At 38.9% G+C, this 288,358-nt stretch overlaps 2 protein-coding genes across 5 annotated transcripts; one reads left to right on the top strand and one right to left on the bottom strand.

Annotated features, from left to right (window-relative positions):
* Positions 1 to 29,148: 29,148 nt before the first annotated feature.
* Clk (circadian locomoter output cycles kaput protein Clock) lies at positions 29,149 to 93,688 on the top strand. Of its 3 annotated transcripts, none has more exons than XM_083126349.1 (18): positions 29,149 to 29,209; positions 32,406 to 32,583; positions 37,752 to 37,796; positions 39,110 to 39,258; positions 40,353 to 40,444; positions 41,543 to 41,632; positions 46,764 to 46,884; positions 50,326 to 50,442; positions 51,307 to 51,388; positions 55,381 to 55,512; positions 57,819 to 57,925; positions 66,325 to 66,472; positions 68,729 to 68,919; positions 70,425 to 70,630; positions 74,789 to 75,037; positions 78,543 to 78,710; positions 80,669 to 80,878; positions 92,854 to 93,688. In XM_083126349.1, the coding sequence occupies exons 2-18, from the start codon at positions 32,558 to 32,560 to the stop codon at positions 92,971 to 92,973; spliced, it is 2,253 nt and encodes a 750-aa protein (XP_082982475.1). In that variant the 5' UTR covers positions 29,149 to 29,209; positions 32,406 to 32,557; the 3' UTR covers positions 92,974 to 93,688. The 3 variants fall into 3 exon arrangements, with proteins under 3 accessions (XP_082982475.1, XP_082982476.1, XP_082982474.1); XM_083126350.1 differs by having other exon boundaries at positions 29,162 to 29,238; positions 32,406 to 32,565; XM_083126348.1 differs by having other exon boundaries at positions 29,162 to 29,238.
* Positions 93,689 to 116,314: 22,626 nt separating this feature from the next.
* Positions 116,315 to 236,028, bottom strand: Hn (phenylalanine hydroxylase). Of its 2 annotated transcripts, none has more exons than XM_083126346.1 (8): positions 235,894 to 236,028; positions 127,544 to 127,672; positions 126,277 to 126,454; positions 125,106 to 125,268; positions 122,872 to 123,068; positions 122,248 to 122,510; positions 119,605 to 119,834; positions 116,315 to 117,570 (listed from the first exon to the last, which is right to left on the bottom strand). In XM_083126346.1, the coding sequence occupies exons 1-8, from the start codon at positions 235,936 to 235,938 to the stop codon at positions 117,414 to 117,416; spliced, it is 1,362 nt and encodes a 453-aa protein (XP_082982472.1). In that variant the 5' UTR covers positions 235,939 to 236,028; the 3' UTR covers positions 116,315 to 117,413. The 2 variants fall into 2 exon arrangements, with proteins under 2 accessions (XP_082982472.1, XP_082982473.1); XM_083126347.1 differs by lacking the exon at positions 235,894 to 236,028 and adding an exon at positions 134,479 to 134,656.
* Positions 236,029 to 288,358: the final 52,330 nt, after the last annotated feature.

Here is a 288,358-nt window from a genome sequence, read left to right as displayed (position 1 = left end):
TGTAGGCATGTTTGGTCGAAACAAAGAAGAGCTGTAGCTTCATGATGCTATTATCATAACACTAAATCCTATCCATGAAGCGAATCAAGATATAAATTTCACCTTCGCGAGTTGGAGTTTTAACGCCCCTCTACTTTCCACCCTATTACTCACCCCCGTCTTTCTACTCTGTTCCACCTACTTTCCGACTTCCTCCAATAATAATAAAACATGACTGTAAAGTAAAAAGTAAAGTAAAGTGCTTCCCTGTGCTTAGCACCACGCCATGAAGGCGTATAGGGGGTGTGGAGGTAACGCCCCACACTTTCTTGATCCAGTCGTGAGTTGGGGTGATGTGATCAGCATCACGCCCCTGACCGCCTTTACCCCCCAGGGTTTTTCCCCCGTTACCCATGTTATTCGACGCTGCGTGGGCGCCGGGGCCGCTTCCAACGTTAGAAAAGTTCTCGGATTTGAACCGGCCGCGGATCGAACCCGGGACCTTGAGCATGGTTGGTAGTCAGACGCGTTACCGACTGAGCCACCGCGGCCACATGACTGCATTATAAATTAACGATTTTAATGACAAAAATATATCGATGTTTTTGATGTCGATGTTTTTGGTGTCGATGTTTTTGCCGTCGATGTTCTTGCCGTCGATGTTTTGTGCTGTCGATGTTTTGTACTGTCGATGTTTTTGGTGTCGATGTTTTTGCCGTCGATGTTTTTGGTGTCGATGTTTTTGCCGTCGATGTTTTTGGCTTCCATGTTTTGTACTGTCGATGCCTTTGTCGTCTATGTTTTTGCCGTCGATGTTTTTGCGTCGATGTTTTGACGTATAACCGTAAAAATACTATTGGTGTAAACTGCAGTCAGGCACGTATCCAGGAATACCTTTCGGTGGGGCTGAACACCTTTTTTTTAAAAGGGTATGGGGGTTATTCCTGAGTAAACAAAAAATGATCGATCAGACATTTTGATTATTGATGGCGGGGAAAGAACTTCCGGTTTGGCGAATTTTCCAATGTAAACAAATGGAATACATATCGTCACCGAGCTTATTTTCTTATAAAAGATCGGAAACAAAATGGATCACTTGAAATTTTTGAGTGATATACGAGGGTCACTATTTATATTTTGAGCCTAACAATGAAAAAACAGGAATTTGGCATTGAAAACTGCTTTATTGTTTTTCGAAGTATTCTCCTTTATGGTCAATACACTTTTGCATTCGTTCGAACCATTTGTCAAAGCAGTTTTTCCAATCTTCTTGAGACACCTCCATAATATGGTTTTTGAACGCATCAACGGCGTCTTCCGCCGACGAAAATCGTTGCCCACGCAATTTATTCTTGACATTCGGTAACAAGAAGAAGTCATTGGGTGCCAAATCAGGACTGTACGACGGATGACCCATCAATTCGATTTTTTGACTGTTCATAAAGTCTGTTGTTAGACGAGATGTGTGACAGCTGGCATTGTCTTGATGAAGAATGATCCGACGTCGTTTGTTTGTTTTCCGTATTTGACCGAAGACCTCTGGCAAACAAATTGTTGTGTACCATTCAGAGTTGACCGTTCTACGTTCCTCTAAAGGCACAGTTGCCACATGACCAGTTTTCCAGAAAAAACAATCGACCATTTGTTTTGATGTGCTTCGAGCGCGAACAACTTTTGTTGGATTGGGTTCATCTTGAAACACCCATACAGTCGACTGCTGTTTACGTTCCGGCTCATATGCATATATCCATGATTCGTCACCTGTTACAATCTTATATACGTCTTTTGAAGCACCACGATTGTATTTATTCAGCATTTGTTTGCACCAATTGACGCGAGCGTCTTTTTAAGTTTTTGTCAAATTGTGTGGGATCCAACGAGAACATACCTTTCTCACAGCTAAATGATCATGTAATATTTTATATATGCTGGTGGAACTAATGCCTATGGTTGCCTCAATCTCACAGTATGTCACATGACGATCTTGCAGTATTAGGTTTTGCACAGCATCAATGTTTTCTTGAACAACAACTGATTTTGGACGACCTTCGCGAATCTCGTCGGTGAGCGAATGGCGGCCACGATTAAATTCGTTATACCAGTGTTTCACAGTGGCAAACGATGGGGCTTCATCGCCAAATGTGGAAGTAAGTTGATCGATGCACTCTTGTCTTGATAATCCACGTCGAAAATCGGAAAAATTCATCGCACGAAAATGTTCACGAGTTAATTCAATTTTATTGTTGTCGCGCAATCTCCAAGGCAACGTAAACAACACAAATGAAGCTATTGACAAAACATTTGAAGTACGTTATGGTCAATAATGCCAGACGATTCCGTGCAAACGTCAAATCGCGCCTAACTTCAATCAGTGTTGCCAAGGCTCAAAATATAAATAGTGACCCTCGTAGAGAAACAAAGGTACCTAGAAAAGATTGACAATTCCGTGGATCCTTTGGATGCAGATATAAGGGACAATACTAATATTTTCCAACAGTTCTACCAACAGTTTCGTTTTTGAAAAGACTTCTCCAGGTTAAAGTGAAGCTTACATTAATTTTAAACATCGAAATGCTTCGATTACAAGAGTAAAAGAAATAATAATAATTACTACGATTAAAATTATTATTATACATAAATAATATATACCTAATTAAATCAATTTTATTCGAATTTTATTATTATTGTTGTTTATTATTATTATCATGCTATTCAATCCACAAGCCGAGTGAATATCCAGCACAAGTATTTTCCATGAATTATTTTACATTTCATAGTTACTATACTGAAATGCACAGTTATTGTATTTTGTTATTAACTTTTGCAAGTGTCGTTCAAGAAAGAACTTTAGAACTTAGAAAAAATACTCACAAAGTTTATATTGTATGACGTCATCTAAAATTATAATTTTTCGAATTCTGAAAACTGTTTAACCATTTATTCAACCATTTATTCTTTGTATTAAATGGTAGAATATGAAAACATAGCTTGGTTCCTGTATTTTTCACTCAATTTTTCGATCTAATGCATATTTTACATTGATTACTCTGTTCGAATACTAACCAAGTGAACTTTATTTCCGTTATTAACAACAAAAATAACAAATTTCCTGCTTTTTTGCAACTTGAAATGAAGGATGCCAGTTTCCGGGGAAGGGGGGGAGTGGTCGACTGAACTACCGACGCCCATGGAGAGAGCGCTTATCAACAACCAAAAGGCAAATGCGTTATAATATGATTATAAATAGCTCCAACTTTTAATTTAGTCAACCCATGTGCATCATATAATTATAATTTTCGAAAGACGTAAAATATTTTCATTTGATTTGATGAAGTGCCGACTGCAGAGCATACTCCCTCGTGTTTGTGTCCAATCTTTTCGCTTTACTTCCTAAATCCACTGACTTTTCCGTATTGGGGGTCTGTCTGAAAACGATGCATAGATACCTGAGAACAATAGTTTGTTTCCAATGTCATGTTGAAACCAAAAGCCACACAAATATTGTCGCCTTTTCCGAAGACACTGCCTTTACACCTTTGAATTCAATGTTATTCTTTTCAAAACCGGAAGTGTAGTCCCCGCCAGCGCCAAGCAAGCACAGAAATGTAAACATCCCGTGAATAGAGCCCATAAATAGAACCTCACAATTATATTCTTAAGGTCAGTGGTGGTAATTTGATTCCAAAACCGGGGGGGGGGGTGCAAGGAAAGTTTACTTTCTCTTGTTGGACAAGGCTTAGGATTAAGAGCCCATAGTATGGAGCAGAGGCGTGGCGTGCATGTAGCCGCTGTTACCGAAGGTAACACCAAAATATAAAGAATTGAAGAACCCGTCTTAAAATATTATTACGTACATAAACTGGTAATATTGTCGTAAAGTAAATATTGCAGACTGACATTTTTTCTGACACCGGCAAAAGCGAAGAGGAGGACTGATCCGGTACCCTCCACAGGCAACATGAGGAAAGGGCCCTGAGCCCACGCAAGGAAGACTTTGCGTTGCGGCAAAGACTGACCGCGGGAGGAGGAGGCGGGTTTTTGGCATGCCTGTTTAGCCGGCGCAGTTGCCGGTGATCCTTACCGGAAACATACCAGTGTTGCCATATTCAATTGACAGAAAAGAGCTAAGTCGCCTAATCGGGTCTATCTTACTCTGAAGGTGTCCAGTCACACTGAGGAACGATGGCGCAGTGGTAGCGTCGCCGCCTTATAATCAAGGGATTCCGGGTTCGATACCCGGTGGAGGCACAAGTGGTTCGGATCCAACTTTAAACTGTCCCGATTAGCATTACTGCTCATGAAGTGGACTTAAATCGCCAAATCAAAATTTAAAAAAAATCAAATCACACTGGGGCAAAAGCAAACTACCAAGTGATTTATTTACACTAAATATCAGCGATTATGAAAGTCCTCTTTGTCCTTCTTCGACATCATGGGCGAGAAGGAGAGGAGAGGGATGGGTATGGTCAAGGGGTCCGCTGTCCTTCTAAAAATGTCAACCTAAAATTATATATTTCACACATATAATATTATTTCGGTTACAGGAATTTGTGATAATTGTTGATAATACTGATTGAGATTAACATACGTTGTCGCAGGAATGCAATAATTTCGGATTGAAGCAATGTTTTTGAGGTGGTAGAACTGTTTTTGGGTGAAAACAATACTTACAAGCATAATTTCCCGATTGTTATCTTAGCACGCTCTGAAGTGTCAGGTGTCGCAGGTTCGAATCCTCAGCAAGAAATGGTTATTTCAATGTTCGTTGTTATTATTTTACTTACATAATTATAAAAATTAATAATTACATACAGAAAGAAATAATAATTTCATTTCAATAATTCACCATGCATCCTCATCGTCACGATTATCCTATAAAGCGAAAGCCTTAAAGGTAGCAAAGGACGTAAAATATACGAAATAGTAGTGGTGTCAGAAATGAGATTTCAGTGGATTTAGCGAAACATGGGAGTGGGAGTAGTTAGGAAACAGATGAAGACTACATCTACTCTACATACGTCTTATTTGAAACCAGGCCCGTAGCCAGGAATTCTTTGTAGGGGGGGCAAAGTCAATCCTAGAGGGGGCAAATTTTTAATATATTGTGTCGCATTGGCAGATATAACAGGGTACACGGAGGCACTTGCCCCCTCCACAAAAAGAGATAAGTAACAGAAAGGGATGATATCTTGAAACTGCAACGAACAAACGAACTTCGAGCAACATCAAATAGCAATATTTCGATAATGACCTTTCCAGATTGCCAAAGAATATGAAGTTTAACATAAATACCTAGGTAGGCTAATAGGGACTGTATATACTTGATATTTACAGGTCGATAATGTTAATAGATTATTAATATGCACCAACAACTTTGGGCCTCTCTGCAGAACTGATTAAGGGAACCCTTTATAAATCATGCTTCATAATGATTCCCTCTAGTTTCTATTTAGTATGCAAGATTTTTACACACAAAGGAATCTAACGAGAATCCAACAGCACCATTGTGTTGTGTTATGCAAGAAAATAGAATTAATTAAATAATGATGGTTACATATTATCTACACTTTGATGAATTGTGTAAACATTTGTAGCTAATACATTTTTTTTGTACTTGCTAAAACATTAAAACATGGGTCCCTTAGTCCACCACGGACTCTTATTTCCTTCAAAGGGGAGACTCTTGCATCACTACAGACAACGTTTGCCTACTGGTTACGTTAACCATTTTGCAAAATATTGTGTGAATTGTAGTATAGTTGAAATACATGTTTTAACACCTGACAAACAAATAGGAATCCCTTGATTGATCAATGACTTCTTGGATTACAGTGTCATCAGTAATATTTCATATTGAGTTTCATAGAAAGAAATTATTTTAATAGGGTGCAATAATATTACGGGGCACCATGGCATTCTGTTTAACATTTTTTTCTTCATAAAGATCGTTTGGCTTCCAGAGCCGACTCCTGCCGCCCCATAGATAGCTATGGCTCTGATCTTGGACTATAGAATAGAATAGAACAGCAGACATTGCGAGCGAAGAGAGCAAGAAAATTTTACAAAAAGGTTTTTTTATTTGTATAAAATTTGAAATCGAGGGGGGGGGGGCAATTGCCCCTCTGTGCCCCTTGCAAGTGCCCTTGTCCGTCTGGTAGAAAAATGCAAGGAACACGTAAAAAATATTTCCATCATGAGTATCCAATTGTTCTGCTATTCTTAGATTCTCCTAGTCTTGTTTTTTACTTAAATGTTTGCTTCCCCTAGAATGGACTTCTGTCAAGGTCAGGGGGAGAGGACAATGCCCCCTGCCCCCTGTAGTTGCGGCACTGTTTATGAGTGTCTCTTCATCAATTTCACGTCATCCTTCATTGTTGCGATTAGCTAGAAGTGGCAGAAAAGCAACGCAAAGTAACAAAAATCAAATATCCACTCCCTCTCTCTACCACACTATTACCAAAAGATAGACTTGAGAAACAAAAATTTAACCAATTCCAAGTTCATAGCAACACATCCAAGAAAAACATCCAAACACATTAGGCACCTTTAATACAATACTACTCAAAATGTCACAACTGTTCTAGATACTGCAAATTGTGAAATAATTTCCCGAAGTCTAATCTGGAAGAGAATCCCCCCCCCCCAATCCTGATTCGACATTATCCGGAATCCCATACACCCTAATAAATCACAAAATCAATAAGTGTCTTTGTAATGTTGCTAGAGTAACACATGATATAATTGTAAAGATTAGTGAGAATTCGAAGTAGGAATGTGTTCTGTATTTTCACAGGGGGGGGGGCAGAGCAGGCTCTCAGGGGGGGCAGTTGCCCCCGCTGCCCCCCTCTAGCTACGGGCCTGTTTGAAACGAAAAGTTTCGCGATTTGTGCAAATCTGGTTTCAAAAGAACTAAGATGGCAACATTAGTAGAACTGGACTTTTTGCAGGTTCCGAAGGAAATATTGGGGAAGGGCCGATGCTGAGAGGGGAGAGGGCAAGGAGGGTGCTTCACGTGTTACAAAAGTAAACAACGGTTTGTAGGAGGGACTGTGCAGTGGGAGTTTTGTGACTGGTGTCTTTCGTCTTTATGTTGTTTTCGGGCATTGTCAATTAATTAATGAAACTTGCTCCGAGTTCCGAGGTGGCGGGTTCATCCTATCTGGACAGTGTGTGTAATCGTGCGATAGAAGATATTTTGAAGCAATCTTTCGGTTCGTTATTTTGCAGAAAAAATCGAAATTGTGGCGAAAGGGAGGCCAAAGCCTATTTTGAACGATTTAAAAACCAAGTCGTCTTCTGGATATGACCGACATTTCAATGTTTCGTGGTATAACGACTATCCGTGGTTATGTGGATGTGTGCAGTTGTCGAAACTCTTTTGTTAGCCATGTACTCTATTTTCGGGTGACAAAAAAACGTTTCGAATTCAGATGTGGATAACATGGACCATGACCATGACGCACCCAAATTCAAATTCAAATGAAAAACTTCTCTTTATGACAGCATCATAGAAGTTTTTTGATTTGATTGATTTTGCTTCGCTTGTGCCACTTTTGGCTAATTTGCGAAGATGGGGATGAGTGATGATATGATTAAATTGATGAATAGACATCACAAACGGCCATGCCCAAGCTAAGTTTCGAACCCGGGATTCCAGCATCATATAACTATTTTCAAAGTCGGATTGATCTGCTCTATAGTAGCCTTCGATGTTTCTGTAAGTATCAAATTACGTATTATTGTGTCAACAACCAATGTTTGCGATTTCACTTTAGTCCTTATGTCAACATTTTTCTTTCTGATTAATAACTTTACCAAAATCTAGTATTGAATTGCATACGTACCAGATTAATATTATATGAACTACTTGGAAGACATTGGGAGGGGGGCATGAGGTGGGGAGGCGCCCAAGTCTCCCTTAAATGTCCTACTAATAACCGGTAACACTTTTAAAAATCCACGCCACGCCACTGGTATGGAGGCAAAAAAATGGGGAGCAACTATCCCCTAAATCGTCACCACTGTTTAAAGGACTTCCAACACAACGTATCCTACATAGACTAGTTCCTGAAAGTCCCACCAGATGGCATATCGGTTAATTTTAATCACGTACTTCCTTGAGGAATGTGTAATATACGTATGGCCGTGTGCACGAACGAAGATCAAATTTTAAACTCGGATCGGGAAAGGATCACTGGAAAATTCCATTGCACGAAGACGATTCAACACTTGATCGCGATCTAGGAACATCAAAACGAGTTCATCTTCTGATCGGCCATTCGCGACCCTGATGTCTGATCCTGGTTCACGATACTGACGCTTCGACTGCAGGCAGTTGTTTTTTAATATAAAAAGGGCGGAGAGTGATATCATAGGGTGATATCGAGGGCGTGCAAACGTTAGAGATGTTGGATGTACAATGCTGATAATTCGAGAACTATGTAAACTAAACACTGCCAAAATAATAATAATAATTTGTGGTTCTGTGGTGCAAAGTCGTAATGTTTATAAATACTGTACTTTCTATCCCAGAACACAAAACATATATAAATGTCATATATTACGTGCAAGGTAAATTATAACACAGCAATGTTTACAATATTGCTACATGGTGTTGGAAATATGATTGTATAAATTTACGAAAATACATGTTACTGGCTATTTACACGACAATATAAATATATAAGAATTAAGAAATGAAAAATTCAAATACTTACCACAGTACAGTAATAATACAAATAATAATAATATATCTTTATTGGCCGAGTCTGCTGCCACGCACGTGTTAGCAGTAAGAATAAGCATCAAATTTGCTGCTGCCACGTAATTCGTCTGCTAAGAGGATGTTACAAATCTTAAGAACAGATTAAGACGAGAGAAATGCTTGAGCTTGAGCTTGAGTTGGTGTTTTAAGTCCACTTTATGCACAGTAAGGCTAATCGGGACTGGACCTACGGTTTAAAGTGGGATCCGAACCACTGTACCATGTGCCTCCACCGGGTATCGAACCCGGGAACCCTTGGTTACAAGGCAACGACGCTACCACTGCGCCATCGGGGAGGCCTACGAGAGAAATGCAAGTTTACGGTTAGTGGGAATGAATGTACAGGTAATTTAGAACCTTTTTCATTAAAATTTCGGTAACCACCAAACGTCTCTAATTCCCTTATTTTCGTATTTTTCACATTGATACTTACATATTCTGCATTCGTAAGGATTCTTCTATTTCGCGTTTCGTTTTTTCCAGGCAAATAATCTCAATTTTCGAAATATGGAGTATTTTTATTTTCTTCGCTTTTGCTTGCGTTACACGCGATATGGCGGAGAAATCTTGACTAGCGTAGTCCATGATCAGTGGTTATGCAGTGTTGCGACCTTCTTCATAGCAAAATATCTAGGTACTAGTATGGAGAATACGTAAGTACGAATGTCAAAAATTGACGAAACTCGGAAGTTATAGGTGTCGTGTGGTGGGTGTGTTGTGAAATTGGTGCCGGGTGTTGAGGATCCGGTGGAGTTTTTGGTTGCACACGGGGTGGTGAAGAGAGGAAAGGAATGTGCAAAGTGTGAAATTGGAAATAATTGCGAATCATTGGCGCTAGCCCCACGAACCATTGGCGCTAGCCCCACGAACCATTGGCGCGTGGATAGGTTAGTAGGGCCACGCAAAGGTTTCAATAGTGAAAAAGATAGCCCCACGAACCATTGGCGCTAGCCCCACGAACCATTGGCGCGTGGATAGGTTAGTAGGGCCACGCAAAGGTTTCAATAGTGAAAAAGATAGCCCCACGAACCATTGGCGCTAGCCCCACGAACCATTGGCGCTAGCCCCACGAATCATTGGCGCGTGGATAGGTTAGTAGGGCCACGCAAAGATTTCAATAGTGAAAAAGATAGCCCCACGAACCATTGGCGCTAGCCCCACGAACCATTGGCGCGTGGATAGGTTAGTAGGGCCACGCAAAGGTTTCAATAGTGAAAAAGATAGCCGCACGAACCATTGGCGCTAGCCCCACAAACCATTGGCGCTAGCCCCACGAACCATTGGCGCGTGGATAGGTTAGTAGGACCACGCAAAGGTTTCAATAGTTAAAAATTGGTTTCGAAAAAAATATTCGTAGCCCCACACACCAATCTCGGATAGCCCCACGAACCATTGGCGCTAGCCCCACGAACGATTCACGGATAGCCCCACAGTAGTGTAATTGGGTTGTTTCAAAGTCACACTTGGTACGAGGCCTTTTTTAGCCTCTTTTTTTATCAATTGAATATCACTTTTTGACATATTTTGACAATTTTTTGTCGATGTTTTAGCGTTTAGCGATGTTTTAGCGAAATTTCCCTTATTTCCCACCTCACACTTGGTACGAGGGTATTTGTAGCCTCTTTTTTTATCAATCGAATATCACTTTTTGACATATTTTGACAATTTTTTGTCGACGTTTTAGCGCTTAGCGATGTTTCAGTGAAATTTCCCTTTTTTTTCCCCACCTCACACTAGGTACGAATGCCACGATCTTACGTGATATAACTTAACTTATCCTTTTTTATTACGTGCTAAACTACACAAGAGCCTCTAGTAGTGCAGGTGCCAGGGTTGACAAACATCAATTGGAGTTCACCAAAGTAGTGCAGGTGCACCGGTTCTAAGTCATTAAGTGGGGATCAAAAAAACCTCAAAAAATCACTTTCTCTCCACGTTCCGCGCCTCATTTATTGCGCTGACGATGTTTCACAGCGTAGAAAACAGCACCAAAACATCAAAAACTCACTTCAATTCACTGAAGTGAGCCACAGTGTTGCAAAACCTACGAAAATTTCATCAAAACCTAAAAAACTCACTTTCTCTCCACGTTCCGTGCCTGACGAAGGTTGGTATGGTACGTTCTGGAACCATCCTTTTGATCTACTTTTTTTTTTTATTTTACGATGTTTTACGGGCTAATCTAACCTACAATGAGAGAAAAGTGGACAGAAAAAAAAAGCTCTGGCATTACTTTTTTTAAGCTCCTCCTGCAAATTTTTGCTCTTATGCTACCTCGTCCTTTGACCTATACTTTTGAAATGACTTACGACATTTTCCTATAAGTCTGCTGTCTCCTCTTACTGTAAGGTCCCTCAGTGTAATCTACTACGACCTTGTGCTCTCAGCGTAATCTGCTACGATGTTTTTTTTTAAAAAAAACTCATGTGTGATCTTCTGCGGTGTGTGTGTGTGTGTGATAATCAAAATTATTTTTGTTAAGGCCCTCAAAAAAAGAATAAAAAATATCCCGCCAGAGAGAGTGGGTGCGTGGTGCCCAACAACCAGTTCTAAATGGTCATGGCTATCAAAGCCATGCCTCTGTAGAGTTTCATGAGTTATTATTTTTTTTATTTGCGCACCGAACTAACTTACATTGGATCCCGATCGTAGTATGTAGTGTTAATTTGATCGGAGGTGCTTTATCGACTGGATCGTCGTCGTTCTGCAGCACCGTCGAGGTGAAATCCAAATCGTACACGCGCTTGCCGAAATGTTTTCGTATACGCGGAAGGGTATGCTCGGACCAATGTGGAAATTTCTTTTTCGCACCACCACTTAGGTGGTTTGTGGGAGTCTTCGTACTCGAAGTGTGCGAGGGGCTCGTGGTCGAAGATGCGTCCGTCGTGCTGGCGATGCTCGTCATCCTTAATTCGTCGTTGGTCGGGACACTAAGGCTTCGATCAAAAACGGATTCAAAACGATCCTGTCGGGCTGGCGCAAATCCAAAAATTATCCACTAGGGTGATGAATTAATTGTAAATTTGCAGCATCGACGTCGGACGACGACCTAAACCAGGCGCGGCATTTTTGGCATACTCTGTAATTGTTCGTGATGGGTTGCAACGAGGAAGGTTCTGTGCCTACGAGTATAACTTTCAAATCCGAAGAAATGAGCGTCGGGGTTGTGTTGGTCAGCGTCTGCAGGAAACACATCGTGTGGCAAAATTCGCAGCACGAGTCCGGTACGTCGCAGCAGGAGAATTCGATGCGAATGCCCGGGATGAAATGGAGCAAGCAGCACGCTTCGTTCTCCTGCTGGTCGCTCTGGTCGAGGATCAAGCTGAATCCCAACTTCGGAGAAACGACCGCTTTCACGGTGTTGTTGTTTGCCTCGGTTTCAAATAATCGCCTGGTTCCGAAATTGCGATCTTTCATGTGAAAGTAAGAAAAAAGCGTTCGCACGACGTCGACCCACGGCGAGGGGACCTTTACCAATTCACGCGCTCGATGCGCTCCCGAACGAACGCGGAATCCTTTTTGGGGAAATAGCGTTCTTTGCTCGCGTCCAAGTTGAGAGAATCGATGTAGGTGGCCCAAGACCACACGTTGTGCTGCTGCTGCTCGCTGCTACCACCCTCTACGATCTGGTGGAAACGAAAATTATCGGGCAGGATCGTCCCTTCGAAGGCTTTGTACTGATTCGATATTCTCTTCTCAGTCCTCAGGAGACGTAGAAATTGAGTTTTGAACGCGTCAGTTTCGGTCACGTCCTGGTACAAATCTTTCAGGACGTTCAACTTGTTTTCCAGAACCGTATAATGCAGCACCAGGTAATTGATGTTGCAGTGTATGATGAAGAACGTCGGTATGATGCAGCAGAATCGATAGATCAGACCCCAACCGAGAAAGTAATGCGTGTGGAAACGATGCTGGGTCGTCCACGTGAATTCGTTGAGAACGTGGCCGTCGCAGACGGTATTCGGAAAAATCGTTCGCAAGTACATGGCCGGATCCTTTCCGAAAACCTTCTCGAAAAAAAACGTGACGCCAAGCCAGAGCGTTGATGCAGTCGCTCTTGAAACTAGCCAACGGGGCTGACAGATCGAGCTTCCTCCCCAGATCGAATTGAGTCGCGTGCCTTTCCACGAACTCCAGGTAAGCCTTCGCCGTGGGCCACACGATGCTCGTGACGATCTGTTCCCCCGAGAAATTCTATATAAAATAACATACCTGAAATTCTATTCACAGTATAGATTGAATTATTTTTTTTTTTGAGTTTTGTAATCAACTCAAGAAATTCTATATAAAATAACATACTTGAAAATTGTATTCGCAGGATAGATTGAATTTTTTTGAGTTTTGTAATGACCCCGAGAAATTCCATATAAAATAACATACCTGGAAATTATTTTTTTTTGGTTTGTGTGATCTGAGAAAGCATAATGGAATCCACCAGTTTGATCGAATGTGTTACTTGCGAGAAATTAATATCTAAAACTAATATTAGCAAGCACAGGGCAAGATGTAGCGAAACAGGTTCGAGAATTAATCGTTCCTTACCTTCTAAGTCTTGTGCTCGATGCGGAAAAATGATCAGCATTGCACATTTAAGTAAACACCTCAAAATTTGCAAACCATCGACCGGACAAGCATCGAAAAGGAAAATCGATAATTCAGAAACGGAAGCTTCCACTTCCAAGCAAATTAAATTATCCAATGAACGCAAACCAATTAGATCTGCATTCAACGACCAACTCCAGGATTTTTCAATTAAGTCAGAACCAGGTCGTGACATCCTAAGTTTCTTGGACGAAACGAAAACATCTGTACTAAATATTTTGAAAGATAAACTTGAAAACAACTCTATAAAAGTATACGTTGTTCTGTTTTCTGAATACGAGAAAGTTGATGGCACAACGAGTATTTTTTATCATCGTACAAAAAACCAGACACTTTATTTTGCTGACGTCGAAAATTTGGACAACTTCTATTATAAAGTTACCAATGAGCTGGTTAAGAAACATGACGGTTTCGAGGCTAAAGGGTCGGGATGGTCTCTGTGTGGAAGTCCTCGCACGTTAACTGTTTACGTGAATCGATTCTCGCCTCTTCGCGCTTCCAGCTACGTTCCTCTTCCACCGAACATTCAACACAAGAGGGCTGTGTTAAATATACAGAACAGCGATAAAAAATGTTTCCTTTGGTGTATATTGGCTGCACTGCATCCTGTTCATTGGTCAAATAATCCAGAACGGATTTACCATTACAAGCAATACGAGTCCGAGTTTGAAAGTGTAATGTCTGGCATCGAATACCCGGTGGCATTGTCGGATATAACAAAGTTCGAAAATCGTGCAGGAAAACGCATCGCTATTAATGTATATTCCTTCACGTCAGATAAATATCTCGTGCATCCCGTCAGGATAAGCGATATCGACGATGACGATGCTCGTGTAATAAATTTCCTTCTCATTTCCAACGAGGATGTTCATCACTACACGCTAATTCGTTCTCTATCACGTTTGGTCAGAAGTCAAACTACCAAGCATGCAAACAACATCGAAGTTTGCCCGAGATGCCTAACCACGTTCGACGATCGTGACCGACGTGATCATCAAAATCTTCATAGTCGTCAAATTGCTATCGATAAACTTGTCGAACATAAAATTTATTGCGATGACAACAGACCGGCTAGAATGTTGATGCCCGAAACGAACGAAGTCGAAGAATTCAAAATGCACAAGGCATTGTCGGAACATCCCGCAATCATCGTTGCTGATTTCGAGGCGTTCCTCAAACCACTCTCATACTGCGAACCGGATCCCGAACTTTCCTCCACAACGCCGTACCAACTTCATCAACCTAATAGTTTCGGCTATGTTGTTGTGCGACGTGATAAAATAAATGAAGCATATATATACCGCGGGCCAAATGTAATCGAACACTTCCTGGAAAAAATGGTGGAGGAGGTTGAGGTAATTGGTAGCGTACTGCTTACATCAAAACCGATGGCACCTTTAACTGAAAATGAACTGCAAAATTATAATTCCACTGAGGTGTGTCCGGTATGTGATCAAAGTTTCACTGATGAGAACAAAAAAATATTCCACCACGATCATTTCAGCGGAAACTACATAGGTGGAATTTGCAACACGTGCAATCTTAAAATCCAGAAACCTAAATTCATCCCCATATTCTTTCACAACGGAAGCGGATATGATTTTCACCACCTGGTGAGACATCTTGGCTACGATCCGAAACGTATAGGTGTCTTGGCCGAGAATGAAGAACGCTACATTAGTCTCAGCAAGCAAGTGTCGATTCCGGGAACAAAAAATACAATCGAGATGCGCTTCCTGGATTCGTATAGATTTCTCTCTGCAAGTCTGGATGCTTTAGCGAACAAACTCACCGACGAACAATTTAAAATAACTAGAGCTAGTTTTCCCAACATAGACATAGAACTCGTTAGAAGTAAAGGGGTTTATCCTTACGAATACGTTAGTGATGGTTCTAAATTTAACGACGACGCTCTCCCACTTCCAAGAGAATTTTACAGCAGACTCAGAGAGAAAGGAATCACGGACGAAGAATACCAACACGCGCAACTCATGTGGGAGAAATTAGAATGTAGGACACTCGGAGACTACCACGACGCATACTTAAAATTAGACGTGACGATACTCGCGGATGTTTTTCAAGCGTTCAGGAAAACGGCAACGAATATTTATAAATTAGATCCAGCGTATTTCTACAGCCTACCGGGATTAGCGTGGTCGGCAATGTTATTCCAGACAAAGGTCAAGCTGGAACTGATATCGGACGTTGACATGTTGCTATTTATCGAAAGAGGGATACGAGGTGGAATGGTGCAATGCGTACAGAGACATGCAAAAGCTAATAACGTACACATGAAAGAAGATTACGATTCAAATCGAACATCGAATTACATCTTCTACGCCGACGTTAATAATCTCTACGGACATGCCATGGTTCAGAAACTTCCTTACGGGGGATTCGAATGGTTACATCCCACTTCGATAGACATTATTCATTTCGACGATAGCGAGTGTGGTTTCTTCGCAGAGGTAGATCTCCAATTCTCCGACCACCTGCACGACACGTTTTCGGATTTGCCTCCGACTCCCGAAATCAAATGTCCACCCGACTCGGTTCAAGACAAGCTTTTGTTAACATTGGACCCTAAACAGAGATACGTCGTCCACTACAAGAATCTCCGGTTTTTGATTGGGAAGGGTGTTCAGATAGTAAATGTTAGAAGAATACTAAAGTTTAAACATTCCACGTGGTTAAGACCTTACATAGAAACTAACACACAACATAGAACAGCTGCCACTTCCGATTTAGACAAGGACTTCTTTAAATTAATGAACAATGCGGTGTACGGAAAGACCATGGAGAATGTTAGAAAGCACGTAGACGTAAAATTAATTTCCGATAAGAATAAATGTCGGAAGTGGATAGCCGATCCTAGATTCAAGTCGAGAAAAATTTACAACGAGAATTTGGCACTTTTCAATCTAGATATAAAATTGATGAAATTCAGAAAACCAATTTACGTTGGCGCAACGGTTCTCGACTTGTCGAAACTTTACATGTTCGAATTTCATTATGACGTGATGAAACCCTTCTACAATGATAAGATGTCACTTTTGTACACGGACACCGACAGCTTCATTTACAGCATACAAACACCTAACCTCTACGAAGACATAAAAAATCCTTCCATGCTCGAGTATTTCGATACTTCTGCGTATCCCCAACCCAACAGATTTGGAATTCCATCTCGTAACAAAAAAGTCCTAGGTAAACTGAAAGATGAATGTAACGGTGATATTATTGTCGAGTTCGCGGGTTTGCGTTGGAAGATGTATGCCATGAGAACAGAGAGTAGCGTCACGAAGAAAGCAAAAGGTGTGGGCAAGAATACGGTGGAGAACAAACTCACCTTCCACGATTACATCGATTGCCTTTACTCACAATCGACGATACTAAGTATAGAACAAAGAATCCAGAGCGTCGACCATATCATCACCACAAACAAAGTTAGAAAGATTGCGCTGGATCCCGATGACGATAAGAGGTGCGTCCTCGAGTGTGGTATTCACACATTGCCTTGGGGACATCGTCGTTTAGAAATAAATAAAAATTGCGCACAGTGCAAATAATTAGCACTCACCACCACACACAACAATTTTCACTAACTCAAGAAAAAAATTGTTACTCAGTAAAAAAAACACTTTGACTGTCATTACAAAATAAAACTTTGACCGTATCCTTAAATAACCAGCATGCCTATGAACTTGTTCGGTTTCAAAAACAGATCATCATGGAAACTGCACCGACCACACCAGATCATGAAGTCTTACCTTCCGCGTTACCTAAACTCAACGGTCTGTTGATCATTCACCTCAACAGCATTTGGACGAAATTGGACGAGGACGTCGGCAAAACTTTTTACATCTTCAACAACAATTTACATTTTTACGAAATTCCGATCGGTGGGAAACTTCAAATCACAGTGAATCCGGAAAACGTAGGCGAAATCAAAATATCTACCGGCAAGAACATTTTTGGAATGAAGCACGACAAGGTGCTTTCTAACATGGCGTACGATGTTTCTGCAGGCGATTGTCTTTACGTGGAACTCCTCGGAGATTACGACAAACTCGTTCCTCTCTTCGTAGAATTACGAATCGTCTATCCTTTAATAAATAACCGTTAACAAAAATGTCTAACGACATTTTCGGACACACCAAGCGTGTAGACCACGCAGAAGAGATTCTCATGCTCGATGTCCGAATTAAAAAGTTGAGGAGCGATTTGATCGCTTTGCAGGAGACCTTAAACAAAAGTTTAGAGTCGGAAATCGCTACGCTCCAAACGCAATGTCTCGACCCTATTCTGAAAATCGATTCCGAACTGAAAACGCTGATAAAAAATTATGTCGACGTGCCTTCTTACGACAACGTTCAAAATATACAGTTGAGCGTGGATTCGCTTCAAAATGATTTGGCCAAATTACAGCAATTTCAATCGAAAAATGAAGATTTGGAAAAATTGAAACTCGAAATCGAAGAACGAACGTCTGCAATCGAAAAGAATTTCTCGGAACTTCAAACCGTCGTGAACGATATCGATGTAGAACGCTTGCATGTCGTCGTTTCCAAGTTACAAGAAGAATTCACCGGCACGTTGGAAGAAATTAAATCCAAGTTACAGACTTTGGAAGATACCATGACGAACCTACCATCGTCAGACGAACTGCAGGTCATCGGTAAAAGCGTCGCGAACATAAAAATTCAATTGGAGGCTTATCGAGATTTCGAACACATTCAAACTACCATCGCTACGCTTCAGGCGTCTCTGGAGTTGATCAACGAAGAAATTAAAAATATTCACGCTGAAGCAAGAGCGTTGACGAGCATTCAAGACACGTTAAGCACGGTTCAGCAGAAGATCGAATATTTGGAAAATTTGAACGTCGAATCCAATCTTGCTCATTTTCATCACGTACTCGACAACATACAGGCTGACTTGGAATCGTTACGGACGAGCGTGCCTTCGAGCGAAGATTTGGAAAAATTGAAAACGGCGGTGACGGCATTATCCGATTCGAGCGACATCAAAAGTTCGTTGAGCGATCTCGAGAGTAGGGTGGCCAATCTCTCCACCTCCAAAGAATTACACGCTTTGAAAAGGAACATATCTCGAATGCTGAAACGACTGGAAACGGAAACGGCGAACGTGGAACAGATTCGAGACGAAATCAGTTCGCTGGTGTCGACGCTGCCCACTTCGCAGAGCGTCGCGGATCTACACACGCAGTTTACAGAGATGCGAAGCATCGTGAACGATCTTACCGAGAAGAGCTCGAAATTGAATCAAGTCGAGAACCTTCAGAGTATTGTCGTCAACATCAGAGATCAAGTTGGAGTGTTGGAAACCACGCAGGAATCGACGCTGGCCTCTTTCGGTGCCAAGTTGCAAGAACTCAACGAAAACTACAAGCAGTTGAACGTGGAAGTGAAAATCAAACCGTCGTTTTCTGCCGTAACGGATACCATAGTCGAGCATTTGTTGCCCATCGAAAATAAACTGGGACACGTTCACAGTAATCTGCTCGGCGTCGATACTAAATTCGCCAAATTGTTCACCTTGCAAGCCATCGAAATCAACAGCGTTCCCAATCAACAGAGAATCTCCACGTTCGTCGAAGGTAACAAACTGTACATGTTGCATCCTTATCATCCGTACTACAAGTTTCTCCTCGATGGCACGATTCAGGTAAACGAATTTTCGTACTGGTCTCACGGCAGAAAAGCTAGCGTTCCCACCATGACCTTGATATCGAATCGTGGTGTCCAGAAAGCAGGAAACATTCCTCTGGCACGTTGGAACGAAACGCGCAACATATATGAAATACACGAAGACGAAGATCTTACCGTTTTCGACGTGAGTGCCGGCGATAAGCTGATCGTTCAAAACACGAGCGACGTGCCACCCTCTTTGAATCCCATCACGCTCGTGCTTCTCTTCAAACGTAATCTCTAAAAAAAAAAATGTCTAGGCAAGCCATCGTCGAAGAATTGCATAAACATGCACGCCGCAACTACGAACGTTTGGCGGTGGTAACCAAGGGCATCGACGACCTCTGGGAAAGCGACCTCGTCGAGATGAGCAGCGGCAAGTTAAAAAACGTACATAAATTGAACAAGGGCAACAAGTACCTCCTCACCGTCATAGACACATTTTCGAAATTCGCATGGGCTCTACCTTTGAAGGCGAAAACAGGAACATGCATCACGGAAGCATTCAAGACAATTTTTCGCGAAAGCGGCGGCAGACGACCACGGTTTCTGCACACGGACAAGGGGAAGGAATTTTACAATACCGTATTCCAAAAGTTTATTCGGAAACACGACGTTCGACATTACTCGACCTTCAGTGACGTCAAGGCCAGCATCGTGGAAAGATTCAATCGCACTCTGAAATCTCGCATGTGGTCACGCTTCAGGGAAACTACAAGTGGGTCACCATTCTTCCGGAACTCGTTAACGACTATAATCACACGGTGCACGGAACGATAGGCATGAAGCCAGCTGACGTTACCAAGTCCGACGAGCAACGTTTAATTTCTAGCGTTTACTGTCCAAAGTACACGCCCACGACAAAAAAACCTAAATACAAAATTGGAGACCAGGTGAGGGTCAGTAAATTGAAGCGAACGTTCGACAGGGGTTTCACACGAAACTGGAGCACGGAACTTTTTACCGTGGTTCGAGTTCTACCCGGGAACCGTCACACGTATATAATAAAGGACAGTGGCGGTGAAATTTTATTGGGGCGCTTCTACGAGGAGGAACTCTCTAAAACTAAATACCCCGACACGTACCTTATCGAAAAAGTTTTGCGTAAGAGAGGCGACAAACTTTTGGTGAAATGGCTGGGACTTCCGGACACGAGTTGGATCGATTCGAACGAAGTGATTCTATGAGTGCGTGGAATGTCGTGAAGCGTCTACCTGATTCGGAAAATCAAACGAAGAAAAGGAACGGCGAATTGCTCCCCGACAGCATACGGTGTCTGATCGTAGGACCTTCGGGGTGTGGAAAGACGACACTGCTCATTGATAATTTTATCCTCGCACCCAATTGGTTAGACTGGGAAAACAGACACCTCTACGTATTTTCGAAAAGTCTCGAACAACCGAAATACCAGCAACTTATGAAACTGTACGAGGGACTGGGCATTGCAACTTTCGCAACTGAAATCATTCCACTGGACGATTGTCTCGAGAATTCCGTTGTGGTGTTCGACGACATGATCTTGGAAAATCAAAACGAGATTCGTAATTTTTTCACTCGAGGACGTCACAAAGGATTGGATTGTTTCTACCTGGCACAAACTTTTTCCAAGGTTCCGAAACAACTGCTACGCGATAATGCTAATTTCATATGTTTGTTTCGACAAGACCACACCAATTTAAAACACGCACACGATGATTACGTAGGGGCTGACATAAATTACAATCTATTTTCTAAATTCTGCTCCCACTGTTGGAACAGTGACGATTTCGGATTCGTGACCATCGACATGACTCGAAAAGCAAACCATGGAAAATATAGAAATAAAATAAACGTTTATCTAGACGTCTCAAAGGCTAACAAGAGGACAATTTCAGATTTGCAACAAGAAGAAAAAAATCCAAAAAAAATAAAAAATCGAGAATCTAAAAAATAAAATTTGAAAAAACGTTCTTTTTTTTCAAACGTCTGACAAGCATATATAAAATAACCATTACAACAAAAAGTGAGTGTTAGAAAAAGTGGATAGTCTCAAGCGGGTGACAGCAGAAAACTACGAGAACCGAACGTATAGGCTGAGAATTCGACGTTTCAAAAACGTTTCAACGTATATAGAAAAATGTCAAAACGTCAATTTCAAGAAGACGAAAATCTCAAGTTGCGAGAATACCTCGTGAAACGCTTCAAAGGTTGGAAATCCGAGAATCGCGGATCCTACGAAGAGAAGAAACGTCAGGATCAACCTGTGATCGACGCCATCAGCGGTCTAGGTAAAGAAATTAAAAGTGTCACGGAACAAAATAAAAATTTGATCAACGAACTCGTACCACTGGCAGCTAAAAGTTACGCTGTACGCACTCCCATTTCGAGCATTCCTTCGACGCCGTTCGAACTGAAGGACGTACCGGCACGACGTCGAGCCATAGGTAGCACGTCTTCGGATAAAATCGAGTTGGGACCTTTGGCACGAGACTACCTGAGCACGGGGAAGTTCGACAAGGATGAAGTGTTCGGATTGTATCCGAGCATGGAAACCAACGAAGGCGGTGGTGTGGTGTGGAAGATTGGGAAATCGAAGGTGACCTTCGAAGGCAACGACATTAAAGTTAATTTAGGCGAGAAGGATAGTTGGACCAGGTATCCGGGTACGGTGGGACTGTGGGAACTCGTCGCCAAAAAGCAGCCGAAAGATTACACCGACGAAGATTATCAGAGTTACAAGGAAATTTTGATCATGACGGATGCCTTGTACCAAAACAACGATGCCTCGCAGAATAGGGTGAAATCGAGCAGCGGCGAGAAGTACAGGAATCTCATCAAACCTATTTGGAACCAGGTCAAAACAGGCAGCGGCGTCAAACGCTACAACACGTTACCCAAAGAATTCGTTTGGGTGGACGACGTGAGGAAGCTCGTGGACCGATTGTTGGTGATAGCCGGCGAAGAGAATGCAGGCAATCGTAATTTTTACAACGAGAAGGTTGGCATCGTGGACATGATCAGCGCCAAACTTTCCAACTTCATCGTGAACGACGACAAGGGCATCGGTTACCTCATTAAAATCATCAACACGCTGCCTCCGAGATCCTGGAACGTGGCCGAAGGAAAGGGACTCGTGAACGACATCATCAACAAGTTACCTTTCGAGATGCATTTACCTGGCTACCAGTACTGCGGACCGGGTACCAAACTCGAGAAAAGATTGGAAAGAGGAGACAAGGGTGTGAATCCGTTGGACGCCGCATGCAAAGTTCACGACATCGCTTACAACAACACGCAGACGGATCTGGAAGCACGTCACGAAGCAGACAAGAAATTGGAACGTGCCGCTTTCGAAAGGTTCGTCAGCAGAGACGCATCGCTGGGTGAACGGGTCGCCGCATTGGGTACGACCATCGCCATGAACACGAAACAAAAATTTGGGTGGGGTATATAAATAACATACAGTAAAAAAATTATAACAACATGTCTCGTATAACTGATTTGCCGCCCGAGCTACTGTGCAAAATATTCCAACAGGTAGTAAACGGAGATGTTAATAAACTTTTAATCATAGCGAGATCAACGCCGGATTTTCGCATCCCTTGTGAAATGGCTGTCAAGGACCGTCTTCGGGAGATCAGTGGCATGAGGTGCGGTGATCTCGACACTCTTCTTTCGGCCGCAGGGGAAAAATTAAACGATAGGTTGGATGAACTGCACGAGGCGAGGCAGGGGAGAAGACGATACACGGATGATTGGCGAAAATCTAAGCAAGAGACGGAAGAAATCATCACGCACATCATCGCGTTTTCCGAAGCACGGACTTTCTTTCTCTAACACAGACAAAAAAAATCTTCGATACAAAAAAAAATCTCGTGAAAAAAAGTATATATAAATAACACACATCGTGAATAAAAATTAAATATCTCTAACACTCTGAAAATATTTTTCTTCTTCGATATGACTGAAAAAAAAATGAGTGATCTCCAAGCATTAAAACAAATGCTAAATTTGTCAGTCGAGTATGTAAAAATTCAGGAATTGGAAGTCGGCAAACCTTACACGATAACTTCCGGTTCAATCGTTTCTACCCAGTATGGTCCCAAGGTACGTCTGTTACTCGACGGACAATACAGTCTATTTTTACCAGATCGATACGCTAACATGTTATCCGACGAGAAGCTATCAATTTTAATCGAGAACAAAACTCGAATCGTGTACAAGGGGACAAAGGAACTTCTTGGTAAGAAAACAAAGCACGTAATAGAATTTGTGTAACGGGGCTGCACGGAGTATATATAAAATAACATCCCTTGAAAAAAAAATTACACGAAAAATCTCAGAACATATATATAAATACCATACCTTGAAAAAAAAATTACGCGAGAGAGGGTAACAAAAAAAATCTCAGAACATTTATATATAAAAATAACATACCGTGAAAAAAAAAATTACGCGAGAGAGGGAAACAAAAAAAAATCTCAGAACTTTTATATATAAATAACATACCGTGAAAAAAAAACATGAAGCCCAAGGGTGTCGTGTACCAGATACCATACTCCAATCTGAAAAATCTAGGTGCCCTCGATGGGTTACTCACCAAGAAACAACGCGAGAAGAAACGTTCTTGCTTGACCAAAGGACACGGAATGAAATTACTTCTCAGCACTCCACAATTGAGACGCTTGCAGCGTTCGCGAAAACAGCAAAAGATCGGAGGTTTCATATTCAGCATCCCGCCATCCTGGCAGCATTGGGGGCCGTTGGAAGTTTGGCCGGCGGAAGCGCCGCCATCGCGAAAACCGTCATCGACTCGAAGAAGAACAAGGCGGAATTGGAAGAACAGAAACGTCACAACCTGGCCATGGAGAAGAAAGGGGGGAAGGGCGTGATGAAAAAGTTTAAAAAAAAGAAACAACAGCACTCACCAACCGAGACATTGAATCTCTGATCCAACCATTACAAATCAAAAACTTCAGAGGCGTTTTCATGTCCGACTCGTTACCTTCAACCGTTAAAAGAAGAGAATGTGGAGTAGTCAACTTGGACAGTCAAGAAAATCCAGGCACGCATTGGATATGTTACCACAAAAACGACAATAATAAAGCATTCGTTTTCGATTCTTTCGGAGGTGTTCCACCTACAAATTTAGTTCATTATCTGAAAACGAACAAAACCTCTATATACTACAACGACGAACGCATTCAAAATTTCGGAGACGTGAACTGCGGTCATCTCTGCCTCTCCATGCTCGCGTTTCTCTCTAAAATAAATAAGCCTACGATCGAAGATTTCCAGAAAGCATTGTGGAACCTGAAACAGCATCACGACAATGGGCGTGTTCCATCTCACGAGCGAATCTTCGATCTTGAAACTCACGCTGCACGACGACATCGTCTATCCTAAATCCGTAGCTTTGCGTGCATTCTACAGCATGTACCTCATACCTAACGTCACGCATCACAACAACAAAATTAGCGTCGGAAGCGAACACATCGTCGTCACGCCAGGCCAATACAATATTTCTACTTTGCAAGCCCAATTACCCAAAGGCACGTACCTTTCTCAAAATTCGGTCACGCACAGAGTGGAAATCGTGTCGGCGACGGAGACCGTGGACCTGGGCACCATGGGAGAACTTTTAGGTTTCGAGAACGACACCAAACTCGAAGCTGGCATCAAGCACACGGCAGCAAACATTCCTAAATTTCTAGCCATCGAAACTCTGAACGTACACTGCAACGTGGCGGAAGGAATGATCACGAAATCTTCGGACGGGGGGTTGCTGGGAAGTCACAAGCAGACGGGAATCATAGCCACGTTCAAACCCAGTTCCGAGTTCATGGAACCGATCATCTACACACCCTCTTCGCCGATCTATTTTCCAGTATGTCGCAACCGCATAGACGACATAGAGTTGGTGGTGACGAACGAGAAAGGAGAGGTGGTGGATTTCGCAGGTGCAACGACCACTGCCATCGTGGAGATCAACGTATAATAAATAACCATACATCATGGAACAAATCGAAAGTTACGAATTGCAATCTTTCCCTCCCAACCGTCGCACGTTCGCCAATCTCAACGAAGCGAACCGGGAGATCGAATACGACGTGGATGTAGGCGACGGGTTCGTTCATCCTCACAGAGCGGACCTCTACCTTCAATTCGACGTGGTGAAGAAGGAAAGCGGAGAAGCGTTTCCGCCCAATGCCAATTTGAAACTCGTGGACAACTTCGTGCCTCACCTGTTCTCGCAGGTGGAGGTGAGGAAACACAACACCGTCATCGACAGAATAGATTATCCAGGCATCACGTCGACGGCAGTGGGAACATTGAAATTATCCAAAACGGACGCGGCATACTATCAAGCGGGAGGATTCGAAGCGGGGACCAAAATATCGACGAGAAATCACACGGTGCTCTTTCCCATGCGTCTGCTGCCGGGATTCTTCTCGGACTACAAGGAGATCATGTGGAAGGGAGGATTGCGCGTCACGTTTCGAAGAGCGGCCAACGACAACGACGCACTGATGCGATACACCAACTTGAACGCAGACGGCACGCCGATAGCCAACACATTACCCGAAGCAGCGAAATGCGTCATCCGGAGCATGGAATTGAGAATGCCGATCGTGGAATACGAAACGAACTACGCCCTCAAGTACAAAGCGGAGATCTTGAAAAGTCCGCAGGTGCCGATTCACTTTCACGGTTACCAGTGCGTGCAGAAGATGGCGTCGGGGAGTCACATGGAATTCGACGTGACGACGCAGTTCAACAACATACAGTTCGACATGCCAGATTTCGTCGTAGTGCTCTTTCAGACCGGGCGCGATAAGAATCAGGAAAAAATATTCCAGCAAATTCGACGACTGCAAGATCAAGAACGTTTATCTCAAGAATGGTAGGAACGAAGTGTTCCCGCGCGAGAATTACAACCTCGACATGACCAAAGATGATTACCTCAAACTTTACGAAGCTTACACGGCTTACAAGCGCGTGACCGAGGGAAACGTCGACGTGTACTACACGCCCAGCGAATTCAAAGCACGCAGGCCGATGTTCGTCATCAACACGACGAAGAGGAAGCAGGTGGTGGTCAACGATCGCACCAACATCAAGATCGTCTGCGAGTTCCACGACCCGCTGCCTGCCGATACTCTGTGTAGCGTCATCCTGGTCGCAGAGAAGTCCTTCGTCCACGACGTGAAGAACGAGAGGGTCACGGAACAGTTTTAAAAAATAATTCGTAAAAAAAAATAATTGCCACATACTAAAAAAAATCAACAAGGTTATATAAAATACAATGTAAGTTAGTTCGGTGCGCAAATAAAAAAAAATAATAACTCATGAAACTCTACAGAGGCATGGCTTTGATAGCCATGACCATTTAGAACTGGTTGTTGTTCACCACGCACCCACTCTCTCTGGCGGGATATTTTTTATTCTTTTTTTGAGGGCCTTAACAAAAATAATTTTGATTATCACACACACACACACACCGCAGAAGATCACACATGAGTTTTTTTTAAAAAAAAACATCGTAGCAGATTACGCTGAGAGCACAAGGTCGTAGTAGATTACACTGAGGGAGCTTACAGTAAGAGGAGACAGCAGACTTATAGGAAAATGTCGTAAGTCATTTCAAAAGTGTAGGTCGAAGGACGAGGTAGCATAAGAGCAAAAATTTGCAGGAGGAGCTTAAAAAAAAGTAATGCCAGAGCTTTTTTTTTCTGTCCACTTTTCTCTCATTGTAGGTTAGATTAGCCCGTAAAACATCGTAAAATAAAAAAAAAAGTAGATCAAAAGGATGGTTCCAGAACGTACCATACCAACCTTCGTCAGGCACGGAACGTGGAGAGAAAGTGAGTTTTTTAGGTTTTGATGAAATTTTCGTAGGTTTTGCAACACTGTGGCTCACTTCGTGAATTGAAGTGAGTTTTTGATGTTTTGGTGCTGTTTTCTACGCTGTGAAACATCGTCAGCGCAATAAATGAGGCGCGGAACGTGGAGAGAAAGTGATTTTTTGAGGTTTTTTTGATCCCCACATAATGACTTAGAACCGGTGCACCTGCACTACTTTGGTGAACTCCAATTGATGTTTGTCAACCCTGGCACCTGCACTACTAGAGGCTCTCGTGTAGTTTAGCACGTAATAAAAAAGGATAAGTTAAGTTATATCACGTAAGATCGTGGCATTCGTACCAAGTGTGAGGTGGGGAAAAAAAAAGGGAAATTTCACTGAAACATCGCTAAGCGCTAAAACGTCGACAAAAAATTGTCAAAATATGTCAAAAAGTGATATTCGATTGATAAAAAAAGAGGCTACAAATGCCCTCGTACCAAGTGTGAGGTGGGAAAAAAGGGAAATTTCGCTAAAACATCGCTAAACGCTAAAACATCGACAAAAAATTGTCAAAATATGTCAAAAAGTGATATTCAATTGATAAAAAAAGAGGCTAAAAAAGGCCTCGTACCAAGTGTGACTTTGAAACAACCCAATTACACTACTCCCCACGAACCGTTCACGGATAGCCCCACGAACCATTCACGGATAGCCCCACGAACCATTCATAAATAGCCCCACAAACCATTCACGGATAGCCCCACGAACCATTCATGGATAGCCCCACGAACCATTCACGGATAGCCCCATGAACCATTCACAGATAGCCCCACGAACCATTCACGGATAGCCCCACGAACCATACATAAATAGCCCACGAACCATTCATAAATAGCCTTAGAGATACTGGGCGAAAGGTGGGTTATAGCCCCCATCAACCTCACATTGAGCACGCCACTGATCCTGTGCACGTCATGTTGTCGCAAGTTCGTAATCAGAAATGATGAACAGTAACTCACGTTTATTTACGTTCTAGAACTGTTACACAGTTACAAAACCGCGTATTTGGAAACACTGACCGGTTGTTACGTCATGAAACGCTCGCAAATATTTGGTTCACGTAGTAGACGGACATCAAGGGAACAGCTTTCGTGCATTGGAGTGATATTAATGTCGAAAATTACATGATTTACCGGCAAAAAAATTTCAACGAGGTGAAAACAAACTTCCAAGACCTTCCTAAAGTATAAATAAACCCATTTCGGTAAGTACTTTCTCCTGTAAAATTGAAGAAATACGTTTTGGGGATACGAAAATTTTACCCCTTTTTCTTTAGAAAGCATTTAACGATATTATTTTAATGCTAATAGAACTTAACCTAACTAGGAGAGCATTTAGGTTTATTATTAGTAGAAGAATGCTGAGGGACCTAATCTTAAAACATTTTTGTGAAAGTAATCGCTACAACTTTACAGTATGTGTTACAGACGTAATGGCATACATACCATGATGAAATCATGATAAAACAAAGACCGAGTCTACTGTCACGCGCATCTTTTTTGAGGTTCCAGCAGAAAAAGAACGTGGCAGCAGACACTGCCATCTTTTATTTGAGCGGGCGAGGTTCAGCATACGCTGTTCTCTCAAAATCGAATGCCTTTTGTAAGGCATTAAAGTCCCGTAGAAGAAGGTTCCATGCTTTCTCCTTCTCCTTTTGTGTTGTGCCGTCAGTTCTTTTTTAAAATTGTTATTTTTTTACACTCCACTACATCCTTGTACATATTGATAAGGTTGATAAGTAAATCTCTCAAATTCATAGAAGTTTGCAGCCCGAATTATTCTCTTCTCCTACATGTTGATACTTTAAAACACATCACATTACTCTATGGGGTTCTTGATTGTCATTTGTTTTAGCTAACCAATCAGGTATAGCCTTACAAATTAATCTCGGATCAGTTGAACGGAATCTCCTGAACGTCATTTTTCGTTGGTGCAATGCAAATCTTTAAACCAAGTTCATTTAGAGTGATTGATCTCGTTCATCTGAACTTCGAAATAATCGGCGTTGGTGCACGCGGCCATTACTGACAAATTCATCTTCAGGGCTTCTACCACCACTTTTTTCGTGTTAGGATGGATAAGGGATGAACCCCCACCCCGAAATAAAATTCTGGATACGTGCCTGTGCAGGTTTTTGTCAGTGGTGGTGGTGCTACCTGTTGGACAAAATGGAAGTTATGGCAGTATTTCCGGTTCCTGTAGCAGACGTATGTTTTGTATGGAATATCTCATGAAGGTGACTAGGCTTCATTGAAATGGCGTGTTTATGTAATTATCAATGAATTTTCACAGAACAAGTAATACATTTAGAAGTTTGTTAATCTGATTGTAACACATAAGTTTATATATATTAACTTCGATCATTAACGGTTACTAATAACACTTTCTCTTGTAATGAAATCAGAGAAAATTTCAATACATATGTCATCGGCCGATGATGGTGAAAAAGAAACTCTAATTTCCGTACATGTTACACAGTGGTTTTGAAAATGTAGAATTGATTTACTGTTTTGTGTAATAAATAGTACTATTTAATACTTGTAACGGGAAAATATATATTTTATGCTTCTACATCATAACTGTCTGCATTAAGATATTGAGCAATTGATTTTTTATCGGACACATAAATCATAAAATCAAGATTTCTTATTAGGATTAATGTGTATGAGCTATTTGACGCAATAGGTTTTTGCACGAGTAAGAAAAATGGGTAACTTCGTTATATCGGAGACACATTAAAATCGGATATTTTGTGTTTCGCATGGTTCGTACTTACCAATTGTGTATTGAGGAACATAGTTTAAAGTGCCATTATGCTTTTTACACGAAAACAAACACAATTTTTCACATAGAGAGTAATTTTTGTTATGGTACTATTATCGTATGGGTGAAACACCTACGAATCATATATTTCGGACTTCTTTACATTGCTAACGTGTTGCGGAACATTTCTTAAGGCGAAATAATGCATTTCTAAGTAAGATAATGTTTATTTTCTCTATTTACGAGTACTTACTGTTACTTGTTGTTTCGAATCTGTAACACATTATGGCCGTGATAGCATACTGGTTTAGGGGGCGTTCTGAGAGTGTTTTGTCGATTTATGCAGTGGTGCAACCTCGTTCACCGGAAAATATCTACTTTCGTGCCCCTATTTGAAATTATGCTAATACGTCGCATTTACGTGTAGAACTTGTAAAATAACCTTGCGATTTACCACGTTCATTGTCCGTAAACAGCAATTCGGAACCATCTTCCTTTCGCAATTCGGAACCATCTTTCTTTCGCAATTCGTTAATGCTCTTCCTTTACGCACAACACTCTTGCAACCTTGAATATTGACGTCAGACGAGGAATGCCTACGTGGTTAGGTTAGGCCTGTTAGGTTAGGTTCCATTAGCATAAATACAAAGAAAAAATAATATTTTCGCTAAGAGACGCGTTACCTTTGTATTGCCTAACATGAAAAAGGTCTCTCCTGTGACGTCAGAACACAATGTTGCTAGAGTGTTGTGCGTAAAGGAAGAGCATTAACGAATTGCGAAAGAAAGATGGTTCCATTCGGGAAAAATGGCTTGTTCCGAACTCGACAGGTGGTTCTAGTGAAAACACGGCGAGGCTGAAACACTGGCTACGGGGTTGCATCGTCTTAACACACGGAACATTGCACTCTCATGCAAAAAGCAAATGGCGGGAGCAGAAACAGCGTGTCGGAGATTTTCGCAGAAAACAAAACGCATTCACATTAAAATGGATCAAATCTACATTCAGGAACTTCCAAAACGCTCAAGAAAATGATTTCCGTAAGTACTTTCTCCTGTAAATTTGAAGGAATCCGTTTTACCCATACGATAATGTTACCTTTGTTATTCCTTTTTTTGCTTCCGTAACACACAATATGGTGGGCAGAGGTTGACTAGGTTGTAGGTATGCAGTGTTTCCAACCTTCTTCACCGAAAAATACCTACTATCGTGTTCGTCACGTATGTAAATTGTACATTATGCACGGGTAGCTGACGGATAGCCCCACGAACCATTTCCGATAAGGTTAGGTTTGGTTAGGTTAGGCAAGCATAGTTAATAAAGGGGGGGGTTGGAAACACTGACAGGGGGTTACGTCAACAAACGTATTCAGCATCCGGTTCACATAGCGAAAGCAATGGCTCTTGTACGTCGATGAGATATTTCTCTTGAAAAATACACAATTTCCCGGTCAAATAGATTCCACGATGAAAGAAAATACCTCGACGAACGTTGGAAACTTTAAGAGAAACTCATTTCCGTAAGTAGTTTCTTCTGTAAAAATGAAGAAATGTGTCTCCGATATAACGAACTGTTACCATTTATGTAATCAAAGTGAATGGCTATTTAATTGGGTGTCAGAAGTATATCCTATCTTAAATCCATGAAATTTACATCCCTTATTTTATATTGTAGAAATTTGATACATTGAATGTAGAAAGTGTGACTTTGTTGAGAAAAGTACGTGTTCGTATCTCACTTGAAGTTCTGATGCAGCATGGCATCATTAGCATTACAATGCAAAATAGGGTAGTAACTTTTTTTAAATTACTTTGTATTTGGCAATTGTTAATGTGGTCACAATACTTAAATGTATGCACATGAATGCTAGTTGTAATGTGGCACAAATTTTACCAACATTACTTTATTACTAAAGAGTATATTTGACTTGTTTACTATCAATTGTTATTCACATTCAGTGGTCAAAGTTGTTTTACAGAATACATGAAAATGTATCCCATAATATTAAGGTTCATTTTAAATGGTGGGTACTACTTTACTATACCAGAGACACCTATCAATGATTTATTTTGCAATTTTTTACATTGCTAACGTACTAGTCTGCATTGTGGAACATTTATTTAGGTGAAATAATGAATTTCTAACGAAAATAATGTCTATTTCTTACATTAACGAGTACTTACTGTTGTTCCTTATATCCCACAAACCATCCACGGGTAGCCCCAAAAACCATTGACATTAGCCCAAAAATTCACGATAGCCCCACGAACCATCACGGGGAAGAGGTATGCCTACTAGGTTAGGTTAGGCCTGTTAGGTTAGGTTCCATTAGCACTCCTTTCGTTCAATTTAGCATATACGGACAATACGAGAGCGTATTGTGCTTTCGTGCAGAAAGCAAATGGCGGCAGCAGCAATAGCGCGTTGGAAATAGATTTTCATAGAAAACGACATGCATTCACATTAAAATGGATCAAAACTACATTCCCGAACATCAACAACACTACAGAAAATGATTTGTGTAAGTACTTTTTCCTGTAAATTTGAAGAAATCCGTCTTCGGTATAGTAAAGTGTTACCAAATGGAGACTTATTGGTTCATAATTACATGTGAATGATGGTACATATTTAGTACTACATATTTTTATAATATTATAGAAGAATATAGATGTAGTTTTTTGACATAAACTTTTTTTTACAGGAACTTAGACTTTGCACTATTAGTGCATTACGTAGATGATCAGAGGCAACGCACCAACCCTAATTTCATAGTTTGCATCAGATATTTCAAAGGATTTTGGTCTGTCCAAAAGAAGAATTGACTTAACGTGCCTGTATTTGTAGAAAACCGCTATGATAAGGTACTGTTCTAGTATGAGGTAAGAAAATTTTGTTCCAATGTGACAGGTTGGTAAAATAATAATTAATTAATGTTTTTTTGGTAAATTTCTCGTATTGGACAAATGGCTGAAATTTGCTAGTTCATTTAATTTGAATATTCGTACATGCATATTCTGCATTGAGAAACATTGCTGAAGGTGGCATTTCACTTATTTCATGGAAATAAGCTCTATTTGTGACATATGGAGTAAGTTTTCTTCGTTTCTTTTTGCCTTCGGTAACACGCTAAATGACGGTCACAGTTTCACTACCGTACTCGGCATGCAGTGTTTGCACCCAAAAATACCTACGTAGCCCCACAAACCATTGACGCATAGCCCCACGAACCATTGATACATAGCTCCACGAACCATTTCTGGTAAGGTTAGGTTAGGTAGGGTCACGTATAGGTTACAATAGTTAAAAATTTGTTTCGAAAAAAATATGCGTAGCCCCACGAACCATTGCCACATAGCCCCACAAACCATTTGCAGAAACGTACCTTCTTCAGTTACAAAAACACATGTTTGGAAACACTGACCGTGGATTGACCGAGATTACGTCATCACACACAGGCTACATCCACCTGGAAGTAAATGGATGCAAGAGCTTTTGTGCATCGGTCACACATTTATATCGAAAAATAGATGATTTACCGGCAAAATTCAATGAGCGATGTGAGAAAACACTTCCCCGAACTTCCACAAGTATAAAGAAACTGCATTCGGTAAGTAATTTCTCCTGTAAATTTGAAGAAATCCGTTTGTCCGATACGAGAATTTACAGTTTTTTTTTATTAATTCATAAGCAATATTTCCACTCTCATCGTGAATTATTTAAGTCACATCAGATCCACGGCCTGTCTGGAATATGAATGCAAACCTGCTGTAATTTTATTTCAGTAACAGCAATTTGCGTTAATTATGATAAAGTACTGATAATTACAAGTAAGACTGGTACAGAGTCATTGCAACAATGCAATATCTTCAAATTAAAGACTGGATCATTGCTTGCCCCTGCCTGAAAAAATCTTGATCTGAAGCATTCTTTTCAGATGGAAAGCATTGCATACACATGGAGGACATAAATTGAAAGTATAGAAATACTAAATAATAAGGAATCCTAACCTACTTAAAATGTATAAATAGCATCAATGTAAGCCCCAAATTTTCCCAATCCTGCTTGTACATGCTTATGTAAGTAGGTTAGACAGGTCGGGTTTTGGTGCTCTTAACACTATAATTACAGTCCTCGATCCGTACCATGTTACTACTTGTATGTTTTAAGTCAGTTAGATTGCTTTAATAGTTCCACACTTTCCTCCATCTCCTGCATGGATATAAAATGTTTTTTCACATGGAAAGAACACACCAGACACCGGCAACTTACGAGCATGCTCACTTGCACAACATAATTCCTTACAAGTTAATGCTTTCTGCATCTTTAAAACACAGGAAATTGTTTCTGTAAACTTCGAACTTACCTCTACAATTGTTGGAGTTCACATCCTGCTATACAACTTGCAAAAGTTATTACTCAAAATTCCAAATATCACATGCAATGAAATATCTTCTTTTCAAATGTGTTGCATTTGTAGAAATTGAAAGGCTTGGTTTTCAGAAATGCTTAATTTTCCCCATAATTTCTGTTGCTTCTTACAAACTTGGACTAAGTGTCGGAGGCTTACGCCTGTGTACTAGTATGGAACAAACTTATTTTATTAAACATGTTCGTGTGCAGATAGTAAAAGAGGTTGCAAAAATTATTGGAATGTTCAAAACCTGGATATGCAGTTGTTTTAGCTGCTATACTGTTCATGTTCTGTTAAATACATTAGCTTATGCCACACTAATTTTATGCAATAAGAGGAGACATTGCATGTAGTGTACATACAGAAGGCACACTGGTAAGGCAACTAGGCAGAATGCAAGCTATTTTGCCTGAACTTGAAAGCTGAATAGGTTTTCTGTGCCACCGTTACTTAAAATGCTTACGTTCTGTTTCCATGATAGAGAAACACACTAAATATGATGGCAAAGGCAGTCAGTCTGTGTTTCAATAAAAGACATTTAACATGTAACGTTTCAACTCTCTATCAGGGTCTTCCTCAGACCCAGAACCAAACTCTGAGAAACCGAATGCCGGCTGTGATGTCTAAAAGGGCATTCATAACCCATGACATCTTAAATTAAGGAATCTCACTGCTCTGAGGCATTTAAAACTAACAAGAAACTATGTGATAGAACTGTGCTGGAGCTTTTTTCCTGCCTATAAAAATTGAAAAAAATTCTTCTTTCAAAAACACTATGATATTTCAGATTCTGAAAAATTGCTAATGTTTAGAATTATTTCTGGAGCACTGAAGTGAATCTTTATGTGGTTTGCTGTTGTCTAGATATCTGCGATAGTTTCATGACACCGTAAGCCTATTTTCTATCACAGATATCTCGACAACAGCACATATAAATCACAGGAAGATTGATTTGGTCTAGATACAGGGGTTTTCAACTGGTTCCCTGCAGGCAGCATGCGGCCCACGATGCCTTTTTTTGCGGCCCGCGAAGCCAGTTTGCAAAATACATTAATTTTATGTATTTTTATTAAAATACGTTCTATTTATATACTTCCTTAAACAAATGGCATTTCTATTAGATATCACAGGTCATCTGAACAAACTGAACTTGAAACTGCAGGGAAGAAACCAGCTGGTGTCAGATTTAATGGGAAACATAAATGGGTTTCGTAATAAAACTGAAGATTTTCAACGTTACTTTGGAGAGGAATAACGTTGTCCATTTTCCAAGCTGTCGGCAGCTAGCAGAAGAAAACACTAGACTTTTCTGAATTCAGTGCAAATATTAAAGAAATATGGATGAGTTTGACTCCAGATTTAAAAATTTTGAAGAACTTAAAAGCAGCATCCAGCTATTTGGCAATCCTCATGGCGTTAACATCGAAGAATGAGAAGCTTCTCTCCAACTTGAATTGTGTGATTTGCAAGGCGATGTGTTACTTCAAACTAGTCAAGAAAAGGGGCCAGAGTTTTTCAATTACCTTTCAAAGGAACGCTTTCCAAACCTTCGTAGTTTTGGGCAAAGAATGACAGCGATGTTTGGCAGCACATACACTTCATTCTTCAATGAAGTTCATCAAGAACCGCTACAGAAGCCGACTGTCAGATTCTTCACTGCTTCACCTTCTGAAACTTTCAAATACAGAAAAGAAGCAGATCGGTCTCAATTTTCATATTGAACACTTACTATGAAGGATTCTTATTTGTATGGTGTGTTTTTCATTTCGTTCAATTCATCCATAAGTATTGTGGTTTTTGTGAAATAAATTCTAATTATACAATTTTGATTTGTGATTCCATTGTTTATATTGCCTCATTTTAGAAATTTAGATCATGTGAAAGTACTACATTTTCAGTTCAGTACTTACAATTTTTGTAATTTTTAATCCCCCCCTTCAAAAAATGCAGCCCGCCAATCAACTTCTGGATTTAATTTTGGCCCTCCGACCTTTTAAAGTTGGAAACCACTGGTCTAGAAGGAATTTTGGAAACCACTGGTCTAGAAGGAATTCTAAACAGATTGAATTTTCTGAATTTACTTAAATCTTGACCAACCTTTAATGCCCATAAATAAGGCAATTCTGCATAGGTAACAAAACGAAAGTGAAAAGTCAGACAAAACTAGCGCTGGGTCTGTAGCTCTGTTGGCAGAGTAATGGTGTTGCATGCCAGAGACCCAGGTTCAAGTCCTGTTGAGCCGGCTTCGTTTGCTCAACTTTGTAAGTAGTACATCTCATTCGTGTTGATTGATTTAGTTTATTTTACATCGCGTTTTGTGCCTCTGGCTAATTTGCGAAGATGGGGATGAGTGATAAATGGACATTCACAAACAACCAAGCCTGAGCGGGTTTCAAACCTGGGACCCTTGGCATCGCAGGACAATGTGCTAACCACTCGACCACAGAGTCCGGCCATTCGTGTGCCGAATCATAAGATAAAATTAATGGCTCAAATCATGAGCATGGCATCTTGAAAAAGAAACAATAAAATTTCAATAAACACAAAAGCTAAAAAATGGTCCTTTGTCCCCTATCTGCCACTGAGAGGAATATGTAAGATGCATAGTTCTGATCATCACAGTTTACAACTTAGACAATTACAAACTATTCCTCATCTTCTTCATCATGCCATAGTGGATAGTTGTTTCAACTTTTTTCCGTATCCTGTATGAAATAAAGATACACTATGTACAGTATATATGTATTACACATATTTTTACAGTGTGTGCATTTGGGTACTTTAGTATTATGCAGACTACCTCATTTGTCTACGTTAAATTATATTCCCCTTGCAAACATACCTAACCTAACCTAAGAATCGTATTTGGTGGAATACATGTGGCGACCGGCCCGACCCTGTGGCCGAGTGGTTAGCACATCGCGCTGCGACGCCAAGGGTCCCAAGTTCGAATCCCGGTTGGGCTTGGTTGTTTGTGAATGTCCATTCATCAATTTCATCACTCATCCCCATCTTCGCAAATTAGCCAGGAGGCACAAAACGCGAAGTAAAATAAACTAAATCAATCAATCAACATGTGGCGATCGGCAGTGGCTGCATCCAGTGTCGACGCTTTCAACCAGGTAGTCCGTATAATACTAAAGTACCTACATTTGTATGTGCCATGTATTGGGGGAACTGACTTAGGTTACATAGGTAAGATATTTGTACCTTTACCAGAATACAAGGAACTTCTTAGCTTTAGAGATGTGTTGCTTTCTTATCTCTGCAGAACAATTGCGAAGATGAGGATGAATTATGAAGGAATGATAAGATAAGGTTCGACTAACTTTGTTTATCTGGCAACCATTCTTGCTACACACGAACCACTACCCTTGGCTACCTCACAAGTGTTTTTCTCTATTTACTTTAACAACTCCACATTACTGGTCCTGATATTCCTAAGCTGCATCAGGAAATTTCAATGTTGCAAGCTTAATAAAATGTCATTAATATCTATAAGATTTAGTGTTGCTTATTCAGAACATATTTTGTTACAAATATTATTTTTTTGCATTACCTTTTATGAAATATTTATTTGGCATAAAGTGTTAATTTATCAAGTTATTATACATGTCAATTTTTATTTCTTTTCAGTGACACTATAGATGATGACAATGACGACAAAGATGACACCAAAAGGTAAAGTATTTTATGAACTTTTTCTTCAAGCAGTGACATCTCTTGGCTATTGTAGTGCAGTGTAAATAAATGCATGTTGTAAATTTATCAAGAGACTTTCTGTAGTGTATAATAATATTAGCCTAAAAGTTCATGTGAACTTTTCCCAGTTGCTCTGTAATTTGTATATCCTAATTTCTTACTGCTTTACACATGTCTGTATTCTGTATGTGAATGTTTCAAGTCCTTATTATGCATAAATTCAATGACTGCAACATTTGCACATTGTATTTGATCATCATACTAAACAAAAAGTATGTCTTAATACATCTGACCTGTGGGTTTTTTCAATGAAGAGTTCCTATATCGTTTGCTAACAGTAGCAGCAGTAACTGTAAAAGTTTGGTGAGGCTGGAAAGCAAAATGGATTGGATAGGTTTACATTACATTGACAAATGTTAACATTTAAAGGACTTTATTATTTTTATTGCTACTCAATTGTTAACCCTACCAGTCTAGTTCCACAGGTTAAGAATCATAGTTATTATTGATTCTTGAAACATTTACTGCATGGATGATCCAGAATTAGGATGAAATAAAATCTAAAGGTAATAATCAAAGAACAAATAGATATCAGAGAAGCAGCTCACATTAAAAAAATGATCTGCATTTTGAATCCCGCAGGTTCTTTTTCGGGGATCGAGAAAGGAAAAAGCATTAAAATAAGTAAATGATTAAAAACATTAGATCTCCTGTAACATCAGGAAATTGTGTCTGCTGGTTCCTCCTTCACTGTCACCATCATCTAGGTCCTGATGATGCTGTACAGATTCACAAGCAAAGGTGGGCACGCACACACACACACACACACACAAAATCATAGAACAAGAACTATTGTTCATAGCAAGTTGAAGTTAGTTTTGCATTGGCAAGGCAGGACTAATCTTTGTGAATGAGCATGTTATGTGGTTGACTTTCGATATTACCACTGAAGTTCTCAGGTTTGAGTCCCAATGGATGTTATCTGCGAGTGTCCCTTCAGCAGTTTCATGTCATCACTTCAATTAGCCAAAAGTGCTGCAACATAACAAAAATGAAAATACAGGACTGGGCTCATGAAAACGAAAGTTTGACATTCACTATACCAACAGGGACATTTTGAAGGAAAAAAAAGAACAAAACTTCTCCTTTGGCAAGTTGCATGACCTCCACAATAACCTATAATGTTACATTGCACATATTACACTTTAAAACATAAATTATTACTAGATGTTTAGGCATGAATTTTCTTTGGATATAAGTGCTGATTGCGTTTTTATTTCTAATCTGTTTAGAAAATCTAGAAATCTTAGTGAGAAGAAAAGAAGGGACCAATTCAACATGCTTATTAATGAACTTAGCTCGATGGTGTCAACAACAAATCGCAAGATGGACAAGTCAACAGTTCTTAAATCTACTATTGCCTTTTTAAAGAACCATAATGGTAAGTTGCTGAACTGCATTGTGTATTATTTTAGTAGAGGTATTTATCCTAGGGATGGGACAGATTAATCGGTACTCGAATGGTATCGGCCGATACAGCAATTTCGTTTTATTGGTAAAATTACCGATTAATTTATCGATCCGATATATCTATAAATATCTTATTTAGTGGAATATTCTGCCATTTTGTTATAATTTTAGTAGCTAATCACCACGCCCTAGTTTTTTTTTAAATACATTTCTAAATATGCAACTACTTTTGCACTGCTGTCACCTGGATACAACATTTATTAAGGAGGTGAATGAACCATTCAGGCTCTTCTTCAAAGGCCATTTGCAATTTTATATCGGTAAATTGGTAGAATATTGGTACTTCATCGGTATCTTTCAAAATTTTGTATTGGCCCATCCCTAATTTATCAATTTATTTTTTTATGAAATTTTGGTGAAAAACATTATTCTCACACATATTTGTATTGTTATTTTTGCATCTTTTGTACAACCCAGAAATCCTGTAAAGTTTGGAAACGTTAGGGAAGTTTTTCATACTATATATACAAGGAATAGAAACTGAAAACATATTTTATTTTTCAGGTATCTTTTGTATAAACATGTTCTTTTGTTTATTTTTCATTATTTATTTTCAACTGCACAACACTTATTTATCAGTATGGTAAATCTTTATAGAATGGTCTGGAAAGTTATTTCAAAGTATCTGAAAAATTCAAGGAATTTGTTGTTGCAAAATGAATGCAACCTTTCACACTCACTTAAGACTGGGCTGTTATCTCAATAGCATACATTGTCACCTTTGTATGGTGGTTGCCCTTAATATTTTTACGTACTGGAGAGGACTGTGTTGCTTGTCACTTCAGTCGGAAAGCTCCCTAAAAGAATGATTTAAGTTGCCTGAATTATGATGAATATCCTAGCACTTTAACATGGAAATTTCTACAAAATGAAAGTTTGATATAGTTGTGTACACATGTATGATTTCTTCAAATGCCATGCAAGACTATATTTCTTTTAAAAGTATGATTATCATATTAAAAACACTGTTTGACTAATTGATAACATTTTTCTTTGTTACACTAGAAATTGCAGTGCGATCACGTGCTCATGAAATACAAGAAGACTGGAAACCTTCATTTCTTTCTAACGAAGAATTTACCCACCTTATTTTAGAGGTAAGTAACAATATATTCACCAGTTTAAATACTGCAGTGACTAAAACATCCAGAAATTTAGGATTCAATTTTTTTGCACACCTTTATGGTGTAAGTGCTGTAAGTAAGGGCAGTCAGTTCTCTCAAAATAAACTTGGTCATCCTGTATAAATATTTTAAAAAAACACACTGTAAAGTATTTTTGCCCTTGAATTTTGATATATTTATTGCGAAATTTTGCCATTGCTCTATAACAGTAAGCCTTTTACTGTTGAATCATCCAGGATAACATAATGTTATATGTAAAGGCATGATTATTTCATTTTTGACGAAAACACGAAATGTGAAATAACACACTGTAATGCTCATTTTTCATGTTTTTGAAAGGTGTGAAGTGCATTTTCCTACCATGTTTTGTCACAAAATGATGCAAAGTGAACTGCAAAATGCGAAATAAACTTTTAAACACAAAATTTGGAGTTTATTTACCGATGCGGCACTTTCTGAAGTTTAAATTATCTTGCGAGTTATGCAAATCACAGAAAATTGATTAATTCTGCTGTAAATATTTGAGAAGCAAAAATGAACTCCTTTGCACAGGAATAAACTAATTACTCTAATAAATATGTAAATATTCTATTAGAAGGGAAATGTTTCTTTTGTGTAATAAGTGTAGTTTTGAAATCAAATTTGTGGTTTTATTCTCCATTTTAACACTGAAATGCCAATTTTTACACCACTTTTGATACCAAAATGTGCCCAGTTTTTGTACCGAAATCCTGATGTTTTATTCACCATAAATATCTGGCTCTAGTTATATGTTACATAATGAATAACATGAATGTTATTCTTACTTTCTATTTGCATCATTTTATGTTACTCTCCTAGCTCGTAGGTTAATTGCAATGATGAGGGTGAATGTTGAAGAAATGAAATGGATGATGAGACGAAGATACTTTAACAGGGTTTGAACCTCTGGCTTAGTGCATTGTCCCACCATTCTTCTATGGAAGCCAGTTTTTTTAAATAAATAGTTCTAGAAAAATATAACTGTTATGATAATTTTCTGTTGTTATTGACAGCAAGTATAAGACTTATTTTTTTTCCTTTATTTTCCAGGCTTTAGATGGCTTTATAATGGTATTTTCATCATCAGGGAGAATATTGTATGCCTCAGAAAGTATAACTTCATTGTTAGGACACTTACCAGTAAGTGTTGTTTTCTAGCTTTAAATATAGATTTAAGGGTTTTTGATTTAAATAGTGTATTGAGAAAGTTTCATGAGCATACTAATGAAAATTTCCAATTTAACTGTATAATATTTTTTGTGGTTCAAGAAGTACCTGTGCTATCAATGCAGTCTAATTTTGAATTGTAAAGTTAAAATCTTTGCTGCTGTTCATGCTATACATGTATATGCATGTATTCAGTAGTAGAGATTGGGTAGTATTAAATTTTTACAGATACCAATTTATTAAAATTAAATAAGACACATGTAATTTACCTATATTCTATTGATCTGATTCAAAATGGCTGACATTTCATGGGGAACATGATTCATTCACCTTGGATCGGTTGAAAGAAATGTGCCTCCCGATGATGCAGTGGTATAGTGGAACCACAAGCAAAAAAGCCTGGGCAGACCTACGACTCCTGTTCACCATAATACTGCATAGAGGGAAGGGGCAGAGTGAAGCATGCTTCCTTATGGCCCCAGTTGAAAGGAAGAAGGGGGAGGTGCATGGAGACTTTTCGCTGAAGTTTCTTTTGTTTGTGGTCACTCTATAGCATCATTGCCTTGTAATCAAGGAGTCTCGGGGTTGATTCCCGTTGGAGGCACATAGCGGTTCGGATCCCACTTTAAACTGTAGGTCCAGTCCTGATTAGTGTTACTGTATATAAAGTGGACTTAAAATACCAACTCAATCAATTGGAAGAAAAGAAGCTACATATTGTACATTTATTTTATGAAACAAGACCACATGAATTAAATGATGCTCTAAATGATAAACTGTTTACAGAAATATTATTGATTGATTGGGTGTTTTAAGTTCACTTTATGCATAGTAAGGCTAATCGGGACTGGACGTATAGTTTAAAGTGGGATCCGAACCACTACGTGTCTCCACCAGGTACCGGGACCCCTTGATTACAAGGCAACAACACTACCGCTGCGCCATCAGGGAGGCCCCTATAGAAATATTAGTATGGCAAAGTAATTATTAGTAATGTTATGAATAAGGCAGTGTGCCTTTTTCGTGATAGCTACGAATATCCTAGCTACAGTATTCGTTTTTGACATAGTAACATGAAATGCAATATAAGAATGCCTGCAGTAATGCTCATTTTAGATTATTTCAAGGCAGTTGGTCATGAAATTGCCAAGATGCAAAATAAACTCTTAAACATGAAATTTATAGTTTAATTTACCAACAAATACCTTTTCTGAGTCTGGATGATTCTGAAAGTTACGCACATTTCCTAGAACATTGATTAATTCTGCAGAAAAGTAAATTTTTAAACTATGAAATGGAGTGATGATTATGCCTAGTAGGATAATAACACTGGTCGACATTTTTTCAAAAGTTGAACGATGTTTTGAAATGAATAGGTGACTCTGAAAGGATTTTTCATGCTGAATTCAAATTTGAAAACCGTTTTGCTCCATCACGTCACAATTTTTCACAAATCGTGAAAACTAGCATATAGGGGTCTATTATGGTATTATTGGGATCATTTGGGGTTTATATAATCATATTACAGACACATAGAATAAATAATTTTTGCAAATATAGTAATCAGTGGGACATATATTGAGATTGTAAAATCTATATTATATACTATATTCATGTACATTTTCAATTACACATGTCTAGAAAGAGATATAACAGTGCATTTCGAATTACTGAGACTCAGGATCAAACTTCATTCTTTTTGACTTTCTGCCTTCCCCGACACCCGAAGTAGGAACATCTCTTTATAACATCCAACAAAAATCTGCCATCATGGAAACATTCCATCGTCCCTGGTATCTCCGTTCCATCTCTGCTATGTCCTTGTGAAATCTTTCCCCGTGCTCCTCACTGAAGTGTCCGAGATTACTCGGAAAGAAATCTAGATGTGAGTTAAGGAAATGCAATTTGAGGCTCATTTTACAACCAAGTTTACATAAATTCGTTAGCAGATTTTTCACAAAATGTTCATAGTTAACGTGTTTTTCATTGCCCAGAAAATGGGCAACCACCATTTTGAAACTTACCCAGGCATCCCTTTCCGTAGCAGTCATTATTTCTTCAAAATCTGCATCCAACATCAGTTTCCGTATCTGAGGGCCAACGAAAATACCCTCTTTGAGCTTACCCTCAGTGACGGATGGGAATTTCCTGGCAATGTATTTAAAGCATTCGCCGTCTTTGTCTAACGCTTTCACAAACTGTTTCATTATCCCTAACTTAATATGCAACGGAGGAAGCAGTATTTTAGACGACTGAATTAATTGCCGTTGTGTCACATTCTTCTTCCCTGGAGAGAGAGATTCTCTACTTCCAATGATTCTCCCTGTCCCCACTGTCCCATTCGCACAAAAAACAGGGGAATTTTGTGTTCCCAGCCTGGAGACCCAACAACAAAGCTATCACTTTGAAATCTCCAACCATGTTCTTCATATTTCACTTTCAGTAGCATGAACCTCAAAGTTTCATAAGTTTCCTTAAGAGACACAGAATATGCAACTGGAATCGATGGGAACACATTACAGTTATTTAACAGAACACCCTTCAGACTAGTCTGTGATGCATCAATGAAAAGTCTCCATTCACTTACATTGTAAGAAATACCATACAATTCTATGACTTTCCTTGTGTTGTTACAATAAACAAGGTTTTCGTCTTCAGTAAAGTATGGGAGTAGCTTTGTCTCTCGATGCCTGTACCATGAGAAATGTGTTCCTGGAGACAACAGGTTTTTCTTACTCAGTCGGGAACCAAGAAGTTGGGCACTCTCCTTTGGTAAATTTAGGTCTCTTACGAGATCATTCAGTTCATGTTGTGTGAAAGGTTGCGGAGTGCCTGTACTTGTACCAGGACAGAAATCGTCACTGTCATCATAGTGTGCACGTTGAACTTCAGTGTCACTTGAAGTGCTGCAATTATCACTACTCGTACGTGGTACAGGTACAGGTACATCTGGCCCATGAGGCACGGGCCTAATGGCTGATTGTATGTTGTTGGGATAGCTCACATTGCTCTTGTTCTTAGCACTGAAACCGCTAACATCTATAGCACTGAAATAGCAGTCATCAATGTGATTTTTGGGTTCCCGGCATACCATTGGTATTCCAAATGGCAATGCTTTCCTCTTGCCACACTTCCACAATCGCAAAGCTTCCACACATGTTTTGCAAACTTCATGCGGGGCCCAGTTTTTGTCCTGATCACCTACTTTAACACCAAAATATTTGTGGTAAACAGACCTCACAAATGTGGTGATACGTTGCCTTTGCCTCTTCACTACATAGCTTCCACAAATGTAACAGAATACATGGGGTGAGTTCAAACACTTCCTGGACAACGACGACATTGTCTCTCGACACAACACAGCACGAACTATCGACAATGACGAAAACTTTATCAAATATTTTGCATTCCCTACTGCTATTTACATATATAATATCTACAACACACTTAACTAAGATTTTCGGATCACGTAACCTTATACACGGTAAATAAATTAAAAACTGTACTATTTGCATTAGTTGGTATCGAATAACAAAACTTAGAAACAAATTTATTGAATCATTCATTGTTACTAGGCGTCTTCAGCAATTTTGTTAATCATATAATGTAATGAGAGGTGCACTGCCATCTATCGGGAATATTATTAACTTCTAATTTCTGGGCAGGAATTACGATTTATACAACAATGAAGATTTCTAAATAACTGAGGGTGATACAACAAAAACAAGGTCACTTCTGAAATCAGCATCAAATGTAGTTTCAGAAACCACAATTAGTTTCCAAACATCAGAACCCATGTCGACCAGTGTAATGCTTTATTTTGTGTAATTCATGTTTGGGGTTCCCATGTAACCAAATTGTTATCACTTTCATATTTGGTGTGAGCAGTTCAAGGTTTGATTGCTGGTAGGAGCTCTCAAAATTTTGGTGTTGACTCTGCACTGTGAAGACAATTGGGGAGCTATTTGACAGAAGTACTAGGGACGTTCAATATATAAGTTTCCCTGTGCCATAAAATATTGTATAAAGCAATGCCATTAAAAAGAAGCACATGGTTGACAAGTGCCATCCTTCGTCTACAAGGAACAACAATCGATTCGTTATCAGACGTGAAGGCACATGCGCTCAAGGGCGGAAAGTAAAGGCTTGTTCGGAAAACGCGGGCTCGTGTCATAAGGAGTTCAGAAGCATGGATGCTAAGGGTGTTCTGCTGATGGACTTTTTGGAGCGAGGAAGAACAATTAATGCTGACCGTAATTTTCAAACATTGGATAAACTGAAAAATGCAATTCGACATAAGCGACCAGGTCTCCTGTCAGCTGGTGTCATTCTTCTTGAAAATAACGCTTGCCCCCACTCAGCAGTGCAAACACAACACAAAATTGAAGAATTGGGGTGGGAACGGCTGCTCCACCCTCCATACAGCCCCGATTTAGCACCGAGTGATTTCCATCTTTTTTTCGGTGTTAAAGTCTGAATTGCAAGGTTACCGTTTCGAAACAGATGAAGAAGTGAAGCGGAATGTGATTATAGTTCTCAATAGCCAGAGCCCTGATTTTCTTGCAAAGGGTATGGACAAATTAGTGCAACGGTGGGACAAATGCCTGAATCTCTGTGGGGATTATGTGGAGAAGTGAGGAAGGATCCTCCTACACGTGTATGTATAGTTTTCTAATGTATCTTTAAAATAATTTTTTTACAGCTTACGGAAACTTATATATTGAACGACCCACGTAGTAGCGGGCTCCAGTCTTGCAAGCCAGAAATCACCAGTTATCAGGCTGAATGCACTCACTCTTTGTTGTCCAATGATAAAGCTGCTTGGCCCTCAAAGAGCTGTTGCACCATGGGTTTTTTAATAAGTATTCAATGTGAAAATCAATTTCAGACTTTATTCACCATAACAAGACCTAAGATTTAAATTTTTATTTACCACAAATTACTCTTTAATAATACCGATACACCAGCATTGATTAACCTGGCCCATCTATATTCAGTAGAATTTTCTACAATATTTAGCAAAAGTTCATGTCATTCTTATTTTATTTGTTTTTATAATTTAAACTTATTGTCTGTTCTAATGGAATTAATTGTTTATTTACAGAATGATCTCTTAAACATGACAATATATGATCTTGCATATGAGGATGATAGATCAGAGCTCTACAATGTTCTAGTAAATCCTACTAACTGTGCAGATCCTTTAAATTACACCATTACAAAAGGTGAGTTTGATGTTGTAAGGAAAAAAATAATTGTGCAGAAAAGTTTTCCAACCGTATTTTTTTCATCTATTTACTTATTTTAAATACCTTTGTTGACAATTTACTCCATACAGGAAATTCTAGAAATTACTTAATGCCGCAAGTCATTGTGATTTGCTATCCAAAATTTCAATTTCAGAGGAGAAACAGGGATTCATTCATTCTTTGCCTTAATAGGTGGGTTTTTCACTGCAACCTTCAGGTGTTCTGATCTTGCACCTTAAGCTACATAGGATCCTCTTAATTTAATTTTATCGATAAGAAACACTCACTAAGTTGCTGACCAAGGCAGTTTATTTAAAACACTTAACATGTAACGTTTCAACCCTGTATCAGGGTCTTCCTCAGATGAAGAACTATAAAAAAATGTAGTTCTTTGTCTGAGGAAGACCCTGGTACAGGGTGTAAACGTTACATGTTAAATGTTCTTATATCTCAATAAACTGCCTTGGTCAGCAACTTAGTGTTTTTAATATGGAAACAAGGCTTAATTATATTACAATTATCGATAATTTGATATCTTCTTCTTTGGCCCCAAAATCTGTGGTGCATGTTATGCCTGGAATAATTTGGACAGCCAATATAAAACCATGCATGTTTTAACTATGTCACTGCCTGTAACACATATATAACAACAGACGCAAATACAAATATGTTGAGTTTCTTTAGTAAAAATATTTTTTTAAAAAACGCATATAAAAGTAAAATGGTAGTTTCCAATGATTTTTCACTTTGCATCGGAGCATTTTGAGATCTCAAGTAAAGTGGTGGCATTCTGGCACATCCCGTTGTCATCTTCCTGCATATACTGCAGAACTTGCAATTTGAAAACAGCAGTATAACTCACCCTCTTTCACATTTTGATCTCGCTTTCTTCTTCTTCAGAATATACAAGATGGTTACAGAAGTGAAAGCTTTGGGATGCAAAGTGGGGGGATGAAGGGGCATGAGTTGGCGACTCATTGTATACACAAGACTATGTTCTCGTCTTGGTCCACATAGCAACAGGTGACTCATTGAATATGTATGGTCATTCCTTCTTGATCGGCAACAGCTTCAAGACCTACAACTAAGAAAGTCATTTCTTCAATCTGAATTGTACTGTGCATTATGTTTGAGATATTTTTTGTTGCTTTTCCCCATAAAAAAACAGGGTGTGCATTATACACCACACACAATATACACATGTAAATATGGTATTTCTTACTTTGTCCATTTCACGTGCTCCTCTCCTTACCACAGCCACACTTGTAAAGATTCTAGTTGCTTTTCCTCACTTCTTTGTAGGGTTAAAATTTCTGTGCCATGCAGTGTTACACTACGCACAAAACAATTTATTAGTCTCATTCTGACAAGGGAGGTTATCTAAGTGTCCCCCTCTGATTTCCATGAAACTTGGCAGGTGTATAGAGGGACCTATATGAAGAAATACGTGTTTTTTTGTTTCAGCTAAGAAACTGGGCACCCCCCCCCCCAAATGTCAAGATAATGAGAAATTGAAGTGGGAATGTGACCCCGAAACCATGTAAATATGGCGTAGGAAGAACATGCACATATAATTGGAACACCGCCAGCACAGTACTGTAGGATTGTTGGTACCAAACGCAAGTGCTATCGTGAAGGACAATGATGGTTGAAGTTTTGTGCTTGAAGTTTTGTGCTAATAGTACTGGCAGATACACAAGTGGGACACTTGAGATATGAAGTGCACATCACTGGCAAACACATCTCAGTGCTGTGTGTGTGTTCCAATTATATGTGCGTGTTCTTCCTATGCCATATTTACGTGGTTTCGGGGTCAGATCCCCACTTCAATTTCTCCTCATCTTGACATTTGAAGGGGGGGGGGGGTTGCCCCCTAAAACCATTTTTTAGCTGAAACAAAAAAATACGTATTTCTTCCTTTGGGCCCCTCTATACACCTGCCACGTTTCATGGAAATCGGAGGGGGACACTTAACCTCTCTTGTTAGTTGTTTGTACACTTCTGTTCAGATGAAGTGGAACATGTTTTAACTGTTAAAACCCTATCAGTTGTGCCAATTTATGTGAACAGGAGTGTTCAAGGGTCCACAAAACTCACTACTTCTGTTAATAATTTAATCCCAAGTCAGCACATTTCTGTACCACTAGGTATTTTTGCCGGATTAGTAAATTTTTGTATCAAGGAGCATCGTTGTGTGGTATGTTATTTGTGGACCTTCTTTGGATCAGATAATGGTGGAGATACATGTTTTTATTGCTACATGAGCCTTGAAGTGTGTGTAGTAATTTTTAGATAGTAATTTGATTCTGACTTTATTGTGGAAAAGACAGGGGGGAGTCCTAGATCAGATGGATGATGCATACTTTTTTATGTGTTTTTAAATAGATTTTCAAAACATTTATTTCTGTTTTTCAATTCTGTATGCAAAACATTTAGTTTTGGAAAGGTAAAGCAATCAGTTCCTGTATGCAGGCAAATACTGTGAGTTTCCTTTTCAAAGATGAGGCAGATTGGTTAGCAGGTGCCAGGGGTCCTCGTTTCGAATCCTCGTTTAGGCATGGGTGTTCTTTGTGAGTGTTCATCAATTTCATCATGTCATCACTCATCCTCCATCGCATTTACCCATGAGTGGTAGGAAAGTGACGTGAAATAACACAATTCAATGAATCAGTTGAAGAAGACTAGTGTTAGTGGACCATGGAGGGAACATTAGTGGTATTGTTTTGACAACCTGTCTACAGCAAAGGAGTGCACATACATTCTTGTGCATTTGTTTGAAGTCACAGAATTAAAGGAAATGGTGTTTGTTGCTGCATAGTTTCTTCTTAGGGGTGGAGAACACTCGAGATTTGGTTTTTTAGGAGGCGAGATGCTCATTCGCTGTTCACTTTTGTGTGTGTGTGGTGATGACTCGTGCAGCTGTGATACTTTTGCTTTACTTTGGAAAATATTTTTTTCCTTCAAAGTATCAACAAGAAGTGTGTAGTTTCTGCAATGAGAATGGCACACACAAAAAAAAAATGTGTAGATACTAAACTTTCTGTGCTATGGTTTATTAACTTAGTGACCCCCCTCCCTCTCTCACACACAATTTACCTTCATTTAATACTTAAATCTTTGAATCCATGGACTTGGTTTATAAAGCCCACTCCTTATAACCCATGAATCCTGGAGATCAATTCTACCTAGGAGCCTGATGAAACCCCCCATAAAGACGGTAGGAAAACAGGTCATTTTCATGACCTGAACTAAACAGCTGGACAACAACCAAATGGAAACATTTTCTCAATTCATGACTTTAATTTGTGTGCATGCTGCAGTTAAATATTAAGGGGTTATTATTAATATCATTATTTGTATCTGACATTAGACCTCACTTGAGGGAATATTAATCCAGATGGTCTTTTCATTTTTCAGAGAATCAAGTTTCATTTGTATGTCATTTGAAACGAGGAGGTTTAGATTGCCAAGACGAAGTCACGTATGAACTAGTACAATTTATCGGATACTTCCGCAAGTGGGTGAGGCAAGAAAGTAAGTGTCACCATTATCACAATGGCATTTACTTTTAAAGCTGTAGCATGTTATTAAATTGATGTAGGTAAAATTGCATAAATGAACCTTAAGAATAATTTAGAGAATTGTATTGAGGAACATCCCTTGAGAATGTATTCAAATTTAATTTTCTCTTTGTTACAACAAACCCTCTAAACTCCAGTGTTTGCAGCCTGATTTGAAAAAAAACCACTTGAGTTATCATCTTGACAATACATTGTGCAAAAAGATTTTTTTATGTTGTTAATTATTTTGCTTTAAAAACATGACTAGTATGTAATTTACTCTGATAAGTTTAATTTTACCATGCGTCTGGTGGATTCATCAAGCATGTACAGTCCTGCTGTGGGTGACATAGTTCCTCCTCCTGCTTGTGCTCGTGGCGGTGCTAGTTGACGTGGTCCTTTCACTTTCTGCCATTCTGGTGTGAACATAGTGCATCTTTCTTTTGCCATGCATCGGGATTTCGGCACTGTTGGTGTCAGTTCTTAACCTCGTCGTCTGCTTTCCATGGAAATATGTTTGTTTGAATACGCAGGCAGGCTTTTTTTTTGCAAAAGCTTAAGGCCCGTGCTTGGTTTCTTGTGGTGTTGGAGGAGAAGGTTGGGTGGATATGCATATTCCTCATGGGGAAGCCAGGTTTTATTGAGGGCCCCAGGGTTGGTGTTGAGGTCGGTGGGAGTGGTCACTATTGCATAGGTTTCTTTTGAGAACCTTTCCAAGGTGGATTTTGCTTGCATGACTATTTTGGCAGAGTATGATTTAATGATGAAATATGCAATAATATGTACCAGTTTTAAAAGCTAATTTGTTGAATTAATATGTTTCATGTTTCTGTTCTAGGTGGAGACAGGGATTCGTCAGAAATAGAAAATGTAATTTCTAGTAGCAGCAAATTTAGCAGCTTTTCAGACTCTGATCACAGGTAATAATTTTTCAGTGTTCTAACTGATATTCCTATGTATAAAATTAGAAATATAGCACTTCTGGCCCTCCTTCCTTTCATTTACTTAAAGTGGAACCCCGATTTTATGTTCCTGGATTTTACATTTTGTTGCATTGTACATTCAATCTTGAAGGTCTGAACATAGCAAAATGTTATAAAATTTTCCTCAATTTTACATTTTCCCACATTTTAGATTTTTTCAGCTTGGTCTCCTCAAAAATGTAAAACTCAAGGTTCCATTGTGTGTGTGTGTGTATATATATGTGTGTATCAGACACCACGCAAACATGTACATACAGTGGAATTTTGATTTCACATTTTTCAGGGCATGCAGGTCAAGAAAACCTAAACAGCAGGAAAGTGTAAAATTGAGGTTCCACTGTGTGTGTGTGTGTGTGTGTATCTCTTCTTCTTTCGTACTTCATTTGTCTAAGACTGCTGCCACCTCTGCAGCATCCTGTGTCATGTTCTCTTCTACAGTGGCGTAGCATGGACATTTCGGGTGGGAACGCCAAGTCCGAAGGAAGAGTCGGCCCTTTCTTGCTTAATAATTTACTTATGGTATTAGTCGCCACAGGTATTGTTTATTTGCCTGAAGTCAGCTGGGTTTTCAAAAAAACATCATCAATGCATGTTTTAGCTAGAAAATTAGATGCCTCACTATGCCACAAATGTTTTGAACTCTGCTGTTTTATACCTTTCTGCATGACGCAAGTCATTAAAAACCTACCTGAATCATAAGCGCCTCTGCACAACAATAGTCGTCATTGTTGTGGATGATCCAACTACTGATTGATTTGGTTTATTTTATTTCGCTTTTCTGCCACTTTTGGTTAATTGCGAATATGAATATGAGTGATGATATTGATGAAGGGACACTGACAAAGAACACCCATGCTCACGCCAGGATTCGAACTAGGGACCTCTGTCGTCTTGGCACACTGTGCAAAGCAAAGTGGATGATCCAAATATCGTACACTCTACTGACGTAACAGTACCGATTAGTAATTCAGACCACTGTTTATTAATAATAATAATCCTTTGCGCAACAGCCCATGAAGGGCCTTGGCGTACCTACCGACTGCCGGTCTCCCTCCCACGCTTTCCTTCGTCACCTCTAACCGTGGAGATCTGCAACCAGGATTGGAATAGTCAGGGAGCCGGATTACGCTTACTCATTCGAAGCTCCCCAATTTCCTCACGATGGTGGGTTGCCACAGGCCCTATACGTAGGCCAAATAAATTCTGACCAGAGCCGGATTCGAACCTATGCCGTCCCGCAGCGAATATTTATTACATCTTGAGAATGCTGATAAACATTTTAAAATAATTTTGTCCAGAGACCATTCGATGTTAAGAGTTTTCAAATGAATGCTAAATATTTCCATTGACACAATATTAAGTAGTTAGATAATAACGAAAAAATACAATAAAAAAAATAATAGTTTTGCGGGTTAAGTGGTAGAGCAGCCACAGGCTGAATTTTTACCACGAGGACTTCACCAACTTATTGGACAAAAACTGTGTTCGTCTTCTAGTTTCTAATGCACATCGTTGTTTGTGCGATAAATTATACAATGCAGTGGCCATTAAGAAGCAGTATATTTGAGATTGGTAAAGTTACGTCAGTCAATATTGCGTATTGTAGCATCACATAGCACGAGTTGCATGAGCGCGAAGAGCGAAGAACCGGGTAGGAATTCTACCGCTGTCGTCTGCTTCAGAAGGCAGGAAGGGTCACATGAACCAATCGCGATAGACCTCTCTGCTTCGTACGCTGGCATAAGAGAGAGCATTTACGTGCGTGCTGTAGAAATCGAAGCTTTCCCTCCAGAAAGTCAGCAAGGAATATAGGAGTCCTGTACGCCGAACCTGCTCGGCGTCCGGCCGGGAAAGGCATTCAAAAGAGATGCTAGAACGAGTGTTGAGAGTGGAGCGTTGCAAGCAGATCGCGAAAAATAGCTATTATAGTGCCATGAAGGTCAAACATATATGAAATTAGTCACGTTTTACTTTATAATCACAGCATTTAAGCATTTTTGACATTTTAAATTTGGGAACGCCGGGCATACTATAACGCTACGCCACTGCTCTTCCATCATTCCTTGTTCACCTCGGCTATCTACTCTCCCTACTGTCCAAATATGTCTCATTTACAGGCTGGTGATATTTTGACATGTATTGGTTTGCTTTTCTTCCTTTATTTCCAATCCTATCATTACTATCTAATTTTCCCAAGGCTTCAGTTGCTTCAACAAGTTGCTCTTTGAATCTTTCGATTATGCCCCTGAATAAGCAAGCACAATAGACAAAAGTGGAGAGATCATATTGCTTATGTGTGCTCCACCTCCACACTCCCTGTGTTTTGTTTGTATTTGATTCCACTTTCTGCTCAGATAGACTTATCACAACAGGAACTACAGTAAAGTGGAATCCGAAGTAATGTGCCTCCACCAGGGACCAATCCCAAGATACCTTTGTGTAAAGACAACATTACCACTCTACAGGGCTACTATAAATAATTCATTTGATTTCAGAACACTGTATTTTCCTAAGTATTGCACATACAGATTTAAATGATACATGAAAATAACTGTAAACTCACCAAGTTTGCATTGTGGCACACCAGTTGACAGCATGAGTGCAGTGCCTGTACAAAATGGTGACAAACCGAGAAAAGAGTTTTTGTGTGTTGGAATATGCGAGATTTTCATTTATTGCAGTGCAGCGTGCATTCAGAAGAGATATTAAAATATATTAAAAACTTACGTTTTGCGAGTATCTATACTGCTTCTGCTACGTTTCGGGACGCAAGTGCTCCCTTCTTCAGGCTGTTCACTTTTAGGTTATACTCAATTCATAACCGCGTCGACCTTTTATTAGGTATAGGATATGGGATTGGTTAAGTGTGTGTGGTTAAACAGTACATACTTAACACCCATAACAGGTGTGCGTCCATTTTACCATGCTGTTTTCCTGATTAAAACTGCTCCTTGGAACGTTAAAACTTTAAAACTAAATAGCCACGGCCCGCGTGTGCTGCAATTGCAATACTTCAAGTTTTCCTCGTGAAGTATTGCAATTGCAGCACACGCGGGCCGTGGCTATTTAGTTTTAAAGTTTTAACGTTCCAAGGAGCAGTTTTAATCAGGAAAACAGCATGGTAAAATGGACGCACACCTGTTATGGGTGTTAAGTATGTACTGTTTAACCACACACACTTAACCAATCCCATATCCTATACCTAATAAAAGGTCGACGCGGTTATGAATTGAGTATAACCTAAAAGTGAACAGCCTGAAGAAGGGAGCAGTTGCATCCCGAAACGTAGCAGAAGCAGTATAGATACTCGCAAAACGTAAGTTTTTAATATATTTTAATATTATAATTGTGAGTAATTTGCACAACTTTCATCATGAATTCAGAAGAGAGTACAGAAAAATCCCAGGGAAGACTCAAGGAATGCATCAATGCTTCTCTGATGACCATTGACTGGGGATCTACAAAATATATGGGTGGAACTTGACTACTACTTGGATGTGTGTCGTGTGGCCAGAAGGGGACACATAGAACATTTGTAGAATGTGAGGAAAACTTGGTGCGTTTACAGTTATTTTCATGAATCATTCATATCTGTATGTGTAATACTTTGGAAAATACAGTGTTTTGAAATCAAATGAATCATTTATGTTACAATAGGGGAGGTCCAAGACTCCTATCTGCCTTCATGGAATGGTGCATTGGAGAATAGAACATAGTTTCAGTACCTTGATTTGATGTAAGGATCCACTGGTTTTAAGATTATTTATAATTGTATGAAATAGATATTTGCATTAAGTGAAGCAAATATTAGATTATCGTAACTAAAAAGAAAGGGTATCAATGTTATTTGTAAAATGAAATACATTTATGAGGTTTATACAGTTGTTACAAAATTAAAGGTAATGTTGATGACTTTTTAATCACTACAGATTAGTCTTTGTGGGAACAGGCAGACTTCAGACTCCTCAATTGATAAGGGAAATGTCAATAGTTGACTCGTCTAAAAGTGAATTTACTTCAAGACATAGTTTAGAGTGGAAATTTCTTTTCCTTGATCATAGGTAAGTTGTTATTTTACCATCTTTAGTATCATTAATGCATTCAAGTGTTGTGAAAACTCAAGTTTTGTGATGAAGGCTAAAGAAAACTTAGAGACTTTGTATTCCAAAATGAATGGGAACCCTGACTCTATTAATGATATTGACTTTAAATTTTCTGCCAAGTCATAGTGATCTTTTGTGGCAGGATGTATGTTAAAAGATGCTTTTAGAGGGGAAAAGTCCTATTACGGAAGTGCCTGAAGGTTAAATTGAAAATCGTGCAGAATAGTGCCATTACTAAATCGAGGGGGATGGTCTAGATGCTTGTCATGATTTTAACCCACCTCTCTCCAGCCATAGTGTTTTTTGCACTATGAGGTCTGTATTATGCATGCAATACATAACAGCGTGTATTATATTTTAAAGTTCCTGTTTATGTTATGAAACCAGACTAAAACGCCATATATTCACATTGTGTGGCTCATGTTTGTCAAAAATGTATGCATTTTACATCAAGCAACTAATGAATGTACATTTAGCACATATCGATCAAGATTCAAGAAGCAAGTAACAATAGTAAATTCAGCCCAAAACGAACTTTCACTTCAATGCTATGGCATAAGCAAACTGCTTCACAATGTGTTCAAAATTTAGCCATTTCATTTGCCTGTGCTTATTGTTTAAAGCAGATATGTTTGTTGAAAATTTGCTGAGAAGTACTATTCTGCAGATAACTCTGAATTAACCTAAGTTCCAAAAATGCACATTCTGCACAGGCCAGAGTCAGGGATAAAGTTAGGAAGAGCAAACAAATATTTATGACACAAATTTGGTTTTGCATACTTCGTATTTTATTTTCAAATGATTTTGTTGAAGACCACAAAGCCACAAGTCATCTGGGGCCTTCTTCTGCATTTAGTAAAAGTATTTTTTTAAGTTAATAGGCAATAAGTGATAACGTTTTCTTCAGTTTCATTTTTATTGAACTGTAGTGCATAAATAGAAACAAGTTTCATATTGACAATTTTGCACCTGAGGTACTGCAGTCCAAGTGTTAATCTCTGATGCTGCATATTAAAAATTTCATTATTTTACATCTCTTTTCTGCACTCTTGATTAATCACAATTATGAATTGGAATGAAATAGATAGTGGGAGCAAATACAAAGAAGCGGACCCCTGATTCACAAAGTTTTATTCTAAGTTCTAGATGATACACACTTGTTACACAAATTAATACTTTTAGAAATGAATGACACCAGAATAAATAATGTCATATAGTTATTTCCATGAAGTGATTATTGAACATGATACAAATTGAGATGTGAAGTGTAATTTTTTGCAGGACAGGACAAATGTAAGGGACAGTATATGTTGACACAACAGTTGAACTTTTGCATTTGAGCATGTTATATATTAATAGATAGATGATAGTACCAGAAGTGTTAGAAATGTACTTATTGTTGTACCATCCATTTTAAATTGCATGCAGTAGTAGGATGACCACATGTCCCATTTCAGAGGCACATCCCGGTCGGCCCGTTAATATGATTAAAAAAACACTAATTGTTCCTAAAAGCTAAAACTCACATCTCTGGTTGTATTGTTTTGTGTGTGTTCCTTTATTTGTAGAGCAGTGAATAAGCATGACCAAGAAGTGTACATGCAGTTTTAATATAGACCAGCAACAAGGATTTAAATCCCTGCATCTTGACACAAACTCAAAAGACAAATCTTGCGTTTTGTGTTATATATGTGGGGTAAGTTTTTCAGGGAGTTTTATGAACGGTTGGTGAAGAATAAAGCTGTTATCAAGAAGCTTGGTTCTTCTGATAATTGCCTCTGGCATTCATTCCTCAACTACAGAGTAGGACTAACATCAAAATTTGATCAGAAAAGATCAGAAACACTATGTAAGTCACACCAAGATTATAAAATTAATATCTTTTGACAATGGGATATCATATTTTATTTATTGTTTATGATATATCATTAATGTGATCCATACTTTTATAAATAATAATAATACATTAATAATAACAATACTTTTATAATTAGGCCTAACCGATCTTTCATAAGGGATGTAAACTGACATCCTTGGAATGTCCCCTTTTTGGGGCAACATATTATGGTCACCCTGTACAGTAGTCTTTTAAAACATGATGTTGGTAGACTTTCTGGTTATAGATTACGTAAAGAATGTTATTTCCGTAGAAGTTATTGCATGAGAGAAATATTATAGAAAGGATGAACTTGGTTATTGTAGAATTACTTCTTTTCTGCTGTGCATGGGATGTGTATGTTTCCTATTACTTTTGTTTTTTCTAGAGCACCACCAATCATAGGATATTTGCCATTCGAGGTTCTAGGTACTTCAGGGTATGACTACTATCATATAGATGACCTTGAAAAAGTAGTTTCCTGCCATGAAGCATGTAAGTTTAGAGTATGGATAATGAATTTGTAGAGACTATTCTGTTGCTGGTGTTGGATTATTTATTTTTATTTATTTGTATTGTTATTCTACCATTATAATTTGTACAGAGAATGTACTTTAAACTTTTATCTTTATTTTTGGCATAAAAAGGTTGACAAATTCTTCCTCTACAGGATAAAGGTATTATTTTCCTGTAGTTTACGGTTATTACAAGCATAAGAAAACAGTTTTTCTTTGTGACGTTTCAGAACACACGCTCCTTTCATCAGACATTTATTTTCATTTTGACTAAAGATACAGTTATGACAATGGTTAGTAATTTTTTAAACAAAAAGAATCCGTTATGTAATGGATGTTGTCAATGTTACATTGTTGTAATATAGCAACTTAACTGTGAAAAGAAGCAGTCTGTTTTATTTTTATTTCAGATTTTTTTTTTTCAAATATCATCAGGTAATTCAAATTCATCATTGTTTTCACAAAGTCTCTTGATGTTTTCTGTTACATTAAATTTTAAAGATGGTGGCTTACTCCATTTGTGAAAAAGAAAACTCCATACAGGATCTATGTTACCATTTTCATTATTTAATTTATTCCAGTGTTCTTCTGCAATGAACGAAGCTTCCCAGACATTCAACTCTGTGTTTCCCGTTAATCTTTTTAAAACCCTTGTCTTTTTAATCAAATGCTTCTCTTCGATGATATGAGTTGACAAACCTGTTCTTTGGGTTTAGATTTATAATGTCCAAATCATGTTCGTGCCATCTTATTGCCATGTAATAACTGTAAACTACAGGAAAATAATTCTACAATGCAAGCAATGCGTACATACAAGAAAAACTAGGATAAAGGTAAAAAAGGTAAAGTTACCCCACACATTCTTTGATCTTGGCCGATTTGGAGATGATGTGATCAGCACCATGCTCGGGCTGCCTCCCCCCCAAGGGTTGCTCCAAGGCACCCATTGATTTGAGGCGGTGAGCCCGAGAGCACCTTTCTGTGAATACAATTGGAAAAATTCCAACCTTAGATCGATCACCACAGGAATCAAACCAGTGTCTCCCACATGGCAATCTGACACCGACTAGACCACACACCAATAGTAGTGCTAAAATGATATCCATATCTGTACCAGAAATTATCGGCTAAAATTTAATTTCCAATACTTGCTAATGCTTTTCCAGAACTTTTGTATTTTGTGAATATATAATTTTGTGTATAATTTGTGAAAAATATTTTCTACAGTCCAAACAATAATACACAGTTTTGCAATTTTCATTACATGCCAAACTTTTGTCAAAATATCGTCCCAATGTGTGCCTGTAGGATCATTCGACTTAGTAGCAAGTTAATATGCTGAAAGAAGTGCTCGCTTATCCATGAAACTATTTTTTTTTATGATGGTCTATTAATTTGTTAGTCACTACCACCATCCTTTTGGGAACTTGCTTGTTGTATTGTTGCTTGGCCAAACAAAAGTACAAAATTCCCTGGAGGATGGTGGCAGTGGCCACTGAAATGAATAGAACATCATAAAAGTCAGATTTGCATATAAGCAAGTACTTGTTTTCAGTGTATTAATTTTCTACCGCATCTTTCATTTCTTAAAAGTGAATAGTAACAATCTTGGGTGGAAGGACTACTGGAGGCACTTATTACCTTGTTTTTTGAGAAGGATTGACCGCTACTTAACATAAAATTCTCTCACCACCCGCAATAATCATATTAATCTTACGACATACATTTGAGCATATAATGAACAAAGATATGATTTCTAATGAAAGTCATTGATGCTGTAGTGATGCTCTTACTGAATCCCATCAATACTAATAGATGCTTGGAAATTGTAACTAGTCAAACTTTCAGAATATAAATTTCAAGATATACAAGGCGCATTTCAAAAATAAGGGCCAATTGATTATATGAAAGAAGAAATGAAGTGTAGCTTCACTGTATTAGTGGTTACAAACACATACATATCTGCTTCATTTCTCAATATAGTCACCATAATTTTCCAAGGAATTTTGGTACCATTGAATAAGCTTTTATGTACCCTCTGCATAGAAGTTCGCTGCCTGGGAGTTCTGTCAATCCAACACTGCCGTTTGAACACTCAGTTTTTGCAAGTCATTGACACGCAAGTCACTTTTTGAGGTGCAGGAAAACATGACAGTCACAAGATGCAAGGTCCGGATTATACGGGAAGTGATTGGAAAAGTTCCCATTCAAACCTCTCAATCGTCTGAAGAACATTATCTGGTCTGGTGTTGCCATGGATATGAACCGTTCCTGAGTGCAGCATTCCACATCGGTTTTGTATGGCACGTCTAAATTTTGATACCGTTACACAGTATACCTGCGATGCAATTGTTTTCCCCTGCTCACGAAATCCACCAAAAGTACACCTTGTTCGTCCTAGAACACAGTTGCCATGACTTTTCGTGCAGATGGAGTTTGCTTGAACTTTTTCGCATTTGGTGGGTGTGAATGTACAACACCATTGCCCTACTCTTCCTTCACTCATTACATTCAGACCATACATTTCACACAATTCTCTGTGAATTTCACCTGCATTATGACCTTTGGCATTAAGAAATCGAATAACAGACCATACTTCTCAACAGGTGGAATTGTGGATTTGCGCAGCCCTTTTAACACATTCTAACTCACTTGATAACCACCAGCTGACTAGCAAAAATATGATTGTTAGGGTGCCAATGGACCAGTTGATGTTACTGTGCAGGTGTAATCCGATCACTGTTGCCAGTCTCTTTTTATAAATAGTCTGTCCTTTCTTTTAAAATGCACCTCATAAGTTTTCCATTGCATCTATATCATAGCAATCTACCAGAGATTTGCTTGAAAATATTCATAATTGTACATGAGATAATCATAATCACAAAATCCATTTTTCCCACAGTCTTATTGCTAGAATAATGAAAATTATGCAATTTGCATAATTTCCAGGATAGATAAACTCCACAAAAGTTTCAAGTAGCATTTTTGCAGACTCTGTGAAACATTTGGAATCTGGAAAAAATTTGGTTGGTATTGGTGATCAAGTTTTAACCAGTACTTTCCGATACCAACTCAGAGGTATGAGCTCAGCCCTAGTAAATACACCATATAACATTTTTTATTTTTATTTATGTAAATGGAAACCTGGAACAATGACTGGGAGTTTGTTGCACTGACCACACATCACCCTGTAACTAGTTGAATGATCTCCCATCTTGGCAGGTGGGAGTGAGGCTGGTGGTCAGTAGGTAAGCCCTGGCCCTCGCAGGTTGTTGTGCCATGGTTATTTTATTTTATTTATATAAATTAATATAAATAGATCTGCATGTTAACTTCCATAATCATTCCACCAAGCTTTTAGTGCAGTGTGAAAAACACTGATCATAATTGAACACTGCTACTTTGTTCAGTGATTCTACTGATGCCATAATATGTGTATATTTTTTTTACAAAACTCTGGTAAGATTGATATATTTACAATGGAATGCTTACATAATCACATATTTTAGAATATATATTAGCGCTGAGCCGATACCGATGTATCAGTATCGGTATCGGAAAGTATCAGTTGAAATTCATCTACCAATACCAGCCGATACTTCTTAAAAAAAAAAAAAAAACTTGTCCCTCCTTTCACCAAACTCGACCAATACTTCTAGCTAGGAATGTCCACCTTGAACACTGCAGACGATAATTAAAATCATAACACACTGGAAAAGAAGATACGGTTTAGAATGTTCATTTTGAGTCATTCACGGGGTCTGCAAAAATGCCGAGCAACAGTTTCGTGGAGTCTAATTATCCAGGAAATTATGCAAAATTCAAACTTTCTTCTTATTTTGCACTAAAAAATATATTTTGTGATTACATGATATCTATTTTAATATTCTTATGTATTTCTTGAATATTCCAAAGTAAATTCCTTGGTAAATTGATGCTAATTGGAGAAGAAAAATTAGAAACCAATATTGAGCAATATTTTGAACAAATTTTTATTATTGCAATTTTCAAGTATCGGTGGGAATCGGTAAGAGTATCGGCATTGGTATCGGTTCAAAGTAGTATCGACTCAGCCCTAATATATATCGAACATTGCTACAGAGCATAAGTATACTGATTGGTATCCATGGGAAGCAGTAAGGTAATGGCAATGTATTATCAGATCAAATTGTTATCACCAGAGTATTAACCAATAGTTTTGCAATATTTAGTGTATTTGTGGTCTGCATGATTCATAAAATACATTAGGTACCATCTTGGGTATGATTAAGTGCAAGCTGTAGTACGAATTGCTTATTCCTCATTATCTTTGTAATAACAAATTATTTAAGTGTTCGCAGTAATTTATTTCCTGAAATGCACAAATATGATGGGATAGGTTTATTTATTTTTTCATCACTTTTCTGCCTCCTTAGGCTAATTGGATAATGAGAATTAATGATTAGATGAAATTGATGAAAGACTGCACACAAGAGAGCACCCAAATCTAGAACCTGCAATGGCAAGATTATGAGTATACCACTCAATGCTCTGGACCACCAAGGTGGCTAGAATTGGATGTAGGTTATATGCATCCCAGTGAGGGATTTTTCATTCTCATAATAGTCTTCAAAACTAAGGTTCACTGGCTGGGTGGCCAAGGACATTAAATATTCAACTTTCGATCTCATCTCTGAAGTCTCAGCCTTGGCATTAGTGTTCCATGTGTCTCTTAATCGATTTCATCTAATTGTCACTCATCCTCATCATTGCAATTAGCTACAAGTAGAAGAAAAGATATATTAAATAACAAAAACACAAAACTAATGTTCACATGTCTCTTCTCCATACACTAACCACATTTTGGCAGTGTAAGGAGAGACTTTTTTTTAGAAACCACTCAAGTATCAACCTCACTTTCATGTAGTAGAATGTGGGCTGCATTTTTGCAAGCTAACTACGGTCTGGCACCTGGACTCATAGTCTAAGATTTTATAAATGACGTAGTTATGTTCATTAGTTTAATTCACTGTCCTTTAAAATTACTCTGATTTTACTAAAAAAACATATGTCCCCATGTTAAGAGAAGGGTGCATATAGTCTCAGTGCTGACACATGTAGTATAATAATTTTTATCAAACATGTTATGTTAATTATTTTTTCCTTTTATTTGTACACAATTTTCACATTTAAGAATATATAAATGTATTTATAGCATATTTTTGTTTATGCTCACTGAAGCATATTTATATATGTTCAAAATTGACTAAAACTGGATATGAGCATGTTCATCAATAATAAAATATCAGTAGTGTAGAAAGGATACTTCTAGTGAAAAAATAGTTTCACGAATGTATTACTTGTGTATATTTATTAACATACTGATTTATAAAGATTCTCACACCATGTGCAGGAAGCATATTTCTTACCTTACAAATTGTCTAAAGTTGACAAGATAAAAACATATACTGCAGAAACAAATCACACTATAAAACAACATTTTGCATGACGTGTGCATCATAGTTGGCAAACCTTGTCATGGAATCCTTCAAAAAGACAGTAATGTCAAAACCTGAAATGAGAGAATTTATGCACTATCCTATGTAGACGATTTTGTTATCATATATAGATAAGAAAATGATTTCTAACTCTCTCAAATTTATGGAACACAATACATCCCAATATTAAAGCTACTTATGAAATGGAAAAAGATGGTTGTCTACTGTATCTGGATATTTTAACATACAGAGAAAATGTTCACTTCCAAACATAAATTTTCTGAAAACTAATTTCTCAGGAATTTATATGTACAAACATCCTCAAACGATGCGGTAAATCAGAAATTCAACACTTGGATGAATTTTGTGATTTGGACTTTCAGCCTCTGCTACATGGTAACAAATAAAGAAGAGGAAATCATAGTTTTGAAGAAACAAGATTTAAATATGGACATTCCAGTAACATAATGGATGTGTGTGTGGAATTTTTTTTTTTCCAAAAAGGAGGTAAACGTTCAACCCATCTCTAACAATGATGAAAAAAAAAATGGGTAAGCCTTCATAATGTCTCTTAGGTATTGAGATTCTTATTCAGAATATTTAAGAGAAAAGGCTGGAACATAGCACTTCATCCAGGCAGAAAAATTGGATAAAAATGCAAAAACTTTTTCCTTGATTTTCTAGCCTGCAACTGCAAAAAGGAAATATATCAATCAGCCTAGCTCTATAATCCTTCAAAAAGAGAATCAGTGACCATGCTGACTATATCAGAAGGAAGGAAAAGAAATCCAGTTTGGCTACACACAACCTGGACAGAAATCACAGTTTGGACAAAAATAGTTTTGCTTTAATGTCAAATGCCAAAAATACCATTGAAAGGAATGTTAATAAAAGGTTATAGAATCATCATTACCAGTAACAACTTGAACAATAACAAAACAGGGAACTTCCATTTCTCATATCATACAATATGAAAGTATACAAAATAATGCACCTACTTCGATTATGTCAGATATCACCAAGCTACCAGATGCCACATGAGTTGGCTTGCAAACAGCCCACCATTCTTGTCCTCCCATTTCACCTGCCTCTGGTGGCCCCTGCTTTAACTTGGTGATGCACGAATGTCATGTGAAATGCCATTTTAGTTTGTGATGTGTTTGTGCAATCTTCTTCTAGACAATTTGTAAAGTAAGAAATATTTATTAACACTTTAGCTGCCATGAGCATTTTAGAAAATTGTGTATGGCACACACAGTTGTACCACCAGCGGTTCAAGTGTCTGTATTCCCAGGAGGCCAATTGACCCGCTAGTGGTAAAGTGGCTGTTAAATTTGAATTTGCCATGTTTTGTAAGGCGCTCTGGGCCTAGGAATAGCATTTTCATTCTACAAGCGCAATGTTTATATTATTACTATTCATTCATTTTATGTATTATATTTTCACGATTATTGATTATTGTTTCCTTTAGTACTAGCTAAAATATTTTTGCATAAATGAACTATTTCTGTGGTCTAGTCATCGTCAACATCCTTGACAGAGTAGTTAGCACAGCACGCTACAATGCCAGTGGTGTGGATTCGAATCCCGGTTCAGACATGTATATTTGTGATTGTCCCAATGAGAATCCAGAGAAAATTGATACATGTAAAACTTGAGAAAAACTTGAAAACTGGAGATACTACAACTTAGGGGTATTCCTTTTACCCAAAAAAGTCTGTATGTCGTATCACTGCCATGTGGGAGACTGGGTTCGATTCCCGAGGTGGGTGATCTAAGGTTGGAATTTTTCAGACTTTGTCCCAGCATAAAGTGGCTCCTGGACTCATCAAGCATCAAATCACTGCGTATCTAGGGTCTACCCTGTGGAGTAAAGGCAGTCTAAGCATGTAGGTGATCACATCACCTCCAAAATGGCCGAGATCGAGGATATGTGGGGCCCAACCTCCACATCCTCTAAATGTGCTTTCATGGTACGGTGCTATATTTTACCTTACCTATTTTTTCTTATATTTGTTTGCATATTTACATATTTCTTATTTATCACACATTTATAAACCAGTATTCTCATTTATTTAGTATGCATTACTACATACATTACAGCATAAACTTATTACACACTAAATACTTTTCATTGGGTTTTCTTCCATTTTTTATCACAATATGAATTGTGCAATGAAATGCTTCTAATAAATATACAATATTATATGTTAATGCATTTGTATGTATATATTTCTATTTATCAATACAATGTTGTAAACACAATGTAAGAAAAGAAAGCATAGTATTTTGATAGGCTTTGTTCAGTTTTTGAATCAAACTCTGCATCTTGAACAAACGAGTGCCATCATTGTGTTCTTCATTTGCAAATTGCCAAAAGCAGGGTAACAAAAAATACAGGAAAACAATAAAAGGAGCAAGTGGTGAAATCAATGACACTGATCAAATTAAAGCAATTGTAATAATATTACTGTTGATAAATCTCCTGTGTGAATGTTGGAGCACATGAAACATTTCATAAAAGATAAACAGGTTTCAATTTCTTGAACTGCCGGCTGTCATGTTGGCCTCACATGCATCAATTAATGGTAAATTACAAAGAGTTTGACAAAGGAAATATACAATTATCCAACATATTATTGTCAATAATGGGACATGCAGGTACTTACAGGAAGTAATGGAGTAAATAAGATTACATTACTGAAGTTGAAATTTTGGCCTCCTGGGTACACCAACCAAAATCTCTGCTAGTTTGCTAGTAAAGCATACATTTGTACCGCCGGTGGTACATGTGGCAGTTAAAGTGTTAATGGTTCGAAAAATTCAGTATCCGTAGAATATGTAAATTAAAGTTAAATTAATTCATACAACAAAACTATTTTTGTATTTCTTTTTGTTCCAGTGATGCAGAAAGGAGAAGGGACATCCTGCTATTACCGTTTTCTCACAAAGGGACAGCAGTGGATTTGGCTTCAAACAAGGTACTACATTACGTACCATCAGTGGAACTCCAAGCCAGAATTTATTGTCTGTACTCATAGAGTTGTAAGGTTAGTATGTTTTAATATTAGAATTTGAAAGAAAGATGGAGGGTGAGGAAGTTGTGATTAAACTTTGTGTGGAAGTTGAATGGGATTGAAGGAGCAGGATGCTGGTTTGCTGTTGTGGGAATAGTGTTTCACAAGTCTACTCAGAGCAAGCTGAAGTAGTTTAAACTAGAACTTTTATCAGTTAAAAAAGTTACATCAAAAAAGGCAAAGCTCTTTCCTATACATTACACTATCCCATGAGGGCACATATGGATGTGGAGGTGATGTGATCATCACCAACCAATCAGAATATATTGCTGACATCGCATACTAGAAGCAGAGCTGTATCTTAAAATATCACTGGCAACTTTTTTTTTGTTTTGTGAACAAAGGGTTACAAGATGCATTCTTTGAATAAGGATGTGGAAAATCAAACAGGTTCTTCACAAATTTTTTATTACATCATAATCATTATATCAATGTAATGCAATGCAAGGGAGGATTTTATTCATACAAAAATGGGCACATGCTCACTTTGTGAGCACATACCTAGCTGCACTTGGAGTATGTGCTCTTACGAGCACCTGCATTTTTATGAGCACCTGCATTTTCATTAATAATAATAATCCATTGCGCAACAGCCCATGAAGGGCCTAGGCGTACCTACCGACTGCCGGTCTCCCTCCCACGCTCTCCTTCGTCACCTCTAAGCGTGGAGATCTTCAACCAGTATTGGAATAGTTGGGTGGTCATCCCGACGTATCCCCAGCTGTTATAGTAGGTCTCTGTGACCGGATTACGCTCACTCACTCGGAGCTTCCCAATTTCCTCACGATGGTGGGTTGCCACCGACCCTATACGTGGGCCAAATAATTCCGACCAGAGCCGGATTCGAACCTACGCCATCCTGCATCGAACGATCTTAAGGCGAGTGAGCGCCTTAACCCTCCTCCGTAGCCGAGCGGTTCAGGAAATTGTAAGGAAATTGGGGAGCTTCGAATGAGTAAGCGTAATCCGGTCCCGGAAACCTACTATAACGGCTGGGGATACGTCGGGCTGATCCCCCGACTATTCCAGTACTGGTTGCAGATCTCCACGCTTAGAGGTGACGAAGGAAAGCGTGGGAGGGAGACCGGCAGTCGGTAGGTACGCCAAGGCCCTTCATGGGCTGTTGCGCAAAGGATTATTATTATTTTTATTAATACAGTTCATTATTTCTTGAAAATTCTTTAACATTGTCTGTGTTTATTTTGTGAACAGTCAATTAACACATTGAATATATGTGATTCACACATTCCATGCCTGCTACGATTGTCTATTTGACATTCCGATGCCACAAGCATGGATTTTTTCGAGAGCTACCTATGCAGTAAGTTTTTACTGTTGCATGTTAAGTAGGATCAAGCTGATTCCACTTTGAATCAATAAGCATAGTAGTATTACTGATTCCCATGTGTGATACCAGTACTTGAAAATTGTAGCAGATCAAAGTAGTTCAGAATATTTATGAATGTTAATATCAACATTCTCCATGGGAAGTATATCATAGCAATATATTGTGTGGTGCATGACCGCCTGCCCTAGCTCTCTTCCTGTACAATATGAATCATTTAATCACAAAATCCGTTTATTCCCACAATGTTGTTGCAAAAATAATGAAAAATATGCATTTTGTTTTATTTCCAAGATGTGACTTTCACTCTGTGATAGTTTGCATGACCCTTTTGCAGGCTTTACGAGACACCTGGAATCCAAAAGAGTATTGGTCATGAAATTCCAACTGATATTTTCCAATATCTATCAGTATCTGATAGGTTGTATGTTGTATGTTCGAGACATTCAAACATTAAGAAAATAAAGAATCATACCACACAACAAATATAATTTAATAAGCAAATACACTCGTAACAAAAAATGTATGTCTTTAATTTTTTTTATATCATAATTTTAGTAGTACACTTGGAAAAAATCATTTGAAGACCAGTTTATGCTTATATAGGCTAATTAGGGCTGTACTACAGTTAGAATGCAGTCTGAACCACTGTGCAATATACCCCCACCAAGAATCAAACCTGGGACCCCTTAATTGAAAAGTAACATTGTAAGGACCCTGTTATCTAGGACATTTACACTTTCAATAATTATGTGTGAATCATAAAGCATTGGCATTGCGAGGTTTCAATGCTCTACTTTTATTCTAACCTGCAGAAATTTCTGAGTACTGTATAATTACTAATAGGAATCTATTTTAATTGATCCACAAACTTTTTTTTTTAGCTATGCTGATGTGATGAAGAACCTGAGAAAGAACAATCTGGAGTCAAACAACAAATTATTGTTGAACGATAATGATCCTGTTCTTGGCAATGCAGACAGCAACAGCAGCAGCAGTCACAAGCAGCTGCAACAGCAGCAAGTCACAGCATCTCAAAGTGGTTTAGGATCATCCTGGTCTTCCAGGTCATCAGGTTTGTACTGTTATGTTTGGTTCCATCTCACCTTTCAGAAGTAAGAAGTAAGAACAACATAACAGTTATGTAAGTTATATTATCCAGTAACTTTACTCCACCATTTCTGTGACTTATCCTGCATTGAACTACATTTTCACAAGAACAATGGTTTGGTTTGGTTTGATTTATTGCTTCATAATATCACATTTGATTGGTAAGTACATTGAATCTAATAATGAAACAAATGTAAGCATACCGGAAGTAACGTGTTACTAACACTGCTGCAACACATTTCACCACACTCTGGATTCTTCTGTTGGTCCTTACCTAGCACCAAGTACAGATTTAATTATACAGTAACTTTAGTTGCTTCCTGTGATTTATTCGTGAGCATGCAGTATAGTTTAGAATGTGGCTTAATAGTTTGGTGAAGAATATAGATTCTGTTTATTTGTGGATATAATAATACATTTTTGTTGCACATGTTAACTATGTTAACTCTCGTGCTTTATTTTATGGAGGTTGTATAGTTGGAACCTTGGTTTCTTAATACACACACAAATATAGTCAAAAACCATAAAAAATTACTTGTTCATAGTGGAGAAAATAAAAAAATCTCCTTACCTATATGTGAGCTTCTAAGTAATATTGTGTTTTCAGATGGTGATATGGTCTTGTGCATACTAAGATCTGTGGCAAAAAATAAATACTGGGTGTTTCAGAAATAATTGAGGGGTTACAAAAATGTATTGCAAGTAAAGTATTGAACTTACGTTAATGAAACCAGTCCAGAACGAACGAGGAACCAGTTTGTGCATGTTTGTTTTGTTCAGGTGAGAGTTTGCATCCCTGCTGCTAGGTGGCACTCAAGTCACCCACATCACTCACAGTGTTTTGTGCAATGTTTTGGTCCCCAAGATCATGGGATCTTACACCGTGTGACTTCTTTTTGTGGGGGTTCATCAAAGACATGGTATTCGTCTCACCAATGCCACATGATATCGCAGCTAGGGAGCGTATCTTCGCAGCAATAGACACTATCGACAGGCCCATATTGATGCGAGTGTGACAAGAAGTAGACTATCGTGTTGATGCCTGCCATGTCACCCATGGTTCACACCTTGAACATTTGTAGGTGTAAAAAGAAAAACCGTTCGAGTTCCTCGTTCATTCTGGACTGATTTCGTTAACGTAAATTTAATACTTGCAGTAATTTTTTGTAACCCCTCAATTATTTCTGAAACACCTGGTATAGAAAGAGGTTTAAATCGAACAAATCTCTGTCTGTTTGTAGTGGACTTGACACATTTTGCACACCTGTCCAAGACATACACATGTGTGTTAGTGAGAGAGAGATATATAGATATATCTATATTTTTTGCAAGTTTTTGCAATAACTTTTCTGCTAAATGTCTTCCTAATTCATAGAACTCTTAAACACTATTTTTTTTTCGAAAAACCTGAACTAGATCCCCAAATATTATTGTGGTGTAATAGTAGTTGTTTATTAATTTCTCTTCTAGCCTGCAGAAGTCCTCGTTTTTCTAACACAAGTGCCAATCAGAATGTAGGAACAACAGTAAGGTCGGCAGATGCATCGCCATCAGCATCAGGCATGAAGATTAGTCCCGTAAGAGTGAAGCAGTCTCTTCAAGGACCAGGATCAGATTCAACTTCAATGTCAGCTGATTCCCCAGGATCTCGACATTCTCAGATGACTCACAGTACAGTAAGTATCTTGTGGCTATATATCTTCAGATGTTTTATTTGTGTGTATACATGGAAACATGCATACCTTGCATTAGAATGTGATAAGAATTCCAACTATTAAGTTGAAAAGAGACTTATTTTGTCAGATGATGGTGATAGTAGGAATGGGACTGTCTCAGAAGCTCAGGTGGTAGCGCAATGGCACAGTATGCCAAAGCCCATGGTCGAGCCTGCATTTCCACTGAAATTTTTACCTAATACATCTCCTGTGTGGACCTAATCGTAAGATAACAACTTACTTACTGGTCGGTGCTACAGTCCTCGTAGGTCCTTGGCCTTCCTGATTACCTCACTCCATTCATCTCGATCCTCTGCTTTTCTTCTCCATCCTTTAACTCCTAATCTTCTTAGGTCCTCTTCCACATCCTCTATCCATCTTTTCCTGGGCCTACCTCTTCTCCTTCTCCTTCCGGTTTTCCATTGAATATTTTCTTGACAACCCGTGCTTCTTCCATCCTCTGAACATGCCCAACCCATCGTATTCTACCCTGCTTGATCTTCACTACAATATCTGGCTGATTAAACAATTCCTGTACTTCATATTTGTTCTCATTCTCCATCCCCCTTTATCTCTTACCGCTCCAAATATCCTTCTCAATATTTTCCTTTCCCACCTTAACAACCAATCATAAGATAACACATCTCCTTATTTTTGCCAGTGATGTTTGGTGGAAAGGACTAACACTGCCAATTAGTTTTTAGATATGCCAACCTCTGTGATGGAGTGGTCATCACAGCATGCTACGACACCAAGGGTCCTGGGTTCAAATCCCAGTCTGAGAATGGGTGTTCTTTGTGAGTGTCCCTTCATCAATCTCACCATATCACAGCTCATCCTCATATTTGCAATTAGCCAAAAGTGATAGAAAAGCAAAGTAAAATAAACCAAATCAATCAATAGTCTTTAGAAAGTTCCTAACGCTACAGTTCTTGCAGCAGTGTATGTACTTACTCCTTCATCTTTCTGCAGAAACCACAGTGCATGTCATGGATGGCATCTGTCTTAGTTAAAATGAACAATTTTAAACATTTCACTGCACCTACGGCCACATTAAGAACATGTCCAACTGCACCAACCTGCTGTCAAGTCAGTTAAGAGAAATAAAAAAAAAAAAGTAAAGTAAAGTGCTCCCCTGTGCATAGCACCACGCCATGAAGGCGTATAGGGGGTGTGGGGGTAACGCCCCACACTTTCTTGATCCGGTCGTGAGTGGGGGTGATGTGATCAGCATCATGCCCCTGACCGCCTTTACCCCCCAGGGTTTCCCCCAGGTACCCATGTTATTCGACGCTGGGTTGGCGCCGGGGCCGCTTCCATAGGATCAACAATTGAGTTTTGATACATCCTCAACCACAAGATATATGACTGTGGTTTCTCGTTGTATGTGTGAGATATGAATGTCCTCAAACCATGCAGTACAAAATTTTGTAATGTGTATAAATAGTGTGAAATGTGAACCAAAACTATTGTGGTTTCATTTGTGTATTTAGAGCTCCACCTTATCCAAGTGATTAAAAAAAATTGGTGTTGATTCAGAATAATGAGAACAATTGTAGACGGATACCTGAAAGCAATAGTGGCAGGTTATGGTCTCGAAAGCTAAATGGGGACCATGCATCACGCAGTGAATAACACTCTCGCAGGCCGTGGCCCTCAAATGGCTCTTGCACCTTTTAGTTTAGTTAATGTGGCATGTAACACATGCAATTCAGATATATTTGGTTTGTATTCCCAGCTTGCAGTGGGGATTATTTCTATACATTTCAATAACACACCATATGAGAAATTATTTTTGGGTAACAGCAGGTTTTCTTTACTGTTCTTGAGTGTTTCCTTTCTCCTTCTTTGATTTTTATATAATACAGATCCCACCCATTCCACACCAAAAAAGCCATTCCATTCTCCCTGGCCCTTAACACCTCAGCCACCTCCCCCCAGATTATAACCTCCTACACCAAGCCCTGGTCAACCGTAGATATCCCTTCACCCTGGTCACCAAACAAATATCACGAGCTGTCTCACACACCACTACCACCAAGAAACCTGCTGCCACCAACCCACCCGCACTCATCATCAAATATCATCCCCACCTCAACAAAATGAGGCACACACTACACACTCTTCTCCCCATTCTCCACTGTGATCCTGAAACCAAAAACATCATTCCCGACAAGCCCAGAGTGGTTTTCAAATGCCCTCCCAACCTCCAAAACATCCTGCTCCACAACACTCCTTCACCACAACACTCCTTCACCACACAACCAACACTCCCCTGCCCACTGGCAAATTTACCCTCCATCCCGAAGGGACCTGCCATGCCTCAATCCTCAATCTACATCCTCACCTGCAACATCTGTGGTGATTTTTACCTGGGGGAAACATCAACGGCCCTCAACCTCCGCACGAATAACCACCGCTCCTTCACCCACAACCTGGACTTCACTGTCGCCGTCCACACTAACGTCCACACCTTCCCTCCCAACCCAACCCATCCCACCCACTCACAGTTTTCGACAAGCCTGGTGGGGTGTAAGGGGTGACCTTCCACGTAGTACACCCAAATGTCAACCTCACTTCCACATCAGTACACCCTGGACTGCAGACTAACGAGGCTCTGGCGACTGGCCCCATCCCCATGGCCAGTATAATTTTGTTTGTATTGTCCTGTTGTCCTTATGTGTGCTGAGTGCCCGTTTACAGCCTCAGCTTTTAACAGAAGTCAGAACATTTTAAGATTTGTAATTATGCAACGTTAGAGTTGTTCTTTGTAATGATAAGGGGCTGGCCCCCGTATAATGTGACGGGAGCAAAATAGCCTAAGTGCTGACGCTCCCACAATTTTAAAATCAAATAAAATCAAATCAAATCGACAAGCCTGGTGGGCCTCCCCCTTGGTGCAGTGGAAGCGTCTTTGCCTCATACTCAAGGAGTCCCGGGTTCGATACCTGGTGGAGGTACAAGTGGTTCGGATCCCACTTTAACTGTAGGTCCAGTCCCAATTAGCCTTACTGTGCATAAAGTGGACTTAAAACACCAACTCAAACTCTACAAGCCTGGTGACGAAACAGTGTTTTTTTTCGTTCTACGCACCGCTTCTTCTTCGATGGGGACCTGGCAACTCTGCAGGGTCCCAACTTCTGATTCTGTCTCTTTCCTCTCACACCGAAGATGCTACTAAGTTAGCGAAAATTCTGAATTTTTCCACTGTCCGGTGAGTGTTTCCTTTCTTCTTCTTTGATTTTTATTTAGCCCTTTTGGCCCTCCTTGCTTTTATCCATTATATATATATATAGCCTTTGTTATTTTAAGTTCAAATTATACAAGTATCGGTATCGGCGGGTATCGGTGAGAGTATTAGTATCAGTTTAAAGTGGTAGCGGCACAGCCCTAATTTTGAGATATTGAGTTGTAAACTTTTTTAAAAACAATTGACTGGTACAATTAATATTAGTTGCCCCAGACATAGCATGCCCATGACTAGAGCCACATATTTATGGTAAATAAGGAAATAAAAGATCAAGTTATCGGTACAAAAATTTGGTATATTTCGGGATGAAAAGCAGTATGTAAAATGGCATTTCGGTGTTAAAATGGTGGATAAAACTCTAAATTTGATTTCGAAACTATGCTTATTACACAAAATTAACATTTCTTTTAATAGCTCATTTATATAGTTATCAGAGTATTAAGTGTATTTCTGTGTAAAGGAGTCCATTTTTCACTTCTCAAATATTTACTGCAGAAATAATCAATTTTCCGTGATTTGTGTAACTCTCAGGAATAATTCAGACCGCAGAAGGTGTCGCATCAGTAAATAAACCCTAAATTTTGTGTTTAAAAGTGTATTTCACATTTTGCATTTCATTTCGCATCATTTCGCGACAAAACATGGTAGCAAAATGCACCTCACACTTTACAAAAACATGAAAATTTAACACCAGAGTGTGTGATTTCACATTTCATGTTTTCGTCAAAAACGAAATATGCATGCCCCTACCCATGACTAAATAACACAAGATTTTGATTACTTCCATGTGTTCATGCTAAAATTAAGCACACTACGAATTATTATTTTATTGCAAGTATCTCTAAAGTACTAAACTTTTTTTATTTTAGAAATCCAGCGTTGTTCACACTCCAAGAACATCTCAAGGATCAGGAACAGTTCTTGTGTCCCCTCCCCCTCAACAGTCGATGAGTAAACCAGCTGTATCCATTGCATCGCATTCCCAGCATTTCCCAACAAGTTTCATTGACCAATCTCAACAGCAGTACGTTGCTGCCATTCCAGTAAGGCCTGTGTTGGCTGGTTTCCCTGCCCAAGCTGCTGTTGTGACATCTCTTCCTGCAACGGCTACGCCAGAGGTTTGTAGTTATCCATTCTCTTTTCCCAAGTTACATTATTTGTACTGTATTTACTCAAATAAGTTATGCACCTTGATTTTGAGGAATGAAAATCGAGAATTTCCTTTTTTAATCTGTGCAATTACCACTTTTGGTGCAAATTCTTACTCCTTTGTAGCATTATCACTGAGCCCCCTCCCCCATCCAAAAAAACCCTTTGTGGGTAACTCAAGTACATACAATATTTTTAAGTAATTTAGAATAACGTACAGTATGCGGAGAACTGGACAAAGATGATGGAAAATTGTGCTATGACTTCTTTCAAACAATGGATCACTGTAGACCTGGGTTCGATTCCCAGGGTGGGAGATCTAAGGTCGGAATTTTTCCTACGTTATTAGTGATATTGGCTAAATTTTCTGTGATGGTATGCAATGAAATAAACAGTTCTTTGAGGTACTCAAGACACAGAGGTATGTACAATGATTGTAAAGAAATACTTTGTTATGGAATTATACAAAGTGTTTCAAAAGTCGCGCAACCCAAACTTCGAAAATTTATATCATGATAACCGTGAGAGATATTTACACCGGGTTTTTTGCATTATAAAGCCTCATTCATTGAGATATTTTTCAATGCTTAACATTATCAATTTATTCCATACAGAAACTTAAATAAATTAATAACTGGCGGAAGGCAGCGTTAAATTTTTTCCAGAATTGCACTTTTGAGATAAAACTGTGTAAGAAATTATCGTAGTCATAATTAGACGTGTAATTAGTGATGCCATGCTAATCTGTCATTTGCAACCAAAAATGATCATGTAGCATTTGATGGATTTATGACTGGCGATTTTATGGGTTGAGTGAAAAAGTGCCATTTTTGGCACATATCTCCATAGCTGGCAACACTAGCAGGTCAAAATTTTGTCACCAGACACACGCAACATGTGCCTAAGTATTGTCCATACATTTACGTGAAAAATCTTAAATCATGATTTTGTACCGAAATTGGACTTTTGAGAGAATCCTAGGCTCCCCCTGGCTACCCTGAATTTTCTTCGCTCACGCTTTGCCACTACAGTTTTCATTGGAGCAGCGCGCATGCATTGTTGAAGAGTATTTTACTATCCATTCTTACACTCATATGCAATAAGTTTTCCAGGAAAAATATCCTGCTTCTACTGTATCTCACAAGCAACTGTTTTATGACTAGTGCGTCGATTTCGAGAAACCGGAAGTGTACTGTGACAAAACACGAAGTGGTCGCTCATCGGTTTTAACCCCTGCCACAGTGGGGGATGTGCTTACATGTCTGAAACAATCTCCAACCAAAAGCTTGAGGAAACTTGCGTCCCAAGCGGACTTGTCACTTTCCAGTGCTCATAGGGATGTGAGGAAAACTACCCTAACACCATATCGTGTTCATGCTTTTCAAGAACTGTGAAACCTTGATAAGGATAAATGCTTGAAGACTGTAGGTGGTTTCGATCTCTCATCGAAGAAAATGGCATCATAATTCTTCATTTCATCTTGTTTCGCTGATGAAGCTTGGTTTCATTTGAATTGTTAGGCTAACAGCCAAAACAGCAGAACATGATCCGCTGAAAATCCTCATGCATTCCACGAGGTACCGCTCCATAAAAAAAATGGTGTACTATGACACATGAGTATTGCGTTTACTATTGTTGTGGGACTGTTTTTGTTTTCCTACTTAACAACATTTGATTGATTGATTGATTTGCTTTATTTTACTTCACTTCTTGTGCCACTTTTGGCTAATTTGCGAAAATGGGGATGATGAAATTGATAAATGGACACTCACAAACATCCATGCCCAGACCAGGATTCAAACCTGGGACCCCTGGTGTCGTACCGCAATGTTCTAATCACTCACCACCAGGGCCAGCCCAACTTGACAACAATCAACAATATTAAACACCAACAAATGATCCCACACATTGTTAAGAGTTGGTGTTTACTGTTGAAGATCAATTCTCAGATGTTTTCAGTAAATTAACAATGTTTATAAAATATTTTAATTGCTTTTATTTGGATAAATTTAAATAATAACATAAATTTATTAACCTAGTGATAACCTACATGATTAGTTTAGTGATTTAATCGGAACACTTAATGTCCAAATTGTAATCATAATAAAAAGTATACTTGTAGTAGCCGCATTTATGACTCGCCCTTACCATTTCGTAACAAGCTCCCGGCAGCTGTGTTGGAATGGCAGGGTTGCCAGGTGCGGAGAAATTTGCACTTAATAGTCAAATTTCGGCCCAAAATTATGATTTTTATTTTTCACGTATATGTATGGACAAAACTTAGGCACATGTTTCATGCGTCTGGTGACAAAATTTCAACCTGCTAGTGTTGCCAGCTATTGAGATATGTGCCAAAAATGGCACTTTTTCACTCAACCCATAAAATCGCCAGTCATAAATCCATTAAATGCTGTACATGATTATTTTTGGTTGCAAATGACAGATTGGCATCACTCATTACACATCTAATTATGACTCTCCGATAATTCCTTACATAGTTTTCTCACTCAAAAGTGCATTTCTGGAAAAATTTTAACCCTGCCTTCCGCCATTTATTAATGTATTTAATTTTCTGTATGGAATAAATTGATAATGTTAAACATTGAAAAATATCTCAATGCAAGAAACCCGGTGTAAATATCTATTACGGTTTTCATTATATAAATTTTCAATGTTTGGGTTGCGTGACTTTTGAAACATTCTTTATAAGTTATTTTTTATTCCTTGTCGTGTCATTTCAATAAGCTGCATGCTTGAATGAGTGTGTAATGTAATTTTTGTATTGTATTTGAAAGTTGATGATATTGGGAAAGCTGAATGTGAAAAATGTTCAAGAATTTTGCACTGTATGTCCAAGTGAGGGCAGAGAAATTAGAAAGTTAGTGGGAAATTGTGACTCAATAGTGTACTCACACCAGCAATGCAACTAACCTTGATGGCCAAGCATGTTGACTAGCCAAATCACAATCTGGGCTTGAGTCTGAGGTTGGGCATGGGTTTTCCTTTGGAATTGTCTCTTCATCAATTTTATGGACTCATCAATCATCCTTATTGCCACAAATAGCCTAAAGAAACAGAAAAGTAACATAAAAATATGTAAAACAAGATACCAATGTGTGTGGGAAGTAATAATGAGGTTGACATGCAGTGCATGCAATCAAAATTATTGACTTCACAGATACATGAAGAAAAGTGTGCTTTATTTACCCCCCCCCCCCCCCCCCCAGAAACTTGGTATAAATTCTGGAAAAGCCAAAAAAGTGGACTTGGCAATTCAGTGGTAACATTGACATGGAGTGCAAAAGTTGTGGCAGGGAGTCCTGTTTGACACACAACTTTTCAAACAGTAATATCACTTCCACTGCATTACACAAGATGTTAGTGTTCTACAAGAATTATACAGATATAAAGATGTAACAAAAAAGTTTTACCTTTTTAGTTTTACATGATGACATGAAGGCTCTGATTTTACAGCTTCTGCGCCAACCAATTGTTATGACCTCAGCCCAGTCACATCTTCAGGAACAGCTTCAAAGAAAACATACAGAGCTGCAACAGTTGATTGTACAACAACAAGAGGAACTTCGGAGAGTGCAGGAACAATTAATGATGGCTCAGTATGGCCTTCTTCCCTTTATAAATGTAAGTATACAAATAGCATTGTGCGTGTGTGTGTGGTGTATGTATATGTACTAGGCTTGTTCAAAAGTTATGCCCTACATTTTTTAAAATTAAAACTGTTTATTCGACTTAAATAAAATTCACACAGCAAAGCTACACGTTTCGGCTACAATTGTTATTTTTCTACAAATTCTCAGTTCAGTTCTAGGTCTTGCACCACTGCGGAACGAGGGCATGTTTTCGATCACTACCAGGATTTATCTTATTCCCATAGCCAGCCATCTTTTGACAGTCCCAACAACTTTTTCGTTGTCTTCAAACCTTGTTCCATGCTTAAAGTCCTTCATTAGACCGAAAAGACAGAGATCTGATGAGGCAAGATCTGGGATGTGGGGTGGATGCAGGAGCACAGTCCAACGAAGTTTAGCGATTGCCTCCATTTCCCCAAGCTTGGTTGCTTGCAGGCATTATCATGGAGGAGCAAGTTGTCTCAGAGATGTCTGTTAGTCCACACTCGCCCTAGTTGCTTCTGGAATTTGTGGAGGGTGCTGACATAAGAGTCACAGTTAACAGTCGCACCACGGGGCAACACATTTGCAAGAACAACTTCATCGATCAGTATCTCAAAAGATGGTTGTCCTGATGGTGACAAACTATCCAGCTCCGCTTCTCCCTGTTTTAACATTTTGATTCACTTAGCCCAGCTTCCAAACATACTTCTGTACAGCACAATATTTCTGAGAGAGAACACAATCGCTTGAGAACATTTACCACACGTTCATTTTCCATCACTAAAATTCAATGACTGCTTTCTGTTTGGGATGGGTGTATCTCACTTCTGCCATTTTAACTGGCTGCTACAATGGCACCTCCTGTCGGACAACCATGAAATTACGTACTTGTATGCACAAGATATCCAAACTTGCTTGATACAAATTCTTCCCTTGATATCTTGCTTCTGGAGCACAAACAATAAAGATGGGCATTACTATTTTATATATAACATATGTATAATAGTATTTGCAATTTGAGCAAATTTGGTGGGTAGTTGCCAATATTTTGAAAAACTCAAACTTTTCTTTTATCAAGACACTAGATGCATGTTAGCTGGTCACAGGGGTAAAAATCTTTGGATCCAGATCTAAGTGTTGATTGGGTTACCGCATGGTAAAAACTGACAAAATTTTTAAAAATCTTTGCTTATTCCACTGGAAACATGTACGCAGCTAATGATAAGGTAGTGTTCCACTGGGAATTCCTTGTATGTTACATGCTGTGGTGTGAAGTTGTATCCTTGTAGGAATGCAGGATGAAGTCGTGTATGTTAAAATCATGACATCATCCTATGCTCCTAAAAGGATATGATGCCAGATTATTGCAATACTAGGGCTGAACCAATACCAATGCCGAAGAATTTGTATTGATATTGAAATGTTTCAGATGGAATTTATTTGCCGATACCTGCAGATATTTTCCCGGCATTTTAATCTTTCACAAAGTCCTCAAAAATGTCATGCAGCACTTTCACGGAGTCTAATTATCTTCGAAATTATGCAAAACTTGAAGTTTATTTTAATTTTGCACCAGTGAAAAAAACTGAATTTTGTGATATGTAATTTACTATTCTGATGTAATTCTCAAATATTTTCAGAAAAATCTTGGTAAATTAGTGCATGTAATTAGAGTGGAATACTTACGCACTATTATGTGTATATATTGAACAACTTTTAATTATTACAATTTTCAAACATTGCTATCGGTGGGAATTGGTGAGAGTATCGATTCAAAGTGGTATCGCCTGAGCCTCATGCATTGTATAGGATTCAAACTCAGCATCCCTAGTTGAGCCCAATGTTACCTATCTGTGAAATATTATTTGTTCTGTTATAATAGCATTGATTGCAGAACAATTCTTTTTTTTTTCTTGTTACTTTAGCCAGTGATCGAAATGTTATTGTACTGTTTCCTTATTCCAACAGGTTAGTGTGCCTTACTCACCTGAGACAGGTGAAAACACAACAAGTACCTCTCTTGGACATAACTCAACATCTGCACCATCAGAAATGTACTGCACACAGTCTACCAGTGAAATGTCTGTTTCGTCCCAAAGTAATTATTCCCCTTTCATTACAACCATGGCAGGCAACCAGTCTCATGTGGACAGAGGCATTATAGGTGATCCTAACCAAGTATGTGTATAGTGCTTATTGTTAAAATTTAATTTGTTTATGCTAAGATTACATTACAGTGCACTATTTTTCTATGTATCTGCAAGTAACTAGTGGGTCATTCCAAGTTAACATTCAACACACAACCTCATATTTTTTTATGTCTTTCCAAATTCAAAGGATGTGTAGTACTTGAGAACTTGTGAGTACAGGAAAACCCGATTAATTCAAAGTTCAAGGGACAACTTTAGAATACATAACCTATTTTCCTTAAATATTTATGTACTAGTGTCCTGCCCATGGCTTCACCCCCACATATTATATTTACATGTTCTGTATTTATATATTAGAGATGCTCATTAGTTTGTTCATGTATATTTTTTATGGCCAATATGAAATTTTGACCAATATGGATAAAGTACCGATACCAATCTAATATAAAATTCTAAATGGTCCTTGAAAAATCTAAATGGGTCATTCACCTCCTTAATAAATGTGTGTTAACACATAACTGCAAAAGAAGCTGCATATTTATAGATTTATTTTTAAGAAAAGTAGTGTATGGAGGTTGTATATTTATATCCATAAAAGTTATAACAAAATGACAGAGTATTGCACTAAATTATAAGTTATTTATAGATATATCAGATCAGTAAAATTATCAGTAATTTATCAGTAATTTTACTGATACACCAATATCACTATATTGGCCATTACCAATGGAGTACCGATTAATCTGTCCTATCCCTAATATTTCTGCAAAACACAACCATACTGAGATGTACACTATCTGGCCATTCGTCACCGGACACCTGGAACGAGTACTTTAATCCGGTTTCAGGCGTCCGTCAGTATCGTGTGGGGCCACCTTTCGCAGCAAGCACAGCCGCAACCCTCTGAGGAAGACTGTCCACCAAATTGCGATAGGTTTCGACGGGAATCCTGCTCCATTCCTCTTGCAAAGCGGCGAACAACTCTTTAGTGTTTTTTGGGCGGTGTGGCCTGGCTCTCAACCGGCGCTCCAACTCGTCCCAAAGATGCTCAATCGGGTTGAGATCAGGACTTTGGGCGGGCCAATCAAGTTTTTGCACACCCATATCCTCGAACCACGTGTTGATCACACCTGCCGTATGACATGGGGCATTGTCGTGCTGAAACAGATAAGGACCACTACCGAATTGTGCCCACAATGTCGGTAGCGCAGAATTGTCCAGGATCGTTTTGTATGCATCTGCATTCATGTTTCCACGCACTAACACAAGAGGACCAAGACCATACCAGGAGAAGCACGACCACACCATGATGCCACCTGATGGGGTGTCCGGTGACGAATGGCCAGATAGTGTATAATACACACACAGCACCACCTGTTGGAAACTTACGTGTGAACTTATGCCTCCGTCAGCAAGGATGATGGTTTGAAAAATATGTTTTCTTGTCTGTTGGGTAGGGGAAGGGGTGGAGAGTGAAAATTTAATGGTCAACTAGTATCAACCTTCATTTCAAATTCTTAACACTGTTTCCAAGGATTCAACACACCTTACTGTCTGAGAAAGAGAACTCAGGCTCTGTTTGTCTCTGCTTGTAACCACACTGCCTGAAGCTATCAAACACATTTTGGGTTATACAATAAAAAAAATACAGTTTAAGTAAGATATATGTAATAGCTCGCTTTCGTATAACATACACTTACATTCCGGCAAACGCACAAGCAACATCTAGAAGCAACCTTGCATGTCGCAGTCTTCGTACTGAGCTATTTCCTTCGCTTGACTCTGGTACAATAAGAAACAAGCAACCTCTTGCGCATGTGCGATACACAAAATCCTGTACGACAGGAAATGGTCATACATCCCTCTCCTTCAATGAAAAATTTCATGAAGGGAGCAAGCGAAATTTTACACTTTTGACATTCTGCCTGTATAGTTATTACATGTATAGTTTTTAAATGTTTCATACTTGGTTAATTCAGTGGCTGCGGTGGCTCAGTCGGTAACGCATCTGACTACCATGCTAAAGGTTCGAATCCGGGAACTTTTCTAACGTTGGAAACAGTCCCGGCACCCACCGAGCATAGAATAACATGGGTACCTGGGGGGAAACCCTGGGGGGTAAAGGTGGTCAGGGGCGTGATGCTGATCACATCACCCCCACTCACGACCGGATCAAGAAAGTGTGGGGCGTTACCCCCACACCCCCTATACGCTTTCATGGCATGGTGCTATGCACAGGGGAGCACTTTACTTTTTTTTACTTAGTTAATTAAAAAAAAAATTACATTATTTTAATGATACACAAACTGAAAATAACTCAAATTTTTGTTTCTTCTTATTCCAAGACAATTCCTTAATTCACCATAATAATTCAATCCTTGTATCAAACAAAAACTAAATCAGTTTGAAACACTTCATCATTACATTGTTCTTGTACCAATATTTCTACTGGTATATCCAAAATTTCATTTTTCAAGATCATATTATTGTTAACATGAACTAAAACAGGTTCAGATCCTTCAAAATGTCTTGATAATAGATCTGGTTTATCATCAAATAAACTTTGAAATTCTACTAGTAAATCAAATATTTTCTCCTTTTCATGGTCGGCTAAAATCTCTGCTTGCAAAGCCTTATACCTTAAATCACTAATACTATCAACTGTTTCACTCTTTTCAGATTTTGTCATTATTAGGCAATCTTTTTCCAAATTATTTTCAGATTCAACATAAGTACATGAAATTGGAATTAACTTAACTAAATGTGAACTTTGTTCAGAGTTAATCATCATAGAATTATCTCTGAAGTCAATCTGAGCTTCTATACTATATAAAAAGTCTAAACCTAACAACACATCAACAGACAAATCTCTTACAACAAACTGGATCAGAAATTCAATGTTATCAATTTCAAGATTTACACAGAATTTACCTAGAACCTTTTGCTTCATTTTACCTGTATAATCAAGTAAAATTAGGTCTTCCACGAGATCAAGTTTAGGACTTTTTACTTCAGACGTTATTTCTCTCCATCATTTCTCTGACATAAGCGTAATTTCACAACCAGTATCTAATAAACATCTATTCTTTACTCCATTAATGTTTTCAAAAAGAAATGTAGTATTTTTTATCTTATTTCTTAAATTCACAGGTAACACCATTTTACTTGAGCTATACTGTGCTTCATTTTCCAAAATATCCCCGTAGAAATCAATATCTATCTTACATACAGTTTCCAATTGAACTTCACCCATCTTCTTTACATGAGTTTCAATGTCAGAATTAATTACAGACACAACTTCATTGTCTTCATCTACGCTACCCTGTGTTGTCGTAACAGTAGACTTGGATTTTAGTTTAAAGATTGTGATTACATGTACAAAGGTGCATTCACTCTAGGTGAAGAATCTACATTTACAATTTCTGTCTTCAGAACAAGATCTCAGCCCACTAATTTGAGAATTTCTTAGCACAGACTCTCTCATAGGTCTACTATGACTATTGTTACTAACTTGAATATTGTTATATGGTACTGTATTTGTACTGCTATTTCTATAACTAGTTCCACTTGAAATTCTCTCATTACTATCATATCTTATAGTCATCATTACCAACATCGTAACTATGTCTACTTCTTCTAATTACATTTGAATCATTCCCATTTCTATGAGGTAATCTATAACTTAATTGAGAACGGTCAGGTCTTTGAACCCATGACCTTTGTCTTACATTCACATTTCAGTTAGACATGTTTTGATCTCTATCAACATTGCCACTATTTTCATTCACATGGTTTCTTTGAAAACTGTTTGTTATATGTAGTTTTTCCCTAACTGTATCACCTCGTACAATTTTCACTTGTCTTACACCTACAAATCTACCATCTCTTTTTGTTTCTTGTTCATACCCTGTATATAAAGCTTCATGTCTAGCTCAAGTTCAGCTGCTGCATTAAAACTTATATATGGCTGATTTAAAATAGCTTGTTTTACTTTTACAGGTAACTGTTGAGCTACTAGAATTAACTTTTATTGATCACTCATATCAGGCTGTATTGTGTTTAACAGATTAATCTGAGACCAAAAGTAACTCAAAAGAGACTGTTTTAACTCTTTAGAATACCTTTTACACAAAATATTAGCCAAAAGAGTTGATTCCATGAAGAACTCTCGAATACATTTAAAAACATAAGTTTAAATTCATCATAACCACATATTTGTGCCTTTTCTTGTAAGTACCAGTTTTTAGCAACTCCTTCTAATAACAATGGAATGTATTTCATGTATTCTTTTCTAGACACATTCAACATTTCAAACCTATATTCCACTTCCTGTAGAAACTGGGAAGCTAAATAATCGGTTCTTGTTGCATTAAACTTAGGAAATCTATCTACATCAGAATATTTTAATACTCCTTGATTTAATTTTCTTTCTGACCTTCTAAGTCTTTGGTCTGATTCACTATCAGAACTATTACATTCTGTTACATTTACTTTATTTAACCTACTATCACGTTTACTTTCTTTGCTTTTGCCATACTGAAATCCTACATTTCTATCAGCCTTCTCCTTATTTTCTTTCACTTTCGCTTGATATTCAGAACCTGAAGAAATACATTCAGTATTACATTCTTTTTCAACATAATGGCTTTTCTGTACGAAATATGTTCACATACTTTACTTGGAAAATATACTCTATTTTCATTCTTAGACTTAGGTAAAGAACTTACATCTATTCTGGATTCTCTATCTACGTATGTGTTAAAAGGAACATTCATACTAGACGAAATATTATCTAAACTAAGTTTCAACATGGCTATTTCATTGCTCAAATCTCTTAATTGATATTCCATGCCAACGCATTCCCTTCCATTATGTCAATTTTAGGTGTAATATCAGAAATTTGCTTTTTGTTTCACATTCTGTAATTTTACATTTGGCAGACTGCACACTTTGATTCAAATCTTAAAAAGTATGACCTTCTTTTGTACTTAATTCATTCAATTCTTTACCAAGATTTTGTAAATTAACATCATAATTATCTGACCTTACTTCTAATTCTTTTGTACTATGTTCATTACTCTTAACAAGATCGAACAAACTAGCAAACTTAGCCTGATCCTTATTCATTGCTTTCTTTATTTCAACAAACACAGTTTCGTTTTGCTTCACTTGATTGTCAAAAACTTCTCGTACTTTAGTGATTTTGCATTGCAGTTATCTGCAATCTTGTTAATTTTACCTTCTAAATGATTATGTAATTCCAAAACTTGTTGTTTGAACACACCTGTACATTCTTTCATATTTGCTTTATCGTCGGCTATTTTCTTTTCTGTTCTATTTTCCAACGACACGAAATCTTCTTGAAGTAACTCAACCTTTGCATTCATGTTACATTCCATTCTCACTACTTCACTTTTTACGACACTAATTTCTTGCTTCAACGAGGTTTCAACTTGGCACACACTTGAATTAATTATTTCTTCAAAGTGTTTACTTTACTGGATTAGCTCCTTACCTTGCTCTCGTAATTGTCCTTGCATCTCGTTGCTCTGCTCTTGTAGTTTCTCGAACACACGAGTTTCCATTTGCTTCAAAAGCTGCTCCATTTCTTTCGCCTTTCCTGACATGGTTACTGCAACGCAACGTCTTCGCACACAGCTGGCGAGGAAAAAGCTCAACCTCAAAGTTCATGTGGTCGCTACACTGCCAGTCGCTCCCTATCTTAAAAGTCCCTGAGTAATGCTCGGTGGTATCGAGTCCCTGTGATGGGTACACCAACTTTTGTATAACCACACTGCCTGAAGCTATCAAAAACATTTTGGGTTATACAATAAAAAATACAGTTTAAGTAAGATATATGTAATAGTTCGCTTTCATATAATTTACACTTACATTACGGGAAACGCACAAGCAACATCTAGAAGCAACCTTGCATGTCGCAGTCTTCATACCAAACTATTTCCTTCGCTTGACTCTGGTACAATAAGAAACAAGCAACCTCTCGTGCATGCGTGATACACAAAATCCTGTATGACAGGAAATGGTCATATGCTCATTCTCCAGACTCAACAGTGTTGTTCACACCTGTACTGCAAAATATCTACGTTTTTATTGCCTGGTTAGAGTTGGCAAATTAACTTAGAGAAGGCTGAAAAACAAACATAGATTCGAATACAATTTTGTACACTTACAGATAGTAACATATGTACATTTTGGTGTCATTTTAAAACTCTTTTATGGGACTTATATTTGATACATCACCTGACATATTTCTGATGACCTTAGAATTTTAATAGCACATACCCTGCTTTGTAAAGATGAATGAAACTCTGTGTTACTGTGCAAACTGTTTTAATCGCCTATCATTGTCAATGGTACTGTACCACCATTCACGGTGTCTCATTATTCCAAGGTGTGAACAATTGTACACTAATTGACGCATTTAATTTCAGACTAATTCACCACATCACTTCTGTTCATGTTATAATTAGACCTCGGATTTTTTGTTTTTAACCTATTTTTCCCTTTACAGGTATGTAAGAAATAATAAGTTATGTCAATGTTTGATTAAAAAATGCAATAACTGATGAAGTTTTATAGTGCCTAAAAGAACCTATTTCACTTGTTAGAACCTATTTTAGGTTTTTGCCCCGAAATCAAGCCTTTTTTAGGTTTTTATATATTTTTAAAGGTTTTACAGAATTTTTATGTCACACAGAGGCATTTGCTTTGTTTGGACACGAAAAAATTCAATGACGAACATGTTTGAAACATACTCTCTGTCGATTTTCCTTCCTCCAAGTCCTTGGTGATCTTTCAAAACTCTAACAAAGCAAAATGTCTGGTGCCACTGTTACCTGTACATTCCCTTAAGCCCACCATAGGTGTTTGGCGTTCCTCGTCTCGTCCCTCTCGGCAAGAAGACGTTATTCTTACCCGCCTGCGTATAGGACACAGCCGTCTCACGCATGGTCACCTACTGCAAGGGCTGGACCCTCCGTTGTGTCGTACTTGTAATGTTATTTTAAGCATCCGACACATTCTCGTTGAATGTGTCGATCTTGCTTACCTCCGGCAGACTTTTAACCTTTCCGGCTGTTTGTCATCCCTCTTGGGTGATGACAGCAGTATTTTATCACCTTTTTTTAGTTTTTTGCGAAGAGCTGGACTCTTCCACCGTCTGTAAGGAGGTTTTTAGTTTATTCTGACTTTTTAATGTGTTGTGTTTGTCTCGTGCAGGTCTTTTTACAACCTTGCACTTTTAGTTTTTCCCAAGGGGCTATCTACACCCCTTTTTTAAAATTAAGTCAGAATTTTAGATAAGGGGCCATTTCCCCGTATACATAGAAGGGTGCGAAATGGCCTTAAGTGCCGACGCACCCAGAAATTTTAATCCAATCCAATCCAAAACCTGTACATTCCAAAGTGGTCTGATCTGTGTGGTCTTGCTCACTTTCGTGCCACTTCGGTGCTTTGTGGCAAACTAATATTTGAGCTTTGAAGTGTGCACCACTGACTATGTTTTTGTTGAAAGATTATTTTCAGCATATAAGATGATCCTCACATACAAAATTGTGGAGTTTGACTGTGGATAACATGAAAAAAGATTGTTGCCTAACTATACGGCGAAGAGTGGATTTTAATAGCAAATTTCCAATGGTAAGTTTTGCCATCACCGTAGGGTTAGGCAACAAACATAATGCTATGCAAGATAGTGTGTATTTCAGGATATAGATGACTATACCTAATCAGCATTTTTCAGGAATTTTGAACTACTTTTAAGTTTTTTGAACTTACGACAGGATTTGTCAGCCCTAATTTAATATTGTTAGGACCTATTTTAGGATTTTTAGAACGTATTTTAAGGTTTTTTGAACCTATTTTAGGATTTTTAGAGCCTATTTTAGGAACCTATAAGCACACTTTTTTGAACCTAAAAATCCGAGGTCTAGTTATAATATATAAAGTTTGTATTGACACAAGGACACTACTTCAGTATACATTTTCGTAAAATCAAAACATGCCCCACCCACATTTGTTTCATTGGTCTGTGTGTGTGCACAAAATGAACATGGAAGCATTATGACTATCGAAATGTATGACTAGAGCTACATATTTATGGTGAATAAAAGATCAAGATTTCGTTACAAAAACTTGGCATATTTCAGGATAAAATTGCATTTCGGTGTTAAAATGGTGAAAGAAACCTAAATTTGATTAAAAAACTATACTTTTTACACAAAATTAACATTTCACTTCTAATAGTACATTTATATAGTTATCAGAGTGTTAACTTTATTCCTGAGTAAAGGAGTCTATTTTTGCTTCTCAAATATTTACAGCAGAATTAATGAATTTTCCATGATTTGTATAACTCTCAGGATAGTTCAGACCTCAGAGGGTGTCACGTCGGTAAATAAACTGTAAATTTCAGGTTTAAGAATGTATTTTGCAATTCATTTTGCATCATTTCGTGACAAAACGTGGGAGCTTTGCACCTCACACCTTTCAAAAACATGAAAAATGAAGATTACAATGTGTTATTTCACATTTCATTTTTTCGTCAATAACAAAACATGCATGCCCCTAAGTATGACTCTTGGCTGCAACCTTAATTGGAAATTAATATCCATATTGATTAAACTAATATCATTGAATTAGAAAAAATACCTGATGTCTCGTGCTAGAAGTCTAAAATACTATTCCTAACCCACCCATCGCAAATATGATTCATTGACTGCCACACCTGCCCAAGCAGCGGTCTTGAACCGGTCTTGAACCAGCCTGACCAGCCATGAAAGGAAAGCTAACCAGTACCCATCATGGTTCAACAGTAGGAAGACAGTCGATGAATGTCGTATACTGCACATTCAATTTATTTATTTATTGTTAATGATAAAGCAAAATATTTGTTCCACAAGCCTTAATTATCAACTTCCAATTATTTCATCAACGAGGTGTGGCTAGAAGAAAACCAGATCGATGTTGCTGTCGACAAACGACAAGCGCGTCAATGTCAAGTGGTGCATGAGTGTATAACGTGATATCCTGCCTATCGACTGTGTGATTTTCCAGGGTGCGCGGCGCTCAGTTCCACTGTAGTTTGTGGACGAAGTGAACTGTACATCTTTGCTCCGTCGGAAAAATGTTAAGTGTGAAAGTGGAACAGCATATCAATTTGAAGTTTCTTATAAGACTCGAGAAATCCACCACAGAAACTTATGGTTTGTTGAAGAAAGTATACGGAGATGAGTGTTTATCACGCACTCAAGTGTTTAAGTGGTTTCAAAGGTTTAAAGAGGGACGAGAAGTGATTGCGGACGACTTGCATCCTGGGTGGCCTTGCACGTCAAAAACAGAATCAGACATTGTAAATGTCGGTGAATTGATTTGAAAAAATCGTCCTTGAGTATTCGAGCTATTGCAAAATAACCAACATTATTCAATTACGGTGCTGATGATCCTTCATGAGCGAATAAGAAGGCGACGACCTGATTTGTGGAAAAGTAAGTCATGGATTCTTCATCAGGGCAATGCTTCTGTCCACACGGCATTGTCAGTCAAGGTTTTTTGACCGACCATGGGATCCCAGTGTTAGAACATCCACCCTATTCGCTGGAAATCTCTTCGTGCAACTTTTTTTATTCCCAAAGGTCAAATCAGCAGTGAAAGGAACCAGATTTACGACCGTAGAATCTGTGAAAAGAAAAGCGACGGAGGTCATGAACATGGTTTCAGAAAATGATTTCCAGCACTGCTTCCAGAAATGGAAGATTCGTATGGAGCGGTGTATCAACAGTGCAGGGGAGTACATTGAAGGGGATAATGTTCGTATTGTACTAAATAACCAATAAAAGATTTTGTAGCAACAGTCCGGTTTTTTCTAGCCACACCTCGTATGTAAGGTTCAATAAATAGAAGTAATATTTATTGTTTATTTAGAACACAGTGAAAATTGGTCTTCCTGCAGCCTTCTTTGAAAACATAGAAAGCATATTTTCATGAACCGATTTAAAAATTGAGGAGTAGAAAAAAAATATAAGAAGAACCCTTAGCTCAGTAAGATCAGATGTTATTTTGAGGAGTGCAACGATGTTTTGGCGGTTCAACCATTCTCCATGTGTATGGGTTGCCTCTCGCGCTGCCAAACTAAAACTGCGGAGCTGGGTGAGGGGCATCTGACACGCCAGGTGTAATTGGCTCTGGCAGAGAACAGGTGACGACACGAGCAGGAACTTCACAGTCGTTCAGAATTCATTTTCATCATCGTCACTACTTGTTCCGGAATCTCTACCATCCCATCCTGGGACTCAGCAGAAGAAATAGGATTAGCATCAGAGTTGTCGATTGTCTCTCATCACCGTAAATCTTGAGTTCAGATTCTTTGTTTTTTAATAGTTCCCTCCCTAACATGTTCGTAAAATCGTCATATGTGACTTGCAAAATGGCTCGATTTCTTTCTTGGGCCATGGAAACACTGTTCACAAAAATACAACGAAATAAACAAAAACAAACATGTTCCACAAATGTACACAACTCGAACCATGCTGTATTATGGACCGGGGCAATTGTGACGTAACCCGAACTATACGGTCTCACAGACGCTCTATCCTCAGAAGAAAGCTATCGTGCAGATTGGTATTCAATAAGCTATTGATATGGTTTGGCTCGTTCAGAGGTAAAAATGGTGGGGGAAAGGTACTGGGAGTTTCAGGGTGGAGAGCACAACAGTGTTGCCACGTGAGCCCGATTAAATTTGCAGGGGGTCTGTCAGACCGATGGTTCGGTTTAAGGGTTAATCGAAACATGGTTGTTTTGGACCTGGTAAGAGGTTATACATATCAAACATGGTTTGATAATTTTTTCTGGTAAACTTTTCCAGTTTTGTTATGTACAAATTTAGATATTTTTTTTATTTTTTATTGTGTATCGCTTTTCTGTCACTTTTGGATCATCGCAACATTGGTGGTGAATGATAAATAAATCAAATGGATGAAGAGAGACACAGTGGAACATGCCTATGTCCAGTTTGAGACTCGTGGGGAGATTGTGAGGCAACTCATTCCATATATATTTTTAACTATTTTTTGTTATCATGTTAGCACATTGTTTGTCTGTCTGTAATTTATATTCCATGAGGCGTTTAGGTAATATTCTTATCCTGTAGAATATTACAATGCTTTGAATTAGGATTTACAGTTTATACCACCCACTGGAAAATTGTTATCCATATCAATCCTACATTTAAAAAAAAAAAAAAATTAATAGACTTATGTGGTATCTATACTAATTTAGTTATCACTCGACTCCCTATACTATTTAAGTTTTTCTAGGGGTCCTCCATCCCCTGCAGGGCAATCAATAAAGTTGTAGAGGGCCTCCCCCATGGCGCAGTGGTAGCGTCATTGCCTTGTAATCAAGGGGTCCCGGGTTCGATCCCCGGTGGAGGCACAAGTTGTTCTGATCCCACTTTAAACTGTAGGTCCAGTCCTGATTAGCCTTACTGTGCATAAAGTGGACTTAAAACACCAACTCAAACCAATAAAGTTGTAGGTTACTGTATGCAATTAAACCAGCCTAGAGCTTTGAAATATGGAGTTAAGGGGTCAAAATATCTTATATTGTAGATAAATAATTCATCTGCATTTTGTACCCACTGCAGATGTTTTGCCAAATCCATCTTGGGATTTGCACTATTTGGATTTTTGTAGACTGATGGGAATTTTTTTGTTTAAGAAAATATTAGCTGTCACAAAGTATCAAACTGTAGGTATGATCGTACTGAATTCACATGCTTGTTACTGACAGCGTGGTTCAAGTCTTGGTGTGAGCTCAGAGCATTTGTACGTGTGTATTCAATTCAATCCAAAACATAGAAATAGACATGGGTCCATATTATTGTAGCCCGTATTTGAACCTATGAAGGTTCGAATTTTGATCTCAAAACAAACTTTGAAATAGATTTAGTGTATTAATGGAACGTTGTTCTTTAATTTGTTTTAGGTTAATATTCAAGAAAATGCAGTTGAAGAAGTGATACCATTTCAGCTTTCACAGCAACAAGCTCAACTTTTATTTTCCTCGGACATGAATTCCCCAAGCTCAGGTCATCATAGCCAGTAACTTTTGAGTTCCTGTTTACTTCCCATTTCATTGTGTGTCTTCATATGAGCAGACATTTTGTGTAAGAATTAAGTCAGTTAATTTAACTGGAACATCATCCCCATTTGACATTTCTGATGCAGTGGCCAGTGTTGTTTGTTGTCGTGCCCACGGATGTGATGAATTTGTGTTTTTTGTGGTGATAGTATTATGTATGTTATTATTATTATTATATAGGGAAGAGAGGAAAAAAGTGCAACATTACCATGAAATACTTGCTGTTATTGTCCATTGAACCAAAATGTACTACAGTCCATGACTGATTTTTAAACTTAAAGGGTTAAATAGATAAAGAAGTAGTTTTTTTAAAAAACAAACTATATTTTTGAGATAACATTTAACTTGTGGTGAGAAAATTGCAAGGAAGGACAATAACTAGTATACTTGCTAGTAAGCATTTGTATTGTGAAATATAGCTAGTCAACGTGCTTTTCATATTGATAAGTAAAATTCTTCCAACTGAAGCACCTAAATGGACGTAACAGTGATTCTAGTACAAATAGACATGAGGTATCATAAAAACACTGCATAGACAGAAATTAATGTCAAATATTCCTCTTTCGTTCTTAAGTCTAAGTGTGATAATATTGTTATATTTATGCAGTTTTAAATTATCTATGTTCTATGTCCATAATTCCATTTTTTTGGTTAAGATTTTTATGTTCGAATGTTATAACAAGGGATAATATATATATATATATATATATATATATATATATATATATATATATATATATACTTGAATGTTTATACATAGTGGTGATAATGTTGTGTACATATCTAAAGAGTTTTAATTGTGTTTTCTGTTCACATGTGAGAGAGTAAATTGTTTCTCTTGTTTTTGTTTTTCATGATATTAGTAGTAGTAGTAGTGATCTGTGCCAGGAGCCAAACAAATGTGTGATTACATATTAATTTTATTTTAAAAGTAATGATAGGAAATTATGCTGTTAGTTTACTCTAGTTCGTTAACATCATACTGAGTACTGGAAAGGGAATGAATTCATAACTTGAAATTGTGCCTTTGATAATATTTATGTACGTACTAGCCTTATGGCTCAAATTGAATCATTATTACAGTTTTAGATACTCTGTATTCCACAACACACACTATTTCATACATTCATTTCTTTTTTTTTTTACTTACTTACTTACTTACTTACTTACTTACTTACTTACTTACTTACTTACTTACTTACTTACTTTCTTACTTTCTGCATGGTGGACCACCAGGATTTCCATTCTTCTGTGTTACTTTTCATAACAGTGTGGGAGCTTCTTAATTTCTTCGTCTATGGCCTTTTACCTGTATTAACTATTCCTTTTAGCATCTTTTAGCAATCATTTCTATTCAGGACTGGATTAAAGTGAGTCATTGATTTTGTTTATTTTACTTTGCATTTCTGCCACTTTTGGCTAATCTCAAAGATGAGGATGAGTGATGATGAAATTGATGAAGGGATGCACAAATAAAATGGAATCTTGATTTTACGTTTTTCAGGGAACGAAGCTGAAAGAATGCAGGAAAATGTAAAATCGGAGAAAATTTTACAGTATTTTTCTCTATTGGGATGTAAAAATGTAAAACCAAGGAATGTAAAAATCTGGGTTCCATTGCAACACCCATGCCCAGGCTGGGATTTGAATCTGAGACATCTGGCATCGTACTGCACTGTGCTAACCACTCCACTATGGAGGTTGGCAGATTACATGAGAATAATGAGGTTAATGCTTATCTCCATATATTCACATGGTCCTTCTCTATCTCTAATTCCCTCCATCTTCTCTGTGCTTAACATCATTTCCTCTTGCAAGAGAAAATATCCTCTCGTTCACAGTCTTGGTCATAAGTAGGGGTGGAGTCTTCATGATCATTTTATTTTATATTTAATCAAGGGTTTGATACCAGGTGTAGGCACATAGTGATTCGGATCCCACTTGAAACAAAAACTCAGACTTTTAAATTTAATACAGTGCATTTAGAAATTACGTAGAAAAGCTAAGTAAATTAAAACTGAAATGGACAGCTTTAGCATCTTCACATGCATGATCCTGCTGCTTGTCCTTTCAGTGGCCAAGCAGTTGACTTGTGATTTTATCACCAAAGTTTCCAGATTTTGGTATGAGGGTCTCTTCATCAATTTGCATTCATCCACTGCACATTACATCATCCTGCTGATAGATTCTCATTGATAATTTTTACTCTGATGCTACAACAAGTCACCATGTTCCTGGCCAAAGTACAAACTAGATGATGATAGGAAAGTGATGTCTTCTTGTTACCTTAGTAGATAGTATAGTGGGACAGATATCCGTGGTCACCAGATCAAGTGTGTGAAATTAGATGAATTATTCATTCAGAATGTCTTTACTTTGGGTATTATCTTGGATTATGGAGTTCACAACCAGGAGTTCTGGATAAGGCATGAATGTTTATGTTAATTTACTGAAAACATAGTACGATTGTGGCTGAACAAAGTTTCGATCATGGACACTGACATACCATTTTAGTGCTCTAGTAACTGAAGTACCAAGCCCACCTTTGGATCACCTCAACTTCTTCAGTTGCGTATTTGTTCTTACATTTTTAATTCACTGTGCGGAAAAGCAGCTATTCTGGTGGCTGCTACTTTTTTTACTTAGTTGCCTAGAAAGAAGTTGCTGTGTCATTTTTAGCACACAGCTGTAAAGCTGAAAAACCTTCAGAAATGGTTTACTTGCTTGTGGTAGATGTGTATTTGGTATTTCTTGTATTTCGATAACAAAATATGTGTAATATGATAGATTTAAAAGGGCACTGTGGATGTAGAAGGTATTTCTGATATTTCAATTAATATTAAAGAAATAGAGTTAGGCATAGAAGAGTCCAAAGATAGCCAACAATGTTCTGACATCGTCAGGATCAATGGGACAGCCGTGAGGCTTCACATAGAACTTTTTATTTTTTTATAACTTTTACAAATTGTGTGGTAATTATATTATGAGGGAAATTATACTAATTATTGTAGAGCTTCAAAAATAATATCGATGTTATACAGAGGCTGATACGATTCCATATACAGGATGACCTGTAATTAAATGTATTCCCTGAAAGGGGTTAAAGTAGAGACAATTTTCAATAATTTTGACCATATGATACTCCTTAGTAGTTTTTGAGATACGTAATCTAATTTTATTGTTGTTTTTTTTTATTACAATTTTCCACATTAAAAAACAAATTGAGAAGAAACAGCTCATTGTATGGCACTTATTTCAGCATTTGCTGATAGCTAACAAATAAGTGGTTCGTTGAAAAAAAAAAGTTTGTCCCAAATAACAATCACATGTAAGTAACGGGTGGGTCTAAACTTACAAGTGGTGAAAAATGCACTCTTAGTTTACTTGACAACGTATTAATAACAAAATGGTATGACACAAAGCATACAAATTACTTAAATTACTTCCTTGAGTCATCAGGTATCCAACAAGGTACAAATGTTGCTAACATTCACATTTCTGTACAAGAAATAATACTTCATTCATTTTCATGTTAATTTCCTTAGAAGCGTGCTATCTGGGCCTCTGTTGCTCAACATGTTGTTGGAGGATGTGCCTCTAGCCACAAGACGTGACATGATTTACCAGCATGATGGCTGCCCAGCTCACTTCTGCCTGGGCGTACGACAGTGGCTCGATGAAAATTACCCAAATAAATGGATTGGCCGAGGTGGCCTGATTCCCTGGACAGCTCTATCCAACGAACCACTTATTTGTTAGCTATCAGCAAACGCTGAAATAAGTGCCATACAATGAGCTGTTTTTCTCAATTTGTATTTTTATATGGAAAATTCTAATTTTAAAAAAAAATAGATTATCTCGAAAACTACTACTTTTCGGATGAGGTATCATATGGTCAAATTTATTGCAAATTGCCTCTACTTTAACCCCTTTCAGGGAATACAACTAATTACAGGTCACCCTGTTTACGACTTTGAAGTGTTCATGCACCTATAACAGACCGCCTTTCCATCACAGGTTGTGTTCGATGTAACGACCAGCACTCTTGACGATTGCCCGACAGTGCAGTTTCTACTGGAGAAGACCTCATTGCAAGTGTACAAGGGGTATATGTTATTCCACTCTTGTTGGGCTGCTTTCCAGGGTCACCTTACGAGAAGAAAGGCTGTGTGTCAGAAGCCCAAATGCACAGTAGTCCATGGGGCTGGCATAGGGACTCTTTACAGCGATGTCGGAGAAGGGAATAGCACAAATACTAGTTTTCATCCGTCTGTAGAATGCCAGCAATGATTTGGGTGTGTGACTTGATGCCTTGTCCTGATGCAGCTCCACACAGTTGGTATCTGCACCTCTCATTGTTGTAAATATCAGTCAAAACACATTCCTGATAATACGCAGCATTGCTTTTCACATTGTTGGCAACACAACGTAGCTTCAATTTGCCCCTGTAACAAAAGCCAGCCACAAGCAAGAAACCATGTGGATAACTTCTGGTGCACTGACAAACGAAATTGCTTCGTCCTTTTGCATCAACACATCTGTTCATTCGATGACATGGCTTCCAGTGCATGAACATTCGCCTTATTAACTGCCTTGAGACGGTACTTTTGGTGAATGGCACGGTGGCTGGTTTGTTGGGATGCACGGAACTGGCTGGCCATAGCATGCTGTGTTGGTGGATTCTCCGATGCTGTCAATGTCTTAATGCCACACAACACTGGTGGTGTCAGCTTCACTAGGGTCCGTTTTGGTTGTGGCTTCGTCGGTAAAACGCAGTTCTGGGGTGGTGTTGCTGCATATCGTCGCACTGTGGCATTCACAGTGGAGCATCCAACAGCAAATCCATGTTTGTGGCACTGTTTAACTATGCTGGAACAACTGAAGTGTACATCAGAAAGTGCTACAATGTAGCCTTCCCAGAAGCGATTCACTTTTGGCACCAATACACTTCGACCAAAATGACTACTTTGCATCGGAAAGTGCTACAATGTAGCCTTCCCAGAAGCGACTCACTGTCGGTGCATTACACTTTGACCAACACGACTACTTGGCTAGCCGACACAACACATACTACTTCCTCAGTGGTGAAACTTTCACATGTCTGCATTTCACCTGCTCCGTACCATGCCCTTGCAATCTCGTCTATATGGAAGCATATCAGCCTCTGTATTGAAATAAAATGTGATGGCATGAAACTGTAAGGTTTAAGTTTGTGCGTAAACATGCTCAGCTATCACATTGCACACTGAGAAAACTGTTTTGTAACATCAGGAACACAGAAAGAAACACCCAAATCTGAAAAACAAATCAGCATGGTGCATGTTTACCTTTCCATGTTAAGCTGTTCTAGCATATACCTAAAACCAGTACACAGGATACATTCTGTTTTGTGCATCTGAAACGTCAATAATGTATGATAGATAGTTGCAAGTTAGTTTTTAATGTTTGCATGCAACATTTCATTCATGTTTCACCGCTTCACAGTTTTCACATTAAGTAAGTTCTTGATTGTATTTTTTGGTGTGTTTATTTTGTTTCAATATGCAAGGTAAATTTCGTAAATTAATATGTGATACTTGTGTTTGAGGCAAAAGTACACCATATTTACTAAGGTACTACACTCTACTTTGTTTTAGCAAAACAGTATGAAAACAGTGTGTACATAATTTGTAAATTTCAATCATCCTATATACAAATTTCAGCAAAAAATGCAGGCTCAGCCAGGACTCAAATCTGGGTCTTTGGCACACCATGTCATTGCTCTACCAACTGAGTTACCAAGCCATCTGGTTATCATTATATGTTTTATGAAAGTTTAAATATGGCATGTATATGAAGTACTGTTAAAGTCATTATCTTATATTATACTGAGTAAAAGTTGCCTTAAAATGTACAGTAAAGAAAATGCTAAAACTTTTTGAACATATGTTATTTTCAGTCAGAGACAGAAAAGGTAAAAGGGATCTGCATCAGAAGAGTGTGCTGTGCACATGGTTTTTTTCATCCCAGTTCCTTGTCATAATCAAACCGAAAGTTTTCTTCTTCACCATGACAAGTTCTCATATTTGAGCTGATAATCCTTGACAGTTTGTGTTGGCTGAACTAGCTACATAAAGTAGTGTGTAGCACATGGAGGATAAAACCCGTGAAAAGTTATGCAAAAATTTTGTCTTAACCAGAGTCAAATCGGAGTCTTGTACTTTCCATGTCAATGTTCCATCACTGAGTACCAAGCCAGCCTCCAGCATCCCCCACAGTAACTTAAGATCTCTGTGTATGGCTTTATGGCCATTCCAAGTCTACTGCAACGTCTCATTTTTGTCTGCACTTAAGCTGTTTTATTTCTTTAACTACTTGCGTTTTATTGCTACTATTTTTAATTTCTTCTTGGGCTTAAAATATGTTTATGTCCAAGTAATGAGTAAATAATGATATTGGTGCTTTTATACATGCTAAAGCATGAGAAATGCATACTCTATTAACGTGCATGCAGAGAGCAGTATGACCAACCTAAAGAAAATTACAGGAAGTGTGGATAATTATTGACTGACCCTCGTAGAAATTTATTTTCATTTTTTATTACTTAGCTGCTAGCTTGATATTGTTATACAAGAGTCAGTTAATGACAAGTCACATCAACACAGAGGAAGGCCGTCACATAAAGTAAATTATAGTTATTTTTGAAGTAACAGTAACTTTCAAACTGTAACACTAAATAACCAAATATAAACTTTTTAAGGTTGAATTTATATTTTCTCTTCCTTGCCTTTTAATCAAGAAGTTCCAGGTATGATAACTGGTGGAGGCACGTAGTAGTTTGGATCCCACTTTAAACTGTAGGTCTAGTCTCGATCAGCCTTACTGTGCATAAAACAGACTTAAAACAAACTCAATTAATCAATATTTCCCCTTCCAGTTTTGCCTAGTTACAATTTCAAGTACCCTTAACTTGCAACCACTACTTTTTTACCTTGGTACAAAGAGCTTGCATATTTACATAAAGCAAGTTTACTTAACATTGTTGTAAAGGATTTTCCACATTCTGTTTTCAGTTTATAATTTTGGTAAGCAAGTACTTAAGTATGTATTGCATGATTTTTTTAAAAAAAAAAACAATGTGGTATGAAACTAGTCTCTTTGTTCTTTTCCTTAATGTCCTGCACATCATCTTGATTTCTCAGTTGGATGGTCCTGTTTAGTTTTTCATTCATGATGAAGATTGTATTTCTGAATATTGTAATGTGCTTCTTTGTATACATTTCAATCAAGCCAGTCTTGATATTGTAAAAAGAGAAAAATCATGTACCATAAATGTTTATAATGCTGATTATCTTTACATAAGTAATATATACACGTCCTGCACCGTGGCCATGTGGTCTAAGGTGTCACGCTTTGGGCTCCGGCTACAGGATGCCCGCATGTTCAAGTCTCCTGAGGGAAGCATAACAACTTTTCTCCCGAGATTTCAGCCTGTGTATGGGACCGTTGGCCACCCACCATCATGAGGAAATTAGGGAGCTACAAATGAGTAGCGTAACCCGGTCACAGAAATATACAACAACGACTGGGGGTTCGTCGTGCTGACCACACGTCACACCATAACCCGTTGGATGATCTCACACCTTGGCAGGTGGGAGTAAGACCAGCAGTCGATAGGTAGGCCCTGCCCTTCACGGGATGTTGCACCACGAGTGATTTATTATATTAATTATATACACATTAGGGATGAACCCTTAAGAAAGATTTGCAATGAAGTACTGATATAAAACTTATTCACATTCTACTGATCTGATATAAAATTGTGAGTGTTCCTTGAAGATCATGAATGGTTTATTAAACCTCATTAATTAATGTATGTATAAGTAACTCCAATGAGTTTTGATTTGAAAAAGTAGCAGCATATTTAGACATTTACTTTACAAAGCTAGGGCACATGAATTATATATTCATAAACATAGAAATTATAACAAAAATGGATTATTACATAAAACTAAAGGCTGTTAACATATATCCGGAAGGGGGGTTCAAATCCGTTTAAGGCATGGATGTTCATCACCTCAAAAGAAAATCTGAAAATAAATGTGCCAAAAAAAAGAAAAATAAGGGGTAAGGACGATTAAATTCCTTAACCATTGGTCTTCGATCACAAGCCAGGTGTTAGTAATTAATTTCTATAAATTAAAGTCGTCAGGACACTTTGAAATGGCAGGAGAAAACATTTAATGCACTAAATCATACTTACAAAAGCTTAGCGTCCATTACTCACTCGCCTTCTCAACAAGTGAGTATCGCTGCGCATTTACCCAATTCACACTATTTAAAAACAACTGACAGTCGCAGGCCACACATGGCTAGCGTCGTACACAAAAACACTAGTTCATGCTGTATCCCGGTATTTCTCTATCGATGCACAGTATATATAAGTGTATAAGTATATAGTTATTCTAAGTGCTGGCGATGTACTGTTTTCGCATGCGAGAGGAAAAACTTTTTCCTCCTAATCTGTATGAACCACTGCCCGAGAACTGTCTTCCTAGCACATGTCTGTTCCTCTCCAAACTTCTTGTTCTCCTTGCACCAGGGGACCGTCCATTCTTCCTATTGGTTCATGTGTTTACACTGGGTTCGCTCGGCTGTGGGAAGTGATTTGGGGAGTTAAATGTATTTTGTTCAAGTTAATTTACCTCTTCTAGACTCACTTCGAACATATTACTTCTGACAATTGTGGTTAGTTTATCACTGGGTGGCTTAATGTTTTGAACGTGATGACATATTTTGCCAGTATCGAAGGCATAGTTCAAATTCCCGTATCACTCATGTTGTCAGAGAGCTGTCCGAAGCATAGACTGGCTGGCTCGACTTTTTAAGTTACGGCATCAGCACAGGTCCTTCTACGTGCCTAGATGCAGTTCTGTTTACGTCCGAGGTATCTTGTTTCACTTGAACAGAGGATTCGTTATATTTGGAGCCCATGCGGAAAAGCAAGGGACGTGTTCTAGCAGGGGCTGTCACGTCTTTAAATTTCTGATATCTGGAACACTGTGATTTGTGATACACTTGTTAGCCACGTGCATTTCCAAATTTGAACCATCTGCAGAGTATGAAAGTTTATGGTGACATGAGCCAAATGTAGACTGGAGAATATCAATTTTTAGAGCAAGACCACACTGGTTTCCATCTCATAAACTTTGCTGCGAGTGCTGTAGCTTCAATTTATCTGATGCCTGGCTCCGTGGGAAGAATGTTGTTTTGATAGAAACGGCTGTGTCATTTCTGAGTACGAAAGATCTTGGGGAGTTTTTAGGCAAGACCGTAATTGCAGATCGGTCATAAACAGATGCAATATCAGATCAATAAAATGATAAGTAATTTTACCAATACTTAAATTGGCTGACACTGATAGGGTAATAATTGATCTGTAATTGTATGAACTCAGTTCATCTCACCAGTACAGTCAATCATCTGTAGTACAAAATTGTCCCTTCCCCTAACAACTGACAATACAATTAGGGATTTGTTTTATATATTTAAGGTAGTGGAGTTATTTCGATATACAGTGTTACACATATTATAGGACTCCTTAATTGATGACCACCTTTGGCTCCTTTTGAGCCCATTTAATCATTCTTTGTGTACAATTCCTTTTCACTTTTTTTTCTAATCTTCAAACAACGTGGTTTATGAAATTACGTGTTGCTCCAAAGATACAAATAAAGAACACCCTTACATTAATTAATATTATTTCCTTATTTTTGGTAAATAAAAAAAGCAAAATTTTGGGTTCAAAAGCGGTAAATAACATAAAATTTTGCTGTTATAGTGGTGAAAAAGCAGTATATAAAATGACATTTTGGTTTTAAAAATGTGAATATAATCCAAAATTTGATTTAAAACCTGGACTTGCTACGCAAAATAAGCATATCCCATCTAGTAGCACATTTATGTCCTTACTAGAATATTAAGTTTATTCCTGTATAAAGGGGTCCATTTTTTCATCTCAAATATTTACAGCAGAATTAATCAATTTTCCGTGAATTGCATAACTCACAGGATAATTCTGACTTCAGAAAGTGTCGCATCGGGCACCTCTCACCTTTCAGAAACATGAAAAATTAACATTGCGATGTTTTATTTCACATTTCGTTTTTTCGTCAAACACGAAGTATGCATGCCTCTAGTTATAACCAAAATATAACATAAATAACACTGTAAACAATGTACAGTCATGGACAATTCTGGGTTGTGATTATCCCCTTGAAAGTCAATATCATTGCTACAACCCAGAAGTGTCCGTGACTGTACATATTGTTCCAGGCATTTTGCGAATATGCAAAGAATGGTGCTGCCATCTATTCTTGGGACACAGTAAAAGAAAGGATTGTGGGAAATAAGATTATATCGAAGCAGACAAACAGTTTAATCCCATAATAAGTTATAACAATCGTCAAATATATTTAGTTAGAACATTTTCATAGCAAGGAAATGTGCTTATTTTTTTACAATGAGTCCAATAATTTGACCAATACTGTATGTTTGTGTCTCTTTAATATAAATGACTTATTGCAAGGTATGGAATATTTAACTAAATATGGCATTTGCTTGTCTTTCATAAAAGAAATATGGGTTTATTGGTTAATTTTCTAGAAAAATGTGAAAAATGGCTTCACGACTTTTATTCTCACCCTCTATCAGTATACTTGTAACACCATGTAAGCTGTATATATGTTTATTATGTTCAATAACAGTTTTATGTCTTGTTGTTATGTACATTTGTTTATGTTTGAGTGCATGATATTCATGCGTGTGTAAGATTCTATAATGATATTTTCAGATGAAATATTTTCCGTATAGAAGATGCATGTAATATATTTGTGTTATAAATCTTGGATAATACTCTACTGTATAGAGTGTTCAAAGTGATGTTACTTGGTATTGAAATATATAAAGAAAAATTAGTGTTCAAAGTTGGAGAAAAAATATATATTGATATTGAAATACACATGTGTTTTTTTGTCTTAATTTTAATTTTATGCAAATGCTTTTTGTGACCAAATCAATCATTTAGATTCTACAATAGGGATATAAACTCTAGTAGCCACAAAAGGGCAACTGGACAGAAGTACGCTGGTGCAACATGTGGGAAATACAAACCAGTAAAGATAAAGAATTGTTAGTTCCCACACAACAATGTTTTGAAAGTTAGTTACTTGTAACTGCCTTACAAGTAACTTGTTACTCTACTATGTGGCAAATTTTCACCATGCCTAGACTAAAGGTCAACTCTCTCTTCCAAGGGAAATAGACTGTTATCATCCCTGATCCTTCCAACAAATATTGGTATAACTTTTGTATCGTATTAGCAAAATATGTGTGCAGATGTTCTAGCAACAATGTGGCTTAGATTGTATCTATAACACTGTTCAACACTCATTTTGTTACAGAAATAAAAGTACCAATTCTTTACTAATCTGAGGATGCTGAACACGGAAATGATATTAAAAAAGTTGGACTGGCTCTCGTTTTGACGTAACAGAAGAGGGGGTGGAGGGAAGCGACACATTCAAACGACCCAGCTCAACTCGAGTATATATGGCAACAGTGCTGATGGTCTGGCACATCGCATTCCAGTATATCACGCCATCCTTTGCTGTTTCAGATCCCCTCAACAATGGCAAGTTTGCATTCAGCTGTGCAGTGTCTCCTAAGTATTGTTAGATTTCGTATATGCAGTATATTCAGCGACATGGCAACACTGGTGGTTGTTTGGCAACATAGCATTCCAACAACAGCACTCCATTCTGACATGTCATGTATTCAGGTGAGTATATTTCACCACCTTTGGCTGCTAGCAAACCCTATAAGATAACTAACTCTCTAGTCTTCTTAAACCTGAAGGTTTATGGCTGCAACAACACCGGCCTTCCATCTGTCCCTACCCTGGGCAAGATCACAATTGAATTAGAATAATATGACCACCAAAATAATCCAATCTTTTTCATCCTTACCAATTTCTTTTATGTGCATCACAACGTTATCCCTCCATCTTCGTCTTGGCTTTCCTACAGGTCTCTAACCATCAGGTTTCCCCACAAGAATCCTGTAAACCACAAGATAATACAGGCTGAATTAAATGATCTAATCAGGGACTGAGAACTTCTCAAAAAGAAAGCCGAATTGTTAGCCTTATGCCTGTAATAATGGAATCACCTGGTGGATGATGTGAATGTGGTACTCCCTACAGACAAAGAATTTCTTCCGTTTTTGGAAATAGAATGGGATCTGTTTGTGTGCCATGACAAAGGCTTCTTTGCATCAATGAATATATCACACATGTAATGTTCTACCTTCAATTTCTGTTGTCCATGTTGACATTAAAGAAATTCTTCGGTGATGGTGAGTGAACTGCATGGTATGCATTTCAACAAGTGTGCCATAGTTTTCTGGTGAGCAGGAGAGCAAAGAACTAGGAACAACTTGTGGAGAAACATGTTATGAGAAGACTGGGTAGGAATTCAACATTCATAGTACAGTAAGGTTGTTCGCTTTATATCCGACCATTTTTGACGGGTACTCACCTTAAGAGATACTGCGCCGCCACCACCGATCATGTTCTATTGGACCCCCAGCATTGTGGACTATTGCCAGGCATCGCAGTTTCCATTGCAGCAAGCTCCGGTGCAGGAAAGGCATGGGAATTCTGTCCCACTCCTCCCTGCAAGCTTTCCATAGACCATCCAGGGTGCGCGGGCGGCGATGTTGAAGACATCATTTCAATAGTCCAAATGCGCAAAAATCCATTGGACTGGCATCTGGGCTTTTCACAGGAATGTCTTCAAATGGAATGACACGAATTCCTAATTCCTCTGCCATTTCCTGATAAAACCGTAGTGATGTTCTGGCGGTATGACTCGAAGCCTTGTCCATATGGATCATCACCTAGTTTGCGTCAATTCCATACAATTGTGGGATGTCTCTCCGATAGATAGGTGGCAGAATGGAGTCTTGGAAGTATCTGGCATTCACCTTCACGTTTTTGTCCACCTTGCGTATCATCAACTTACCCTCATATCCGAATCCCATCACAACAATAAAGCCATGAGGGAAACTTTACCTGCACTGACGAACAAAGTCAATGTCACGGTATGTGATTGCCCGAATGTGACCACCAGCAATGAGATGGACATATGATTAATCCATTGTGACAACTTTCTTCCATTTAGAACCTGCCAGGTACTTTTCATACAGTTTCCTGCAGTTCGTCTTACGTTCGGCAATGTGACGCGGTAGGTGGTGTACACGGGCCTTCCGCACACACTTCAACCTGAGGCGCTTGCGAATTGTTTTGTTCACAGTTGACGGTGCGAGGTGAAATCTGTGGGCCATATCACGTTGAGTCGGGGGATTTTCTTGGCATGCCAATCGACAGACCCCCCTTCGCACTACGGGTGACACTTTGCTTGCAGCCCTTCTCCTGGTGGTTTTCATGGGTGAATGTTTCGCAAGGAGAGCCTGTTGTGTGTAACGGGCCACAATAGCTTTCGCAGTAGTCACCCCAAGTGTTAACCCATTCTCCCGACACTGTTTCACAATGCGTACGTATGAAAACTTAGCATGGAAAAGGGCCATTCCGTAACCCTCCCAATACCGGTTGATTTTCGGCGCCATTTGATAACATTCACTACCAACACTCAAGCACCTACAAGGTCAGACACAACACTGCTCCCGCCAGCAGACCCATAGTTCCAGCATAATATGCCAGGTGGCAGCACCGAATCGAAAATGCTTGGATATAAAGCGAACAACCTCTGTATTACTTAATTACTTTTTCCTTAGTGCTTTGCTGTTAAAGCTCTTTTCAGTTCTTATGGCGTGCACTCTAGAAGCTGGCAGGGGAAGTGGAGAGCGGGGAAACGACCTATCCAGCGCAACGAGACAACACAGTTAGAGAGAGAGACTGCAGCGTTGCCAGAGTAGCGGACAAGGCGAGTTGAAATCGAAAGAAACATGAAATACCAACGTCCCATTGTTCGCGTATGGCGTGAGTATGCGTATTATCCTCATCTTGTGGTCTATAGAATACCAATAAGCAAGGGCGCCGACTTGCCAAAATTTCTGTGGGTGCATATCAATGGCGGTTAGATCTGTAATTATCAAGTATTGTATACTTTAAACAACCGCTCAGAGGTACAAGAAGTAACAGGTATAGTTAAAATCACAAACAAGAGAAGAAAAAATCAACTATTGAGGTAGTCGGCAAGTAGTTATTTTAAAACAAATGTTGACGAATGGAGTGGGCGTATTGTAGTGTGTCACTTGTAAGGAAACATCAAAGCAAGCCGAAAAGACAGGATTCTATTCACAATACAATATACTTCCATTGTTATTGTGGGGACTGCCTTTGACTTGACCAGAGACAGGCAAGGAAGGGGGAAATGTGTTGCTTGGTTGTCTTTGCACAAACACATTTGAAACAATTATGTTTTAGAGGTTAGAAATTTTAGCTTCCATCTCAATGTTTTAATTGCTTATTATTTTTTGATAATGGCAAGTGAGAAATATTTATTTTATTTTGTTTTTATGAAACTAAAAATCTTGTGGGTGCGGCGCACCCACAAGATTATTTATGTGGGTGCTCGAGCCCCGGAGCACCCACGTAGTTGGCGCGCATGCCGATAAGTATATGATATCAAGTGTATAAAAAGGTTCATTGACAACAGACCGAAAAACAATTAGTTTACAAAACAGAGACATGTCAGGTGTATGGTATACAACACATTTGCTTACCTTACTCCAGCTTAAGTATCCGCGGGAAGGCACTCAGCATCTTCACCAGAGCCGTCACCGGAAATATCCTCGCTACTTGACTCCTCGCTGTGGCTGTCGTCACGTAGATTCACGACGATCGGATCCATGACCGTGTCCAATACCACGTCCCTTGCGTAATCTTCCTCTTGAAATTTCTCTGCATGTGACACACAAGCCTTCCAGTCCTCCAGTGTTACTTTATCCAGTTCCTCTTCCATTAAACATTGGACATCAGCCAGTTTGAATGTTTTGTTCCTTTTCCCCACGGCACTTTTAACGTTTCCCCAAATGAGCTCTATGGGGTTGTACTGGCAGTGGTAGGGCGGTAGACGAACAACGGTATGTCCCTTTCTCGCAGCAAGTGTATCAATTTCGTACATTTTGGCCTTTGGTTTGGCGAAGTTCACAAGAGACAACAGTTCAGCTCTGGTGAGATTGCTGTCGTGAGGAATATTCCTAACAGATAACCACGATATGATATCAGCTTTTCGTGTATTCGTTGTAGGAATTCTTTCCAACTGTACCGAATGGTAGCTAGCATTGTCCATTACAATCACTGCGTCTTTGATGTTCCTTTTGTCAAGCGTATCTAAAAACTGCAAAAACCACTGTGTAAATACTTTAGCGTTCATATCAGTATGGTAGTCATCAGACGTCGATTTTGCCTTTGGCCTGAAAACTAATTTACATTCCTGTAGAAAACCAGTGTGACTGGAACCTACGTGACAAACAATAATGCGCCCACCTTTACCCACGGGCACTTTTAAACCCCCTGTACCCTCTTCATTTTGCCAGATTTTCGTTGGAGCGTAATTCTGATGTATGTACGTTTCATCTAAATAAAATATATAGGGCAAAGGTTCCATATTTCTGAGAAGATGCATTTTTTGCAAAAACGTTACTCTGGCTGTAACTATATCGGCTCTCTCCATCAGAAATCGTCTACCGTCGTTGCTCTTTTTGTACTTGAACCCCATAGACTTCAGTATCCTCCACAATGACGAAACTCCCCACTGAAAGCTTATTTGTGTTTGCAAATCAACGCGTAACTTGTTCAGTGTTGGATATTCACCCTTTACATAATACCCGAGAATGATTCTTCTTATTATATCTTTATCGAAACCGTCGATTGCCTTTGTGATACTGTTCCTTTTGATGCGTTTGCGCGGTGATTCAAATGACGTGGAACCCGACGCCTCAAGACTGTCTTTGCCTTCCCTAACAATACGCTGCACAGTTCGCGTACTCACTCCACAGGCTTCCGACACTCTCTGTTGCACTTTGTGCACACTTACCAAGGGACCACTGTTCTCTGCTTCCTTTTGAAAATATCCATGAACCCTACTGATTATTTTCCTGCCTTGGCTACGAACTACCTCTTTCCTGTTCGCCATCGTACGATACGTACTGCGTTAATAAACACAAAGCTCCCAATGGAACAACGAGAGTACAAATTAACTTCACATCCACATACACGTTTATTGGCCAAATAATGCAGTTTGCCAATACACGACGCGACAACAATTACTCCCACGCACGTTATTCCTACATTCCGCTCATAACAAACAGGAATCGACACTTTGGCAAAACACCGTCAGCAGCGCGACGAATTGGCAACACAGCAACGTGCAGATCGAAGTTAGCGCTGCAGCTTCCTCCCGCGACTGGTCTGTTCTCTGGTTGGTCAGCGGCATGTTCCCCGCTCCCCACTACCCCTGCCAGCTTCTAGAGCGCACGACGTAAGAACTGAAAAGAGCTATAGTGGTTTTTACTGTTCAAGGGATCTACTTCAGTAAAGAAAGGGCACTTTCTCCTGTACAACAGAAAAACATTTTTGTCGAGGATTCAGTAACCATTTATTGGAAGGCCATCCACAGGATTTTTGTGTGTGTGTGTGTGGGTGTGTGTGTGTGTGTGAGAGAGAGAGAGAGAGAGAGAGGGGGGGGGGCAGTTTTAAAGTGGAGGAAACATAGAGTCATGCTTTCCTCCTTTTAAGAGAATTATCATGAAGCGTCACCAGCACTAAGTTAATTTGCATAGATGCTTAGTTTGTCTTTCACAGCACCTCTAATCTATGTTTTCAGACTATAATTTCAAAATTTGAATTGTATTAATTCTTCCCAGACATCTCAGGGAGGGGGCAAGTGCCCCCCCCCCCCAATGGCCTCCTTTTGTGGGCACACTTAATATGTTTATCAAGTTATGCGTACATTTCTTATGATTAATTGTTATATAACATGAATTATGTTTATCTTGATAAGAGCCAATGCATTGCTTATGGGTAATATGAATTATGCTGTAACTTCAAATGAAGAGCCAATCTTAGACAATTAAGTGTGTATTCGTGTTCAGGTTAATTTCAGTAAGAAACGGCTACTTTCGTTTCTGTAACAGGAAAAAGTGAAAATTTGTGAAACAGTTAGTTAGGCCAGTCAACAAGTGGGTCCAATAAGGAAAAAATCAGGGAAAGCTGGAACAAATTTTATCATCTTCCTATAAAGGTTCTTAACAACATATTAATTTTGCACCCCTGTACCACCCCAGAATTGGCCGCCATCTTTGAAAAATGGTGCCCAAAATAAGTTTTTTTGCAAATATCTCGCTTGGAAAGCATTTTACAGCATAAAAGGTTATGACAAAACTTAATCTACATAAAATTCTCTAGGAGAAATGTTCTGTGCATTTTTATCCTAGGATGCATCGTTTGGGTGCTAGATGAGCGAGAAATTTTACGGGTTTTCTCCGCCCCATTTTGGAAGTGTTGAACTCACGGAAACATATATTTACATGATGTTTTGTAGAATTTCTCTTCTATAAAATTGGACTTAATACATTTGATCTTTTAGAATGTCATTAATGTGTTCAATTGCTTTTATCATTGCATGCAGAACTTTATACGAAATGGTTTAGCGTCACCTGTGTGCAGGAGATAATATGTTTGGACTGAAAGAGAAGGTAACTCCACAGGAACATGTTGACTTAGTACAAAAAGGTTATTTACACAATAAAACATCCTTGTTATCAAGGGATCCTGGATTTGATACCCAGTGGAGGCACATTGCACAGTGGTTTGGAGCCCACTTTAAAGTGTAGGTCCAGTCCCGATTGCCTACCCGTGCATAAAGTAGATGTAAAACAACAATTGGAACCACAATAACATGATCAGAAAAGTTTTGGTGTGGGATCTGGTCAGATATGACGACTGAGCCGTGATACGCTCCATGAAGAGTTGTGGGGGTGGCAGAGGAGTGACCGAGTCAATGCTAAGTGGACTTTTAGCATGCCTACTAGTTCACAGATAAAATGGATGAGCTGCATGTCGATTCACAAAAGTCTTGTACATCAAGGGGTAAGCAGACTTTCAGTTCTTTTGTCAGTCATTCTCATTTCACTCACCATTCCCTGATTTTATATAAAGCCATTAATTCCAGGAGTAACAGGGAATAAGAAATCCAATCTGTCAGATGCTCATGATGTTGGAGTGTCTTCAATGTTGACCATTTGGCAAATGTCAAGTTTGAACGAAATAAAAGAGATAATAACACTTCACTTCTGAACTGAAAATCAGATATGTGTTGTACCCAGTTGATCCAGAGTTTTCATTTAAAAAATATTTTACTAAAAAATCACAAGACCAATTCAGAGAAAACTGTAAGTACAAACTTCCCCGTGCCCGTTATAGCTGATGAGGTAGGATTGTGGAAAACCGAGAAGCCTTCTCTTTATGATCCTCTTTGTTCCACACTCTGAAAGTATCACAACAGACAAAGAAGCTGCACCGCCAGAGCTCCTTCGCATTAGCCAATATCCTGTAAACGCCTTAAAGGTCGCACAAGGGGTCTTGTAGCTGTAGGAAGATTGAACTAAAGTGTTATATGTTGCAATACATTAAGGTGTTCAAAATTTGACACTGTTCTATACTCTGTCCCGGTAATCTCTGGAGCAAGGCCGCACATTAAAGTAGAGAAGAGGAGAAATCGAGTGGGCGAAATGAACAAGTACACACGCGGTTAGTAGCTACAATCATTATCCCCACGGCACGCAATCCTGTTCCCTCTCACGCGTTCATTGGTTGAGTCTTCTCGAGTTACTACTTGCGCAGAGACTTGATTTCGTTTGCTCGCTTCAGAGATTCCTGAGAGAGCATAGAAGAGGAAGGGAGCTTTCAGACGTGTCTCTTGGAAACCAATCTTAAGAAAATAAATGCAACTTTTCGAACTCAAGTGACATGGCAAGTTTCCCGTGTGCATGCAGGGTGAATATTTTCCTTTTAGACTAAACGGGGGCATGTCATCGCTTTGGTTTGAAATCCCTGCATAGATTGTGGCCTGTTGCTCACGACAACTGTGATGATCTTGTTCATATGTAGTCTCCTTACAATAATTCTTGCTGGTAGAATGCAAGGGATGGTTTGGTTTCTAACAGTAGCAGAAATACATGTAATACATTTGTTTTATATTAAATATTACAAAATTATTCTTTAATATACATAACGGGTGTCCCACTAGCTTTCGAACCCGAAAAAAATGTTATAATTTCCGAACAAACATACATAGGAAAATGAAATTCATAATACACGTACCTTGTTTCATGCTGAACACGAGGCAGGGTTGAAAATAAACGCACGCGTCAAAACAAAGACGGTAGGTGGCGCCAGGGGAAGTAATGCGTATGGGTTAGTGTGATGTGCGAGTCCCTGCATCGCGAGGATGGATCGGTAGACCGTACCAGAAAGCATGTTCATTGTAAAAAAATAATGGATATCGGGATCGTATCAGACCGTTCTTTGGATGCCGTAAAGGACCATTGAAGGTGGGAGTTTGGTGTGCAATTTCCCGACATCGTATCATTGGACCCATCATCTTTGAAGATACAGTATGAAGATACAGTAAACTCACAAGTTTACTTACACATCTTCAGTGCATTTGTGAATCAGCTGGATGATGAATAACTGCGTCGCGGTTATTTCCAACAAGACGGAGCGACATGCCATACTTCCGTGTCCATGGTAGAAATTGAATCCTTTTTTGGTGACAGAATCATCTCCAAAGGATTGTGGCTGCCAAGATCCCCAGATTTGTCACCTCCGGATTTCTATTTATGGGGTTTCCTTAAAGGTTGTGTCTACAGTAACAAACCACGATCACTGCAAGAGTTGCAAAACAACATCGAGAATGCGATTCACGAGATCACACCGGAGACTCTACATCGGACTTTTCACAATATGGAACGCCGTGTATAAACATGTCTGGACGTCCAGGGAAGACACTTGCAGCACCTGCAGTGACGATCATGTATTCAGCATGAAACAAGGTACGTGTATTTTGAATTTCATTTTCCTATTTATGTTTGTTCGGAAATTATAACGCTTTTTTCGGGTTCGAAAGCTAGTGGGACACCCTGTATATTACCACTTGTAAATACATGTTAAAGGAAAGCCCTTAGAACATTTAGAATAGATATTTTAATGAGAAATAAGCACTCAAGTTATGTTGCAAAAGCATTTCCGCGAGTTCTGCCCTTCCAAAATGGGGCGGAAAAAAACGTAAAATTTCTCGCTCAAACGGTGCATCCTAGGAGGAAAATGCACAGAACATTTTTTGTAGAGAATTTTATGTAGATTAAGTTTTGTCATAACTTCTTTTGTTATAAAATGCTTTCGAAGTGAGATATTTGCAAAAAAAAAAACTGATTTTGGGCGCCATTTTTCAAAGATGGCTGCTAAATCCGGGGTGGTACAGGGGTGCAAAATTAATATATTGTTAAGAACCATTTTAGGAAGATAATAAAATTTGTTCCAGCTTTCCCTGATTTTTTTCTTTATTGGACCCCAAAACATCCCTTATTGACTGGCCTGAGTGTAATTATGCCGCAGATCTATATTGTTGAGTCTCTTTCTTCACTTCAACATATTTGTGGTCTCTTGTTCTATGCAGGCTTCTCAGCCTGTGGTTCTCTTTCCTCAAGCCTATTTTAAAACAAGGCACAGGTTTAGTTAAGGAAATATTCCCTGTATCGTGAGATGGGTGCAAATAGCATGTAGTACATAAACTCAAATTTCAAACTGGCAAATTTTGCCAGTTGTCTTAATTTCATGTTTCTGAGTGAAAGCATAAAATGACTGAAGCAGGTATATCATTTAAAAATCTTAGAATTACTAGGTTGCTCGGATTTTGCTAATAAGTTTTACAAAACAAAATCTCAGTGTAATTTCAAAAAAATTGATAGGAAATCATTGAAAACTATTAGTGAACAAGGATAAAAAATAACAGCAAAGAGGATAGAATTGCTACAATCTTCACATTCGCACACATGTCTGACTTCTCTACTTTCATCTCTGAGACAGCTGATCTTTGTACTTATTGGGAGAACTTGTTTGCAGTATAGTTTTGTTTTCAGCTATCATCTGGTAATTTCTGTGGTTTAAATCTTTATATATAATAGGGATGGATCGATGTGAATTTTTGGCCGATACCTACAGTATGTAACATTGTTATTTGTGCCCACAGAATTTCAGAGGAAAAATGTCATATCTACTTGTAAATATATTTATTGTACCTGGAAATTAATGTTAATGAAGGTTTCACCAAAAAATGTCAATAAAAATTTATGTTCAAAGTGTATAAACAGAGCATATAATTTGTGTGAAAAGAGAACAACAAGCTGTTTCATGCAACATTGTTATTCGTACAGGCAAGAGTTTCAATCTTCCTCGCATACAGCGCCCCCGCTATTCGGGTGATTTCGTGCAGTTTGCAAATTCGTAACAAGTTTGAACATGCAGGCGTGCTCCCCGTCAAGCGTAATGCTGGCATAGGTATTGTTGTAGGCCTATCGTCTATCTATCAGCGTGTTCGAAATGGACAAGGTGAAGGAACTTAGGATGTTATTATAAATTTGGCTCTTAGAGGTTATCCGTTAAGGAAAATTGGACAAACATTCAATAAATCACACTCCACAGTTCAATACATAGTAAACAAATTTAGAGAGGAAGGTTCAACACAGAATGTGCTGAGAAAACCAAAAGAGAGACGGTTGAATAAACGTGATGAACGCTTTATTTTAAAAAGAGTGCGAGAAATATCCTGACTAAGTGTTCCTCAGTTACAACCGTTAGTAGAAAATGTTGCTGGCAAGATGATGTCCGATCAAACTGTCCGACGTGTCTTGTGGAAGCATGGGTATCATGGCAGAATACCACGAAAGAGGCCATATGTAAATAAGGTGAATCGCAGGAATAGACTTTCATTCGCGAAAGAGCACATCCGCAACGACCAGGAATGTTGGGTAGTGTCATATCGTTGGACGAGTCCAAGATTAATATATACGGGTCCGATGGAATAAATAGCATCTGGAGAAAATCAAATAATGATAATGATCACATTAACGCAGTTCCAACAGTTAAACACGGTGGTGGGTCATTAATGATTTGGGGCTGTATGTTGTCCAAAGGTGTTGGTACCATCCAGTTTATTGGTGGTATCATGGATGCATATGTCTATTGGACATATTGAAGAACAATGTAAAGCAGAGTGCTTCGTCTAACAGCTTACAAGGTACAACTTTTGCATGAAATTAAGCCTACAGACAAGACTATGAGATCACAGTTTGCTGTTTCTATGCTGAACAAGATTGAAGAAAACAATGATTTTCTAAACGATGTTAGTTTTACCGATGAGGCCACTTTTCGTGTCAGTGGTACTGTTAACCGACACAATTGTTGCATTTGGGGCTCGCAGTCGCCTCTTGAGTTCATTGAGTTTCAACATGACTCGCCCAAGTTGAATGTTTGGTGCAGTCTTTTGCTTGACCATGTTATTAGACCCTTCACTTACTCCCTTAGACTTTTTCCTATAGGGGCGTTTGAAGAGCATGGTTTATGCAGATGGAGAAAATTTAAGATGCCAACCATCTAATGCAAAGAATTATCTCTTCTGTGGCAACTATACCCCAGACATGCTGGTCAGGACGTGGCAAGAAGTTGATTATCGTTTGCATGTGTGCCATGCTGCAAACGGGACACACATTGAAATTTACTAAATTGTAAACAAAACTTGATAACATTACCTTCAAAAACATGTATTTACTTTTTCCTGAGTTTGAGTTTTTAATAAAATATTTAGCTTCAAAACCACTGAGTTCTTTTATAGAAACCCTGTATAATACGTAACTAGTTGTTAAAAAAATATTAGATTACAGCTGTGAAAATAAAATAAAAAATGTAAACTGTATTGCACCATATCATGAAGGCACATGTGTTCACCATGTCATGATCAGCACCACACTCCATCAAATTTAATCTCCCCAAGTACCCTATGATTAGAAGTTGAGTTAGCCTGCACCCTTACAATTTTCAAGTTCAATTTCCTCCTTATTGTGTTGACATTCTTTGTGAATATCTTGGCATTACAACAGGCATATCCATAAGGATATGAGGAGAGATGAAAAATAGGAAGTTAGTAGGTTGTAGGTATCACATTAACAAGATACATATTTTGAAATTTTCAGTTGTAAATTTTATTGAATCATAAAGTACAAAAAATTAAATTTCATGAAAAAATAACATTATCCACATCATATGGATTTGTATAGTATAATATCAACAGAATATGCATACCTGAGTACTCTTAGTCTCAACTTGGACCAAAGATTACAGTAAAGAAAATATATCTGAAATATTATGTCTTTTGTAGTAATCTTTTATTCATATACATGTACATATTTACACATCTTAGATGAATTCATTTATTTATTCTTCTGAATTTTCATTTACTTTCAGTAAATATTTACATAAAAAACGTTTATAATATTGGTAAGTAGGAAAATTAGGATTATTTTTTTTCTGCACATGAAATTTGCACTTGTCATCTTTTGTGAATTATACCTAATATCATGGATAGTTTCATTTAATGTTTATTGGACAGCCATATTTGTTTGCAAAAGGTGAACGCAGAAAGAGTCCCAAGATTTTTCTCAAGTCAGCAGCTACTCCTTCCATAGAAGTGTGGTAGAAATTTCAATGAAAGCACGTGAAATGGATGAGAATTCTTTTATGTTATATTGCCAGATGATTGTTCCTCTTAAAACATGATAAAACACGTGGGGAAAACAGATTTCCAATAACATATGGATACATATTATGATGGAAAACTACCTTTCCAAATCGTATCTTTCGTATCATTCCTTTAAGGTGCCAGACATCTGGGTGTACTGGGTTTTGACAAGTATTGGATTGGCAGTCATCCTTGTGTTTGAAATTCAATAGAAAAGTGCAATATTTATATTCTGGCTGTATCATGTATATGACTGAACCGATAATGATGCTGATGTATCAGTATCAAAGTAAAATAAACAAAGCAAAAATCGAGATGTCTGGCAGCCTTACTAGGGAATCTAAGGTAACATTTGATTGGAGAATAACAGTTCAGATTTCAGTTCAGCATGAACTGTCGTATCAGTGTCTCTTTATGAACATAACTTTGGGAATTTGGCACTGAAGAAAAATATGTAAAAAATGTATAAGGTAGCTTGGCAACAAATGTGATTTTATATCCTACAAAAGTCAGTTATTGAAGCTGCTGCTGTTGAGGTGTAGAAAATCAAAGTTTCCGTAAGGAGTCAATAAGAATCTGCATTTCCTGGTTGATGTTGGACACCAGGTTCTCTATCTGCGGCTTCGAGTCTAGAATCTCAATGCTCTGGGTGTAAGGATTGTAACGCACTCCAAATGGCCGTGGAATAGTTTGAGCATATTTCCTGCAAGAGAAAGAATAATATTATCCATTTTTGTTCACTTTGTGATGAACTGCATTAACAGGCCCGTAGCTAGAATTGATCTCTAGGGGGGCTCACAGGTTATCAGGGGGGCTTTGTAAACCAAGTCTATTTTTCAAAAGGTTAAAAGTATTAAATGAAGATGTGTGTGTGTGGTGGGTCATTAACTTATATAAAATTTATAAATATCATACAGATACTACATTTTTCAACATCTTTTAAACCATCTCTTGGAGTGTTAATTGATTGAAATTGATATCATCCCTTACAATAGAGGTTCCCAAACTTTTTCATTTCACTTCGCCCCTAGTGTTTCAAGATTTTTCCGCAGTGCCCTGGTCAGAATGTAAACCTATCTAGCACTTGCAATGCCCAATTAGTGTGGTTAGGTTGCTTGCCTTAGTTAAAAAAAAAAAAATTATACACAGTTTTCAAATTCAGAAACATTTTACATGTAAAAAGTACTAAATGAGCAAATATTTGGAACAATATAATCATTTCAGTGAAAATAATGTAACATTTCGCGGCAACCCTAAAACCCAGCCACGTCGTACCAGGGTGCTGCAATGCACACTTTGGGGACCACTCACTACACACTCAATACTACAGATGATACACACATGTATATCACACACAAAAGAATGCACAATATTCAATCACATTGCCTACAGTACATTTCACGCCTGGCCGAAGCAATGACACTCCCCTTCGTTCCCAAATCTTGAGAGCTGTTGACCTTTGATGCAGATGCGAAGGGAATTTGCATGACGACATCAAAGTCACAGATTTCTGTCTAAACGGGAGGTCGCAACAGGGACAGTGAAGGTACAGATAAAGAAGACCCCTTATGAAAGAACTTACAAAGTCTAGATAATCTTTAAAATATTTGCAGCTACTTAGACTTCTGCTCATAAACAAGATGAGCGAATGTAATAGCTGCTGTTCATGTTCTGTGGATTTATCTTTAAAATTGTGAGCTGTCTACATTCTCACTCTTCACTGGAAACAAATTACACAAAATAGTTTTACCCAATGTCAATGGGGGCTGATGGCAGTGCCAGGGGGGGCTGATGGCAGGTCCAGGGGGGGCCTGGCTACGGGCCTGTGCATTAAGGCAAGGATTATTGAAATATAACATCCATGAATAAAATATAAATTTTGAAATTACTATTTTTGTTTGCATACAATAGATGATTTGAGTTTCAGGGAGCACAGTTAAACATTCAAGTAGTTCTATTTAAGTAATTCTGTTAAAATTTTGCTTTTCACAATACGTATTAATAAATATTAAATCTGACATTCGAACACTTTAAATGTAATTTATGTTTCTTTTGGATCGCATACTCCATGTGTAAACTTACAATGTGCAGTATGCAATTTTGCCATAATTTATGAACATATACGTGCATACAGTTTTATATGTATTGAATTCATGGTGGGAGCACAATTGCAGTGCATCATACTTTAAGTTGTAGGTCTATTTCCAATTTGGCTATCTGCATATAAAGTGGACTTAAAATAAACTCTGGGAGGCTTCATATAAATACTGATGTGTGCAATATTTAGAACTGGTAAGAAATTGTATATACATCTTCCATTAAGCTATGTTTAATAAAGATAATTTAATTTTCCTAATAAAAGTAAATTGTAATTATGTTAATTTCTAAAGTTGCTTGACCACTAAAAACTATATTGTAGCTTGTACAATCAGCAGTAGAATGACATGGGGTCTTATTGAAAAAGACGACCTTCGTGGCAGCATGCTATGATGCCAGGGTGCCAGGTTCGAATCTCAGCGTGGGTATGAGTGTTCTTTATAAGTGTACCTTCACCAATTTCATCATATTACCACTCTCATCTTCACAATTAGCCAAAATGTGGCAGAAAAGCGAAGTAAAATAAACCAAATCAATCAATCAATTATTGAAAAACACCCAGAAATTCTTACAAGTTACATCTTATTGTAAAAAGCGAGATTAGATTGTTACATCATAATCAAATAAAATGTGTACTTACATCATTTTCTCTTTGGCATCATCAAAGCTCTCAGCAACAAAGTATATGGGTTGATACTCTGTGATAGGGTATTTCTGGAGACTTGTGCGAGATGGCTCGAAAGGCTTTAGTTCAGGCTTCCCACTCAGGCAATATTGAAGCTCTCCAAATGATGACAGGAGACCAGCACCAAAAGCCTTCAGCTGGCCATCTTGAAGGCATAATCCGAATTCCACAGTAAACCAGTAGCACTAGAAAGAAGAGACGATGAGATTAGAAATTACATATTTACTTGAATAATATATACAAGCAAGTAGAATTAGCGAGAGACGGAAAGTCATGCCTATTCTCACACTACATCTATTGTTAAGCGGAGAAGAGCATTACTGATTATTATGGCCCAGATGTTTATGTAGTTCCATTTTTTTCCCTTTGCATGTAGCCAAGGAAAAATATAGATATTAATGAATTACAATGTTAGGGATGTTATAAATTATTTTCATATTACACATTTTTACATATTTTGAAGTAATTTTGCACCATTTTTCTGTGCAGAATTTGACAGACATTATGAACATCATCAGTGTTTCAAAGGCAACAGATCCCCTTGTGAATAGCACTGAGAGAAACAATTGCCTGCAGCAAAAAATCAGGTGAAGCCAATGCTAGTAGCTCAGTAGCTATGTTCATAGTGCAATGGCATTGTATGCCAGAGACTCTGGTTCAAGTCCTGGTCGAGCCTGCATTTTTTGATAAAATTTCTACATAGTACATCTGTGTGTGTCAAATTGTAAGGTACCATTTTTCTGGTTTACATCAAATAATGCAGATATGCACAAATGTATGACAAACATTCAAAATATGGTTTCTCTAAAAATGTAGTACTTTTTGTCTGATTTGGACAGATCGTCACCTTACGTTCACTTAATTTACCTTAAAGGCAGAATATCGCACTGCAATAATGTATATTTTGTTCTTCACCACTGCCATCTTTTGCAAATAATCTCTGTTGATCATGCAAACAGTTACTTTGCCTAAACAGTTCAGGTAGTGGCCCTGATGGAATTTTCCAGGAAATCCAGTTGAACCCAAAAAATAGTTAATGAATTAATAAAATAAAAAGACTATGAAAAATAATACTACATATTTCACAGGTTTTGGCTACATAAAAATCCTGGCCTTATAAACATCTCTCTTCTGTGCAGGCCAACACCTACCAAATTCATTACAATGGGTTGTATTAATACATATTGTAAAAGGTCATGAGCACGTGGTCCAATTTGACAGGATTAGGTGCTTAAGATATAAGTTTGCCAGTGTAATGTGCTACAAAGAGGTTGGAACCCTGGTCCCAACATCCATTTGTAAGTTCGTCATACATCCTGATCATCGCAATTAACCCAAAATGTACAGAAACAGCATAAAATATACGAAAGAAAGAAAGAAACGTGTACTATTTATGTGTCCTACAGTTTCCCATTATGGAAACAATTTATTGATTGGGTTGGTGTTTTAAGGCCACTTTATGCACATTAAGGCTAATTGGGACTGGACCTAGAGTTTGAAGTGGGATCCGAACCACTATGTGCCTCCATAAAACAATTTATGGAGGACATTTTCTTTTATAATCATATCAAAACATGAGCACATACTCTCCCTGGAGCTGAGGGAGTAAGTGCTCCCTCTGTGGGGAAGTGTTGTGAGCTTCTTATTCATATAGCCTCATTCAATTCCATTTTGAATAGTATTCCATTAACTGAGTTCTACAAAGAATAGTGCTTATGACTGGGGCAGTTTGTATGTACATGATGTCCAGAAGGTCCCACACCAAAGATCAAATGGTATAAAATTGACTGTGCCAGGGCTGTATCAGACTGGCTTGCAACCATGATTCTGAAGCACTTGATTGGTCACAGAGGCCTTGCAAAACGCGCCGCATGCTCGCCAGATTTAAGTTTTTGAGTTTATTCACAAATAGGCTAATTGCTACTGGACCTGCAATTTTAAAGTTGGATCCGAACCATCATGTGCCTCTGCCAGGTATCGAACCGGGGATGAGACCCTTTGTTTGCAAGGCAGTGTACCATTGTGGAGGCCATCACCAGATTGAAATGTGTTGGGTTTTGCATTCTGGAGGTATCTCAAATCCGCAGTGCACAGCATGAAGATTTGCGATCTGGCCTATCTCTGGAACAGGATCAAGGATGAATTCCATGTCTTGTTTGTTTGAGTTTTGTTTTAAGTCCATTTTTATGCACATATAGGCTAATCGGGACTGGATCTACAGAGTAAAGTGGAATCTGAACCACTATGTGCCTCTACTGGTATGGAACCCAAAACCCCTTGATTACAAGGTGATGATGTTACCACCACACTATCGGGGAGGTCTGAATTCCATGTCATAACTCCAGATCATGTTCCCTATGTGCTCAACAATCTGCCATTCCACCTACAGATCTGTGTGGAACTCAGTGGAAGACATAATGAATAAAGACTCTGATCTTGCCTATGGTGCAGGACTTTTTGGACACCCTGTAGAAAGAAGTGAGTTTTATGTGTATGGCTAAGAAGCATCAAAGACATTTCTTCCACAGTTTTTCTGAAATATGAAAACTAGATAAAAGCAGATAAGAACAGCAATTGATATATCACAATAGTACTTACTGTTGCAAGTTTCTCTATATAATCATCTGGTGCTCCAAGAGATGCAAGCCCTATTTCTTGTGAGAATTGAGCAAATGCTGGATCAGCAAACAATGGAACATGGCCCAAAAGCTCATGGCACGCATCAGGTTCTGGGGTGTACAGAGGACAACTGGGGTGGCGTATGTACTGAGTGGAGTGGAACACCCGGAAAGCTAGTCCAGCCAAAAAGTCACGTGAAGAAAGCAAACCAGCAACGGGACGTAGCGTAAATCCTGTGCAATCTGAAACAAGATGATTAATTCATGTATATTGGAAACCTGTAGGTTTGACATTCTCAAATTCAAATTCATATAAGTTCATTGCCAAAGAATCTTATTTTGGAAAATCTAGCACACATTATCTAGTTAGGCCTCTTCTACACAAAATTAGTTTGAATATGTGCAGTCCTGGTAATTATCTAATACTTTTGAATTGTAACTGCCAAACAAACAAAACACATTGCCAGGAAAAACATAGTATGTTACAAGATAATGCTACCAATGTATAGATATATGAAAACCTTACGTGGCTAGACAATAGTTTGCAATACTTTCTTATTTATTTTCATAAGTAAATTACAAGTGAAAATCATTTGAAACTTACCCCTTAGGAAATTTGATATGTCTTCCAGCTGAGGAATGTTGTCTTCTCTGTAGCCACAGTTCTCTATGAGCAAAGGAAAGACGTGATTGTGTTCTTTGCAAGCGTGTGAAGGATACAACTTTGTAAGTTCCCTGAACACTGTGCCCCATGTTTTGACTTCTTCGTCTGTGTAATTTACTCTCGGTAATGGCTGCCCACTAAAAATAAAATTAAGATTAACATTTAGCATGAAAATTGTATTTATTCAGAGCATCATAATTATAATCGATCTGTTCTAACAGCAAAGATCAGATAATGATTGCAAATTAATTAGAGGTTAAAATTTTCTGCAGAAATATGAAAGTGAGTCCATCGATGGAAAAGTATTTTTGGGTAGCAAGCAAATGCTAGAAGTTTAATGCATTTAATTGATGTTTGTAGTAAAATATATAAAATAAAAATAGAAATAGATTTCCAAAGTAAGAATCAGCATTGTGTGAACTTAAAGTTCTATATACTATAGAGTTCTGTACCATATACTCATTATACTATATATATATATATATATATATATATACATATACATACTGGGTGCCAAAATTGGAGGGGGGAGGCAAGGACAGTTAGTTTCCTTGCTCTTGGTAGACAAGGCTTAGCATAGGTGTGGGAGGAGAAGTGCGGGACAACTATCCCCACGCCCCCCTAATCACCACCACTGTATAGTAACAAAAATAACGAAATTTAAATTTGAAACTGAGTTCAAGTACATATTATTAAATATGCTGCTTTTTCAGCTCCAGGAAGCTTTAGCATTTAGCTCTTGAAAAATGTGCAAATATTTAATTTTGGCAATTGAGCAGAGCATTTATTTCATGTAAATTGATATGAAATTTCATTTTATAATTGAAAAGTGTCATAAAATTGAACTGGAAATAAGATATTGTTGCTCAAAAAAAGAGTAATGGACTTTGTTAGTGTGACGTCACAGCAGATGACGAGCTGGGACTGAGTCTAAATAAATAAAAATGTGCTCTTTTTTCTATTCAAATACATTGAGTTTCCCATTGCATTGCATTAAGAATCGTGACAGCACTTACAAGACAAAAATGTGATGTGCATCGTACATCAATGTAAAGATGAGATTTCAGAGAATACGTCTATATATAAGATGAGAATGTAAAGAATAAATGGAGTTGGAAAATGAGTAAAGCGAATGTCAGAAAGGAATCCGATCAGGAATCGGAGCCAAATGGGAGCACCGGTTTAATTGCCTGAGGCTGCTGGTTTCCAATTATCCATAGCGGCAGCGTGACCAACTTGAGATCGGGTGAGCTTTTGGATGGCTTCAGCTGTGCTTGGAAGTGGAATGTTTTGAAAATGCATGATTTTCTTACTCTGGTTATTCTTTACCTTATTCTCTGTAAGGTATGTGTGATATATAGTTGTATTCTCCGAAATCTCATCTTTCATAACTGCTGTCACAATAATTAAAACTACCCCTTCCAAATCCCATTGATTTGAATAGGAAGAAAACACGTTTTTTAGACTCAGTTCCAGTTATCGTCTGAGTGTGACACCGCCACTAATGGAGTCCATTAGTTGAGAATAAAGGGAGACATGCGAAAGTTGAGATATAAAATTTGTGATAACTCCATTGGACATTTCTTTTATCAGGGCGACTGAAATAATGCAAAAGTTCAATATTTCATTGCAGCACTTATTGCATCACTCAAGTGATGATACCTTGAGCTTATTTTATATCAAGTTCATAATATACTACGCAATATGGTTTTGTGTAAGAAAGTGTCATAGGTCAACAGATAATATATCTACACAACTAATCAGTAACTGGTTTCTCAATGTTGTTTGTTACTTGCACAAGCCTTTCATAGTATATAGATCAAGGAACAAGATGTTTTGTTAATTTGATAAGTAGGGTTACAGAAGTAATATATAATCTCAGACTGAAAGGTTAAGGAAAATATATTTGATACATGTATAAAATAAAAGGACTGAATTGGAGGTGTATGTACTAAAACTTAAATGAAGCTTTAATGATTTAGAGAGTCAGAATTTAGATTTAACCATCCATGTTAAATCCAGTTTCCCAGCTGCTTCAGACAAGAAAAAAAAAGATGTGGATAAATGTGGAAATTGGTATATGTAAGAAAGGAATTGAAAAAAGTGTTGACACAACAACTTAAGATAAAAAATGAGGCAAGATAATTAAAAGTTAAAGAATTTAATGTACATACTGCTTGTAGTTGTACGCCAAATCAGCAAAGTACTTTCTTCTGGTGCGATATTCAGGGTCAGTGAATCCAGGGTGATCAGCATCTAGCTCAGATCCATATGACAGAATTTGATTGGCAAACTTATCCAGATCCCGGATCCTTCGGGGAAACCATGGCACAGTTCCTACAAGAAAAACAATATAAATGTGAAAAAGGTTTTACACTGTAAGTAATAAATATTGGAACAGTGTCAACTAAATACAGAAGATAAACTTTTAAGTATTAAGTATGTAGTGATAATGCTGTTGCTTTGCAATCAAGGGGTCCTAGGTTGGAGAGAGGAGGCACATTGCACAGTGTATAACCCCAATTAACCTATCTAAGTATAAAATGGACTTTATCTTATTGAAACAATGAATAAAGTAAGATGGAAGATTTTGGAAGTATTGATTTATCTACATGCCCCAAATTTTTTATGTCCACCCTCTACACACAAACTAGTCAAAGAGGTCTATTTTTATCATCAATATGGCATTAAATTACCTACACTAGCCCTTCCTAGATTGAAAATTTTAAATAAATCTTTGACTGAAAGGATTCTAGAGTATTTTGATGAGGCTTATCAATTATGAGAACTTATTTATTGATGAAGAGGTTTTCTCGGGATATCAACCAGCTGATTTCTGGATAGGCTTCTGAGCTTTAGAGAGCTAACGTCACTTTCATCTCCTATCTGGAAATCACCTGGTTGATATCCCAAAAAAACCCTCTTCATCATTTGCTACCAAGATAGCTTCAAGAATTATTTAACATATTTATTGTTATAGTAACCTCATCAAAGTTCAAATGCAAAAACCCTCTTTCAGCCAACAATAAGGAAAAGCTGCTATAGGATTCAATAATATACTCTCAATTGTGTAATTGAAGACTAAAATTGGTAAACGCTGTAAGTGCCACAATAGTTCAAACACCGTTTTCCACGTTAAACTGTGAAATGTGCCTTGCTTTATAATGTAGTAAACGTGAAATGTGGCTGGTAGCACTCTAAGTAGTTCAAAGGGCATGTAAAGAGGTCACTAGTGTGCACGTTCTTACGGGCTGATGTGCGGTACGATGCAATTTCCCAACACTTTTGCTTTTGGCACTTACAACGTTTACCACTTTTAGTCCTCAATTGACTTCTTCTATTTACCAATATTATCCTTATGGTTCCGAGATATGATGTTGAAGTATGGGCTGTGTTCACGCAGTTGCTGAATAGCTCCCCCAAGATTACCTGATGCTGGATCACACTCGAGCATAAACTCATATTGGTTAGGAAATCTTTTTGAAGATCGAGATTCAATGTGGATGAGATTTACCTTGTGGGCCTGAAAGGAAGTAAGAATTCATTAAATAAGTAAAAAAAAAAAAAACAATTACAGACCGAGAAAAAAGATCACCATTCGAATGTGGATTCGATCCAAAATCCTCAGCCCGAATTCCATTTTCCATAAAATTCTTCCTACAATTTTTTTCCCCTCAAAATTGTGTTCCATATAATAGATATATTCATATCTAGCATATATGCATTGACTTTTGCTTTTTTGTAAAAATCCTAAACAGTTTTTATTTACACCAATTATAAAGTTTAAAAAGATAATCAAAAATATTTTGTACTTCATTCTAAGTAAAAACAATACTTGACTTTCGCAAGAATTTTAAATTGAAGTATTTTTTTTCTCAGAGGAGTGACAAATGACTTTGAAATTATAAAAAAATACCTGTTAGAAGATTATCATTAGTCGTTCTGCAAAAATGCATTCATCTAATATTTTTAAATTATTTACCAATACAATAATAATAATAATAAAACATTAATTCAGTGAGATCCTTAGGTACAGAATTGTCAATCAACCCTCTGATTTAACTCAGATAGGTGGATTGTAACATTTTCATATTGCCAAAAGATAAATTCTGTATTTTGCCATTACCTTTATGTAGAATTATAATTATTATTACACAAATAACATCAGATGAAAAGAAATAAATGTTTAAATGAGCATTTAAGATCAAAATAAAATTATAGACAGTGCTTTTAAATGGAAAATCCTAACTGGGAGGATGCTTAATGAAATTTTTCTTAACTGAATCCCCCTGCATTCTCCCCCTCTCCCACTTTGACCACTGGTTATGGAGGAAAGAAGTAAATTTAAAGCCATATTTTAAAACCCATCATTGCAATACTAATTATTTTAAATCTGTAAAATAAAATCCATACTGAATTGTTCTTAAATTATTCCTTATCCATTTGCTTAGCATAAATATCAGAAAATAAATAGGTATAAACTAAATTAACGTTAATGACCAGACATGTATTTTAATATGTACATAATACAAGGTAGGATACCACATGAAATTCAGCTCTGGATACCCAGATTTCAAATTATATAACTGAATAATTAAAGCATAAAACTTACCTCGAAAACCTTGAGTGACTTAGCAAGAGCTCCCACTTCATCTTCTCTGCTGGGCGAGAATATGATGCATGTGCTTCTTGATGAGTCTCTGCCTTCTTTAATGTAGTTTCCACCTGTCATAAGCACAGGCTGAAAGGAAGCAAATAAAGAAATGAGCTTTAAACGAAATGTTTCTCTCAGCAAATAATGATCTAACTTAAATTTAGTAGCAGATTAATCACCTTTTCTAGTGGCAGGTGGATTACTTTTTTTTTATCTGGCACTTGCTCGGTAATTTGTTAGTTTCTTGGGGCGATTGCTTGAGTTAGATGTCACAGAGAGTGATCACCGGTTACTCTTTTGTTAGTGATTTGTTCTTAGCGCTGCTCTGCCCTCCCCTTAATTCTCCTGTGATTACAGTTGGATCTGACTGATGATTGAAAGCTTGTTCTTCTTTCGGCTCAGAAGCAAAATATAAGCTCTATCAAGAAGAGGAAACCCCTCTGCCGCTCTAGTCGAGTTTTCAACCCTAAATGGGCGGGGGTGATGTACTACTCATCTGCTTGGCATGTAATCCTGCCCCTGAACTACGCAATATTAACATTACGAGCTATAGCTGCGCCATCCCTATAGACGGCGTGGGGACAGGCTTTATGGCAGTAACCCTCTGTTGCCACGTTTACCTACGAAGGAACTTGCTGTCAAACAGCCAATTAGACCTACCGCTGCCCCCCTCTTTGGGTAACAATCGGCAACCTTTCAAACACTCCTCCCCGAAGCAGCCAGCAGGGAAACAGGATTTTGTCAAAATAGCCGTTCTGGGCACCGGTTCGTACGACGGTACTATTATGAGGTTCCGTCCCAGGGCGGGTCCTGGGGGACTCAAATGGGAACATTCACCTTAGCCGTAATGGATTTCACCCTCTACCCTGGGAGAAGGTCCCGCTGACCAACGAGCAACGAGACATAGGTATGAGTCTTGCCTGCTGGACAGGCCCTGACTTGGATTCCATGGCTTCGGGCGGCCCTGTAGTGGACTCGTTCATCACGCACCCCTGCCGACTCCTGGCGGTCTCCGTATGTTCTGCTCCTGATCAGGTTGTTTACCTCTTTTGTAGTTCTAGAGTTGGGTATTGCTTAGGATTAGTTTCCGAGTATGGCCGGTAACGTTACAGGGTGAAATTTAACATATTCAAATGTTACACAGCTTGGCTAGCTTGTTGTGACCCTAATGCCCGACCGACCAAAGAATAAACCAGGAAACCCAGACTTTTCGCCCCCTGTTGTTGTGGGAGTTTCAAGGGGGGGAAGCGGTGTTGCCACACGCCTGATTTTTGTTTAGTCGTACCCGACACTTTGTGCTGTCAACATGCACCCTTCGCTCCCATTTCAAGGAGAGGAAGGAAATCGGAGACCCATTCGCTTTCTACACGGCGGCAACCATTACGCCTCGCCTGCCACCTGTTCAAAATCGACTCGAAACGAAACGAAACATTTGGCAACGCAGAATAGCATGAGAATTTCCCCTCACCACGGCAACCGGACCAAGCCGATTGGTTCAGCGGCTCATGTGACCCTCCCTGGCTTTCGACGGAAAAGACAAAAATAGAATTTTGAAGTATTCAATAATACCAACAGATGTCGTGGTAAGACAGTTTTAAGCAACTTACTTGCGCTCCGGCCGGATAAGCTGCTATAGGCAGCACCACGCTGCTGGATGTGGCTGTTATCTTTCGTGTAAGCAACTGGAAAAATGTTCACGTTCCGAGCTTTTAGTGCTGTATTCAATATTTCGTCGATATCTTCATCCGCGGGAATATCATTAACAACTGAACAAGTGTGTGATAGATAAGAGTGTAAAGTTATTTAAAACTGACTGCAGTGAAGGCCCCGTTGAAACACCAAAAAATGCTAAAAGAAAATTACTTTATTGTTAATATCATATGTGTAAAGGTTTTTCCGACTGATTTTCTTACTAAAAAATAATGTAAAGGACTTTTAGTATCTTGCAAAAATTCAAAAAGAACTGCAAATCATGGTAAACGTTCGTTAACTATGTGGATTTATAAACAACTATGGCGTCGTTTTGGAAAAATGTAAACAAATTCACTGCATAAAAGGGGGAAGCTCTGTAAACTCTGTGCCGAAAGGCTGGTGATTCAGGGGATCTCTGAGGAAATATCTTAGCCACGCTCTTCTGGGTGGTTTTTGTGTATACCAAGGCGAGTATTTCAAACCCTCATTCCAAAAGTGTGGTTCTCTCCATCACCAAAAGACTAGGGATTTTAAACTGCGGTACAACTAATAGGTTTCGGCCTACAATTCATATCGGGTGAATAGTCTGTTTTAAAGTTTATGTATAGCATCGAAAGCTTGAAAAAAGCTTTAAAGAAGATATGTTAATAACCTTTTATTCCAAGTATGAGTGTTCGAACTGAAGGGGGGAGGGAAGCCAGGGAATTTCTTCCCTATCTTTTTCATCCCTGGCTCTACATTTATATATTCACAAGCTGATTGCCCGGAGTTGCCTGGATATTTATTTATCTAAATCTTTTATTAGACAGGAAAATAATGAATTCTAACTATAGTGTAAAATGAAATTGGAGTTGAACGGCATTGGGAGTGTCACTATTCATCTTATCGTCCCCGAAAACTATGGATTCCACACTAATATCGGTCGTTTTCGATTATTTTTACATGTCACCCCCTTCCCGGCCCGCACCCCTGGGGTGCAGGGGTGTCCTGGAGTTGAACGGGATTGGGAGTGTCACTATTCATATTAGCGACCCGGAAAACTATGGATTCCAATCTAACATCGGTTGTTTTCGATTATTTTTACATGTCACTCTCTTCCCACCCCCACCCCTAGGGGTGTCTTGGAGATAAACGGCATTGGGAGTGTCACTATTTATCTTAGGGACCCAGAAAACTATGATTTTCCACACTAATATCGGTCGTTTTACATGTCACCCCCTACCCAACCCCAACCCTTAGGGATGCCAGAGTTTCCTTGGAGTTGAACAGCATTGGGAGTGTCACTATTCATCTTAGCGACCCCGAAAACTATGGATTCCAATCTAATATCGGTCGTTTTCGATTATTTTTACATGTCACCCCCGTCCACCCCACCCCTAGGTGCCAGTGGTGTATTGGAGTTGAACGGCATTGGGAGTGTCACTATTCATCTTAGCGACCCAGAAAACTATGATTTCCACACTAATATCGGTCGTTTTACATGTCACCCCTTCCCAACCACATCCCTAGGGGTGCCTAGAGGTTCTGTGGAGTTGAACGGCATTGGGAGTGTCACTAATAATCCTAGCGACCTCGAAAACTATGAATTCCACACTAATATCGGTAGTATTACATGTCACCCTTTCCCAACCCCATCATCCCTAGGGCTGCCAGAGGTTCCTTGGAGTTGAACGGGATTTGGAGTGCCACTATTCATCTTAGCGACCCCAAAAACTATGGATTCCAATCTAATATCGGTCGTTTTCGATTATTTTTACATGTCACCCCCGTCCACCCCACCCCTAGGTGCCAGTGGTGTATTGGAGTTGAACGGCATTGGGAGTGTCACTATTCATCTTAGCGACCCAGAAAACTATGAATTCCACACTAATATCGGTCGTTTTACATGTCACCCCTTCCCAACCACATCCCTAGGGGTGCCTATAGGTTCTATGGAGTTGAACGGCATTGGGAGTGTCACTAATAATCCTAGAGACCTCGAAAACTATGAATTCCACACTAATATCGGTAGTATTACATGTCACCCCTTCCCAACCCCATCATCCCTAGGGTTGCCAGAGGTTTCTTGAAGTTGAACGGGATTGGGAGTGCCACTATTCATCTTAGCGACCCCGATAACTATGGATTCCACACTAATGTCAGTCGTTTTCGATTATTTTTACGTCACTCCCTTTCCACACCCACCACTAGGGGTGCCAGGGTTTCTTGGAGTTGAACGGGATTGGGAGTGTCACTATTCATATTAGCGACCCCGATAATTATGGATTCCACACTAATGTTGGTCGTTTTCGATTTATTTATATTTCACTCCCTTCCCACCCCCACCACTAGGGGTGCCAGGGGTGTCTTGGAGTTGAACGACATTGGGAGTGTCACTATTTATCTTAGAGACCCCGAAAACTATGGATTCCACACTAATATCGGTCGTTTTCGATTATTTTTATGTCACCCCTTCCCACCCCCACCCCCAGGGGTATCTTACCCCCACAGTATTTATTTCCATATTGCAAGTGATACGTGTACCATGTTTGGTTGAAATCGCTCCAGGCGTTCGAGAGTTATGGCGGAACAAACACACATACATACATTTTTATATATTAGAATAGATTCCCAACCAGGGAAAGAAAATTTTTCCCCCTCTGAATGTGTACTCTATTATTTTATGTGACGCCATGACAGTCATTCACTGTTTAAGTCATAAATTCGAGCTTGCTGTTCACGATGTTGTGAAAAATACAGTCATTGCACTTTAAATCTTTTATGGATGCACTTTACTTTATGTTCAGTCAAAAACAGCAAAAATTAAAATGGTCCGTTCGAGAGTGGTCAAGCAGTGGCAACAACAATGATGGAAATTAACAAAATGTTTGACATTTGTTGGATGGCATCTTATCAATCTGTGTCGGCAGTAATAAATAATTATCCAACCCTTGTACATTTATTTTCGAGTTGTGAGCTGAGTGCAGCTATCAGTTGAAATGAAGGAGAAAGTTCAAAGGATTGCAAAAGAAGGTACCAATTTAGTTATTTGTAGTACGAGTAGAACTCTGTCTTCCCGATGTTGTATTAGATTTCCTCAAACAGTTTCATTGTTTCTACAGAGAAGTGCTAGTGTATTTACTGCACACCAGGAACTGGCTGTGGCAATTAAATCACTAATAACTTCAATGAAAGAGCAGCCTGGATAAAGTGTAAAGGATGTAGGATTTTAGTTTTCTCAAAACAAAGCATTCATGAGTGTACCACTAACTGAAATATCTGAAGCCGATGAGGAAAATATCATATTTCCTTCAGGGACATACTGATAAACATTAATTCCAGAATTTAAGATCATGGAACATTCGAAGAAGAGTCTGGTTTGGAACCATGAGAAGTGACCAGAAAATGAAACAGAACATATGTTGTATGGTGACAAAGAAATCGCTTTGTTGTGTGGTAGGGTTAAAATAGAAAGGGACTGATCAGTTCGCAACGAATGCAAAAACACGAAGACGAGCTCAATAATTGGCTTGCTGAGTGAACTTTCTGAAAATACAGACCATTCTAATATCAAAAACTGAGTGTGAAAGAGGTTTCAGTAAAATGAACGTGACTCTTACCGAAAAACGAAATCGAAAGAAGGATGAAACAGTACGAGCATTGTCATTTATCGTTGTGAATGACTGTAAAGTCAGAGTTGCAAAAAAGTCGACTTTTTAGAATGTATGATGAATGTAGATGTAGAATGAAAAAAATGTTTTAAAAATGAATATTTTTGGCTTTTTGCCAACTTCGACTAACCTATAGTATTACGTTTCCAGTTTGGTTTCAGTTGTGTACATAATGCCAAATTTTGCAAAGGGAAAAAATCGAAATAAGCTCAACAAATAAGCAGCGGAAAAACTTTCCACCTACACACCAAATAATTTTCAACTCTACCTACAGGGACGATTTTACTGTGACAAAATTTACTGAAATGAGGCGACAGAAAGGACACCATGCTGCAACACATCATTTATACATTGAAATCAGTAGCAGCAGTCGGGTGCCAAACTGCGGTGGGGGGGGGGGCAAGGACAGTTTAATTTTTATTTTTAAACAAGGCATAGTAATTAGAGAGGTCATAATGCGGGGGCAAAAAGTGGGATTTCAACTGCCCCACCACGCCTCCCTAGTCACGCCACTGATCAGTAGTTATGAAGTTTTCCCCCATCTGCATTTCTTCAATTCGAACACTGCAAGTAACTCTAGGTAAAATCAAATAAATCCTACACGACAGACCACGCGGGGGCTTGGTCCTACAAATTCATTGATGCCCTTGGAGAAGTTCCATAAGAGGTTATATACGGACTAACCTAAAGCCCTAAAGACAGGAGGTGCGTGTCATGCCACGGCCTTGCAGGCTATTAATAATTCTGTTCTGTAAATCAAGAACGGATTAATGAAGGGAAGTGGCGACTAAAATTTACATGTCTTACAGAAATTGGTCTTCTTGTGCCAATGACGTATAGTGTGTGATGTATCCCTTCCGTGCCCGAACGAAGGCAAGGCACCATGGCTAGAGGGCACACTGGCATCATGCCAGGTGGGCCAGACCCCTCCTCAAGCTCCTGACCCATAACCCTCCTGGATGCTGAACCTAACTAGAGGAATTGAATTTTGAATGACAATTTAATATACTTAAATCTTCACGTGGCACAATTAGGTTCCGAATCGCTTCCTTGTGTCAAAGACAACAAACAAAAGAACAATGAATATTATGTTTCTGAATTTTGTAAATATTGTAATTTTATTATTTTGACGTCTCTTTGCTGACAGTTTTTATTAATTAGAACAATGAGGATCAGCAGACCCGTACCCAGAATTTGATTTGGTGGGGGGGGCGTTCATTCCTTGTCAGCAGCCGCCATTACAGGCGAAAAAGTGAAGGTATAACTTATTATTTAAGATGTTTAACCCTGCTGAAGAAGTAAAAGTAATTACCACTATACACTCTTGAAAAGCACCCCTCCCCCTGAGGGCTGGGGATGAGGTTGATGCGCACTCGCAAAGAACATCCAGGCCCACACCGGAGCTCGAACCCAGGAACTTGAGTATAGAGATCTAAAGTTGATCACTTAGCACACTCGGGCCTCATGGTATGAAATGTGAACAAAATAAAATACACGAGAACAAAGGTGAGATAGAGAGAGAGAGAGAGAAAGAGAGAACGACTGTCTTACCTCCTTTATATCAACCTTGGGTTCCGTACTGTCCGAACGTCCCATGTTAAAAATAATAAATAAGTACACAAATAAATAAATACTGTCGTCAGCTAATACTGTATAGCAAATAAGTTAATATATAGGCCCAGGGCCACACACTGCAGTAACAATTTCAGAGCTTCACAACCGTTGTACGTTTCTGCACCACACTGATGTTCAATGCAACAGCAAACAGTTATATACACGAATTATCAGGCCGCAATATGTAATATGTTCAAGGAATTAGAAAAAAAAGTAAACAAACATTAAGCATTACGCAAAACCGAAAGGAATTGCGCGTTCCAATTTTCCTATGTTTTCTTGGGGAGCCCCCTTTGACGCTACTCCTTGCCAGTTCCCCTTAAAATGAGGAAGGAGTTTATCTACATCTCTCTTCCTCTTTCCTGCCCTTTCATTAATGACGTCACTCACGTGCATGCCTCGGGGCCACAACCTGGAGACGAAAAAGGGGGAGTGTTTTAAATAATTTAAGGAATCGCATGCAAGACGTCAGTATGTTTCATCAGCTGCTGATAAGGATCAACTCTAACGACACATTTAACTGTTATTGCACCATCAACAATTTCATGGTCAAGTTGATTTCTCTTTTTGTAACCAGTTTAGCACTTACAACAATTAGACGATTGTTCAAGGCTTCATAAAGCTACACGTTTTCCTTAATACAATGTTACCCAAGTCCTTGGACAGGAGAGAAGTTGAAGTAGTCGAATACGTTTGTAGCTACGTTTTTTAAAAGACGAAACTTTTACATGTTCAAGGGTATGACGGTATGAAAGGTTTCTGTGCGTGCAAGGCAAATTGCAACAATCGTTCGAGCTGTGGTTATTCCAGTCGGATATGTACTATACAGTAGATTTGGAGTGGAGGAGGGGTACTCAGAAGGTTTGTATCGTAAATTAACAAAAATACAAATCTAATATTCATTGACAAGAAATTCTATCAAGTGGAGGAGCTATGTGGTTTTTGACAAACATAAGCTAAACCATAACCACACTAAACCAAGGCTGTTACTAGCAAGAGTAATAGTCTAATATACTAATGTGTAGGTCTATAAATCAAGATTGTTAAAGGTCCAGGAACCTATAAATTCTAATGGGTTCTAATGCGTCCCGCTGCAGGAAAAATGGTTACTGGACCGTATTTAAATTCAGCCGGAAAAAAGGTTCCTGGACCGAATTGAAATACTTTACAGATAAAAAGGTTATTTATGGTCCAGAACCCATTTACGCTTGCTGATTTTCTCTCCTGGACCGGAATTGAATTTATTTAAAATTCCTGCACCTTTAACAACCTTGCTATCAACCATTAAACGCATTAAGGCATGAAATGCTTTTATAGTTACACGAAGAAGACTGTAATCTTCTACGGATTGTTGTTTTTGACAATTTTGAAGGCAATTCACACGAGCCGGCTGACGGTAAAAAGGAATATCTACTTGACTATTTATAGATGAGCTGTATAATTTGTTTCTAGTAATTAAAAAAAATCCATAAGTGGCAGTTGTGAGCACTGCGTGGTTGCATGTACACGTATATGGATCAAATTCAATTTTTCGAGAAGTCGAAACAAGACGTCAATGAAAAACAAAACAAATACGTTATTGAGAAAAGTTGTTTGCCTAAATCACCTCTATATGCGGTGAAATTTTGTACTTTGACACTGTGTGTATGTTGTTTATACTAGGCTATATTTCGAGGGCCGATACGAGAACGAGACAGGTATTTACAGCCCAAATCGAGACTAAGAGACTGCTAAGTTCAGTTTTGTCTCAATGCCATTGTTCCGTCAATCGCAAAACAGTATGTAAAAAGCCAATCAACGCCATCTCTTGGCGTTAAGAATTACTAAAAACAATAGAACGTCGTCGAGCGGACAACAGAGACAGATTGCGTTGCATAAATTCATTGTTCATAACGCTCTGCATTATCATATGTAGTTTCCAGTTAACTTATATTTATATACAATATATCCACGTATAATCATTACGCGAGTGTTGTTTTTTATCATAACCTCAGCGGTGAAGGACCACAACAGTCCGGAGCAGCAACAACCATTCTCATTCAACTAATTTAACACAGTGTAAAAAAAAATATGACCAATGCTGACAGAGGCCCAAATAATAATAATGTGTAATAACAACATGAAACGACTTTCGATTTTTCTTACAATAAATAGGTCAATACAGTAAAATACGAGGCACGCAATGAGGAACGAGAACGCTTCGTAATTGTACTGATCGTACCTGAATCCATAGTTTCGAGAACAGATGCACGTGTTATTGGACGCAAATCAAACGAGGAAACTAGCCAGCATACTCTTGGCACAACGTTCACTTCTGAGAATGCTGGAATCTCCTCAACGGAACGTCGTAAATGACCTGCAGTGACTTCCTCACACGAGACCACGAACCGGCTTTTTCCTCCTAGTAACTGCATTAATTAATTGGCCTGTAATGGGAAGTGGTTTGTGTTTTACAGTTAGAGGAAGTCTGTGCAATTCTATCGGCAAGTCAGTCACGGGAGTGATGATAGATATATCTCCTGCCACATTTGGCTAATCATTATGTATATTTGCAGTAGCGTTCAAATTAAGCTTACGAGTTTCTCTTTATTTTTTCATAGTGCGTATATCGATAACTTTTTGTCCTACTAATAAAACAAATATTATGTTATACATTATACAATTATACTAACTAAATATATGATAGATGAAAGGATCAAATAAATCATGTTATGATTATATACATACAAAGGTGCACATGGACGTCCGCAGGATTTTTTCCAGGGAGGGGCAAGGAAGGTATTTTTTTCCAGGGGGCAAACAAGGCACATTTTCTCCAAAAATAGTGTTGTTCCTTAAAAAAACATTGCTTAAATTTGAATTTATGATGTTCATGCAATAATTAACACATATTATTGTGGCTAAAATGAAATGATATGTGTGAAATACATAATTTTTGGTTGACTTCCATATTCCAGGGGGGCCACGCCCCCCCTTGCCCCCCCCTTCCGGACGCCCATGAAGGTGCATATAGCACCGTGCCATGAAGGTACAGGGTGTGGAGGTTGGGTCCCACACATTCTCTACCTCGGTCATTTTGTAGGTTATGTGATCAGCACCACGCTCCGGCCGCCTTTACCCCCCCTCCAACGGTTGCCCCCAGGTATACATTGATTTCAGACTGGGTGAGCCACAGAGCCGCTTATGCGGACACAAGGTCGGAAAAATTCCTACTTTAGATCACCCACCCCGGGTCTCCCGCGTGGAAGTCAGTCGCCCTACCCATTAGATCACCACGTGTCTCTCTCTCTCTCCCTCATATATATATATTGATACACGAAGGAACACTCACAGTGGAACATGTTAGCATTCGATCCCGGAACCTTCGGAATTGAGATCTGAGTCGATCGTGCCAAGTTCTTTTCTTTATTAGTTGATTGTTCATCTATAGCTCTGATCAACATCGTCCATCCTTATCAACCTGAAGATGTCATGAGAAAATTGTCGTTATCATGGAACCAACGCGCCTTAAATTTTCTGCATTTTATGTTGTCTTTTGGCCACTAAGCCAGATAATGGTGAAATATAAGAGGAAATGCACAATGGAAATTTGTTACTCAGGATAAGGTTGAAGCTAAGTTGTATGAATTGTCCGTGTTTTTCAAGAAGTCCCGGTCATCGGCGATGACCAAGCAAAATAATAAAAATATTGGATTTTATATATTTTAGAGAAGCAGTAAAAATAATAAGTCAGAATACTCGCATATTTGTGCGAAATAAGCCAAGCGACAGCATGAAACAGCTCGAAATACGCTAATCTTAGCGCATCGAAATGAGGCCCCAGTACTACCCCTCGCGCCGAACCCTCCCTCCAAGTTTCCTATTGAAGGCAATGGTGTTCGTCGGCCCAGCTCATCGCAGAATGGTGCGAATCTCTCTGGTCTCTGCCGGTGCCGAGAACAACCGAACGCTTCCGAACAGGCAGACAGGTCCAACGACCTGTACTTTCCCCCCACTCTTGAAGGTCTGGGTCATGAGGCCCTTTTTTCAGCCCCCATCCCCATGTTTACAGCCACGGCCAGGTTTGTCTGGAGTCATCAAGATTCTTCCGATTGTCCAGTGGCGTGCTCAAGGAGGGGCGGTGAGGATCATAATTCTGCTTAGGCTCAATATTCTTTGAAAAAGAAAAGCAGAATGAAAAGCAGGAAAAGATGGCAAAATGAGGACTTCAGGAATGACTACTAAAAAGTACACGTAACCCCCCGCTTCGAAAATCCTGGGAACACCACTCGAATGTCTGCTATTTCCACTTGTTAAGAGGAAAAGCAGACATTGAACGATATGAATCTGCTTTTCATTATCAAAACAACAATTGGCGGCGAACCATAAAGGTTCTTCTTACCTTTAAACGCGACAATTGAGGTGTTTGCATTTCAGTTTCCATCATATTTAATAATTCTCGTCCTATCGGATAGAATTATGTGTCTTTTGTAGTCGTAACGTCTGTGGTATGAGCTGGAAACGAGAAACGGGGAGAGGGTGTAGATAATAGAAATCATGGGTGTATTTTATGTCCCAGCCGCCCTTTTCCAAGGAAATACTGCGCCGTATGGCGATAAATATATAAAATAGAAGAGCTCTGGAGTAAAACATGGTAAGCGAAATTTTGGTAATTTTCGAGTTACAAAGTAAAAAGCAGGGTTGTTAGAGGTCCAGGAATTTTAAATAAATTCAATTCCGGTCCAGGAGAGAAAATCAGCAAGCGTAAATGGGTTTTGGACCGTAAACAACCTTTTTATCTGTAAAGTATTTCAATTCGGTACAGGAACCTTTTTCCGGATCAATTTAAATACGGTCCAGGATCCCTTTTTCAAACTGAATTTAAATTCGGTACAGAAACCTTCTTTCCGGCTCAATTTCAATACGGTCCAAGAACCTTTTTTCTGGCTCAATTAAAAACTGTTCAGGAACTTTTTTCGGCAAAATTTAAATACGGTCAAGGAACCTTTTTTCAGACTGAATTTAAATACGGTCCAGATACCCTGGTAAAAAGAACCACTCTTCAATTTTCGGGTGTAATTGCCATGTCACACAATTTGCATTCAATTCATTGAACGTTTTTGAAATTGGTAAACACAACACAAAAACAATAGCAATATCTACTAGTGTGTTGCATCGAGTCCTTTTTGGCTGATCGTCTAATAGTTCGCACGGATTACGCTAGATGGCTTATTGAATGGACAGTTTCTTCGCTCGAGCAAATAACGCTCGAACATTCAAACGAACGGTATACGCTCGAGGCCCAGCAGTTCACGTGTAACAGTAATTTTTCTGTAGTAGTGAGCCTTCAAATATGGATCGTTAAGTGAAAGACGCAGTGAAATGTCATTTACCATGTTTTACTCCCAGCCCCTTCAATGTTTAAAGACCCAAACTTTTTTAAAAATAAGATTATACAGTGTGTCATTTTAATGGCGCCCACGGACCACAGATACGTATAGAGAACATCAAGACAAACAACTTCTCTCAGTAACATTCTTCTCTTTGGTGCGTCGTTTCGGCGCTACAGTCGTTAAAAAAAGCCCGTTTTACCGCCTGAATGTTGGCAACCACATTCGAGACGTCATTTCCTGTCGTGAAGCGACGCGTTCCAGGGTTACCAGGAACATGGCCGTAGGCAAGAAAAAATTTCGGGGGGGGGGGGGTTCATCCATAATTGTTCCCATGGGCGTCGCCAGAAATTTGAATAATAGAAATATAACAATAATTGTACAATAATAATTAAAATTTCATAATAATAAAACAGTTTTATTACATAATAATAATACTAATAATAATAATAATTATATTATTGTTATATCCTTGAGGGGGCTTACTCAATCCAGCAGATGAGTGAATATCCAGCACAAGTTTTTTTTTTTTTTTTTTTTTTTTTTTTTTTACGTTTCATACAGTGTGTACTGAAATGCACAATTATTATACTTCGTCATTAAACTTTAGATACCTTCAAGAGAAAAGCTTTAAAAGTTAGATGGAAATTTTAGTCATAAAGCTTTTGTTGTTTGACTTTAAAATTAAATTTTTGGAATTTTGAAAAGTGTGGAACCAGTTATTCTTTTTAAAAACTTAGCCTGGTGCATGGATTGTAACCTCAATCGCGAACGTAATGCGCTACAAAACTGGAGATCCTAGGTTTGAACTCCAATCAATGGGGATTTTCGACTTTATCGGACAGGGAATTTAAAAGCTGGAAAGGGAATTTTGGGACAATCATAAGGGAATCTTCAGTCTATATTCCTTGTGACGCAGGAGCAACACTGGAAAGATGACAACAGAAGTGAAAATGGAGGGGTCGCGGGTGGGCTACGATTCTGAGAATAAATCCGGTTTCACTCAAGTTTCAGAATTCCAAATATATGAAAATTCTAGCTCGATAGTTTCAACATTGTCTCCATGTATTTTTGTGATGCTTCGAAAAAAAAATTGAAAATTTGTTACAGATTTTGGTTTCTGAACTTCCATTAATCCAACATGTCAGAAGTTTCGGGGGGGTTTGAACCCTAGAAACCCCCCCCTCTAAATACGGCCATGGCCAGGAACACACATATTCTGTGATATATCAGCCACATTATGTACCGTAAAACAAAGCGAGAATACACTTTCTGTAACCCAACAGGAAGTGAACAAACTATACGAAAAATGGTAGAAAAAAAGGAATTCAAATGGAAGTAGTAATATCGAATTTTGTCTCAGCTTGCAACGTCCCGTCCACCTACACAAAGTCACCACACTCTAAACACTTCAATTAGGAGGACGGCAAAAGTCTACCCATCAATGCTAACTTCTTACCAGTCGTTGAACACAGATTCTAGATATCTCAGGGCTTGCTGGGTAAAACGTGAACAACAGCTTTATATATATATAAATGTTTATTATAACCTTATCGTAAGAAAGTCTGTTAGCACACTAGTCTTTAACCTTTATCACTTAAGTGCATTTACATTTACCATACACGTGCATTCACCACTTCTGGATTCAAAAGGGGCGAAGGGATCATTCAATTTATTCCTCGCAGTGAGGCGCCAGGGGGAGTATAGGGACCTAATTTTATTTAGGGCGCTGTTCGCTGCTGACGTCACGGGCTCCCCTGTAAGAGAAAGTAGTATGTGCGCGGTACCCCCAACCACAGCTAGGAACTGGCCGTAGCCAGCCGGCACCTCCGACAAGCGGGCGCTGGGTAAAGGATTAAAGGATGCCGCGACACCCCCGGCGTTAGCTAGGAATCGGCAAGCCGACCGGTGTCTCCTGTACAAGGGCGGCAGGTTAGGAAGGAGGTCTAGGTGCTCCTAGACAAGCCAGGCAGGTAGAACCTGGCACCTAGACCGGGTAGTTAGGTTGCTGCTAGGCTCTTCTTCTTCTTTCTTCCTCCTTCCTTCCTTCTGGGATGGCTGCTAGGCTTCTGGCTGGATGGCCGGTTTTTCCCAAGATGTTTGCCAGTTGACATCCGGGAGCCAACTGAGCTCCGGCCTCGCTGCGCTGGGTTTTATACTCGCGGTGGCGCATGGGTGGTGAAAATTTTAACTACAAGTACGCGTTGCTAACTCATTTTTTTACATATTGCAAACTTCGTACTGAGAAATATCAAGGTTTTGACATTGAGAAATCACTAGTGGGAAAATCACTAGATGCACGTGACAATATAAACTAAAACTGTGTGCATTCAGATAATACAATTAATAATGAGCCTCGCAGGACTCTGCTATTCTAAACAACACGTTGAACAATGTAAATGACAATAATTGATAACATTAAAAAGAATATAGCGACCACGCAGGGTCTAATAAGGAGTGAAGCTAGTAAACGTAGAGGTGGAACCGTTAACGTTTACTGAATACATTTAAACTAAAAGCGTACGCCTCGCAGGGACATTCCGCTTAACTCTTTCATCCGATTAAAAAGAATATAGTGACCACGCAAGGTCTAATAATAATTAAATGGCGACCAAGCAGGGTCGTTACATATGCCCCTTCCTCGGGCGAAAATTTTGAAGAAATTTAAATCTTACAATTTATGAAAAATTTTCATGAAACATTAATTTAAAATTCAATAGAAAATATGACGGTAATAAGAGTTTGTTTCTTCTACACATTAGTCACTAGGTCATCTTCTTCCCCTACCACTTCTCTTCTTCGCTCCGATGAACACCTGTAGAGGCGAAGGTTGTCGAAGTTGACTCGGTCGACAGGTTGCCTGGTCCTGGGGTGAACTAACATTGCTGTGTTGTTCCGAAGATCAGTGGCTAAATAAGGTCCAATATACACTTCGAAGAGCTTAGCTATTGTTTTATTTTTCTTCGAACTAAGCTTATGATTTCGAACAAGAACCAAGTCGTCTTCGTGCAGCTCGAGCGCATGGCCTTTAGTCTTAAATTTTCGTTTCATATTTCTAGTGCGCTCTTTGGACTTGGCTAGAAATAGCTTTTGGTTCCAGTTGGAGATTTGCGGGTCTACTTCGTTGATAGGCCAGTTGAAATGATCAAGGACTTCGTTAGGAACGGGTCTGTTGAAGAATAATTCTGAAGGAGCATAGCCGGTGGCTTCAGATACCGAATTATTGAGTAGCCAACAGATTTCAGTTAAAAATTTAGACCAACTTTGATGTTCACGATGACAGAACAATCTGAGTAACCTTACAATTTCTTGATTCATCCTTTCGATTGTATTACTGCGTGGGTGGTAGGCGGTCGTGAAGAAATATCTTATGCCTTTCTGGTCAAGGTAGTCTTTCCATAGTCCTGAAGTAAACTGGGTACCCCTGTCTGACAATATGGCCTTAACTTTTGGAAAGTGGGAAAAGTATCCTCTCTCCATTATATTTATTATTTCTCTTGCAGTCCCTCGCCGTAAGGGATAAACTGAGACAAACTTTGTACCAACGTCTACCAGGGACAAGATGTATTGGTATCCCTGAGATGAAGGTAACTTTCCAATTAAATCTATGGACAGCAGCTGGTGAGGATCCTTCTGATTTATGTGCAGCTTGTCCTTAAGAATTCCTAATTTATCCATCTTAGTCTTAGCACACGTGAGGCAATCTCTGACATGCTTAACTACATCTGCCTTCAATTTTGGCCAAAAATAACGGGTCTTAATTCGGCTTAAGGTTTTGGCTAGGCCGAAATGTCCCTGCTCGTCGTGATTTTCTTTCTTAACTTTCTCCTTGAACTTATCTGGAACACACAACTTCCACGTTACTTCATCTCCAGAACTCTTCCTAAACAAAAGATTACCGTACCTTTGGTACAACTTCTTAACTTTTGTTTCTGCAGGCGAATCTTGCTCTTCCTTTTGTTCTAGGATTTTGATGACAGGCCGGCAAAAGTCATCAGCTTCTTGAGCTTCTATCCAACTTTCCACCTCCTCTATTTCATCTCGCTCCTGCCAGATGTAGTTCACATGGAAATTTCTGGTTTCTGGTTCCACATCTTCATCTTCCGCTGGATATCTGCTAAGCACGTCAGGTACTAAGTTTTCTTTTCCTTGGATGTAAATAATCTCGAAAGAGTAGGACTGCAATCTGAGGGACCATCTAGTAAGACGGCAATTCCAGTTCTTAGAGTTTTGTAGCCATACTAATCCACGGTGGTCAGTATAAATCTTGAAATGTCTACCCTTCAAATAAATTTCAAACTTATTCACTCCAAATAAAATGGCCAAACATTCTAGCTCATGAATTGAATAATGCTTTTCATTGTTCTTCAATTTTCGACTAGTATACTGAACAACAGCTTTATCTTCTCCTTGCTCTTGAAATAGGATGCATCCTAAACCTTTAGTTGAGGCATCGCTCTGAATACAGAACTCTTTATCTAGATCCGGCTGCACTAACGCTGGAGTACTTACCAATTCTTCTTTTAACTGAGAAAAAGCTTCTTCTTGAGCTGGACTCCAATTCCATTTGGTAGCTTTGGAAAGCAGCTGCACCAGAGGTTCAGTCTTCACAGAGAAGTTCTTTATGAATTTTCTTCTCCAGTTTGCTAGTCCTAAAAATTTTCTAACGTCCTTTTTACTATTAGGGCGAGGGAACCTTAGAATGGCTTCATTCTTCTTTGGATCTACCTTGATCTGATCACCAGAGATTAAATGTCCGAGATACACTAGCTCTCCTTTCACAAAATTACATTTTCTTAATTTCACCTTGAGACCGACTTCTTCCAGTCTGCGAAGAACTTCTTCTATGTGTGTTAAATGAGTTGGAAAATCCGAATCAAAAATAAGGAGATCATCAATATACACCGTTAAATAACTTTCAGTCTCAGGTCCAAACACACGGTGCATAACAGATACAAAAGTAGAAACTGCATTCGATAAGCCATAGGAATTCATATTGACGACCTTTGTAGGAAAATGCTGTATATTTTCTACACTCTGCTTTTAGGGGAATCTGCAAGTAACCTGAGGCCAGATACAAACTAGTGAAGTATCGTGATCCTCGGAATCGTTGTAAAGATTCGTCAATTGGTGGAACGGAGCTCTTAGGGACCACCATGATGGCATTGAGTTGACGAAAATCCAGACAAGGCCGTACACTTCCGTCAGGCTTGTCGACCACTAATAATGGGTTCAGATACGGAGACACAGATGGTTGGATGATATTCCAAGCTTTCCAGAGATCTAATTCCTTTTCCAAAGCATTTCTTTTGGAAAGCGGTACAGGGTATGGGTGACGGTAAACTGGTTCAGAACTTTTTACCTGCTAATATACATATATATATAGAATATACATATATATATATATATATATATATATATATATATATATATATATATATATATATATATATATATATATATATATATATATATATATCAGTGGCGTAGCATGGACATTTCGGGTGGGAACGCCAAGTCCGAAGGAAGAGTCGGCCCTTTCTTCCTTAATAATTTACTTATGGTATTAGTCACCACAGGTATTATTTGCCTGAAGTAAGCTGGGTTTTCAATAAAACATCATCATTGCATGTTTTAGCTAGAAAATTAGATGCCTCACTATACCACAGATGTTTTGAACTCTGGTGTTCTATACCTTTTTTTATATCTTTCTGCATGACGCAAGTCATTAAGAACCTACCTGAATCACAAGCGCCTCTGCACAACAGTATACGTCATTGTGGGCGATCCAACTACTGATTGATTTGGTTTATTTTACTTCGCTTTTCTACCACTTTTGGTTAATTGCGAATATGAATATGAGTGATGATATTGATGAAGGGACACTGACAAAGAACACCCGTGCTCACGTCGGGATTCGAACCAGGGACCTCTGTCGTTTTGGCGCACTGTGAAAAGCAGAGTGGATGATCCAAATATCGTACACTCTAATGACGTAACAGTGCCGATTAGTAATTCAGACCACTGTTTATTACATCTTGAGAATGCTGATGAACATTTTAAAATAATTTTGTCCAGAGACCATTCGATGTTAAGAGTTTTCAAATGAATGCTAAACATTTCCATTCACACAATATTAAGTAGTTAGATAATAACGAAAAAATACAATAAAAAAATAATAGTTTTGCAGGTTAAGTGGTAGAGCAGCCACAGGCTGAATTTCTATCACGAGGACTTCACCAATTTATTTGACAAAAACTGTGTTGATCTTTTAGTTTCTATTACACATCGCTGTTCGTGCGATAAATTATACAATGCAGTGGCCGTTAAGAAGCAGTATATTTGAGATTGGTGAATTTACGTCAGTCAATATTGCGAATTGTAGCATCACACAGCACGAGTTGCATGAGCGCGAAGAGCGAAGAACCGGGTAGCAATTCTGCCGCTGTCGTCTGCTTCAGAAGGCAGGAAGGGTCACATGAACCAATCACGGTAGACCTCTCTGCTTCGTACGCTGGCGTAAGAGAGCCTATTTACGCGCGTGCTGTAGAAATGGAAGCTTTCCCTCCATAAAGGCAGCAAGGAATATAGGAGTCCTGTACGCCGAACCTGCTCGGCGTCCGGCCGGGAAAGGCATTCAAAAGAGATGCTAGAACGAGTGTTGAGAGTGGAGCGTTGCAAGCGGATCGCGAAAAATAGCCATTATAATGCCATGAAGGTCAAACATATATGAAATTAGTCACGTTTTACTTTATAATCACAGCATTTAAGCATTTTTGAAATTTTAAATCCGGGAACGCCGGGCGTACGGGCGTACTATAACGCTGCGCCACTGATATATATATATATATAGTGTGTGTGTGTGCGCGCGATTTGCAATTAATACACTTACAAGTGAGGTTATCTAAGTGTCCCCCTCCGATTTCCATGAAACTTGGCAGGTCTATAGAGGAGCGCAAAGGAAGAAATACGTGTTTTTTTTGTTTTAGCTAAAAAACTGTTTTAGGGGGCAAAAAACCCCCTCAAATGTCAAGATGAGGAGAAATTGAAATGGGGATCTGATCCCGAAACCACGTAACTATGGCATAGGAAGAAACAGGGGGCATAGGGGTCAGATCCTCACTTCAATTGTCCTCATCTTGACATTTGAGGGGGGTTTGCCCCCTAGAACAGGTTTTTAGCCGAAACAAAAAAAAAACAACACGTATTTCTTCCTGTGGGCCCATCTATACACCTGCCAATTTTCATGGAAATCGGAAGGGGACACTTAGATAACCTCCCTTGTTAGTCTTACACTTTGTAATTATATAACACTGCACATATTATAATGTTTTATTTTAATTTTTAAAACTGTAACTGTAGAACAATTGTATATTTTTTGTATATTATTTCTATGTTGTTAAATGTGTTAAATATTTCATCCTGGAATGGAATGTCTGACATTTATGTGTGTTTCCATTTCCAATACATTCGAATGAATACATATTCGTTTCAATTGCATTTACAAAATCACCTCTGACATTTTATGTTAAACAAGTAAGATTCTGTTTGTGCACGAGTGTGTTAGCCGATGCGTAGCAAAGTATTTTAGGAACAACACTTGAAGGACTAACTTATGAAAAATTTCTTTGTAATCGAAGATCATAATACCTTTTAAGGTGTGGTAATATTATAATGGGATTGAGATACGAAACTCTCGGATCCGGATCCAGATCCGGAATTTTTGGATCCGGATCCGATTCCGGAATTTTCGGATCCGAATCCGGATCCAAACGGATCCCAATTTTTCGGATCCGGATCCGTTTGGCCATCCCTAGTTCAGACGAGCTGTTGCCTTTGCCCGCTCTTCTAGCCACTGAAAATCTTTGGTATCGGATGGTATAGGTAAAATAAAATCAACCGATACTCACCGATGCCGATACCGCCGGTATCGGTATCGACTCAGCCCTAGTAACAACGTAATAACCCGTGGTTGTGAGTCTTTTAGCCATAATGTAACAACGTGAACCTTGGATACTTCCGTTATCAGTACCACAATAGCATAAGCCATGAAGGACACAAACCTGTAGATATCAACCTTGCAAAGAGATTTGCACATAATTGACATGTAGTTGGGCGTAAATAGCCACATGTAAGCTGGTAATCCAATAAAATTTGTTGTTGATATTTGACAAGTAGGCTGAGACAAAATCCGATATTGCCACTTCATTTTGAATACGTTGTTTTTCTACCATTTTTCGTATCGTTGACTGCTGGTCTTCTGGCTGGTAGGCTGTTTCCCTAGATGTTCGGTCTACTGGACGCGATAATATCTTCGTTTTACAGATCATAATGTGCTTGGTAGTCTGTCATTTTCCCCAAAATTTGTGTGTTCCTTGTAACACTGCCGTGCATGGTTTCGCAGCAGGAACTGAAATCACAGATGCGATCAAATGTTGTGTGTGGTTGCCAGCATTCAGGAGGCAAAACGGGCTTTTTTGAACGACTGTAGCTCAGAAACTACGCACCAACGAGAAAAATGTTACTCAGAAAAGTTGTTTGGTTTGATGTCTTCTGTACGTTTTCGTGGTCCGCGGGCGTCATTAAAATGATATTTTTAAATTCAGCAATATATTGGTATGCATGCGTTCCTTAGACATGTCTATTTAATAGAAACATTGTAAGTCAGAGTGGACGCCGAGCGCCTTAAGTATTTCACTTTCGATCTCGTCACCAAAGTTCCCGGGTTTGAGTCCCGGCCTGGACATGATGTGCTTTGGGGATGTTACTAATTCAAAAAAAAAAAAAGAAAAACTAAATGCAAAATACTCGACATAGGGTGCTAGAAACAACAATACACAATTTCAGGTTTTCCGCCGTTCTATTGTCAAGAGAAAGCGTCGCTTTTCTTCCACTTTTGACTATAAAAAAAATTAACAGAAATTCTAGGAACAAGTTATTGTTATTGTTATTGATACGTGCGATATCAAAAGTTTAAGCCAGGTTCGAATATATCTGTAGGGCCACTCAGTCGGCCTCCGTGGCTGTGATCTGCTTAACGCGCAACGAAGCTAAACGACTAACCCAAGAGGTAGAAAGCATAGGCGTGCGCAGATCCTCTGATTGGAGGGGTATGGAAGGCTTGATGAAAGTTCAATCGGAGAAAGAAACACCTGATTTAATCTCACTGTTTTATTGTATTGATGGGTATGGAACAGGGGCGTATATAGAATGTGTACGGACTCGCCGAAAATCACTGTATTAGAAGAATTCAAAATACCGTGGCACCAATGTTCGGGGCACCCCTCCTTTATTTCCCCTGTGTGTATTTCAGAGACTATTTTACACATAAAAATGGTTTCGTACAGCAGATGCAAAACAACTACACATAATTTATTCATTTCCAATAGTGATGGCGATCAGGGGGAGCAGATGCCCCTCCCCCCACTTCTTGCCCTTTCACTATGGCCTCTTAATGCTAAGCTGTGTCTACAAAGAAACAGCAAACTGTCGTTGCCCGCCTGATTTCCAATGTATCGTCAATTTATTCCGCAAACGTAGAGGTAACACAACTAATGAATAAAGTGTGTAGGAGTGATAATAAAATGAAATTTGCTAGAGAAAGAAGTTGGATAGTTCAATTTCATAGAAAATAATACACCTTCCTTCCACTCCGTAGTTGCTTGTAGCTTTCGTCGGTTTGAAAATACTTAACTTTTTAAGAGCATAATATTGTTTAACAACGGTGATAAGATTCCTTTACACTAACTTTCTACGTAAGCGTATGAGCGTGGGGAGCAACTGCCCTCTTTTTTGGTCCCCCGTGCGCACTCCTATGGTACAAAAGGGACGTAAATAACCGAAATAGAACGAACGAAATATTAATCTGTGCATGAAGTGGACTTAACATTTACCAATTTCTACAGATGAAGTGGGTTTAAAATTTGCAAATCTTAGGCTATTTCTAAACTTGAAAACAACAACAATAGTTCACAAAGAGCGCCAGTTTCAGAAATAAGTAATGTAAAACTGTCCACTCTCTTGTAGGGGTGCAGAAAATCCGTGGTACCAGCATCTCTTTTTTGTCTTCGTTTGTAATGATGCGATCATTACTGGATCCTTTTTTAGGTTATAAATTGTGTATGGCTATGTATTCCTGTATTTTTGGGTTCTTGGCCGGTGGGGAGCGGTAAGTTTCCAGTAACGGTTTAGGTCATTAGCGGGGCCTATAATTAGGAAGGGCAGGGGAGCAGTCGGCCTCAGATGTTTGGCGGAGTACAGCAATGTAAGAGGTATCTTTTTCTCTGAGGGGAGCGGCTGGGCGAGCTTTCTTTCATTATTATGTAAACCGACGGCGGGGATGTTAACTTTCTTTCTTTTAATACACACACTTGCTCTTTTCACATTATTCCAATAGTTTATTTCATGTGGGAAATCGGGTACACAACACACATACCTTCAGCCACCTTTTTTGGTACTGAGGGTTATATATTTTTTTTTTACTCGTGGAGCCAGTGGCTACCGAGTCTACACACTCTCTTCGGGAAGGGGGGACAGGGTACACCGGAATGTAATTTTGTGAATAACGGCCAAGAATTAACTTCTGTAAATATATTATGAATAAACCTATATATATCTAAAAGGAAATGGGCGTTAAGTTGTAATTTGAAGAGGTACGTGTCTATTGCCTAAACTAGCATCCACAGAACTTCAGGTACTGCAAGTTTTGAACCTCGGGACAAGGATTCAAAAATGTATGGTTGTGTATATTGTGTATGTTGCTGAGAATCAGCTTAAAAGCACAAAATATACCGTTACACGTTGTAAAATTGTTTAAAGAAGAAGGAACTTGTAAAATGGGACCTGGCAAGGTGAACTTGAACAATTCTGCATCTGCACAGTGTAGTGGTATAGTGGGGTTAAGCCACGATCGCGCGAGATGTTTATGAGGAAGCGAGTATGCGATGATCGCAACTTCAAAGTTAGAGTAAAACCCACACTATATATTACAAATACAATTTTTGTGTCACCCTTCTCGCACAACAATGCAGGAGTCTACAAGCAACGTCGACGAGAAGCGCGAGACAAAGCCCTATAATAAATGTACACCCTATATATATGTATATAATGCACACTCAAAATTAAAGGGTCCGTCAACGAATAGCACTCTGTGCCTTCTCCGTTGAATTCATTCACACTCTCAATTAGTATATCATCCACTCTTATTGTTTGGTCTTGCACTCACGTAAATACAATATTACTCCGGAGTGCCTTTGATATCAGTATATGGTTACCACGTGACGAGTACCTCATGCGCGTTTTGATTTCAAGTAAAGAAAAACTACAATTTACTAAGTTCAATCAACAACAGCGTATTGCTTTGCACAAATATAATGTATTTAATAAACAACAATCAACACGTAAAATAGCCCAATATTAACAGGATCGACATAAGTCCAATACTAATTTCACAAGAGACGTGCGTCCACGTCAAAATTCAAAAGACACGTCCTGCGTGTGTTAATTTAACTGACTTCAACCATTTACTCCGTTAACAATACGTATTCAATTCATACTTTGATCTTTACATCGACCCATTCAAACATAAAGATTTAACCTTTAACAATACGGCACAGCTCATGCGTTCACTACAAGCAAGTTTTCTTTTGCATCACGCCGATTTACTTTTACATTAACAAGTTTTGCATTTAAACAATATTACCCCCAATTCTCCTGATTCTTAATGCTACCGTGGAAAAAGGGTGGAAAGGTGCAAAATGGAACAAACGTCCCGAAACAATTATTAAAGGGGGAATGAAGGTTCGTAAATTTTGCTTTTGCGACGAGGACTTCAACTCGACGTCCTTTTTTGACTACCAGGTCAAATCATCAAATGCTAGCCTAAGGAACGCATCACAAGATAGGCAAAAACTGCAATACTCGTTCGCTGCACAAAAGGTTCACTTGTTAGGAATCACTTGCGAAAACCAGAATCTTTAGCGACAAAAAAAAATGTTTTTTTTTTTTGTTCTTTGAGCCAAATGTCAAGTAAGAATTAATTTGTTCTGTTCCCACCTAGTTTTGACGTATAATTATATTTCGTTAGTTCACATAAAGCGTTCAAGGCGTCCAAAGGTGGCACGCAACAAGGGGAAAAAGGGGGGGCGGAAAACAGAGTGCAACAAAGTTTTACGCGCAATGCTTATGCTTGATTAAAGGGAATACGACGTGGAACTTCAGCACAAAGATGTTAAGTTCATTATCACAGCAGAGAGAATTTACGTACCTACGCCAAACAAACTTTGGCCTCAAAGTCCTTGTAATGCGGCTGTCCTATTTATGCCCTTGTCCTCTATGATACTGGCCCATTCCACAAAATGGCAAACGAGGAAACTTCCGTCCGTCAAGGCAGGTCGCTGGGCACGTCTCTCGCTGGCTATGTTGTGCGAAGGAAGTTAAACTTCTAGTTCCCGCCGGTTCAAAAGTCGTTGAAGCACTCTGGCGAGGTGTTTTACGACCTGCGCCTTGTACCAAGTCTGCCGCAAGAGGCAGCACTGGTCATTGAGGCATCGAGGGCAAACGACCTCTGATGGCGGAAAATTAAACTAATATTTAACTTGAAATTTCCAATTATGTAGCGTTTGTGATATATAGTGTGGGTTTTACTCTAACTTTGAAGTTGCGATCATCGCATACTCGCTTCCTCATAAACATCTCGCGCGATCGTGGGTTAACCCCACTATACCACTACAAATTTTGGTAGCAGAGCATGGTTATGAGGAAGCGAGTATGCGATGATCGCAACTTCAAAGTTAGAGTAAAACCCACACTATATATCACAAACGCTACATAATTGGAAAATTTCAAGTTAAATATTAGTTTAATTTTCCGCCATCAGAGGTCGTTTGCCCTCGATGCCTCAATGACCAGTGCTGCCTCTTGCGGCAGACTTGGTACAAGGCGCAGGTCGTAAAACACCTCGCCAGAGTGCTTCAACGACTTTTGAACCGGCGGGAACTAGAAGTTTAACTTCCTTCGCACAACATAGCCAGCGAGAGACGTGCCCAGCGACCTGCCTTGACGGACGGAAGTTTCCTCGTTTGCCATTTTGTGGAATGGGCCAGTATCATAGAGGACAAGGGCATAAATAGGACAGCCGCATTACAAGGACTTTGAGGCCAAAGTTTGTTTGGCGTAGGTACGTAAATTCTCTCTGCTGTGATAATGAACTTAACATCTTTGTGCTGAAGTTCCACGTCGTATTCCCTTTTAATCATTACCTCTGGTTCGAAAACCTGGGAAAATTCAAATACAAGTTTCTTATGACGTACGCCGATGATTTGCTGATATATTCACCCGATATGCCGTCCCATTTGCAACATATCAAAGAGGTTCTTCTAGCCTTGCGGCAAGCTGGTCTTACCATAAATCCTCAAAAATCTACTTGGATGGCTTCCGAGATAAAATATTTGGGCTATATCATTCGCAAAGGTCAGATGCTTATGGATCCTGATCGGGTTTCCGCAATACAGGATATTCCCCCTCCTAAGAGCCAAAAGGGTGTTTCTCAAGTCATGGGGTTACTTTCATATTTTTCCCGTTTTATACCTCAATTTGCGGAGCGCACATGTTTTCTTACCGATAAACGTAAGAAGGATCTTCCCTTTGTTTGGACTTCGGAAGATCAGATCCGGTTTGACAACCTAAAAGCCGCCTTTATTGAACATACGGTATTAGCATTACCTGATTTCAATCAGGAGTTTGTTTTGCAAACGGATGCCTCAAGTTTGGCCCTTGGCGCCACCTTAAATCAGAGAGATATGGATGGATCCTTACGTCCCATCGCCTTTGCGTCGAGGAAACGCACCAATCTTGAGCGTAAGCAATCCATATACGAAGCAGAGTGCGGTGCCATCGTCTTTGGTTTTAAGAAATTTGAAACTTATTTGACGTCTAAGCACTTCACTCTGCAAACGGATAATCAGGCCTTGTCCTGGTTACTCAAACATCCAGAACAATTTGGCAAGTTTGGACGTTGGTTGTTGTACCTTTCGCGTTTTTCTTATGATGTGGAACATATTTCGTCAGCTAAAAACCCGGTAGCGGATTGCCTTTCTCGCATGCATTCTCCGGAAGATTTTGCTGTGTCTTCGCTGCCTTTTACCAGCTTGGCCTGCGCTGCTCCGAAGTTTAATATAATTCCCTTCAATAAGTCAGACATTTCAGCCCTCCAAGTCCAGGATCCTGCTCTATCTCCCATCATTGCTCAATTGAAGGACAATTTACAGGTTAAACATTACCGCCTATACCAAGACCTTTTGATTTGGCAGCCGCCTCGTGCAACCTCTTCCTTGGTTGTGCTTCCTAGGGCCCTGCAACACTTAATTTGTCGCTATTACCACGATACTCCTGTCGGTGGTGCCCATTTAGGTGTTAATAAAACAATAAAGAAAATTGCATCGCTCTTTTGGTGGCCAAATTATCTTTCGGATATCCGTTTGTACGTGCGCTCTTGTGATATTTGCCAGAGGGCTAAAATAGCTATACGCAAGCCTCCGGGCCTTCTTTCTTCGGAGGTTATTCGCCATCCCTGGAGACGTCTATATATTGACCTAGTCGGTCCCTTGGTTCGCTCGACTAAAGGTAATGTGTACATTTTGGTTGTGGTGGATGCCTTTTCAAAGTGGGTCTCATTGTATCCACTCCGATCAGCAACGTCCCATCATATTATTGATAAGCTACGCACCTTATTTTTGTCCTTTGGTGCTCCTTGTGAGTTGGTATCTGACAACGCCTCTTACTTCCGTTCACATTTATTTAATAATTTCTTGTTTGAATCCAATATTAGACATATATATACCAGTGCATACTATCCAAATCCCTCTCTGGCAGAGAGATTTATTAGAAACCTTAAGGCTTCCTTGATTTGCTACCATTCCCAAGATCATACTAAATGGGATGTTCATTTAGGTAGCATTGCCTTTGCATTTAATACTGCACAACATGACAGTACTCATACTACTCCCTCCAAACTCATTTTTGGTCGTGAAATAGATGGACCCATGAATTTTTTTTGGGAACTGCAAATGGATAATGAACTGGCTGCTCCTCCTTCGCCGGAACGAGCTCATCGTTGGGGTGAGGCGTACCAACATTTGTTAAAATCTTGGCATTCTCGCCAACGTAGATATGACCTATCTCGATCCCAGGTTTCATATAAGCCAGGTGATATGGTACTGTATCGTACCTTCCCTCATAGCAATGCTTTACAACGCATTTCTTCAAAACTTCAAGAGCGTTGGTCGGGTCCTGCCCAGGTTTACAAAATGCTGGGTCCCGTGACTGCTTTATTGGTGGATCCAGACACTCAGCAGATAGTTAGAAAGGCGCATGTGTCACACATTAAACCATATATTATACGTGACTTGGAGGTTGTTCCCCAAATAGAGGATTTGGCGACTTCGAACGTAGCTCAGCAACTTCAGTCCTCTCCAGCCACATGTTAATGATTCCTAAGCTTAATTATGCTTAGTCTATGACATTTATATTTGTACCTTTCTTGTAAGTGTTATTGGATATAAGTGTATCTATATATATATGTATATAACCTTTCTGGTTGGTAATATTGCAGACCTATATATATATATCTATGTGTCTTGTATAACCTTTGATATTGAATTGAGAGTGTTAATATTATTTTGTGTGTATTTTATGTATGAGAGAAAGTCATGCTCTCTTGAATGAAATTTGTTTATTTTGCTATGACCTATGGTAACTCCTAATTCTCCGTACTGTTGTAATAATGCTATCTCCTTGTTCCTTCCAGTAGTAACCTTCTCCTCAACTTTTCTATTTCTTCCTTCTTCTTTCATTCTTTATCTCGATTTTGATTGCGTTCCTTTTTTTTCTTCTATGCTTTTTGCTCTACGAGGATACGTGTGTGCTACCTGAAACTATTCAATGGAACTGCCAACTTTCTCCATCGTTCTGGTTATGAGGTTTTTCCTTCCATCTTCAAGTGTACGGATTACCTTGGTTACGGCAAAGGAGGCAATGTGTGCTGGTTACTCCACAACCTTGTCCTGAAGAGTGTTACATCTAGGTGTTTGACCGGGAGGCAAACACGATGTGCGGTGCTTTCTGTTGTCGACATGCGTCTTCTTATGTTTAATATGTCTATATGCATCATTATGAAACTTTGAGTGACTATTTTCAAAATTGGTAACCTAAAAGGTTTTAGGCGTGTGAATTTTGAGTATGGATCAAGTAAGTGGGATTAGATCCTTCCTGAAAGAACTTGGTATTAATTGCATGTTGTCCAGGTTATTCAGTGTATATATGTTGTTTTTTTTGGGGATTTTGGGGTGTGCATTTTTTTTTTTTTGGGAGTCGGGGGGAATTTGTAGCGTTTTTATATTTATATATCACAAACGCTACATAATTGGAAAATTTCAAGTTAAATATTAGTTTAATTTTCCGCCATCAGAGGTCGTTTGCCCTCGATGCCTCAATGACCAGTGCTGCCTCTTGCGGCAGACTTGGTACAAGCGCGCAGGTCGTAAAACACCTCAGCAGTGCTTCAACGACTTTTGAACCGGGGGGAACTAGAAGTTTAACTTCCTTCGCACAACATAGCCAGCGAGAGACGTGCCCAGCGAGCTGCCTTGACGGACGGAAGTTTTCCTCGTTTGCCATTTTGTGGAATGGGCCAGTATCATAGAGGACAAGGGCATAAATAGGACAGCCGCATTACAAGGACTTTTGAGGCCAAAGTTTGTTTGGCGTAGGTACGTAAATTCTCTCTGCTGTGATAATGAACTTAACATCTTTGTGCTGAAGTTCCACGTCGTATTCCCTTTAATCATGCATAAGCATTGCGCGTAAAACTTTTGTCGCACTCTGTTTTCCCCCCCTTTTTCCCCTTGTTGCGTGCCACCTTTTGGACGCCTTGAACGCTTTATGTGAACTAACGAAATATAATTATACGTCAAAACTAGGTGGGAACAGAACAAATTAATTCTTACTTGACATTTGGCTCAAAGAAAAAAAAAACTATTTTTTTTTTGTCGCTAAAGATTATGGTTTCGTAAGTGATTCCTAACAAGTGAACCTTTTGTGCAGCGAACGAGTATTGCAGTTTTCGCCTATCTTGTGATGCGTTTCTTAGGCTAGCATTTGATGATTTGACCTGGTAGTCAAAAAAAAGGACGTCGAGTTGAAGTCCTCGTCGCGAAAGCAAAATTTACGAACCTTCATTCCCCCTTTAATAATTGTTTCGGGACGTTTGTTCCATTTTGCACCTTTCCACCCTTTTTCCACGGTAGCATTAAGAATCAGGAGAATTGGGGGTAATATTGTTTAAATGCAAAACTTGTTAATGTAAAAGTAAATCGGCGTGATGCAAAAAGAAAACTTGCTTGTAGTGAACGCATGAGCTGTGCCGTATTGTTAAATGTTAAATCTTTATGTTTGAATGGGTCGATGTAAAGATCAAAGTATAAATTGAATACGTATTGTTAATGGAGTGAATGGTTGAAATCAGTTAAATTAACACACGCAGGACGTGTCCTTTGAATTTTGACGTGGACGCACGTCTCTTGTGAAATTAGTATTGGACTTATGTCTACCCTGTTGATATTGGGCTATTTTTACAACAGTCAAGTAAAGGCTGTCTGTGTTTTTTTTAGCGTTTTCCATATAATTGAAAAGGCACATTTGTGAATGATATTTATTACTTGTACGTACATTCTTCTTTACAAATCCGTGAGACATTTACACTTACTCACTGTTATTAATATCAGCAATTATCTTGCGCATAGTCAGTCTGCTGATGAAATGCAAATTTGACCGTGCAAAAGGTGCGAAATACTCGTGGTAAATTCAAGTGCCTGCGCATCGATGAGACATTTGTATGCTGCAAGGATGATATTGTCGTTTATTTATACACTATAGAAATGAATTTACCACAGATGTTAGAAATGACGGAGAAATTATTTGTTCTTCAGATTAGTCGTAATTTTGATTTTCAACAATTAGTTGAAATTAACAGCCGAAAGCAAACCGCTTTGTGTGCATGAAGTGAATCATGATGCAATATTGTGAAATTAGACAAAAAACAGAAACATAGGCAGTCACTATGGGTCAATCCATATGAAGTCAAACAACATGGTTGCTTGACCATTTTTTAAAAAGTTTATTTTTTGTGTGGTGTGAGCCTCATATGTTGACATTCAGAACCACTGTTATTTTATTTTTTACTATCACCGATTTGAAGATGGCGGGCATTCTTTTATCATGGCCCGCGTCATTTTCTCCATTCGTAAGCATCAGCGGCAACTTTTTTATCTCAGCTCTGGTAAGTCCTACGACAATGAGACAAAATCTGTGATGTTAAGCGCATTATAAGCTACAATTATATTTCTGTGTAATTTTCTAAATATTATTCCTTCATAATAAATGTTAAGGTCAAAATTGTGTATTTTAATCGCTCAAAATGACATTTTCGGACATTTTTTTGGGGGAAAAAGCAGTTTGTTTGACACTTGAATTTTTTTGTGCAAGTACTTGTGTACTAATAGAGTATGTCAAAATTATTTGAAGCTTGAGACTTTAATAATTCTTTTTCTACAGGGTCATAAACATGAACTTTTTGATAAAAAAAATCCAAGTTCAGGGTTAAATATCTCTGGTGGGCAGTTGTTTAAAAATCTGAAATTTGTACACAATACCATGATAAGTAACTTCAGTAAAAAATTTGAGTTTGAGATTTAATTGGTTTAAGAGATACAAAACTCGTGAAAAATGGCATCATTTAACCATGCAATGTGGGTGGATTGCCTGAAGTAGCGTGCCCTGATCGAGTTTCTAACCACAGAAATGTGTGCTACAAATTGACATTCGTCTGAGACTGAACGCATTTTATGGGGATTAATGTATAGACATCAGTACTGTGCGATCTTGAGTTTATCATCCTCTTAAAGAAAACCCCCAGCTGAAGAAATCTCAGCTATGTGAGAGAATGGAGTGAAAGGCGGCAAACTGCAACTGATGGAGATCATCGGAATCGTGTTCAGCTTTTGTTTTCTTGCACAAGAAAATTCAAGTGTCAAACAAACTGCCTTTTCCCCCCCAAAAAATGTCCGAAAATGTCATTTTGAGCGATTAAAATACACAATTGAGGCCTCCCCGATGGCGCAGTGGTAGCGTCGTCGCCTTGTAATCAAGGGGTCCCGGCTTCGATACCCGGTGGATTCACAAGTGGTTCGGATCCCACTTTAAACTGTAGGTCCAGTCCCAATTAGCCTTACTGTGCATAAAGTGGACTTAAAAAACCAAATCTAATCTAAAATACACAATTTTGACCTTAACATTTATTATGAAGGAATAATATTTAGAAAATTACACAGAAATATAATTGTAGCTTATAATGTGCTTAACATCACAGATTTTGTCTCATTGTTGTAGGACTTACCAGAGCTGAGATAAAAAAGTTAAAAGATAAAAGAATGCCCGCCATCTTCAAATCGGTGATAGTAAAAATAAAATAACAGTGGTACTGAACTGTCAACATATGAGGCTCACACCACACAAAAAATAAACTTTTTATAAAATGGTCAAGCAACCATGTTGTATGACTTCATATGGATTGACCCTATGATAATAATAAAATTTGATCATTCTCAAATTATTTTAAAAAAACTTCTTTAAAATAGTGATTTTATAGCATCTTTTTCTATATTTGTGCTGATCCAAACACGAAATATTTATTCATACAATATACGTATAAAGAAGATTATTTATCCGTAGAGTGTGGAGCTGAGATTTGAGACATATATCCAGGGACAAATTTGTTTGTGTTCCAAGGAGCAAGTTTTTACGTACTTTACCAGTGGCAGAAAATGTTATAAAGAAAATGCATTAATCCACTATTAAAAAATACTTATTTAGGAATTATGTAGTTTTAAAGTGTAAATTTCAACTTATATAGCCACGCCGAGATGGTGGTTCAGAACAAAAAGAGCGCAAAATCTAATTTCCCATTACAAACTGGTCTCGGTATAATCTTTATATTACCAATCAATTTGTCGACCAACATGTTTATTCTTTCTGTTTTAGGCAATGTGAGTTTCAAGAATTGAAACAGACATCAAACAAGATGCTGACAATACTTGTAGTACCAGCCTATGTAAAAATACGTATATTCCTTAATAACACCTAGGATTCAAGAGAATAATTCAAGTTATGGACAATTTGGCGAGCAATACTCGTGCATCCCACTGTACCAAAGGCAGTGTTGTGGGCTTGTGGCAATGTCGCCAATAACCTCATTACATTTGACCTGTATATTATGACGCAAATGACAATATTTCTAAAATACATTACTTCATTTTGACCCCAAGAAAAAGATTGATATGTGTGTGTGTGTGTTGAAATTGATTTCGCTCGCCATATCAAGGTTCTACAATAATTGGCCAATAAATTAAGTGAAATAAATCATCTTCAAACCCAAGATGAGTGCATAACAAGTGTTCTGAAATTCGCCTCCATTTGCATTAGTTTCTAAACAAAGAAGAAGGAGAGATCTAGTGTACACCAGGAGTCTGTGGAGCAAGCGAACGATAACAAGTTCTCTGTTCAGTAGTGACGAGAGAGCGCTCGACCACCGGACGCGTGAGGAGAAAAGGGATTGATTGCATGGAGGGGTCAACGCTGCTGCATCTACCAATCGCTTGCAGTAGCGCGCACTTTTTCTCCGCCTCACTCGTTTTTCTTTATTTATTTTCCTCTCTCGTTCTCTCTCTTTTCTGACTCGCTAATTTATTTTCCATCTCTCTCTCTCTCTCTCTCTCTCTCTCTCTCTCTCTTTCTGTTTCTTTATATCTCCCTCTGGTGCTTTCTTTCTTTCTGTCTTTCTTTCCTTGTCTATCTCTCGCTTTTATTTTAATTCTCTCTCTCTCTCTCTCTCTTTTGAAACATTTCTTCTTACTATGACTCGTAAACACATATGACGTCACACGGTTTTCAATATGTGTGTGTCTGTGTGTGATTCCAAGATGATTTTGACCCGCCTCGGAAAATATTTTGTGGGCGCCCGCACAGATTTTTAAGCTTAGCGTCAGTTCTGAGACGCAGAAAAATTATTTTGATTATAGTGTTGTCGAGCCTCCAGATTGTATTACAGATAGGATGTTAAGTAGTTCGTAACTCATGTAAAACTGCTTAAGCTATTATATATCATTCTTTCTGTTTCAAAATTATTATCACAGATTATATTGTGTAAGGGTCCAATTAAATTGTAAACTGACGTCATTGAGTTGCCCTTTCACCTTGACAATCAACTGAAACATTCCATGAGTTACAAAACAGTCACCTAGTAACTTGCAGTTGGAGAAGATTAATAAATAAAGCACAACTAATTACAATTATTGACCTCTGATTTGTAATGGTTTGATGTGGTTTCGACTAGAAACATGTGGAATGTCATTATAACATTGACAAGGAGGAATGATCACACTGATGGTCACCAAAGTTGTAAGGAAAGGATAAATTTCGTGATGCTTTAAAAGAAATATTAGTTGATTTAGTTTATTTTACTTCACTTTTCTGCCACTTGGCTAATTGCGAAGATGGGGATGAGTGATATGATTAAATTGATGAATGGACTCATAAACACCCATGCCCAGGCCGGGATTCCAACTCGGGACCCCTGACGTCGTAGCGCGATGTTCTAACCACTTCGCCACGGAGGCCGGCAAAGGTAATATTAGTGTCAGTTTACAAAAATGAATAAATAAATAAAGAGTTAGATCTCAATATTTCCTTGTTCGCTCAATTTTGTAAGGGACACATCAAGTGTATACTAATTGGCCAAAAAAAGAGTTACGATTTGATCATGTTGATGTGATATACAAGGTTCCGGACAGTAACTAATAGCACGGCATTTTGGGGGAGGGGGAAGTCACACGGTCACAATCGGGATTGCCATTTTGATCAAGTGATTGTAGCCAACCTCCGTGGAGGAGTGATTAGCACAGCTCGCTACGAAGCAAGGTGGCTCGAATCCCAGCTGAGTAGTACAGGTGGCCCAGTTTACCAACCGAAAATGATGCACTTCAATTTAGCCTTACAGTCATTACCACGTAAGGCACCCCGAAAAAATGATGCACCTAGTGTTGCCACCCTCTCCTGAAAAAATCACCAATTTTTTTTAATGTTATATTTTGGTTTAAACAAACCTACATCTAGGAGTTGGCAACACTGTCTATGACGGGCTGATCTTCTAACCTCCCACCAACTCAGCTCCCTTTCGTACCCTAAACCGACCTAAACATAACTGGCAACCAACATTGTGTAGTCTTCTATAACCTCATCAGCATTGTCAGTTCATATTCTACAAGTCGATCTAACCTAATCCATGTTGTTGTGCCCCTGGAACAGTGTGACTATAACCGTGATCTTACACGAGTGTTCTTGCGATTTTAATCTTATGGCAAATACTCACAGGTTACGTGGCTTCGTTAATATTGTCGACTCACCTTGTGTTATGTATTTAGTCAGTAGTATGAATGGGCGATTCTGGAAGGGTCCTTTGACCTACTTTTTATTTTACGACGTTTTACGCACTAAACTAACCTACAATGAGAGAGAAAATGAACAGAAAAAGCTCTGGCATCACTTTTTAAGCTATTTTTTATCCTATTTCAAATGTTGCTCTTATGCTAACTCGTCCTTTGACCTACTTTTGAAATGACTTACGATATTTTCCTATAAGGAGGCTGTCTCCTCTTACTGTAAGCTCCCTCAGTGTAATCTACTACGACCTGCTAATAGGCTTCTGCTCTCAGCGTAATCCGTTTTACGCACTAAACTAACCTACAATGAGAGAAAAATGGACAGAAAAAGCTCTGGCATTATTTTTAAAGCTATTTTTTATCCTATTTCAAAATGTTGCTCTTATGCTAACTCATCCTTTGACCTACTTTTTATTTTACGACGTTTTACGCACTAAACTAACCTACAATGAGAGAAAAAATGAAGAGAAAAAGCTCTGGCATCATTTTTTAAACTATTTTTTTATCCTATTTCAAATGTTGCTCTTATGCTAACTTATTTTTTGATCTATTTTTTATTTTACGACGTTTTACGCACTAAACTAACCTACAATGAGAGAAAAATGAACAAAAAAAGCTCTGGCATCACTTTTTAAGCTATTTTTTACCTCCTGCAAATTTTGCTTTTATGCTAACTCATTTTTTGACCTATTTTTGAAATGACTTACGATATTTTCCTATAAGGCGGCTGTCTCCTCTTACTGTAAGCTCCCTCAGTGTAATCTACTACGACCTTGTGCTCTCAGCGTAATCTGCCACGATGTGTTTTGTTTTTAAAACTCTCATGTGTGATCTTCTACAATGTGTGTGTGTGTGTGTGATAATCAAAATTTATTTTTGTTAAGGAAATCCCTGGCCCCTGCTACGACCTAACAGGGGGACCTCTTCTACGATGTTTTGGGCCCCCTGTTACAATATTTTTCTGTAAATTTACTCTTCATGATGTAAAAATGGTATTGTAACGATATTTGAAATCGAGTGTGCTGCGTGAAGGGGAAAAATCTCCTCGTGTTCACTGAACAATAGGAGAGCGGAAGAGTACTTTCTGGCTTATCATCGAAAACGTGAGGGGCGATGAAAAGCCGCTTTCCGTTTCCGCTCTCCTATTGTTCAGTTCAGACAATGGAATTGAACAATAGGAGAGCGGAAGAGTACTTTCTGGCTTATCATCGAAAACGTGAGGGGCGATGAAAAGCCGCTTTCCGTTTCCGCTCTCCTATTGTTCAGTTCAGACAATGGAATTGAACAATAGGAGAGCGGAAACGGAAAGCGGCTTTTCATCGAAAACGTGGAGTGATGATCAGTTCAGACAATGGAATTGACGGACTATTTTCTGATGCGGATTACACCATTTTGCTCAACATATCACTCCTCGCATCCCCTTATAATCCGAAGCTCTGCCGTGAAAACTTCTATATCATCTAGAGCGAGTGTTCTGCGAGTTGATTCTTGAAACTAGCCAAAACAGACGTGAAAGGGATTGTGGATGGGACTCCCATGAAACAAGCCAAACAGCCCTTAACGTATTGTTGAAGAAAATATACTCGCAGAACACAAAGTATAGAAAGTTTTTTTGTTTCTGTTGAGTGTGTGTTCCAGAGAAAAGTAAGTACCTTGCATGATATGTTTTCTTATTGGTGTTTTGTTCTGCGAGTTGATTCTTGAAACTAGCCAAACAGACGTGAAAAAGGGATTGTGGATGGGGCTTCCATGAAACAAGCCAAACAGCCCTTAACGTATTGTGGCAGAAAATATACTCGCAGAACACAAAGTAAAAAAGTTTTTTTTCTTGACTCTCTCTCTTTTTCTCTTCTTTTTTTCTCTCTCTTTGTTGCCAGATAAAAAGTTTGTAGCTTGCATGATGCTGTATGTTCTTGCGAGTTGATTCTTGAAACTAGCCAAACAGACGTGAAAAGGGATTGTGGATGGGACTCCCATGAAACAAGCCAAACAGCCCTTAACGTATTGTGGCAGAAAATACACTCGCAGAACTACACATATATTTTAGCATGCATTTTTTTGTTTGTGTACCGTTTGTTGATAGGAAAAAATGTGTGTGCGGGACACATTATTAGACCCTTTCTTTATTGAATTTGATATCAAGTGGAAAGTGTGGTTCGGATCTTAACTGTTTTAATTTTTTATGCTCAGATAAAGAAACTGTAGGCCTATTTATGTTCAGAAAAAAAAGAAACTGTAGACTTATTTTTTATGTTCAGAGAAAAACTGTAGGCCCATTTCTGCTCAGATAAAAAAAACTGTAGGTCTATTTCTGCTCAGATAAAAAACAACTGTAGGTCCATTTCTGCTCAGATAAAAAAAACTGTAGGCCCATTTATGTTCAGAAGAAAAAAAAACTGTAGGTTCATTTCTGCTCAGATAAAAAAGAACTGTAGGCCTATTTATGTTCAGAAGAAAAAGAAACTGTAGACCCATTTTTTATGTTCAGAGAAAAAACTGTAGGTCTATTTCTGCTTAGATAAAAAAAACTGTAGGTCCATTTCTGCTCAGATAAAGAAACTGTAGGCCTATTTATGTTCAGAAGAAAAAGAAACTGTAGACTTATTTTTATGTTCAGAGAAAAACTGTAGGCCCATTTCTGCTCAGATAAAAAAAAACTGTAGGTCTATTTCTTCTCAGATAAAAAACAACTGTAGGTCCATATCTGCTCAGATAAAAAAAAACTGTAGGCCCATTTATGTTCAGAAGAAAAAAAAACTGTAGGTTTATTTCTGCTCAGATAAAAAAGAACTGTAGGCTTTTTTATGTTCAGAATAAAAAGAAACTGTAGACCTATTTTTTATGTTCAGAGAAAAAACTGTAGGTCTATTTCTGCTCAGATAAAAAAAAACTGTAGGTCCATTTCTGCTCAGATAAAGAAACTGTAGGCCCATTTATGTTCAGAAGAAAAAGAAACTGTAGACTTATTTTTATGTTCAGAGAAAAACTGTAGGCCCATTTCTGCTCAGATAAAAAAAAAACTGTAGGTCTATTTCTGCTCAGATAAAAAACAACTGTAGGTCCATTTATGTTCAGAAGAAAAAAAACTGTAGGCCCATTTATGTTCAGAAGAAAAAAAACTGTAGGTTTATTTCTGCTCAGATAAAAAAGAACTGTAGGCCCATTTATGTTCAGAAGAAAAAGAAACTGTAGACCCATTTTTTATGTTCAGAGAAAAAACTGTAGGTCTATTTCTACTCAGATAAAAAAAACTGTAGGTCCATTTCTGCTCAGATAAAAAACAACTGTAGGCCTATTTATGTTCAGAAGAAAAAAAATGTAGCACCATTTATGTTCAGAAGAAAAAAAAACTGTAGACCTATTTTTTTATGTTCAGAGAAAAACTGTAGGTGCTCAGATAAAAAACTGTAGGTGCTCAGAAAAAAAAAACTGTAGGCCCCAATTTTTGCTGAGCTTATGGCTTTAGAGATACTACGAAATGGTCGACTGTGGCGACTATAGATTTTTTTATGAATGTGAATTTTTAGCTCAAAGGCTATGACTATGATTTGCAGGGGCTGTCTGCTGTGTCTTGAGTTGCTGTTTTAAGTCCACTTTATGTACAGTGAGGCTAATCGGGACTGGACCTACAGTTTAAAATGGGATCCGAACCACTATGTGCCTCCACCGGGTATCGAACCCGGGACTCGCCGATTACAAGGCAAATGACGCTACCACTACGGCATGAGGGAGACCCTGTCTGCTGTGTCTCTCTTGGCTAATGACCGGTTGCGTGGTGCTGACCACATCACATATGCGAGTTGTTCTGAATCCAAAGGCGATAGCGTTATTGGAGAGATCCGTGAAGGCAATAGACCAAAAAGGTATATTGTTGTAGGTCCCATAGGAGTCGAGATACTTAATGTCTTAAGACAATTATCTTAATCTTTAAGAAAGTCGACTTCCGGTCTGTCAAGATGTTACTTCCGGTCTGTGAAGAAAATTTTCTTAAGACAATTATCTTAAGACGTTTTCCAAGACATTGATTTTCTCGGCTCCTAATTGAGCTAGGATGATGATTGTGGGTTTGTTGGATAGGTTTTGATGATAACTACTCAACTACAAGCAAGCCCCCCCTCAATTTGTTTAAGAAATTCGATTTGATCCTAAAAAACACTCTGCATCCTATTGGAGTGCTTTGGATGTGTTTTAGATTAAAAAAATTTGTAATGAGTTGTAGAAAAACCATTCTTGCTCGACGAATGCAATATATTTTAAAACTGCTCTGCGACCCTCTCATTCTTCACGTCGTGGACGAAGGACTTCTCTGCGATCAGGATGACGCTGCACACGGTGTCCTCGGGCAGCGCGTCGTGGAACTCGCAGACGATCTTGATGTTGGTGCGATCGTTGACCACCACCTGCTTTCTCTTAGATGTGTTGATGACAAACATCGGCCTGCGGATTTTGAATTCGCTGGGTGCGTAGTACATGTCCACGTTTCCCTCGGTCACGCGCTTGTAAGCCGTGTAAGCTTCGTAAAGTTTGAGGTAATCGTCTTTGGTCATGTCGAGGTTGTAATTTTCGCGCGGGAACACTTCGTTCCTCCCGTTTTTGAGATAAACGTTCTTGATCTTGCAGTCGTCGAACTTGCTGGAATCTTTTTCCTGATTTTTATCGCGCCCGGTCTGAAAGAGCACTACGACGAAATCTGGCATGTCGAACTGTATGTTGTTGAACTGAGTCGTCACGTCGAATTCCATGTGACTTCCCGACGCCATCTTCTGCACGCACTGGTAACCGTGAAAGTGAATCGACACCTGCGGACTTTTCAAGATCTCCGCTTTGTACTTGAGGGCGTAGTTTGTCTCGTATTCCACGATCGGCATTCTCAATTCCATGCTCCGGATGACGCATTTCGCTGCTTCGGGTAATGTGTTGGCTATCGGCGTGCCGTCGGCGTTTAAGTTGGTGTATCGCATCAGTGCGTCGTTGTCGTTGGCCGCTCTTCGAAAGGTGACGGTCAATCCACCCTTCCACATGATCTCCTTGTAGTCGGAGAAGAAACCGGGCAGCAGACGCATGGGAAAGAGCACCGTGTGACTTCTCGTCGATATTTTGGCCCCCGCTTCGAACCCCCCGGCCTGATAGTACGCTGCGTCCGTTTTGGATAATTTCAATGTTCCCACTGCCGTCGACGTGATGCCTGGATAATCGATTCTGTCGATGACGGTGTTGTGTTTCCTCACCTCCACCTGCGAGAACAGGTGAGGCACGAAGTTGTCCACGAGTTTCAAATTGGCATTGGGCGGAAACGCTTCTCCGCTTTCCTTCTTCACCACGTCGAATTGAAGGTAGAGGTCTGCTCTGTGAGGATGAACGAACCCATCCCCTACGTCCACGTCGTATTCGATCTCCCTGTTCGCTTCGTTGAGATTGGCGAACGTGCGACGGTTGGGAGGGAAAGATTGCAATTCGTAACTTTCGATTTGCTCCATTTTTTTTTCACTATGTGTGTTATTTATTATACGTTGATCTCCACGATGGCAGTGGTCGTTGCACCTGCGAAATCCACCACCTCTCCTTTCTCGTTCGTCACCACCAACTCTATGTCGTCTATGCGGTTTCGACATACTGGAAAATAGATCGGCGAAGAAGGTGTGTAGATGATCGGTTCCATGAATTCGGAACTGGGTTTGAACGTGGCTATGATTCCCGTCTGCTTGTGACTTCCCAGCAACCCCCCGTCCGAGGATTTCGTGATCATGCCTTCCGCCACGTTGCAGTGTACGTTCAGAGTTTCGATGGCTAGAAATTTAGGAATATTGACTGCTGTGTGCTTGATGCCAGCTTCGAGTTTTGTGTCGTTCTCGAAACCTAAAAGTTCTCCTATGGTGCCCAGGTCCACGGTCTCCGTCGCCGATAGGATTTCCACTCTGTGCGTGACCGAATTTTGAGAAAGGTACGTGCCTTTGGGTAATTGAGCTTGCAAAGTGGAAAGATTGTATTGGCCTGGCGTGACGACGATGTGTTCGCTTCCGACGCTAATTTTGTTGTTGTGCTGCGTGACGTTAGGTATGAGGTACATGCTGTAGAATGCACGCAGAGCTACGGATTTAGGATAGACGATGTCGTCGTGTAGCGTGAGTTTCAAGATTGAGGATTCGCTCGTGAGATGGAACACGCCCATCGTGTTTAAGGTTCCACAATGCTTTCTGGAAATCTTCGATCGTAGGCTTATTTATTTTAGAGAGAAAGGCGAGCATGGAGAGACAGAGATGACCGCAGTTTTCGTCTCCGAAATTTTGAATGCGGTCGTCGTTGTAGTATATAGAAGTTTTGTTCGTTTTCAGATAATGGACTAAATTTATAGGTGGTACACCTCCGAAAGAATCGAAAACGAATGCTTTATTATTTGCGTTGTGGTAACATATCCAATGCGTGCCTGGATTTTCTTGACTGTCCAAGTTGACTACGCCGCATTCTCTTCTTTTAACGGTTGAAGGTAGCGAGTCGGACATGAAAACTCCTCTGAAGTTTTTGATTCGTAACGGTTCGATCAGAGATTCAATGTCTCGGTTGGTGAGTGCTGCTGTTTCTTTTTTTAAAACTTTTTCATTACGCCCTTCCCTTTCTTTTCCATGGCCAGATTATGACGTTTTTGTTCTTCCAATTCCGCCTTGTTCTTCTTCGAGTCGATGACGGTTTTCGCGATGGCGGCGCTTCCGCCAGCCAAACTTCCAACGGCCCCCAATGCTGCCAGGATGGCCGGGATGCTGAATATGAAACCTCCGATCTTTTGCTGTTTCCGCGAACGCTGCAAGCGTCTTAATTGTGGAGTGCTGAGAAGCAATTTCATTCCGTGACCTTTCGTCAAGCAAGAACGTTTCTTCTCGCGTTGTTTCTTGGTAAGTAACCCATCGAGGGCACCTAGATTTTTTAGATTGGAGTATGGTATCTGGTACACGACACCCTTGGGCTTCATGTTGATGCTCTCTATATATTTTTTTTTCACGGTATGTTATTTATATATATAAATGTTCTGAGATTTTTTTGTTTTGCGTAACTTTTTTTTTTTTTCACGGTATGTTATTTATATATATAAATGTTCCGAGATTTTTTTGTTTCCCTCTCGTGTAATTTTTTTTTCAAGGGATGTTATTTTATATATACTCCGCGCAGAGCCGTTACACAAATTCTATTACGTGCTTTGTTTTCTTACCAAGAAGTTCCTTTGTCCCCTTGTACACGATTCGAGTTTTGTTCTCGATTAAGATAGATAGCTTCTGGTCGGATAACATGTTAGCATATCGATCTGGTAAAAATAGACTGTATTGTGCGTTGAGCAACAGACGCACCCTGGGACCATACTGGGTAGAAACAATTGAACCGGAAGTTATCGTGTAAGGTTTGCCGACTTCCAATTCCTGAATTTTTACATACTCTACTGACAAATTTAGCATTTGTTTTAATGCTTGGAGGTCACTCATTTTTTCAGTCGTCATATCGAAGAGAAATTTTTAGTGTGTGTGTTAGAGAAATTTAATTTTTTTTCACGATGTGTGTTATTTATATATATCGAAGATTATTTTTTTTCACGATGTGTGTTATTTATATATATTTTTTTTTCACGATTTGTATCGAAGATTTTTTTGTGTGTGCGCGTTAGAGGAAGAAAGTTCGTGCTTCGGAAAACGCGATGATGTGCGTGATGATTTCTTCAGTTTTCTGTTTGGACTTACGCCAATCATCAGTATATCGTCTTCTTCCCTGCCTCGCCTCGTGCAGTTCGTCCATTCTCTTGTTTAATTTTTCCCCTGCAGCCGAAAAAAGAGTGTCAAGATCACCGCACCTCATTCCACTGATCTCCCGAAGATGGTGCTTGATAAGCATTTCACAGGGGATACGAAATTTGGGAGTTGTTCTTGCTACGTGTAAAAGTTTCCCTACATTTTCGCAAGCGTGTTTGAATATTTTACATAGCAGTTCGTGCGGCAAATCGGTTATGCAAGACATGTTGTTATTATTTCTTTTTTACTGTATGTTATTTATTTATACACCCCACCCAAATTTTTGTTTCGTGTTCATGGCGATGGTGGTGCCCAGTGCTGCAATTCTTTCACCCAACGATGCGTCTCTGCTGACGAATCTTTCGAAAGCTGCGTGCTCTAACTTTCTGTCTGCTTCGTGACGTGCATCCAGATCCGTCTGCGTGGTGTTGTAGGCGATGTCGTGATCTTTGCATGCGGCGTCCAACGGATTCACACCCTTGTCTCCTCTCTCCAATCTTTTCTCGAGTTTCGTACCCGGTCCGCAGTACTGGTAGCCAGGTAAATGCATCTCGAAAGGTAACTTGTTGATGATGTCGTTCACGAGTCCCTTTCCTTCGGCCACGTTCCAGAATCTCGGAGGCAGCGTGTTGATAATTTTAATGAGGTACCCTATGCCCTTGTCGTCGTTCACGATGAAGTTGGAAAGTTTGGCGCTGATCATGTCCACGATGCCAACCTTCTCGTTGTAGAAATTACGATTGCCTGCATTCTCCTCTCCTGCAATAACCAACAACCTGTCTATGAGTTTTCTCACGTCGTCCACCCACACGAATTCTTTGGGCAGGGTGTTGTAGAGTTTGACGCCGCTGCCTGTTTTGACCTGGTTCCATATCGGTTTGATGAGATTCTTGTACTTCTCGCCGCTGCTGGATTTCACCCTATTCTGCGAGGCGTCGTTGTTTTGGTACAAGGCATCCGTCATGATCAAAATTTCCTTGTAACTCTGGTAATCTTCCTCGGTGTAATCCTTCGGCTGCTTTTTGGCAACGAGTTCCCACAGTCCCACCGTACCCGGATACCTGTTCCAGCTATTCTTATCGCCTAAATTGACTTTAATGTCGTTGCCTTCGAAGGTCACCTTCGATTTCCCAATCTTCCACACCACACCCTCGTTGGTTTCCATGCTCGGATACAATCCGAACACTTCATCCTTGTCGAATTTCCCCGTGCTCAGGTAGTCTCGTGCCAAAGGTCCCAACTCGATTTTATCCGAAGACGTGCTGCTTATGGCTCGACGTCGTGGTACTTCCTTCAGTTCGAACGGCGTCGAAGGAATGCTCGAAATGGGCGTGGGTACGGTGTAACTTTTAGCTGCGAGTGGCACGAGTTCGTTGATCAAATTTTTATTTTGTTCTGTGACGCTTTTAATTTCTTTACCTAGACCGCTGATGGCATCGATCACAGGTTGATCTTGACGTTTCTTCTCTTCGTAGAATCCGCGATTCTCGGATTTCCAACCTTTGAAGCGTTTCGCGAGGTAATCGCGAAGCTTGAGATTTTCGTCTTCGATTTTTCGTTTCATCATAACGTTATTTATACACGTCGTTTCTCACAACGTTGCAACGTTTAGAAAGTCGTTGATTTTGTTTCTGTATTTTCCGTCGTTGGGTTTCCTCGTCATGTCGATCGTCGCGAATCCGAAATCGTCACTGTTCCAACAGTGGGAGCAGCGTTCCGAAAATTGATTGTAGTTCATGTCTCCGCCTACGTAGTCATCGTACGCGTGCTTGAGGTTGGTGTGATCTTGACGAAACAAACATATGAAATTAGCATTGTCGCGTACTAACTGTTTTGGAATTTTGGAAAACGTTTGAGCTAGGTAGAAGCAATCCATTCCTTTGTGACGACCTTGCGTGAAAAAGTTGCGAATTTCATTTTGATTTTCCAGGATGACGTCGTCGAACACAACGACTAAATTTTCACGACAATCGTCGAGTGATTTTATTTCCGAAGCGAACGTTGCAATGTCCAGACCATCGTACAGTTTCATCAGTTGCTGGTATTTGGATTGCTCCAAACTTTTCGAGAACACGTACAGGTGCCTGTTCTTCCAATCTAACCAATTCGGTGCGAGGAGAAAATTGTCCACGAGCAGTGTCGTTTTCCCACACCCCGAAGGACCTACGATTAGACAGCGGATGCTGTCGGGAAGCAACCCGCCGTTCTTTTTTTTTCGTTTGACTTTCCGAATCCGGTAGACGCTTCACCACGTTCCACGTACTCACAAGATCACTTCGTTCGCGTCGATCCAACTCTTTTCCGCAAGTCCCAGCCATTTGACAAACAGTTTGTCACCTTTCCTACGCAATACTTTCTCGATGAGGTACGTGTCAGGATGTTTCGTTTTAGAGAGTTCCTCTTCGTAAAATCTTCCTTTCAAAATCTCGCCGCTACTATCTTTTATTATATACGTGTGTCGGTTTCCGGGTAAAACTCGAATCACCGTAAAAAGTTCCGTGCTCCAATTTTTTATGAATCCCTTCTCGAAGGTGCGTTTGAATTTGCTGATTCTCACCTGGTCTCCAATTTTGAATTTTGATTTCTTGGTAGTCGTGGGAGTGTACTTTGGACAGTAAACTGTAGAAATTAAACGCTGCTCGTCAGATTTCGAAACGTCAGCCGGCTTCATGCCTATCGTTCTGTGTACCGTATCATTATAGGTGTCGACGAGTTCGGGCAGGATGTCGACCCACTTGTAGTTTCCCTGAAGCGTGAAGCGTTTCCACATGTGTGTTTTCAAGGTTCGATTAAATCTTTCCACGATGCTGGCTTTGATGTGACTGAAGGTCGAATAATGTCGAATGCCATGTTTTTGAATAAACTTTTGGAATACGGCGTTGTAAAATTCTTTACCGTTGTCCGTTTGCAAAAACCGAGGTCGTCTGTTGCTTTTGCGAAAAATTAATTTGAATGCTTCCGTGACGCATGTTCCCGTTTTGGCTTTCAACGGCAGAGCCCATGCGAATTTCGAAAATGTGTCTATGACGGTGAGGAGGTACTTGTTACCCTTGTTCAATTTATGTACGTTTTTCAAATTACCGCTACTCATCTCCACGAGGTCACTTTGCCAGAGGTCATCGATGCCCTTGGTTACCACCGCCAAACGTTCGTAGTTGCGGCGTGCAGGTTTATGCAATTCTTCGACGATGGCTTGCCTAGACATTTTTTTAGAGATTACGTTTGAAGAGAAGCACGAGCGTGATGGGATTCAAAGAAGGTGGTACCTCACCTGTGTTTTGAATGATCAGCTTATCGCCAGCACTCACGTCGAAAACGGTAAGATCTTCGTCTTCGTGTATTTCATATATGTTGCGCGTTTCGTTCCAACGTGCCAGAGGAATGTTTCCTGCTTTCTGGACACCACGATTCGATATCAAGGTCATGGTGGGAACGCTAGCTTTTCTGCCGTGAGACCAGTACGAAAATTCGTTTATCTGAATCGTGCCATCGAGGAGAAACTTGTAGTACGGATGATAAGGATGCAACATGTACAGTTTGTTACCTTCGACGAACGTGGAGATTCTCTGTTGATTGGGTACGCTGTTGATTTCGATGGCTTGCAGAGAATGCAGTTTAGCGAATTTAGTATCGACGCTAACGAGGTTGCTGTGAAGCTGTCCCAGTGTATTTTGTACGGGCAACAAATGTTCGACTATGGTATCCGTTACGGCAGAAAACGACGGTTTGATTTTCACTTCCACGTTCAACTGCTTGTAGTTTTCGTTGAGTTCTTGCAACTTGGCACCGAAAGAGGCCAGCGTCGATTCCTGCGTGGATTCCAGCACTCCAACTTGATCTCTGATGTTGACGACAATACTCTGAAGGTTCTCGACTTGATTCAATTTCGAGCTCTTCTCGGTAAGATCGTTCACGATGCTTCGCATCTCGGTAAACTGCGTGTGAAGGTCAGCGATGCTCTGCGAAGTGGGCAGCGTCGACACCAGCGAACTAATTTCATCTCGAATCTGTTCCACGTTCGCCGTTTCTGTTTCCAGTCGTTTCAGCATTCGAGATATGTTCCTTTTCAAAGCGTGTAATTCTTTGGAGGTGGGGAGATTGGCCACCCTACTCTCGAGATCGCTTAACGAACTTTTGATGTCGCTCGATTCGGATAGTGCCGTCACCGCCGTTTTCAATTTTTCCAAATCTTCGCTCGAAGGCACGCTCGTCCGTAACGATTCCAAGTCACCCTGTATGTTGTCCAGTACGTGATGAAAATGAGTAAGATTTGTTTCGACGTTCAAATTTTCTAAATATTCAATCTTCTGCTGGACCGTGCTCAACGTATCTTGAATGCTCGTCAACGCGCTTGCTTCAGCGTGAATATTTTTAATTTCTTCGTTGATCAACTCCAGAGACGTCTGAAGCGTAGCGATGGTGGTTTGAATGTGTTCGAAATCTCGATAAGCCTCCAATTGAATTTTTATGTTCGCGACGCTTTTACCGATGACCTGCAGTTCGTCCGACGATGGTAGGTTCGTCATGGTATCTTCCAAAGTCTGTAACTTGGATTTAATTTCTTCCAACGTGCTGGTGAATTCTTCTTGTAATTTGGAAACGACGACGTGCAAGCGTTCTACATCGATATCCTTCACGACGGTTTGAAGTTCAGAGAAATTCTTTTCTATTGCGGAAGTTCGTTCTTCGATTTCGAGTTTTAATTTTTCCAAATCTTCATTTTTCAATTGAAATTGATGTAATTTGGCCAAATCATTTTGAAGCGAATCCACACTCAACTGTATATTTTGAACGTTGTCGTAAGAAGGTACGTCAACATAATTTTTTATGAGCGTTTTCAGTTCGGAATCGATTTTCAGAATGGGGTCGAGACATTGCGTTTGGAGCGTAGCGATCTCTGACTCTAAACTTTTGTTTAAGGTCTCCTGCAAAGCGATCAAATCGCTCCTCAACTTTTTAATTCGGACATCCAACATGAGAATCTCTTCTGCGTGGTCTACACGCTTGGTGTTGCCGAAAATGTCGTTAGGCATTTTTGGTTAATGGTTATTTATAATAGGATACACGATTCGTAATTCTACGAAGAGAGGAATAAGTTTATCGTAATCTCCTAGGAGTTCCACGTAAAGATAATCTCCTGCAGAAACATCGTACGTAATATTAGAAAGCATCTTGTCGTGCTTGATTCGAAAAATGTTCTTGCCGGTAGATATTTTGATTTCGCCTACGTTTTCCGGATTCACGGTGATTTGAAGTTTCCCCTCGATCGGAATCTCGTAGAAATGTAAATTGTTATTAAAGACGTAAAACATCTTTCCCACATCGTCATTCAGTTTCGTCCAGATACTATTGAGGTGAACGATTAGCAGACCATTGAGTTTAGTTAACATGGAAGGTAGATCTGTCGTCGTGCGATGTACAGTCTCCATGTTTGTTTGCTTTCGGAAACCAAAAAGATTCATGCTGGTTATTTAAGAAAAAAATTGAGAACGTATCTAATATAAATAACACCACAAATTAGTAACTTCATCTATGGTAGATCATTTATGTTTTGCGGTCTAATATAAATAACACCACAAATAGTAACTTCATCTATGGTAGATTATTTATGCTTGGGGGTCTAATATAAATAACACCACAAATAGTAACTTCATCTATGGTAGATTATTTTATGGTTTTGGGGTCTAATATAAATAACACCACAAAAAAAATGTGCAATTTAGTAACTTCATCTTTTTTTTCTTAGCAAAAGAATGGAGAAGAAGGAAGCGAAATGTGCATGTAACCACTGTGGGAAATATATATCCATTTCAAACTTGGGTAGACATCGGAAGAATGTGCATGGGGAAGGATCAAGTAAAAGAAAGCTCGATGTTGACGATCAAGCGCCACAAAAGAAGCAGAAGAGTGCCGGCGAAAGTATTCGAAATATTTTAACCAAGGAGACTTTCCGATCTGAAGAAACATCTGATCTAAACATCTTTTTTTGTTCGGTCAAAAACAAGTTAATTTCGTCTATCACCGAAGCTTTGTTGCAATGCTCGTTGAAAATCCACCTCATCGTTTCCGTCATTTACGAAAACGTGAAAAAAGAGCGAGAAACTTTCCATCATTACACTGGTGTAAAGAGCCTCCACGCCGCCGACGTCGATGAGGTGGATGCCATTTGCAACCAGATGTTTGACGCTTTGTTGAACAAGCACGAGACTTTCCAAAAACGCGGATCGGGTTGGACACTTTGCGGTTCGCCTCACACTTTAACTTTGAAGGTGGCACGATACAACCCGATGGGAGCATCCAGCTACATCAATTTGCCCCCGGAAATAGCTGGTAAGAAAGCTATCATCAACATTCAAAATGAGGATAACAGATGCTTTTTGTGGTGCATCATTGCCGATCATCACCCAGCCAATAATAACAAACATTGTTTATACCACTACAACAAGCCAGAATATCTCTCAGAATTTGAAAAACCTATGGCCGGCATTAATTACCCTCTAAATCTGCGAGACATTAGTAAATTTGAGGCACAGTACAAGACAGATAAAAACAAAAGTATAGCAGTACACATCTTCGGATTAGACAAAAACAACACCATCTACGTTCTCAGACATAGCAACATTAAAAGTAATCGTGTCATCAGATTACTCCTGATCGAAGATGATGATAATTATCATTATTGTCTAATTCAGAATCTTTCAAAATTAACAAGAAGTCAAATTACCACACATCAACATAAAATTCGAGTATGCGACAGATGCCTGAGTATATTCTACGGTCGAGGAAAAAAGAATGCTGATGAAGAACTCCAAGATCATCATGAAATGTGTAGTAAACATCCGGCTACGGCTATCAAAATGCCTTCTCGAGACATGACATTTTCCAACTACAAGGCATTACTCTGGCATCCTGTGGTGATATGCGCCGACTTTGAAAGTTTCCAACTTCCACTCGCCATCTGCGAACCGAATCCCAGCGTATCGAGCACTACCGAAATTCTTCATCACGAAGCCTGCGCTTTTGGATTGATGGTCAACAACACAGGCAATGTTATTTTACATCGTGGCAATGATGCTCCACAAAAATTCGTTCAAACCTTGAAACAGATGGCCATACAATTCGCTCCTCTACTAAGAGAAGACAAAGCAATGGAGCCTCTTACCCAGGAAGAGAAGGAAGCATACGACCTTGCCTCTCAGTGTGGTGTGTGCGAAAGTAACTTCACCCTCGAAAATGTCAAAGTTCGCCACCACAATCATCACACGGGAAAATATGTGGCCCCCCTGTGTAACAACTGTAATATACAAATCAAGAAACCGAATTTTATTCCTGTATTCATTCACAATTTGGAGGGCTACGACGCCAAAATCTTCATAAAGGAAATGGGATGCGACGCTCAACCCATTAGCGTCATAGCTCGCACCAACGAGAAATTCATTTCATTCAGCAAGGAGGTGGACGTTGGAAATGGCAATCACGTAGAAATTCGCTTCTTGGACTCCTACAACTTTCTGTCTTCGAGTTTGGCGACACTTGCGTCTCAACTCACCGACGATGATTTGGTCGCCACCAGGAAATGTTTCGGCGACCAACATTTAGCACTGTTGAGACACAAGGGTGTTTACCCCTACGAATACATGACGGATGCTTCCAAATTCTCAGAAACATCGTTACCACCGAGAGAATCATTTTACAGTCGTCTTAGCGACACCTGTTGCACCGAAGAGGACTACCATCATGCTCAGCTCGTCTGGTCTACATTCTCTTGTCAAACCATGGCCGACTATCACGATCTGTATTTGAAACTGGATGTTACGCTATTGAGCGACCGTTTTCATCTCCATCGCTCGAGAGGAATGGCAGCATATGGTTTGGACCCCGTTTTCAGCTACACCACACCGGGTTATTCTTGGCAGGCGATGTTAAAATCCACGAAGGTGAAGATAGAACTCATCAAGGACGTCAATCAACTTTTGTTTGTCGAAGAGGCAAAACGTGGTGGAATCGTCCAGTGTCCCCTTCGATACGTCAAGGCCAACAATCCATATGTTGCCGATTTCGATGCAGGGAAACCGACAAACTTCTTGGCATACTGGGACATGAACAACCTGTATGGTTATGCCATGTCCGAGTCTCTGCCCATCGGAGAATACGAATGGATGAAGGAGCAGGAACTTCAAGATTGTTTGGAATGGAGCGAAGATCATGAAAATGGATGTTTCCTGAAAGTAGATTTGGAATATCCTGCATCGCTTCATCAAGAACACCATGGATTTGCGATGGCACCTGTGATGGAATCGGCTCCGGAGAAGAAACTGATGCTCACCTTCAAGAGCAAAAAGAATTACGTGGTGCATTATCGTCTCCTACAATTCTACCTCCAGCATGGATTGGTTTTGAAGCGTGTGCACTCGGGATTGAAGTTTAGACAGGCCAGGTGGCTAGCACCCTATATCGACGGCAACACTCAACGTCGAGCATCAGCTTCTTCTTCCGCAGACAAAGACCTATACAAATTGATGAACAACAGCCTCTACGGCAAGAGCATGGAAGATGCCAGGAAAAGAAGAAATATCAACTTGGTCTCCGACCCGAAGAAAATAAACAAGCTCGTCGCTCAGCCCACGTACAAGAACTTCACGATACTGAGCGACACGTTGGTATTGATCAAACGTGCTCTTCGCCACATAACATTCGACATACCAATCGCCGTGGGAGTCGCGATCCTCGAGTTGTCGAAGCTGGCCATGTACAAGTTTCACTACGACGTCATGAAACCACGCTATGGAGAGGCGATCGAGGTGGCATACACAGACACGGACAGCTTCGTGTACAACATCCGCACCGATGATCTATACGAAGATCTCAAAAGCATGACCCAGCATTTCGATTTCTCCAATTATCCGAAAGATCACGCTCTCTTCGACGACAGCCAGAAAATGACGATCGGGAAGATGAAGGATGAAGTCAACGGCCGCATCATCACAGAGTTTGCTGGTCTTCGAGCGAAAATGTACGCCATCAAAGTTCAGGATGAGACCGAAATAAAGAAGGCAAAAGGGGTGGGGCGTTCGAGCACAAACAAACTAACCGTAGAAGATTACAAGTCGTGCTTGTTCGACAAAGAAATCAAACGCATGACCGAACATCGGATCACGAGCACCATCGACCAGTTGCGTACATCCACGATCAACAAAGTGGCGCTTGATCCCCACGACACCAAATTGAGGCTACTGGACTGCAACATCCACACCCGAGAATGGGGTTACCATGACGAGGAAGAAACCTGCTCCCACCATTAGACTTCTGCATCAAAAAAGTACGTATTATTTTTTGCCCCACTTTTTTTTTTAAAAAAAAGCAATCATTCACACTAATTTTTGCATTCACACTTTTTTTATATATTTTTTCTATCATTTTTTTTAAAAAAAAACAATCATTCACACTAATTTTTGCATTCACACTTTTTTTATATTTTTCTATCATATTATGTACACTATTTTGAGGATATTTTTTTATTTCTTTCAGATGCTGCACCCCCACGGAAACTTTTTTAGTTCTTACACATTCCATTCTTAACCAACATTTTTTCTTCTCTTCAATCATAAAACACACACATTACACACGGAGGTCCTCTGTAGGGAGTCATGGGGGAGTTTAAAAAAAAAAAAACCATGAAACTCTACAGAGGCATGGCTTTGTTAGCCGTGGCCATTAGAACTGTGTTGGGCACCACGCACCCCTGGCGGGATATTTTCTTTTTTGGGGGCCAGGGATTTCCTTAACAAAAATAAATTTTGATTATCACACACACACACACACACACATTGTAGAAGATCACACATTGTAGAAGATCACACATGAGAGTTTTAAAAACAAAACACATCGTGGCAGATTACGCTGAGAGCACAAGGTCGTAGTAGATTACACTGAGGGAGCTTACAGTAAGAGGAGACAGCCGCCTTATAGGAAAATATCGTAAGTCATTTCAAAAGTAGGTCAAAAAATGAGTTAGCATAAACGCAAAATTTGCAGGAGGTAAAAAATAGCTTAAAAAGTGATGCCAGAGCTTTTTTTGTTCATTTTTCTCTCATTGTAGGTTAGTTTAGTGCGTAAAACGTCGTAAAATAAAAAATAGATCAAAAAATAAGTTAGCATAAGAGCAACATTTGAAATAGGATAAAAAAATAGTTTAAAAATGATGCCAGAGCTTTTTCTCTTCATTTTTTCTCTCATTGTAGGTTAGTTTAGTGCGTAAAACGTCGTAAAATAAAAAGTAGGTCAAAGGATGAGTTAGCATAAGAGCAACATTTTGAAATAGGATAAAAAATAGCTTTAAAAATAATGCCAGAGCTTTTTCTGTCCATTTTTCTCTCATTGTAGGTTAGTTTAGTGCGTAAAACGGATTACGCTGAGAGCAGAAGCCTATTAGCAGGTCGTAGTAGATTACACTGAGGGAGCTTACAGTAAGAGGAGACAGCCTCCTTATAGGAAAATATCGTAAGTCATTTCAAAAGTAGGTCAAAGGACGAGTTAGCATAAGAGCAACATTTGAAATAGGATAAAAAATAGCTTAAAAAGTGATGCCAGAGCTTTTTCTGTTCATTTTTTCTCTCATTGTAGGTTAGTTTAGTGCGTAAAACGTCGTAAAATAAAAAGTAGGTCAAAGGACCCTTCCAGAATCGCCCATTCATACTACTTTAGTCAACCTACAAAATTAGTGACTTGGCAGTACTGGCAAACGCCATCAAATGATGAGTCTCACCCACCTGTGGGCTGTACTGTATACGTAGGCGACAAGCAACCTGAACGCTTTTTGGTGCCAGCTACCGACTTGGTTGCGCTTCTTGGAGCGAATATAAAATAAGGGGAATGTAGTATGCACATTAGCTATATGTCTTATGAGTTCTTACTGACCTGCTTGCTGTAGTGTATAGGTGACAACCAGCCTGGACACTTCTTGGCGTCAGTTATCGACTCGAGGGTGCTTCTGCAAACGCGTATAAAATAAGGGGACGCGGTAGTGCAAGTGTTAGATATATGATGCATCAGTTATTGCCGACTTGCTAGATACTGTGTACTAAGAAGCAAGTGGCCTGCACGCTTTTAGTGTCTGGCGACTTAAAATGTTTTTGAAAATGTGTACATAAATAGGGGGTTTGGCAAGATTTGTCGCATGAGAGCTTGTCAACTTGAGGCGTTCCTGCGAGTATGTATAAAATAATAGGAAATATTGCAGAATGCATATTAGCTCTAGGTCGCATCAGTTTTTAACGACCTGTGGGCTGTAGTGTATATAGGTGGCAAGCGACCTTGATTCTCTTGGTACACTTCTGTTCACAAAAAGTGGCACACTCGTTTGAGTTGAAGTCCAGTTTCGTGGCCGGACCTACAGCCGAAGTAAGTGTTCGGAAAGCGACAGTGTTGCTTACTATCAATCAATTTAACCATATGCAGGGAATTTTGTGTCTCTCAGACTCAAAGAAAAGGGCTAACGGAAAGATTGCAGCGTAAATATTAATTAACTGGAATTTCCACGTCTATAATCAATGTAATGTAAATGTGAAAATTTCCTGAAATTTATTTGAAAAAGAAACGCGTTTTTGACGTTCGTGACGAAGTAGTTATCACATTCTGAAACTTTGTTATTATTTGCGTACCAATAAGAAAATAGGTATTGAAACTATTACTCGTTCAGAAAACGTGACTGTTACTCGAGACTACTTGAAATTAAGATTTTTTTAGTTGCTGCTAAGCCTCGATATTTGCAACAAGTGCTAAAATTGAAAATGGTTGTGTGATAAAACACACCGTTAATATTCTAGAGAAGAAAACCACTGAAATTAAATGAGTAAGTTGTGAGGAACATCAGCAGATGTGAAAATCAAGAGATATTTGAAATAAATTTATAATTTTTCCTTCTCTATGTAACCTCTAAAAGCTCAGAAATATAGATTTCCCGTTAGCACCATGTTTTACATCTGAATGTTTGCTATTGAATTAAACGTTGGCGGATTTCGAAATTACATATTATACATCGATGGCTAAAATAATCCGAAATATCAAAATCTACTTACGAATCTTGATACACTTCACTGTTTACCGTGTAAATAAAGAGAAAAGAAAATGATCCTGACAGGGTTCGAACTCGCGACCCTTGTAGTTTGTTAATTTATAGCAAAGCAAAATGAATTGTTTCTGCTTCTCGGTCGCAGAGAAGACTCAGCTGGATAGACAGGTTCAGGTGACTACTGGAACACGGCGAATACTTGACCTTGGCTGTCTAAAGCAGCTCCCGCGAAAGCCAAAAGCCAAGAGGAAGCTTTTATACAGATAGTTCATAACAAGGAAACAAACATTCCAAGGAATGTAATGTCGAATTTACTAAAAAGCAATTCATACCATAATTTACCCCAGACGTTCGTTACCCGTGTTATAATGTGAATGGAAACAATATATTTGTCCCTTTCATCTCTGTATACTGCAATGGTTGAATTGCTATTAATATTAGATTGCAGTTCGGGTCAGCTGTTTCTCTCAAATCGCACCTCGAAAGCAGAAGTATGCAGAAGTATAATAAGTATAATTAATATAAGAATAATAATTCAAACAGCTACTTATCCAAAATACATATTTTACAGCTCTATTCTAAGTGCCATATGAGTGATGTTTAGGTAAATAATTGTAGTTACTGATAAATTATGTTTGTTTCTGATAATAACATCTACAATCTGCGCACGTCTTGACTTTACATTTTGAACCAGGTTTTTTTCTTTCCCATCTGAAAATTACCCTTAAGGTGCGAGCATTCATCGAGTGGGTAACTTGCAAATATCTATCTATGTGTAAAACGAGGACAGTGACACGTGAATGACGGAACATCTGAAAATGCATCTGCTGATGTTCCTCACAACTTACTCATTTCATTTCAGTGGTTTTCATCTCGAGAATATTAACGGTGTGTTTTATCACACAACCATTTCCAATTTTAGCACTTGTTGTAAATATCGAGGCTTAGCAGCAACTAAAAAATCTCAATTTCAAGTAGTCTCGAGTAACAGTCACGTTCTCTGAACGAGTAACAGTTCCAATACATATTTTCTTATTGGTACGCAAATAATAACAAAGTTTCAGACTGCAATTGGTGTGACGAGAATGAAATAAATTAGGCTATGTAGCACCCATTTGGTAAGAATTTTTTTTTGGAGACACGGGGATTCGAACCTAGGATTTCAGCTTAAAAAGCTGACCTTTAACCGACATTTTTTTTAAAGGAATGCCCCCTACACGGAGGTATTTCACACCATTCACTCTTTTTCTCACTTTTACACTTTTCAATTCTTACATTTTCTTTGTTTCTTATCAGCTGGACGAACACAAATACCCATGCCTTACCCGGGACTCGAACCCAGAACCCCTGGCGTTGTAGCGCGCTTTGCTAACCACTCTTTTTTTTGTATTGTCTCATTCTGATATACAAGTTATGGAATTACATTGTTTTTGACATAAGTGTATTATTGCTATTACAATTTGTATTTCTATCTGGTTAACCTTTACATTTTTGTTTGACCTAAATTAAGTATAAAGCACTATTAAGAAATTTGCATACCATTTCTTCCTTGCTTGGAGAGGAATTTTTTCATATTGTTCTTGCAAGAAGATACTGAATTGTTTCTGAAAACTGCTCTCGTCATTGGGAAATATATATAATAAGTATTCTGTTATCAACCATTGTACTGCTCGTTGTTTTGTTGGTGGAAAAAAATTGAAGTCAGGAAAAACTATATCTGTATCCGTAAACTTTGTTACTGAGGTGCGGCATATACGACTGAGCATTGTTCGCAATTTGTTCCACACCGTGGAGGAGTTGCGACACTTTGTTATCCTGTGGGCTAAAGAGTCAGGCACGTTGCATGATATACAGTTAGGAGAGTCACTGATTCCATATTGGTATGTCCTATCTCTTGTCACTATAACACGATGAACCACTTTGTACCATATTGATTGGCCAGCTTTTGAAAGATGTTTGGCGGAGACATTTTCCCATATTTGTGGCCATTTATGTGTGTTGAAATCATTGACTATACGTGGTACTGTGTGCTTGAAACTATTGATTTCACTATATAACTTTTTAACAGATGGTGTAATTGTCTCATGTCGTAATAACTGGTAGCATACCTGTAAGGCGATGTCCTTATAAAACAAAAACCTTTTGGGGATACTTTGGATATCGATGGGAGCTTCTAATGGAATGTTTTGTATTATCATCTGTATACTTGCTTGGGTCGTTGACTCGTGCAGTGAGAACGCTGTTTGAAGGCCAGTCCGTACGAACAATGCTCTTGCCTGTGTGTTCACGTGGATTAGTGCCAACCCACCTGTCTTCTCTGATAACGTGACCTCATTTATTGCCACCCGGAAAATTGTATCGTGCCACAAAAAGCAGCCAACAGCTTTGTTGACCTTGGCTAAGTGCTGTGTTTTGAAGGGCAGGATTTTTGCTACATACCAAAGTTTAGAGAGAGCAAAAACGTTGATAAATCTTACTCGTGCTTTTAAACTCAGAGAGCGCATCTTGTTCACTCTGAGGACGTAGATTGCCCTCTCGCACGTAAGCTTACTATTGGCTTCGATCGTTTCGTCGATATTTGCATAGAAGTTTATACCTAAAACTTTTATTTTCTTGTCTACAGGGATCTCCGTATTTTTTGTGAAAGGATTCTCCTTGCCAAGGGGCATCAGGAATGACTTTCGATTGTTTAGTTTTGCTCCTGATGTGAGCTCAAAGTTATGTATTTGGCTTTTAACACTGTCCAGATCTCTTTCATCCTTGAGAAAAATCGTGACGTCGTCCATGAAACTACCAACTTGTATTGTGGTGGAAGCCATAGAAATGCCCTGTAAATGGTGCTGGATACTAAACAAAAAGGGGGCTATGGTGAGAACATACAAAGTGCTACTCAAGGGACTACCTTGTAGTACACCCCGTCGCATTCTAAAACTTGTTGTCAAGAAACCATTTATTTTGAGTTTTAGCAGCATATGATTATATAATGTTTTTATCCAATTAAGAAAAGTGTCTCCGAAGCCATATGCTTTTAAGACATTGTACAGATATTCGTGGCTCACTCTGTCATATGCTTGTGAAAAGTCTAAAGATAGAATTGCCTCCGATGCTTTCTTATTTTGTTTGGTAATAATTACGTCTCTTATCGTTTGTAGCAAGTGATGTATACTTTGAGACGTATTACAAGCGAACTGTAAATTGCCAATAAGTTTAACCATATATTTTTTTAAACGCTGATTTATGCACCTACTTATAAGTTTGATGTCACTGCTCAATATGGAAATTGGCCTAAAATCTGTGACGAACTTTGGATTTGACTTTTTGGGAACTAAAACTATAACTCCCGTGCTACTGGTCTTCCCTATTGTCCCTGTTGTCAACACTTCGTTGACCCATTCCGTTAATTCGTCTCCTATTAGATCCCAGAAACATAGATAGAATTCTGATGGTAATCCATCTTCGGCTGTAGTTTTATTCCTCGGAGCTTTAAATACTGCTTCATGAACCTCCTTTTTACTAAATGGTTGTGTGAGCTCAGTTCTTTCATTTTCTGTCAGTGGCGCAGGGAGGTAGTTCAAAAAATTGCATTGCGTTTCTGTTGGATTAAAGGCTTGACCAAGAAGATTTTTATAGTATTGCAAAAACCTGTCGTGTATACTATGAGGGCTGGTGACAACTTCACCGGAATCTAAAGTTAATTTATGAATAACGTGACTCCTGGCGTGTTTATGTTCTTGAAGAATGTGACTTAGTGTGGCTTGCTCGTCTGGGTCTATAGGAAGAATCTTGCTCTTTATTATTGCTGCAGATTTTCGTTTCTTATGTATAGCAAGTAATTGCGCTTTTATTTCATTTGCATAGGGACGATCGAAATTACCTTGCAGTGCTAAACGGTGGAGATCATTCAAGACTGCATACAAAAAATTATATTTGTTTCTTTGATCTCTACTAACCTCTGCACTGAAGAATTTACTGACCTGACGAAATTTAGGCTTAACTCGAGTTTCCCACCACTCGATTAGGGTCTTTTGCACTGGCCGAGAGGCCTTGAGTTCGTTCCACGTTTCCCTGATTAGCTGGACATAACTGCTATTGCGTAATAATGTGCTATTTAAAAGCCAGTATCCGCTACCTTGTCGGGGTTTGACCAAATCTAAATTTATTTTGAGAATTGGAACACTATGGTCACTAAAGCATACTGGAAAATTTTGAACACTAATTATATATTCCTGAAATCTGGGTGCGACATAAAACCTATCAATCCTTGACGCACTATTGGAGGTGATATGTGTGTAACCTTGACTTTCGCCATTGGTGTGTATCCAAGCGCCACGCAGTTGTAACCCCTGCGTTAATTCATAGAGCGCACGAGAGAAATTGTATCCTGGATTTTGATCTTGTGAACGAATTACGCAGTTAAAATCTCCCACTAGTATAGTGTCTAGTGTGTGGGATGTCAACTCGGGCCCTACAACTGTTGAAAAAAAAATCTTCTCTTTCCCGTCTGTTTTGGCTTCCTGACGGAGCATACACATTACAGAGAAACACTGAGCCTAATTTGGCACTTATTTGTCTGCCCGTGGGATGGGGCACTACATTACGTAAATCCAAGTGTCGCCTACATGCTATGGCAGTCCCTTGTGCAAAAGGAGTAAAATTGTTAGTAGTGGGTCTTGTGCTATAACCAGGACCACTTACAAGTGTAGAAAGGAAGAGCTCCTCTCAAGCAGATTTACCTACACTTAAACCTAGCTCAACATGCCCATATGAGCTTTTTGCTCTAGTGTGGAACCCCCCTCTAATCCAAGAATTTTGTAAAAATGCCCTCGGGAATTTCTCAGAAAGGAAGAGCTCTCCCCCAGCAGATTTGTTTACACTTAAACCTAGCTCAAAATGAGTATTGCTCTAGTGTGGAACCCCCTCTAATCCAAGATTTTTGCTCGGAAAGAAAAAAAGCCTCTTGCCCATACTTACAAAAGTTGTATTAGCCAGATTTTTGTCCATAAACTTGTCAACACCAGAAATTAAGCCAATACATACACACATACACACCCATATACACACGTATTTACTTCCAATTTAAGTTCAATTGGACCTCAGCCTCAATCCAATATTAAAACAATGTAATATGCAGAGAACCTCTAGAATTGCTCCGTAACTCTCTCATTTCTTACATCATAAACATATGATTTTTCACCTATGAGAATAACACTACATATGGTGTCATTAGGTAATGCTTCATGGAATTCACAGATAATTTTAATATTTGTTCTGTCATTCACCACAACCTGTTTTCTTTTTGAAGTGTTAATTACAAACATGGGTCTCTGTACCTTGAATTCATCTGGTGTGTAGTACATGTCAGTATTGCCAATTGTGACCCTTTTGAAAGCCGAAAAAGCTTCATATAATTTAAGAAAATCATCCTTGGACATGTCTAAATTGTAATTCTCTCTAGGAAATACCTCATTTCTGCCATTTTTAAGATATATGTTCTTGATGTTGCAGTTATCAAATTTACTTGAATTTTTTTCCTGATTATTGTGTCTTCCAGTCTGAAACAGTACTACCACAAAATCAGGCATGTCGTATTGAATACTGGAGAATGAATTTGTAGCATCAAACTCATAATATGTACCAGTTGCGGGCTTCTGTACACATTGATATGTATAAAATTGCAGAGGAATCTGTGGATTTTTTATTATATCAGCTTTGTATTTAAGACCATAACTGGCCTCGTATTCAACAACAGGGATTCTTAGCTCCATAGTCTGAATAATGCATTTGCCTGCATCTGGTAGGGAATTGGGCAGAGCTTCTCCTGTAGAATTTATTGTACTGTACCTCATCAAAGCATTGTTATCATTTGCAGCTCTTCTAAATGTGATTCTTAACCCACCCTTCCACATAATTTCTTTGTAATCTGAGAAGAATCCTGGCAACAGGCGCATCGGGAACAGCACTGTGTGGTTCTTAGATAATATCTTATCACCAGCCTCAAATCCGCCTATTTTGTAGTATGAAGCCTCGGTTTTGGATAATTTTAATGTGGCCAAAGCTGTGGAGGTAATGCCGGGATAATCCACTCTGTTTATAACAACACCGTGCTTTCTGATCTCAATTTCAGAGAACAGATGCGGCACAAAATTGTCTACAAGTCTTATATTTGAATTTGCCGGATAATCTGTTCCATCGAGCTTTACAACATCAAATTTGATGTATAGATCTGCTCTGTGGGGGTGTATAAATCCATCCCCTACATCAAGATCAACCTCGATTTCTGTGTTGGGTTGATTTAAATTTGCAAATGTCCTCCTGTTTGGAGGGAATGATTGTAGCTCATAACTCTCAATATTTTCCATTGTATGTATTTTTATTTAAATGTTAATCTCTATGATTGCAGTTGTTGTGGCTCCAGCAAAATCAACTAATTCTTCTTTTTCATTAGTGACCATCAATTCAATATTATCTATTCTATTATGGCACACAGGAAAATATAATGTTGGGGATGGATTGTAGATGATGGGCTCCATAAATTCAGAATTAGGCTTGAATGTTGCAATGATGCCTGTTTGTTTGTGAGTGCCTATGCCATTTGATTTGGTGATCATACCCTCGGCCACATTACAGTGAATATTCAGAGTCTCTATGGCTAAGAATTTAGGTATATTCATAGCAGTGTGTTTGATGCCTGGTTCAAGTTTTGTGTTGTTCTCAAAGCCTAACAGCTCTCCTATCGTAGCCAGATCCACTGTTTCTGTAGCAGATACAATTTCTACTCTGTGAGTGACAGAATTTTGACTTAACACTACACCTCTGGGTAATTGAGCATTTAGAGTGGATAGATTATATTGCCCTGGAGTGATGACAATTTTTTCATCCCCTACTGCAATTGTATTGTTGTGGTGTGTAATATTGGGGATCAGGTACATGCCATAAAATGCTCTGAGAGCTATTGTTTTGGGATATACTATGTCATCATGCAATTTGAGTTTCAATATTGAATTTTGGCTGGTGAGATGGAATACCCCCATGATGTTTCAGATACCACAAGGCTTTTTGAAAATCTTCAATTGATGGTTTATTTATTTGAGACATATATCTAAGAACTGATAAACACAAATGTCCACAATTAACATCTTTGAAGTTTTGAACACGGGCATTATTGTAATAAAGATTAGCTGAATTTAGATATTTTATTAAATTTTCAGGTGGAACACCTCCAAATGAATCAAACACAAATGCCTCATTTTTTAAATATTTAAGATAGCAGATCCAGTGAGTGCCTTGATTTTTGTACTCATCCAAATTAACAATGCCACACTCTTTGTTGAGTGGTTGTTCTGGCAAAGAATCAGACATGTACACACCTCTAAAATGTTTGATGCCCAGTGGCTTGATTAAAGCTTCAATATCTTGGTTTGTAAGCGGCTCTTGTTTTTTTTAAACTTATTCATGGCTCTCTTAACACCTTTGCCTTGTTTCTCCATTGCCAGGTTATGGCGCTTCTGCTCATCTAATTCTGCCCTATTTTTCTTGGCATCTATTACTGTTTTTGCTATGGCGGCTGAACCCCCAGCCAAGCTCCCCACAGCCCCGAGAGCAGCTAAGATGGCAGGGATGGTAAATATGAATCCCCCCACATGTGATTTTTTTCTTGATTGCTGTAATTTTTTTAATTGGGGGGTGCTAAGCAACAATTTCATACCATGACCCTTTGCAATACAAGAATTTTTTTTCTTGCGCTGCTTTTTGGTCAAAAGACTGTCAATAGTTTTAAGAGATTTGAGACCTGCATAAGGTATTTGATACATAACACCCTTGGCCTTTATTGTAGGTTTATTATATACATATTCACAACCCCCACCCCAGTTTTTGTTTGGTGCTCATAGCTATGGTGGTTCCCAATGCTGCTATTTTTTCACTCAAAGAAGCATCTTTGCTTACAAATCTGCCAAATGCAGCCTCTTCTAATTTCTTGTCTGCAACATGTCTCTTGTCAAGATCAGAATGTGTGTTGTATGCTATGTCATGGTCTCTACAAGCAGCATCTAAGGGATTAACACCAGGATCACCTCTGTTTAATCTATGGTCCAATTTTGTGCCTGGACCACAATACTGATAGCCTGGAATATGCAGTTCAAATGGCAGCTTGTTTATAATGTCATTAACAAGGCCCCGACCCTCAGAAATATTCCAAAATTTAGGTGGTAGAGTATTAATAATTTTTATGAGATATCCAATCCCCTTAGGGTCATTCACTATAAAATTAGACAATTTGGTGCTTATCATGTCCATAATTCCAACCTTTTCATTGTAAAAATTGTGGTTCCCAGCATTTTCCTCCCCAGCTATTACCAATAGCCTATCTACAAGTTTCCTGACATCATCAACCCAGACAAATTCTTTGGGCAGGGTGTTGTATTGTTTGATTCCACTGCCAGTCTTGATTTGTGACCATATGGGCTTGATTAAATTGTTGTATTTTGCCCCACTGCTCGACTTGACTCTTTTTTGTGTGGGATCATTGTTCTGGTATAGAGCATCTGATTTTATTAATATTTCTTTGTAATCCTCATAATCTTGATCTGTATAGCTGCCAGGCCTTTTCCTGGTCATGAGTTCCCACAATCCAGGTGTTCCGGCATATTTAACAAAAGCACCTTTTTCTCCGAGACGAGATTCTGAATATACAATTATATCATCTCCCATAAATGTTACTCTGAAATTGCCAATTCTATGAATAATGCTGCCATCAAGCTCTGTGTCAGCATATAAGCCAAAAACCTCATCTTTATTGTCTTTAGGTGTGGTTAAATATTTTTGAGCAAGAAGACCCAATTCAATAGGATCCTGAGTAGCCTCAATTCTTCTAGGAGGACTAGGTGTATGAATACTTGAAAGTGGGGTGAATGGATAATCTAATATGTTCCTTGCAGCTACAGGTACAAGCTCTGTGAGCAAATTTTGATTTTGATCTGTAACAGTTTTGATATTCTTACCTAAATTATTAATAGCATCAATTACAGGCTGTTCTGTTTGTTTGTGTTTTTCATAAATTCCACGGTTCTCTGATTTCCATCCCTTAAATCTTTTTACAAGATAATCTCTTAACTTAAGATCATCAATGATTGGCCTTTTCATGTTTATTTATATACGTCTCTACGTCTAGAAAATTGTTGATTTTATTTCTGTATTTACCAGTATTAGGTGTTCTTGTCATATCAATTGTGACAAACCCATAATTGTCCTGGCTCCAGCACTTGCTGCAAAACTTGGAAAAATCATTGTAGCTCAGGTCCCCACCTACATATTCATCATGTATGTGTTTGAGGTTGGTATGGTCTTGATGAAATACACATATAAAATTGCTGTTGTCCCGGATCAGCTGCTTGGGTATTTTTGAAAAAGTCTGTGCCAGGTAGAAGCAATCAATGTTTTTGTGCCGGCCCTGTGTAAAAAAGTTCCTAACCTTGTTTTGATTATCCAATATAATGTCATCAAACACAACAACAGAATTATCGAGACATTCATGAAGTGGCTTAACATCTGGTTCAAAAGTGGCAATATCCAATCCATCATATAGCTTCATCAGCTGCTGATATTTTAATTGTTCCAAGCTCTTAGAGAAGACATACAAGTGCCTGTTTTTCCAGTCTAACCAGTTGGGTGCCAATAAAAAATTATCAACCATTAGTGTAGTTTTACCACAAGCAGATGGCCCAACAATAAGACACCTAATATTATCAGGTAACAAGTTGCCATTTCTCTTATTCTGCTGTTCAGGTTCTGGCAGCCTTTTTATAACATCCCAGGTGTTCATATTATTATTTTGTTTGCATCGATCCAGCTGTTTTCCGGATGACCCAGCCATTTGACAAGTAACTTGTTGCCTTTTCTGCGGATTATTTTTTCTATGAGATATGTGTCAGGCTGTTTAGTTTTGCTGAGCTCTTGTTCATAGAACCTGCCTTTGAGAATTTCTCCTCGGTGATCCTTTATTATATATGTGTTAAGAGTCCCGGGTTTAACTTGAAGCACTGTAAATAATTCAGTGCTCCAGTTTCTTGTAAAGCCTCTCTTGAATAAGTGCTTATATTTGCTTATTCTTACTTGATCCCCAATCTTGTATCTGGCCTTTCTTGTTGTTGGCTGGTATCTAGGATAATAAACAGTGCTGATCAATTTTTGCTCATCAGATGAAGTTACTTCAGAGGGTTTCATGTTGATTGTGGAATGGACAGAATTGTTATATTTATGTAGAAGTTCTGGAAGAATATTAATCCATTTATAATTACCCTGCAGTGTAAATTGTTTATACATAAGATTTTTTAAGGTTCTGTTGAATCTCTCTACAATTGAGGCCTTGAGATCACTGTAACTCGAATAATGTTTTATTGCCTGGCTTTTAATAAATTGTTGAAACACTGAATTATAAAATTCTTTGCCATTATCTGTTTGCAAATAGCGCGGGGATCTTCCACTCTGATTGATGATTGTTCTAAAAGCTTCTGTAACACATGTTCCAGTCTTGGATTTGAGTGGCACAGCCCAGGCAAATTTTGAAAATGTATCTATGACAGTGAGTAGATACTTGTAGCCCTTGTTGATTTTGTCTAAGTTTTTCAACTGCCCACTTGCCATTTCAATCAAGTCGCTTTGCCATAAATCATCTATGCCCTTTGTGACTACTGGGAGTCTCTTAAAATTATGTCTGGCTTGTCTGTGTAATTCATCAACAATAATTTTTCTAGACATAATATGTAAACAAGAATATTGCAACTATAGGGTGTTCAGCAGCTGATACTGCAGGATTTTCTAAATATAATTTGTCCCCTATCTGTATTTTAAATTCCAGAGTGCCATCATCTTCAGTATAGGCTGTTTCTAATGTATTGGGGTCTGTAAAATCCTCCAATTCTACACTGGTGATTTTCACTTTGTTGTTAGCATTTGTTATTGATAAGGTGGGGTAGTGGTGTGCCTGTGGCTGAAGCCAATATTTGATCTTGATTGGTCTCAATGTGCCCCCAACAAAAAACTGGTAATAAAATTGTGCAGGGGACAGCATATATATTTTGCCACCTGGTGTAAATGGAGAATCATATTCTTTGTTGGGGATGCTGTACAATTCAAGAATTACTGAATGTTTTGGATTCTCGATTATGCCTGTTATTTCCTTTTCTGCTGTGAGCAATCTGCTTGTTACAGATTCAAGATGCTCATTGATAGTCCTAACAATCTCATCGTGCCCAGGCTTGATTCTTATGTCAACAGCAAGTTTCTTGTATTGTTGCACAATTTCTTGGAGCTGGGTAGCAAAAACAGACAAAGCATTTGCTTGATTGGATTCCATGGTCCCTAGCTGTTGCTTGATATTAGCTACAATTTGTTGCAAATTTTCAACAATTGCCAATTTTGAATTTTGAGCTGTAAGATCATGGACCTGTCTTCTGATATCTTCAAACAGGGCATGCAGTTCATTAATATGTTGATTGGTTGGAAGAGTGGTCACTGTCTGAGTAAGATGTTTGATCTCTGCCTGGATATTCTTGATATCTTCTGATTTCAATATCCTATTCACTGCTCTCTTAATATTTTTAAGTTCCTGTGATGTAGGAAGATTTGATACTGTATTTTGCAAAAATTCAAGTGCCAATTTTACATTGTGTAATTCAGAAGCATCGGCCACATTTTGCATAGCACTTTGGAGCAGGGCTATATCTGCCTGAGAGGGTGTGGATTGTTGTAAAATTTCAAGCTTTGTTTGGATATCATCTATCAAGTGATGAAAATGAGACAGTTCAGATTCAGTGTTGAGGTTTTCAAGCTTTGTGATCTGTTGCTGGACACTGACAAGGGTATCTACAATCCCGGGCAATCTGGATTCTAGTACATTTGCCAAATCACTTTGTACTGCTGCTATTGTACCTTCAAGATGGGTTATGGAACTTTGAATTTTTCCAAAATCTTCATATGTTTCAAGTTGCAGCTTAATATTTGCTACACTCCGAGTTATTGCATTCAAAGCATCAGAAGATGGCAAATTGTTCATAAAATTTTCAAGTGTCTCAATTTTTTCTTTAACCTCGGCTATGGCATTGTTCAGAGGATCCAGATTAGGTATTTGGAGTGACTGAATCTGTTCTTTTAGAGTGGAAATCACTAGATCAAAATCTTCTTGTGATTTTATGCTTTTGACAATTGTTTGGAGCTGTGTTTGGACATTATTTATCTGCTCTTCCAATTGCTGTTTCAATTGCTCAGAGTTGTTAGCCTGGGTCTTAAATTTGGCTTGAAGAGCTGCTACAGCTTCTTCTAAACTTTGAAAATTATCCAATGTCGCCAGATCAGTATATTTCTGAAGCAATAATTTGAGTTCAGAATCAATTTTAAGAAGAGGGTCCATGCATTGTGATTGTAAATTTGTAATTTCTAATTGAAGACTGGCATTGAGTGTAGTTTGTAAAGCTTGTAAATCACTTCTTAATTTCTTGACTCTGACATCAAGCATCAAAATCTCATCACTGTGATCTTCATGTCTTGTATGGCCAAAAATATCATTAGGCATTTTGTTTAGTAGTTATTTATTATTGAATATCTGATTCTTAATTCTATAAAAAAAGGTATAAGCTTATCATAAGATCCAGGGACCTCAATATATAAGCAGTCACCAGCAGAAACAGTATAAACAGTGCCAGAAATCATGTTTGAGTGCTTAATTCTGTAAATATTTCTCCCTACTGAAATTTTAACATCACCCTCAGGGGTTGTAATAAATTGCAATTGCCCACCTACAGGTAATTGGTAATGATTTAAATTATTGTTAAATATGTACAATATTTTGCCTGTTTTATCATCAACATCTGTAAGTATGCTGTTCAGATGAATAATTAACAAGCCACTCAGTTTAGACAGCATATCAGGAGAGGGTTGTGGTGTTGGCAGGTCCATAATACCTTGTTTTTTGAACCCAAATAAGTTCATAGGCATGTTTATTTATTTCAAATCATGCTCTGTGCTTGTGCATTGATTCCCATTTTTCAAATCACAATGCCCCAATGGTAAAGTATGTATGCCACATGATAAAATGCATCTCTTATCATCATGTGGGTCCAGAGCCACTTTTCTTACAACATTTGAAGTCAATAAGTGATCCTCACTCTGAATTCTGGATTCTGATGTTCTGATTAAACTCTGGGATTTGATGCAATTTTTATAATCTTCAAATTGGAGCTCTTTTTCCACAGCTACTTTGCCAATACCCTTGGCTTTTTTGACAACAGCACTACATGTTTTAAAACTGTACGTCTTGGCACTTAACCCAGCAAATTCCACAATAACATCACCAAGTGTCTCATCTTTTAACTTGCCAGGCACTTTTTTGTTGTGGGGTTGAATATTCAAATGGCCTGGCAATTCACTGGTGTCAAAATATTTAAACAATTCAGGCTGGGACATATCTTGATAAACATCTTCTGTTTGAATATCAAGAACAAAACTATCCGTGTCCATGTATATCAGTTTTACTCTATCACCATAAAAAGGTTTGAACACATCATAATACAATGTTAACATATGTAATTTGGACAATTCCAATATTGCAGCCCCTACATAAATAGGTTTATCAAACTTAATTCTTGTTTTTTTCATGTTGAAAAGTGCCATATCTTCATCATAAATTCTTCTGTAATTGAAATTAGGCTTTGCAACCAATTTTTTACTCAGGCTGGGGTCAGTAATTATTTTAACATCGGTATGTTTTCTGACATTTTCAATTGTTTTGCCATATACAGAATTAACCATAAATTTAAACAAGCTCTTATCAAATTGGCTCTTTGCAGATGTTCGAAGCTCCGTGTTTGTATCAATGTATGGTTTCAACCATTCTGAGTGCCTGAACCTCAAAACTTTGCCAAGTTTGGTCACTTGAACACCATGTTTTATCAGGAACTGGAGGTTCTTGTAATATATGACATAGCCCTGTTTTGCCTCCAGTGTCATCATGAGCTTCTTCTGTTTAGAGCCAGGTGAGCACTGAACCTCGGGAATTGGGGGCAGATCAGAAAATTTGTTATGTAAATCATCTGGAATTGTCAAATCAACCTCTAAGAATAAGCCATAATTACTGTCATCAAAGTCCTGAAGATCCTCAATATTGAAATCTTCAACCCATTCAAGCCCTGCATATGGCAGTTTTTGCATCATTGCGTGACCATAGAGGCTGTTTGCATCCACATACAATATATAATTTGATGGCAGTGCCGGATCATAATCAGGCATATATTTGTTATTTGCTCTGGCATATCTCTGAGAACATTGTACCATGCCTCCTTTTATATTTTCCTCCACAAACAGATACACATCTTGATCTTGGATCAGATCCAATTGCTTTTTGGTGTTTAAAAACATTGCAGACTATGCTAGGCCCGGGGCACTGAAAAAATACACTGGGTCCAGTCCATAATTTTGCATACAAAATTTTCTGAATGCCTGCATTATATCTGCTGAGATGGTCACATCAAGTTTCAAATATGCCATGTGATAATCACCAAATGTCCGGCATTCTAAATTGTCCCACACCAATTGGGCATGGTGATAATCCTCATCAGTGATTCCAGATCCTCTGATTTTGCTGTAAAACTCATGTTGCGGTGGCAGGGAACACTCATTAAATTTAGAAAAATCTGTAACATAATCATATGGATATACACCCTTCCGCCTAATTAATTTCGGGTCCTGATTTGGAAACACTGCACGTGTGATTTTGAATTCACCATCAGGTAATTGAGTGGCCAGTGTATCCAGGCTAGCGGGTAAAAATCTGTAAGAATCAAGAAATCTTATTTGAATAGAAAATCCATTAACTTTAATTATTTTGCTAATAGATATATATTTCTCATCATTTTCAGCTAAAATATTTAAATTCTGCTTCTCAAACCCCTCGTACCTGATCAAATGATGGAAATCATAATTGGATGCTCCATGGCAAAATATGGGGACAAATCTTGGTCTCTTGATCTTAATATTACAGCTATTACACAGGACCTGTTTATATCGACCATCTGTATGAGAATGGTGATGCACCTTGATATTTGTATTTGAAAATTCAGATTTACATACCGGGCATTTTTCTGCATTGTTGAAATCTTCAATCTGATCCTCTGTTAAAGGCAGCATGGGTTTTGATTTTAATAAGATGTTAGATGCTATGTCACGGCACTCATTTTCTATTTTATGTGCAAATATTTTGATGGCATCTGGCCCCATGTATGAATATTCTTTACTAACAACACCATCCTGTACAACCACATAACAAAAGCTGGAAGGTTCATGTAGCTGATATGGTGTAACTGAAGATTCTTCAGGATCCGGATTGCAGGATGCAAGAGATTTGAGGATTGATTCAAAATCACAGACAATATATGCTGGGTGTTCCAACAAGGCTTCAAACTTTTTGAATTTGCAATTCTCACTTGGCATTGGCATCACCATATGAACAGGTTTATGATTGCCACAGTATTTCAGATGCTCAATTAACTTGTTTTTGGCAATTTCTGCACTCACTTTACAAACCCCATTCACTGTTTTTCTACCATCAAATGTACTTGAACATCTTCTGCACAACTTGAATATTCTATTAGATTTGTCTAGTTGTGTTCTGACTAAAGCTTCAAGATTATGTATCAGAGTATAATGATATTTGCCATCCCCTTCAATTAAGAGCAGATCAATCGGAACAGCAGAATTATCATCATTGATTCTGAGAGGATCTATCAAGCAATTATCACGACCAGTGGAACAAATATATACATTAATAGATAATTGTTTGCCATTGATATCCCGGGCCCTTTTTTCAAATTTATCAATATTCTGAACAGTCATTGGATATTCTAAACCCTCCATTGCATCATCAAAATCATGTTCATGTTGTTTGTAATAATTTATTCTTTCAGGATGCCTTGAAACTGGATACAAAGCAGCTAAAATACACCACAAAAAGCATTTCTGGTCGGTATTTTTTATATTAACCACGGCTTGTTTGTTTTTAATATTATCAGGTAATGGTAAATAAGTAGAACCTTGTAATGGGCTGAATTCAGAAATATGAACATATAACTTGTATGAAGAGCCGCATAGGCTCCATCCAGACTCTTTTGCCTCAAATTCAGAGTGTTTAATGTTCAATTGATCTATTAAACTGCTTATTATTGTGTCTGAATTTGCATTTGAATATACTGGTACAGTTTCTGTCATGTGGGGCTGTGTAAATTTTGTGCCGTTTGGTTTCTTATATTGCACAAACAATTTGAGAGACAGCTTATAAGAGCCATTTTGTACATTTAGAATTGCCTGCAGATCAGGTTTTTTACTGTTCAAGAAATTCTCAATACCACATCTTGGCTCTGATACAAACCGATAATCCCTAAGTTGGCCATTAAAACTGCTATGGATGGGTTCATAGCGTGGCTGCTTTGCAGGTCCGGCATTAAGAGGTGCTTCATGCTTTCTTTTGAGACCAGATGTAGATGGTTGTGGGGGCAATGTTGATGACTGTGTAGAACAAGTATTTTTATGTGTATATGTGAAGTATTGCATGCTGTATTTTCTATGGCATTTGGGGCAAATTTTTGTGGGAGCTCTGCATTTGTCTGGGTTACAAATCTTTTGGTGTCTAGCCCAATTAGAGCTAAATATATTTTTATTGCACTGATTGCAATATTTTTGTTTTGGCATTTTTGCCGTTGTTTATTATATACAATTTCCCGGGTTTCAATTCAAAATTCTATGCTGGATCAGTTGGGTTCAACACTGTGCTGTGTGTGTGTGTGTGTGTGTGTGTGTTAATATTTCTCGCTTTGGTATTTATATAAAATTTCCTGGGTTTTAAATCTAATCTCTATACTGGATCAGTTGGGTTCAGTGCAGACAAAAAAACTGCATAGCTCTATGTCAATTAGTTCTTGAGATATTGTATTTAGGAACCACTTTGGCCCCCCCTGCCAAAAATTTGGCTTTTATTGTATTAGTGTATATTGTTTCTATGACATTACTTGGGTTATTCCGCCAAATTATATGCTTCAATTCTCCTATACTTTGGTGGAGCCTGTTCAGGTTCTATCCCCCACTTGTGGGTGACTCTGCATGGCTGGAGTATTTTCTCCTGTGCATACCTCCCATTTTTCTGCTAGGTGTACATGCAATCCATACCGCAGCGCCAGGGCATGGCGCTCGCAGGAACTAATCCATCAAGGCTGCCTCCACCCCTACACACCCATACCTTGGGAATCCGAGGTACTAATATATTGATCCAATGCTCACAGCAATCCGATGCTCACAGCGCCATGCGGGAATTTGAGGAACTGCTCCTCCAATTGGCAATAAAACTACTAATGGAATTGCTGAATACAAAAGAACAAATCAATATATTGATTCCCAGGCCGGTTGAGAACCGGGTCTTGAGAAGAAAGCAGCGGCCTTCAGAGGCACTGACCTAGCACAAATGGCTGCACGAACATGCATGTCCCAGAAGGCACTGACCCAGCACTGAGTGTTATGTATTGATTTTTGTATAACAAGCTGTGACGGGTATAGGCCCGACCCTAAATAAGAGTGGATTACAACAAATAAGCTAGATGTAACAGATTTTGTATAAGAAAATGCAAAATATCCCAGTTTCAATTCGATCCATTTATCTGAATCGAAGAAACCAACAATTCACATATCCCCATATCATTGTATGCTTGCCCTATTAGCACCTGTTGTGCTCAATTAATTTTCACTAATTGGCAATTTTCTTGAAGAGACCTAATAGAACAAGATACGGCGGTATGAGAAATATGTGAATTAAAGATATTTTAGTAATATACGACGTCTTAAGAAAGGCATATTCGGCTCCAAAGTACTTTGTCTAATGCTTACTACCATTCCCTATTACTGACAATAAGAGTTAAAAATGATGTAGTATTGAAAAAAGTTGGCTTGTTCCCAAGTGTTCACCGAGTTCAGACATTTGCTCATAGATGGCCCCTGTTGTTGTTGCTTATATATTTTTGGAATATCTCTAAAACAAGCAAATTTTGTTTACTGTTTTCTACAATTGGCAATACGGAAATGTACTACACACCAGATGAATTCAAGGTACAGAGACCCATGTTTGTAATTAACACTTCAAAAAGAAAACAGGTTGTGGTGAATGACAGAACAAATATTAAAATTATCTGTGAATTCCATGAAGCATTACCTAATGACACCATATGTAGTGTTATTCTCATAGGTGAAAAATCATATGTTTATGATGTAAGAAATGAGAGAGTTACGGAGCAATTCTAGAGGTTCTCTGCATATTACATTGTTTTAATATTGGATTGAGGCTGAGGTCCAATTGAACTTAAATTGGAAGTAAATACGTGTGTATATGGGTGTGTATGTGTGTATGTATTGGCTTAATTTCTGGTGTTGACAAGTTTATGGACAAAAATCTGGCTAATACAACTTTTGTAAGTATGGGCAAGAGGCTTTTTTTCTTTCCGAGCAAAAATCTTGGATTAGAGGGGGTTCCACACTAGAGCAATACTCATTTTGAGCTAGGTTTAAGTGTAAACAAATCTGCTGGGGGAGAGCTCTTCCTTTCTGAGAAATTCCCGAGGGCATTTTTACAAAATTCTTGGATTAGAGGGGGGTTCCACACTAGAGCAAAAAGCTCATATGGGCATGTTGAGCTAGGTTTAAGTGTAGGTAAATCTGCTTGAGAGGAGCTCTTCCTTTCTACACTTGTAAGTGGTCCTGGTTATAGCACAAGACCCACTACTATTGTTGTATACTTTAAACATGCTCAGTACAGAAAAATCGTCTATGGCTACCTCTTGTAAGAGGGCCACATCAATAGACGATTTAATGAGAAAGTCATTGAGAGCAATTAGTTTTGTCTGACTTCGCATTTGATTCAAATTTATAGATGCCAAGGTAAATGTTTGCATGATTATAACTGTCCACAAAAGAAAACTAAACTTACTTACTTTCTTCAACATTACTAAACTCTAATTTCTGCCTATAATGCATTAACTATGCTTTCCACTAAATAAATCTGGGGTAAGTTTGTTACTCGTCGAAGGTTTCTCTTTAGTTACATTTGCTGAATTACTTGTTAAACTAACCTTTGAAACATCTTTGTTTGGGGTACCAGGTTCTACTCTACATTCGTTATGAACTATTGTGGAACTTACGCATTCATTATTTTTCTTCTTCTTTCTACGTAGCACCATGGACTCTTCCGCCACTGAGCGTAACCTTGATACAGATCTTGACCGTGATTTTCTAGGAGAGGTAACTACGGGGAATTCTGCGTCCGCGAACAAAGCACTTGGGGGTGGGGGCGGGGGTATGTGATGCATCTCCTACGAAGTGGTCAATGTTGGCTGCTCCATCTCTTCCCTTCCTGTTGGTTCATTCTTCTCACTAACTTCCTGTCTGGTACCTGTCTCCCCGTCGGTGATTCTGGGGCTATCCGTGTTCCCTCCATTGTTATCTCCTGACGCAGGGACTTCTGCAACTGGTGGAGCTGAATCTCTTGGTTTAGTCCGTACGGGTAGCACAGTTGGTTCATATACCATTGGGACGTTATCAGCGGGTATGTTAACCGGCCCCCGGCGGGGCTGGTTTCCAGAGGATCGACGCTTAGGACACTGTGCGACTACATGACCCTCCTCGGAGCACGCTATGCAGGTACGAACCTGCCCAGGGTATGTTACCCAATAGGAGTCTCCATTCATGTTTACATATGAGGGTATGGGTTTACGTAGTACCATTTTGATCAAGACACGTCCAGTTCGAGTGGGGTAAATGTGATCTGCAGAGTATGTCTCGTCTTCGATTTTCAACACTTCTCCATAAGACCTCATGACACGACTTATCACTTCTGCACTTAATTCAGTTGGGACTACATGGATTCTAACAATTACATGTCGCTGGTGGGCCCATTCTACTTCAACCTTATGATCACCATCTACGTCACTATAAATCACCTCAGCACCAAAATCATTTAGTAACCGTTCGCCTACCACTTTTGACGCAAATTTCACGTACAAACACTTACGAAAGTAATCTATTTCAAAACTGAGCACTTGGTTCGTAGGCACTTGGTAGACACCATGAAACCATCGATGAAAATCCAATGACGTAGGTCGCGTTTTGACATCAATGAAAACAAATTTCAAGGTGTTTTCTCTTTGTATATTCATCGTGAACTATTGCATCGTATCTTCACTGGCTCACGGTAATTGTAGCCAAAACCTCGCTTGCACTCCAAGGGGGAAAAAAAACCACTAACACAACACTAGCAAACCGTTTACGGCCCTAGCTAACTCGTACAGTTCGATCACTAAGCCTTCTCACGCGAAGAGCGGAGCTCGCTACGAACTGCTTCCTGCACGATTTGCAGGCAGACTGTGACACTCCGCCACGGAGGTCGACAAACATGGTCACAAGCCACGGTGGAGAAGCCTAGATATTCGAGTAATTTATCCATAAGATTGTATCTTTTCCTGTCCAGCTCGAAACTTTTGATCGCTAATTACATTAATTTGAGAGCAATACGCTTCATCAGAAATATGCTGTACACATTGCTGACAAAATAAGTGAAGCTTGTGCATGAAAATTAATGAAGACTTTGGGAAGTCGTGCTCTTGTTGAAGGTTAGTGTTTCCACCCCAAAATAATTACCGTTCTCTAGTTCCCGTCAATATATCGAATTCTGCAATGTGACGACGCATCTCATTAACCAACGGCACATAAATTATATTATTTTAACTGTTTATTTCAAAATGAAGAGTCATTATCCTGGAATCTACGGAGGCATTCATTCATTCGGTAAGAATTTTACGTGTGTCACAATTATATTTTTGTGCTCCATTACGAAACCAAAGTGCACGTGTATAAAAAATAAAGCCCGACAATTTTTATTTTACAAAAATTCCATTTAGTGTTAAAGTTAAATGAGAGGACAACCATTGACTTATTTTTAATAGCCTGGATGACTGATGGTGGGGTAGGGAGAGTACCTGTTTCGTGCAGGTGCCTGTTCTTCCAATCCAACCAGTCGGGCGCGAGCAAAAAATTGTCCAAGACCAACGTTGTCTTCCCGCATCCTGTAGGTCCGAAGACGAGGCAGCGAATGTTGTCGGGCAGCAGCTCGCCGTTTTTTCTTAAGCGTTCCGAAGAGGAATCGGGCAGTCGCCTCAGCACGTCCCAAGCACTCGTTTACGATCACCTCGTTCGCGTCGATCCAGCTTTTTTCCTCGAGTCCCAGCCATTTGACCAGTAGCTTCTTACCTTTCCTGCGCAGAACCTTCTCGATGAGGTACGCGTCCCTATGCTTCGTCTCGTAGAATCGCCCTTCCAAAATTTCGTTGCAAGCATCCTTTATTAGATACGTGTGCCGACTTCCTCGCATGACTCAAACTACGGTGAAAAATTCCGTACTCCAAGTTTTGGTGAAGCCCTTTTCGAACGTGCGCTTGAACTTGCTGATCCTCACCTGGTCTCCTACTTTGTATTTTGGTTTCTTGGTACTTGGAACAGTAAAGAGTGGAGATCAATCGTGCCTCATCGGACTTGGTCACATTGGCAGGTTTCATGCGTATGTAGTCGTCCCTGTAGCACGTCGACCCACTTGTAGTTACCCTGGAGCGTGAATTGTTTCCACATGTGCTGTTTCAAAGTTCGATTGAATGTTCTACGATGCTGGCCTTCAGGTCGCTGAAGGTCGAATAATGCTGGATACCGTGATTTTGAAGAAACTGTCGGAATATCGAGTTGTAAAATTCCTTTCCGTTGTCTGTTTGCAAGTAGGGTGGTAATATAGCACCTTGCTCAAAAATAGATTTGAATGCTTCCGTAACGCAGGCACTAGTTTTGGCTTTAGCGGTAGAGCCCATGCGTATTTGGAAAACGTGTCTATGACGGTCAGGAGGGACTTGAAACCCTTGTTGACTTTGTGCAGATTTTTTAAATTACTGCTGCTCATTTCAACCACATCCGCCTCCCACAGGTTGTCTATGCTTTTGGTGACCACCGGTAATCGCGAGTAATTGCGCCATGCGGGTTTGTAGAGTTCGTCCACAATAGCCTGCCTGGACATGGTGCGAAAAGAGGAATATGGCCTGGATGGGATTTCTGGCCGCAGACAATACCGGGGTTTCTATGTACAGCTTGTCGCCCACTTCGATGCGATGATTTGAGTGGCATCTTCGGCATAGGCGGTCTCGCGACTTTCAAGGTGGGTGAAATCGACCAACTCCACTCCTCTTATTTTAGGCTCGTCACCGATGTTCGTCACAGTCATGGTTAGGTAGTGGGTCGCGTGAGGCAACGACCAGTAGGACACCTTGACGAACTGAAGCGTGCCTTCGATGAAGAACTGGTGGTAGGCTTTGGTTGGAGTCAGCATGTACAGTTTAGCACCCGGATTGAAGGGCGAGGCGAACTCTTTGTTTGGAACGCTGTACAGTTCGATGACGATTGTGGACTTGAGATTGTCGATGCTGGTGTTCAGGGTGTTCAAGTTGGTTCGAACCTCGCTCTCCACGTCCTCCAATCTACCGTTCACCGATTCCAGATGTTCCTCGATAGCACGGACAACATCGTTGTAGCTGGGGTTGATTTTCACGTCGACAATAAGTCTCTTGAAGTCTGTCAAATCGCGAAGTTGGCTGCTGAAATTGGCTATGGCCGAATCCTGACTCGCCTCGATGCTGCCAATTTGCTCTTTCACATTGGCGATAATCTGCTGCATTCTCTCCATCAGGGTCAACTTGGAGCTCTGGGCTGCAAGGCCGTGGATCTGGGTCCTAATTTCCGCGAACAAGCCATGTAGCTCGCTGATATTCTGGTTGGTGGGCAAAGTTTACAAAAGCCTCCCGAAGCAATTCAATATCAGTTTGGATGTTTTTGATGTCGTCGGATTTGAGTATTCGGTTGAGAGCCCTTTTCACACTTTTCAGTTCCTGAGAGGTAGGCAGGGTGGCCACCTTGTTTTGGAGCGACTCCAAAGCTTTGTTCACCGTGTCCAACTCGGAGGCATCCGCAGCAGCGCGTATGCCCTCTTGTGTTATATAGTCCTGGGTGGGGGCGGATTGTTGCAAAGTTTACAACTTAGTCTGTATGTCGTGGATCAAGTGATAGAACTGCGACAACTCGGATTCGGTATTCAGATTTTCAATCTTGGAGATCTGCTGTGGGACACTGGCCAGAGTGTCCCTGATGCCCGGCAGTTAGGTTTCCAGATCTTCGTGTACGTTTGCCAGATCATTTTTGATGACGGCGAGAGCATCCTCGATGTACACTATGGTGCCTTGCAGCTTCCCGAAATCTTCGTAGGTCTCGAGTTGGAGTTTGATGTTGGCCACGCTACGGGCAGTGGCGTTCAGTTCGCTGGACGAAGGTAGATTGTCGATGAAGTCCTCGTGCATTTGAAGTTTAGTTTTGACTTTGGTGATGGCTGCATGCAAAGTGTCCGTTTGAAGCACAGCCTTGATGCTTTCCAACGTAGAAATTTCGAACGATTGCAACTGTTCGCGCAATTTGGCGATACTGGCGTTCACGCGATCGTATGGTCTGGATGATGGTTTGCTGTTCAGTCTGGATGGTGCTTGTTTGGTCCTGTAAGTGCCGCTTTAGCTGTTCCACGTCGGAGGTCTGCGTTTGCTGGAGCTTCAGAAGTTCGTTCTGAAGCTTGCCTACGCTCAGCGCCAGGTTCTTGAGGTTGTCTATGGACACAAGGTCGGTGTACTTTTGCAGCAGCGATTTGAGATCGGTGTCGATCTTGAGTACAGGGTCTAGGCACTGAGACTAACTGGAGGCTGGAATTGAGCGTGAACTGCAGGGCCTGCAGGTCGCTCCGCATCTTCTTGACCCTGATGTCGAGCATGTACAGCTCGTCGCTGTGGTCGTCGCGCTTGGTATGACCGAAAATATTGTTAGGCATTGTTACTATGGTTATTTATTATAGGGTAGGCAATTCGCATCTTTACAGACAGAGGGATGAGTTTATCGTAGTCGTCCAAGAGCTCCACGTACAAACGATCGCCAGCAGACACATCGTACGTTGTAGTAGCATCCATCCTATCATACTTGATGCGACAGATGTTCTTGCCAGAGGAAACCTTGACCTCCCCTTTGTTCTCAGGGTTCATGTTGAACTGCAGTTTACCGGAGATGGGGAACTGGTAATAATTTAAGTTATTGTTGAAAACAGAATATTCTGCCCACATCCTCGTCGTTCTCCGTCAAGATGCTATTCAAGTGTATAATTAACAGGCCGTTGAGGTTGGTTAACATGGAAGGCAGGAGTTCGTTAAATCCCGACGACGACGATGTAGGCTGGACGGACACTTCCATGGCTTGCTTTCGAAAGCCAAACAGGTTCATAGGCATGGTTATTTTAATATGTAACAGTCGGGGCAACAACCAAAGTAAGCACAGAGGAGTCCCTATAAGATTAATTTAGTCAATCAAGATTTCTTGAATTTAAGACTCATCATTTGATGGCGTTTGCCAGTACTGGCAAGTCACTAATTTTGTAGGTTGACTAAATACATAACACAAGATGAGTCGACAATATTAACGAAGCCACGTAACCTGTGAGTATTTGCCATAAGATTAAAATCGCAAGAACACTCGTGTAAGATCACGGTTATAGTCACACTGTTCCAGGGGCACAACAACATGGATTAGGTTAGATCGACTTGTAGAATATGAACTGACAATGCTGATGAGGTTATAGAAGACTACACAATGTTGGTTGCCAGTTATGTTTAGGTCGGTTTAGGGTACGAAAGGGAGCTGAGTTGGTGGGAGGTTAGAAGATCAGCCCGTCATAGACAGTGTTGCCAACTCCTAGATGTAGGTTTGTTTAGACCAAAATATAGCATTAAAAAAATTGATTTTTTCAGGAGGGGGTGGCAACACTAGGTGCATCATTTTCGGGGTGCCTTACGTGGTAATGACTGTAAGGCTAAATTCAAGTGAATCATTTTCGGTTGATCAAGTGGGGCACCTGTACTACTCAGCTGGAGAAAGGAAGCTCTTTCTGAGGGTTTCTTCATCAATTTCATCAGATGATCACTCATTATCGCGATTAGCAAAAAAGTGGCAGAAAAGCAATTGTAAATAACAAAAAAAATCTACTGATAATGGAGGTGTATATTACGAAACAAAAATATATTAATTGCAACAAAATGAACATATGAAGACTTGTAAACTCTTAATTTATGTTTCTGAATTATAATAGGCTTAAGTTTACAGTGTCGTAGCAAGGGGTGGGCGAAGTGGGCGACCGCCCGGGGCCTCGCGCCTGAAGGGGCCTCGCGTCCCGTAGGGTTGACACAAAAAATGTAATAAATAAATGTAAGGAAAAAAGATGGAAAAGGCTAATTTTTGTGGACAATAAAATTGAAACTTTATGTTTTGATCTGGCTTTAATTTATAGTTAAATGTTATAATTTAAATGAATACGTTGATACGTTCAAGCTGCTTTATTTATTATTAAACGTATTATTATTAGATTTGGTACTATGTCGTTGTATTATTCTTAATATTGATAACTCAGTAATACTCAGCGGTGAACGATGAGACTCGGCGAAGTACACAGACTCCTCTCAGCTACAGGGATAGTGTTATGCAAAGACAATGAATGCTTCACAGCACAGAGAAATGAAACCACATTACTGAAGTAGATATAATGAAAGGTTTTATTCTTTATTTATTGTGATTATAATGCAAACAGGCTTAGTACGAAGGTGACGATTTCGCTTTGACGATGACTTGACTCAACTAAAACGCATAAACTCAATGCGTGGCTATCGGCATGCCTTGATCACATAGACCTAGCTTGCGCCCCGAACTACCGCACCAAGAGAAAATTTGCTCTTTAGCGTTTTATCACAAATTAATCCTTAGGTTAGCTTCATTTCTTAACGTAGAATGGTTGCAGTATTGTGCATAGCATCAATGCATGGCCATCGGCATACCTATGGTGACATAGGCTTAGCTTGCGCCCCGAACTACCATACCAAGATGTATGCACAACACCGATGAGTTCGTGACGTCATATGGGAGGCTCGGGGCCCCTTCGGTTATGATCGGTGCCCCTTCGGTTATCGGGGCTTGGCCGAAGCAAACGGCCGCTATCATTTCTATGCGAGTTTGAGAGAGGGAAAGTGTTTCATTACTTTGAGGGGGAAATATTAATTATCATACTTCGGGATGATATTGAGGTATTCCTTTAATGATTAGTAACATAATTAAAACATGCTACCTTTAAAAGAGGGAAAATTGCACATGCAAACGTATTGTAAAAATTCATGTTTCTGAAACCTGATCGATATATTACAAAGAAGGTGGTCCGTGTTTTCATTAGCATTTCAGATTTCATCATTTCATAAATCGTATTATGATTTTAATTTTAAAAAACGTTGCATGCTAAAGAAGAATTGCACAGTGAAAGAGTTTCAAAGGAATAATTGATTGACAGATTTGGCTTATTTTTGCTTTTCTGTCTTTTTTTTTTTTAATATGAAAGGAAAACCCATAAGCGCTAGTCCCCCCCCCCAACGTCGTTCTGGGCCTCGCCGATGGCGCAGTGGTAGCGTCGTTGCCTTGTAATCAAGAGGTCCCGGGTTCGATACCCGGTGGAGGTACATAGTGGTTCGGATCCCACTTTAAACTGTAGGTCCAGTCCCGATTAGCCTCACTGTGCACAAAGTGGACTTAAAACACCAAATCAAACCAAACCAAACCAACGTCGTTCTCTTTCTTTGTTTCCTCAAGCCGGCCTCCTTGGCGTAGTGGTTAGCACATCGCGCTTCAACGCCAGGGGTCCGGGTTCGAATCCTGGCCTGGGAATGGATATTTGTGAATGTTCATTCATCAATTTCATCATTTCATCACTCATCCCTATCTTCGCAAATTAGCCAAAAGTGGCACAAGAAGCGAAGTAAAATAAAGCAAATCAATCAATCAATCTTTGTTTCCACATATACTATCACATTTACTAAATTCTCAATTTTCTCATTAAGAACAAATCAATGTCTTACCCGACTGGATTCGAACCCGGGACCCCTGGCGTCGTAGTGCGCTGTTCTAACAATTCCCGCCGGACTCTGTGGTCGAGTGGTTAGCTCATCGTGCTGCAACGCTAGGGGTCTCGGGTTCGAATCCCGCTCGGGCTTGGATGTTTGTGTTCGTCCGAATAATGAGAAAATGTGAATAAAGTGGAAATTCACATGTGTGAACGTGTACGAATGTGTGAAGGATGGGGGATACTGCCGAATAAGGGTATTCCTTTTAAAAAAAAAGTGGTTAGCACATCGCGATGCGAAGCCAAGGGTCCCGGGTTCGAATCCCACTCGGGCTTGGTTGTTTGTGAATGTCCTTTCATCATTTCATCACTCATCCCCATCTTCGCAAATTAGCCAAGAGGCACAAAACGCGAAGTATAATAAACTAAATCAATCAATCAATCTATCTATCAACTCCCCAACGGAGATCGACATAGGCCTCCGGGGTACTACGGGCCTCACAGGACGTCACAGGAGTATTATCGGATTATAAATTATGGATATTAGAGTTTGGATAATAAATAAATAAAATATATAATATATAATCTATAAATAATAAACACCCGTTCTTTATTTATAGAATTTCAAAGGGAGCGATAGTATATCAAACTAAAAAAAAATCATATTTTGTTCTCACGACGATAAAAATAGAAGGCATAATCAAAAATAAATTGGTAACTATAGATTGACACAGAATTGAATAAGCTGAATTTTGATGTAACTCGTTTTTATGTGGTTCTACTGGTTAACTTTAATTGGAGTCCAAACTTGAATATCCTTAATTTTTAATCCGATAGTAGTCCGGTATAATCTATTTACAACATTTAACACAACGCAGTACAAAAAGCCTAATATTTAGTTTTTTGACTGAATCGTTCATTCTTATTCATACAGAACGTTGCAATCATTTCCAAGAATATATCACATTTTACATAACATCAGAAAGTATTAAAATAATACTGATATACTTAGAATCCAATCTTTACCGTTCTCCATCTTTATTTTTCAAATTATCAAGTGAAAGAAGAAATATAAAATCTAGATAAAATTTTACTCTGCATTTGAAACTTCCTCTAAATTCAAAAGAATCCCCTCCCCAACCTTCTTCATATATTTATTTACTGTACAATAATTTACGGATCAAAGATCCACATGCAAACATTTTTTGGAAAGTTTTATGTAAAGGAAGAATGACGAAATAGTTTGTAAGATAGTAGTTTCATACTTTGAAAACGCAATTCCAGTTTGTAATTTGCAGATATTTTAAATTTCTCTGGTTCAAATTTGGCTGCAAGTTATCGTTGTCATAGTTCTAGTTTTTCGTATTAAGAACTTTACATACATACGCGTACACAAGACGAACCAAAGTGTACAAGTACTAATTTAACTAACTTAATCTACTCGAAATACTAGATGAGTGCTAGGAACATCAAACTTAAATGTCTTTACCTACTAATTCAAGCCTATAGAAATAGATTTATGATCATACGGTAAATGAAACGCTTTGAGAATATCCATGAAGATATCTTAGTTCTTAGTTTAATTAAACAATAAAGGAGAAAAGTTACATGTACTCACAATGATTGACCGTGCAAGTGTACGAATTATTATTCGTTAAAGGACTTTGTCCGCAGATTTTCCATTTCCATTTCCATGTATGTCTGAATTGTATAACCATAAAAAATATACTCCAAGGCTGATATGCGACACACATTTGTACATTAACGAAGTAACTTGCATTACACTAATCATAAATCTTGCTCTTTTGACAGAAATGTACTACAAAGAAAAAATGTAACATCCATTGCTTTATATTGAATACAAGGGTACAAAATTATCCACAATGTATTTGTGAAATACCAAAATTGAACGAAGTTGCAAAAATTTCAATGATGGGTGTAATATTCACTCATGCAATATTTACCATCATGCATACAATGCCATGTAACTCGAATTGAAGATGTAAGTGAATTTCATTTCCAATAGCGTGAAAGTCAATACGCGATCTTCGAAATGCACATTTCCGACAACGTTTTTCAAAATAATGTGAACATACAAATCACAATCAACATCGGTTTGTGTTAAATAAATACAATTGTTAGTAATTATAAATCCGACTTACATAAAATGTACATAACAAATCAGTTAGGCTCACTACGTACTTCGCACTATATAGTTGAACACATTTTCAAGATATTGATGACATTTCTTGTAGTACTGTCGGTTAGGTTACGTTGTAGATTTTGAACTTCTTTATTTAGTTAAAGCAGGTTGACAGAGGTTGTTTGTAATCTTTAATTTATTTGCTTCATTATGCAGACGTGTGTTTCTCCTTTGTGAACGATCGAATATGTTTTCCAACAACGAAACATTGCTTGCAGTTTGTGTATATACCTTCGTCTATAAATTTTTCTCCTTTTTTTGGAAATGTGTCTTTAGCCTGTTTAGGCCACCTCTCCTTATTGCATGTCTTTCGTAGCGTACATCTCTGCAAACCTTATCAACACGTCCTACAAGCGAATCATATTGTGAAGATAAGTGTTTAGAAGAACTACACCATTCCTCGAATATTTGGTACTAAAGTAATTGGGTGTAATTCTAGCGATGGCAGTGCAGTTGACTTCAGCACTTTCTTCAGTTGAAAATACAGAAGTTGTGCTTTCAGATCTCGCACATAGTCTGCTTCACAATAATTGGCACTGCACACTTGCATATTTTACATTTCGTCTACAAGCATGAATTGAGTTTTTGAACTTTTAACCATTGTTTTAAATATTTACGAACCTACGTTTTGGAGGCTGATTCTGCCTCCGTCCTCAGGGTAGTGTGTATATCTAATGAATCGTTCTTCAGTCTCTGGACACATGATATGTTTGTCTAATAGGCTGCCTTGTCTAATAGGCTGCCTTGTCTAATAGGCTAATAGGCTGCCTTGGAGGGATATTTCTAGTGGCCAAGTGCCCACCTCGTCTGGTGGTCACGTCAAGAAGGAGATAAATTACAATTTTTCTCTCATTGATTACTAATATTATCAACCCATAACTTTTTGAAACGGTGGAGCCTAGGCCACCGCATATAACCCCTCTGGCACTTTACAGGTCTTGACGTGACCACCAGACGAGGTGGACACTTGGCCACTAGAAATAACCCTCTAAGGCAGCCGCTTTTATGCCCCTATTAGACAAACATATCATGTGCCCAGGGACTGAAGAACGATTCAGGACGGAGGCAGAATCAACCTCCTAAACGTAGGTACGTAATATTTAAAACAGTGGTTAAAAGTCCAAAAACTCAAGACGAACAATTTAAGTCGTTACTTCTATTGAAAAAACTCAAGAGTTACAGTTTCTTAATTTTAAAAGTAGCTAGTTACAGTTAGAATTCCTTAAAAGAAGTAACTATTACTTGTAACTGTAACTCGTTATCAGAGGTCCGAAGTAGCGTGCTACTTGTAGCGTCGCTACTGTAGCTAGCTACAAAATTTGTAGCTGTAACTGTAGCGGTGCTATGTTTTGAAAATTGTAGCTGTAGCTGTAGCGAACCAACAAACTTCCTGTAGTACATTTCTTCTCTGCGTTTTGAGGAAAATGTTGAATGTGGCCAAAGCGTCCAAGAAAAAATCGACAATAACGCTTACTTTTGCAGGAGGTTCATAAAGACAAAGTCTATTACATGGAGATACGTATAATCTAAATTATAGATATCTGCGTAATTTATTTCATTAGAATAGATAGAATGATTTACACTTTATTTTTTTTCAGGTCCCATGGTCCACCATTCGAGAAACGAGGACTGGCATATGAAGCTACGAGTCTACTCTACCGATTGCAGGCAGCAGTGCCCAAAAAGGATTCCCGGTGTTTACACAGCAGCACGTTCCGTACATCAATGTCAGCGGACTAGTGGACAACATGGAAAGCGACTATAATGGTCAGCGTTGGACAAGTTGGTTTCTATGGAGAGAGGGTGTGACCACAGCAGAGATTTACAGACGAGAGTACGCGGGGTGTGGCAGGACCTCGAACCCCATTTCAGCAATGGCCGTGGTTGATTCCCGACTGGTGTGGGAACGTGCTTTGTCGTGTTGCAGGAGCACTCCTTTTGCCCATTTTCCTGGTCGTTTTTTCTGAACCCATCTGGCGAACACTTTCCCCATATTAAGGTGACCGTGCACGATTCGCTGCAGGATGTTTCTGGACAGGCCCGTGGTTACCTCCATTTCAGAAAACGTGATGCACCTGTTCTCAAGAATGACTTGGTCAACCCGTGTAATGTTTTTTGGTGTTGTCACAGCCACTTTCCTCACAGAACTTATCTCTTTTTCTGTTGACGTGCGTCCTGTTTTCGAGCCTTCCACCCAATTGTAAACTGTTTTCCGTGAAGTCGCATGTTCACCACACACTGCTGCCAATCGTCTGCAAATCTCTGCTGTGGTCACACCCTCTCTCCATAGAAACCCAATTGTCCAACGCTGACTATTATAATCGCTTTCCATGTTGTCCAATAGTCCGCTGACAATGATGTACGGAACGTGCTGCTGTGTGAACACCGGGAATCGTTTTTGGGCTCTGCTACCTGAAATCTGTAGACTAGACTCGTAGCTTCATATTCCAGTCCTCACTTCTCGAATGGTGGACCGTGGGACCTGAAAAAAGAATAAAGTGTAAATCATTATAGTAAGCCCCTCGTTATATCCAGATAACTAAACTGAAATGGCATATATGAATATATTCTGGTTAACAGCTATGTTTTTTGAGCTGCATCACTATTTTTGTGAGAAACATACCTCGTTTGCTGCACCCCTGGGGAAAAATGCCTTGTTTGCGCCATCCCAGGAACAAATCCTGTGGATATCGATGGCGTAAGAGACAGGTAAATGTCATTAATTACTGGGTAAAACACATCTTGCAGTGCAAAATCGACGATCAATGGATGGACAATGACAAAGCAATAGCCAATAGTACCAGCATTCAGTGGCTCAGTATGTTAACAGCATTGATCATTGTTAGTACATAAGATCTCACCAGCAAGAAATTATTGTTACAAGAATGATAGACATACACTTTCTGGAATTAGAATTATTTTCGTCATAATATTTTTTCACAAATTTTAAAATTGCAATACGTTTAGAACACACTGGTTTACACAGTTTCCTCAATATGTTTTATTGTATTGTAAAACGTATGTACGAGTTATTGATTTTTCTGTCGAAACTATAATTTTCTTTAGTCAATATATAGTTTCCGAATGAATGTGTTTCTTCTACTTTTACGTTGCTTTTCTGTAACTTTTGCTAATCATGACAATGAGGATGAAAGGTTTATTTTGTTATTCTCTTATCTAGAGTCGCTTTCTGCCACTTTTGGCTAATTGTGAGAATGAGGCAGAATGATGAATGATGATGATGAGCAGTGTGGGGAATGGAGGAGCAGGAGGATCCATCCTCCCAACTAGGTGTCTTTCCTAGTTTTTGTTTTGAGTCTACTTTATGCACAGATAAGCTAATCGAGACTGAATCCGAACCACTAGTGCCTCTGTCAGGTATCGAACCTGTGGCCCTTTGCTTACAAGGTGACAAAATTTCCAATGTGTCTTAAAGGTAGCACTCCCAACAGGAACCTTACGTAAAGCATCGCTCCACGTGTTGCTCATTTAGCTATACCAAAGAAACATCCCCCAGCTACCGGCAATGTTAGAGCAAATATCTAACGAATTACGGGAATGATGATAAAAAATAACGATCTATTTTCCAGTAAGTACAACTATTATACTAGGGGCTTCTTTTGAATATCCATGTGGTGGTTTTAAGTTTTTCTCTTATGCAGAAGTAGCGATGTAGCGAAGTAGCGAGTATCGCACATGAGAAGCGTAGAGAGCTACTTTTTGGTAAATGTAGTTGTAGCCGTAGCGAAGCTATTCTTAAAATATAGCGTTCGGATCACTGTTCGTAATTTCCAAACTCTGACCACAGATGAGCAGGGTTCGAAAGCACGTGAGGGATGGACGTGATCCCCCTTCAACTAGACTTCACCATCCTTGACAATAGAGGTAAATTTTCAACCCTGCCAAGGATGATTTTTATCAACACACAAAAACAACATAAAGTTACATTTTGTAGATTTTATCGTATTATCCTCATAGAGCAATTGTCGTTTCTTGCTAGCGAACATAATTACTTCAATACAACACACGTGACTTTAGTGACTATAGTGAAACTAATACCATGTATTTAGTTCAGTACCAGGTACTTTAAGTATCTGCCATTATTGGTAAAGAATAGTATTTTGTTATTAAATATAATGAAAAATGTGTACAGGTGCAATGAGCACCGCCTACCAGTAACAGGACACAGTTGCCAGTTCCTACTGAATGCACTATCTTCACCCTGGGATTTGTTTTTAAACCTTTAAAAAAAAAACCGGGATTGATAGAAGATTTGCCTTAAATGCATATGCTTTACAGTTTACGTCTCAATCAATAATGGTAATGGCGCCATCCGCCGCCCCCTCCAAAGCAAAAAGTTAAATTCACATTCCGGTTGAGATAAAGGAGTTTTGTTGTAGAGGAGCGCGCACTTTTCAGGCAAAATTGAAATTTTTGATAAGGTTTCCTTCTGGGCTTGTAGACTTGCTGTTTGCGCGCGGATATTAAAAAGAGGTAACTTGGAGAATTACAACATTTACCTCAAAGCAAGTGAACGAGCGAGTTAAAAATTGGGGCGCCAAATTCTTTTCGCGTCTCGAGAGTAAAAATCTCCAATCTTTGCTCATGTCATCCACTATCTTCATAAGGGACAACTGACAAGTGGCAGCTGACACGCAACACTGAGATATCACACCAAAATGACAAGCGTTGATACTTCATGACAAACTACACGCACTTTCCTCTTTGGTCAAGGAAAAGCATTCACTGCATTTGCGCTATAAACATACCCAATTAGGAAACGAAAGCCTTGGTTCGAGTGACATCCAATTCACAATTGACATGCGCAAAGCGTGTCTTCACTCTAGTGTGAAATGTTGCATTCATTTCTTAACCCTTAACTAGTGTTGTGGGTCCACTGGGCAATATTGAATATTTGAACGTTGGTATGCGCAGCTGGGTCCGCCGCAGCACACTGCGCATCTCAGTACATTCCGCCAGTGATGCCAAAAGCAGGGAAATTTCCCTCGGCACAGGGAAATTTGAGGGTGAAAAGGGAAAAGGGAAATTTAATGAAAAATATCTAAAAAAAAAAAACAGGGAAATTTATCTCACATTTTCGTTTCATTCTTTTAAAAAGTTCGAAAATATTTTTTTCAGCGTGTACTTTTTCCAATGAATATTTAGCAACAGTGACACTTTTTAGTAAGCTTTCTTTCTCCCTGTTATAGATGACCTTGACCGGTCAGTCTTATATTTGTCGCGTTTCCTAGAAAGGCCTCAAGGCACGAGCCGCGCTGCACCTGGAAAGAATTTGGGACGCGATTTTCAACTTCTTTCCATGTTCATCATTTCAGAACGTGTCTTAGTGGCTGTGTGTGTGTCCTGTGTCGTTGCAAGGAGAATGGAAGAGGTGACTGATAGGAAGCTAACTGCAACTCCAAAAAAGGTGGGGATTTATCTGCAGATGAAAAGATATCTGGGAAACATGTGAAAAGCTAACATTGTTTCCTGAACTTGTGATTGTCTTAGAAATATTTGCACTGTGAGCGAAGCGAGTAAATTTTTTTCATTTGAAAAGTAGCAACATATTGGGTAATAATAATTGTTTCCTAAATCCTTGAATATCATAGAAATGTTTGTATCCCAAATGAGGCGAGTGGGAAAATTTTCTTTCTTTTCCCCAGGAAAATTTGAAAAACGTAGAGTACCCGACCTCACTTCGTTGCGCCCCTGTTATCTTCTCTTGTTCGAGAATATCTGCCCATTACTTCACACTTTTATGATTTTCATAAATATTTAATAATAATAATAAAGTTTGTTCCTCAGTCAAAACAGGCGTCAAAAGAAAAATATTAAGAGCAGGTCCCTAGCTAAGCTTTGACAATGGTTGGGTTTCAAAGTCCAACAATCATTGCGCCGCAGACAAAAAAAAAATTGGTTTGGGGATTTTTTCAATACATTAGTGTTTTATTTTAAAATTCAAATGTTTATTTTAGGATAATTATATTATGAAACTATGATCAGTTTCTAGTATTTTATTCAATGGGGGGTTTGAACCCACTAAACCCCCTTTATACGGTCTTGATTAACAGTTATAGTAATACAAAGATACAGTTTCAGATGTGTTTTGAAAATCGAGGGAAATTTAGGTCGGAAAAGGGAAATTTTACACTGGTAAAAGGGAAATCTTGCATTCGGAGATTGGCAACACTGCCTTCCGCTAGTTTGCTGAAGTATTCGCTTGAGAACGGGTGTGCTTTTCTCGTGAGTGCAAGGTGATGTGGTTGTGAGACTTGGTGGGGTCCAGTGGACCCACGACACTACTTAAGTACAACAAATATTCTTTTGTTTCTGAATATATTTTTGTATTTTTAGGAGAGTTTATGAACATGTGATTTAGATGGAAGATTTTGAACATACATTTCAATAATAAAATCAAAGTGAACATGATTGTAAGGTCTTATTTAAATTGTTCATTAAGAGTGAATAAATAAAGGTCCAAATATTAAGAATATGTGTTACAGTTGATTTCAGAATCGATAAATTTTGTTTTATTGAATTTTGAAAAATAAAGGTCCAGTGGACCCACGACATCGGTAGTGTAACATTTTTTCAGGACATTAGTTAAGGGTTCGTTTTTAAGTGACATTTCTTTCGGATGACAGGCGACATGTTTTCCGGTGTAAACTCTCCCTTGGGCTATAATTTAATGTTTCTACTCGTATTAACGCAGAGATCTATAATCTGTTTCTTACATTACGAAATTAGCCCTTGTTGATACCATGAAAAATATTGCATTTTGTTTGAGGGATTTAGTTCCTTATTCACATTAAAAGTATTTGCTGATTATAATGCCATATATTCTTATATTGCCTGATATCTTTCATTTTGCCCGTGAACATAGTTTGCATGTATTCGTAGACATTGTTGGCTATGTTATACCAGTGTTTGGAAGCAACTATAGTGTAAATCACCAACCCTGAGACCTTCTGTAAACAAACGGTCTCACCGATTCGATGTATCACTCCGCGTCAGCTGATTCATGACCGAAATCATCTGCTGTTACACTCATAGTTCGCCGCACCTATTCATTTTATATAAGAGCCTCTGAATGTGAGAACCCGCTCTCAAAACATCAGACGAATATGCAGCCGCATACATTGTTACTCTCCTGGTCATTCTCTCTTTCATAACCCTTAAAACTGCAGACACTGACACACCACTGCACTGGGATACGAACTTAACCACTTCATTTACTGGTTTCTCAGGATACCACTGACAGAACGTTACATAAATATTGAGTAGAATCTGTTTCTCACCCCTTTTCAAAGGCTGTCCTTACTGGTGTTTTGAAAACAAGCTCGGAGAACACGGAGCCCTTCCCGCACGCATAGAACTCGGCATGTTATTTTTCTAAGGATAACTCAGGCAATATTACTAAGTTGCACTACTTCCTTGCTGTTCACATGATTATTTTTAGAAAATAACCAATGTTATAAAACATCATTATGTACACAAATCTCTAAGCTCATTGAAAGTTACAATGCATATTACTACAAAATGTTCACACTTATCTTGCCTTGCCATGTCACCAAGTTATTTTACGAAGTGCACTTTATTTGGCGGAACAAAAATCGTTATTAGGATGCTTGTCAAAGTTTCCAACCGCAATAAATTTACGAACTTTTTGTCTTGTTTTGATCATCATCAATATATTTATTGGACTTACAGCAATGCATATGGCTGTTTATGCCCAATATATATTTTATTTACATAAGATACAATTTACATAAAATCTACAAACAAATTTCAAATACACTCCTATCTATATCATCCTTAGAAATATACATTACCATGTTATATCATTTTGTCTAAAAAAATGCAAGTAAAATATATTCAATTCACATGCAAGAAAGAAGCCAAATTTATGGGAAATGATTACTGGTGCAAAGAGTTAACCATAAAGGTGAAGCAATAAGTAAAAAAAAGAAAGAGCGTTGGGTTTAATGTGAGACGTCATTTGCGGCAGCTTATCCCATACTACAAATTGGCCATTGTTTTACCTTATGTAATGAATCCTGTAACAACGCTGGATTTTCGTGTGGATTATTTTAATTCTATGAGTTTGCAATGCTTTCTGTATGCACGTGGTTTTGTTTACAGAAGGTCTCAGGGTTTGTGATTTGAACCTTAGTTCTTGTATTCTTCTAATAACCTTGCTTGTATTGGCAATGTGTAACTTAACAGAAGGAAAATTGAATTCCATTGATGTCATACAATACAAAGGAAATTCTTGAGATGTTTACGTAGAGGCGCAATATTTGTCTGGGGAGGCAAATACCAGGATCAACGTACCAATAATAATAATAATAATAATAATTTTATAATAATAATAATACTACTAATAATATTTTATAATAATAACATTATTATTGTTATTATTGATTTGCTTTATTTTACTTCGCTTATTGCGCCACTTTTGGCTAATTTGCGAAGATGGGGATGAGTGATGAGATGAAATTGATGAATTAACACTCACAAACATCCATGCCAAGCCGGAATTCGAATCCGGGACCAACATTATTATTATTAGTAGTAGTAGTAGTAGTATCAAAGACGTTATTACCCTCGTAAATTATGCAAAAGGAGGTAGAAATTGGTACTAAACGATTTCTTTTCGAACAAACGATTTGAATTATTTTTTCAACACGTTCAATTTCACATTAATAATGGAAAACAAGCACACAAACTATTTTTGAAAGACAGAAAATTCTTGATAAATAAATTCAAAATATAATTCTTTTTTATATTAACATGTATAACTTTCATGCACGATATATGTTTCACATTATGCAACAATGGAGCGACGTGGACACTAAATTGTGCACATATTCAAAGTTTCTTTAATACATATTGTACACAACATATATTATTTAAATACATTACACAACCAATTCACCCATATCATAATAAACCAACAGCAAAAATTACACAAATGTGCACGCTCCCTTTCCTCAAAACAATTGTTCATGCATTTAAGATAAAATGAATTAAAACAAGTGTTATTTCTCTGTCTGGTAATTTACAATGCATTACAGAGAAGAATGATATATTGCGAGCGAAGCAAGTAAGAAAATTTTTGGATCCAATTTTTTTGCAGGCTGTAATCAGTATTGATTTAATAGGGTGCAAATAATTTCACGGGACGCCAATACATTCTCTCTTTTATAACTTTTGTGCCTCCCCGATGGTGTAGTGGTAACATCGTAGCCCGGTGATCAAGGGGTCCCGGGTTCGATACCCGGTTGAGGCACAAAGTGGTTCGGATCCCACTTTAAACTGTAGGTTCAGTCCCGATTACCCTTACTGTGCACAAAGTGGACTTAAAACACCAAATCAAACCAAACCGGTGGAGGCACAGTAGTCGGATCCTACTTTAAACTGTAGGTCCAGTTCTGATTAGCCTTTCTGTGCGTAAAGTGAACTTAAAACCACAAATCAATCAATCCGTTTTACAACTTATTTTCATTTAGATCGTTCGGTGCCCAGAGCGGACTCCCACCGTCCCCTAACTACAATCCTAAATTTGATAAGACTAAGAAAAGCAGGTATTGCGAGCGAAGCGAGCTAGAGGATTTTCCGAAAAGTATATTTCTTGCATAAAATTTGAAGATGTGGGCGGTAATTGCCCCCAGCAGGCAAACTTGACCATCAATGTTTGCCCCCTTGCACTCATTTCGGTCCAGGGTTGGGGGGATCCCCCCTGCCCCTCCCTGTGGTTGAACCACTGCTTGATATAGGCTAGTTATATACTTCAATTCTAGCAGCTGTCGCTTTGTCAGTTAGTTGATATAAATATATATAACATCTTAATAATAAACTGTAATCTCAAGGTATTTTAATCCATTTGGATAAAGAAAGAGACATTTCTTTAAAAATTAGCTGTCTCCAGTCAGCTGACTGCTCCATTGCTTCAGTGGCTCTTAAAATTCTCTTGTAATAATAATAATAATAATAATAATAATAATCACATCAGGAACACACTAGTGGCTCTCTTCTTTAATAAATTCACTGCTGTTGGTAATAACTTTTCCACGACATGGTCGCGCAACACAACACCACACAACTTCAGACAGATTTTCCCTCTTCTTTGTGTACCGGTACCCATTGCATATCAAACTCGGTTGACCCCTTTTGGTTGTTGTAAACTCCATGTTCTCCTTGAAAGCACTGATCCAAATAAGATAAACAATGTCTTGCGCCTTCAGGTGCCACCGGTTAGTCAAGGTTTGACTCATTATCAGCCAGGCTCGGACGAAACGCAACTCAATAAACCGTCGCGGACGAACTGTAGCATTTTTCTACGAATTTCTCTTTCGGACGAACTGCAACTCGGAAGAAACACTACGGAATCGTCTGTTACTGCGTTGCAAAATTGTTTAGCGTTGTCAAAAGGTCGTACCTGTTTCAGTGCAAAGTGTTTGATTTCATGGTGAATAGGGAAACTGTGCATAGCAAAAGCAGAGGCTTAATATTTAACGTTCTTGAATTTTTGGAGGGAAGTTAGCTACAAAGCCTGTAGCAAATGCAACAATATATGGACATGGGCGTCGGCAGGGGGGCGGGGGGTCGAATCGGTCGGTCGACCATCCCCCTGGAAATTTTCATCTACTCTTTTTTCAATTTATGGCAATTTATAAACGAAGCACTTTATTTCACCTCATTTTGCGTCATTGGTCTTGAGATATCGAATTTGGTACGAAACTTTCATAATTTGCAACACTGAAACTCTGTTAATTTGTAACTTTCACCCGTTTTGAAGCTTCTTATGCTACTGCGTTTGCTGCTGCTACTGCTACTAATGTTCGAAGTAACTATTATGTAATCTTGGATGTAACAAGTACTATATTATTCATATAATAAACTTATGGGATGCTAAAATAATTAAACTAGAACTGCTACTACTACTACTACTACTACTAGTAATAATAGTAGTAATAATAATAACAATAATGTAATTTAAAATATCGATAATGCAATAATGACAAACTACTGCATATGCTACTGGTGTGCATGACAATATTTTTGAGGGGAGGGAGTGTCCTCGACATTTTCGATTCGACCCCCTCTAGGAAAATTTCTGTCGACGCCCATGTATATGGATACGGCGGAAGGGAAGGAAAAATTCTGAAGCACGAAGCAGGGCAGTGTTAACTGAGTAAGTACTGTAATTTTCTTTAAGATTTATTATTCTCTTGATTTTAGATGTACATGTAATTATAACATTATCCACCTGAAATTTGGCTCTCAGGGGACATTGAGAAGATGTGACGAACGTACAAATGGTTCTGCTAATTTTCCGAACTTCATAGACTTGTTACCGAGGTATAACCCACTTCTTAAAACTCATGTATTTTCATGCAAAATATATAATTTCTTACAGTTTTTCTCTTGTTTTAACCTTTCGTGCCAGTTTTTACATAGGGGAGACCGGGGCATATTGTCACAAGGGGCACGTTGTCACAGTAACAATTCTGAGAAAAGCCTGAACGTCAGCGAGCTGGTGCTGCTTTCTCTTTTACCCACTAGATGTCACTCCCAACTTTTCTCGTTTAGAGGTGCGCGGGAAACACGTGGCTGAGTCAGTTGAGATTTGTCTGTTTTCTGTGCTTCAGTGTAAATTTTTTGAGTCCTAGAATTTTTTCTACTGTGTGTTCGTGAAAGCGTGAGCGGTAAGTATTTTCGTGTGTGTTATGTAGGTTAGAAATAGAGCTTTATAATGTGGTACTCTGAATGCGCTTAATCTTATTGTTTGGTACAGATATTTTTAAAAAAGAGGAACGACGACCCGTGAGGCAAGTTGTCACAAATAAGACGGGGCATGTTGTCCCTGTGACAATGTGCACCACTGTGTGTTAGTCATGATACAAGTGGTGTATTCCTCTTTTAACAAGTGATTCTCTTGCTTCGCAGATGGTGTGAGAACATACAACAGAAAGACTGAGATGAATGCCCCGCCCATGGGAGACCTACTGGCTGCAGCAAGAGCCGTGAAAAGAAACGACAACCCCGTATCAATACGTAAAGCTACCAAAGAATTTCATGTCCACTACAGAACATTGGCGAGATTTTGTGCACGTGTTACAGACGGTGAACTACAGTCCGGGCAATGCTCATTCACATTGGGTTACTCAACATGTAACAGAGTATTTGCGGAACACGAGGAAGACTTACTAATATCATACCTAAAACAAACCTCGGACATATACTTTGGACTCACGACGAAAGAGGTTCGGGATTTGGCTTACAACTATGCAAAAGCGCTCGGAAAGAAGTGTCCGGAGTCGTAGAACGAAAAGGGCACTGCTGGCCCAGACGGGTTTTCGGGATTTCTGAAAAGACATGATGACCTTGCTATAAGAACTCCCCAAGCAACCAGCCTTGCGCGAGCAACCAGCTTCAACAAAACAAACGTCGAAGCATTCTTCAACAATTTAAAGTTTATAATGGAACGCAACAAGTTTCGTCCCTCAGATATCTATAATATGGATGAGACGGGAATCTCAACAGTGCAACGTCCTAACCGTGTTGTTGCTCGTAAAGGTTTCAAACAGATAGGATCCATTACGTCAGCTGAAAGGGGAAGTTTAGTGACTCTAGCAGTTGCTGTGTCCGCAACGGGAAACACGGTTGCACCATTTTTCGTTTTTCCCAGGGTTCACTACAAAGAACATTTTATCAGGGGAGGACCACCGGGCAGCGCTGGGTGTGCAAACCCCTCCGGATGGATGAAGGAGGAAAATTTTATTGAGTTTTTGAAGCATTTTGTTGCCAACGTTAAATGCTGTAAGGAGTCTCCAGTGCTACTGCTTGTAGACAACCACGGATCTCACCTGTCAATTGAAGGTTTGGAATACGCCAGAAAAAACTGTGTTGTGGTTCTCTCATTCCCACCCCACTGTTCGCACAAATTGCAACCACTAGATAGGTCAGTGTTTGGACCTCTCAAGAAATTCATCAACTCTGCATGCGAGAATTGGTTGAAAACTAAACCTGGAAAAATCATCACAATCCACAATGTTGCAGACATTGTTGCCACGGCTTTTCCAATGGCTGCCACTCCCCGAAATATTAAGGCTAGTTTTCGTGTTACCGGCATATTTTCATTAAATTCGGAAGTATTCACTGAAGAAGATTTGATGCCAGGTTATGTTACTGTCCGATGCTGCACGAGTTCCAAGTCGCAAGAGCAGGAAGGAAGTACGGGTCATTCCACGTCAATTCATCCAGGCCATGTCACCCACCATGACCGATTATGATGAAATTCGGTATGCTTATAGAACGTTCGATAATGATTACAAAGATGACAACATTTTTAAAATTAGTGAAGGGGTTCAGAAGTTACGAGCTTTTTAAGAACTCCCTGTACGCCACATGCAGCTCCACTTTGAATAACACGCATTAGGTTATAAACGATCGTATCTTCCCTCGGGTTTGCCGTAGAAACTTCAAGTTTGTTTTCTTTTGTTCACAATAGTATCAGCTTTCATTGAAATAACGTTTCAGATGAATGCATCAATAAACATGTATTTTTATATATAGTTTTATGTCTTTTTTTAGAAAAATAAATGACTAACTTCAAGAGCGAATTTCATGCAATGCCCCCCCTTCAATTTCCCCCCAATTTGATATGTAGCTAGCTCAGAGTGTGTACTAATGCCTGATGGAAAAATTGGGATGGGCGGTACAGAGACAGGGTGATAAAAAAATCATTTGCATAAAATGACATTAAAAGTAAATCTTATTAAAAATGCTTATGTATTTAGCACAAAGCCTGAAGTACATTATATTTCAAGCTACAATATTCAAAATTTATGTTCACTATGTGTGAATGTAAGCATAGGCGTAACCTGGCGGGGGCAAAGGGAAGCACTTTCCCTCTCCCAAATTTATATATTAATTTAAAATTTGCAAGTAATAATTACAGTGGAACCCCGATTTAAGTTCCTCGATTTTACATTTTCCTTCATTTTACATTAAATCGTGGTGGTCCCAACATAGCAAATTGTTTATAAATTTTCCAAGATTTTGCATTTTCCCATGTATTAAGTTTTTTCAGCTTGGTCTCCTGGATAACTTAAAATCGACGTTCCACTGTAAATTAGTTTCAACAGTCTTCATCTTTTAAAAAAAATTATATTTAGGTTTAGGAATTAATTCGTGCGCCTGGAAAAGAGATGGCGTAACGAGCGTATCGTCCCATAGTTCCGTGTATCCACACATGCGTTGAAAACTCCTGTCAGCGCGCATCGTTCGTAATATAGGGCAGTTGATTGACGTGTCAACAACAGCATTTTGTAGTCAACTGAACATGGCGAAGTTCGTTGCAGATAAAGCGTTTTTGCGTGTTCTGCTTCATTACTTTAACATGCAGAAAAGTGCTACCGAAAGTCATCGTATTTTGGTGGAAGTGTATGGTGACCATGCGCTAGCTGAGCGAACGTGTCAGAAGTGGTTTGCATGGTTTAGAAGTGGTGATTTCGGCCTGGAAGACCAAGAGCGACCTGGACAGCCAAAAAAATTTGAAGACGAAGAATTGAGAGCATTGCTCGATCAGGATTCGTGTCAAACGCAGGAAGAACTTACAGAAGCATTAGGCGTTGATCAAACAACAGTTTCCAAACGCCTCAAAGCCATGGGAATTCAAAATATGTCACATTGGGTTCCACATGAATTGAAAGACAGAGTCGTTGAAAGACGAAAAACCATTTGCGAATTGCTGCTTCAAAGACAGAAAAGAAAGGGTTTTTTTGCATCGCATTGTTACTGGCGATGAGAAGTGGATTTATTACGAGAACCCGAAACGAAAAAAGGCCTGGGTGAAGCCAGGTGAACCAGGTCCATCACAACCGAAACGAGATATTCACTGTGCAAAGGTTATGCTGTGCATATGGTGGGATATGAAAGGTGTGGTGTACTATGAGCTGCTGCAACTGGGTGAAACTATTAATGGAGAACGTTATCGACGACAATTAATGTGTTTGAAGCAAGCTCTGGCCAGGAAACGACCAGAATGGGAGAACAGACATGATAAACTTATTTTCCAACATGATAACGCTCGCCCACATGTCGCAAAACCGGTCAAAACCTATTTAGAAAATGTCGGATGGGAAGTTTTACCCCACCCGCCGTATTCACCAGACGTTGCTCCTTCGGACTACTACTTGTTCGATTGCATGAATAACGATTTGATTGGACAGCGGTTCACTTCTTCAGAAGATAACGAAAAATGGGTCTCTGACTGGATCGCTTCAAAGGATGAGGACTTCTTTAGCCACGGAATCCGTAACTTGCCTGACAGATGGGCGAAAGTGGTGGCTCGCGATGGACAATATTTTTCTTAAGGTATTTATGTATTTTGTGTTTGAACTACAGCTTCAATGTGTGCGTAACAACCGCACGAATTAATTCCTAGACCAAATATATTATATAATTATATACATAAACATCATTATTAACATTCCCAAGTTTAGCAAATTTATCTTCGAGAACATTCTTTTTGTGCATTTTATCTCAATATGGAAGTTCTTTTTTTAGCTACTATTCATGGGGATACGTAATATGAAGTAAGAATTAATACTACACATTTGAGCTGATTGAACTTTTTTGAAATGGAGCTTTTTCGCTACATACCACAGAAAATATCTTTGTGACGGGATGGTTGGAACAGTAAAAATACTTGTATAGACTTCTATAGTATAAAGCAACAAGTACGGCAATTATGTACCAATTCGGTAGAAATAGTATTCAAGGGATAAATTTCTTAGTAATCATCTAGGGTGAAATGACAACAACCCACAGTACAATGTGTCAGTGATTGCAAAGTACTACAACCGTACCAGGAAGTATGCACTAATTTGAATTTACAGGTTCCGTAAGTTACTTTTTACAAGTAACTGAGTTACAGTCAATAATTAAAAAAGTTACTCAGTTTTTGTTACTGGTACTTCGAAAGTAACTGAGTTTCTTTTACAGTTACTGTAACAGTAACGTACTGTTAATGATCACTGATTTGTGTAGAAGTTACACAATATCAATGATCATGAAGACTTCCGTGTTTTACTTATGTTTCTAGTAAAAAATATGCATTTATATATTTACATTATTACTGCTAATAAATGATGGTAAACACAGTAAGCTTTACTTGAACGATTTTAATTAAGAAATCATTTGAATGCTGACCATGTTATTTTGAATATGGTGTCATTGATTCCACTTGCACCTATTTCTTTCTCCTCCATTGCAAGTTCAACAAGATCCAAGATCCACTCCCTCGACAATGACTTTTTCCTAGCTGGACAACAACATTCCAAACGAACGCAGCAGTCTACCAAAAACAATGGGGTTTTCACATACAATTAGAAATGAATTACAGTAAAGCGTGGATGTTCTAAATTTAGCATGCAACAAAGCATAGCTTCCTTGCCAGCAATTCCAAGAAAATCCTTTCACGTAGCATCCGGAGAAGGTACATATTTTATTTTTATAGTCTGGAACAGAATTGTCCAATTTAGCTATTTCCCTACTGTAAAAAGTAACTCTGTTACCGCTGTTAACGTTGCAGGTACTTACTTTTAAAAGTAAGTTACAGTTAGAATTTCTAAATAAAAAGTAATTGTACTTGTAACTTTGTAACTATTTACTTCGAAACACTAGTTGTTTAACAGTCAGAGCAAAAATAGTACTATCTTAATGGGTGTCACTTGGAAACCATCTTCGGGTTGGGATAATCACAAAGTTTTCCATCGCATAAAAATAGTGTCCAGGATTATTTGACAAATAAATTTGAAAAATCACAATTATTACTCTTTATTCGTTCGTTCCTCAAGTGCCAGGAGGATCACAAAATATATTTAACTAGTAAATTTTAATTAATACATAAATTTGGGAGAGGGAAGTGCTTCCCTTTGCCCCCGCCAGGTTACGCCTATGCTTACATTCACACATAGTGAACATAAATTTTGAATATTGTAGCTTGAAATATAATGTACTTCAGGCTTTGTGCTAAATACATAAGCATTTTTAATAAGATTTACTTTTAATGTCATTTTATGCAAATTATTTTTTTATCACCCTGTCTCTGAACCGCCCATCCCAATTTTTCCATCAGGCATTAGTACACACTCTGAGCTAGCTACATATCAAATTGGGGGGAAATTGATGGGGGGGCATTGCATGAAATTCGCTCTTGAAGTTAGTCATTTATTTTTCTAAAAAAAGACATAAAACTATATATAAAAGTACATGTTTATTGATGCATTCATCTGAAATGTTATTTCAATGAAAGCTTATACTATTGTGAACAAAAGAAAACAAACTTGAAGTTTCTACGGCAAACCCGAGGGAAGATCATCATCATCATCATCAAAATCGGTGATGGTGGGTGACATTTTCACAAAATTCTGGATGATTTGACATGGAATGACCCGTACATCAAATTTTAGTTTAGGCTCATCATAAGCGGATGCTGAAACGGGGAGATCGCCACCGCCTGAAGTAACAGCATCAACAGGAAGAACATCGGCCTCACCTACCGAAATGGTATCATCAATGTCGGCTGAAGCAGCGACCGAACTCGCTCCCGAGCATATCAGACCATTCCCGAAGGCAGGGCCAAGGAAAACCAACAACAGCAGAAGAAATTGCAAGTCATGCATTCTCACTGATACTCCAGAGAGAAACCGAATTGTGAATTCCAGAAGAAACAAGGTCAAAGGCAAAACTCCTGCAAAGAAAAGACTGAATCTCGAACAAAAAACAACTCCATCTAAGAAACAATGTCGACGAAGGTCCAAAGATGATTACGATTCTTCCTCAGAGGACGACGACACGCTGTGTTTGGTGTGTGGGGATGGACAAATACAGGCAGTGAGCAGTGGATTCAGTGCATTCGATGTAAAGGATGGTCCCACGAAAAGTGCGGGACGAAGAACTTGTTTTACGTGTGTGTTAACTGTGATTCTGACGATGACGTCTAGGTCTGGTAACTTAATACGTAGAAGCAAAAGAATAAACATTTTGAAAACGATCTGAGGTGCCAACTGATAAGACTAAACTAAACTTTGTAATAATATTTACTCCCTTTGTAGCTATACATAGGTCTTTAATAGGAATTATTTTGCAATTTATTAACTCTAAAATCACAAGAAAGTTGAATGCCATTGGCAAATTTCGTATGTTGGAAATGTAGGCCCTATCTTTTACAAATTTTCTTACTGAAACAGTTTTCTGTAACCTTTAAGGTTGTAGTTTTGATTCATTAGCTACTCTGTAAGCTAGTGTTGTTTTCATGAAAGTTCTGGTTTACCTATAAAGATTCATGTAACAATATATGTATCTTTTGGGATGAAGAAAATATACAGGAACACCTACTTTATTTCCTGTTTAACTAGCATAATTTACCATTTCATTTAATTAGCTTTTTAAGTCTCTTTTACATGCTAAGTATTTAGTGCTAGTAACATTTCCAGTCTTTTTCTAGGAGTTGCATTAATAATATATACCTATTTAATGAAACTGCCACTAGAATAGCATGTGACAACTTGCCCCAGATATTGTGACGACTTACCCCGCATATGGGGTACATTGTCACAACTGTATTGATCGTAAAGAAGAGTTAATAAGTCCAGTTCAGGATGAGTTACATTATACACAGGAACATATGTTGTGCACAAGATAACTAAGTATTTGCATGTAAAAAAATATAATTTTCGGCCTTACGTGAGAGCCACAAAAAAATAAAATGTGAAAATTGTGACAAAGTGCCCCGGTCACCCCTATGTATGTACTTTCATATTTGAATGTATCTAATACAAAATGAAAACGTGTTTATGTTTTAGAAAGGAAGCTTTTTGTTTTTAAACGAGGGACGCACAACTGAAAGTTGCGGGGAGGCGCAGAGCATGTTAGTTACGCTACTGGGCTGGATAATTTCCGAAATATTTGAAATTTTGTTTAAAAAATCATGAAATATAACTCTGTGATAACCTCATTTTCAGTGAATGGTGATCAAAACTTGGGTTGCCAGTTAACCTCATTATGTAAGCAGAAACGTGTGCGAGTATTTGACAGGGGTGGCATAACACTTCTGGACGCGAGACCGAAGTGCACACCCATAGAGCCAAACCACCAGCCGCCACTGTGAAGAACGTAGATTAAGTGCTCTCTGTATGATATCTGTGTATTGAGAAAAAGTACAAAAAGACATAGAACTACTCATCAACAAAATGATAGATGTTTATGGAAAGGAAGCAAAGCGAATCCAGTTTCTATCTAAATAGCAAACTCGAATCTAAGCTTGTGTATACAATGCGACAGTATTTTCAATTCAATTTGAATTTTATGATTTGTAAGGTAGTAGTAATAATAATAATAATAATAGCTAATAATAATAATAATAATAATATATTAATAGCAATAACAACAACAATTGAAGTTTTTACGACTGAAGGGAAAGATATGAAATCTTACTATGCCCCCCCTGAGAAAAAATCCTGAGGGCGGCCTTGAAGTGGGCATCCCGCCCTAAAGCAAAAAGATTAATTCCTCAGGTAAGTTTACATTGCTACATGTAACTTTCTTAGTTACCTTTTAAAATGAGTAACTGTAACTGCAACAACAAGTTACTGTTTCCGAACACTTTTATATACATGTAGACAATGTAATCTATGTAGACAACATGGCGACGGCCATAGGCTTATCAACTAGTGTTGTAAAAACGAATTTTCCTACTTTTTTTTTTCTTTTTTTTTTTAAGATGGGTGTACTTTTCTTTATAACTAGGCCTAGAAGCAGTTTTCTGCTACCAAACGCCATGTATTAAATATCCTGTGAATGGTGAGGAACTAATACAACTTTTGCGTCATGCGATTGCCAACTGGTTTTCTACCATTTCTCAACAGCTGGTGCTTGCAAGATTATCTTAATTTACTGGTTTCCTATTTCATGCATAAATCTGAAGTTGATTTCTTACTCAACCTTGGCATTACCGAACGGGAGAATAGGGTTGCTCTAATAAAGCTGTCTCTATTTACTAGGCCACATACTTTTCCAGCAGACTGCAGTGGTGCCCACGGGGGGGATTATGGCGTATGTTGCGCGATCGAGATTTTTTTTTTCCCCTTCAAATAATATAAAATTCAACATTTTTATATTTTTCCAAAATATATGTAAAATTTTATAACCTTAAATGCACCATATTTAATCCATTAGATGAAGAAAAGAAAGTGTTTAAGGGTATTATCGAAGGTTTTAGGCCTTAAGCCTTAATTGACACGTAGATTCTAGGGGGGATTCTGAATGAATTAAATGTTGGGGGGACAGTATCCAACTCTTGGTCTTAGATTATGGCGGGTATTTTAGTTAGAGGAGAATTGAGCATTAAATTGAGGCGGGTATCCAATTCTTGTGTATTAACCGAAGTTCTTGGTGCGGAGATTATGAATTAATTTTTTTGGAGGAGGCAATATCCAGCCTTCAATATCAACAGTAAGTCTAAAATTGGCATGGACATTTTTATGCTAGGATTGGGTTTTAAATTTAAAGGGGGATAAAGTGTTAAATCTTTAATTTCTGTAGTGGAGAGAGAGTTCGGACATTAAATTTTGGAGACTCTATTTAAATATATGTTATCCATACGTTTTCGTCCCCGAACGTGCGAAAAGAGAAGCTGGAAAAGACTAAATATCTCTGGATCCTAAGAAAGTATTAACACCCCATGAAATTTATATTCTTGAAAGCCTGCCAAGAAATGGATGTAAAAATTTTCTTGATCGCTTCGCTGGCATTCACGTGTTGCTAGGATGCGTGTTTGGAGCTTGAATGAGGGGAATGTGAAGTTTATATACTATAGCTGCATTACAAGACAAGATATATTCTCGATTATGATGAACGATTTTAGGGACGGTCTTGAGTGATGGGCCCTCTGTTTAGGGAGGAGGGGTATATCAAGCATAGTGTTCAGTAAAGCTAAGAGAAAAGTTACTTTCGGTAGACACGATGTCGCAATTAAATACTTTTTTGGTGATTACGATATGGTTTGAAGCGCGAATGATATGATTTGGGGGGGGGGTGCGCCATTGGCCTTGGGGGGGATGGACACCCCTGGCAGACTGTGTTACAATTGCTATATGTACTGATTGTGTGTGACATGGAAAGATTATATAGGCAAATTCGGGCAGAATTTTGCTATCTAGGAATGACAAAAAAATTATGTTGTCACATGATCCATCAATGGTGGAGAAAGTTTGCAAGTCAACCAACCAATTAATTCTGTCTAGACAGAAGTTCAAACTTAAGATCAGGGGGCTGGTAAGTTCGCACAGTATCTGGACTGTAACACGCTTTTCTTACGTGTATACGTTCATCCATTGCCATTGCCAACAACATGTCTTCAGGGTGTACGAAGAAAGAATTTCTTTGAATGAAAGGATCAATTACTTCTAACAAAAATGTTGAGCCATGTCTGAATTGTTTTGCACACATGCTTTAAACCCACGGCCGTCGGTAGATGGGGGACACGTCCTCCTCAATAATTGATGAGGAGGATCGTCCCCCCAATATTTTTCCTATTTTCGAAAATCGTATTAGTTTTTGAAAGAATGAAGTAATGGGTTTTTTTCCGAAAATAATTTTTTATCGAGTGGAACTATACTCACAAGCACATATAAGAGGGGGAATAGTGTGTATAGTCATCGAAACTTTTTTTTTTGGTAAATCCTGAGACACTCTACCTCTTTATTTCATTCATTAGAAGATGTATTTTCTTTAAAACCATTTCTGAAAACTTAAATGCATATAACTATTTATTCTTAAAAAGTCCATGACAATTAAAGAATCTGATTCGTGACAGGCAACTTAGTAACACAAAGATACGAAAACGTCGAAATGAATAGAGAGCCGTGGTATTCTTTACCGCTAACCATACTTACGCTTTCGTCCGCTTTTTGTTGACATGATTGTTACATTTCCAACGTGAGGATCAACAAAGCGGGCGGTGGGGGGCACCGTAAGAAAATAAGGGAACCGATAAGGATTGTTAATTAACTGCATTTCATTGTTATACTGAAATGTTTCTTTGTCGAAGTTCTGCTATCTTAACTTCTCGAAACGTGAGCCTTGTTTACAAGGTCTTTTGTAGATTAAATGTTGCGGTTCTTTCTTTGACCAAAACGTGTGGTTTACGATTTCGACAACGAGGCCGTACCCTGCTGCACTTACCTTTCCTTGCTTGTTGATTTCGTGTGGCTGTCGTCTGTTCAGACAATGAACATGGACAGATTTGTAATAAAGATCACAAACACCCACCGATAATGGTAAGGAGTTGCATACAGAGAGACCAAAGAATATAGTGGAAATGGGAGTGCGCCTCGTGATGTTAGTTCTTCTTCATCAGTTGAAATTACGGCTTCAACAGCATCAGCACGACCAGTTAGTTACACAAGATTGTCAATTTCGAACTGCTGCATGTCCTGAAACGGGCGTAAGTACGCCTATGTTTTTCCAGTTCGCCACTGGAGCCAAATCACGATTTTAGCAATCAACAACTTAAAGGACGTGTTTTAAAATTTCAACCAAAATGGTTTGAGTCTTACAAGTGGCTTCATGTTATTAATGGCAACGATGGAGTATTTTTCTTTTTTACTGCCACAAATACCATAGTATCGCTCCAACGAAATGTTTAGTGACAAAAATGGACTTTGCCTTTGTGACCGCAGGTTTTCGAAATTGGAAGAAAGCATTAGAAAAGTTTTCTGCACACGAAAAGAGCTCAGCTCGCCTACAATCGGTTTTGAGACATTATTTCTTTTATGTAATTTTGATAATATTGATAGAGTCAATAGCTAATATTGTAATATTTGTAGACCCAGTGAGTAACATTGGCCAATGAAGAGAGAAATGTTGAATAATGGTTCATTTCATATTAATCGGTTAGTTTATCGTATTGGTCATATATATAAATTAAACATCTGTTACATAAACTTATTCTTTCATTATATGGTTTCAATTTCTTGCGTCCCCCCAATAATTAGTACCTACCGACGACCGTGTTTAAACCGTTGAGCAGAAGCAAGTTGGCAAAACAACCAAAGCCACATAAGAGTGCGTGTAACTTGTGGCGGAAATCTTCGCCAATAACAACGTGCTGAACAGTTATGTATGGAGCAGGTGAACGAAAACAAGTCTCTGCGCAAGTAGTGACGGCTCCACCAATGAACACATGAGAGGAACGGGATTGCTTGGAGGGGGAAAGCGATTGCAGTTACCAGCCTCCCAAGCTCACTTGCTTTGCTCACTCCACCCCCCCCCCCTCTTTCTCTGACTCTATTCGCGGCCTTGCTCCAGAGATAAGTGGGATAGGGTGTAAGATCTATTCAGTGTTCGTTGAAAGAAACTGATACGATTGTTAGAGCATCGTTTCTACAATTTGCGATAAAGCCTTTAGAATCGTATAATTGTATATGTGGAAATGTGTGTGTGTGTGTCGGAGGGAAGGGGGGGGGGGTGTCAAAAGTGGCAAAGTGGACAAGTCACCAATTTTGTGACCTCGATATCTGGCGTAAATTTAGTGTTTCAGCTGAAATTCTTCTAGCGGTACATACCCTCAACGTTTGGTTTGTTGTTACATTTTAGTGAAATCGATTAAATTATTTCAAAATTTGAAGGTGGATTTTCTTTATGGTGGGAAGTTTTCAAGTTTAGCTAGTATCTTCAAATCCATGTCTGGACTTCATTTTCCGAGATTAAGAAAGAAAGACCTAATAAATTGTAGGGTATTACTTAGGCTCTTGAAAGTATGGTGGGTGGGTCAAAGTAGAGAGGAGGCAAGTTGACTACTGCCTTAAAATTATTTTTTTTTATCTGAAATTTTCATAGCAGCTACTTCTTTGTAGGACTGTTTTGGTATTTCATTTGAACAGCCAAAGCGAGGAACTTGCAACATGCGGTTAGAATTTTTGGGGGCAATACACTTGGTACGGTTGATGAGTGAAAAGTCTATTTTCCTCTTGAATTCGGTTCTAATCTGTGTAAAATGAATTGTGATGTGCTACCATTGGTTGACCTATAAGCGCCGCTCAACGAGCGAAAACCTGCTCGATGAATATCGCTCGACAACTACTTAGGCCTGTGATTTTGCTTGAAGCACGGTTGCCAACAGCTTAATTATGAATACACATTAACCATGTGCTAGTGATTCTTGTTCCTTCTTCTCTTTCTCTTTACGGACGTCATTGTGAAACTGACAAGTGATAAGAGATATTACAAAGACTGACTTACCGTATCTGGTGGAAGTTCGTCTACCTTCTGCGTTCCTGTGCTCATGATGACGTACTAGTAAGGGCAGCACGTGTAAGTTTGGGAACGGCAACAAAATTCTGTGGATTTAAGTAGCCTTTGGAATGTAGAAATGTGAAAAAATAAAACTCTTGTTTCTGGCACGTTGCCAGGAGAAGGTGCGGTTATTAGAGCAAGGGGAAGTGTGTTGAGGAAAGAAATGACTTGACACAGTCATTTGGCTACTGTTATCTAAGGGCAGGGAGGTCGATTAAGATAAGAAGAAAGTGGCACGATTAGGTAACTGTTCGACAACTATAATGTTAATCTTAGTGCACAGGATTGGATTTCTAATATAAGCTGTTGGAATATGATTTAGGATAACGATTCCTTCACCCCGTGATTGAAGGTGATGAAAGGATGTAGACGATATCGGAAAAGCAGCTGGTGTCCCAAATGTAGTATCCATCCGCGATGAAATGGTTAGTTTCTTGCTTACTGATACAGAATGTCTTTTGTCACGTAAGCAAATGATATCAGCAGTTCTTCCAGCAAAGCAGCAAGATTTATGAACAGCCGAGATATCGCCAGTAATAATAACCCTGGGGGTATCTTGCACTGAATGTAGAAACCAGATCTTCAAGAGTTTATCCGTGATTTTCCATCGAGGGTAAATTTATCGACGAAATGATCATGGTCCTGGTAAAAGAATTTAAAGAGTGTTGGGAAAATTTCGGGGTTCGGGAGTGTTCGACGTGGTCATATTAATTAAAACTAGATAGCACCCGTATAGTACGCTGCACTTTTTGACACTATGTTTAGTGCAGGTGTATTCCAGTGTCAGGCTGGTGCAAACAAATGACGTTCAACCAAGTAGACGATAAGCGGTGTTCAAGTTCAGAAGATTCAACAAATGTCTGTCTGCTGCTATAAACGTTCATTTGATTAGTTTGCACGCACCACGTGACCATACAGCACAAATTACACCGCTCCAGAAAGTAGTGCAAACGGTGCAGACACCAAATACACTACTGGCAGCAAATCAACGAAGTAGTGGAGTCGGTGTTGCACCGTGTAACGAATACGCGCGAGTGCAGAGAGAGTAAAAAAATGAAGCGAACTAGAAGGGACTAATAAATTTCGTGGTGCAACACGCCTTTGAAGGTCAAGGCCTGCGAAGTAACTTTTCACTAGGCGATGAATGGCCAACGCATAGAGCTCCATGCCTTATAGTACAGGGTGGGAAATAACCTTTTGCTAGGGGTCTGCAGGAAAAAGTAACAACAATTAAGAAATTATGGTAATACCAAATGTTTACTACGACAATTGTGGTTACAAAAACAAAATTAAAAGTTAGTTCACGACAAAGCACCTTGCTTCAAGGCAAATGCTAAAACCAAGACCTTCTTCGGCGAAGTGGCATTGACTTCTTCAGCAGTTCTGAATGGCCGGGTGCATCACCGGACCTGAATGCAGCGGAGCACTTTGGGGCTATTCTGAAGGACGCAGTTGAGTCCTTGATGATAGTGGACCGCTATTCCCGCCAACACTCCTTGCACATCTGGAACAAGTCCTCCGTGACATGGAATGGAATACAGACTTGTTTGCGAATCTTCTGAGCTCCTACCCTGATCGTCTTCGTGATGTGAGAGAAGCAAACGGCGGACATACTAACTTTTAATTTTGTTTTTGTAACCACAATTGTCGTAGTAAACATTTGGTACTACCATAATTTCTTAATTGTTGTTACTTTTTACTGTGGACCCCTAGCAAAAGGTTATTTCCCATCCCGTACGTATTTTGGCTTTCTAGACCGTAGTTCGCTACTTGTTTTCAGTGGATCGCTAATTATTGTCCTAACGATGTTCGATCAATGCAGACATGTTGCAACTACCATCGAGGATCAAACCTTGGACCACTGGCACCAAGGGCGGGAGCACTAACCATTCAGCTACACAGGATAAACATTACCTTCGTACAGTTCTCAATTCCTCGCTCCTGTATATAGGCTATGTAGAGATCTTAACAGACAACACTTAGCAGCTTAGAGTCCATCTTGAGTTTCAATACCACAACGATAAACGAAATTGGATGGATTAATTTGGTTCATTTTACTTCGCATTTCTGCCTCTTTTGGCTAATCGCGAAGATGAAGATGAGTGATGATATGATGAAATTGATGAAGGGACATGCACAAATAACACTCATGCCATTCCCAAACTGGGATTCGAACCAGGGAAACAAAAATGACATGAAATCATAGTTATGTTTCTTTATTTGAATAGTTGTTTTAAGTCCACTTTATGCACAGAAAGGCAAAACGAGACTAGACCTACAGTTTAAAGTTGGATCTGAACCACTGTGCCCTATGCCTTCACCGGATATCGGACCCCGGGACGCCTTGATTACAAGCCGACAACGTTATCGAGGAGACTTCATAGTTATGTGTTGATTGATTGATTTGCGAGTAGGCCTCCCTTGCGTGTGTGTGTGTGTGTATGTACTACTACTACAACTACTACTACACACACATGGCTGCTTTAGTGGGCCTCCCCTATAGCGTAGTAGTAACGTTGTCGCCTTGTAATCAAGGGGCTCCGGGTTTGATACCTGGTGGAGGCACATTATACCGCGTTTGTTACAACCTGTCCCCGTTCCCGCTCTAGTTGCTCCCTGGCTTTTCTCGGTGCTGGGGAAAGTCAAAGCCAGGCAGCCAATTGAAATACGCAACGTCGCAACAGCGTCTACGTAAGCGCCTCTCTTCTGGCTTCCATTCGCTCCTCGCTGCCCAGCAGACGATTTTTTCCTCGTTTCTCATTGGCACCGAAACTGTCGAGCGCTCCCTAGCGCGGGAAGCGGGACAGGTTCTACCAAACGCGGTATACACAGTGGTTCGGATCTGACTTTAAACTGTAGGTCCAGTCCAGATTAGCCCTATGCATAAAGTGGACTTAAAACATCAATTCAAGCTTCTTTAGTGATTTTCAATACAATAATAGGTCTGCATGCGGTCTATTATTGATTATCGAGTATCTGACTCTGAGAAGCACAGAAGAGGGGTGGGAGGGGGTAAATCGAAAGAATTTATGTTTCATTAACCCTCAACGGAGTGTTCCTTTTGCTTGTTACCCCGCCAGTAGTTTCGACCTTGAGGCTGCCTCTCTTTCAGTACCTTCCTCAACTTCAGTGTGCTGTGAAAGCGTGAAGGGAAAGGTTGCATTATCTGCTTCTGTGGTGTTCTATTTATATACTGTGGTCCCGCGGACGTCACGACTGTGTTTGAGGGTTAAAATCACCGATGATTTATTACGATCAATAATCAAGAGAATTGCAGATTTCCGTGGTTTTGAAGAATGAATGTTAAACAATAACTAAGGACTACATTCACGTTGATCAGCTGTGTGTAAATACTCAGTTAAGATATATTTTGGATTGATGTATTTGTTCTGCTTAAACTCACAATATAAACAAAATATTTTTTTGAGGGAAGTTAAAAAATAATGTATTGCTCTCAAAACTTCGTAATTGTGTTCAGTGAATAACAAAGCATAAGCCATGATTAAATTCACATAATTTAAAATATGTCTTGATATATTTATTTTCCTTTTTTTCATAGAGGTCCTGTGGACCGCACGACTGTGTTAGTGCCCAAAATGTTCACGACTGTGGTTAAGGGTTAAGAAAGTACTGTTTAGGTCTTTGAAATCAATATATCCTTCTTCAGAGTAGGGATAGCCAGATCCGGATCCGAAATCCGGATCCGGTTGGTTCCGGATCCTTAGGATCCGGATCCTAAAATTTTTCGGATCCGGAATTTTCAGATCCGGATCCGGTACTTTCGGATCCGGATCCAGAAATTTCGGTTCCGGATCCAGAATTTTCGGATCCGGATCCAAAACTTTCGGATCCGGTACTTTCAGATCCGGTACTTTTGGATCCGGATCCGTTTTGCCATCCCACATGCGCTTCTTTGGAAAGTAAGAATGTGTTTATAACATATTGTTAACCTGCTAATATACATACACACATATATATAGTGTGTGTGCGCGCGTGCGCGATTTGTAATTAATTAATACACTTACTAGGGAGGTCTAAGTCTCCCCCTCCGATTTCCATTAAACTTGGCAGGTATAGAGCCCCCCCCTCAAATGTCAAGATGAGGAGAAATTGAAGTGGGGATCTGACCCCGAAACCACTTAAATATGGCATAGGAAGAAACAGGGGGCATAGGGCCTCTCTATACACCTGTCAAATTTCATGGGAATCGGAGGGGGGCACAGGGGGGTCATTCCACGTCAAATCATCCAGGCCATGTCACCCACAATCACCGATTTTGATGAAATTCGGTATGCATATAGAACTTTTGATGCTGATTACAAAAATGACAACTTTTTTAAAATTGGTCAAGGGGTTCAGAAGTTACGAGCTTTCTAAGAACTCCCTGTACGCCACATGCAGCTCCACTTTGAATGACACGCATTAGGTTATAAACGATCGTATCTTCCCTCGGGTTTGCCGTAGAAACTTCAAGTTTGTTTTCTTTTGTTCACAATAGTATAAGCTTTCATTTAAATAACGTTTCAGATGAATGCATCAATAAACATGTATTTTTATATATAGTTTTATGTATTTTTTTTTGAAAAATAAATGACTAACTTCAAGAGCGAATTTCATGCAATGCCCCCCCTTCAATTTCCCCCAATTTTATATGTAGCTAGCTCAGAGTGTGTACTAATGCCTGATGGAAAAATTGGGATGGGCGGTTCAGAGACAGGGTGATAAAAAAATCATTTGCATAAAATGACATTAAAAGTAAATCTTATTAAAAATGCTTATGTATTTAGCACAAAGTCTGAAGTACATTATATTTCAAGCTACAATATTCAAAATGTATTTTCACTATGTGTGAATGTAAGCATGGGCGTAACCTGGTGTGGGCAAAGTAAAGCTCTTGCCCTCTCCCAAATTTATATATTAATTTAAAATTTGCAAGTAATAATTACAGTGGAACCCCGATTTAAGTTCCTCCATTTTACATTTTCCTGCATTTTGCATTAAATCGTGGTGGTCCCAACATAGCAAATTGTTTAGAAATTTTCCAAGATTTTACATTTTCCCTTGTATTAAGTTTTTTCAGCTTGGTCTCCTGGATAACTTAAAATCGACGTTCCACTGTAAATTAGTTTCAACAGTCTTCATTTTTTAAAAATAATTATATATTATATAATTATATATATAATCATCATTATTAACATCCAAGTTTAGCAAATTTATCTTCGAGAACATTCTTTTTGTGCATTTTATCTCAATATGGAAGTTCTTTTTTGACTACTCTTCATGGGGATACGTAATATGAAGCAGGGGCGCCGACTTGTCAAAATTATTGGGGGGCTCTGATCACTGAAATAAATTAATGAATGACTCACTCCCTCCCTTCTTTTTAAAAAAAAAATTACGTCTTCGTATAGCAGTTTTTAAGCAGCTATTATATTCCTCATGCAAATGAAACGTAACATGAAAAACGTGTGTCTGCTCATTTGTTTTTTAGATAACAATTAACATTTTTATTTAAAAGTAGGTGCAAAGAACCTTAGTGTGCAAAGAACCTTAGTGTTGAAGTACCCATAAAAATAGCGAATATTTACAATATTTAACAGTTTTATTTAATTATTTACATAAATGCTAACACAAATCGCAGGCAAATAGTTTTACTTTTTTGTTCTTGCTACAATATTTTACCTTTTAAATTTAATTTTGCAATAATAAATAAACACATAGCACGAAGTGCTTTAGCAATAATGCCTTTGATCATAGCCGTTCCCGCTTTCGCAATACAGACTTTTCATAAGCTTTCCTTGCGTACTTTACTGCAAGCCAGTGTTAAATAAACTCAGACTAGAATTATTTTCCCCTTATTCTTTGGACTAGAGGAAGAGATTTCGAGGAAAACTAAATATCGTACATATCAATATTGCCAGAGAGTCGTGTTTACGACCTCAAATTGTTCAGAATTCACTAAACAACATACTGGTATAATTGTCATATCACCTCGTTATTTTGAAACTCTTTTTAGTAAAAATGTTAACAATACTCATAATTATATACCTAGTATATAGTAATAAGTCATGTGTTTTGCTGTCTCCGTTCATAGCCCCCTCCTAAAGTTGATGGTTTAGCGGTCTCAGCCCCCCAAATTTGAGGGTCTAGAACATTTCAAATGTGTATTTAAAGTTAAGTTCATGTTGCACAATTCAGAGTAAACTTTACAAGAGAAGAAAAATAATACATTAGATCCTCTTAAGCAAAATTATTTGAGGGGCTCTGCCCCCACATCATTAACATTGGGGGGGCTCGAGCCCCCCCAAGCCCCATGGAGTCGGCGCCTATGATATGAAGTAAGAATTAATACTACACATTTGAGCTGATTGAAGTTTTTTCAAATGGAGCTTTCTTCGCCACATACCACAGAAAATATTCTTGTGACGGGATGGTTGGAACAGTAAAAATACTTGTATAGACTTCTATAGTATAAAGCAACAAGTACGGCAATTATGTACCAATTTCGTAGAAATAGTATTCAAGGCATAAATTTCTTAGTAATCATCTAGGGTGAAATGACAACAACCCACAGTACAATGTGTCAGTGATTGCAAAGTACTACAACCGTACCAGGAAGTATGCACTAATTTGAATTTACAGGTTCCGTAAGTTACTTTTTACAAGTAACTGAGTTACAGTCAATCATTAAAAAAGTTACTCAGTTATTGTTACTGGTACTTTGAAAGTAACTGAGTTTCTTTTACAGTTACTGTAACAGTAACATACTGTTAATGATCATTGATTTGTGTAAATGTTACACAATATCAATGATCATGAAGACTTCCGTGTTTTACTTATGTTTCTAGTACATAATATGCATTCATATATTTACATTATTACTGCTAATAAATGATGGAAAACACAGTCAGCTTTGCGTGAACGATTATAATTAAAGAATCATTTGTATGCTGACCATGTTATTTTGAATATGGTGTAATTGATTCCACTTGCACCTATTTCTTTCTCCTCCATTGCAAGTTCAACAAGATCCAAGATCCACTCCCTCGACAATGACTTTTTCCTAGCTGGACAACAACATTCCAAACGAACGCAGCAGTCTACCAAAAACAATGGAGTTTTCACATACAATTAGAAATGAATTACAGTAAACCGTGGATGTTCTAAATTTAGCATGCAACAAAGCATAGCTTCCTTGCCAGCAATTCCAAGAATATCACGTAGCATCTGGAGAAGGTACATATTTTATTTTTATAGCCCGGAACAGAATTGTCCAATTTAGCTATTTCCCTACTGCAAAAAGTAACTCTGTTACCGTTGTTAACGTTACAGGTACTTACATTTAAAAGTAGATAGTTACAGTTAGAATTTCTAAATAAAAAGTAACTGTACTACTTGTAACTTTGTAACTATTTACTTCGAAACACTAGTTGTTTAACAGTCAGAGCAAAAATAGTACTATCTTAATGAGTGTCACTTGGAAACTATCTTCGGGTATCTCCAGGATTATTTGATAAATACATTTGAAAAATCACAATTATTACTCTTTATTCGTTCCTTCCTCAAGTGCCAGGAGGATCACAAAATATATTTAACTTGTAAATTTTAATTAATATATAAATTTTGGATAGGGAAAGTGCTTCACTTTGCCCCCGCCAGGTTACACCTATGCTTACATTCACACATAGTGAACATAAATTTTGAATATTGTAGCTTGAAACATAATGTACTTCAGGCTTTGTGCTAAATACATAAGCATTTTAATAAGATTTACTTTTAATGTCATTTTATACAAATGATTTTTTTATCACGCTGTCTCTGAACCGCCCATCCCAATTTTTCCATCAGGCATTAGTACACACTCTGAGTTACCTACATATAAAATTGTGGGGAAATTGAAGGGGGGGCATTGCATGAAATTCGCTCTTGAAGTTAGTCATTTATTTTTCTAAAAAAAAATACATAAAACTATATATAAAAATACATGTTTATTGATGCATTCATCTGAAACGTTATTTAAATGAAAGCTTATACTATTGTGAACAAAAGAAAACAAACTTGAAGTTTCTACGGCAAACCCGAGGGAAGATACAATCGTTTATAACCTAATGCGTGTCATTCAAAGTGGAGCTGCATGTGGCGTACAGGGAGTTCTTAAAAAGCTCGTAACTTCTGAACCCCTTGACCAATTTTAAAAAAGTTGTCATTTTTGTAATCAGCATCAAAAGTTCTATAAGCATGCCGAATTTCATCAAAATCGGGGATGGTGGGTGACATTTTCACAAAATTCTGGATGATTTGACATGGAATGACCCAGGGGTCAGATGATTCCCACGTCAATTTGTCCTCATCTTGACATTTCAGGCGGGTTTTCCCCCTAAAACAGTTTTTTAGCCGAAACAAAAAAACACGTATTTCTTCCTTTGGGGCCCTCTATACACCTGCAAAGTTTCATGAAAATCGGAGGGGGACAAAGGGGTCAGATCCTTACTTCAATTTGTCCTCATCTTAACATTTGAGGGAATTTTGCCCCTGAAACAGTTTTTAGCTGAAACAAAAAAACACGTAATTCTTCGTGCGGGCCCCTCTATACACCTGCCACGTTTCATGGAAATTGGAGGGGAACACAGGGGTCAGATCCCCACTTCAATTTGTCCTCATCTTGACATTTGAGAGGAGGTTGCCCCCTAGAACAATTTTTTTTGCCGAAACAAAAAAACACGTATTTCTTCATTTGGGCCCGTTTATACACACACCTGCCAAGTTTCATGGAAATCGGAGAGGACACATAAATCAAATGCCCACTTAAATTTGTCCTCATATTGACATCTGAGGGGGTTTTGCCCCCTAAAACAGTTTTTTAGCTGAAACAAAAAAAACACGTATTTCTTTCATTGGGCCCCACTATACACCTGCCAAGTTTCATGGAAATCGGAGGGGAACACAGGGGTCAGATCCTCACTTCAATTTGTCCTCATCTTGACATTTGAGGGGGTTTTGCCCCCTAAAATCGTTTTTTAGCTGAAACAAAAAAACACTTAATTCTTCCTTTGGGCCCCACTATACTGCTAAGTTTCATGGAAATCGGAGGGGGACACTTAGATAACCTCCCTTGTTAGTCTTACACTTTGTAATTATTTATACTGCATATATTATATTATATATTATAATGTTTTATTTTAATTTGTAAAACTGTAACTGTAGAACAATTGTATAATTTTTGTATAACATTTCTATCTTGTTATATGTGTTAAAGGTTTCATCCTGGAATGGAATGTCTCACATTTATGTGTGTTTTCATTTCCAATACATTCGAATGAATACATATTCGTATCAATGGCATTTACAAAATCACCTCGGACATTTGTGCACGAGTGTGTTAGCCGATGAGTAGCAAAGTATTTTAGGAACAACACTTGAAAAGAATTCTTGTAGGACTAACTTATGAAAAATTTCTTTGTAATCGAAGATCATAATATCTTTTAAGGTGTGGTAATATTATAATGGGATTGAGATACGAAACTCTCGGATCCGGATCCGTTTGGCCATCCCTACTTCAGAGGCGTAGCAAGGGGTAGGCGAAGAGGGCGTCCGCCCGGAGCCTCGCGCTCCCAGGTTTATACGAAAAAAGTATATAATAATAATTAGAAGTGAGAAAAATATGTGGAAAAGTTATATTGTTTGCCCGGCAATAAAAGTAGTACTGAATACGTTACATGTTTAGCATTTGAGAAACCACGTCTCTATAAACAAACTAAGAATAAAATAATTTTCCGTTTTATCAATTCTCTCTCTATTATTCATTCGTTTTATGGGCTTGGAAGCAGTGTTGGAAGCCTTTGAACATAAAACGGGCCGGTTTCTCTCTCCGACGGTATGCTTGGTTTAAGCTTGACAAAATAATTTGAAACACATATAGGGTTACTAAAAATTTAAATTCACGAAAGATTTTTCGGCAGTGTGTTATATATTTATCTGAATTCTGATACCATGAAACTCAAACGAAAGAATAGTCTTACTTATTGTTACAAACTTGCAACCCACAGCGGTAGATGTCGCAATGCATTGAAATCCAAACCTTACGCGGCAAGGTGACAACAAAAGAGACGGAAAAAACCCAACAATTTTTCTTTGTTTTGGAGTTCTGTTCAACACAAGCGTTATTGCGATTGTTGTAACTGTAAGATCTTCACTGCTGACATATTTTAAAGCCTTGAAGCCAGACACAGCAGTGCACACAGAATGTTGTGCACGGTAACAAACGGTTCTTAGCGTTGCTCGCTGTATTAGTCTAACTCTCCACCGTGTTTAGTGTTCGGTAGTGATATTACAGTAATGTCGGGTAGAGATCGCGATGTGGGAAGAAAATTCCCGTCGGGTGCGTCTAAGAGAAAAAGACAAGCTGAAATAACAAAACAGAATAAAAGTTCATGTGTTTCACTGATGAAATATCTGAAAACAAATGCAGGGGAAAGTGTTGCAAGTGATGTTAATGAAATACATGAAGATGAGTGTCAACCGGTACATTCAGAGGATGGTGCATGTGTAGATCATAGTGTAAGTGGATTACATTGCGTTACTGCTATAGAAGATAATTCGAGTTCCTGTTCGTCAGTAAGCAAAGACTTAGCGGAACCAAGTTTCAAAGATCCAGGTAAGTGGATATTTATTATACCTGTAAGTGATCAACAGCGCTGCGAAATAGTAGGCAACGGTCCTTTGCGCCTTTTGCTGAGTGACGAATAGTACCAAAGGATGATCAGAGTAGACATATTAGCAATTTTCACTATCACAGAATAATGAAAAATGGCGAGACGTTGGTTAGTATTTCCGTCTCTAACAATTGCGTTTATTGTTTTTCATGTAGATTATTCTCTGTAACACAGACCTCCCTAGTGCTAAGCGGATGTCATGACTGGAAACAAATGAGCAGTGTGTTACAGAAACATGAAAACAGTGAAAGTCACATCAACTCTATGTTAAAGTGGCTTGAATTAGAACAGCGTTTGTTAGAAGGGAGTTCTATTGACCATGTAACACAGTCACGTATTCTTGTGATTTTTTGTGATTTGATTTATTTTACTTCGCCTTTTGTGCCACTTTTGGCTAATTTACGAAGATGGGGATGAGTGATGACATGATGAAATTGATGAATGGACTCTCACAAATATCCATGCCCAGGCCAGGATTCGAATCCGGGACCCCTGGCGTCGTAGCGCGATGTGCTAACCACTCCGCCACAGGGGCCGGCACAGTCACGTATTCAGGAAGATAAAAAACTCGCCATGCTATCGACAGAGAACGATATCGCCTCAACTCTGGACTATTCAGAAATTGTGAGCGAATTCAGTTCCAGGAAGAGCAGAGAACGTCATTTTTAGGGTGAGAAAAATAAAATCATAATTTTTTCACTTTCATAAGTTTATTATTATTATTATTGTTGTTTTTGTTAAAATATTGCTAACGTATGGCTGGAGATTTTGTATCGAACAACACTGTGTTTCAAATTTAGAAAACGGAAGGGGGCCTTGCATTTTAATCTCGCCCAGGGCCTCGCGATATGTTGGTACGGATCTTCTTGACACCTGGCACGAAGATTGGGAAGTGATAACGGGGAACAACTTCGAGCCCATCATTGGTGCATGACTTTCCTTGTATACCGTCCCTTCCGTGGAGAAGAGGTATTTTTTTTTTTACTCGGCTTCGAATTGGACACACCCATAGTTATTTGCTTCAAGGTTTTGACCCTCCGCTGTGCCATGTACCTATGTAATGTTGTTTTAAGGTATCCTTATTGAATGTGTCGATTTTAATGTCCTCAGACAAACATTTCATCTTTCCGACTCATTGTCATCCATTTTTGTTAAACGTTTTGAGAAAAATAGAGTTTTGCACTGTCTCTGGGGGAAATTGTTAATGTCTCCTTACGTTTGTAATGTATTGTGTAACATTTCATAAGAATGAGCCAGGCACATTCGGTTTAGCCTGAGCTCTGGCATGCGCAAAACGGGAAAGGTTTGTCGTCTGCAGAAAACATCACGTGACTCATAAGAGCAGTGTTGCAATACGCGGAAGTTACAATTCTACTAGACATGAAACTGGGAAAGCTATATACTGTTGTCTCATTAAAAAAATTACTTACGCATCTGAGCACGCTGAGTACGATCGTGAAATTCGTCAATTGTTCTACGAATAACAAACTCACTTTTCAAATTCGTCCATATCACTTTTAAATTTCTTTTTTCTGCGTGGTTTGTTAGACGTTACTACCTTGCAGCGATCATTTTCGTTTCAAAGTACTTACTGATATATCAGTAGCTGCGGAAACACGCTTTTGCACTTGTTTCACGTTCAACGCAAGACCACTGTCAGCTTCTTTCTTCATAAACTTATGCACGTTAAGATAATTTCTCAACTCTGACTATGAATCACTTTGCTTCTCCAGTATTCATTCCAGTTTTCTCCTCAGCTTCCGTTGAATAAAACACCCTAAGCAACACACGTCAACAATCACCTTACTCGTGGTAACACGATCTGCCCCCTCCCAGAGAGGTATAGGAGGAGGGGAGGATGCCTCTTTCGCCGAGGAGCTTAATCAATGGGGGTTTCACCGACCGAAAGAACCATCTGTCATTCTTTTCCTTCAACTATCTATCACCTTCTCAAACTGTAGCTTTTATATATATATATATATATATATATATATATATATATATATATATATATATAAATGCAGTAAGTACCGAACACACCTACCAATAAGCTCTGAAGTCAGATTATGGATATAGGTAATTGTTAAGGCAGTTAGACGGCAGGCTTCTGCCCAGCTGAAGGCCAGAACTCAAGCTAAACCGAATGGTCTGATTAGTGAACCATGAAAGAGAATCAAGGAAAGAGGGTTTGTTCTTATGCTGTTTGCAGTAAATAGGTGGTCAGTGAGTCAGCATTTGTAAAATGCACATTAGACGGACAATAAAAATGGAGAGACAGAAGCATCACTCATATTATGCAGAATTTAAACATAAAGTTATTTTTGTGCACCGAGGAATTTGGAAACTATGAATCTGGTCGACGATTTACCTCAAGTCCATTTACCATTCTTCATTGGAGAGGTGCAATCTGTCACACATAACAAGTCCTCGAGAGAGTTTATCGCATAACCTGGACCAGTGGCGCAGGAACGTTTTTCATTTGGGAGGGTACAAACTTCAGCCTCCCATATATTTATATATATATATATATATATACACACACACACACACACTCCTGCACGTATGTAGAAATACATTTCGGGGGTCCAACCAAGTGTCGCAATAATAATACATAATAATAATTAGAATATATTTAATTAAATTAAAATATTAATTAAATATGTAAATTAACTAATGTTAATTATTATTACATGAATAGGTAAAAGATAGTAAAAGAATAGATATATAACAGCACGTACTCATTATCTAGCTTTCGTGTAGTTAAGGTCGCCAAGATTTGCATAAAAACAACTGCCCTGGCAAGCATTTAATGTCAAATAGAAAAAGAATTGAATATTTATTGAATAACAAAAAAGGAGTTAGATCCAATTAACGAAAAGTAAAGTTGCCTATCAATATTTAATGGATATCATCATTAGTATTGTGCATAAATATTTGGAACCCTTCAAAGCCGTATGAGCCAAATTCCTTGACTTCCAATAAGTTCAGCGGAAATAACCATCGATTATGTATCTAATACTACACAATTATATTTTGATTATTTACTTTTACTACTTGGTAAGTCTTTCGGGGGGTGGGTCCGGACCCCTTGGACCCCCCAAATACGTCCTTGATACCTAGGTATAATGCGAAGCCATGGGAAACATTCTATTTTGAACAGCACACACGAATATCCTGTTATTTAATGCAAAATTTGCATAAATACATTTTTTCTTTGTTTTTCTTAGAATGTATTTTTTTTTAAAACAGTTATTAAAACCTGATAACAATTATGAAACATATAAAGCTCTGGACCTCTTTCTGGGCTTATTTGGATTTAACGGAACGAATATCAGGAGTTCGAAATGTGAAAATTGCGAACAAAGATACATCTATTCATTTTAATACAGGTTGAGATTAAAGGGGTGAGGAGTATCTTGAGCCACCCCAACCAGGTATAATCATCTCCCACCCACTGGATCCGTATATCATACTTATAGAGTTCCACTTCAGATCAGTTCATTCTAATTTTAAAGTCCCATAGCTACGCATAAAAATATCTTTAAACAATTTATGACAGATGTTTACCACATCCAATGCCTTTTAGAAGCCATGTAGGCCTATTTGGTATTTTCTCAGACAAGAAGTCTAACTTTGAAATAGTTGTGAAACATTTGACAAAGCATTTATTCGTTATATATTTAGCTGTACCTAATGACACTCTTCAAGCACTGAAAGTACTATCATTACATATACAAAACCTAAATCCCTCAGATCTCAGAGGGAGCAAGGAAAGCCATATGCTCAAAAGCTTTTTTTCTTTTCAATCTTTGGCGGACAATATGAAAAGCCAGCCAAGGTTTCTTTTCGTATGGAGTGGTATTAAATGCAGATACATGCGTGTGTTTTAGGGTGACATGTCAATTTTTTGTTTATGTGAAAAGGTAAACTTTAATGTAAAGAAAAGCATGCGCGTCACAGTTAAATATTTTTGAATCTACAAAGAAAATCCAAAACACATTCCCGCCTAGCCGGCCTCCGTGACGGAAGGGTTAGCATAGCGCGCTATGACGCTAGAGGTCCCAGGTTCGAATTCCGGCCTGGGCATGGGTGTTATTTGTGAGTGTCCATCAATTCCATCATATCATTACTCATCCTCATCTTCGCGATTAGCTAAGAGTGGCAGAAATGCGGGTAAAATAAACCAAATAAATCAATCAAACCTTTCTATCTCACTCCAAAGACCTTATGAATCCAATCCAAAATCTACCAATAGAACCTGCAGTGAGTCTCATTTCTCTCGTGCATTCATCTGACTAATGCAATTTTCTTACAGTTTGACTTTAGTGTTTAACTTAAAATGTTGTTGTGTTTGTGTTGCATTCGATATCAAAATCAGATTTTAAGCAATAATATCCAATTATAAGTATACCTAATACATATGTAAAATAAGCCCCCCTCTGATAGAATCGCAGAGTGCACCCTGTTTAAATGTCTAGGAAAAATCTCATTTCACCTAGGAATGATATCGCAATGCGATGAGTCGAAAATTATCACAGCCTCATCTCGTTTCCTGTGTGGTGAGGTCCTTCTCGTTCTTGTTTGTGCTTATTTTTGTTTCGGTTTCCACTCTGAAGTTATTATAACTTATTCTAGATTCACTTCATGCTCATATAGGCTAATCGGGACTCTATTTTCAAAATCTCTTAATATATAGGTTTAAGTATAGTTTTCCGAACACCCTCTTACAAAGTTATGAAAAATATGGGTGAGGTACAGGAGTGTATTGTACCCCTCAAGTTGGTCTGTCGTGTCTCGTCTCGTTCGTGTAAGTATTTCGTTTCGGAAAATTCCATTTTAAATATTTAAAAGAAAATGGGGTCAGTCATACACTCTTCTGATGAAGATTTGTATCTTCTCTTCGAATCGAAGCGACCACTTCTTTAGAAAACTGTACCCCCTTTACGCAAAGGACCATTCGTCTGCACAGGCCCGTAGCCAGGAATTCTTTGCAGGGGGGGGCGAAGTCAATCCTAGAGGGGGCAATTTTTTAATATATGGTGTCCCATTGGCAGATATAGCAGGATACATAGAGGCAGTTGCACCCTCCCCCAAAAGAGATAAGTAACAGAAAAGGGATGATATCTTGAAACTCCAACGAACAAAAAAAAACTTCGAGCAACATCAAATAGCAACATTTCGATAATGACCTTTCCAGATTGCCAAAGAATATAAAGTTTAACATAAATAGGCTAATAGGGACTGTATCTACTTGATATTTATAATCCGTCGCGCAACAGCCCATGAAGGGCCTAGGCATACCTACCGACTGCCGATCTCCCTCCCACGCATTCCTTCGTCACCTCTAAGCGTGGAGATCTTCAACAAGTATTGGAATAGTCGGGGGGTCAGCCCGACACATGTCGATAATCTTAGAGGTGACGAAGGAAAGCGTGGGAGGGAGACCGGCAGTCGGTAGGTATGCCTAGGCCCTTCATGGGCTGTTGTGCGACGGATTTTTTAATTTTATTTTAATATTAATAGACAATTAATTTGTACCAACAGCTTTGGGCATCTCTGCAGAACTGATTAAGGGAGCCCTTTATAAATCATGCTTCATAATGATTCCCTCTAGTTTCCAGTATGCAAGATATTTACGCACAAAGGAATCTAACGAGAATCCAACAACACCATTGTGTTGTGTCATGGAAGAAAAATCGAATTAATTAAATAATAATGGTTACATATTATCTACACTTTGATGAATTGTGTAAAAATTTGTAATACATTTTTTTGTACTTGCTAAAACATTAAAACATTGGTCCCTTAGACTCCATTTCCTTCAAAGGGGAGACTCTTGAATCACTACAGACAATGTTTGTCTACTGGTTATCTACTGGTTATGTTAACCATTTTGCAAAATATTGTGTGAATTATAGGTGAAATACATGTGTTTGACACCTGAAAAACAAATAGGAATCCCTTGATTGATCAACGACTTCTTGGATTACAGTGTCATCATTAATATTTCATGTTAAGTTTCATAGAAAGAAATTGTTTTAACAGGGCGCAAATAATTTTACGGGGCGCCATGGCATTCTCTTTAACATTTTTCTTTCATATAGATTGTTTGGCTCCCATGGCCGACTCCCGCCGCCTCATAACTATGGCTCTGAACTTGGACTATAAGAATAGAATTGCGAGCGGAGCGAGCAAGAACATTTTACAAAATGTACTTTTACTTGTATAAAATTTGTAATCGAGGAGGGGGGGGCAATTGCCCCTCTGTGCCCCTTGCAAGTGCCCTTGGCCGTCTGGAAGAAAAATGCAAGGAACACGTGAAAACTAATTCCATCATGAGTATCCCATTGTCCTGCTATTCTTAGATTCTCCTAGTCTTGTTTTTTTACTTCAATGTTTGCTTCCCCTAGAATGGACTTCCATCCAAGTTCGGGGGGGGGGGGAGAACAATGCCCCCAGCCCCCATGTGGTTGCGGCACTGTTTACGAGTGTCTCTTCATCAATTTCACGTCATCACTCATTGCTGCGATTAGCTAGAAGTGGCAGAAAAGCAACGCTAAGTAACAAAAATCAAATATCCATTCCCTCTCTAACACATGAATCATTATTACCAAAAGGTAGACTTGGGAAACAAAAATTTAAGCAGTTCCAAGTAACACATCCAAGAAAAACATCCGACCACATTAGGCACCTTTAATACAAGACTACCGTACTCAAAATGTCACAACTGTTCTAGATACTGAAAATTTGCGAAATCATTTCCCGAAGTCTGAATCTGGAAGTGAATCCCCCCACCCAATCCTGATACGACATTATACGGAATCCCATACACCCTAATAAAGCACAAAATCAATAAGTGTCTTTGTTATGATGCTAGAGTAACATATGATATAATTGTAAAGGTTAGAGAGAATTCCAGGTAGGAATGTGTTCCGTATTTTTCACAAGGGGGGCAAAGCAGGCTCTCAGGGGGGGCAGTTGCCCCCTCTGCCCCCCTCTAGCTACGGGCCTGCGTCTGCAGCGTGATTTTCTGAGAGTTAAATATGATTCCATCGTTCCACACACACTTTAAACAATTTTCATCTCCTTAAAGAGGTTTCCAAGAACATAGGTCAATGAACTAACTAGTAGCAAGCACAATGTAGTAGAATCAGTTTACAATGGTTTGAATTTCTGTGGTAAGGAAGATAATGCTTATAAGTTATAAAAAAAATTCACTTTTATATTGGGCGAATTTTCAAATAGGTTCTTTTAACAGTAGCACTTTGCGTCTGCTGTCAAATTACCTATAAGGGGGGGGGGGGGTACAACTCGATTTACGGATTTAGGGGTACAGTATCCCCCATCAAAATTTGGGGAGGTGCAATGTTCCCCTGTATTCCCCTCCCCCCAGTTCCTGCGCCTCTGACTTGGACTATTTTTCCAACTCTGTTCTTGTTTTATCTTCTATTAAAATTTTTACGTCATTTGCAGAGTCTATTGTGCTTTTTGATCTCTGAAATATTTCCTAGTATTTCGAGAGATGGCTGCAAGCTTAGATTCCACAATTCGGGACATGGTGTGGATTTGTGTTGTAGATTTTGGGGCCGTGAAGTTAGGACATTTGATATCCTTTCCTGTCGGCGCAGTAGCTCTCCAGAATTCTATCGATGGTTCTCGGGCAATATATGTCTCTTAAGGTCCTGAAAAGATGGGGCCAAGTATTGTTGGTACAGGTAGATGTTGGTGGAAAGCCTCACAACGCCGTCAACGTCTCTACCATCTCTGAGAGCCTCTTTTTTTCAGTTGGAAGAGGGACGGAAGGCCATTTGTACCTTACAGCCTTGCGCCGGAGAACCAACTGCAATCGACATCGCTTGCAAATACAATCGATATAAATGTCGATTGCATCTGTGTATAACAAGATCTCGCTTTCATGTTCACAGCGATCTCTTGTAATACACCATTCTTCCTTTTGAGTCTGCAAATACTGGCATACATAAATCAAATGCAATAAAAATTGCATAAAGCCCTTGAAATACCTATCACTCAACATAACCTACAAGTTTAAGGAATTACTTCGCAGACCCAAAAGGAAGAACCGTTAGTAGTCTTACATCACATACCTACTATCTGCATACCTACATACTGGCTACGAATACTTACTTCATTCCATACCTACATTTCCTTGAAGTAACATGGGGATATCTCAGGGATTACTGTTATTACTGTAATTTTGCTGTGGCAAGCTGGCCAAGTTCACCCCAGCATAACAACAGTAAATGCTGAGCAAACTTAGGACCTTCCCTCCCGACCCAGCAATATTCCAGAGCAGACGAACTCGTACTAGCTCGGAAAACCTCATGTACTATCACACCTAGTATAGGGCCACCCTATATAGGCAGGCCCATTGACCTAGGTGGAACTTCCACGAGGTCTCCTACCAAGTGGTAGGGAAAAACCTTATCGGGAGAGATCCTACAGTTTTCCTTGCCATCCGAATAACAAGAATGAATGAGGTATAGGGTGGAAACGTAACGTGTAAACTGTTTTTAATTAAAAAAAAAAGTGCTTAATATGGAAACAAGACATAATCGTGTTACAGCAAGAATCCAAGTTACTTCAGGAAAATCCTGTGTGTTACATTTTGTGCTAACAAAATATAACACACAGGATATAACTAGTAGATAAAATAGCAGATAAAGAGTATAACTAGCATTCATTCTGCAATCTAATCTATCAAGCTGCATACAGTGGCGGTGATGACACTCTATGAGTTCACTAGGCTCCATCTAACTGAAATCTGATTGGCAGACTTTGGCACTCTAAGACCTGTTGGCCACAGGGTTTGTCTATTTTACAGACAAACGCCTTTGAACATATATAGCATTAATAAGGGTTCCGGGTTCGAATGCCGGCCTGGGAGCGGGTGTTCTTTGTGAATGTCCCGTCATCTTCATCTTCGCGAGTAGCCAAAAGTGGAGGAAACGCGAAGTAGAATAAGCCAAATCAATGTAGCATTAATAATATAAACACGCCGGTTCGGTGACAGAGTGTGTTAAGTGATCGGCTTTCCATCTTCATACCGAAGTGCCCGGGTTAGAATCCCAATCTAGGTATTTGTAAGTGTCCTCTCTTTAATTTAATTAAATCATCACTCATCCGCATCCTCACTATTAGCCAGAAAATGCAGAAAAGCGACTGAAAATGATAACATTGAAAAACTTACGTACTATCCTGCAGCTGCCAGCATCTCACTCACTTTGGAATGGAAATCCGGTATTAAGAACTTTTACCTTAAGTAAAAGTATAATAGATTTCCTTCTCGCGTTGAGCCATCAGTTTTAGAATGCAGTTTCATAGCTACTTTAACGAGCTTCAACAATGAACAATTATTGTTGCATGTTAAACATTGTTGTGCTCCAAATATAAAATTATTAGGTCGTACTTTTTCTGACAGCAATCTTCAAAGATATTTGCAAGATTTCAGAGATGGACCAAGAAAGAGAAATGGAAGATCAAAATCAATCCTAACAAAAGTGTGTTTCTCTATTATTTACAACATTTATTTACAGACATTTTTATTAGCTATTAAAATAAATAAAGTAAACAAAATAGTGTATCATAGAATTACAAGCTTCGACTCTTGAAGCAAATGCACCAAAATATTATTCTAAAAATAATTGAAACTTTGCCATATAATGAACGAACTAAAAAATGACCTCACTTTCACAAATTTTCAACGTATTTTTCAAAACTTTTAACATATTTTTTCAAAAATTGTCAACGTATTTTTTTAAAAAGGAATTGAAATCGTACAACTTACTTACAAAGGAACTAGTTCTTCCAAAATTCTATGTCAAGATCTTACTGACTCGCAGAAAAGCAATCAAATGTAGAAAACAGAAGTCGAAGAAACTTAAAAAATATTTTTAAAATGTCCATATCTCAATATGTTTTTCTTACTCTTACGAAATATACGTAAGAAAAGCCATACTGACTGAAATAAAAGCTCGGACATTTCGTATGATGGTCTCTGCATACAAATAATTTGCATTCCGAACAACATACCGTTGTTTTATTTTTCATATTTCCTCAAATTCGTGGCTGGCGTGCTATGATTTAAGCTTACGAAACGTTCCCGAGCGCGGTACTGAATGCCGCCAAAGGGGGTCCGGTCAATTTACAAGCGTGTAAGCAACTGAAAGAACGCTAGAAAGAAGGCGGGAACATCTCTATGTTTTCATGGGAGTAGTGTAAGCCAAGCGTCAAGTCAACCTTGCAGCAGGTTTTCGCATATGTAGATCCAAACATGCGCGCAGAATATATAGTTCCACTGAGACGGGTTCTATTCCGACACAACTGCATACTTGGAAGAAAACAGTTATTTAATTTGTAAAATACAGAAAAAACAGGTACGTACTTGATCGGTGTCAATCAGTGTGCAGACGAACTTGGATCCGCAGATTCACCAACTGGAGTTTGTATTGCGCTGAGGAATCGCTGAAGCCCAAGAGCGAGTCGAGCAAGACTGAATACGTTGCAGAGCGCGTGGAATCCGTGATACCAGTATTGCACATCCCACTATTTTAACCCTATGTTTATTGTGATTAATAATCGTGCTATACAGCGGCGAGAATGGCTGAATCGAGGTCTCCTGTTCAGCAAGTGTTATTTTGGGCTTCATCCGAAGGGAAAAGCTCTTCAAATCAAGCAAGTTGTTTAAAATCCATAATCCTCCTTACGGCAACAAGATCAAAGTAAAACAGGGCGTGAGGTGATTTGCCGCCAATGTGCGGTGCAACTGTATCACGGCTGTTGAATGATTTGCGGTTTGGGTTTAGGAAGAGGAAACGATTGTTTGTTGTTTGACGACAAAAGAATCTCCGCGATATTAAAAGATATCGCCGTGAGAAGAAACATGTTTATTATTTGGACCAGACTTGCTTTAACGCGGTGGGAGGAGGGGCGGAGGCGTTCATTTAATCATTTTTTTATACCACCGTTGAAAACCATTGCCAGCGCTGAAGAAACCGGCGAGAAAGGGAGAGGGGAAGGAGGAGGTTTATTCACCCACTGGCGATAATGATGTCCTTGTTGAAGGCGCATATTTACTGTTCCGTGCAAAGAAAGGGTGATTATCGGCAAGAAATGGACACACCAAGATTTGAATCCTGGTTTAGTGAAGTGATTCATAAATTGAAACCAGAGTAATAGCAGCAGACAATGCACCTGATTGTATATATATCACCAATAACAAATCATCCTTTTTTTGCTGGTATAACTTGTGTTACATGCTTGAAACTAACTAAGGAACAACAAAGGAACGCAACAACGCAGAATCGCTCCCCGTGACACACCTGTCACCTAATTAAACATTACATGAATTATAATACGGTCAGGATAAGTGCCTACAGTCGGAGTTACCGAGAATAAACCTAGGAGGATTTGATTTGAAGCACCTGAAATGACGTGACATAGTACTACGGTGGTTCAGAATATACACATATATTAGAACACAGATATATAAACAGTACATCTTGCCCTCTTTCACTCGATCTCTCATTCATACACACATTTCATGGCATATTGTGACAATATGACAATTACAAAGGTTAGCTTAATTAATACTTTGACTATACTCATGCTATTTCTTGGCTACATTGCCTTTTACAATTTACCGTTTATGGTTTTAAGTATAATGTGAATAATTGTTCTTTTTGCGAACCCTTTTATCTTTTCAGGAGGTACAAATATATTTCAATGAACTATTGTTTGGCTGATAACATATACTCTGATCTATAACGTTGATTAGTCCGCCGGAATAAGGATGTCTAGTTATGCCATAGCACTGATTTAAGTTATGCAATGATTTGATTTACTCAGATTCGCGGTAGATTGGCGTCATCTCTCTCACACACGCACATGGTTGAATCTTACCTTCGCTGCATTCCCTCTGACCTGGGTAGGGTGAAAGTGGTCCTACAGTTTTGGAAAGCGTCAACACTCCAGCGTTGTACTTCGCGGTTATCCTGGTTGGCGAAAGTGTATCACTCGGCGATTCCATCTGGCATCATCGGATTCTGGCTTCACTCGTTCACTTCGCTGGCACGTCCATGACGGTACACGTACACTCGGAGCTAGGTCTCGCGTAGCTCACACTCCGGTGTCGATTCTAGGCAAACTGTTTTCTCGCTATTCCGAATCATCCCTTTTATTCAAGATTTGAACGTGGTGACGCTCTAGCCTCTGTATTTATGTGCCTATTTATTGTTTTCGGCGCTTTGACCGTTGTCCTCCTATCCTGGTCAACGCTCAGGCCGTCACTTGACCTCTGCTATCAGCCCCTCGTGCAGAGATTAGACTAAACCCTCCGCTATTGTGTTGTGCACGTTCAGCAAGGGCTATCTCAACAGGGTATCGTCTTCCATTGTATCCAGCGATGGATCTTTAATAATTTATAACTCCCGTAGTTCTGTTCTGATTAGGCTCAAATTCTGGAATCGGTACTTTCATGAAGTGGTCTTCGCTGGTTAAAATCTCAAGCAATTCGGTCCATTGGTTTAGAAGTTGCTCTTTTTCTGCTATTCTCCATATGAATGCATGTAAATCCGGATTCGGGCGAAAAACTGTGGTTGAGCAAGCTAGCGTTGGCTAAGGCAGTCGCTAGACACCTTTATTCGCGACGGATTTTAACATTAACAATTGTAATTAATTCTTAATAACGGGCAATTAAATCAATTACCTGTTACTCAATATTTGACCGTTATATTTGAAGTGTGTGTGTCTTACAGTAACGGATGTATTGCGAACGAAGTAACCATGTTTTTATAAATGTATTTCTTTCTAAACCAAAAACAATAATTTGTCATTACATTCAAGAGGGCCTATCGTTGTTTACTTTTATCTTTGTTTATTTTTCATTTTTCGTGCTTGAAATATACACACATGCTCTCATGTTTCGAAGATATTTCGCACTTATATTAAGTAATGACACATTTATTAAATAATCTATGCGCAGAAAGTACATACTTCTAAAATATTATGTTTCAGGAGACAAAAAGAAACAAAAATACATTCCGCTTGACATGTATGGGGGTTTTGATATGTTGTGCGGTTGGCAATACTGTTGATTCTCTCAATGTCTGCGATGCAAGCAGCTCGGCGGTCGAGGCAAGACTGGCACGGAAGATTCTGAGCTCAGTTCTCGCGCGGATTGATACATAAAACCTGCTGCAAAGTTAGCCTGACGCGCGGCTTAGATAAGTTACCTAGTGCTTTTCCTTTTTATTGGGCTCATAAGGAAAATGATTCAAAATTTTAAAATAGGCGGTGCGGGTTATGGATGGTTAAGGAACACATGATTGATTGAGTTCGTGTTTTAAATGTACTTTATGCACAGTAAGACTAATCGAGACTGGCCTTACACTTTAAAGTGGAATCCGAACTACTATGTGCCTCCACCGAGTATCGAACGCGGGACCCCTTGATTACAAGGCGACGACGTAACCACTGCGTCATCGTGGAGGCTCCTGTGTAAGGAACACATCAAAAAGTTAGCATATAAGGGAAATACGCGTTTTGGACAGCTGTTCCCATTGTTTAAGAATGTCACGAATCACATTTTTTAAAAATAATCCCATGAGACGCGAGGCTCCTTCAGGTGCAAGGCACCGGGCGCTCGCCCAGTTTGCCCACCTTTTGCTACGCCTCTGAATTATTATAGTTTCATTAACACACTCAACAAATATTTCCATAGTAGGGTCATATGTACAGTGTCAGATACATATAATTTTTTATTTACTATAATCAAGCTGTTCAAATATTTTACATAAAAAGCCTTTCTATCAGAGGCGCAACCACGAATTTCTGACGGGGGGGGGGGGGCAAGTACTTCGCTTCTGTGCCACGTTTGGCTAATTTGCGAAGATGGGGATGAGTGATGATATGATGAAACTGATGAATGGACACTCACAAACATCCATGCCCAAGCGGGGATTCGAACCCGGAACCAACATAATAATAATAATAATAATAATAATAATAATTATTATTATTATTATTAGTAGTAGTAGTAGTAGTAGTATCAAAGACGGTATTACGCTCGTAAATTATGCAAAAAGGGGGTAGAAGTTGGTGCTAAAGCATTTGTGTTCGAACAAATGATTTGAATTATTTTCTCAACATGTTCAATTTCATTAACGCATTAATAATGGAAAACAAGCGAACAAACTATTTCATTGTCCATTCAACAATTTCATCATATCATTACTCATCCCCATCTTTGCAAATTAGCCAAAAGTTGCACAAGAAGTGAAGAAAAATAAAGCAAATCAATAATAATAATAATAATAATGAAAATGATAATAATAATAATGTTATAATAATGTTATAAACATTATTATTAACATAATTATTATTAGCATTATTATTATTAAAATTATTATTATTATTATTATTGGTACATTTATCCTGGTACTTGCACCCCCCCCAGACAAAAAATCGTGGTTGCGCCTCTGCACACAAGGTTGCATACTTTCCGGCAGGAAAATCTTTGATGACTGGACCATTAATGGACACGAATTGATTTCTTCACTTGTGTTTGTCACATAGCACACCATAGAAATGGTGTACTATTTTACGAATAGTGTTTTTATTTGCATAAAATGTGAAGTTGTGGGTGGTAATTGCCCCCTGCAGGTACACTTGGCCGTCAATGTTTGTCCCCCTAGAACTCATTTTCGTCCAAGCTTACGGGGGGGGGGGGGGGCGCAATGCCTTTGGTTGCGCCACTGCTTTCTATATAAACAAAAATACATCTATATGTGTGGTGTCAAAAACCATACAAGCAATTTTAAGTGTGTATTTTTTTTAAAAAAAATCGATTTAAGTAAAAATCTTCATAAAATGATTTATTTAAATAAAAATCATGATTTTTATCCACACTACACCTGGGTATATAGGAGTGTTCGCCACGGTGTAGGAAGTAGCATCACCCCCAGCCAACATTTTCCATTATAAGCGCTGCTGGGCTAAATGTTCTAGGGATTATGTAGTTATTGGTTACTAAGGAGAATTAGCTGGGTATAGGCTATAATAAATGTAGATATTTGTACCACTGCACAGTGGGCCAGAATTCTTAAAATGGGGACAAAAATCGAAATTCCTACTTTAAAGCAGAGCCTTTAACCATTAGTTTCATGTAGAGCAATGATGAGGCTGTCTCAAAACGCAAAAAGTTCCATCCAGGTGTTAACATAAATGGTTATTTAAGGTGGGCAAAAACATTTGTTAAATGCAATTTCACAGCTGTCTCGCACACAGTTTCACCTATTGACACTGGTGTTGAATTATCGGAACGTTATCTGTGTGGGCTTCTGTGGCACATATTCTACATATCGCCAAGGTATGTACTTTCTGTGGGTGGAGTATGAATTGATTTACTGAATTGTGGGCATTGTTATACAAGCATGTTCGTACGCTGCCGTTTTCAGCTGATGACGTATGTTTCTTCCCTTTGACTTTTAAAATTTGTGGGATGAGATGGGATGAAGATGTTTATACCGAATGATTCAATGGGTATTATAAATTCAACGAGGAGAAAACTGGCTGCCCACTCGTGCCTATTCGAAGTTACGAAATGAGAAAAGAATATCAGTTGCACGCGGATTCACGCTGACAAATATGCCTGCATTGAAATAGAATTGCATTAAAACGGAGTAATTAACGTAAACATAGCAGAATCGGAATACATTGGAGGTGAGATACAGGATCTCACTGACTGTTTCTCTTTCATTAGTTTGCAACAAAGCGAGCGGTACATCATCTGTTCAGGTGAGTTACATTTGCGGTGCTTGGCCTACAGAAATGAAAACAAATTTGACAAGATCACTCAAAGAACGGCAAATGCTCAGTACTGACTGTCAATCCTACGTGCATGGATTTGATTCTTGACTTCTTCCTTGACATGTCGTATCGAATCGAATTCAAGAGGGGGCAGGGTCGTGGAGAAGACAGCAAAAACGAAAGCCCGAACACCGAACGTCCAGGAGAAATTCGAACGCTTCATGGGTATTTTCGTTGACAAGATGGTAGTGGCACCTATAATGATGGCAAGATATAACTAACTAACTAACTAACTAACTAACTAACTCTCTAGCCTTCTTAAACCCGAAGGTTCATGGCTGCAGCAACACAGGCCTTCCATTTTTCCCTATCTTGAGCAAGTTCTATATACTCTTTTCCATCCCTACCGATTTCCCTTAGGTCCATCTCAACGTTGTCCCTCCATCTTCGTCTTGGCCTTCCTACAGGTCTCTTACCATCAGGTTTCCCAACAAGAATCCTGTAAACTCCTCTTTCCTCTCCCATTCGTGACACATGGCCTGCCCACCTAAGTCTTCTTGATTTAATTATTCTAATAATATCTGGACATGAATACAAATTATGTAGTTCTAAATTATGTAACCTTCTCCACTCACCTGTCTCCTCATCCCTTTTAGGTCCAAAGATTTTCCTAAGGATCTTATTTTCAAATACTCTCAATTTATGTTCCTCTTTCAATGTAAGGGACAAAGTTTCACATCCATATAATACTACAGGCAAAATTACTGTTTTGTATATTTTAACTTTTAGTTTCTTAGATATTAAACGAGAAGACAAAAGTTTATGAAGAGAGAAGTAACATGCATTTCCTGAATTAAGCCTACTTTTTATTTCTTCTTTAATATAATTTTTATTTGTTAATATTACTCCTAAGTATTTGAATTTGGAAACTGGTTCAAACGAGTTGTTATCAATAATTAGATTTTGATTATTACCTAACACTTGGTTTCGGCCTGTAAGCATATATTTAGTTTTCTCTTTGTTAACTTCCAAACCTATCTCTTTAGCAGTTTTGAAAAATATTTTACCATTATTCTTAATTGTATTCACATCATCCCCCAGTAAGTCTACATCATCTGCATATGCTAACAACTGAGTCACACCATTTAATTTTAGTCCTTCTTTAGTTTCTTTTACCTTCCTAACAGCATATTCTAAGGCAAAATTAAAGAGCAATGGAGATAATGCATCTCCTTGTTTTAACCCATCATGAATTGTAAATTTGTCTCACACATTAATACCCACACCAATTTTACTTTCTGTTTCAATGATGCATACTTTTATCATACTAACAAGCTTCTTAGGTATTCCAAACTCTACTAACATATTATATAATTTATCTCTTTTGACCGAATCATATGCTTTTTTGAAATCAATGAATAGCTGATGGACATTTTGATTATATTCCCACTTTTTTTCAAGTGTCTGTCTGATGTGAAAAATTTGATCTATAGTTGATCTGTTACGTTTAAATCCACATTGATAATCACCTATAATTTCATTAGCATATGGGGTTAGTCTTGTTAAAATAATGTTAGATAATATTTTATATGTTGTTGAGAGTAGAGAAATTCCACGGTAATTATTGCAGTTCATTTTATCACCTTTTTTAAACAAAGGAACAATTATGGATTCTTTCCACTGTTGAGGGATTTCTTCTTTATTCCATATTAAACAAATTAATTTATGAATTTGACATATTAATGAATTTCCACCATATTTAATTAACTCAGCTGGTATTAAATCAATGCCAGGTGCTTTGTTATTCTTTAGCCTTTTAATAGCATCTTTAATTTCAGTCAAGTTAGGTTCTGGAACTAAAGGTTCTGCTGTGTGTACTTCATTCACTTCTGATTTATCTCCTACATGGACATTTAAAAGGTCACTAAAGTAGTTCTTCCATCTATTTAGAATATCGCTTGGGTCAGCTAGAAAATCACCGTCTTTATCTTTTATCAAGTTTACTTTAGGTTGCCACCCCTTTCTAAACTCATTTACACCTTTATATAAATCTCTGATATTTTTATTTTTGCTGTTTGTTTCAATTTCGTTAATTTTGCTTTTCAAGTAATCTCTTTTTTTACTTCTAAACATGCGGTTAACTTCTCGCTTTATTCTATTATAATTGTTTAGATTTGTATCATCAGAGTTATTTAACCACCTAAGTCTAGCCTGATTTCTTATTTCTATTAGATTATGACATTCATTATCAAACCATGGCTTACTTTTTCTCGGTTTATGGTATCCTATACTTTCTTTAGCTGCTGATTCTATTGCATTACGTATGTGCTCCCAATTCTTATTTACGTCTGTTTCATTTATATTTTCATCATCATTTAAATCCTGCAAAATATCAAATCTATTTGACAGTTTAATTTGGTAATCTTTCTTAATTCTTTCATCAGTAAACTTTCCTATATCAAATTTTATAACTTTTAGATTTTGTTGCTTATGATTTAACACTGAGAGTCTTTCTCTTAATTTAGCAATTACTAAATAATGGTCACTGGCACAGTCCGCACCTCTATGTGTACGAACGTCAATTATACTAGTATGCCTTCTCTTATCAATGAGAATATGATCTATCTGATTATGAGTTTTACCATCTGGAGAAGACCAGGTATATTTATGGATATCTTTATGTTTAAAAGTGGTACTTTTCACAATTAAATTCTTTGAGGTTGCAAAAGTAATCAATCTTATGCCATTATCATTACTTAATTCATGAAGACTTTCTTTACCAATCGTGGGTTTAAATGTCTCTTCTTTGCCAATCTGTGCATTACAGTCACCTAACAGAATTTTCATATCATACTGAGAAAATTTATCAAAGACCTGTTCTAACTCTGCATAAAAATCATCTTTAGTATTATCATCTTTATCTTCCGTTGGTGCATGTATGTTTATTAAAATAATTTTACACCACCTACCCTGTAAAACTGCATATGATATCCTATCATTAATAAAATCTACTGTTTTAAGAGCCGAGATAATTCTATTATTTATGAAAAAGCCTGTTCCAAAATTATGATTTTCAGTACCACCATAGAAAAAAGTATAATTTTTAGTTTTACAATTCCCTTCTCCTGGCCACCTAACTTCCTGGACAGCTACTACATCTAATTTATACTTAACTATCTCATTAACTGTACACTGAAATGCCCCAGGCCGGTAAAGGCTCAGAACATTCCAGGTGCCTAATTTAATATCCTTATTCCTAATGTAGATCTTATCCTTAGTCCAGGGACCTCCCAAAGTAGTCCCCACCCGGAGATCCGAACGGGGAACTATTTTACCTCCGGAATATTTTACCTTGGGAACATCCATGGCCTTATATTGCTGATTCTTGACATGGCTTTTTACAGTGCAGAGTTGTCAGCTCTACGCCTAACCCCCAATATGAATGGAGGAACTACTACACAAGACAAACACAAACACATTAGACAGCACAATTACTACACAAGACGAACACAAACACATTAGACAGCACAACTACTACACAAGACACACACAAACATATCACAACTATAACACAATATAAACACAAACACACCACAACTACTACACAATATAAACACAAACAAACTACACACCACAACTACTACACAAGACAAATACAAACAAATTAGACAACACAACTACTACGCAAGACCAAACAAACATACTAGACAGCACAACTACAACACAAGACACATACATACACACCACCGATACTACACAAGACAAACAGAAACACATTAGACAGCATAACTACTACACAAGATAAATACAAACACACAAACACACTAGACAGCACAACTACTACACAAGACAATCCCAACCACACTAGACAGAAGTGGAAAATGAAACCCTGTAGGAAACGAGAAGATAATCAAACTACGTAGGGAATTAGAAGTAGAAATAGGGATCTCAAGCAAAACGAGATACAGAAAAATCGAACGGAAAGGGAAATAAGACGTAGAAAAAGGGGACACAAGACGAAAAGAGAAGTAGAACATGATGAGCATCAGAGGAGCTAATTTCGAAGTAAAATTTCTGGTGATAAAGGTTTTGAGGTGTGATATAATCCTAGGAGTACCTTTCTTAGAAAATTACAATGGGCACATACACATAAAAGAAAAACGGCTAAATCTAGAATCAATGGAGAACATGAAACTACTCTAGTGCATTGTTTTTCAACCGCCGGGCCGCGAAAAAATGTTAATTGTGTAAGAACTTCAAATTCAAATTTACCTAATAAAATCCAAATTATCTTATCTTACAATAATCTACCATGTCAGATATGTTGTTTTGCAAAGGATACTTACAAAGTAAATGGATTGAGAGAATTCAGTCTTATTTTCTACGCAGCTTTCTTTTTCTTCTTCGATATGGCAAGATATAACATAAATTTTTTCAGGATCCTAAAAAAAAGTTAGTGGAAATCTCAGGCATCAACGAGGTGTTAATCAAACGATGCAACTATTTTGTAAACACAATCTTCAAGTCACCGTACGAACGTTCACAGATTTCGTAAATATGCGTTGGAAACTGTGAAACTTCTTGTAACAGAATATTTCTGGTATTATATGCCGGATGGCGTACACAAGATCTTGGTGCACGGTCCAGATTCCATTTCAGCAGCTGTTCTTCCGGCTGGCAGTTCTCTGAGGAGGTTCATGTAGCAAGAACCAAGATCATCAGAGAATGACTTTTCCTCGAGAGCTCCCAAATTTCAGCCAACGAAGATCTTATACATCATCTGCTTATCTCGTCTGATCCACTAACATCAAGCGTTCGGCCTTTGCCTACTAGGAAATCACGCACGTCATAAGAAGACGTCACTCGCTTGCTCGACATCAAAGTGTGTCAGAGGAACCACAATAATCTGCCTGACCAATTGAAAATCTATCCATTACTAACAATGAAAGTTAAGGTTAAGGTTCATCTCAGTTAGTATATGTTTACAATGTACTTTGGTAAAATTTATTTCGTAGTGTAAGGTAGGTGAAAATAATCGTGTCCACTGCACCGTGGCATGAAGGAATATGGGGGAATGTGGAGGCTCAACATATTTACGATATCGGTCATTTGTGGAGGTAATGTGATCAGTACGACGCTGACCCCCCCCCCCCTCCCCGGTTGCCTCAAGGTACACATTTATTACATGGTGTGTAAACCCGAGCTGCTTTTATGCAGGACTAGGCAGGAAAAAATCCGACCGTTGATCACTCACCCCGAGAATCCAACCAGAGTCCTCGCTTGGCAGTCAGACGCTCTATCGATTGGACCACCGAATCTTCATTTGGTAGTGTGTTCATGTCAACAAGCACAGCATTTAACTGATCTTATGTGATATAACAAACTGCAGTTTTTCTACATGAGCAAAGGGCATTCCTTGTCCCCAACATGTTACTTTATTATTTTGCACTGCTATCATGTGAATAACTACAGAATTTGAATCATTTAATGTATTTTATGTATTATATTATTTTTATTAGAAATATTGACAACGTAAAGTATCTCTATTCACGAATTCAGATTTTTGTCTCCATTTTCAGAATTCTGACCCACTGTGCACTGGGTTAACTGTGGCTGAGATATAGACAGGAGTTTCTCGAGAATTTTCCATGTGAGAGTTAAGTTTGTATTTATGGGATGTAAGGGTAAATTTAGAGCCAAAGAGTCATAAGTTGGGCTTTTGTGGAGAATTTTAGGGGATATTGAGGAAATTTTGCGGTGTTGGTGGTGTGTGAATAAATCACTCGATATGGGGAGGAGGACCCCCTCAGAACCTGAACCCCATCCTAAACTTGTTCCAAGATGAGACTGTATAATACCATTATAAAACCAATGGAGTAAGATGGGGCAAGACTGTGCAGTTTTTGTTCATTATGTTTTACTGACGTTATGAATTTATAGTAATATACGGAAAAAGTAGCACTGTCCTTTGCCAACATACAGTAAATTTCCGAAAGCCCAGTAAACAATATTTCAGCAGAAAACAAACGAAAAGCACGACCATGCAAACGCGCAGTCTTACCCGCAGCGATCACGTTCGGTGCAGTTTTCGTGCCATTCGTCATATGTGACACATTGAATCCAATCCTCGACTGGGAGTTCGCTGTACTTCTCATCACAACTGCACTCTTTCATTTGAAGTTGCCAGCTTGATACGTGGGCAGATCGGAAAGTAACACACAATAATTTTTTCGCAAAAAGTTTAATATGTAACAAAAACCAAACAAATCACAAATGAACTGACATCTTTGACCTACTTTTCTACATAGTCACCAAGTTTCTCAACACATTTCTCCCATCGTTGTACCAGTTTCAATATGCCCTGTTCGTAGAAGTCCGTTTCGTTGTTGTATAGCCATCTGCGGACTTCACTTCCGCATCTGTCGCAAAGTGTTGGCCGGCCAGGAATTTCTTCATGGGACCAAACAGATGAAAGTCCGACGGTAAAGAATTGGAAAAAGATGTGCACAATACAGATGAGAGTGGCCAAGACTCACGTAGAGTTGTAGAGCCAAAAGAAGAAGAAAACTGCCACACACCCTACAGAAAATATTCCCGCTCCCCGTATGCAGGGTTGTTAAAGATCCAGGAATTTTAAATAAATTGAATTCCGGCCTAGGAGAGAAGATCAGGAAATAGGTTCTGGACCGTAAAGAACCTTTTTGTCTGTAAAGTATTTCAATGCGGTCCAGGAACCTTTTTTACGGATGAATCTAAATACGGTCCATTAAACTTTTTACGGATCAATTTAAGTAAGGTTTAGGAACCTTATTTCCTGATTAATTTAAATACGGCCCGGGAACATTTTTTCAGGATCGTTTTAAATATGGACCAAGTTCAGTATTGAAATGAGACAATTCGCAACTTGAACCGAATTTAAATTGCGAGACAAGAAAAGGTTCCCGTCCTGTTGCGGAACCAAATAGAACCCATTAAAATTTATGGGTACCTGGACCTATATCAACCCTGCCCATAAGCTTGCCGCTCGTTCTTTTTCCTGGTATCGTCTTGTTGGTGTTTGCTTCAAAGTATTTATATCGCGCTGTAGCATTTATTACGACATACTACTACAGACATTAAAAAAGTACAAAAATAGGTCATTTTAAAGCAAGACAGCAAAATCTGCAGACCTTCTTACCATGAGTATATACTTCTTTTGCAGGAATAAAAAAGTAAAAAATTCAATATTTTCCTTCATTCTTTCAATAAACAACTGGTTTTTTCCCCATAGGGTTGCAGGACATTGTTCTGTACAATTAAAAAAACAACAAAAAAACAACATTATAATATTTTCTTCTGGTTCTTCAAATTGTTTCCTCTAGCTTTGTACTACATTTTTTATCCGTTATTTTCACTCTGTGATGTAGTAAAACAAATCTTTTATGGGACATTTCATGTAGTAAAGTATTCTAGCGTGGATGTTTCAATATTTCTTTAAAAAATTCTACTTTCTTGTGTTATTTTCCTGATTTTTAGAGGATTAAATATTCTCAACGGCAGAGTGGGACTGACATGTTTGGTAAGGTAGAGGCAATAGCATTCCTAGCCCCACACTTCCATTTAATCTTTAACCTTCCTTTTGGTCTTCTTGACATTGGTTTCCAAGAGAATATTTTCTTTGATTTAATGTTGTTGCAGAAATTATACAGGGTGTATCGTAAGTAATAGCGCAAACTGACACTGTTGAAAGTACACGATAATAGAAGCAAAAAAGTCTCAGTAAACATGGGTCCGCAAACGAGCCGTTCGAGATAGTTGCGAATGTGTGGTTACAAGCCGCCACTGACTTCATTGTTTGTAAACGTCGTCCTAGTTGGTAAAATGCTAATAATACAGTAAGAAAAGTCATTGGAGATTAATTTCTTTTATTGAACATTATACTTACTTTAACAAACGTTAGTATGTTACATGTTACAATTACTGTACACTCGTACCTGTTAAAGGAGGTGTTCAAAGTGTCGTCCTTGCATCTGGATGCAATACTGCACGCGATTCCGTATTGAGATTCGAATTCTTTCGAACACCCTCGGTTCGTTTCGGAATTTGTCACAAGCATGTACAATTTTCTGTACTGATTGTATCCATCCTGCTTGATTACAACACCACCTCTCGGAAATGTTCTGTTTTGTAAACAAAGAGCAAACCTCGGAACGCGCAATGATTAAAGCACTCTGTGTTTACAAAATGCAATAAGGGACGACTTCTAACCACACATTCGCACACATTATTAGCATTTTACCAACTAGGACGACGTTTACAAACAATGAAGTCAGTGGCGGCTTGTAACCACACATTCGCAATTATCTCGTAAACGCTCGTTTGCGGACTCATGTTTACTGAGACTTTTTGCTTCTATTATCGTGTACTTTCAACTGCGTCAGTTTGCGCTATTACTTATAATAAACCCTGCATAAATATTAGTACAGTATACCAGGGGCGGCGCGTGCCTTTCCAGCAGGCGCGGCTCGTGCATTATTTTCCTGGGTGTTCACCGAAGTCATATGACAGATATTCAGTTTCCGCAAATACTTTCTTCGCGAAACAAAGGGATCGGGGGGCTTAAAAGATTGGTACATAATTTTCTCATAGAATGAGGTTTCATAGTAGAGGTGTGCGAATAAATTTAGGGCTAAAACTAAGTACAATAAATTGTGCCTCTATGAAATAAATTTCGGGTTTTATTAGAAAATCATGGACGTCCTCAGGATTTGTTCCAGGGATGGGATGCAAGATCATTTTTTTCCAGGGGGGACAAACGAGGCACATTTTTCCCTGTAATAGTGCTGTTCTCTCAAAAAACACTCCTTTAGTACCTTCAACGTCTTTATAATAATTATCATAAATTACTGTGACTGAAATGAAATCATGTGGATAATAAATAGTTTTAGGTTAACATTAATTTTCCAGGCGGGTGTGGCCCCTTTTCCCCTTCGGACGTCCATGCCTGCAATTATAAAACGACTAATCACAATGGTCCTATACTTATTAAAGGGAAATGGCAACCAATGGAGCCATCTCGCGATTTCTGTCCACAAACAGCTTTCGCCAGTTCGATCACCAGCTTAACGTGTCTTTCCACAGCCTGTGTGTGGTTGGGGAATTTTGAGAAGGTGAGAGTTGGAGTCACCGCCGTCGTGATAAGTTCCCTTGAGCTCAGTGTCTGTCATTGCCTTGATTACGGGAGGGTCCAAGATAGGGCAGATGGCCCAGTCGATCACATCGAAGTATTCCACGGCGTCGAAGTTGAGTTTTGCGGGAACCTTAAACCTCCGTATTTGTCCACTGGGGTCTGCTGTAGCTCTGGCCATCATCACTCGTCGCCGGGCCAGCTCACGTATGTGTGGTCGATGGTCCGTCATCATGGCCAGGAGCAGATTCTCCCGGTGAGCGAAGTATGCATTGCGATGAAGCATATACGCGAATGATGAACGTCACCAGCGTTTTCAGATTCTCTGACGGTTCCATGTCGCTTACATATAATCGGAGGATTCGATTAGCTGTCGTTATCCATCGTGAGTGATTCAGGCAACCTGGGTTTCACATTGCCAGATTGACGTTACATTCACCTTTGCCGATGCTATTGCACATTTCCAGTAGATAGCGCTGATCTGTGCTCAACTCCTTCGGGTCAACATTGGATAGTTGCTCGGTCAGCTGCACTGGTGCAAATGAGGATACAGGCTGTTCACTACACGTCACTAGCCGCTTTCCGATATCTTCAGAGAATCCGTGCGGACCTGTAATCGTGCCATCGAGTGGCTGGAATAGATGGCGCAGGGGCAGCTCATTGGCATGGAGCAGGCATACCAGCCACTGCAGAGGACGCTCGAAGGTTTCTTCCATTCGGCGGATAACACCCCCTGTGTGTCCCGTGTTCACATTTGTGCCGTCACACCCTACAACTTTAATGTTCTCTGTCTGCGCATTCCGCTCTTTGAAACTAGCGACTATTGACTCAGCTATGTCTTTGCTGGAGCCTGATGGCGGAGTCGTGTGGCTGAAGTACGAAGAACCCGGCTCTGCGATGATGCTTATGTGATCTTCCGTGAGGGGTTTTTCTGTGTTACTTGTTGTCGTCGCCGAGAACTTGTGTCAAAGTTTGATCCTTGCGGCCATCAAAGAATACTCCCTCTATGCCAGTGCGAGTGTGGTCAAACTGGTCATCATTCTGCTGGAGTTCCTTACGAGTTTTGCTGCGTTCTCGGCGGATCTTGCTTCGATCGATTACTTTAGATCGGTTGATTGGCGACACGAGACCAAGATCATGCAGAACTGATGTTGCTAATACAGCAGCCGATCTATCCGAGACTCCGATCCGATCGCAAGCTTTAGCGAGTGAAGGTAGAGAGATTGTCATTTTCTTATATTGGCGATTCTGCTTTAGCTTTGTCTTGACTGATTCTGTATCTGGAATGTACTCATCGCCAGTGGCACTGACCGACGGGTACGTGTCCATCTTCGGCACTGTCGGCAGAATCGGCTTGACCTTTGCTCTCAACGGTCCTCTGCTTCTTCATTCGTTCGAGATTGACTTCCTCTCTTTCAGCTTTCTTCTTCAATTTTGACGTCTCCTCTTGATCTATACCGCCGATTATCATCTTTCTTGGTCCTCTCTGGTCTTCAAGGAAATTGCGTTCTTTTGCCTTAACTTTGAATTCTTTCGCGCATTTGCAGTTGGAAACCATGTCGAAGCACTTGCATTTGCTGAGATCAAACAGACTGTTAACTCTGTTGCGAAAGTCCGAGAGTCTCCGTTGGTAGTTGGGTTGATCCTTTTTCCCTTTGTAGACCTTTAGGATTGTGTTGTATTTGTCGTGGAACGATCTGAGTTTTTCAAATTATTAGTTTACATAGAAATGCATTGTATGGGCATTTGAACGTTGTAAAAACTATACACAACAGTGTGTGTGTCTAGCGGGATTTTGTTGGAGGTGGAAATGGATTAATACGTCCTTCCATATAACGCAAAAAAATGCAGTAGTATACGAAATATATTTGTGGATTATACACCGCCCCCGCCCGTAATTGAAAGGTAACGACGCTTATACTGTGTCATGCCATCTTCCGTCTCCCCACCTACTAGAAAAAAAATATGTGAAGTATTGTTACAAATTTACTGAGCCACATGCCCTACTTCGACCCTTGGCATGGTATGGACATTTAATTATGTTTTTTTCCATCACATAGTCCATACACCATTTCATCGGTTCTTCATTCACCTTCATTGTCGTATAAACTTACTCCCAGAGAACCTAAGGCAAAAAAGCGACTTAAAATAAATAGATCTTAGGGTCGGATACAATATAACATCTAAAAATAGTAATAAAATATATTGTTAATAATAATAATAACAATAACAATAGTAATACTGCCCTAGCACAATTGGGTGGCGTTCTAGCATAATTTCACAGTTCAAACAGCACTTTTCGTAGCTGAAGGGTTGGCAACGCTGATCACTAGCTGCAACGCATCAGCGCGTGGTTGGAGGCTCTGCGAAACGCGACGCGCGAACCGCCCTTCCACATGATCTCCGCGTGGTCGGAGAAGAAACCGGGCAGCAGGCGCATGGGAACAGCACCGTGTGACTTTTGGTTTTGATCTTCGCCCCCGCTTCAAATCCCCCCGCCTGCTAGTATGCGGCGTCGGCCTTGGACAGCTTCAGCGTTTCCACGGCGGTCGAGGTGATCCCTAGGTAGTCTACTCGATCTATGACGGTGTCGTGCTTCCTGACTTCCACCTGCGAAAACAGGTACGGCACGAAGTTCGCGTTGGTCGGGAGAGCATCGCCGCTATACTTCTTCACCGCGCCGAATTTAACGTACAGGTCGGCCATGTGAGGATGGATGAAGCTATCCCCGACGTCCACGTCGAACTCGATCTCTCGATTCGGTTCGTTGAGATTCGCGAACGTGCGACGGTTGGGAGGGAAGAACTGCAGTTCGCAACTCTCTCTTTGCTCCATGATGGTTATTTATTACACGTTGACCTCGCCCTTCTCGTTGATCACCACCAATGCGATCTGGTCGATGCGGTTGCAGCACACGGGGAAGTAGACGGGCGAAGAGAGTGTGAAGATGATCGGTTCCATGAACTCCGAATTAGGTGTGAAAGTTGCGATGATGCACGTCTGCTCGTGACTGCCGATGCCGTCGGCCTTTGTGATCATGCCTTCCGCCACGTTGCAGTGGACGTTCAAAGTCTCGATGGCCAGAAATTTCGGAATGTTGGCGCCGATGTGTTTGATACCTGCCTCGAGCTTGGTGTGATTCTCGAAGCCCAGGAGCTCGCCGACGGTACCCACGGTTGTGACGTTCCTTTCTGTTGTTCGCCACTGGATCAAGGATTACTACGTCACGGTAGCTACCCAATCTCCCTGTGAGGCGGAGTTATGAGACTCACCTTAATGTATACTACACTGGATTCTCAGGACGAAACGATTTGAACAAAAAATTAGCTTCTTACTAGTTTACAAATTTAATAAAACATTTTACATTTAAACAATCACTGCAAATTAATAACAATATTCACAAACACAATCACTTTTGAATTAAGTTTCTGCTTTTTCTTTAAAACAGCGTTTTTCACAAAATAGACGTCATCTTCCGCAACTCAACTTTTTTTTTCTCTTTTTGCACTGTTGTCCTCGCAACCGAATCAATAAAAGATTGGACAGTTCTACACATCTTCACAAACCGGAAATGACTTCCGCTTCCGATATTGCGTGTAACAAATGTTCAACAAAAATTACAAATTTAAACCAATATCAAAATATCAAACAACAGTATTGAAACTAACAAATAAATCAAATGTGAAATTAACAGAAAACAAATAAAATATTTCATATGGTCAAAATAAACAAAGCGTATCAAGTTCTCCTCCCATACAAACAAAGAAAATTGACGCAATGTACATGAAGGAAATTTTCTTTATAGAATAAACTTGATTCTTCTACGAGCTTACTTCAGAACTCTTTACTCTAAAACCTGCATGCAAACTCGCTCTAAGAAAATTCATATTATCCTACATTTTTTACTTATAAAAACAAATCTTCAAACTATCTGTTCTCTTGCTTTGTGTAGAACTTCTTTTCTTTATTTTGTCATCCTTGCCACATCTTCTAAGAGCTTCTTAACTTTAACAGCTTGTTCTTCATACAACTATACATTTCCTAAACATTTGTAGTTCCAAACGTTTAACTTCTGTAATTGTTCTGGTCTTAAACTTAATTATTGACATTGAAGTCTCACATAAAATTATACATTTGTTCCCTATTGGCCCTTTATCATTGTCAACTATGGCTGTCCTTTCCCTTCGACTTCGCCATTCATTCTCAGATTGGCCTCCTGGAACTATATTATCAACATTGTAAACTTCTTATTCTTCTGGGAATTATACCTAACGTATGCTTTCTTTCGGTTTGATAATAATCAGTACAGGAAATGAAATTCAAGTTGTATCCAAATCATGTACACAAGCCAAGTATCATCTGAATAATTAGATGACTTTATAAACTCTTCTTTATCCATTTTCTTCAAAGAATGTGCAGGACTCTCGACGATTACTTTCTATGATGGAATATACTATTCAACCTTCATAATGAAACCAAAAGATAGATTTTCATATACATTTGATAACACGTGCTTCACATCTTCACGTGCAAGCTTATTTGATAAAGTGTTTTACAACCGGTTTCTTTTTGTTTTCTGATCTGTAATCTTCTTCCTTCTTTTTCTCCATAGATCAAACATTTCTTTCTTCTCTTGCCACTTCAATAATTCTCCTTCCAACTTTTTCCTCTTGGACAACGGGACAGGATAAGGATTGGAGTAAACAGGTTCTTCACTGGTTAGATTTATTTTACAGAGAGAATTCCTAGATAATCCTGGTTTGTCGGCGAATATTCTTCTATATTTCAACAATAAATTAAATAGCTGCTCCTTTTCCTCAACTCTCAAAACACCTGAAGCAAAGGCTTTATTTCTTATGTCTGATTCTGTTGCAGTCCACTCATCAGCGTTAGCTTCTTCCTCCGCTTTCGTACACTGTATTAAGGCTGTCTTCTCCCGCGACTCGCCCTTCTCTGAATCTCCAGCGTTAGGAAGTAAATGTTGCTCTACTGTGTGTCCGCCATTGATAAGATACAATTTTTCTGCGCCTGCATCCAGAGTGGCTTTGTATCTTCGAAGGAAAGGATAACCAAATAATAAGTCAGCTTCTAAGCACTTGACCACATATACCAAATCTTCAAATATAAAACCGCCAATTTCAAAATTTATTCGCCTACAACCAGCTATCCGGGATCTTTCTTTTCCAGCAAAATCTTTTAATATTATGCCTGGACACTTTTGCAATTTAAGACCTGGTAATCGCTCTCGTACTTTAAGCCAAATATTATAATTCATAAGGGTACATTCGCTACCCGTGTCCCGAATCCTAATACCTCGACTGAAATTTCAGGTTTCTTCACATTATCCCTATCTTCTTCCATTATCGTCTTTCTAATTTTTAAATAATTTAGAGGAGTGGCTTCGATATTCAAGTACAATACTTCTAACGGATCTTCTGTTAGGAATGGGTCTTCACTTTCGTCGCTTTCTTGTACTTGCATGCCCTTCATTGCAAGCGTAAGAGTACCGCTTACAACGGGCGCTGGGCTAAACCCAGAACTTCATTGCAGTTAATTTCCCATGGCGACGCTGTAACTCTAAGATTACTGGAAGGTAGCTCTTCCGTCTGTATTGCACACTTTTTCCGTTCTGGAGCTCTTTGATCTCTTCTCCAACTATTTGTGTACAGCGTAGTCCTTCTATAAAGTCTGTTACTTGTCCAGTTTCTATTCTTCCACCTTCCACCCGGGAATCGCTGTCCTTCTCTGGTGATTGGTTCCTTCCCATTTCCGCTCTCTGCGCTGCGGGATCCTCCAGGATTATTAGTAGAAGTTGTCATCTGTATTCTGCGAACTCGAGGTTGGTTAGGTCTCCTTTCTTCTGCTTTATTACCGTCGCCTCTCCACCCATCTATCTGTTCTGAGGCTTCGTACTTCCCCAAGAAGTTGGTCAACTGGTCAATGTTTCGAGGATCTCTTGTTAATACTAGCTGCCATATTCTATATGGGAGCTGATGAATAATTAAACTTAACACTTCTGTTTGGTCCACACGTTCGACCAAGTTACAGTATGACCCGTAGACGTCCCAACAATAATCCTCCATAGAAAGACCTGAGGATTTGGAATATCTTCTGTTTCTTAAAATCTGGATCTCTCTCTGCTTCGCTTCTGCAGAGGCATACTGTTTTTTAAACGCGGCACAAAACTGTTCAAAAGACTTCCACCTTCTCTCGTTGGCAATAAACCAGGCTTTAGCTTTCCCTTTCATTACAGAAGGAAGCACCTTTAATCTATAGTACATAGGCATTTTCATTATGTCCATGGACGTTTTCAGTTCTTCCAAATAACGCTCCGCTGATATGGAATTTATTTCTCCGGTAAATTTGCTCAGAGAGTTAATATCCGACATTCTAAAAAAAATGTCCAGTGTGAGATGGACTATGAGCGACATCATCTTCTCTGGGTATCCCTTTTGTACTTTGGATACGTCTTGTCCTTTTACGGTTCCTTTTAGTCAACAATTCAGCAGAAGATACAGATTCTGTTGAAGATATACCGGAAATCAAAGGGTCATTATCATCTCTCACCCATCGAATATTTTCCACAGGTCTGTCAGTATTTCCAGCAGTCATTCCTGGATTTCCGTGCACAGATTCTAAATGTAACCTCTCCAACTTCCCTAAAAGGAATTCCTCCATAAAATAGAACTTCTGGTTAATTTCTATATTCATCTTCTCACTGTCCTGCATACACAAATTCCTTGAAGTACTTTGCTGATCCACGACGGATTCTATCCTTGCCCTTACGGTGTCCAATTCATTCATTACTTTTCGTCTGTCTACTTCCCAGACTTCTTCTATCTTATTTAGAGCATCTCTCCCTTCATCAATTTGTTTTAACAAATCACATCGCACAGCTTCCAATTCTTCTTTGTTTTCTTGTCTTCTGTCTTCTATTACTTTCATCATTTCATTTTTATCATCTTTCCGCTCATCCTCAATCTTCTTCATCAATTCTTCTCGGTCTGCTTTCATTCTCGTCATCATTTCCTCCTTATCATTCCTAAATACCTCCTCTAAGTTCCTGAAAGCTACTTTAGTTTAGTTTCTTCCGTCTTCAATAATCTTCATCAGTTCCTTTTTATCCTCTTTCCGTCCTTCTTCTATCATCTTCTTCAATTCATTCTTATCTTCTAGCCTTCCTTCTTCCATTTTCTCAAACCTCTTTATCATTTCATTCTGATCTTCTTTCCTTCCTTCTTCAATGATCTTCCTCAATTCATCCTTATCTTCTTTCCTTCCTTCTTCAATTATCTTCCTCAATTCATCCTTATCTTCTTTCCTTCCTTCTTCAATGATCTTCCTCAATTCATTCTTATCTTCTAGCCTTCCTTCTTCCATTTTCTCAAACCTCTTTATCATTTCATTCTGATCTTCTTTCCTTCCTTCTTCAATTCTCTTTAACCAGCCACAAAGTACCTCCATATTTAAAGTAGCACTACGCGATTCGCAATTTTTACAAACTAAGTCACCATCAGGAAGAAATTCTCTGGATATTGGCAAATTTGCACACCCTAAATGGAAATACGCCTCGCATTTCCTGCACTGAAATATTTCGTCCAAGGGCTTATCTTTATCATCACAACAACTCAATTTATCAATTTTCTTCTTGCTCTGGCTTCTCAAAATTCTCCTACTCATACCTTGATATCTCTGCAAAATCGATCACATGATTTACATCTATGTTTTATCAGACTTTGTAACGCTCGACAATTTCCTCATGACTTCACACGGCACAAAACACAAGTTTTTTTCACACGATATTACAGTTACAATTTATCCTTTTACATCATCGATGCCTTCACGTTGAGCGCCAAATTTACCTGTGACGTTCCTTTCTGTTGTTCGCCACTGGATCACGGATTACTACGTCACGGTAGCTACCCAATCTCCCTGTGCGGCGGAGTTATGAGACTCACCTTAATGTATACTACACTGGATTCTCAGGACGAAACGATTTGAACAAAAAATTAGCTTCTTACTAGTTTACAAATTTAATAAAACATTTTACCCAGGGGGTGCTCGTTGCTATGTGAAGTACGTATGCATTACGTCATCTGGGAGGATCGGGTTTGACGGTGCTCGTTGCTATGTGCAGTAAGTTTGGTGCGGGGTACATTTAGCTACTAACACGTCGCAAGAATCAGAACAAGCAGGTTGTTGATTTTGTAGCGTTCGATTTATTTTTATTGTATTTTTGTACTTATAGACTGCAATCATGTCTAATTGTGCTGTAGCAAGCTATGAAAACTATAACCAGAAAACTAAAGAAACTCACATAAAATATCACAGATTTCCAGTCGATTATTGCGTTTAAGTAAACAGTGGATTCATGCTTGTAGACGAAATGTAAAAAATGCAAGTGTGCAGTGCCAATTATTGTGAAGAAGACTATGTGCGAGATCTAAAAGCAGAATTTCTGTATTTTCCACGAAAGAACGTGCTGAAGCCAACTGCAGTGCCATCGCTAAAATTACATCCAATGACTTTAGTACCAGTAATCGAGGAAATGGTGTAGTTCTCCTAAACACTTATCTTCACAATATGCTTCGCTTCTAGGACGTGCTGATAAGGTTTGCAGAGCTGTACGCTACGAAAGACACGCAATAAGGAAACGTGCCCTAAACAGGCTAAAGACTATGCTGCCAAAAAAGTGAAAAATATATAGACGTTGGTATATACACAAACTGCAAGCAATGTTTCGTTGTTGGAAAACATATTCGATCTATTACAAAGGAGAAATACACATCTGCATAATGAAGCAAATAAATTAAAGATTACAAACAACCACTTTCAACAGCTTTAACCAAATAAAAAATTTCAAAATCTAGAACGTAATCTAACCGACAGTACTACAAGAGAAGTCATCAATAGCTTGAAAATGTGTTCAACTAGTGAGAAGTACGTAGTGAGCCTAACTGATTTGTTAATGACATTTTATGTAATTCGGATTTATAATTATTAACAATTTCATTTAACACAGACCGATGTTGATTGTGATTTGTATGTTCACATTATTGTGAAAATCGTTGTCGGAAATGGGCATTTCGAAGATCGTGTACTAACTTTCACGCTATTCGAAATGAAATTCACTTAGTACATCTTCAATTCGAGTTACATAGCGTTGTATGCACGATGGTAAATATTGCATGAGTGAATATTACACCCATCATTAAAATGTTTGCAACTTTGTGCAATTTTGGTATTTCACAAATATATTGTGAATAATTTTGTACCCTTGTACTCAATATAAACCAATGGATGTTACATTATTTCTTTGTAGTACATTTCTGTCAAAAAGAGCAAGATCTAAGATTAGTGTAATGCAAGTTACTTCGTTAATGTACAAATGTGTGTCGCATATCAGCCTTGGAGTATATTTTCCGGTTATACAACTCACACACACATGGGAATGGAAATGGAAAATCTGCGGACAAAGTCCTTTAACGAATAATGATTCGTACAGGTGCACGGTCAATCATTGTGAGTTCATGTAACTTTTCTCTTTTATTGTTTAATTAAACTAAGATATTTTCATCGATATTCTCAAAGCGTTTAATTTACCGTGTGATCAAAAATCTATTTCTATAGGCTTGAATTAGTAGGTTAAGACATTTAAGTTTGATGTTCCTAGTACTCATCAAGTATTTCGAGTAGGTTAACTTAGTTAAATTAGTACTTGTACACTTTGGCTCGTCTTCTGCACGCGTTTGTATGTAAAGTTCTTAATACGAAAAAATACTTTTTAGAACTATGACAACGATAACTTGCAGCCAAATTTGAACCAGAGAAATTAAAAATATCTGCAAATTACAAACTGGAATTGCGTTTTCAAAGTCTGAAACTACTATCTTACAAACTATTTCATCATTCTTCCTCCACATAAAACTTTTCAAAAAAATTTTGCATGTGGAACTTTGATCCGTACGTAAATTATTGTACAGTAAATAAATATATGAAGAAGGTTGGGAATTCTTTCGAATTTAGAGTAAGTATCAAATGCAGAGTAAAATTTTATCTAGATTGCATATTGCTTCTTTCACTTGATAATTTCAAAAATAAAGTTACATTATGGAGAATGGTAAAGATTGGATTTTAAGTATATCAGTATAATTTTAATACTTTCTGATGTTATGTAAAATTTGAAATGTTCCTGGAAATGATTGCAACGTTCTGAATGAATAAGAAGGAACTATGCAGTCAGAAAACTAAATATTAGGCTTTTGTACTGCGTTGTGTTAAATGTTGTAAATAGATTATACCGGACTACTATCAGATTAAAAATTACGGATATTCAAGTTTGGACTCCAATTAAAAGTTAATCAGTAGAACCACATAAAAACGAGTTACATCAAAATTCAGCTTATTCAATTCTGTGTCAATCTATAGTTACCAATTTATTTTTTATTATGCCTTCTATTTTTATTATCGTGAGAACAAGATAAAAAAAAAAAGGTAAAGTGTTCCCCTGTGCATAGCACCACGCCATGAAGGCGTATAGGGGGTGTGGGGGTAACGCCCCACACTTTCTTGATCCGGTCGTGAGTGGGGGTGATGTGATCAGCATCACGCCCCTGACCGCCTTTACCCCCCAGGGTTTCCCCCCAGGTACCCATGTTATTCGACGCTGGGTGGGCGCCGGGGCCGCTTACTACGTTAGAAAAGTTCCCGGATTTGAACCGGCCGGGGATAGGATTATTTTTTTAGTTTGGCAAACTATCGCTCTCTTTGAGATTCTATAAATAAAGAACGGGTGTTTTTTTATTTATAGATTATATATTATATAATTTATTTATTTATTATCCAAACTCTAATATCCATAATTTATAATCCGATAGTACTCCTGTGACGTTCTGTGAGGCCCGTAGTACCTCGGAGGCCTCTGTCGATCTCCTTGGCGTAGTGGTTAGCACATCGCGCTTCGACGCCAGGGGTCCCGGATTCGAATCCAATCGGGTAAGACATTGATTTGTCCTTAATGGGAAAATTGAGAATTTAGTAAATGTGATAGTATATGTGAAAACAAATATTGATTGATTGATTTGCTTCATTTTACTTCGCTTCTTGTGCCACTTTTGGCTAATTTGCGAAGATAGGGATGAGTGATGAAATGATGAATGAACACTCACAAACATCCATGCCCAAGCCAGGATTCGAACCCAAATCTCTGGCGTTGAAGTGCGATGTGCTAACCACTACGCCAAGGAGGCCGGCTTGTGGAAACAAAGAAAGAGATCCTCTTATGGGTTTTCCTTTCATATTTAAAAAAAGACAGAAAAGCAAAAATAAACCAAATCTGTCAATCAATTCTTTCTTTGTAACTCTTTCACTATGCAATTCTTCTTTAGCATGCAACGTTTCTTATTAAAATCATAATACGATTTATGAAATGATGAAATCTGAAATTCTAATTAGAACACGGACAACCTTCTTTGTAATATCGATCATGTTCCAGAAAAATGAATTTTTACAATACTTTTGCATGTGCAATTTTTCCCTCTTTTAAAAGTAGCATATTTTAATTATGTTACTAATCATTAAAGGAATACCTCAATACCATCCCGAAGTATGATAATTAATATTTACCCCTCAAAGTAATGAAACACTTTCCCTATCTGAAACTCGCATAGAAATGATAGCGGCCGTTTGCTTCTGCCAAGCCCCGAACGAAAATAACCGAAGGGGCACCGAGCATAACCGATCCTCCCACATGACGTCACGCGTTCGTGCATGATCGGCAATTTTCGGATGGCGCTACCTTATAGTATATTAAGTTACCTTGCATTTTACCTTTAAACAATCACTGCAAATTAATAAGAATATTCACAAACACAATCACTTTTGAATTAAGTTTCTGCTTTTTCTTAAAACAGCGTTTTTCACAAAATAGACGTCATCTTCCGCAACTCAACTTTTTTTTTCTCTTTTTGCACTGTTGTCCTCGCAACCGAATCAATAAAAGATTGGACAGTTCTACATCTTCACAAAACGGAAATGACTTCCGCTTCCGATATTGCGTGTAACAAATGTACAACAAAAATTACAAATTTAAGCCAATATCAAAATATCAAACAACAGTATTGAAACTAACAAATAAATCAAATGTGAAATTAACAGAAAACAAATAAAATATTTCATATGGTCAAAATAAACAATGCGTATCACTGTTTCTTCTGCGGACACCAACTCCAACCTGTGGAGTTGCGGAGAGCAGCACCCAATAGTCTTGAGCAGCACCCACTCCCCCCCCCTTGGCAACTGAGCTTGCAAGGAGGACAGGTTGTACTGACCGGGCGTGGTGCTGATCTTGTCGTTGCCGACCTTGATGGTGTTGTTGTGCTCGGTCACATTGGGAATAAGGTACATGCTGTAGAAAGCACGCAGGGCTATGGATTTAGGATACATGATGTCGTGGAAGCTGAGTTTCAAGACCGAAGTCTCGTTGGTGAGATGGAACACTCCCATGATGCTTCAGGTGCCACAGCGCTTTCTGGAAATCTTGGAACGTCGGGTTATTTATTCGAGAAAGGAACGCGAGCATGGAAACGCAAAGGTGGCTGCAGTTCGCTTCCTTCAAATCCTGGATGCGTTCGTCCTTGTAGAAGAGGTTGGGAGTACCGAGGTACTCGACCAAGCCTGCGGGTGGCACGCCGCCCAAAGAACCTTCCTCAAGATGGCACGATGCTATTGCTGCTTAAAAAAAAAAAAAGAACCGCTGTCCAACCAGGACATTGAAGCTTTGATCGAGCCGTTAGGTATGAAACACTTCAGGAGAGGTTTTCATGTCAGACTCTCTAACCTCTACAGTTAAGAAAACAGAGTGCGGAGTCGTCAACTCGGACAGTTTCAAGAATCCACGGATGCATTGGATCTGCTACCACAAGCAAGCCAACGACGCTTTCGTTATCGATTCTTTCACTGCGGCTACCTCTTCGTTTCCATGCTTGCGTTCCTTTCTCCACCCCAGTACTTCCATGGCATAACTGAGATTCAGACTGAGGACCCTATTGCTATAATGCACTCTTCACTCTACCATGGAGCTTGACTGTAAAATTCTCACCTGATTCCACCTATCTTGTGAAGAGAACGGGGGGAGGGGGGTTAGAAGTCGCTCCACTGCACAAAGAAACTTTTTTTTACACTTCATTTAATAATTTACTGCAATAAAGATGAAATTAAAAAACTCACTCGTAACGTTTCAAATTTTATTAATGAAAATTATTTTTCACGATTCTTTTTTTTAAAATTTCGCACCATTTTATGAACATTTGTACACTAAATTATCCACGTGTTATATTCGACAAAATATAAGGAAAAGTATGCATTTTCTTTTTCGAGAAAATTGTCAAGAAACAAAGCACAATAATATGTAATCAATGCTTTCATTTACATTTATTTATGTAGGCGATGCAGTGAAAGCTTGGAAAACAAAATATTTCTCGGGGTGTAAGCGGTTACCCTTTGCGAGGACACCATGCTACGACGTAGTGAGCCACAAACTTCCTACCACGTTGGTCGCCAAAAATTTGCTACATCCCGTAGCGATGCACTTCACAAGTACACTTACCTTGTAAGCTCAGCAGAGCATGATATGGACATCTCCGGGTTCGGGCTGAGTTACTATGTTCCTTCCCCTTTGATCCACTGGTGAAGTGCCGTGACGGCCTCGTGGATGTTCTCCTATTCCTGCTCTGAACTCAGTATAACAGTTTTTAAATAAAGAAAACCGCAGTCTAATCTAATCTAGCTTAATTAGAATATTAAACACACTCGTATACTACGTAATACAACCTAAAGACAGACAATTCCGACCGTTATCCGTGCGAGATACGTACGTGAAAACGCCCGCGATGCGAAGCAGCTCATACTTCGCGAGATCTCACCGAAATACTGTTAGGCGTTCTCTGGAAGACGGTTACACCTTCCCACTGCTACAGTGGTACCAGACACAACAACTTTTATATTACCGGAAATTGGATAGGTTTGAACAGTAAAATATTAGAAGTATACATACTATGTGAAAAATGACATAGTTACAATCAGCCACATTATGTACCGTAACACAATACGAGAAAACACGTTCTGTAACCTAACAGGAAGTAAACAAACGATACGAAAAATAGTAGAAAGAAAATAGAATTCAAGTGGAAGTGGTCATATCGAATTTTGTCTCAGCTTACATGTCAAATATTTACAAATCTAATTACCAAGTTGGCATCTACAATTTAGTCTATCCACTTCGTTCTTCTGATACTAGTTGTCTGTGACACACTGAACATATGACAAAATAGAAATGAATGAACTCAAAATTCCAAAGGTAAGCAACAGATAATATAATGTATATTCAGAGCATTATGAGGCAACTAACTAACTAACTAACTCCCTAGCCTTCTTAAACCCGAAGGTTCATGGCTGCAGCAACACAGGCCTTCCATCTTTCCCTATCTTGAGTAAGTTCTATATACTCTTTTCCATCCCTACAGATTTCCCTTAGGTCTATCTCAACGTTGTCCCTCCATCTTCGTCTTGGCCTTCCTACAGGTCTCTTACCATCAGGTTTCCCAACAAGAATCCTGTAAACTCCTCTTTCCTCTCCCATTCGTGCCACATGGCCTGCCCACCTAAGTCTTCTTGATTTAATTATTCTAATAATATCTGGACACGAATACAAATTATGTAGTTCTAAATTATGTAACCTTCTCCACTCACCTGTCTCCTCATCCCTTTTAGGTCCAAAGATTTTCCTAAGGATCTTATTTTCAAATACTCTCAATTTATGTTCCTCTTTCAATGTAAGGGACCAAGTTTCACATCCATAAAATGAGGCAAGTGGCAAAAATGATTGAAATGCAGGGATATAAGTAGTAGTAATATAGACGGTGTTAAAGGCGGAGCTACTGCGGAACATGCGCACTCATCTGGTCCCCCTCGAACATCCGGTTACGCTTAAGGTGCTATTATGAAAGGGCAAGGTGGAGATTCTTTTACAAGGAAATAGGGTGTCAACTGTGTAGGATATGGTTGCACAGTTCGATCGGGAACAAATTTATTGAGTCAAGTATCACTTCGTAGTTTTCCGAAGGACGTAGAGATTGGATTGATTTGGTGTTTTAAGTCCACTTTATGCACAGTAAGGCTAATCGGGACTGGACCTACAGTTTAAAGTGGGATCCGAACCACTAAGTGCCTCCACCGGGTGTCGAACCCGGGACCCCTTGATTACAAGGCGAGGACGCTACCACTGCGCCATCGGAGAGGCCCGAAGGACGTAGAGAGACGAAACCTGTTGATACAAGCAGAACGAGAAAGGATTGGTACCCGGAAAGTATTTGTACAACTTGCATTTTGTTAAGCATGTTGATTGTTTATTTGCGTATTGTGTTGTGGTGAAACGTACGCCTCTTAGTGAGATTTCAAACCGAAGCGACACGCGACAGCAGTGGTTCGTACCGAAGTGAGAAGCGACAGAGGCCCATTTAGTCTATAAATAAGCATTTAACGCTCATGGGAAATCAAGTCTCAGGCGGCCCAATACACGCTATTTGGGAATCTGAGCGACACGTGCAGCTTGTCGTGTCGCTTCGGTTCGAAAAATTTCATTGATCACTGAGGATTCACTTTTAAGTGGCACGGAGATTACACCCCGAAGCGACAAGCAACAGCCCCTTTACTCTAAAGGAAACAATTCACCTTGCATACGAGTACAACAGACCGAGGCGACGTGATGCATGGTACTGACAAAACAACAGTCCAGTCCAAGCGACACGTGCATTTTCTCGTGATGAATTGGTTCGAAAGGAAGCTTTCAATCTGCAGCGATACGTGTTTCTTGGAAACCAACATTCAAAAATAAACAACACCTTCCGAATTAAAGCGACACGACAAATTGGAGGTGTCGCTTGTTGCTCGGACTGGGCCGTTATATCAATACCGTGCATTGTGTTGCCCCGGCCTGTTATTCGCGCAAGCGTGGCTGGTGAATGGTTTGCTTTAGATCCAATGCTTCTGTGCGTAATCCCGATATCGCTTGTCGCTTCAGTCTGAAAATTTCCTTGTTGTTTGAAGTATAATCGTGCAAGTGAAAGTGGCATGTCATATCATAGGTTTTCCCTAAATCCCTCAGGCGGAAAGGCAACGTTGAAAGCACATATATTTACTTTAGTATTTGTTATGTGTCATTACTTCTGCAGATTTGTTGGCAAAGATTCACTTAAGCTTTACTTTACTTTACTCTATTTTATAATATAATAATATCACTAGTTTTATAGAATTATCTTTCCCTCACTTTTCCATTTACAAAATAATTGAATATATCTAAACTTTTGTACGTTTTGAGTTCGTCGTGCGTGTACATGAGACACTGCTATACAACTGGCGGCCACAAAGTCACGTCATATTTTAATAATCTGCTCTGCAGTTGATCATCTGACGGATTCTAGACGTCCACTCCTTCATACTAGAACTTTAACAAATACCTTTCTTGACTATCGTCGCACAACTGATGAAAACAAGCGCTCATTTCTTACTTGGTATGCCGGTGAATCGCACTGGCAACAACGGGGACTGTACTAAACCGGAAGTTCCGGGGGGACCGGGCAAGACGTCACCAATGTTTATATTTACATTTTTAACACGGTCTATAAGCTCTAAGACGACTATGTGTTTATCT

This window comes from Lepisma saccharinum, chromosome 8 (assembly GCF_977018435.1).
Source record: "Lepisma saccharinum chromosome 8, izLepSacc3.1, whole genome shotgun sequence".
Lineage (NCBI taxonomy): Eukaryota > Metazoa > Arthropoda > Insecta > Zygentoma > Lepismatidae > Lepisma > Lepisma saccharinum.
This window is presented reverse-complemented; position numbering and strand designations above follow the sequence as displayed.

Excerpts from the sequence above, each read along its gene's own strand:
- Clk (XM_083126349.1), top strand. The coding sequence starts at position 32,558 with ATGATAAGGTACTGTTCTAGTATGAG. Across the intron at positions 41,633-46,763 it reads CATTGTTAGGACACTTACCA|AATGATCTCTTAAACATGAC; the intron begins GTAAGTGTTGTT and ends GTTTATTTACAG. Across the intron at positions 75,038-78,542 it reads CTGCAACGGCTACGCCAGAG|CTTCTGCGCCAACCAATTGT; the intron begins GTTTGTAGTTAT and ends CTGATTTTACAG.
- Hn (XM_083126346.1), bottom strand. The coding sequence starts at position 235,938 with ATGAGCACAGGAACGCAGAAGGTAGACGAACTTCCACCAGATACG. Across the intron at positions 122,511-122,871 it reads CATATCAAATTTCCTAAGGG|ATTGCACAGGATTTACGCTA; the intron begins GTAAGTTTCAAA and ends ATCTTGTTTCAG. Across the intron at positions 117,571-119,604 it reads GATGCCAAAGAGAAAATGAT|GAAATATGCTCAAACTATTC; the intron begins GTAAGTACACAT and ends TTTCTCTTGCAG.